At 46.2% G+C, this 245,737-nt stretch overlaps 4 protein-coding genes, 3 long non-coding RNA genes and 1 other non-coding gene across 35 annotated transcripts; 4 read left to right on the top strand and 4 right to left on the bottom strand.

The window, feature by feature from the left end:
* Positions 1-12,871: 12,871 nt before the first annotated feature.
* On the bottom strand, positions 12,872-61,943 carry ANKRD16 (ankyrin repeat domain 16). 16 transcript variants are annotated; one of them, XR_013519483.1, is made up of 10 exons: positions 61,072-61,943; positions 59,892-60,112; positions 58,487-58,529; positions 57,038-57,146; positions 56,076-56,237; positions 53,664-53,742; positions 51,178-51,368; positions 46,967-47,166; positions 43,815-43,957; positions 43,144-43,604 (listed from the first exon to the last, which is right to left on the bottom strand). XR_013519483.1 is itself a non-coding variant. In XM_054258439.2 (8 exons), exons 1-7 carry the CDS (start codon positions 61,383-61,385, stop codon positions 51,211-51,213), a joined length of 1,086 nt encoding a protein of 361 aa, XP_054114414.1. In that variant the 5' UTR covers positions 61,386-61,943; the 3' UTR covers positions 12,872-14,165; positions 51,178-51,210. The 16 variants fall into 16 exon arrangements, 10 of the variants coding, with proteins under 10 accessions (XP_054114414.1, XP_078185492.1, XP_035162614.1 ...); XR_013519482.1 differs by lacking the exons at positions 43,144-43,604; positions 46,967-47,166 and adding an exon at positions 41,554-42,268; XR_013519481.1 differs by lacking the exon at positions 46,967-47,166.
* A 334-nt stretch (positions 61,944-62,277) lies between these two features.
* On the top strand, positions 62,278-108,566 carry FBH1 (F-box DNA helicase 1). 12 transcript variants are annotated; one of them, XM_078329351.1, is made up of 23 exons: positions 62,278-62,369; positions 72,623-72,728; positions 74,439-74,594; positions 76,649-76,716; positions 77,442-78,043; positions 80,539-80,669; positions 80,771-80,906; positions 82,849-83,039; positions 84,501-84,593; positions 84,929-85,020; positions 86,133-86,301; positions 86,947-87,169; positions 87,907-87,994; positions 88,077-88,163; positions 88,821-88,957; positions 92,299-92,398; positions 92,488-92,609; positions 94,669-94,744; positions 95,357-95,554; positions 96,362-96,487; positions 98,710-98,816; positions 107,443-107,574; positions 108,094-108,566. In XM_078329351.1, the coding sequence occupies exons 5-23, from the start codon at positions 77,507-77,509 to the stop codon at positions 108,262-108,264; spliced, it is 2,916 nt and encodes a 971-aa protein (XP_078185477.1). In that variant the 5' UTR covers positions 62,278-62,369; positions 72,623-72,728; positions 74,439-74,594; positions 76,649-76,716; positions 77,442-77,506; the 3' UTR covers positions 108,265-108,566. The 12 variants fall into 12 exon arrangements, with proteins under 12 accessions (XP_078185477.1, XP_078185475.1, XP_078185476.1 ...); XM_078329349.1 differs by having other exon boundaries at positions 108,069-108,566; XM_078329350.1 differs by lacking the exon at positions 72,623-72,728.
* A 10,807-nt stretch (positions 108,567-119,373) lies between these two features.
* IL15RA (interleukin 15 receptor subunit alpha) lies at positions 119,374-148,922 on the bottom strand. The gene is given in 8 exon segments (XM_035306732.3): positions 119,374-120,186; positions 121,632-121,707; positions 129,421-129,453; positions 130,214-130,411; positions 133,957-134,055; positions 136,398-136,592; positions 148,720-148,872; positions 148,875-148,922. Coding segments are annotated over 8 exon segments (903 nt in total). The 5' UTR covers positions 148,915-148,922; the 3' UTR covers positions 119,374-120,077.
* LOC144576866 (uncharacterized) lies at positions 119,934-126,910 on the top strand. Its single transcript, XR_013519487.1, has 2 exons — positions 119,934-120,083; positions 125,992-126,910. It is a non-coding gene; the product is annotated as an uncharacterized LOC144576866 (long non-coding RNA).
* On the bottom strand, positions 137,870-137,978 carry LOC118143356 (U6 spliceosomal RNA). Its single transcript, XR_004727583.1, has one exon. It is a non-coding gene; the product is annotated as a U6 spliceosomal RNA (small nuclear RNA).
* On the top strand, positions 148,710-230,859 carry LOC144576865 (uncharacterized). Its single transcript, XR_013519486.1, has 3 exons — positions 148,710-149,637; positions 203,742-203,881; positions 229,775-230,859. It is a non-coding gene; the product is annotated as an uncharacterized LOC144576865 (long non-coding RNA).
* On the top strand, positions 164,222-170,416 carry LOC128932535 (uncharacterized). Its single transcript, XR_013519485.1, has 3 exons — positions 164,222-164,467; positions 165,548-165,645; positions 169,822-170,416. It is a non-coding gene; the product is annotated as an uncharacterized LOC128932535 (long non-coding RNA).
* IL2RA (interleukin 2 receptor subunit alpha) lies at positions 181,301-240,199 on the bottom strand. Of its 2 annotated transcripts, none has more exons than XM_078329223.1 (8): positions 204,858-205,315; positions 194,220-194,411; positions 192,665-192,775; positions 189,597-189,812; positions 187,985-188,056; positions 187,537-187,608; positions 185,921-185,987; positions 181,301-181,645 (listed from the first exon to the last, which is right to left on the bottom strand). In XM_078329223.1, the coding sequence occupies exons 1-8, from the start codon at positions 205,261-205,263 to the stop codon at positions 181,621-181,623; spliced, it is 1,161 nt and encodes a 386-aa protein (XP_078185349.1). In that variant the 5' UTR covers positions 205,264-205,315; the 3' UTR covers positions 181,301-181,620.
* Between the last annotated feature and the right edge of the window lie 5,538 nt (positions 240,200-245,737).

Below are 245,737 nucleotides of genomic sequence, written 5' to 3'. Positions count from 1 at the left end.
CCTCACGTCCCCCTGCACCCCTTCACACAGCTACTTTTTCCACTTCCTTAGGTTTCAGCTTTCCCCTCCACCATCATTCTTTATCAGCACCCTGCTTATTCCTCTCACTGCTTTTCTTGTTGTTTGCCTGGCAAAGTGGATATAAACGCCATAGGGGAAGGGATATTAAGCCTGGACACTGTGTAAAGGATGAGTAACTAACAAATGAATAGGGGACCTGGAAGTTGAGCCCTAGATCAACAAGGACTGAATGTGATGAAATGGGCATTAGTTCCTTTTTTTTTTTTTTTTTTTTTTTTTTTTTTTTTTTTTTAGATACGGGGTCTCACTGTGTCCCCAAGCTGGAGTGCAGTGGCACAACCAGAGCTCTGTGCAGCCTCCGCCTCCCGGGTTGAAGTGATCCTCCCTCCTCCACCTCCTAAGTAGCTGGGAATACAGGCATGTGCCACCACACGTGCTAATTTTTGTATTTCTCGTAGAGATAGAGTGTCACCTTGTTGCCCAGACTAGTCTCCAACTCCTGGGCTCAAGCAGTCTGCCCGCCACAGCGTCCCTAAGAGCTGCAGTTACTTAGGTGTGAGCCACCACGCCAGGCCCCAGTTCCTCTTGATACTTTGGAGAAGTACAGCTTTTCTTCTAGGAAGACATATTAATACTAATATTTTAAAGAGTCTTAGAGATAGGACCTATAAAATATAAACCTGTGTAAAACCTGGATAGCTAATGCTACAGAGGAAACATAGTGGGATCTCTGGAAAGGAATTTTAACATAGTTCCAAAAATATCTATTTCCTAGCTTATGATCATTTGCCCACAACCATCCCTACAAACTGTTTGCTCCCAGTCTTTATTTATTTTTGAGACAAGAGTTTTGCTTTTGTCACCCAGGTTGGAGTGCAGTGGCATGATCTCGGCTCACTCCAACCTCTGCCTCCCAGGTTCAAGTGATTCTCCTGCCTCAGCATCCCAAGTAGCTGGGATTACAGGTGCCAGCTACCACAGCCAGCTAATTTTTATATTTTTAGTAGAGACAGAGTTTCACCATGTTGGCCAGGCTGGCCATGAACTCCTGGCCTCAAGTGATCCACCCACCTTAGCCTCCCAAAGTGTTGGGATTACAGTGTGAGCCACGGTGCCCAGCCCTGCTCCTAATCTTTATTTCTGCTCAAACCAGAATTCTAGATATCATCCTTGATCCTGTCTCCTTTCTCTCCTTCCATATCTATTCTGGTTTTCTATTGCAGTGTACAAACCACTCCAAAATTCAGTGGCTTAAAAAAAAAAAAAAAAACAACTAGCGGCTTAAAACAACAATATACTATCTGTATGGATCGAATGGGTCAGCCGGATGGCAATTGCCTGGGTCTTTCACACAGCTTCAGTTAGTGGCTGGGTGCAGTCATCTGAAGGTTCTACTGAATTTGACGTTCAAGATGGCACATTCACATGGCTGGCAGCGGAGGCTGGCCATCGGCTGGAGCTGGGGCTGTCAACCGGAGCAGCTATGCATGGCCTCTCTGTTTGGCTTGCACTTCTCAGAGTGGTTGTCTTGAAAGAAACAAGCAGTGGAAGTCTCTGAAAGCCTGGGCCCGGAAACTGGCCCAGAGTCACTTCTGCCTTGTTCTATTTGTCTGCACAGTCACAGGGCACACGGAAATTCAGATGCAAGAACTGCAGAGCCTGTCTTCCCATTGGAAGAGTGTTAACAAATCAGTAGCCTGCTTGCTTGCTCTCCCTTCCTGTGACTGTACTTTTTTAAGTAGAGATGGGATTTCACCATGTTAGCCAGGATGGTCTCGATCTCGTGACCTTGTGATCTGCCCACCTCAGCCTCCCAAAGTGCTGGGATTACAAGTGTCAGCCACCACACCCGGCCTCCTTCTAAGTATTTTAAATGGAGATAATGTAGGGAATTGATTTCAAAACAGTTGAAAGAGCTGGGGCGGCGGGGGTGGGGGTTTGAAATAAGGTTGCCCAGAGATCTAGAACTGCCTGAAACTCTAGGCTGGAGCAAGAGGGAAACTTCTGTTGCTCTGTGTTTGGCAATGGTGTTTCCCAATGATTGTGCTGCTGAGGCCATCCACCACCATTACTGCCACTGCCAGAGTTCCTCTGTCTCTGAAGCTACTGAAATGACTCCTGTCACAGCTATTTCTGGGCCCTGGGTGCCCACTCATTGGGGTGGCTGCTACCACTAGGGGCAGTGCCACCAAAGCAGAGGACATGGCATCTCTCTTCCTCCTCGCTCCAGTCTTCCACCAGTGCCTTCCATTGCAGGCTCTCAGTCCCGGAAATGCAGAGGAATCCAAGGATGGAGCTGGGAGCTAACAGACCGATGACTGGCGTGGCTACACCAAACGTGTGTGTTCCAGCTGGGCATGGTGGCTCACGCCTGTAATCCCAGCACTTTGGGAGGTGAGACCAGCAGATCACAAAGTCAGGAGTTCAAGACCAGCCTGGCCAACATACCGAAACCCCGTCTCTACTAAAAATACAAAAATTAGCTGGGCGTGGTGGTGGGCACCTGTAGTCCCAGCTGCTTGGGAGGCTGAGGCAAGAGAATTCCTTGAACCCAAGAGGCAGAGGTTGCAGTGAACCAACATCACGCCACTGCACTCCATCCTGGGTGACAGAGCGAGACTCTGTCTCAAAAAGAAAATATTTAAGGCAGGGGTTCCTAATTTGAGTATAATCGTGATGAAGGGGCATTTTTTTTTTCAGAGAGAGGCTCCATTATCCCAAAGGGGTCAATGACTCCGAAAGATTAAGATACCATCCATATAAACAAACGAATTCATTTACCATGTTCTTGCTACTTAGCTGAAGGAAAAAATAACTTCTGGGAAGAAACAGTATCAAAGACCATTTCCAGGAGTTGCTCTGAACCTAATCTAGTTCAGGAGGCTGCCTGATTACCTTTGAAATTTTAAAAAAGAGCATTTCTCAAAAAAAAAAAAAAATCCTGAGCAGGATGTCTCAAAAAAATTTTTTTAAAAGCATTCCAATGGCTTGCAGTCTTAGTCCATTTATGTTGCTATAAAGGAACACCTGAAGCTGGGTAGTTTATAAAGAAAAGAGGTTTCTTTGGCTCATGGTTCTGCAGGCTGTACAAGAAGCATGGGATCAGCATTTGCTTCTGGTGAGGCCACAGGAAGCCTCCACTCATGGCAGAAGGCAAAGTGGTCCCATGTGCAGAGATCACATAGTGAGAGAGGAAGGAAGGAAAAGACAAAGGTGCCAGTCTCTTTTCAACAACCAGTTCTTGCAGGAACTAATAGCAAGAACACATTCATAATCAGGAGGATGGCACCAAGACATGCATGATGGATCTGCCCCCACAATCCAAAACACCTCCCACCAGGCCCACTTCCAACACTAGGGACCAAATTTCGTTTTTTCTTTCTTTCTTTTTATTTTTTTTAAGAGACGGAGTCTCGCTATGTTGCCCAGGCTGGAGTGCAGTGGCTATTCACAGGCACGATCCCACTACTGATCAGCACCGGAGTTTTTACCTGCTCCGTTTCCAACCTGGGCCAGTTCACCCCTCCTTAGGCAACCTGGTGGTCCCCCACTCCCGGGAGGTCACCATATTGATGCCAGACTTAGTGCGGACACCCGATCGGCATAGTGCACTGCAGCCCAGAACTCTGGGGCTCCTCACCCTGGATCCTCCCACCTCAGCCTCCTGAGTAGCTGAGACTACAGGCACGCGCCACCACGCCCGGCTAGGGACCAAATTTCAACCTGCGATTTGGAGGGACAAACATCCAAGCTACATTACTTGCCACAGATCACAACGTTTATTGAACTTCCATACGTAGGGGAATGAAATCAGCACCTAGACTGATAGACACATGGAAATGGAAAATAAAATTCCAAGAGAAATCACGTGCAAGTGTGTGATTAGTACGAGCTCCATGGGGCACTTTGTATAGAAGGACTAGGAGTTGGTGGCACTGGGTGGGGCTTGTGCATAGTGGCAGAGAAAGTCAGCCAGGTGCCCTGATTCCTAAAAGACTGGTAAGTACGGTGCCAGCATGTCTTAGACCCATTCGCTCTTCAAAAGGCTTCAACTCATTCTAGCACAACTATCATGGATAAACTACGACCATTGACTATTCATTTAATTTCTTTGTACCATTCTAAAGACTAGATTGATCTCTAAGCTGCCCAGGCCTTAATGTTTCTGAGGTCACTTTAGTCATTCACTTGAATACTTCTTGTGTTAATTAAAGAGATTTGGGGGTGGGCATGGTGGCTCATGCCTATAATCTCGACACTTTGGGAGGCCAAGGTGGGCAGATCACCTGAGGTCAGGATTTGGAGGTGGCCAACATGGTGAAACCCCGTCTCTACTAAAATGCAAAAATTAGCCAGACATGGTGGCGGGCGACTGTAGTCCCAGCTACTTAGAAGGCTGAGGCAGGAGAATCACTTGAACCCCAGAAGTGGAGGTTGCAGTGTGCCGAGATTGAGAAAGAAAGAGAGAGAGGAAGGAGATTTTGATTACAAGGAAGGAAGGAAGAAGGAAGGAGGGAGGGAAGAGGGACAGAAAAGAGAAAAGAGAGAAAAAAAGAGAGAGAAAAGAAGGAAGGAATAAATCTGAATGGCCCAGCTTGGGGCCTGTGTCCAACTTAATTCAATTAATCGTAGCCAGGTATTAATAGTATTACGTGGCAGACATATGGCTGCCGGAAATCCACACCTGTGGAAAGGATGGCCATTTCCCAGAAAAGAGGGATGGACAGATATCCTAGTATAAGTGTCAGTTCCATCTCCTTAATTCTAGATGTGAAGTTTTCTAGCTTGACTCTATGTACCCTGAATCCTTGATGGTTTGGGGGACATTTTCCCAGAGATATATTTAGGATATCTACATACCTTTAAAAAAAATTTAATCTGGTGAGGCACAGTGGCTCACACCTGTAATCCCAGCACTTTGGGAGGCCGAGGCAGGCAGATCACAAGGTCAGGAGTTTGAGACCAGCCTGGCCAACATGGTGAAATGCTGACTCCACTGAAAATACAAAAAAAGAAAAAAAATTAGCTGGGCATGGTGGTGCATGCCTGTAATCTCAGCTACTCAGGAGGCTGAGGCAGGAGAATTGCTTGTAACCAGAAGGCGGAGGTTGCAGTGAGCTGAGATTGAACCACTGCACTCCAGCTTGGGTGAAATACAAAACTCCGTCTCAAATAAAACAAAACAATTTAATTTTACATAAGTAGAATATAAGAAAACAACTTTTTTTTTTTTTTTTTTTGAGACAGAGTTTCGCTCTTGTTACCCAGGCTGGAGTGCAATGGCGCGATCTCAGCTCACCACAACCTCCGCCTCCTGGGTTCAGGCAATTCTCTTACCTCAGCCTCCTGAGTAGCTGGGATTACAGGTACGCGCCACCATGCCTAGCTAATTTTTTGTATTTTTAGTAGAGATGGGGTTTCATCATGTTGACCAGGATGGTCTCGATCTCTTGACCTTGTGATCCACCCGCCTCGGCCTCCCAAAGTGCTGGGATTACAGGCTTGAGCCACCGCGCCCGGTTGAGAAAACAAGTTTTAATCAAAAATCTTCCACTATTAAGGACTTTAAAAATACCTGATTTTTAAATGTATTTCTTGGGCACTTTGTTACTGTGTCTCCTCTGTGCCAGGTGCTGGGCTAGGCCTTTCTGAGCTAGGAAAATTGTGTCTTTCTTCACAGAGGTTCTGTTTCAGTTCCAGATTGACTTAGTGGTTATGATAGGTTATCTTCCACATATCCTAATTTGGATTGTCACTTGATAAATTTCCAAAGCCATTTTACCTTTGTTAGCTAATTACTATTTTTATTATTTCTTTCTTTCTTTCTATTTTTTTTTTAAAGACGGGGTTTCACCATGTTGGTCGGGCTGGTCTTGAACTCCCAACCTCAGGTGTTTCGCCCACCTTGGCCTCCAAAGTGCTTGGATTACAGGCATGAGCCACCACGCCCAGCCGCTAATTACTATTTTTTATGTAAAAGTCTTAAAATCAGGCCAGGTGCAGTGGCTTAGCCTGTAATCCCAGCACTTTGGGAGGTCATGGGTGAATCACTCGAGCCCAGGAGTTCAAGACCAGCCTGGGCAACGTGATGAAACCTCATCTCTACAAAAAAATGCAAAAAGTAGCCGGGGGTGGTGGCTGAGTTGGGAAGATCACTTGAAGATGGCATGAGCCTGGGAGGGGGAGGTTGCAGTGAGCCCACATCGTTGCACTCCAGCCTGGGTGACAGAGTGAGACCCTGCCTTAAAAATAGATAAATAAATAAAGTTAAAATCAGTCCTCTTCTTTGCAACACTATGGTGTTACCTGCTTGTCAGAACTGAATGCTATTCCTGGTGTTTCGATCAGTAGTCGGTGAAAACATGTGCCTCTTTTACTGGGATAGTCACAGTTTGACCACTGAATCTCACTTGCTCACAGCTGTGGGGGAAAAAAAAATCCCAGGGTGAATCTTGACTCCTACTAGAAATTAGTAACAAAGTATTAGGATATTTTGTCTTTTCCTAGATAACAGAAAAGCAAGTTATTGCATTAGCTAGCAAATTAGCATTCGCTCTGCTGTGAAGATTATACAGAACAACCCTGCTAGCTTAAAAACAAGATGGCTCCGGCCGGGCATGGCGGCTCACGCCTGTAATCCCAGCACTTTGGGAGGCCAAGGTAGTGGATCATGAAATCAAGAGATCCAGACCCTCCTGGCCAACATAGTGAAACCCCACCTCTACTAAAAATACAAAAATTAGCTGGCCATGCTGGTGCATGCCTGTAGTCCCAGCTACTTGGCAAGCTGAGGCAGGAGAATCGCTTGAGCCTGGGAGGTGGAGGTTGCAGTGAGGTGAGATTGCGCCACTGCACTCCAGCCTGGGCAACCAAGCGAGACGATGGCTCAGTAGAAACGAATCTTTCCCCAACTCCCAGTGTGCTGCTCCTCCATTCCTGCTTAATCAGCAGTACTGTCTCCCAGCATTCTGTGAAGAAGTAGAGCTTCAAGATGCTTTTCAAGGAAAGTCCCAAGGTCATATAAATCTGCAATTCTGTTCTCCTCTGGGAGAGTCCCAGTGCCAATTAACATGTTAAGGGTTCAGAAATGTTTATTGCCATGGCCATTTTGGAAATAAACCTGGTAGTTTAAATTTAATATGCATAAATCCTATGTCCCCACAACCTATTTTTGGGTATATATCTCATAGAAATTTTCTAGCTGGCCGCAGTGGCTCACATCTGTAATCCCAGCACACTGGGAGGCTGAGGCAGGTGGATGGTTCAAGCCCAAAAGTTCGAGACCAGCCTGAGCAACATGACAAAACCCCATCTCTACAAAAATACAAAAATTAGACAGGCATGGTGGCATCTGCATATAGTCCCAGCTATTCAGGAGGCTGACAGGAAGATCGCTGGGGCCCCGGAGGTCAAGGCTTCAGTGAACTGTGATTGTGCCACTGCACTCCAACATGTGTGACACAGCAAGAACATGTCTTGAAAATAAGAAGAAATAGGCTGGGTGGGGTGGCTCATGCCTATAATCCAGCACTTTGGGAGCCAAGGCTTGTGGATCACCTGGGGTCAGGAGTTCAAGACAACCCTGGCCAACATGTCAAAACCTGTCTCTCCTAAAAATACAAAAATTAGCCAGGCATGGTGGTGAGTGCCTCTAATCCCAACTACTTGGTAGGCTGAGGTGGAAGGATGGCTTGAACCCAGGAGGGGGAAGTTGCAGTGAGCCCAGATTGTGCCACTGTACTCTAGCCTGAGTGACAGAGCCAGCCTCTGTCTCAAGAAAATAAAATAATACATTTCCTAACATCTAAGAAGACATGCTAAAATGCTTATTGTAATATATGGTAGCAGAGTTGGAGGTAAGCTACTTGTCCTGCCTAAGAGGACGGATAAGTGAAATATGATGTACACAGATCCTCCCGTAGCAATCAAGACCACGGTACAAGGTAGCAATGTAGGAGAAAGCTGGAAAATAATTACTGAACGAGACAAGTAAGACGCTGAATGAGATGTATTTACAATACCGTTACTGTAAAATTTTATACATGTTGTATACGTTTTTTTTTTTTTTGAGAAGGAGTTTTGCGCTTCTGCTCCAGGCTGGAGTGCAGTGGTGCGATCTCTGCTCACTGCAACCTCCGCCTCTCAGGTTCAAGCAATGCTCCTGCTTCAGCTTCCCAAGTAGCTGGGATTAGGGTTCAAGCGATTCTCCTGCCTCAGCCTCCCGAGTAGCTGGGATTACAGGCATGCATCACCACACCTGGCTAATTTTGTATTTTTAGTAGAGATGGAGTTTCTCCGTGTTAGTCAGGCTGGTCTTGAAATCCTGACCTCAGGTGATCTGCCCACCTCGGCCTCCCAAAGTGCTAGGATTACAGGCCTGAGCTGCTACCGTGCCTGCCGTTACATACATTTTCAAAATACGCTTATGTTCAAGCACATGAGTACAGCATAATGGCGAAGACACTGAGTGTATAGAGGGGCTGGGGAAGCAATGAGAAAACAACAACATATGAAACTGATCTTGAGAGGACATTTTGCAGACTGAACACATGCCTTTATCTTGATTCTCTCCCAAAAGTCTGTTAAAATGGCATTAAAGGAATGTTTAAAAAAGCCCATGAATTCAGAGACGGGAAGAGGAGATTCTGCAGTTGAAAGAAGCTGATAGAATCCTGAAAGACAGAAGTTAGATGGTCAACTATGAGACCAGAGAACGTCAACATGGGAAGGCCGACATGGAGGAGCGTAAGAAGCAAACTCATTGGAGCTGCAGAACCCCAGAAAAAACCGGGGGCCTGAGGGAGCAGCTGCCTCTGCTGGACAGGCTTGAGCTAGGGTGGACACGGGGCACTAGCTGAAGGTATGTACAAGGAGCAGTCAGGGCTCGGGAGCCCCTGCAACACAACTCCTCACCCCAAGGGCAGGCATTGCTGGTGGGGAGGTAGAGTTAGAAAGTCCCTGAACCCTTCAATAGCAGACAGGAAGATTAAAAACAACAACAACAAAAATTCGGCCAGGCCAGTGGCTCACGCCTGTAATCCCAGCACTTTGGGGGGCCAAGGCAAGTGGATCACCTGAGGTCAGGAGTTCAAGACCAGCCTGGCCAACAGGAGTGAAACCCTGTCTTGACTAAAAAAAAATAAAAAATAAAAAAATTAGCTGAGCATGGTGGCCCGCGCCTGTATCCCAGCTACTCAGGAAGCTGAGGCAGAGAATCCCTTGAACCAAGGAGGCGGAGGTTGCAGTGAGCCGAGATGGCGCCGCTGCCCTCCAGCCTGAGTGAGTGAGACTCTGTCTCAAAAAAAAAAAAAACAACAAAACAAAACACATACAAAAATAATACACAGATTCCCCTCATCCCCTCCCAGTCCCCTCCAAACATAATAAAAATACACATACTTTTTAAAGTCAAATAATCTTAAGACTATACAGTGAGAAGTAGGATGTGTTCCTTCTACCCAGACCTCCCCAATGTTAATAGTTTCTTGTGTCTTTCCAGAAATATTCTACATAGCCTCCCTCGGCCAGCACAGTGGAGACCAGGACTCCAAGGTGATGTCAGCCACATCAGTGAGGAGAAGACACTCACAGATGTCAAACCAGGGGAGCTGCCAAGCTGGGTCTTTTCTCCTCCTCCTCCTCCCCCTTTTTCTTCTTCTGCCTCCTCCTCTTCCTCTTCTTCTTTCTCCTCCTCCCCCTTCTTCCTTTTTGCTCTTCCCCCCTTCTCTCTTCTTTCTCCTCCTCATTTTTCTTCCTTTTATTATTCTTCCTTCTCTTCCTCTTCCCCTTGTCCTCCCCCTCCTCTTCCCCCTCCTCCACCTCGCCTTCCCCCCTCCTCCTTCCCCTCCTCTTCTCCCCTCCTCCTTCTCTCTCCTTTTCCTCCTCCTTCTTCTCCTTCTCCTCCTTTCCTCCTCATCTTTTCCTCTTCCTCCTTCTCCTCCTTCTTCCTCTGCCTCTCTTTCTTCCCCCCCCCTTTTTTTTTTGAGACAGGGTCTCACTCTGTTGTCCAGGCTGAAGTATAGTGGTGTAATCATGACTCACTACAGCCTCTATCTCCTAGGCTCAAGTGATCCTCCTGCCTTAGCCTCCTGAGTAGCTTGGACTACAGGTGTATACCATCATGCTTGGCTGATTTTTTTTTTATTTTTATTTTAGAGATGAGATCTCACCATGTTGTCCAGGCTAGTCTCAAAATCCTGGCCCAAAGTGCTGGGATTATGGGATTATAGGCATGAGCCAACACACCTAGCCTCTCATTCTCTTTATTTTTGCAAGTTTATGTTATTTATTTTATCTTTTTAGACAGGGTCTCACCCTGTTATCCAGGCTGGAGTGTGCAGTGGCACAATCTTGGCTCACTTCAACCTCTGCCTCCTGGGCTCAGGTGATCCTCTCACCTCAGCCTCCCAAGTAGCTGGACCTACAGGCACGTGCCACCATGCTCGGCTAATTTTCTTTTTTCTTTTGTAGAGCTGGGGTTTCACCATGTTGCCCGGGCTGGTCTTTAACTCCTGGACTCACACAATCCACCTGCCTTGGCCTCCCAAAGTGCTGGGATTATAGGTGTGAGCCACTGCGCCCAGCTGAACTCATTCTTTTTAACAGTTGCATAGCATTCTACAGTTAAACACCTTTTTGTTGTTATAGTATGTATTCAAAACGTTATTCATCTATAAAGTGGAAAACGGGCCAGACGTGGTGGCTCACGCCTATGATCCCAGCACTTTGGGAAGCTGAGGTGGGTGGATCACCTGGGTCAGGAGTTTGAGACCAGCCTCGCCAACATGGTAAATCTCCATCTCTACTAAAAATACAAAAATTAGCCAGGCATGGTGGCAGGCGCTGTAGTCAGTGGTGTGGGCATCTAGTCAGCTAAGGAGACTGAGATGGGAGGATTTCTTGAGCCCTAGTCCCAGCTACTCAGGAGGCTGAGACAGGAGAATCACTTGAACCCAGAAGACGGTGGTTGCAGTGAGCCGAGATTGCATCACTGCACTCCAGCTTGGGCGACAGAATAAGACTCCACCTAGGTGCTGGGGGGGGGCAAAAAAAAAAAAAAGACTCCATCTCAAAGAAAAAAAGTGGAAAACAATTTGGGGACGCTCAGTGTAACTAACATCCAAATAAAATAGCAACCCACATCTTTTTGTCAAAGATTGCATTTACAGCAAGAGTGGGCTTTTCCCCCACCCAGCATGTACTGGGTTGAGTGGTGGCCCCAAAGCCTTATGTCCTAACCCAGGGAATCTTGAATGTGACCTTATATGCAGAAGAGTTTTTGCAGGTGTAATTAGTTTAAGGACCTGAAGATGAAATCACGCTAGATGTAGGGTGGGTCCTAAATCCAATGACAAGTGTCCTTCCAAGAAGAAAGCAGAGAGGGCCAGGTGCAGTGGCTCATGCCTGTAATCCCAGCACTTCAGGAGGCTGAGGTGGGCAGATCACCCAGGGTTGGGACCAGCCTGACCAACATGGAGAAACTCCGTCTCTAAAAAAAAATTAAAAATATATAAAATATAAAAAAAGAAAAGAAAAAAGCAGAGAGATTTGACACAGACAGGGACATGAAGCAGGAACAGCTGCAGACACACAGCCACCAGGGAGAACACACTGCTGTCTGAGGCTGCAGGAACCACTGGCAGGTGTGGGCAGGTACCAGAGCCGGCATTTCCCAGCTACTGCCTCCTGAATTTCTGGAAGAAGACGAAGATACTCCAAGTCATAGGAAGGGGAAGACATTAAGGAAAAAAATTCTTTGTTCCAGTCTCCTGACCCCTTAGGTAAAATGATTAACATATTTAATTGAAGGGTGACCTCTGCCACTTAGAACCACGTCCTTTTTAACCTCCTTCACGTCAAAGTGAGAAGCTCTTTGCAGTCAGAGGCGCCTCTATCTCCCTTTCCAAGTGGTCTGGTTTCTCCCCTCCTCTCAGAACACTTCTTTTCTTTTTCTCATACATAGATAGATAGATAGATGATAGATAGATAGATAGGCTGGGTGTGGTGGCTCATCCTGTAATCCCCAGAACTTTGGGAGGCCAAGGCGGTGGTTCCTGAGGTCAGGAGTTCATGACCACCCTGGTCAAGATAGTGAAACCCTGTCTCTACTAAAAATACAAAAATCAGCCAGGCGTGGTGGCAGATGCCTGTAATCCCAGCTACTTGGGAGGCTGAGGCAGAGAATTGCTTGAACCCTGGAGGTGGAGGTTGCAGTGAGCCTAGATCCTTCCACTGCACTCCAGTCTGGGCGACAGTGTGAGACTCTGTCTCAAAAAAAAAAAGCAAATTAAACAAAAACCTACAACCTCAGAGAATAGCTCCCGATGCCCAGCTCCTTTTCATGGTACCCCCCCCCCGCCGCCCCAGTCCCATGAGGTGAGGATCGTGTCAGCTCACGCTTCACCAGGTGGGGATTTAAGACTCCTAGCTCCCCCACCCCTGCCGCCCTGTAGGACAAGGCGCTGCCACCCATGCTTGTTCCTTGAGAACCAGTCAGACCAGGACAGGCCCCTGACCACACCCAGCAAACTGCAGTCTTGGCCAAAGGTGCTGGGAGTCCATGAGGTGCTGGCACGGAGGTGCTGGGAGGGTATGGAAAAGCTGCAGGGGGTGGGGGGCAAGGCAGGGAGGGCAGGGACCTCAAGCTCCCGGGCTGCAGACAGCAAGCCTTGCGGGAGCGCTCAGCCACAGTGATTTCTTCAGTGCTTTGTCGCCACATTTTTGTGCTGATGGCGTCAGATGAAAGAGAAAAGGAATCTCAAAAGGAGACACCCGCAGCCACGGATCTGTCTGTCTGGATCATCCTTTCACTTAGAATGTGAGGGACAGGCTGGAGAGCTGAAACCTTTCCTTGGGCGTTGACATTTTAATAGGGATCACTTGGTTAAATCAAAGAAATTAAACTCTAAGGAAAGAATTTCAGACGTCAGCCGGGACTACACTTTCCATGTAATCCAGAGGGCAGAGGGGACCTGCTTTTACCCAGGGGCAGCCTCCAAGAGAGGCTCTGAGAATCAGGTTTTGTCACCTGCAGAGAGAGGGGCTGGGGTCTGAGCTCTGAGGTCACTTACATCTGAGGATATTTATAGCCAAGCCAGGTCCCAGCCCTTAGCAAGCTTGTGTGGGCTTGAAGGACTCTCATGAAAAGCAGGGACCATGTTCAGGTGGCCAGCGAGGGCAACCCTAGAAGATTCCCAGAAAAGGGAAATAATTTAGGAATCAAAGCAAAATTAATGGGAGACTGACCACTTTTTCAGGAGGGATTTGGGAGAAAGATGGATATTCCAGGTAGCTGGTAAGTTTTCATGGGATAAAAGGAGAGGAGGAAACAAACCACCTGCATGTCCATTCACTGGGAATCCATCAGTTGCTCAGTGTGACCTTCCTTATGGGCAGATGGGACAGCAGAGACTTCAACTTCAGTAGAGTAAGCAATTTGCTATGGTCAGTCAGTGAATGGAAAAGTCATTCAACTAACATTGTGTGACTACAACATGCCAGGGACTGAGCTCAGGACAGAGCAGAGTGGTGAACACGGCGGATGCAGGCCCTGCCGTCACAGGATCCACAGTCTAACATGACAGCCAGACCTGGCGCACGCAACTGGAACTGACACGTGTTACAGGAGCTCACGATGGAAGTGCTGGGTGGGTCCACGCTCAGGGTTCCCATATACTCGTGCGCTCTCCACGCTGCTCTGATGGGGTGGGCTTCATGATCATCCGTGTTCTTCAGATGAACAAATTGGATTCTTGACAGGTTAAGTGCCTTGCCCAAGGTTACACCACCAATAAATGGCCAGGCTGAGATTCAAACAAAGCTCGGTGTAACATCCGAATATGAGCTCTTTAATCTTTTTGTTGAAAGTTACAGAAATTGGCCAGGCTCCGTGGCTCAGGCCTGTAATCCCAGCTGAGGCAGGCGGATCACCTGAGGTTGGGAGTTCGAGGCCAGCCAGACCAACATGGAGAAACCCCATCTCTACTAAAAATACAAAATTAGCTGGGTATGGTGGCACATCCCTGTAATCCCAGATATTTTGGAGGCTGAGGCAGGAGAATCACTTGAACCCAGGAAGCAGAGGTTGCTGTGAGCTGAGATTGCACCATTGCACTCCAGCCTGGGCAACATGAGTGAAACTCCATCTTGAAAAAAAAAAAAATTGAAGAAAATTATTACAGAAATCTAACTCAAACCTCAAACCTGCTGGACATGGTGGCTCGTGCCTATAATCCCAGCACTTTGCAAGGCTGAAGCTGGCAGATTGGCTGAGCTCAGGAGTTTGAGACCAGCCTAAGCAACATGGTAAAACCCTGTCTCTACAGAAAATACAAAAATTAGCTGCATGCGGTGACACGTGCCTATGGCCCCAGCTACTTAGGAGGTTGAGATGGGAGGATCGCTTAAGCCCAGGAGGTGGAGGCTGCAGTGAGCTGTGATCACGCCACTGTACTCCATTCTGGGCAACAGAGTGAGACCCTGTCTCCAAAAAAAAAAAGGATATCTAACTCAACTCAATGCATCTTTTTTTAAATTTTTTTATAAGACGGGGTTTCACCATGTTGGTCAGGCTGGTCTTAAACTCCCAACCTCAGGTGATCCGCCCGCCTTGGCCTCCAAAGTGCTTGGATTACAGGTGTGAGCCACCACGCCCAGCCCAACTCAAATGCATCTTAAATAAGGAAGAGAATGACGTTGAAGTTGAATGTTGGGGATCTCAGAGTTGCAAAGTCTACATGTAGGGTTCAGACACAGTTATGTGAATCCAGAGGCTGAGATGATGCTGCTGGGGCCCTGTCTTCTGCAGATGTTGAGCAGGCTCTCTCAAGGGGCAGGCTTCATGGCCACCCCAGCTCAGGACCATACCAGCCACCCCACTCAAAAGAGCTTTTCTTTTTTTTTTTTTTTCTAAGAATGAGTCTTGTTCTGTCTCCGAGGCTGGAGCGAATATGACTCACTGCAGCCTCCAGGCTCACTCAGTCTAGGCTCAAATGATCCTCCTGCCTCAGCCTCCTGGGTATCTGGTGCCAAAAGTATGCACCACCATATGTGGCTATTTTTAAAATTTTTTTGTAGAGACGGAGTCTCACCATGTTGCCCAACTTGGTCATGAACTCCTGGGTTTACCCAATCTTCCCACCTCAGCCTCTTGAGTAGCTGGGATTACAGGCATACACCCCCATGCCCAGCTAATTTTTTAAATATTTTGTAGAGAGAGAGTTGTAGTATGTACGCAGTCTGGTCTGGAAGTCCTGGGCTCCAGCAATCCTCCTGCCTCAGCCTCCCAAAGTGCTGGGATTACAGGTGTGAGCCACTGTGCCCAGCCACTAGAAGGTTTTTTTTTGGAGATGGAGTCTTGCTCTATCACCCAGGCTGGAGTGCAGTGGCACAATCTCGGCTCACTGCAACCTCTGCCTCAGCCTCCTGAGTAGCTGGGATTATAGGCACCCACCAACACACCTGGCTTTTTTTTGTGTATTTCTAGTAGAGACAGGGTTTCACCATCTCGGCCTTGAATTCCTGACCTCATGATCCACCCACCTCAGCCTCCCAAAGTGCTGGGATTACAGGTGTGAGCCACCACGCCTGGCCTGTTTGTTTTTGTTTTTGTTTTGAGACTGATTTTTGCTCTCGTTGCCAGGCTGGAGTGCAATGGCACAATCTCGGCTCACTGCAACCTCTGCCTCCCATATTCAAGAGATTCTCCTGCTGGAATTACAGGCATGCATCACCAGGCCTGGCTAATTTTTTGCATTTTTAGTAGAGACAGGGTTTCACCATGTTGGCCAGGCTGGTCTCGAACTCCTGACCTCAGGTGATCCACCCACCTTGTCCTCTCAAAGTGCTGGAATTATAGGCTTAAGCCACTGAGTCTGGCCTGTTCGATTTTTTTAATGAAGGCCCAGGCCCTGCTCTTAAGGAGCTCCCTGGCTAGTGGAGGAGGGAAGCATTTAAAAAATCAGAATGTGGTAAGAAAAACCGAAGCCTATTTACTCATCCATGTATAAAGAGCTCTTACAGGCCAGGCACAGTGGCTCATGCTGTAATCCCAGCACTTTGGGGGGCAAAGGTGGGCAGATCACTTGAGGTCAGGAGTTCAAGACCAACCTGGCTGACATGGGGAAGCCCCATCTCTACTAAAAACACAAAAAAATTAGCCGGACATGGTGGTAGGCAACTGTAGTCCCAGCTATTCAGAAATCTGAGGCAGAAGAATCGCTTGAACCTGGGAGATGGAGGTTGCAGTGAGCCAAGATCACACCACTACACTCCAGCAGTGAGACTCCCTCTTAAAAAATAAAACAAAATAAAAACAAAACAAAACGAAAACTCTTACAACTAAACAACAAAAAAAACAAACAATCCAACTAAAAAATGGGCAAAGAATGGACATTTCTCAAAGAAGATATACAGTGGCCAATAAGCACGGGAAAAGACACTCAGCCTGGGTGCAGTGGCTTTCACCTGTAATCCCAGCACTTTGGGAGGACAGGGTGGGCAGACGGCTAGAGCCCAGGAGTTTGAGACTAGCCTGGGCAACAGGACGAAACCCTGTTTCTACAAAAAGCTAGCCAGGCATGGTGGCACATGCCTGTAGTCCCAACTGCTTTCTGGGCTGAGGTGGGAGGATCACTGGAGCCCAGGAGGTCAAGGCTGCAGTGAACTGTGATCACGCTGCTGCACTCCAGCTTGGGCGACAGAGCGAGACCCTGTCTCAAAAAACAAACAAACAAACAAAAAACAATCACTCTATGATCCAGCAGTCCTACTCCTAAAGAATGAAAAGCAGGGAATCAAACAGATACTGTGCACCAACTTCAACAGTAACCAAAAGGAAAACAAGCCAGATGTGCATCAGTGGATGAGCAAAGAAACAAAGTGTCCATCCAAACAATGAAATAGAATTCAGCTATAAAAGGGGATCCACCACGGAAGCATGCTACATCCTGGATGAACCTTTGCGATATTCAAATAAGTGACAGAAACCAGATACAAAAGGTCACATCTTGTGAAATTCCATTGATATGAAATGTACAAATAATTAAATCCACAGAGACAGAAAGCAACTTGCTGGGAGTTATAGGGACCTTTGTTTGAATTCCAACTCTGCCATTTATTGGTGGTCTAACCTTGGGCAAGGCATTTAACCTCTCAAGGCCCTGGTTTGTTCATCTGGAAAATGGGGACGACTGTGAAGCCCACCTCAGCAGAGCATCGTATGAGAACTCTGAGCTTGGACCCACTCAGCACTTTTTTTTTTTTTTTTTTTTTTTTAGATGGAGTCTTACTTTGTTGCCCAGGCTAGAGTGCAGTGGAGAAATTTTGGCTCACTGCAACCTCCGCCTCCTGGGTTCAAGTGATTCTCCTGCCTCCACCTCCCAAGTAGCTGGGATTACAGGCACGAACCACCATGCCCAGCTAATTTTTGTATTTTTAGTAGAGACCAGGTTTCACCATCTTGGCCAGGCTGGTCTTGAACCCCTGACCCGCCTCAGCTTCCCTAAGTGCTGGGATTACAGGCATGAGCCTCTGTGCCTGGCCCCTGCCCAGCACTTCTGTCACAGGCTCCTGTCACATGTACCATTTCCAGTTGTTTGAGCAGTATCTGACTGTCACATTAGACTGGACCCCCCGATGGCAGGGACTGCAACTGCCTTGTTCACCACTCTGCTTCTGTCCTGAGCACAGTCCCTGGCACACTGTCGTCACACAAAGCTGGGAGGAGAGAGTGGAGAGTGACTGCATATAGATATGGCCTTGTATTTGGGGTGTTGAGAATGTTTTGGAGCTGGATAGTGGTGGTGCCTGCAGAACACTGAATGCTTTAAATGCTACTGAATTGTTTATCTATCTATCTATCTGTCTATCTATCTATCTATCTATTTATTTATTTGAGACTGAGTCTTGCTCTGTCACCCAGGCTAGAGTGCAGTGGTATGATCTTGGCTCACTGCAACCTCCACTTCCTGGGTTCAAGCAATTTTCCTGCCTCAACCTCCCAAGTAGTTGGGATTATAGGCACCCACCAGCACGCCCAGCTAATTTTTGTATTTTTAGTAGAGACGGGGTTTCACCATCTTGGCCAGGCTGGTCTGGAACTCCTGACCTCGTGATCTACCCACCTCGGCCTCCCAAAGTGCTAGGATTACAGGCATGAGCCACCATGCCCAGCCTTTTTTTTAAAGACAGGGTCTCTCTCTGGCACCCAGGCTGGAGTGCAGTGGGGCAATCACAGCTCACTGCAGCCTCAAACTCCCAGGCTCAAGCGATCCTCCCATCTCCTGAGCAGCTGGGAACACAGGCACACACACCACCATGCCTGGCTAACTTTTTTTTCTTTTTTTTGTACAGAGATGGGTTCTCACTATGTTGCTCAGTCTGTCTCGAACTCCTGGGCTCAAGCAATCCTCCCATCTCAGCATCCCAAAGTTCCGGGATTACAGATGTGAGCCACTACATCGGCCTGAATTTTTCGCTTTAAATGGTACAATTTATGGTACTTGAATTTCACCTCAATAAAAAACAAGGCATCTGAAGTTGTCTGCAGGCTGCACCCAGCATGTGGAAATGCAGGCTGGAGGAGGGGTGTCTCACCCCTCGGGGAGTCAGGAACGCCATCCGGATAACTCGGACTCCCCTGGGGACGTTCGTCTGAGCTGCCCCAGCGAGTGCAGCTGTGTGCAGGGCCCGCAGTTCCTGTTTCCTTTGAGCCTTCAGCCCAGAGAAGCGTGTGCTTCTCCCCACGGAGGTGGGTCTTCGTTTCAGGGTCAGACCTGAAAGCCTCGGTCGTGTTTGCTGGAGTCCTTGTCAGCATCTTTGCCACTTTGATTCGGAGCCTGGGATAAAGGGTGATTATCAAAGGACTGCATGTTTCCGGCATGGGCACGATGGGCCCGGGCAGCATCCCTGGAGGCAGCAAGCTCACTAGACAGGAACAAAGGTGCCACTGTGTGTGGCTAAAGCAGCTAGAAAGTCAGTGCTTCTCCGCTGCCCTGTGAGGCAGGAAGAGGTTGTATTTCCATCTCTCAGAGCGCCTCGTGTCCTGTCTGGGGGTCTGCAGGCGCTAGGGTCCACCTAGGTCTTGCTGCAGAAAGTGGGGAGGCCGGCGGCTCTGGGCCCTCATTTAGATTTTTTGAGGATTCGCGCTTCTGTGCCTTGTCCAAAGCTCTCCTGAAAACCCCTTGCAGAGTCAGATGCAGCCTAGTGGAGGTGCTGTTCCCACGGTTCACATCATGTGGCCTCTGGAAGGCCTCACCGCTGCAGGTGGCTGAAGCCTAGTGGAGGTGACTAGCACAGCAGAGCTTCAGCCCTGCCCTGGTGGGAAGTCGTCAGGCTGGTGACCTGGGCCATGTCCTCACCCTCACACCCTCTCATTGCCCCTTTGTTTCTGGCATTTCCTTTCTCAGTGGGAGGCCCCCTCACTGGTGCCCCAAATAAATAGCAGACCCTGTCCCCCCAATCACACCCCTTCACTAACACTATGTCACCCGTTCTGTGCGTCAGTGTCCTGTGCTGTCTGAGTCTCATGACACAGATTCAAACTACTATTTGGGGATTCTCTTTTGGCCAAGCACTGGCTAGGTATTTAACATGTGTGCGTTCTTTCCGCCCTTGTAGTTACCGAATACGGCAGCTATTAAAAATCCATCGTACCGATACGGGCACTGACTCAGAGACTGGGATTGGTCAAAACAAACAGCTGGTAGTGGTGGGGCCGGATTCAAACGTCTGAGTTACTGTTTTTTAAACTGTAAATTCTAAAAGCAACAGGCCAGGCGCAGTGGCTCACGGCCTGTAATCCCAGCATTTTGGGAGGCTGAGGTGGGTGGATCACCTGAGGTCAGGAGTTTAACACCTGCATGGTGAAACTCTCATCTCTATTAAAAATACAGAAAAATTAGCTGGGCGTGGTGGTGGGTACCTGTAATCCCAGCTACTCAAGAGGCTGAGGCAGAGAATTGCTTGAACCTGGGAGGTGGAGGTTGCAGTGAGCTGAGATCGTACCACTAACTCCAGCCTGGGCAACAAGAGCAAAACTCGGTCTCAAAAAAGAAAAACCCTAAAAAAACAAAACTAAATCAACTGTTAAGTTCAATCAGCAGGCTGTATAAATAAACCAGTTACCGGAGGCACTATCCCTCCCAAATGCCTTAGCAGAGTGAAAATAAGAGCTTTCTGTGGCGGCTGTGGTGATTTGTAGAGAGATAGGAAGGATTCGGATAGACTTTTAATGGTGGGCGGGGTCTTCCCACAGCCCCCAAATCAGCTGATGTGACGCCTGGTCTACATGCACCAGAAGCTGCTATTGGACAGCTTTACTTAGCAAATGGCTTATTCATGGCATTTACCTTTTGAGTGAATATAAATGTGACTCCAAGAGCACAAATTCCTTGAGGGCATTTCCTCCACTGTCTCCTTCATGTATACAGCACAGAAAAGTAAGCGTAGGACGCCCCTGAGCTATGGCGTGAGCTGCAACACTCTTCTCCAGCTCAGGCTTTTGTCTTCTACATTAGTCTGTTCTCTGTTGCTATAAAGAAATCCCTGAGGCCCGGCGCGGTGGCTCACGCCTGTAATCCCAGCACTTTGGGAGGCCCAGGTGGGTGGATCACCAGGTCAAGAGACTGAGACCATCCTGGTCAACATTGTGAAATCCCACCTCTACTAAAAATACAAAAATGAGCTGGACGTGGTGGCAGGCGCCTGTAGTCGCAGCTACTCGGGAGGCTGAGGCAGGAGAATTGCTTGAATCCAGGAAGTGGAGGTTGCAGTGAGCTGAGATTGCACCACTACACTCCAGCCTGGTGCCTGGAGACAGAGCGAGAATCTGTCTCAAAAAAAATAAAAAGTACCTGAGACTACTTTATTTATTTATTTAATCAAGCGATTCTCCTGCCTCAGCCTCCCAAGTAGCTGGGATTACAGGTACCCACCACTACTGTGCCCAGCTAATTTTTTGTATTTTTTTTTTTAATTTTCTTCTTATTTTTTTTAACAGACAGGGTCTCGCTATGTTGCCCAGGCTGGAATGCAGTGTCTATTCACAGGCACGATCCCACTACTGATCAGCACGGGAGTTTTGACCTGCTCTGTTTCCGACCTGGGCCGGTTCACCCCTCCTTAGGCAACCTGGTGGTCCCCCGCTCCCGGGAGGTCACCATATTGATGCCAAACTTAGTGCAGATACCCGATCAGCATAGCGCACTAGAGCCCAGGACTCCTGGGCTCAAGTGATCCTCCCACCTCAGCCTCCCGAGCAGGCACGCGCCACTGTGCCCGGCAATTTTTTGTATTTTTAGTAGAGATGGGGTTTCACCATGTTGGCAAGGCTGGTCTCAAACTACTGACCTCATGATTCACCAGCCTTGGCCTCCCAAAGTGCTGGGATTACAGGCATGAGCCACGGCGCCCGGCCTGAGACTGCATAATTTATAAGAAACAAGGTTCACTTGGCTCTTGGTTCTGCAAGCTGTACAGGTAGCATAGCACTGGCCACAACTTCTGCGGAGGCTTCGGGAAGCTTCCAATCATGTTGGAAGGTGCAGGGGAGCAGGCAACTGACGTGGCGGGAGAGGGAGCGGTGGCGGAGGGCACATTTTTAAACAACCAGATCTCATGACAACTCACTCACTACTGTGAGGGATCCACCCACATGACCCAAACACCTCCCAGCAGGCCCAACCTCCAACATTGGGGATTACTATTCAACATGAGGTTTGGTGGACACAGACCCAAACTATTTCATCTTGTGTGAAGCCCGACCAGATCCCCCATCCCTAACACAAATTGCTCCTTCTTTAGCATTTAGCTCCTCCATTAGATGTGAGACCCTTGAGCTCAGGCACTGTATTTTAGCTATCTTTTTCAGTGCTTTCTTTGTGTGTGTGTGAGAAAAACATTAAGGAATGAAGACAGGAAGGAAGGAAAAGCTTCCAGAAGGCTTACAATTCAATAGTTAAAAAGATAATGTGGCCAGGCACGGTGACTCACACCTATAATCCCCGCACTTTGGGAAATTGAGGTGGGCAGATCACTTCAGGTCAGGAGTTTGAGACCACCCTGGCCAATATGGTGAAACCCTGTCTCTACTAAAAATACAAAAATTAGCCAGGATGTTGGCAAGCACCTGTAGTCCCAGCCTACTTGGGAGGCTGAGGCAAAAGAATTGCTTTACTCCGGGAGGTGGAAGTTGCAGTGAGCCAACGTAGTGCCACTGTACTCCAGCCTGGGTCACAGAGCAAGACTCTGTCTCAAAAGCAGACAAACAAAAAATGCAATTAAAAAATAGGCAAAGGATCTGAATAGACATTTTTCCAATTGAGATATATAAATGGCCAATGAGGTCATGCAAAGATGCTCAGCCGGGCACAGTGGCTCACTCCTGTAATCCCAGCACTTTGGGAGGCCAAGGTGGGTGGATCACCTGAGGTCAGGAATTTGAGACCAGCCTGGCCAACATGGTGAAACCTCCTTTCTACTAAAAATACAAAAGAATTAGCCGAGTGTGGTGGCGTGTGCCTGTAATCCCAACTACTCAGGAGGGTGAGGCAGGAGAACTGACTGAACCCAGGAAGCGGAGGTTGCAGTGAGCCAAGATGGCACCACTGCATTCCAGCCTAGGAGACAGAGTGAGACCCTGTCTCAGACAAAACGAAACGACACAAAAAACTGTAAATCACTTATTTTAGCTATCTTTTTTGGGGTAGTTTGTTTATTTATTTATTTAATTTTTTGAGACTGAGTCTCCCTCTGTCACCCAGGCTGGAGTGCAGTGGTGCAATCTCGGCTCACAGCAATCTCCGCCTTCCAGGTTCAAGCGATTCTCCTGCCTCAGCCTCCCTAGTAGCTGGGATTACAGGCGCCCACCACTATGGCTGGCTGATTTTTGTATTTTTAGTAGAGACGGGGTTTGGCCAGGCTGGTCTTCGACTCCTAACCTTGTGATCCATCCACCTTGGCCTCCCAAAGTACTGGGATTACAGGAGTAAGCTACCGCGCCTAGCCACACATATTAAATTTTAAATCAGAACTGTATTTAGCTTTTTTTTTTTAGCTTTGAAGAAGTTATCTATCTTTCACCATGGAAAGAGAAGCTGTATTATCAAAATAGCTCCTCCCCGCTATCTGCTAAGTGAAAATGTGAGATCTTCCCAGCTGACCACTTTCATCTGCATAAGTAATAATTTCCTTCTCTCCTTCTCTCTTCTCTGTGTAGGGGACACAGAAGCTATATCTACCTATCTATCTATCTAGCTAGCTAGCTAGCTAGCTATCGTTTAGCTGTGTTTGGTAGTCAGAAAGGCTAGTTAACTTCAGAGGAGATAAAATGAGAAGCTCTCATATAATAATAATAAAAAAAGAATAGTCAAATGTGAGTCTTGATTGTCCTAGGAAACCCCCGTTTTCAGGCCGGTGGTTTCTAATCTTCTCATCTTCCACGAAGCTCAGCCCAAAGGAACCACATCACTCAGGACCTTTGCTCCTCCCTCTTTGGAGACAGAAGCAGACCAAGAGACTATGATTTCACTTCTTCTTGAGGGACCGCCTTTTACAATATTTGCTCTAAATACACACTTTAAATCATAAACCTCAAGCCAGGCACCAGTGGCTCATGCCTGAAATCACCACACTTTGGAAAGCTGAGGTGGGAGGATTGCTTGAGCTCAGGAGTTCAAGACCAGCCTGGGCAACTTAGGGAGACCCTGTCTCTACTAAAAATAAAAAAAGTTAGCCAGGTACAGTGGCATGTGCCTGTAGTCCCAGCTACTAAACAGGCTGAAGCAGGAGGATTGCTTGAGCCCCAGAGGTCTCAAGCAGGGAGCTGTATAATTGCACCACTGAACTCCAGCCTGGCCAACAAAGTGAGACACTGTGCCCCCCACCCCCCACAAAAAATCATAAGCCTGGTCTAATTTTTTTTTTTTTTTTGAAACAGAGTCTTGCTCTGTCACCAGGCTGGAGTGCAGTGGTGCAAATCTTGGCTCACTGCAATGTCCACCTCCTGGGTTCGAGCGATTCTTCTGCTTCAGCCTCATGAATAGCTGGGACTATAGGCATGCGCCACCACACCCAGCTAATTTTTGTATCTTTAGTAGAAAGGGGTTTCCACCATGTTGGCCAGGATGGTCTCTATCTCTTGACCTCATGATCTGCCCGCCTCAGCCTCCCAAAGTGCTGGGATTACAGGTGTGAGCCACTGCGCCTGGCCAGCCTACTCTAATTTTGATCAAAGGTATTTTTGAGCCTTACTACAGGAATAGGTGTTTCACTGATAACATACCATTGAAGATCTTTCCTTGCCAACCTGCGCAGGAGGACAATCTGTGTAGTCATTTGCCCTGTGACAACATGGGCAGCCTGGTGGAAATTCCTGAGCTACAGAATGGCATTTTGCTACGTGCTGAAAATAACCTGTACAGAAGAAGAGCTGGTTCCAGACGTTTGTGGGTGAAACATGTTGAAGGACATCTCCCAAAGCCTGCAAAATGATTTGCCTATGAAGTGGACCCCTTCATCTTTGGGTGAAAAGAGGAAATTACTATTTACCTCTAAGGTCTGAAAGGAGTTTTTAAGCTTGTCTCATTTTGGATGCTGGTAGATGGGAAAGGCCCACAAAATAAATCAGCCAGGGTTGTTGTAATAGGTCACAAAGCTGGGGCATCTGATAGATGAATGATCAGCAGTCAGTTGCTTCTCTCTCCCTGACCCTACTCTTGTCACTTGGGAAAATGTGGTAAAGATAAGTGAAACCAGGCAGTGCAGAGCTGGCCTTGGGAGCTCTGCTCTACAGTCCCATGAGTTCAGGGTCTGCTGTGGGGTCACTGCCAGGTCAGCCTCCTAAGTTTTTTTTTTTTTTTTTTTGAGATAGAGTCTTGCTCTGTCACCAAGGCTGGAGTGCACTGGTGCATTCTCAGCTCACTGCAACCTCCGCCTCCCAGGTTCAAGCTATTGTCCCATCTCAGCCTCCCAAGTAGCTGGGACTACAGTTGTGCACCACCATACCTGGATAATTTTTGTATTATTAATAGAGATAGGGTTTTGCCATATTGTCCAGGCTGGTCTTGAACTCCTTAGCTCAGGCAATCCACCCACCTCGGCCTCCCAAAGTGCTGGGATTACAGGTGTGAGCCACCTTGCTCAGCCTAATTTTTTTCTTTTTTTTTTGAAACAGAGTCGCCGGGCACGGTGGCTCACGCCTGTAATCCCAGCACTTTGGGAGGCTGAGGCGGGTGAATCATGAGGTCAAGAGATCGAGACCATCCTGGTCAACATGGTGAAACCCCGTCTCTACTAAAAATACGAAAAATTAGCTGGGCATGGTGGCGTGTGCCTGTAATCCCAGCTACTCAGGAAGCTGAGGCAGGAGAATTGCCTGAACCCAGGAGGCGGAGGTTTTGGTGAGCCGAGATCGCGCCATTGCTCTCCAGCCTGGGTAACAAGAGCAAAACTCCATCTCAAAAACAAACAAGAGTCTCGCTTTGTGACTCAGACTGGAGTGCAATGGTACAATCTCAGCTCACTGCAGCCTCTGCCTCCTGGGTTTAAGTGCTTCTCCAGCCTCAGCCTCCTGAGTAGCTGGGATTATAGGCACCCATCACCAAGCCCAGCTAATTTTTATATTTTTAGTAGAGATGGGTTTTCACCATGTTGGCCAGGCTGGTCTTGAACTCCCTACTTCAAGTGATCCAGATGCCTCAGCCTCCCAAAGTGCTGGGATTACAGGCATAAGCCACTGTGCCTGGCTTTAAAAAAAATTTTTTTTTTAGACAGGGTCTCACTCTGTCCCTTGGGCTGGAGTGTAGTGACTTTGTCTCAGCTCAGTGCAACCTCCATCTCTTGGACTCAAAAAAAAAAAAAAAATAGCTAGGCCTGGTGGAGCACGCTTGTAGTCCCAGCTACTCAGGAGGCTAAGGAGGGAGGATTGCCTGAGCCTGGGAAGTTGAGGCTGCAATGCGGTGAGATTGTGCCACTGCACTGCAGCCTGGGGTGACAGGAGTCACCTGGGCTCAAGTGATCCTCCCAGCCCAGCCTCCCAAGTAGATGGAACTACAGGCACAAATTACCACGCCTACAGTTGTATTTTTTGCACAGATGGGTTTTACCATGTTGCCTAGGCTGGTCTCGAACCCCTGGGCTCAAGTGATCTGCTCCCCTCAGCCTCCCAAAGTGCTGGGATTACAGGTGTGAGCCACCATGTCAGGTCAGCAAGTTCTTTCGTCATGGCAAAATGAAACCAAGTTGAAAACAGAAATACAAAGCGGGGGAAAATGTGGTCCATGCCGTTCAATTGTCATCATCATTAGCAACCCACTTTTGGTCCAGATTAATATCTGAGCAGTAAAAGTATCTGGTTGTTATTGAACGCGGTGCTGTGTGTGCTGGAAAATGTGAGTCAGACCCCAGAGGGGAAATCCAGCCCCACTGAGAAGTCAAGCATGGTGTCAAGCCAACAAGAAAAGGTCAGTAAATTTCTAGGGTTTTCTTTTACTGTACTATATTCAGGAAACTTGAATGGGAAATTAAAATTCCAGCTTAGGCATAATTGTCACTGATATTTAAGAGCTAGAAAGAAAACTTCCCAACTGTTTGAAAGAAGTAGGAAGCACGGCCTGATCTCTTTATGTGGAAAAGGGCCGGGTGGCAGTGTGAACATTTGGAGAAGTAACGCTCTGTTTACTAAGAGGGCAGAAGGCCAGCTGTATTTTGGGCCTCTCATCCCTGTGATCTCAGAAAAGTTATTGAGCTTTGCTGAACCTCAATTGCATTGGATGATTTTTTAGGTCTTAAATCTTTTTTTTTTTTTGACACAAGAGTCTTGCTCTGCCGCCCAGGCTGGAGAGCAGTGGCACAATCTCAGCTTACTGCAACCTCTGCACCCAGCTGTAAGGAATCCTTCTGCCTCAGACTCCCCAGTAGCTGGGACTATAGGCATGGCTAATTTTTGTATTTTTAGTAGAAACGGGGTTTGGCCATATTGGCCAGGCTGGTCTTGAACTCCTAACCTCAGGTGATCCACCTGCTGCCTCGGCCTCCCAAAGTGCTGGGATTACAGGAATGAGCCACTGCGCCTGGCCTAGGTCTTAAATCTATGACATAAAAAAATTCGATACTACTGCTCTGTGTTCCTACTGGGTAAACCAAGACCTGCCCCCGCCCCCTGACCAGCAAACCATGGAAGTAAATGACAGATTACAAACAAAATAATACTATAGTAACAACTTGTCATCATGTGCGTTCTGTGTGCCAGGTCTTTCCTCTCATGGCCACGTGGCAAGGTAGGTATTGTGACCTTTTTACAAATGAGAAGGTTGAAAGTAAGGGGCTAATTCACCTGGGCTGTAATTTATTTATTTATTATTATTTTTTGGATACAGGGTGTCACTCCTGTCACCCAGGCTGCAATGCAGTGGCACACTACAGCCTTGACTTCCTGGGTTCAGGCGATCCTTACTCCTTAAGCCTCCTAAGTAGCTGGGACTACAAGCATGCACCATGCCTGGCTAATTTTTCTTTCTTTTTTTGCTCTGTTGTTCAATCAGGCTGGAGTGCAGTGGCACGATCTTGGCTCCCTGCAATGTTTGCCTCCCAGATTTAAGTGATTCTCCTGCCTCAGCCTCCCAAGTAGCTGGGATTTTAGATGTCCGCCACCACACCCAGCTAATTTTTGTATGTTTTGTAGAGACGAGGTTTTACCATGTTGGTCGGGCTGGTCTTGAACTCCTGACCCAGGTGATCCCCTCAACTTCTGTTTCCCAAAGTGCTGGGATTACAGGCATGAGCCACTGCACCCGGCCTACTTTTAAATTCTTTTGTAGAGACAGGGTCTTACTATGTTCCCCAGGCTGGTCTTGAACTCCTGGGCTCAAGTGATCCTTCCCCCTCAGCCTCCCAAAGTGTTAGGATTATAGGCGTAAGCCACTGCACCTAGCCAGGCTGTGATTTAAACACAGAGCTCTCTGGTGCCCAAGCCTGGGTCCATCCATTCTACCAACCTGTCCTTGACTGCCCAGAGCCCTGGGACACACAGGAAGATGACATTTCTAGTCCCTCCCAGCGTCTGGGCGGAGTCACACAGCTAGTGTTGCTAATGGAACGTGGCCAGAGTTGAGGCCATTGGCAGGCCGGCCCACAGAAGGACCGTGTGAGAGCTCCTGCTGTCTCTTTCCCCAGTTTGTGTGACTGGAAGCCAAGGAGTCTGAGCTGGTGACACCGTACAGCTGAAGGAGCCTGTGCCCTTGAGTTTATCGCTTACTAGAAAACTGTTCAGAAAACCTATGAACCAAGAACATCCGCATCAGACGTTTCACAAATGAGAAACAAACCTTTACTCTGCTAAGTTCCTGAGATTTTGAGGTTGATTCTTTCAGCAACAATTGAGAATCTGGGCTCCAAATTCAGTTCAACTCTTTTGTGTGTGTGTGTTCAGCTAAGAAATCAAATTCATTTATGCCCTTTCAGAAAAGGCCAAATTTGCCATGTGAATTAACATCTCATCTAGGGTTGCCACGTAAATAAAATTATGAGACAGGCCGAGTGAGGCAGCTCATGCCTATAATCCCCACACTTTGGGAGGCTGAGCCAGGCAGATCACTTGAGACCAGGTGTTGAAACCAGCCTGGCCAACACAGTGAAACACCTGTCTCTACTAAAATACATAAAAATTATCCAGGCATGGTGGTGCAATAATCCCAGCTACTCATGAGGCTGAGGCACGAGAACTGCTTGAATCCAGGAGGTGGAGGATGCAGTGAGCCAAGACTGCACCACTACACTCCAGCCTGGGCGACAGAGCGAGACTCTGTCTCAAAAAAACAAAAACAACAACAATAAAAATAAAACCTTGTTCAATATGAACATAGGAGAAGGCGACGCTCTGTTCACTAAGAGGGCAGGAGGCCAGCCATATTTTGGGACCTTCATCTCTGTCATCTCAAATTATTGAGCTTTGCTGAGCATCAACTGCATTGGATGGTTTTTAGGTCTTAAATTTTTTTTTTTTTTTCCTGAGTCTTTCTCTGTCCCCCAGGCTGGAGTGCAGTGGCACAAAAGCACGCCACAAATACTTATTCAGCATAAGTAGGTTTTCTGCAATAAAAAATAATTCATTGCTTACCTGAAATTCAAACATAACTGGGGGGCTGGCAACTTACCTATCAGCTGAGTCTCATGCTATCACATCCACGTCTTGACTCTGCTCAAAAAAAGAGCTGCCCAACTTCTTTGCCAATCAACTTCCTTCCTATTCCTCAAGTCCTGGCCTGCATACCACTTCCTCCAGGAAGACTTCCCTTCCAGCCTTGCCTTTCTAGCTCTCTGCTAGCACTTATCACACTGCACTTGTCTTATGGTGACACCAATCTTGCTCTTCTTGTGTTATTATTGTTGTTAGTATTATTAGAGTATTGCTCTGTCTTCCAGGCTGGAATGCAGTGGCACAATCACAGCTCACTGCAGCCTGGACTTGGGTTCAAGTGATCCCCCTGCTTCAGTCTCCTGACTAGCTGGGACCACAGGTGTGTACCACCATGCCTGGTTAATTTTGCATATTTTGTAGAGACAGGGTCTCTATGTTGCCCAGGCTGATCTCAAATTCCTGGGCTCAAGTAATCCTCTTGCCGCGGTCTCCCCAGTTGCTGAGGTACAGGTGGGAGCCCCTGTGCCTGGCCCTGGCTCTTCTTTTGTTTTTGAGACGGAGTTTCGCTCCTGTTGCCCAGGCTGGAGTGCAATGGCGTGCTCTCAGCTCACTTCAACCTCTGCCTGCCAGGTTCAAGCAATTCTCCTGCCTTAGTAGCTGGAATTACAGGAACCTGCCACCACTCTCAGCTGATTTTATTTTTGGTAGGGATGGGGTTTTACCAAGCAATTTTGCTGCCTTAGCCATAGTAGCTGGGATTACAGGTACCTGCCACCATGCCCAGCTAATTTTTTTGTATTTTTAGTAGAGATGGGGTTTTGCTCTGTTGGCCAAGCAGTTCTCAAACTCCTGACTTACCTCAGGTGATCCACCCACCTCAGCCTCCCAAAGTGCTGGGATTACAGGGGTGAGCCAGCGCCCCTGGCCCTGGCTCTTCTTTAGAGGTTGATTCTTATTTATTTATTTAGAGATGGGGTTTCACCATGTTGGTCAGGCTGGTCTCAAACTCCTGACCTCGGGTGATCCACCCACCTCAGCCTCCCAAAGTGCTGGGGTTACAGGCGTGAGCCATGGTGCCTGGCCTAGAGGTTGATTCTTGAAGGTGAAGACAGACTCTGTCTGCTGCTCCTCTCCCGTATCATTTGTTCATTCAACAAACATCCACAGAGGATCTCCTCCACGCCTAGCACATACCAGGCATGGACATGCCTTGGGGAATTTCCAGTTTTGTAGGAAAGAAGGATGTTATTAAAAAACCATATGAACAAATATAGTTAATACCCAGAAGGAAAGGCCAAGCGTGGTGGCTCATGCCTGTAGTCTCAGCACTTTGGGAGGCGGAGGCATGCGGATCACCTGAGGTCAGGAGTTCAAGACCAGCCTGGCCAACATGGTGAAACCCTGTCTTTAAAAAAAAAAAAAAAAAAAATACCTGGAAGGAATGTTACAGAGTGCTGAGAGAACTTGTCAGGAAGGGCCTGCTTTTATTTATTAATATTTATTTATTTATTGTAGAGATGGGTGTTGCTATGTTGCCCAGGCTGGTCTTAAACTCTGGGCTCAAACGATCCTCCCTCCTCAAAGTTTTTTTTGAGACTGAACTAAAAAAAAACTCGGGACTCTTGCTCTGTCCCGAGCAAGAGGCTGGAGTGCAGCGGTGCGATCTCAGCTCGGTGCGATCTCAGCTCACTGTAACCTCAGCTCACTGCAACCTCTGCCAAGCGATTCTCCTGTGTCAGCCTCCCAAGTCGCTGGGATTACAGGCATGCGCCACCACACCCACCCGACTAATTTTTGTGTTTTTAGTAGAGATGGGGTTTCACCATGTTGGTCAGGCTGGTCTCAAACTCCTGACCTTGTGATCTGCCTAGCTCAGCCTCCCAAAGTGCTGGAATTACAGGTGTAAGCCACTGCACCCAGTTCTGATTGTTAATCATTTTTAAAACTTTATATTGTTTATTTATTTATTTTGAGATACAGTTTCCCTCTTGTCAACCAGACTGGAGTGCAATCGTGCGATCTCGGCTCACTGCAACCTCTACCTCCCAGGTTCACGCAATTCTTCTGCCTCAGCCTCCTGAGTAGCTGGGACTATAGGTGCCTGCCACCACCTCCAGCCAATTTTTTGTATTTTTAGTAGAGATGGGATTTCATCATGTTGGCTAGACTGGTCTTGAACTCCTGACCTTAGGTGATCCACCTGCCTTGACCTCCCAAAGTGCTGGGAGTACAGGCATAAGCCATCAAGGCTGGCTGGGGTTAGTATTCTTATAAGACAGGCCAGAGAGGGCTCCCTTGCCCTTTGCACCATGTGAGAACACAGTGAGAAGGCACCTTCAATGAACTAGTCAGCAAGCCCGCAACAGACACCAAATCTGCCAACATGTTCCTCTTGGAGTTCTTGTGAGAAATAAGATTCTGTGTTTTGTTGTTTTTGTTTTTTTTTGTGATGGAGTTTCGCTCTTGTTGCCCAGGGTGGCATGCAATGGTGTGATTTTGGCCCACCGCAACCTCTGCCTCCTGGGTTCAAGTGATTCTCCTGCCTCAGCCTCCCAAGTAGCTGGGATTACAGGCAGGTGCCACCATGCCTGCCTAATTTTGCATTTTCAGTAGAGACGAGGTTTCTCCATGTTGGTCAGGTTGGTCTCGAACTCCCGACCTCAGGTAATCCGTCCACTTCAGCCTCCCAAAGTGCTGGGATTACAGGGGTGAGCCACCGTGTCAGGCCGATTCTTGGTTTACAAGTCACCCAGTTTATGGTATTTTGTTATAGCAGCCTGAATGGACTAAGTCAAACCCTTAACAGGAGAGCTACCATCTTAGTAAACTTCTAAGTATAGCAAACTCCCATGTCGCATTAAGCACTGCTTTAATGTGCAGCAGGTCTCCAGGACGTACTCACCTCACATAGCTGAAAGCACATACCCTTTGATTGACATCTCCCTTTTCTCCCCACCCTCCAGCCCTGGAGACCTCCATTCAATTCTCTGCTTCTATGGGTTTGCTGTTTTTATTATTTAAAAATATATGTTTATTTAAATTATTTATTTATTTATTTATTTTTGAGAGTTTCACTCGTTACCTAGGCTTGAGTGAACGATGCAATCTTGGCTCACTGCAACCTCTGCCTTCCGAGTAGCTGGGATTACAGGTGTAATTAGCTCAGCTAAGTTTTGTATTTTCAGTAGAGACAGGGTTTCTCCATTTGGCCAGGCTGTTCTAAAACTCCTGACCTCAGGTGATCCACCTGCCTCAGCCTTCCAAAGTGCTGGGATTACCGGCGTGAGTCACTGTGTCCCGCCAGGTTTGCTGTTGTTAGATGCCACATATGAGTGAGTCTTACAGTGTTTGTCTGTCCGTGTCTGGCTCGCCTCACCTAACATCAGGTCCTGCAGCTTCATCCATGTTGGCACAAGTGACAAGATTTCAGGAAGGGCTTTTAGAGTGGGATCAGCTATGGCGTCTGTCTAGGGAGAGACATTCAGGCTGGGTCGAGAAGGGCGAACAGGAGTCCTCATGACAAGTTGAGAAAAGAAATTTCCAGGAAGACACTGAGGTGGAAGGAAACCAGGTTGGTCTGTTTTGTTTGAGGAACTGAAAGAAGGCCTGGGCTGTCCCCCGGCTGCCTCGGCGGTTTCTATCCTGAGAAGTAGGAGGCAGGAGGGGCACAAGCTTATCTGCTTCGGGCTTTCCCAGGCTGCTCTGTGAGAGTCACAGGAACTGAAGTACAAAAGTGGAAGTAGGCCGGGTGTGGTGGCTCACGCCTATAATTCCAGCACTTTAGGAGGCCAAGGTGGGGGGATCATTTGAGGTTAGGAGTTTGAGACCAGCCTGGCCAAAACTGTGATCCCACCTCTACTAAAAAAAATACCAAAGTTGGCCAGGCGTGGTGGTGGGCGCCTGTAGTTCCAGCTGCTTGGGAGGCTGAGGCAGGAGAATGTCTTGAACCTGGGAGGCAGAGGTTGCAGTGAACTGAGATTGCGCCACTGCAATCCAGCCTGGCGACAGAGTGAGACTCCATCTCAAGAACAAAAAAAAAGGAAGTAGCAAGGTCAGTGATGAGGCCATTCTCAGTAATTCAGGCAATGGAAACATGGCAGAGCCCATGTCTGGAAGGTGCTCCACTTTTCTAGTCCCCCGTTCCTCCAGAACCTTATCACTCCCATCAAGAGGTAGAGTCTACTTCTTTCCCCTTGAACCTGGGTGAGAGTTTTTGATGCCTTGACAAATGGATGTGGCAAAGCGATGCTGTATAACTTTCTTTTTGAGATGTTTTACTCGTTGTCCAGGCTGGAGTGCAATGCTCCCCAAGTGCTAGGATTACAGGTGTGAGCCAGTGCGCCTGGCCAGGGAAACAATAAACCACAATGTGGTTCCACTAAAAATGGAACCCAGCAGGACCTTCTGCATGTAAAGCAGATGTGATAACCACTACACTATGGAACCACATGCTGTATAACTTTCAAAGCAAGACTGTGAGGCTAAGAGGCTGGGCATGGTGGCTCACACCTGTAATCCTAGCACTTTGGGAGGCCAAGTTCAGCAGATCACCTGAGGTCAGGAGTTTGAGACCAGCCTGGGCAATATGGCAAAACCCATCTCTACTAAAAATACAGAAACAACTAGCTGGGCGTGGTGGCACCCACCTGTAGTTCCAGCTACTTGGGAGGCTCAGGCAAGAGAACTGCTTGAACCAGGGAGGCAGAGGTTGCAGTAAGCCGAGATTGTGCCACTGCACTCCAGCCTGGGCAACAGAATGAGACCCTGTCTCCAAAAAAAAAAAGAGCTAGGCAATGATTGCCTGGTGCTCCATCCCCGTCTCTCTCAGCTCACATTGGCCCATATCCAGAGACCCAGGGAGAGGCCCATATGAGGAGGAACTGAGGTCGCCAGCCAGCATCATTTGGTAGACACGAGTGATTTGAGTCTTCCAATCTTCTAGCTGCAATCTCCAGTCCCTGGGAGCAGGGACAAGGCATCCATGCTGGACCCTGTCTGAATTCTTATACACAGCCTCCATGAGCATAACAAAAGGCTGCTTTGCGAGGCTACATTTGGGGGTTAATTTGCTGTGCAGCCACAGTACATGGAAAAAGCAAACGATGGCTGGAGCTTGCCTGGAGAATGTGGAACTATTTGAGACGCGGAATTAACAAGATGTAGTCATAAAAGGAACAGAAAGTGTCTTAATTATAAAGATACAGAGTAGCCACAGTAGCTCACGCCTGTAATCCCAATACTTTGGAGGCTGAGGCGGATGGAACGCTTGAGATCAGTTTGAGACAAGCCTGTCCAAATGGTGAGACCCCGTCTCTACTAAAAATAGAAAAATTAGCTGGGTGTGGTGGCAGGCATAAGGCACCTGTAATCCCAGCTACTCAGGAGGCTGAGACATGAGAATGGCTTGAACCCAGGAGGCAGAGGTTGAAGTGTGAGCCGAGGTTGTGCCACTGCACTCCAGCCTGGGCAACAGAAGGAGACTCTGTCTCAAAAAAATAAATAAATAAAAAATAAAGATACAGAGGAAGGCCCAGATAAAATACAGTTTTGAAAATATTTATGTTTACTTTTTTTTTTTTTACTTTTTATTTTTTGAGACCGAGTCTCGCTCTGTCACCTAGGCTGGAGTGCAGTGGAGTGATCCCAGCTCACTGCAACCGCCACTTCCTTAGTTCAAGCAATTCCCCTGCCTCAGCCTCCTGAGTATCTGGGATTACAGGCTTGGCCACCATGCCCGGCTAATTTTTTTGCATTTTTAGTAGAGATGGGGTTTCACCATGTTGGTCAGGCTGGTCTCGAACTTTTGACCTCGTGATCCGACGGCCTCCCAAAGTGCTGGGATTATAGGCGTGAGCCACCGCACCCAGACTTCTTTATGTTTTTAATGATGCATTCATTTCATCTTGAGAGCTTCATTTTTTTGGTTTAATAATTTGATTTTTGTTAAAATGCAGTCAATTGGCTGGGCATGATGGCTTATGCTTGTAATCCCAGCACTCTGGAGGCTGAGGTGGGCAGATCACTTGAGCCTAGGAGTTCAAGACCAGCCTAGGCAACATGGTGAAACCCTGTCTCTACTAAAAAAAAAAAAAAAAATTAGCTAGGTGTGGTAATGTATGCCTGTGGTCCCAGTTATCTGGGTGGCTCAGGTAGGAGTATCGCTTGAGCCCAGGATTCAGAGATTGCATTGAGCTGAGATCACACCCCTCCACTCCAGCGTGACAGTGAAATTGTCTCAAAAAAAAAAAAAAATACAGAAAACTCAGGGATTGGTAAAATTTGAAATTTTTTCATTAGCACCTTAGCATGAACAAGGACTGAAATCTAGTTTTCTTTTTGATAAAGACAATGGAGACACCCAAGGGCTAAGGACATACGTCCCCAGGGAGGGAAGGAGAAAGAGAGACTAGGAACAAGGGCTACAAATGGTCTCACTGCTTTCTTCAGTTCAGTCCTTCCTCTTGGTCTTGGGCTGCTGCTAACCTGATGATTTTCATTCACCTTTGATGACTCTCCCATTAAGCCAAAGAGGCTCACCTGGTGCTTCTGTTACTAATGCTAACAATGGCTCATGCGTGGTGGGTGCCTGTGCTTGACCAAGCGTCAGGCACACTGTAAGGTACACGGATGTGCTTTGGTCAAGGTATAGGCTGAGGCAGAGATCTAGGCCTGCATGACTCAGCGAGTTTGGCACGTAGGCGCACACCTTCACTTGTTATATAACTTGTCTGTGTAAATTCATACTTGGCTCTGAGCCACTATTGTTGGTAAAAGGTATAACTGCCCTGCTGACACTGTACAGGTGCTCTTGGGGCTCAGCTCAACATGGCTTGATGTGGTGGATGCGCTGGTGCCCGGAGGAAGAGAGATAGCCAAAACTGTCCATCTGGTAGACAGACAGGTGGGAGCCCAGACACAGCATGGCTTGCTTGTGCCAGAGTTAAGCTGCTGACTCTGAAGGTAAGGGAGAGCCGGCTGTGCAGCTGCAAACTTGGGAGTCGCAGGAGCCACAGAGCTGAAGCAAACAGCCAGATAAAAGTGGACAGTGTGAGAGAGCTAATGTGAGTAAGCTGCTAATAAAAAGCTGTTGATGAGATGGCTGCTTCTGAACAAAACCATATTCACGTGCCTACGGCCTTTACCCACCAGTGTTTCTGTTCATCTACCTACTCCCCTCGGACTTCAGCATGGGCTGGACCTGGACCCCAGGATCTGACACCCACCAACTCAAGTTACCTTCACAGTAAACCTGGGAAGGAGGCGCCATTTTGCCCATTGTTTACCAGGACCCTGAGAGGCACGGAGTGTGACCTGCATGAGGTCACTTGGAGCATCGCCGTGGGGGACTAATACCCTACATGGCTATGGGACCTTGTTCTGTGCTCTGAATGCCATCTTCACAGATTGCTCTCACGTCCCTTACAACTTCATGTCTAGAAATAAGTTTTGCTTTCTGGTCTCTAAGACTTTAAAATCTGAGGTTAAGGAGGATGTATGTGTTAGGGGAGGGTGGGGATAGCAGCAAAGACTTACACACGTAATTGTCCCCAGTCTCAATCAAGGCACCTCTGATAAGGGTATATGGCAAAGCCCTGAACTGGTCCTAAATTTCCATTTTCTTCTAGCAGTTATATGAGGGATCTATGATCAATAGGATATGAACAGAAATGATCTATGGTGCCTTCTGAAAAAAAAAAAAAGGGGCAAGCATGGCCTCCCTTTCACATTTTTTTTTAGACAGAGTCTCACTCTATCTCCCAGGCTGAAGTGTAGGGGTGCGATCTTAGCTCACTGCAACCTCTGCCTCCCAGATTCAGAGGATTCTCCTGCCTCAACCTTCCAAGTAGCTGGGAGTACAGGTGTGTGCCACCACACCTGGCTAATTTTTGTATTTTTAGTAGAGACAAGATTTCACCATGTTGGCCAGTCTGGTCTCAAACTCCTAGCCTCAAGTGATCCACCTGCCTCGGCCTCCCAGAGTGCTGGGAATACAGGCGTGAGCCACCACACCTGGTACTCCCTTCATTCTTACTCCCCTCCACAGGTTGGGGAGCAATCTTGGACTACACGGAAGATGGCAATCTACTCAGGAGAGCAGAACAAGCAGCAGCAGGAGCCTGGGTGGCTGACACCTGGGGCCGGCTGAGCTCATCTGTAGTTGGGTATGCCCAGACTCTTATGCGGGAAAGAAAATAAACTTTGGTTTACTCCATTATTTTTTGGTCTTTATTTTGAGACAGTCACCTAGGCTGGAGTGCAGTGGTGTGATCATAGCTCACTGCAGCTGTGAACTCCTGGGCTAAGCCATCCTCCAGCCTCAGCTTCCCCACCTCCATCTGATATTAAATCACAAAATGGAATTATCTAAGTCAGTCTGCATCAGCTGGAAGAGAGGAAAGGCTGAGGTAGACCGCAGCTGTGTGTTCAAGGGGCAGGATAAGCCACAAGCTGGATTTTGTTCCATCTTTTGCGCTCATTTCACTTTTAGCTAGTTATTGATTTTCAGCAACACTGGGAAAAATAAAGACGATGCATATAGTAGGCTGGCACAGGTGGAAGCTCTAGAACTCCGAGAGTTCTTTAAAGTTCCCACATGCTGTAGTCTAGAAACACCCTATCATATCCAAAGAATCTGTGCCATCCCCCTCCCAGCATTTTAGTGAGTGCCTGTGTATGCCTGTATCTATTCAAGAGCTTTTTTTAAAAGGAGCTCTAATAGGAGATTATTTCTGCTGTGCTGTAGTCTGTTTTTTTACTCATAAATGTATAACTGAAATTTTGTCATTATTTGAAATTATGTGTCGAGCTAATTAACTCAATATAAAAAGGGCTCTTACAAATCAACAGGACAAAACAATGATCAAAAGATAATGCAAGAACTGGTTTCATTAATGGCCCCAGTCAATGGCCTCTGTCCAGGCTGTGGGTTCTGCCCTCCTACAATAATTCTGGACATGGCCATGCCTTACTTTGGCCAACGGGATGGGAGCATCTACACAAACAGAGCTGAGACTGGAAACACATTCCAGTTTCTTTCCTCTCTTGAATCCCTGCCACTGTCATGAAAAATTAGCCTGGGCTAGCCTGACAGAGAGACCATGGGGAGCAGAGCCAGCTTGGTTCAGCCAAGGCCATCCTATACCAGCTTAGCAAGCCACCTGCTAACTAAACGCAGGAGTGAGCCCAGCTATAATGGCCAATAAACAGATCTAAAGATCTTCAATCTGACTTTTTTTTTTGAGACGGAGTCTCACGCTGTTGCCCAGGCTGTAGTGCAGTGGCGTGATCTCGGCTCATTGCAATCTCTGCCTCCTGGGTTCAGGCAATTCTCCTGCCTCAGCCTCCCTAGTAGCTGGGATTACAGGTATGCGCCACCATGCCCAGCTATTCAATCTGATTCTTTAGAAATCCAAGGTCAGGTGTGGTGGCTTAGGGAGGCCAAGGTGAAAGGACTGCTTAAGTCCTGAGTTTGGGACCAGCCTGGCCAACACAGTGAGACCCCTACAAAAGTGAGATCTCTACAAAACTTTTAAAAACTAGCTGGGAGAGGTGGTGCATAACTGCGGTCCCAGCTGCTCAGGAGGCCGAGACGGGAGGACTGCTTGAGCCCAGGAGGTCAAGGATGCAGTGAGCTGTGGTCAGAACACTGCACTCCACTCTGGGAAACAGAGCAGGACTTTTTTTCTCTAAAAAAAGAAAAAAGTGAAATGCAAAATTAAAATCATGCAGTGTTATATAAAGTGTGATACCATGGCTGGGCATGGTGGCTCATGCCTGTAATTAATCCCAGCACTTTGGGAGGCCAAGGTAGATGGATCACCTGAGGTCAGTTTGAGACTAGCCTGGCCAACATGGTGAAATCCCATCTCTATTAAAAGTACAAAAAAATTAGCCAGGCGTGGTGGTGAGTGCCTGTAATCCCAGCTACTCAGGAGGTTGAGGCAGGAGAATCGCTTCAACCTGGGTGTTGGAGGTTGCAGTGAGCCGAGATCCTGCCACTGTACTCCAACCTGGGTGACAGAATAAGACTCCATCTCAAAAAAAAAAAAAAAAAGTGCGATACCACGCAGCTTTGGTGGTGGGTATGCCTGGGAAGGAATCTTGGCAAAAGCGAGTGATATGGATGTCTTTGGTGCTCAAGACCCATCCCAGCATCCTGTGCATGTGAGCCCCACACTGCAGACACAGGGAAGTTACCAGCTACATGCCCGAGGCTCCTGTAGGTCCAGATTTTGAGATGTGAGTTGGATTCTGCTAATGGCTTGAGTTTTGGAAGGTAGAGGCAAAAGCTGTCGTTTCTGCTTTCACTGACAAAGGCTGCAAGTGATTTTCTGTGGAGTGTTCTAATCATTTTGGCCTTGACTGCAGCAGATGAAGACAAGCTTCTGGAGTTGGAAGCAGAGCCAACAGCTTCCTAGACTGGCAAAGATTTTCCTGATTGAAAGGGCAGTTCTTTTTGAGGCCCAGGTCTGAAGTACAACCCTTGATATTGTCCCTTGTCCCTGAAAGTTCAGTGAGATCTGTGCTCAAGCCTTCTGACAATTCTGTGCACCATTAGGACCCTGTAACAAATCTTCTATGTTAGCTGGTTGGAATGAATGCTACTCTCCGCTAACTGAAGGGTGACTGATACAGTTAGCAACCTAAAAAAATGCACAGATCCTTTGATCTGCTTCTAGGAATTTATCTTCCGGTCATTCACAGAAGGACACAAAGATGTATCCATGGCACAGCTGTTTATAATAACTTAAAAAACAGCAGAATGTCCTAAAATGTCCAGAAATAGGAAGCATCTTAGACAAATTGTGGCACATCTGAAAGATGGACTATCAGAAAGAATGCACCGTTATGCAAAGTTAAAAAGAATGAAGTAAATCTTTAAGAACTAATAAGAACACAGAAATGACAAAACAAAAAGAACTAATGAGAAACAATGCACTAAGTTAAAAGTTCAAGAGTATGGATTACATGATCCTACTTGGAATAAATGATCTTATTTGTACTGTCCGAATTATTCTTCACCAGGAGCAAATATTTTAGAATATAAACTCACTAAAAACAGAATAAAGTACATGACATCATATATAACCTTATTCAAATCCATGAATAATTCCTTGAAGGTGTACCACGTGTAGGAGCTGTGCACAGCCTTCTGGGGTTTGTGGGTAGGACCCAGGCTGGGTACAGTGGCTCACTCCTATAATCCCAGCACTTTGGGAGGCTGAGGCAGGTGGATCACCTGAGGTCAGGAGTTCGAGACCAGCCTGGCCAACATGGTGAAATCCTGTCTCTAGTAAAGATACAAAAATTAGCCGGGCATAGTGGTGGTGCCTGTAATTCCAGCTACTTGGAAGGCTGAGGCAGGGACCCATGAGAGCCCATGGAGCCAAGGATGGGGCAGGTTCACTGGCTGTATAGGGGAGGCTGAGGGTCCCTGCCTGAGGTTTTCTCCACCACAGTCAGCTGCTCTGGGATAGTAGGTAGAAAGTTAGAATTCACTAAGATGGACAAGCTTGTCCAACCCATGGCCCAGGTGGCTTTGAATGTGGCCCAACACAAATTTGTAAACATTCTTACATCAGTGAGTTTTTTTTTTTTTTTTTTTTTTGAGACGGAGTTTCGCTCTTGTTACCCAGGCTGGAGTGCAATGGCGCGATCTTGGCTCACCACAACCTCCGCCTCCTGGGTTCAGGCAATTCTCCTGCCTCAGCCTCCTGAGTAGCTGGGATTACAGGCACGCGCCACCGTGCCCAGCTAATTTTTTGTATTTTTAGTAGAGACGGGGTTTCACGTTGACCAGGATGGTCTCGATCTCTAGACCTCGTGATCCACCTGCCTCAGCCTCCCAAAGTGCTGGGATTACAGGCTTGAGCCACCGTGCCCGGCCTGGTTTTTTTTTTTTTTTTTTTAAAGTTCATCAGCTATCCTTAGTGTTAGTGTATTTTATGTGTGGCTCAAGACAATTATTCTTCTTCCAACGTGGCCCAGGGAAGCCGAAAGACTGGATGCCCTGCTTTTGGAGGTGAGGGATGTGTTTATGGCTTTGACTGTCATGAGAGTTTCCTGGGTGCACAAACAGGTCTGAATTCATCAATTCATATCAAGTGTTTCCCCCTGAATCACTTGACCTGGGGGACAGTTTGCAGTGAGCCGACATCGCACCACTGCACTCCAGCCCGGGAGACAGAGCGACTGTCTCATAAAAACAAAACAAAACAAAACAAAACAAAAAACTCACCTCCAGGGACACAAGACTCCACATAAATAAATAGTTCTCTAACTCAAGGTGAACCATGTGATGACTACTACAACGTGCAAAGCAGGAACAGGGGAGGAGAAATTAATTCTTGTGAATCTGGAAGACGTTTGACTGCTCTGCTGGGCATGGATGGAGACTATGCCAAGAGCTAATTTTTATTAAATGCTTTCTGTTCCTGGGTTCTTTGAGAATTGCTGACATTTATTATTTGCTACACGCCAGACACAGTGCTCAGTCTTTTTTTTTTTTTTTTTTTTTTTATCGGATAACCCTGTCTTAAAACATTTTCCTTTGCACTTTTTAAGTAGCTGGGGATTCCACTGCTCCACTGTTGGTATCATCTGTGATACCATCAACATTGCAGCTCACAGACTGGGCAGTTCCCAGGAATTCTTGAATGGTTCCAGAGAGTTCTCTGGCTAAAGACTGGTGTTGCATCTGTTGGCAATGTTGATAATCTCATCAAAAGCGGTGTTTCCACTGTGTTTTTGTCTGTCTGCTGGTGATTCCTGAGGGTTGTGATGATCAGGGCAGAGGCGGAAGGCACCACCTCAATCCGGGCCTGTCTGTCAGTTTCACTGTCATCCTCAGACCCTTCCAATCAATGATTGGTGATGCCATCAACAACCATTTTTGGAGACAGACCCGGGGACTGACCTTGGGAGCGAGTGCAGATGTGGCACTGACTTTGTCACTGCTGTACCTTAGATATACAATTTTGATCTCACTGGGGTCAAATTTAGGAGGCTGGGGTCAGTTGAACCCAGTTTCAGGATGACTGAAGAAAGTTGCATTTGGCCTTCTCTGAGCCGAAAAGCGAAAGGTGCCATGTCTTACTCAGGCTCCCAGCAACTCTGTGAAGAAAGTTATTATCATCTCAGTTTACAGATGAAACTGAAGCTCAGAGAGGGCAAGCGCCTAGTGCAAGGTCCCACAGCTGGACTCAGGGCTGCCGGCCACAAGGCCTGGCTCTATATACTGTGCAGTCAGAGAGGGAGATTCCCATGCATAGTTGGAAGGGAGGAGGAAAGGGGAGGCTGGTGCTAGATGGTAACAAGCTGTGTGTTTTGGGCATTTCTCCTGGACCAGACAAGGTGCTAAATAACCCTTTTGCTCTGTTTGCCTGGAAAAGTCTCCAGTCCAGTGAATTCTAACTTTTCACTTACTATCCCAGAGCAGCTGACCGTGTTGGAGAAAACCTCAGACAGGGACCCTCAGCTGCCCGTATACTGCCACATCCCTGACTCGGCGGGCTCTCAACGCAAGGCCTCCCCAAAGCAGCGTCCACACCAGCATTACTTGGGAACTGGGAGACATGCAAATCCCACAGGAGAGGGAAAGGGGAGCCGCCCTCAATTCAGATCAAGTTTCCCCTGTGCCAGAAGAATCAGTTCTCCAGATGGGCGGGCAGCACGCCACCTGCAGTGACTGTTACTGTGCTGTGCATTCAGAAAGTTAGAGGTCAGACCTCATATTAAAGGTTCATACCACAAAAAGACAAAAAAAGCAAAGGGGTGGGAAGAAAGTTTTGGACAAGCTTGTCCAACCCGTGGCCCAGGTGGCTTGAATGTGGCCCAACACAAATTTGTAAACATTTTTAAAACAGTGAGATTTTTTTTTTTAAAACGTTCATCAGCTATCCTTAGTGTTAGTGCATTTTATGCGTGGCTCAAGACAATTATTCTTCTTCCAACGTGGCCCAGGGAAGCCGAAAGATTGGATGCCCCGCTTTGGAGGTGAGGGATGTGTTTATTGCTTTGACTGTGGTGATAGTTTCCTGGGTGCACAAATAGGTCTGAATTCATCAAATTGTATACATCAAGAATTTGAAGATTTGTATAACAATTATACCTCAATAAAACTGTTACAGAAAGGAAAAGAATAAAAGAGGTGCAAATTCCTACCCTCCACCCTGGACCTACAGGCCCAGCCCCCTGGGGCTACCCAGCCACCTGTGTTCAGCACGGTGGGAACCTCAGAAGCACTGCCCAGGTCTCTGCTCCCCTAAAGGACTATTTCACACTCTCCCCTAACTTCTCAGACCTCCCACACTATGTCCTGACTATCGGCTGATCACCTGCTTTCCTATTTCACTGGGAAGATGAAGCACCTAGAAGATACTTGGTGTCTCCCAGCACCAAGTGCGCCAGCTCCTGCTCTGTGCCCTTCTGCTTGGCTTTCCTCTTGAGGCTGGGGAGGAACCGGTGAGTAAACACAAACATTTCCCCTCGTGCACAAGAATCTACTCAATGTGGTCTGCAGAGCAGCAGCTATGGCTGTTCCTGGGAACTACCCGGGAGCTAGTCGGGGTTGCCAGGGGAGGGGGGACATCTGCATCTTAAAAATTTTCTAATTTCAACTTTTATTTTAAATACAGGGATACATGTGCAGGTTTGTTACCTGGCTGTATTGCATGATGCTGAGGTCTGCAGTAAGGATCACATCACTCAGGCAGTGAGCATGGTATCCAGTAGGTCGTTTTTTGACTGGCCCAGCACCCCTCTACTTCCTCCCTGCGGGAATCTGCATTTTTTTCAGGATCCCTAGGATTGAAGGAATCTACATTTTAACAAGACTCTAGATGCTTCATATGGACATTAGGCTCATTGCTCCTCCTCACTTCCTGGCTGTTGGAACATTCTCTCAGCAGTCAATCTATAAACTGCAATCTGCTCCATTACAAAAAAAAAAAAATCAATCCATATCCCTCTCCATTGCTTCATTTTCCAGATCCAGGCCCTGCCTTCCCATTCTCTCTCAAACCTGCTCTGATCTTTGTCCAGCTCCTCACCGACCCCTTCACAGAGGTCCGCAGTGCACCCACACAATGAGGTCAGCATTGGCTCTGGGCCTCTCCCTGTGACTCTGCCCAGGCACCAGCCAGTCCTCATTTGCTCCCTACTGCTTTTTTTTTTTTTTTTTTGAAACGGTCTTGCTCTGTCACTCAGGCTGGAATACAGTGGTGTAGTCACAGCTCACTGCATCCTTGACCTCCTGGGCTCAAGCAATTCTCCCACATCAGCTTCCTAAGTAGCTGGGACTATAGGCACACCATGTTCAGCTAAATTTTTGTATTTTTTGTAGAGACAGGGTCTCACCATGTTGTCCAGGCTGGTCTCGAACTCCTGACCTCAAGCAATCTCACCATCTTGGCTTCCCAAAATGCTGGGATTACAAGTGTGAACCACCTCAAAGGGCTACTGCTATTTTTTTTAAATGTTTCAAATGCCACCAGGGTGTCACTCCCCTTGAGGATGTGCTGGGCCTTCCAGAGTAGGAAGAAGGAAAAAGAGACTGGTTCACCTATGCTGAAGCCCGGAAAGGCACCTGTTGGTAGAAATACCTACAGGCCCCTCCTGTTGCTTTGCTCAGGCCAGAAGCTGCACAGGGCATGGGCTGATAAACACATCCATCCACTCCCCGTGTTTTCCCAGGAGTGAGCAGGCCTGTCCTCAGTATCAAGGCAATCACATTCTGAGCATGGTGGAAGGAGGCAGGGTTCTGCAAATGCTGCAGGATGGGTTAATCACACAGGCCAATCAAGTTCCTGCTATCACCACAATCAGCAGAGGCCAGCCCTCATTCCCATCTTGTTTCTTTCTCAATCAAAATCACATCACCATTTCCAACCGAATGAGTGTAATTTTATAAGTATAAAAACAGCCAAATATAAGTCCACATTATTATTCATTCTTGTACGAAATGCAATAAACATGCCCCACCCTCTAAGATACTGGCATTGGACTTTTTCCTCTTCCTCACCCTGCTTCTTTCCTTTATGTCTCTAAGAAAGAAATGCTCCTTCTGCATCTGGAGCTGAGGTTTCCAATAGCTTCTAAGCCTACTTCCCAGACCTTCTGGAGGGGCTTGTCCCACAGAGCCCTCACTCCCTCACTTCTGGCTTCCTCCCTCTCTGGGCTTCTTTCCCAGTATACAAACATGCCACATGCTCAACCCCTCATTTATCCTGTCGGAGAAAACTATTATCCTGTCAAACCACTTTCTTTCCTTCACCATACAATGCAGTCAAAGGTGCACAGAGTTGCTCAGGCCTCTGTGCAGCCTGTGTCTCCCACCCACTGGTGCAGGTCAACCTCCGCAGATCAGCTCAAATAGCAGTTTCCGTCCCTAACTTGCCACCCTTGCCTCCAGTTGAATTTGATAGAGCTCTACTGATTATTCCATCTACATCTTAAAAATAAAATGGAAACCAGGCCGGGCGCAGTGGCTCAAGCCTGTAATCCCAGCACTTTGGGAGGCCGAGGCGGGTGGATCACGAGGTCAACAGATTGAGACCATCCTGGTCAACATGGTGAAACCCCCTCTCTACTAAAAATACAAAAAATTAGCTGGGCATGGTGGCGCATGCCTGTAATCCCAGCTACTCAGGAGGCTGAGGCAGGAGAATTGCCTGAACCCAGGAGGTGGAGGTTGCGGTGAGCCGAGATCGCGCCATTGCACTCCAGCCTGGGTAACAAGAGTGAAACTCCATCTCAAAAAAATAAATAAATAAATAAAATAAAATGGAAACCAACGAAAGAGGCAACACAGAAGACTCAATATGGACAGTAATACAACGGAGCATCAGACAGCCATGAAACATGACATTCACTAAGTTTTACAGAGCACTAGGATTTGCTTGTAACATAAAGTTAGGGGGCCAAGGCCGGGCATGGTGGCTCACACCTGTAATCCCAGCTACTCAGGAGGCTGAGGCAGGAGAGTTGCTGGAACTCAGGAGGCAGGGGCTGCAGTGAGCTGAGATCGTGCCACTGCACTCCAGCCTGGGTGACAGAGCAAGACTCCATCTCAAAAAAAAAAAGTTAGGGGTCAAGCAAGGTGGCTTACACCTGTAATCGCAAGGCAGACAGATCACATGAGGTCAGGGGTTTGAGACCAGCCTGGGCAACATGGTAAAACCCTGGTTTCTAGTAAAAACACAAAAATTAGCCAGGCGTGGTGGAGGGCGCCTGTAGTCCCAGTTACTTGGGAGGCTGAGGCACTAGGTAGCTACCTCCTGGGTTCAAACTCCTGACCTCAGGTGATCTGTCCGCCTCGGCCTCCCAAAGTGCTGGGATCATAGGCATGAGTCCCCATGCTCGGCCTTATATGCATTTTGAAAGACTACGGGGAAATAAGAGTGGTTCCATCTAGGTGGTGGAACTATAGATTATCTTTGTTTTCTCCTTTACTATTTTCTGTATTTCACAATAAGCCTTAAAAACAAGTCTGGGAGACTTAAAGGGACATTTTTCTGGTCGGCCACCTGCTGGTGGATTCTAGCATGTCCCGGGTTTACATTAAATTCAGTGCTTGCTCCTCCCTCTTCTCACTGCCTGAGCTCCCTCCCTATAATTCGTTTCCTGGGGCTTCTTTGGCCCAAATTTTGCCATCTCGTTTCCATTTTGTGATCCTTTCCATCTTGTCTTATGTATTTTCTCAAATAATTTTTTTTGGTAATATATGTTAGATCCTCACTATTTTCAAGTGATTACAATTTTTACCTCTTTGCATCTCTTCTGCTTAGATGGCGCTTAATAACACACACTCACCATGGCAGCGGGTGTGCTTTCAGGACCAGCTGACAGCCCTGGCAGAAGTGGGTCTTAGTTGAGGCAATCAGAAATCCTAGTGAAAGTGTAGTGCCTGCTCTGGGAGGCAGGTTAAGCCACCATTGGCAATCAATGCCCTTGGTCAAATTAGTGACAGTCCCCTGGCAGCCATGTCGAGGTGGAGTTGAGCCTGCGCACTCCTGGGAAAACACAGGGAGTGGATGTGTTTATCAGCCCATGCCCTGTGCAGCTTCTGGCTGGAGCACAGCAACAGGAGGGGCCTGTAAGCATTTCTACCAACAGAGCTCTCACACTCTCCTCCTAGACCACAGTGGCAGCCATCTCTTAAATGGCTGCCACTGTGGTCTAGGAGGAGAGTGTGAGAGCCGGGGCAGGAGTTGCAGTAGGGATGGTGTGGAACAGGCAGATGAGAGAGAACTGCCCAGCAGCTGTCCTCTGCAGGGACTCCTGAAGAGGGAGGACTCATGACTGACTCCCAGCTTTCCTACATGGGTGGGGTGAACTGTGGTGCCATCAACCAAGGCAGGAAAGCAGGCCTGTATGTCAGTGGGTTGTGGGGAAGGCTAGGTATTGAATAAACTGAACGTGACAGCCTCAGGACACCCATGCAGAAATGTAAGCAGGCAGTGGAAAGTAAGGGCTAGAGAGAGATATGAGTGTTACCGACATTAGGGTGTAGCTGAAACCCAAGGCAAGAATGGGAATGCTTCAGGAAAAAACTCAAAATGTGGGACACACGAGCATGGAGGGCTGGCCTGACAGAGGAGTGCAGAGGCAGAGAAGGAAAAGGCAAAAAGAAAAACCCAGAAGTGTGTTATTGCATGTGGCAAGAGTCCAGAAGCAGGTAGTGAACAGAAAGGATCAGTAACCTAAGGGCTAAAGGTGTATCACTTGATATGGCAATTAGGATGTCACTGGTACCCAAAAGGAAGAGTCTGCACAGAGCAGCAACAACAAAGCCAGACTGTAGGGGGGTGGGAGGTGCCATGAGCTGAGGGTAAAAAGTAGAGACTCTTTGTGAAAGTTATGGGAAAAGATGCTTGAGAGCAAATAATCATGAGAAGGGGCTGTACGGTGCAAGAGTCAGAGGACAAAATGAGACAATCTAGGTAAGGGCTTAGCATTCTATCCTGCATATAGTAAATCCCAAGTGCTTTTATCGCTCATTAACTATATAATAATTTTAAACTTAAAAGACAAAAATCAGTCCAAGGAGCCGGCATACCAGTGGGGGAGAAAAACAATGAACAAAACAAATAATTATATGGTATATTTACTAAAAGCAAATGCTAAGAAGAAAAAACAAACTGGGAAAAGAAGTTACCAAATCTTTGAAGAAGAGGATTTAATTTTTGATTGGGAGGCCTGGGCAGGCCTCACTGAGAAGGCGATTTGTAGGTAAAGACCCAAAGGAGGTGAGGAAAGTAACGATAATTAGGGAGTAATAGAAAAATATCAATTATCATTGGCACAGCATTCTTCATATTGTTACGGAAATATCTGGTTATTATTCTATTATTGCTACTGTCTTTGTCTCAATTAATTTTTTTTTTTTTTTACTTTTTGAGATGGAGTCTTGTGCTGTCACCCAGGCTGGAGTGCAATGATGCAATCTTGGCTTACTGCAACTTCTACCTTCCAGGTTCAAGTGATTCTCCCGCCTCAGCCTTCTAAAGGAGTTGGGATTACAGGTACCTGCCATCACACTGGGCTAATTTTTGTATTTTTTGTTTTTGAGATAAGAGTCTCACTCTGTTGCCCAGGCTGGAGTGCAGTGGCAAGATCTCTGCTCACTGCAGCCCTGCCTCCCCATTAAAGCAATTCTCCTACTTCAGCCTCCCAAGTAGCTGGGATTAAAGGAGCACACCACCACGCCTGGCTAATGGAGTTTCACCATATTGTTCAGGCTGGTCTCAAACCCCTGACCGCAGGTGATCCACCTGCCTTGGCCTCCCAAAGTGCTGAGGTTACAGGGGTGAGCTACCATGCCCAGGCCACAATTAATGTCCTTATAATCACTGCCATCTCTGGGTGTTTAGTGGTTTCAGCAGTGGCATCCGGTGACCACGGTTTCTATTACAAAGGTGTGTGGAATCTAGGAAAACTGAGAACGACATGCTGTGTTGTCATCATCAGCTGGTTTGTAAGGTCAGAGCAAAGCCAAATGGAAGCTGATCATGCACGCAGCTCCTGGAAACACAAACCTGCTCATGTGTGTGCTGAGAGGAAAGAGGGCAGTCCCAGACTGATTTTTCAGTCCCACCTGCACACCTGAAATATCTGTCCAACAGGACCATCTTCAGACCCAGATGGCATCAATGCAGGCATCTCTGAAGCAACAGAAAAGTGGCAACTGCATCTCAAATCAGTGCAGACAGAGCGAGTGTGTAATTTAGAGGTCACAAGACAGGAGTGTTTCTACCAGAACAGTGATTTGGTGGTTAGAAACAGGAATCTGCTGATGCCATCTGGGAATAATTAAGAGGAACAGGAAATTCTTGCTCTGTGCCAAGCTGAGCCTAACACTGAGAATAAGATGCGTGTGTAATAAGCATTTGCTGGATCACACTGAACAAGAGGATTCAATGTTGATTACAATTGATGTGTATTATTAAAAAGCCTGATCTAGACTAATAATTATTCTTTGCAATTCAGAGAAAAGGATCAAAAAAAGAAAAGAAAGAAAAGGAAAAAAAGGAGAAAAAGAATCTAAATGCCTGAGGACTCATCCTATCTTTAATTGATTTTAAGAGGCTATAATATTTTTTAAAGCTAAATGTCGAGTGTTTCATTCCTTAACAGTCAGAGGGTTCCCTGGGTAGATGGGACAGGATGGAAAACGGGTTTTAAAGACAAAACACTCCAATCTTCAACTCAGGTTAACAGAAATTTTGTAAATATCCTAGTTACATTTTTTTTTTTTTTTTTTTTTTTGAGACAGAGTCTCACTCTTGTCACCCAGGCTGGAGTGCAGTGACATGACCTCAGCTCATTGCAACCTCCACCTCCTGGGTTCAGGCAATTATCATGCCTCAGCCTCCCTGGTAGCTGGGACTACAGGCATGTACCACCACACCCAGCTAATCTTTGTATTTTTAGCAGAGGTAAGGTTTTATCATGTTGGCCAGGCTGGTCTTGAACTCCTGGCCTCAACTGATCTGTCTGCCTCAGCCTCCTTAAGTGCTGGGATAATGGGCACGAGCCACCATGCCCAGTCCTTAGTTACATTTTCTAAATGTATTTATTACTGAAGGGGGCCAACACTGAATCTATCTATTAAAACTAACAAAAACCCACACAATTAAAACTTGATAGCTTAACTAGCAGTGGCTTAGAGCATACAAGAGTTTTTATTAATTTCTTGTGAATGTATGTGTAAACAGATTATAAGCATGCCCCTCCTGGTTACAAAACCAAATGAACCATTGTAACGGTCAAGTAAAAGCCTATGAAGGAAGAAATTAAACAGGCGAATTACATTTTACAGTTCAAGCTAACAGCAATTTATATTTTTAATATTATTATCATAGCTTTATCACGTAGCAGTTATTATATTTCAGCTGGGTGCGTTGGCTCACATCTGTAATCCCAGCACTTTGGGAGGCTGAGGCCAGTGGATCACGAGGTCATGGGTTTGAGACCAGCCTGACCAACATGGTGAAACCCCATCTCTACTAAAAATACAAAAATTAGCCAGGCGTGGTGCTGTGCGCCTGCAATCCCAACTACCCGGGAGGCTGAGGCAGGAGAATCGCTTGAACCCGGGAGGCAGAGGTTGCAGTGAGCCAAGAGCGCGCCACTGCACTCCAGCCTGGGTGACAGAGCCAGACTCTGTCTCAAAAGAAAAAAAAAAAAGGTATTTCATGTATGTATAAAAGTGTGTATACCATATTATGTTCATGCATGGTACGTGCTTCTCTAAGGACTCCATAGCCTGACCTCACAAACATTATCTATTCTACTTTAAGAGTAAAACACTGAGATATGGACTACAGAAAGATTATGACTGTGCTCAGGACTTCATAATGTGCCTGTCATAAAGCAGGGAACCCAGCCCCCCAATCACTGGGAACTCCTTAGCAGGAGTGGGACATGCAGGATGGGGGAAGGGAGGAGGAGGAGATGGAAAACTGGCTTCCAACTGGTTTCGCTGAATCTGTGAATGACTTAAGAAGCAAGAAATGAATTACCATGAGCCTTATTGCCTCCTCTTGGAAACATCCTTATGTCATTGAGCTGTGGCCAGAGCCCTGAAGGACATCTGATCTCTTGGTGAGCTGCTGAGCTAGGGTGCCCGTGATGTCTTCAGAATCCTTCAGTCCTGACTGCAGGAGAAATTTGGTGCAGGCCAAGTGCTGACCTGCACAGGCCAGATGCAGGGCTGAGGGGTGACAAAAATCACACAGGCTTAAAACAGAACCCCTGGAGCAATACTGACCTCGTGAGTTGATAGTGCCCAATAAAAGTATCAATTTAATGTCTTCCATAATTCATCCTCACTTCACCTATACTAGAACAAAATATTTTTCTTTTTAACCTGATTGGGTTGAAAATAGTTTTAAAGATAATAAAACCAGTTAGAGACAGTTTAAGAAACTTATCTAGGCCAGGGGTAGTGGCTCATGCCTGTAATCCCAGCATTTTGGGAAGATGAGACGGGCAAATCACAGGGTCAAGAGTTCGAGACCAGCCTGAGCAACGTGGTGAAACCCTGTCTCTACTAAAAATACAAAAAAGTTAGCCAGGTGTGGTGGCATGCACCTGTAATCCCAGCTACTCAGGAGGCTGAGGCAGGAGAAAGGCTTGAACCCAGGAGGCGGAGGTTGCCAGTGAACCAAGATTGCACCACTGCACTCCAGCCTGAGTGAGATTCCGTCTCAAAAAAAACACCAACCTACCAAACAAACAAAAACTTATCTAAAACAACCAAGGAACAAGTTAAGAAATAGGAGATGTCCTCCCCCATACTCCTGAACACTCTGGAAACACACTTTACGTGGTACAAAAAACTTTCTAAAAGGTTTGTTGAATTTGCTTTGTAAATAAAAATACTACCACGAATAAGAATTGTGTAGCCAAAAAAGCACTTCCCACTCTGGGTATTTCAGCACTGAGGTTTCTGGTATGCTGAGTCCAGGAGCACTGCTGATTCTGCTGCCTTCTCTCCAGCAGGGAAGCCATGAACCTTCCTGGGCTGAGCAGCTGCCCTTTCGAGCCCTGGAGTGAGTAGTTAAGTATCTGCAAGTCTTTGAAGACTTAGAAAGATCCCACTAGGCCAGGCACAGTGGCTCATGCTTGTAATCCCAACACCTTGGGAGGCTGAGGTGGGTGGATCACTTGAGGTCAGGAGTTTGACAGCCTGGCAAACACGGTAAAACCCTGCCTCCATTAAAAATACAAAAATTAACTGGGCATGGTGGTGGGTGCCTGTAGTCCCAGCTACTTGGGAGGCAGGAGAATCGCTTGAACCCAGGAGGCGGAGATTGCAGTGAGCTGAGAGCGTGCCACTGCCCTCCAGCCTGGATGAGAGTGAGACGCTGTCCAAAAAAAAAAAAAAAAAAAAAAAATCCCACTAAACCCTTGTGAGACGGCCTTTGGCTCACTGAATGTTAGATGGGTCATTCTAAAGTCCAAGTCTAAAGAATTAGCTCTCAGAATATGTTTCTGAATATTCTAAATCAATAAAAAAACCATAGTGAATATAGTTCCTAAATATACTCCAAAACAGATGACCTGTGAAGAATTTATGCAACACCTGGATAGCAGGTGTCATCATGGATTAGAAAGAAACTGCTTTTATGATGCATATGTCATTACGATTTAAAATAATAACAAAGGTTGGGCCAAGCACGGTGGCTCACACCTACAATACCAGCATATTGGGAGGCCGAGGTGGGCGGATCACCTGAGGTTGGCAGTTCAAGATCAGACTGACCAACATAGAGAAAGCCCATCTCTACTAAAAATACAAAATTAGCCAGGTGTGGTGGCATCTGCCTGTAATCCCAGCTACTTGGGAGGCTGAGGCAGGAGAATCACTTGAACCCAGAAAACAGAGGTTGCAGTGACCCGAGATTATACCATTGCACTCCAGCCTGGGCAACGAGAGTGAAACTCCCTCTCAAAAAAAAAACAAAAACAAAACAAAGTTTAACAATAGCAGTTGTAATGAGTGGAGTCATCATCATTGTTATGTTAACAGCAATTGTACCACCGTTTTGCAGAGGAAAAGATATTTTAGGGAAAAGTTGCTGAGCTACTAGAAGAATAATATTAAGGCCGGGCATAGTGGCTCACACCTGTAATCCCAGCACTTCAGGAGGCTGAGGCAGGTAGACTGTTTGAGGTCAGGAGTTCAAGACCAGCCTGGCCAACATGGGGAAACCTTGCCTCTATTAAAAACCCAAAAATTCAAAAAGTAGCCAGGCATGGTGGTGCATGCCTGTAATCCCAGCTACTTGGGAGGCTGAGGCACGAGAATCGCTTGAGCTGGGAGGCAGAGGTTGCAGTGACCTGAGATCGTGCCATTGTATTCCAGCCTGGAAAACAGTTTCCAGAGGGAAACTGTCTCAACAACAACAACAAAAGGGTATTAAAACCAGTGTTTTAAATATAAAAGTGTATTGGTTATACTCAGTTTACTAATTTCCAAGGCATACATAAAATTAAACAGTACCTGATCGATTTTTTTCATCTTTAGAGTTGATGTCAGCTCCCAAGGATAAAAGAGTCTGAATTGTACTTATATGTCCTTCCTGAATTGAAACAAATTTATTATCACTGTGATGAGGATAAAAGAAAACCTTTTGCAAACCAAAAAGTATCTGAGATAGGTCTCAATGAATTTAGAATTTATTTTGCCAAGATTAAGGATATACCTGGGAGACAGGTCTGTGTCTTTCTCCAAAAATGATTTTGAGGGCTTTAATATTGAAAGGGGAAAAGAGGGCTGGAGTGAAAAGGAGGAAGTTATGGTTACATTACTGAATTTACTGAATCCACACTGCAAGATAAAAGGAGCAGGTGGGGGGAATAGGCAATCGTATATTAAATATCTGTTTCCACTCAGTAAATTGGCACTTTACATAAGACAAGATGAATATAGAATAACTACCTGTGGAAATATTTAACCCTTTATCTGTAGCTATCTGCTCAGGAACAAAAGGAAAGGCAGCTTTCTGCATGACTCAGCTTTCAGTTTAATTTTTTCTCTTTCGGCAGAGTGAGTTGGGGGTCCCAAGTTTTTATTTTCCTTTCACACTTTAAACACAGACTTGCACACATATCATGCACTTTTTCTAAAACAGTCAACTGCCAGAAGAGAATTTTCATATCCTCTTTTTTTTTTTTTTAAGAGACAGGGTCTCACTATGTTGTCCAGACTGATCATGAACTCCGGTGCTCAAGGGATCCTCCCACCTCAGTCTCCCAAAGTGTTGGGATTACAGGTGTGAACCATTGCGTCCGGCCAAATTTTCATATCTAAAGTAAGATATTGTATCATTCTCAATTCTAGTATAAATCATTAAATATTTTGGTGACATTTAATTATTACAATATAGATGATCAACTCTGTGGGCCAAATTACTGACCCAATGCAGTTACTTTTGATCACTGTGAGCAGTATATAAATCTTGTGATTTATACAGAACCCGCAACTCTAAAATATTCCAAGCAAATATACACTTGTTAAAATCTTTAGGACAGAGATAAACTAGAACAGATCATAACCTCTCATAAATGGGAATTCCTGTTATAGCCAGCAGGATATTATTTAAACATCATATTTGATAAATATAAAATATTTATAAATGAGTTAAGTCTGCTACTATGTGATGAGACTACAGTTAAGGTTCCAGGCTCATTCTTCCTATAAGAGGACCCTGTAGCCACAGAGTACTCAGCCTATCCACGTGCATCTACCAGCTTCGGCACAAGTGGGACATCAGGCAGGAGAAAGTGGTTGATTAGAAAAACAAATAGGCTGGGCATGGTGGCTCACACCTATAATCCCAGCACTTTGAGAGGTGAAGGCGGGCGGATCACTAGATCAACAGTTGGAGACGAGCCTGGCCAACATGATGAAACCTTGTCTCTATTAAAAATACAAAAATTGGGCCAGGTGTGGTGGCTCGCGCCTGTAATCCCAGCACTTTGGGAGGCTGAGGTGGGTGGATCACGAGGTCAAGAGATTGAGACCATCCTGGTCAACACGGTGAAACCCCGTCTCTACTAAAAATACAAAAAATTAGCTGGGCATGGTGGTGCGTGCCTGTAATCCCAGCTATTCAGGAGGCTGAGGCAGGAGAATTGCCTGAGCCCAGGAGGCAGAGGTTGCAGTGAGCCGAGGTCGCGCCATTGCACTCCAGCCTGGGTAACGAGCGAAACTCCGTCTCAAAAAAAAAAAACAAAAAATTAGCTGACTATGGTGGCACGCATCTGTAATCCCAGCTACTCGGGAGGCTGAGGCAGGAGACTTGCTTGAACTTGGGAGGCGGAGGCTGCAGTGAGCTGAGGCGACAGAGCAAGACTCCACCTCGGAAAAACCAAATAAAGGCATAGAACCATAGGTAACATTAAAGATAATAGGTAAACTGTTCCTAACATTTAAAATAGCTACTTTTCCAGTGAAAATGTTTGCTCATCTTCATATTTTACACCCCAGAGAGCCTGGTAAGTGCAATTCTCTTGCCCTGGTTGAAGAGTTCTTAATTTCTGAAATTCAGTCTAAGAATAGAGAGCCAGGGAGGGGGTTGCAAAGGAAAAAAAAAAAGAATAGAGAGCCAGGAATTTCATACAATAGGTATTTATGGCTTCAAATAACATTATTCCCGAAAACAAAAACGTGTGTGTGAGGGGGAGGCATTTCATAGAGTAAAAGGCTTTTTTAGAAGTTTTTGCCTAGTAACAAAATAAAGTCAGGTTTCTATTTAAAGAGGGAAAGGTCTTCAGAATCCTGACCATTTCAGGAGAATATCATGGGCAATTATTCCATAGAGATGAAAGAAACAATGCTACAGAGCTAACTAATCAATGGGGTAAGGCAAGCCTGGGAGAAGCTGGGATGCCGTTGTAAGAAGTAACAAACCTTAGCTGCATAATGAAGTGCTGTGAGGTGGGTTGATGTGGCTCTCACATCTACATCGACGCCAAGTTCAGAGACCAAGAATCGGATGGCTTCGTCCTGCCCTGTGACGGCTGCCCTGTGCAGAGCCTGGGCACCCAGGCTGTCTTCTGCTGAAAGACAAGCCTAGCCGGGAGAGGACAGAAAGGAGCAAAGGTCAAAATTAAGAAACAGGGAAACTTAGATCTGGGCACCTGCTGGCACTTCAGCAAAACTGAGCTGTTTACACACAGTTCTCTGGGCGGAGGATAGGTGGCTTTTGTCTGATTCTCAAAGGACTCTTTTTTTTTTTGAGACAGAGTCTCACTCTGTCGCCCAGGCTGGAATGCAGTGGCACGATCTTGGCTCACTGCAACCTCTGCCTCCCGGGTTTAAGCAAGTCTCTGCCTCAGCCTCAGGTGTGTGCCACCATGCCTAGCTAATTTTTACATTTTTAAAGATGCCTTTTACCATGTTGGCCAGGCTGGTCTCAAACTCCTGACCTCAGCTGACCCATCTGGTTTGGCCTCCCAAAGTGCTGGGATTACAGGCATGAGCCACCACACCTGGCTCTCAAAGGGCTCTCTAATCAAAAAGACGGTTATGGTTCAATGTTCCAGGCTACGCTGCCAAAAGCACTATGAGCAGAGACAGTTTGTTGTTATTACTGCTATCAAGCAGCTACCATTTACTGAGTACTTTGCTAACTGCTTTCTGTACGTTACATTATTTAATCCTTATAAAACTTTCTGAAGAAACTAAGTTTGTCTCCATTTTACAGATGGGAACACTAATGCTTAAAGAGGTTACCAGGTCCCAGAGAGGGAGTTTGGAGGGGCTGGGAATGGAACATGGGATCTGAATAACAATGTGCTCTGCTTATCCTATGACATAAAGTTTGTAGCAAGAACCAAAAGAAAAGAGTAAAAACAAAACCATTTTGATACCCTATGTTCACTGAGGAGCACCCTAGCGATGTCGATGTGACCACACTGGATTGCATCCATCAAAGGGGTGACGCCACAGTTGTCTCTGCAGTCTGGTTCATATTGGCACCTGGAGCCAGAAACCCAAGTAAGAGCTAAGAAAATTTACCACCTTAAACCCAGGGGACAGTTGACACCTGATTACCTGCGGGTGGACTGCATGTGTGCAAACGACCTGTGAGTGTGGAGCTCTCTCTCTCTTTTCCTCCATCTGTGTCTGAACTGAGGACTAGGCCTTCAGGAGCATGATGGTCTTCCCCAGCAGACCAGCTGCTCCTCTGACCTTCTCCATCCCATTTGACAGCACTTGGTGTCTTCAGCTTCCTGCACCAGAGGCCCTGAAGTCACCCCTTGCCAGTGCCTTTCCCTCATCCTTTATAATCAAATGATTACCACCATCCCTCAATTCCACAGCCAAAATATTTTAGACATCTGTGTCCCAGCCAGGCACAGTGGCTCACGTCTGTAATTCCAGCAGTTTGGGAGGCTGAGATGGATGATTCAACTGAGGTCAGGAGTTCAAGACCAGTATGGCCAACATAGTAAAACCTTGTCTCTACCAAAAATATGAAAAATTAGCTGGGTGGGGTGGCGTGCACCTGCAATCCCAGCTACTTGGGAGGTTGAGACAGGAGAATGGCTTGAGCCCAGGAGGTGCAGTGAGCTGCTGAGATTGTGCCATTGCACTCCAGCCTGAGCAACAAGAGCGAAAGTCCATCTCGAAAAGAAAAAAAAAAAAGGAAAATCCTTAATGTGGCTCATAGTATTCATTCTCCCTCCCCTTCACTGTTCAGGCCGCAGTATATTCTAGACACCTTTCGGTTTCTTAAACGTACCACACTTTTTCCCAGTTTGGAGCATGGGTGAGTGCTGTTATTGCTGTCTGGAATGCTCCCTTGCTCATACTTTCAGCTCATTTCTTTTTCTCCTTCAGGTCACAGCTTAAACATTAGCACTGTGAGTCTTTACTCTTAAGCCGAATTGGGTCTTCCTGTTATTTGTTCTGCAGGGATCCTGCAAGTCCTTGTAATACACACCAGACTTTTGGGACTCCTTCACGGTCTTTCCTGCCAGTCTGTGAGTTCCAGGAGGGTAGAAACTACATGTGTCTTGCTTCTGTTGTGGCCCCTGCACCTGGTACAGGGCTTACTTTATATTAAGCACTAAATGAATGTATAAATGCTTGTTGAAAAAAACAGAAAAATGGATGATTTTGCCATTGTAAATATTTCCCCCAGATATTTGTTAATTATTTTTGTTTCATATTCTTTATCTGCTTATGTCTTTTGTTCATTTTTCTTTTGAAAGCCTAGTTTCTTTCTTAAAAATCTATCTGAGCTCTTTATGTAGCACTGATATTAACTCTCATAGTTAGCAAATATTTTCCCCTATTTGCTGTATTATTCTTACCTCTTAAGAAGCACCTTGACTGCCTCTAAATGGCCATGCATTGCTGGGAGGAGAAAGCTGAGAATTAGAGCTTTTTAGTGCACATATAAAATGCTTCCTGCCTCCTGCCTCTGTTCTCTGCCCCATTCTATTAGTAATAACTTACAAGAAGGAGTCATTAAATTGGGTATTTTGTTACTATCAGACAAAAATAAACATTTAACTGAAGTGGTGAACAATAATGTTTTCACTTTACATGTACACAGCTGACACCTGATTATCTTATCTTTATGCGTTTATACACACTTTCATGGGAAACTTTCAAACCTAAACTTACACTTCTGTGTTGTGAATACCCAAGGCTAGCCCATTTTTGCCCAGGAATTTCAAAACATTTAACAGCAATCCATGACCAAATAGCCTGGAATTTAATTCCCCTACTAAAAGTAACTATACTCAAAGGTTATGACTATTTGTCTTCCATTATTTTGGGTGAATGATGGAGTGCTGATTGCTTCTCCTGGGGAAAACTGGTAAAATAATTCATCAGCTAAAAAAAACTTTTCTACTTATTTGCAAAGTTTTAGAAAGGATTCCTTGGTCACTAATTGCCAGCTGTGGCTAGAGTATAATCACTGTAGATTTTCTAGACTACAGGCTGGGCGCGGTGGCTCACCCCCATAATCCCAGCACTTTGGGAGGCCAAGGTGCATGGACCACTTGAGGTCAAGAGTTCAAAACCAGCGTGGTCAACATGGTGAACTCCCATCTCTACCAAAAATATAAAAATCAGCCGGGCATGGTGGCATGCTCCAGTAATCCCAGCTACTCAGGAGGCTGAGGCACGCCTGAATCACTTGAACCTGGGAGGTGATGGTTGCAGTGAGCTGAGATTGCACCACTGCACTCCAGCCTGGGCAACAAAAGAAAAACTCTGTCTCAAAAAAAAGAAGAAATTGATTATATTCCAAAAGGCCCCTAGGTGCTTTTTTTTTTGAGACAGAGTTTTACTCTTGTTGCCCCACGATGGAGTGCAATGGGGTGATCTTGGCTCACTACAACCTCCACCTCCCGGGTTTAAGCCATTCTCCTGCCTCAGCCTCCTGAGTTCTCGAGTAGCTGGGAGTACAGGCAGCCGCCACCAAGCTCGGCTGTTTTGCATTTTTAGCAGAGACAGGGCTTCACCATAATGGATAGGCCAGTCTTGAACTCCTGACCTCAGGTGATCCACCGCCTCGGCCTTCGAAAGTGCTGGAATTACAGGTATAAGCCACCTCGCCTGGCCCAACTAGATGCTCTTATTCTCTGCCTTCTGTTTTCCAAAATCCTCCTTTCCCCTGTGGGTGACCTGAAGATAAGGTCGGGCAATGCTGGGTGAAGCACCTACATCTGTGTACCTGCATGTCTGCAGAACTGTAGGCTGTACCTGCAGTGTGCAGAGGAGTTCTTCTGATATTACTCTCTGTCTTCCAGGCATCTGGGCAAACAGTGAGCAGGTACTGGAGGATCAGAGGGTCGCCTTCTCGACTGGCAATATGGAAACTGTTCCAGCCATCTTTGTTCTTCAGGAGTGGATTGGCGCCATGTTCCACCAGGTCCTGGATCACCCCCAGGTTCTTCCTTGTGCAGGCCATCATCAGAGGAGTCCTAAGGCCAACAAGGAGAAGCTGTCAGATGGAAGCAGCTGAGACATGAGAAGCAAGAGGCCAGGTCTTCAAAACACATATATCCTTTGCATGGATGGAAAACCTAGAGGATTCAGGGGTCCGGGAGGTAGGAAGACTGGCAACGTCTGTGCCTTCTGTGAAGACACTGGGACAAATTATAAGGGGAAAATGATTGCGACGAATGTGTACCTAGAGGAGGGATACCTGGGAGACAAAGCTGCTTAGGAGCTAGTTTACAGGATAGCAGTGAATTGGGACAGAGCCAAGAAAACTCACAGACAACCCTCAAAACATAACCAGGTCTATTCCCCTGACCCAGTGGATGAGATGTACTTCCCTATTTTCCTGCAGAGGTTCACACCCTCTAGGAACCTGACCTAGAGAGTACCAAAATCAGTGTCAATCTAACCAAGAAAAGGCAATTGGCGTGTGTGATGGTGCAGTACAGTGTCTCTGCGGTGGTGGTGGTGATGCAAGGCTACACATATGGGATACAATGGCACAGTGCTCTACACACACACGAGTGTATAGCTGAGGAATTCGGAACAAGCATATTGATCGGAGCAATGTCAACTGAAACAATGCATTGGTGCAGAAGTAAGTTAGCTAAATGTCCCCAGAACATCGCATCCAGAGCTATTTGCAGCACACACAATTCATTGGTGACATTCTCTTTGGTTATATTCTACACTACTCTGTGCTTTAGAAAGGGAGGTGACTGCCTTGACCAGTTAACTTATAAGGGCAGAAGGAGGGACTCTGCAGGTCGTGTGCGTTTTAAAGGCAAGTTGGGCAGGTGGTCCCGGCCGCCAAGTAGGCCTGGGGTGAGAACTAGGAGCTGAGAACAGCTACGGTGTCCAACGGAACGGAGACGCACAGGGAACTCGCTACGACTCTGCGGGGAGAGGGAGTCGGGGTGTCTTTCCGCCCTGCACCTACCAGTCGGCCTTCTTCAGCGCGTCGACCGCTGCGCCCCGGCCCAGCAGGTAGCGCACACAGTTCCGGTGGCCCATGGAGGCCGCCTCGTGCAGAGGCCGCTTGTAGTCTCGGTTGGCGGCCTCGATGTCCATGCCCCAGGCCTCGGCCAGATAGGCCAGCACGTCCCGACGCCCGTGGCGCGCGGCGCAGTGCAGGAGGGTATCCCCGGCTGGCCCCGGGCAGCCCGCCGCCGCCTGCGGCTCCTCCTGCAGGGCGCGTAGCCGGCCCTCCTGCACCAACCTAAAGAGGCGCCGCGGGTCCCGCGGCTGCGCCATCGCCTCGGGTTGGGCCAGGCTGTGCGGGGCGGCAGCGGGCGGGACACCGGCGGCCGAGCAGGGAGAAGCCGAAGGCAAAGGGGACCTTCTGGCTCTTCCCGCGACCCGCCCCGCACAGCCCCGCGTGTCCCAGTCCCGGCAGAGCAGCCCCCTCACGCCTCCGGCCTGGTATCCAGGCGGGCGGCCCCCTCACACTCCCGGCCCGCCCCGCGTGAGAGAAGCCGCGGTCCCGGGCTCGGGGCGGTTTTTCCTCAGAGACAGGGCGGTCCGGGGTGACCACGCTCCAGGGGGGCGGAGGGACCTGGGGATCCGGGAGCGCTTGCGTCCGCCATCCTGAAGCTGCCGCGGCTCGCGCGTGATTCGGCGCGGAACATGTGAGAGAGTGGGGAGAGCCGCTCCTCTGCGAATTCCCGAAGCGGAGGGTCTGGGAGGGCGCGCACGGCCTCGTCCCACGCCGGGCAGGGTGGCTCCAGACGCAGCGGGGCCCGAGCGTGACCAGCCCCGCACGCTTCCGCAGGGACGCCCCAGCCACCAGCTGCTCGGGGCCGGCGTTCCAGCGCTCCACCCCCGTCCCCGCCCCTTGACGGCCGCAGCTCCGCGGGGACCCGGGGAGCTCGAAGGAACTCTGGGAAAGTTTCCTCGCTCCTCCCCTGCCCGAGCGGAAGCGCAGATGGGGCGTGGCTCGATACAGTGGACTCGCCTCCACCAATTGCGCATTTCTATTGGCCATAGGGACCGTCCGTCAGCACCCCCCCCCCCCCACTCCGGTCTCGAGTTCCGATTGGCCATGGGGGCCGTCTGTCCGGCTCCGGCGGCGGGCGCTTCCCGGGGCTGCGGCGGGGCGGAGCTCGCGGAGGAAGTCAGCGGCCGTCTCGGGTTCCTAGTCCCGACCAGAGGAGGAGCTCGCTGCCGGGGGACGCTGGGCTGGGCGGCCGGCGGCGCTAGCCCGGCGGTGGCGGCGGGGCCCGGGTCCGGAGCGCCACAGTGCGTGAGGCCGCAGACGTGGCAGGGAGCGTGGGAGGGGCTCCACGATGTAGAAAACTTAACCTTCGGGGTCCTGCGCCGGGGGTCCGGGCCCGGGGTCGGGCTGTGGGGGCTCCTGGGGCGCGGGGCCGGGCTCGGGAGAACGCGGGCGTGGGGGCTCGGCCTCCCGGGCAGTGAGCAGGTGGAGGGCGCGGCAGGGGTGCGCGGGGGAGGCCAGGGAGCTCTCTGAGCTTGGCCAGGAGCGGCCCCCGCAGTGCCCCCAAGGCCAGGAAGGCGCAGCGTGTGGTTCCTCCGGGCTGGAGGGGCACACGCGGGGACGTGGCCTCGGCTGCTGGAAGGCCGAGCTTTCCCGTCCGCTCTGACGTTTTGACCTTGGGCAAGTCATTTTCCGCTGCTCTCTGTCCCTGTATCGTCGGTAGTCTCTCTGCCCCTCACTTGAGCATGGGAAGCCTAAGGCGATGTGGGAGGCCTGGCGCTGGTGGAGGGCACGGCGAGAGCTGGGCAGGCGGTGAGTGATGGAAGAGGTCAGTAGACGTTGGATTCCTCACCGGACCTGATAAGGTGCCAGTCACTTCACCGCTCCGTTTTCAGTCCCTTTAGCGGGTAGCATGGGAGTCGCTCCTGTTTGCCAGACCTAAAAACGAGTACCGTTTACATTTTTTATTGTACTTTTTGGTCCACAAACAACCCTGTAAGGCATCAGTCAGGTTTTACAGGTGGGGAAGTGAAGGCCTAACGAAGTCAGTGACTCTCTTACAGAATTATAGATAATAAAAGTCTTCTGGAAGGCAGGATGGTAGCGTGTGCCTCTGTGATAAAATAAGCAGAGATAAATGAAAAGACTTCTGGAATGGGCCCATGAAGATAAGTCCATTTTACTCATAAGCAGATTCAGTTTGGTTAAGGTAACAGTGTTGTGGATAGCCGTTGGAGACAGAATTACTTAAGTATCAGCTTTTGCTGAGGTTATTGTGCTGTCGTGCCTTGTCTCTCAAAAAAATTTTAAAAAAAGGCATAAAAGTTGTTTGAAATGCACAAAAGTGTAGGGTGTGCCAAGCAATGTTCTGACTGCTGCTGTTGAAGTTAGTGCAGACTGGAAGTTGAGGCATCTTGTAGCTTCGTACTTGTTGCTTTTACCCCTGCTCCCCTTCCAGTTTCAGATGACTGTATCTTCTCTTGCATTATGTCTCTAGTTTCCCTGTTTTTAAAACATAATTGTGACACAGGGCTTCACAGTAGGTTGGAATATATGTATTTTTTGAGACTGAATCTCGCTCAGTCATCCAGGCTGGAGTGCAGTGGCCTAATCTTTGCTTTCTGCAACTTCTGCCTACTGGGTTCAAGCGATTCTCCTGCCTTAGCCTCCCAAGTAGTTGGGATTACAGGTGTGTGCCACCATGCTTGGCTGATTTTTTGTATTTTTTAGTAGAGATGAGGTTTCACCATGTTGGCCAGGCTGGTCTTTAAACTCTTGGCCTCAAGTGATCCACTTACCTTGGCCTCCTAAATGCTGGGATTACAGGCATGAGCCACCGTGCCTAGCTAGGTTGGAATATTTGAATCCAGGATAATTGGTTACTTCATTGGTGTTCCACATTCAATTCTGCCTCTTCTGCCTTCTCTGTGAACTTATGTTGGTCTGTATCCCTCTTTGAATAACTAAGTGATACTGTATGTGAATCTGTCCCACAGCCCCTGTGATTTTCTGGGGCTAAAACTCTGTTTAGAGGGATGGAATCTGCACAGTAAGCTAATGGATGGGGTTGTTTCCTGGGTCTTGCCGTTTTCCGGTTGGGCTGCTCATTTCCTTTGTGCAGGCGTTTGGAGTTTGTGGTCTGGCCTTTACTGTCACTTCACATGTAGTCGTCATTGGTGCCGACTTGCTCCCTGGCTATCTTTCCTTTTTCTCTTGTTTTTCATGGGTGTGCTGCATTCAGCCATGCCCATAGGTATGCTCATCATATGACATATTTTGTGATTTGTGAGTGTGTGTAGATACCACTATTGGTATTAGATTTAGAATTCTAATTTTGGGTTTGTTGCCATCATCTTTTCTCTGCTTAGCCCATTCCTCTATCCCTCCTAGGCTGATTTTATTTGGAAACTGAATTTGGATTCCATCTTTGCCTTTCTGGCTGTGAAATTACCTACTTTTAGAAAGCATCTCAAATCGTGTATCTGCAACTGTCACTTACATGCCTTTTGAAGACCAGTCTCTTATTTCAGAGGACCTCCTGGAGCTTAAACATGGTGTTCCACAGATAACTTAAAACAAAACATTATTTTTAAAACTAGGACTTTAGGCCTCCGTCTCACTCTGCGGAAAAAGTGACTTAAACAAAAACACCGTCTCTTGTTCCTTCACTTTTTAATGATATTGACATCTCTTTTAACGTTCTACTAGAAATGTCAGTTGTCCTGTTGCTCTTTCTCTTTTGTCTTTCTCATTCAGTCTTGTCAGAAAAAGCTGTGTTCTTATTCACTTGACCTCTCTGCCGAATGTCTGCTGCTCTCAGGCCTTTGCCAGCTCTCACATAGGTTGGTACGGTGGCTTTCTGACTTGTTTTCCTGACAATCTCCATGTCTCTCCAGCTTCTATCCTCTCTCGAGTCACTGCCCCAAAGTGTAAATTGGATGAGGCCGGGTGTGATGGCTCACACCTGTCATGCTACCACTTGGGGAGGCTGAGGTGGGTGGACTGCTTGAGCTCAGGTGTTCGAGACTAGCCTGGGCAACATGGTGAAACCCTGTCTCTACTAAAATAAAAAAAATTAGCTGGGGATGGTGATGTGCACCTGTAATCCCAGGTGCTCAGGAGGCTGAGGCAGGAGAATTGCTTGAACCCAGGAGTCGAAGGTTACAGTGAGCTGAGATTGTGCTATTGCAGTCCAGCCTGGATCAGAGACAGTGAGAGTCTGTCTCAAAAAAAAAAAAAAAAAAAAAAAAAAAAAAAAATTGAATGATACCTACCTGATAAAGTCCAATTTCTTTTATTGAAGCCCAATTTAGCATTATGTTTAAGGACCTTTGTAGTCTGTGGCTCCAAATTCCTTTTCCAGCTTTGTCTCCTGTCATTCCTCATCAGGGAGCCTCTTGTGCTGATGAAACCCAGCTTTCCTGCCACACCAGTGCATTGTTCATGCCTCTGTATTTTTACACACATTGTTTCTTTCTGCCTTACTGAATCCCATGATTCTTTCCAGGCTCAACTCTTCTTAAAGCCTTTTTCAACGTGCCTAACTCTATTTACGTTTCTTTACTATCATAACACTTCATGCATGCATTTATGTTATTTTTATATTGCTTTATGTTTAGTAACTTGTGTTTGTTTTGGTGGCCGTCTTATGGGCAGGCTTATTCACTTTTGTATCACTACTGTCTAAAATAGCATTTAACACCAAGGATACCACAAGACAAAGCCCTCGTAGAGTTTGTAATGAATCTGGGACATAGCAGATACATAAAAGTAGTTTTATGTGGAATGAATTGACTGTAGAAAAAGTCTTTTAAATATATAAAATTATATTCTAGACCATAAATACTGATCCTTCTCTTGTTTTTCAAACATTCCTTCCTTTCCTTATGAGAAACATAGAACAGAAAGCCCGGCCATCCTTGCTGGCTGTCATACATGAGTGCTGTCTCCAAGGGAGTCACAGCTATCTCGGAGGTGAGAGGATCCAGGGGAGATTGAGCTTACTGCCTGGGACCTTTTGGATTCCTGGAGAAGCAGGCTGTGGTAGCCTGCCTCTGCATCCGTGAATGCCCGGGGAAGGAGCTGGAGCTGTATTTTGCTTGCTTTCTGCATTCGTTTCTTTCAGAGCTAATAGGGACACAATATTTTGAATTTTTTTCCATTTTGAGTCTACAGCATTTAGTGGTATTTTCTTTGTAGTTATGTTTTCCAAATACTTTTCAATTTCTTCAGTTCTGACATTTCACAATGATTAAAAAAATGTAATTTGGAAATTAAACTTGAGACTTTCAGAAGCTGCTTTTAAGCTTTCTAGATACAGAGAGAAGAATGTCACAGTAGGAAGTACACTGGACTGGGGAGTCAGAAGACCCGGGTTCTTGGTGTTGGTGCTGTCACTCACAAGCTATAAGGTGACTTCAGGCGAGTCTTCTCTGCGTCCCAGTTTAATCATGGCACAATTGTAGGATTGCTCTGACGGTCAAATGAGAATGTAGGCAAGAACTGCAGAAGCTGTAAAGCACTTAGGAGCTATAAGATAGTTCAGAGCTTCAAAGCCGAGGAAGACGGCCTACACTTGAGAAGGAAGGACTGTAGCTGTGCGTGTGTTCCTTTAATCAGCAATTATTTAGGAAACAACATGTGTTGCATGCTGGGCGTAAGTTCCTCTCTACTCCTTCCCACTAGACCAGAGACCTTTCAGTCTGGGATGGAAGACATATTAAATATACACTTATACAAATAATTGTTATTAATATAATATGTAATACAATAAAATTATATTAAAACAATAATTTGTGTAAGATCCATATTAAATGCACACTTACACAAAGAATTGTTACAAGTATTTCGACTCTAGGGGGTGGTTCCGTTCCTTTGAAGTGCTTCTTGGCTTGAGTGATTACTTTTATGATGCTGGAGTTGAGAGATAACACAGTTAATGATTGAAATTGGACTAGTCCCTTTTCACAGGCTGCCATTGGACCTGTCAAGTGCCTGAGTCATTGTCCTAATGGGCTACATTGCGGGGCCCCTGGGCCGTCTCCATAGGGGATGCTAGAGGACAAATGCCCACTTGCTGGTCTTCACAGAGCGCCCTGAGAGTAAGAGGCATGTGGGAAGCTGACCAGGAAACTGACCTAATTAGCTGACTCCGAAACTTGTCCAGATTAGCAAAACTGCCCTCTGTGGATCTTTGTTAAACTTGGGTATGGTATTATAGTAGTTTCTCCAGTCAGGTACTTTGTGCCAGAGACAATTTGATTTTTTTTTTTAAAGAGCAATTATTTAATAATTTTTCCTTCTGGGAATTCTAGGTACTTATTGTCTTCATCTTATCCATTTAGGTCTGTAACCTCTTAAGTTTTAACATACTTTTTGGTATGAGTTCTGATTAGTAAAGGTAGGGAAAGAAAGGAAATTATTTGGTATCAATTTCAAATGATCCTCAATGGCTAGGGTAAGCTTTGCTGTAGTAACAAATAGATCCAGACATGTCATGACCTCACAATAGAAGTTTATTTTTCAATCCCATAGCAGTGTAAGGAGGCTGCAGGTAGGTCATGAGGTAGTTGCAATTTGCGTGTGTGGCTGTGGGGAGGGCTCTCTTTAAAGCAGTAGTCCGAGGATTGAGGCTGCTGGAGGTTCTTCTGTTTTGAACACCCAGCTTCTAAGGATGTCCTGGGAATCAGCTTCCCAGTTAGGGGGAAGAGAAGAGTGGAGGGCAGGCCTGGAAGAGGCGCACGCTGCCGTTGCTCCCTTTCCATTGGCTGGCGCCCAGAGGTACGGCAACATCCACCTGCACACAGGACTGGGAAGCAGAGCCTGGCTGTGTGCTCAGGGAGAAGAGCAGCAACATTCTTTGCAGCAAAACCTGAAACACTTAGTTTCACTTTCTGTGACTTGTTTTGTAAGTTGTTTTTCAATAAAGGAGATTACACAAAAGAAGCCAGGCAAATGAAAACACAGTGGAGGAGTAGCAGACATGTAGTTCTCACTGCGAAGTGCTAGAGTATCTGTTATTTCCACCTTGTGCACTTTGACGGGTGAGGTGATAGACGTGGTTCCTTCCTTTTACTGCCCAGTAGTAGAGTTTTTGTAAGGACTCATTTCGGGGAGACTGATAAGGGTCTCCTCTCCATCAGGGGATCTCACTAGAGCGAGGTGTGGGTCAGAGTTGGCTGGGAGGGGATAGACTGTCATCAGGGTGAAGAGATTTGAGGGGTGGTGGAGGGCCAAACTCTAGATCATGACCACTCTGAAGTCAGCAAAGGCCAGGAACCATTGGGTTAGGGCTAAAAGCTGAGGGTTAGCAAAGAGGTGGGTCCTAGAATGGGGACCTCTGAAGTGGAGGACCGAGAAGTCACACTGTTAGAAAGCTGTCACAGAAAAGGCAGTGTGGGAATGAGCTTACTTAAGTCTGGGGAACATTCCGTTTGACATAATGGTTTGGGTACATTCTGGTTTTTCTGTCCTGACACCTGAGGGCTCTAACACATTTCTGTTGGTCATTGTGGAAGAGAGTCTCCAAGGGTGGGGCACACATGCCCAATTTGGTGTGTAGGGAGACCAATTTCAACCACTTTGGGAGCCTTGTAGAGTTTGCAAAGCCCCATAAGTGATTCTGATCTCTGCACCCCCAAGAACCGCTAGTTTAGACACAGCTTCCCTTTATCTGTGTGTGTTCACCGTGCCACACTCTAACTTCACTCCTGAAGAATCACAAGCAGCTTCTCACAATAAATGCCCTTTACGGGAGGTGTAAAGTGCACTTGTGTAAGGAGGGAGGCGTACCATGAGGTTTGGGTGACTCAGGGAAGGAGGATTTTTATGGAAGAGGTAGCATTTGAGCATCTTTATTTTGATAAAGTTATTTTTGAATTGCTTTTTAAAAAGGTATTAAGAATAGAAGGGTGATTAGAATTCTAGTGTAGTGTTTTGGTTTTATTTATAACCATTTAGCAAGCATGCTAATGCTATTAAAATAAAACTGATGAGCCTTTTAGGAGACACTCGGATTGGTGTGATAGTCACATAATTCTTCTGACGCTTCTGTTGCTAGGTATTGATGAAGATTTAGAGATAGGTGTTGTCACCCTCAATGTGGGTGGCTCGAGTACTTATATATTGTCTCATTCTCTGAATTCAGCATGGCAGGTTATTATAATGCTCATTTTCATAAGTTAAGGCTTTGGTGATGAATATACCTGCCAAGTGGAGGTCTTCTGCTGCACCCCACAGCCGCGGAGGGGCTTTAGGGGAATGTAGAGTGTAATGGGTATAACTGCAGAGGAGGTGGACACAGGGCTCCTGGCTCCCAGTTCAGGGCATCACAGCACCTGTCTGTGAGACCAGAGATAGTTTAGTTTTCTTGACCCTCAGCTGATGTCAGAAAACTTATTTTTGATAAATATATCCAGTAAATCCAAGGGGTGGGGGATTCAATAAAAGTACCAATAAAAATCCAATGAAAGTACCAACTCTACCCCTTAGTTACCTAAGATACAGTAACTCATCTTACCTGTATCTTACCTAAGATCTCATCTTACCTATATAGAGGCCAGATTGCCAGTCTAGGGTCCTTCCCCCAGTGCTGAACCTCAGCTCCTTCCAGGGTGGCTTCATGCCAGAACACACTGGAATATACTGGAACTCCTCGGAAGCAGAACACGGTGTTCCAGCACTCCCATTAGCTCTTTCTGTTACTCCTGTTTCTTTGTTAGATTTCTGCAAACACTTAATCTTCTCAAGCGTTTTAGATTCAGATGTATTTTATGAGATAAATACATAAATAATAATCTCTCCTGTTCATAATTACCTTTTCCAAAGTAGTTCCTTTTCGGACTGAACATTTTTGATGTTCTCTGTCAGTCTGTTGTGAGGTACCAGGGAGGTCTCCCTGTGGGAGCAGTTCTACAGTACATTCCTAGGGGTTGAGCGTACCCTCCTGCACCTCCCAACCAAACTCTCCTCCCTGCTCCTCCTCCTCCAGGATGCACTCAGTATTCGTAGAACATTGAATGGATTGCTGCATCAGTCCATTCGGGCTGGTATAACAAAATACCATAACTGAGCTTATAAGCAGAAGTTTCTCACAGATCTGGAGGCTGGAAGTCCGAGATCGAGGTGCCAGCAGATTTGGTGTCTGGTGAGGGCTGCTTCCTGGTTCATAGACAGCGCCTTCTCTTTTCGTCCTCACATGGTGGCAGGAGTAAGGGAGTTCTATGGAACCTCTCTTGTACGAGCACTAATCCCATGTGTGGGGACTCTCCCCTCATGACCTTATCAATTCTCAGAGCCTCACCTTTTTTTTGAGACTGAATCTGGCTCTGTTGCCCAGGCTGGAGTGCAGTGGCACAATCTTGGCTCACTGCAACCTCCACCTTCTGGGTTCAAATGATTCTCAGGCCTCAGCCGCCTGAGTAGCTAGGGTTACAGATGCCTGCCCACCATGCCTGGCTAAGTTTTGTATTTTTAGTAGAGATGGGGTTTCACCATGTTGGCCAGGCTAGTCTTGAACTCCAGACCTCAAGTGATCTACCTGTCTTGGACTCTCAATGTGCTGAGATTACAGGCATGAGCCATCATGCCTGGTTCAGAGCCCCACCTTTTCATACCATCACCCTGTGGGGTGAGGATTTCAGTGCATGAATTTTCAGGTACATGAACATTCAGTCCATGGCACAGACTATGTGTCTGGCTCACGCTGTCTACATACAGAGGATACAGCAGTGAGTGAGGTGGGCTAGCTGCTCACCTTGGAGCATGCTTATTGCCTTTTCGACTCTCAGGCATGTGATTGAGACATCTCCATCTAGTTGATGGTCATGATCAATGCACCGTTGTCACACTTCAGTGACTGCAGAAGGCCCCGATAAAGAAATTTTTACATATTCACAAGAAACATTCCAAGGTTCATCCTGCATGTGTAAGTACCTTTTCTGTACAGATCTGCCAGCCTTAGTTTGTAGCTGTTTCCAAAAGCCAAATTTAGAAGGCTGTCATAGATTTGGGTGGGCATCAGACCCTCCAACTGAGCCTAATTTTCTCACTGGTTATGTGCCTTTTCATTGAGTTTCAGAAGCCTTCTGCGACCTGACACACCCATTCAGCTAAGCAGGCCTGCAGCTGGCCTGAGGTCCCGGGTTTCAGATTTGAGTGCTTTGATGTTGGTCTTGCTCCTTCTTGGTTTTTTGTTTTGTTTTATTTTCTTCATGATTTTATCCATGAAAGCTTTTCCTCTCCAGGCCAGTTTGGCAGTAGATGTTCACCTCCTACTTAAGTGAGATACTCACCGTTGGTAACTTTCTTCAGTGAGTGTCTCCAGTTATTTATTTTTTCCTTTTTTCCTTACCCTTCAGCAGGACACATTGTGTCTCCAGTTCTAATTGTAGATACTGTACTGACCAGCTCTGAAGCAATTGGGACTGTTTGAGGAGAGAGAAAAGCAGGCAAGAGTCACTCTCTTGGATCTGTAGGGCCTGTGGATTTGCTGCCTGGTCTCCTGAAGCTGCTCCTGCCATGGAGCTTTGTGTGGAGCCCCTCCCCGGGATTATTTTCTGGTGTTCTGGAAGCCATGTTGCAGCTCTACCATGTCTCTCTTGCCACTATGCCCACAGGTCCCCGTTCAGGCAAAATAGTCCTTGGGCTGTATTTGAAATACAAAGGGGTTTAAACAGGAAATAAAATTTCATGTCTTACTTTTTAAAAAGAGAACAAGACTTTATGTTTTCTTTCCCATATAGAAAACTTCAAATTTGGTTTTTTAATTTAGAAGAACTTCACATTCATACTTGTTTCTTTGTGAATAAGTGGATTTGTTGTTTTCGTCTAAGAAACTGGTCAGCAACATTACAGAACCAGCACAAACCAGCGCAAAAGCATCAAAGTGGAGGGGGTATTTGGTTTTCTGTTCATAATAAGCGAGACATGTTACTGCTTTAGGTTAGAAAGGTATTCAGGAATGAACGAATACAGCTTGGAGTTAAAAAAAAAAGGTATGTTTCCAGTAATACAGAATTGGCTATAATTGGGCTGCTAATACATTTCCTGTTTTGCCATTAGGTGGCATCTTTATAATTTAAAAGAGGTTTCAGTGTCTCATGCAAGCTACTCAGATAAGCCTTGTTAAATAGAGGTAACAGGTAAGTTTGCATGGAGTTTTATAGTTTGACAGACATTTTTGGGTGTATTTTCTCATCTGCTCCTGATGATACCTATCAGACTTAGACAAGATCAGGCGCATTAAGGGTGGTATGGCCGTAGACCTATTAGATTTAGAGACCTGAGGTGACCTGGAGTCATAGAGTTACCAGGTGGCCAGCTGAGGGCTCCAGCCCAGCTCTCCCATCAGGCCCTGTGCCCACTCACTGCCCTGTACTGGGCTGCTTTCACGAGAGTGGGTGTATCTGAGTGCTAGGGCTTGGCACTCATGGGTTCCACCCTGCTTCTGAGTTCAGATATTTAGAATGTCTGCTGTGTTCTTTCAAAGGGGCTCACAGAACGATTTTTGTGTGTAGAATTGATTTTGGAAAAGTCTGTTTTTTTTTTTTTGAGACAGTTGCCCAGGCTGGAGTACAGTGGCACAACCTCAGCTCACTGCAACATCTGCCTCCCAGGTTCGAAGAGATTCTCTGCCTCAGCCTCCTGAGTAGCTGGGATTACAGGCATGCACCACCATGCGTGGCTAAATTTTTTTGTATTTTCAGTAGAGACTAGGTTTTGCCATGTTGCCCAGGCTGGTCTTGATCCACCCACCTTGGCTTCCCAAAGTGCAGGAATTACAGGCATGAGCCAACATGCCGAGCCTACTGGAGTATTTTTAGGACCTGTGAAAATATGATACTCATAGAACCTGATTCTATTCTCTTTTGACCATCTCCTGTATAGGCTAACTTTTTTGTGTGTGTGTGATGGAGTTTTACTCTGTCACCCAGACTGGAGTGCAGTGGCTTGATCTCAGTTCACTAACTTCTGCCTCCCGGGTTCAAGTGATCTCCTGCCTCAGCTTCCTGAGTAGCTGGGATTACAGACGTGCACCACCACACCTGGCTAATTTTTGTATTTTTAGTAGACAGGGTTTTACCATGTTTGCCAGGCTGGTTTTGAACCCCTGACCTCAGGTGATCTACCTGCCTTGACCTCCCGAAGTGCTGAGATAACAAGCATGAGATACCGTGCTAAGCCTGATTCTTATTTTTAAGAAGTGTGTATGTTATATTTCAGAGTTTAATGACATAAGGAGGTAGCTAGATCTTACATGCAGTAACAGATACAGAAGCATGGAGAATCTTGGTTACATGTGGACAAGACTTACCAGAAAGAAGATGAGTAATACAAAACCAAGTATTTCAGTACTGTTGAAACAAAATTCTAGGCGCAACTGCTGCTGTAGTGTATTGCTAAGGGAAGATGTGAAGTTTTCTCCTCTAACGGTCCTGAAAAGGAATTGGATTCTCTTCCATTTGGGGGCTGGAGGATTCTATCCTCTCCTTTCAAGTCAGTTCTCAGTACTGAGGTGCTCTGGGGGTGGAGAGATGTGTGCCCTTTGGTTCTCTCAAGAAATTTGCATATTATCACAATGTTTTGCTTCTGGTTATGTGCTTTTCATGTTATGTGCTTTTGACTACAATTAAAAAAAAACTTTAACCATTTCACAAAAAAGAATGTTATAAAAGTTTTTTTATTACTTAAAAACTATAGCCAATTCCCAAATATTTTTGGTTATTATAGAAACATAAGTGGCCTGTATAAAGTTAAGGAAAAGATGCCAAACCTCAGTATATCCACTAATGACAGCTTTTTTTGCTCTGTTGCTCAGATTGGAGTGCAGTGGTGTGATCTCGGCTCACTGAAACCTCCACCTCCAGGGTTCAAGTGATTCTCTTGCCTTAGCCTCCTAAGCAGCTGGGGATTGCAGGCATGCGCCACCACACCCAGCTAATTTTTGTATTTTTAGTAGAGACGGAGTTTTGCCACGTTGGCCAGGCTGATCTCCAAATCCTGGCCTCAAGTGATCCACCCACCTCCGCCTCCTAATGTTCTGGGATTATAGGCATGAGCCAGCATGCTCAGCCACAGCTTTTTCTTAAATGAGCATTTCATGATCAAGGCTTCTAGAAAGTATAAGTAGAAAAAAAAGTCATCTTAAGATCCAAAATGTTACTTAGGATTCTTTCTTCAATTCTAAGGGAGAAAAATGCTAAGAAACTGTGAAAGGACAAAGTTGGTGGTCAAGGGGAGAGGAGAAGGGTTGGCTGGGGTGTTGACCGAATCGTGTCACTGTGCAGAAACTTGAGTATAATTTGCTGGCTAGCTTGTACAATCAGTGATAACTAATGAATATCCCCTTTCTTCTACCTGCTGGTACGAAACAGTGAGACGGTTTAAGCGGAAGCATCTTACTGCCATCGACTGCCAGCATTTGGCTCGGAGTCACTTGGCTGTGACCCAGCCCTTCGGTCAAAGATGGACAAACAGAGATCCGAACCATGGTCTCTATCCTAAACCCAGAACAAAAAGAGGGAGTAGGGGTATGTCTCCTCCAAAACTCTTGCATTTCAAAACCTGTAGTGTGTGGGGTCTTTGAATATCTCCTAGTTTAAAAGTATTTGTAAATGTTGCTGCTGTGACTTGTAGTCTTAATGCAATAGCTTGATACTTTTTTCATTATTTGTGAGTTTTGCATGGAAAACAATTTTTTTTTTTTGAGACTGAGTTTCACTCTTGTTGCCCAGGCTGGAATGCGATGGCATGATCTTGGCTCACTGCAACCTCTGCCTCCCGGGTTCAACTGATTGTTCTGCCTCAGCCTCCTGAGTAGCTGGGATACAGCTACACCCAGCTAATTATGTATTTTCAGTAGAGATGGGGTTTATCCATGTTGGTATTGAACTCCTGACCTCAGATGATCCACCTGCCTTAGCTTCCCAAAGTGCTAGGATTACAGGCATGAGCCACCACACCTGGCTGAGTTTTGATGAAAATTCTATCCCATTATCAGTTTGTAAAAGCTGGGGAAAAGTGTGATGGAATGAATCCTATTAGCTTGTGTAATTATAAAGTGATAGAAAACATGGGCCAGTGTCACTCTTATTCCAATCCAGAAACACTCTGATTAGTTGACCTTTTGTTTGTCTTCTCTGTCCAGTATCTGCCACTAGATCCATGTGTCATTGTTTTTCCTCCAAAATGTTCCCTCATCCTAAGGCCTTTGTCACCTAGCACCTGGACTACTACGGTAACCCTTCTTTTTGACTTCAGATTTTCTCTCCTCTAAATCAATAGGACTGTCCTCTATGCACTAAATGAATTCCCACTTTAGTTAATAAATCTAGGTTGCCTTATTTCCCTTTCATGTAATTAATTTCAGAATCCAACTCAAGTATTATCTAGTTGGCTTTTTTTTTTTTTTGAGAAAGGGTCTTGCTGTGTTATTCAGGCTGGAGTACACTGGCACCATCTCAGCTCACTGCAGCCTCTGCCTCCTACCTCAGCCTCCCAAGTAGCTGGGACTACAGGCATGTGTCACCACGCCCAGCTAATTTTTGTATTTTTTTGTAGAGACGGGGTTTCACGATGTTGCCCAGGCTGGTCTCAAAATCCTGGGCTCAAGAGACCCACCCACCTCCACCTCTCAAACTGCAGGGATTACAGGTGTCAGCCACCTCTCCCAGCCCGGTTGTCTTTAAATACTGTGTTTTCCGCTTTGGGAACTGCTATAACCAACCACATGAGGCAGTTTGAAACTTAGTTACATGCTGTCCGATACTGAGTTTGTTCCATATGTAGAAGGCACTTTCTTCTCTGCCTCGAGTTCTTTACTGACAAAGACTTGTGAGGTGGCCCCGACCAGTTGGTAAGGTCTCAGTGACTGTGGATGTTGCTGGATTCAACAGTCAAAAGATACCAGGATTTGGCTAGGAGCAGTGTTTCACGCCTTATTTATAATCCCAGCACTTTAGGATGCTGAGGTGGGAGGATTGCTTGAGCCCAGGAGTGCCAGACCAGCCTGGGCAGCATAGTGAGGCCCCATCTCTATTTAAAATAATAATAATATTTTTCCAAAAGGAAAACACCAGGATTTAACACTGGTCGTATGGATTTAACTCATAGTAATAGTGACTTCAGAACTCTGCGTTTCTATCAAATTGCTTCAGAAATAGTTATAATTTTTTTTCACTAACATAGATATCTGTTTCAGTTTCATAAATTTTTTTAAAGGCTAAACTGAATTTCAGTCCATTTTCTTATTTTCCAAAGTGAGAATTTTGGCTACAGCCATTTAGAAAGGAACTGTGTATTACTGATAAGGCATTTACTTCTTTGGCATTTAAAAATAATTTCCAGGAGTTTGCAAATGCTGTGGGATGTGTAAAATCACCATTTAGGGTTCCCTGTGCCTGAAAGGTCTGTGAGGTCAGGGAACATGACCCTTTTTCACTCTTCACTTGTCTCAGAATCATCAGTGCTTAGTAAATGCTCACTGAGCAAACGTAGAAGAGATTAGGTACCACTGTAATACTATAAAGATAATTCTGAGTCCCACCTTTTTGTTTTAAAATAAATTAATGTGTCACCTTCACAGGAAGAAATACAAATAAAAGCCGGGCACGGTGGCTCACGCCTGTAATCCCAGCATTTTGGGAGGCCAAGGTGAGTGGATCACTTGAGGTCAGGAGTTCGAGACCAGCCTGCCCAACATGGCAAAACCCTATCTCTAAAATAACAAAAATCAGCCGGGCGTGGTGGTGCACCTATAGTCCCAGCTACTTGGGAGGCTGAGGCAGGAGAATAGCTTGAACCTGGGGGACAGAAGTTGCAGTGAGCTAAGATCGCACCACTGCACTCCAGCCTGGGTGATAGAGTGAGACTCTGTCTCAAATAAATAAACAAATAATAAATAAATAAAAATAAAAGAGTTATAGCACTGTCAAATGAGAAGAGTGAGATTTTCAGAATCCTGATAACTCCAAGTATGTGAGTTTCTGCTTCAGCACTGTAGAGTGCGCGGGAGTGGCGCACTTTGTGAGTGGCTGTGTGGATGTGAGGAGCCGCCTCCTTTTTGTCTGTCCATTCAGGTATTCCCTGTGTACCCTGTTTCTCTGTACTCGTATTTACTGCAGGGAGTATTGTGGCCATCACACCATATGGAGACCAGTCTCTGTCTCTTTGTAAATGTGTGTCTGGTTATATGATAGAGCCAAATGTAAATATTGTTTGGATTAGTTATTTATATAACCAGCTGGCCCATAAATATATTCTTGTGTTTTCCCTCTGGTAACATAGATAATTGAACATTAGTTTGTCTTATTTGGGTCAACAGCAAGTCAACAGTCATCGTTCATTTCTCGTCCATCCTGTTTGGGTTCTCTCTACAGGTCAAGGATGTCAAAGATGCATCCCTGAGTTCTTCCTAGCAGGCAAGCAGCCGTGGGCCAATGACATGGCCAGAAGCAATTCTGTTGGCCAGGACAGCTGTCAGGACTCTGAGGGTGACATGATCTTTCCTGCAGAGAACAGCTGTGCACTGCCTCAGGAAGGCAGTGGAGAAGCACGGCTGGGCGCTTCAGGGTCTGTCCCGCCCTCCAGGAAGCGGGCTCGGTCCTTTGAGGAAGAGAGTAACCAGGCTACGGGGACCAGCCGGTGGGATGGAGTTTCTAAGAAAGCCCCGAGGCATCATTTGTCTGTGCCATGCACAAGGCCTAGGGAGGCCAGGCGAGAAGCAGAGGACAGTACGTCTCGGCTCTCTGCAGAGTCTGGAGAAACTGACCAAGATGCTGGGGACCTGGGTCCTGATCCCGTTCCTGACTCATACTATGGGCTTCTTGGGACCTTGCCCTGCCAGGAATCGCTGAGCCACATTTGCAGCCTGCCTAGTGAGGTCCTGAGGCACGTGTTTGCCTTCCTCCCAGTAGAAGACCTCTACTGGAACCTGAGCCTGGTGTGCCACCTGTGGAGGGAGATTATCAGCGACCCACTGGTGAGTGAGTGCTCGGAGTCGGGAGATGGTTCCTCTAAAAGCACGTGAACTTGCTTAATGCACACTTGTAATCAGAGGATCTTTTCAGAAACGGTTTCCATTTGCCTTCAGAAGGCATTCAAGCTCCTCAGAGACGTTTATGGCCTTCTGCGTCTGCCTCACTCTATGATGCCAGCCTCTTTGCTCACTTCCATTCAACACATCTTCCCTGTGTTCTGTCAGCTCATCTGCTGAGTCCTGACCACAGACCGCACATTCCTTCCCCTTCCTGGGTTGCTCTAATCCTCCCACCCTCCCCATTTGGAGGGTTTTTTTTTCCTTTTTTCTTTTTGGAGACAGAGTTTCCCACTGTCACCCAGGCTGGAGCGCAGTGGCACGATCTTGGCTCACTGCAACCTCTGCCTCCCAGTTTCAAGCAATTATACTGCCTCAGCCTCCCCGGTAGCTGGGATTACAGGCATGCATCACCAAACCTGGCTAATTTTTGTAGCTTTAGTAGAGATGGGCTTTTACCATGTTGGCCAGGCTGGTCTGAAACTCCTAACTTCAAGTGATCTGCCTGCCTTTGGCTTCCCAAAGTGCTGGGATTACAGGTGTGAGCTACCGTGTGTGGTCCCAGCCCCCCCTTTTTTTTAATGGAAGTATTTATAGCCATAAACCGCTCTCTTACAACAGCACAACAGCATTCATTGCATCTCCTAAGTTTGGTACGGCATGTTTTCATTTTCATTTGTCGGAAGATACTTTCTAATTTTCTTTGCGATTTCTTCTTTTGACCCATTGGTTGTTTTAAGAATGCGTTGTTGGGTTTTTTTTTTTTTTTTGAGACAGAGTCTCATTGTATCACCAGGCTGCAGTGCAGTGGCCTGATCCTAGCTCACTGCAACTTCCGTTTTCTAGTTTCAAGCAATTCTGCCTCAGCCTCCCAAGTAGCTGGGACTTCAGGCACACACCACCACGCCTGGCTAATTTTTTTGTATTTCTAGTAGAGGTGGGGTTTCACCATGTTAGTCAGGATGGTCTTGATCTCTTGACCTTGTGATCCACCCACGTCGGCCTCCGAAAGTGCTGGGATTACAGGCTTGAGCCACCGAGCCTGGCCTAAGAATGTGTGTTTTTTTTTTTTGAGACAGAGTGTCGCTCTGTCACCCATGCTAGAGTACAGTAACTTGATCTTGGCTCACTGCAACCTCCACCTTCCAAGTTCAAGTGATTCTTGTGCCTCAGCCTCCCAAGTAGCTGGGATTATAGTTGCACTCCACCATGCCTGGCTAATTTTTCTATATTTGCTAGAGACGGGGTTTCACCTTGTAGTCCAGCATGGTCTCAAACTCCTGACCTCAAGTGATCTGTCTCAGCCTCCAGAAGTACAGGGATTACAGGTGTAAGCCACTACACCTGGCCAAGAGTATGTTGTTTAATTTCCGTATATTTGTGGATTTTTCAGTTTTCCTTCTGCTATTGATTTCTGATTTTATTCCACTGTGATTTTAAAAGATACTTTGTATAATAACCTCAGTGTTTCTTAAGTTTGTTGAAACTTGTTTTGTGGCCTCACAGGTGATCTATCCTGGAGAATGTTTTGTGTGCCCTTGAGAGGAATGTATATTTTGCTGTTGGTTGGGAGTATTCTGTATATGTTTGCTAAGTCCACTTAGTCCGTAGTGTTGTTCAGGTCCTCTGTCTCCTTGTTTATCTTCTGTCCGGTTCTTCCATCTGTCATTGAAATGGCAGTGTTGAAACCTCCTGCTATTATTGTGATGTTGTGTGTTTCCACCTTCAGTTCTGTCAGGGGTTGTTTCCTATATTTAGGAGCTCTAATGTTTGCTGCATATATATTTACAATTATATCTTCTTGGCGAGTTGATGCTTTTATCATTATGTCCTTTGTCTCTTATAGCAATATTTAACAGACAAGACTGAGTTGAAGTCTGCTTTGTCTGATATTAGTATAGCCAGTGCTAATGTTTCAGATAGGGAAACTGAAGCTATAGCTTTTCCCAGATTCTAAAACAAGTTAGTGTTAGAACCAAGACCAAGACCCAGTTCTCTTAGTTTCTGACCAAGATTTACATAACATTTCTGCCTGATTTGCCTGGCTTGTGAATTGTGAGCTGTGATTGCTTTTCACTGGTAGAAGGTTATCTATGTGTTTGTGGCTTAATATGCTTTCTTTTTTTTTTTTTTTTTTTTTTTTTTTTGAGACAGTCTCACACTGCCACCTAGGCAGAGTGCAGTGGCTTGATCTCGGCTCACTGCAACCTCTGCCTCCTGGGTGCAAGTGATTCTCCTGCCTCAGCCTCCTGAGTAGCTGGGACTACAGGTGTATGCCACCATGTCTGGCTAATTTTTGTATTTGTTTTTTAGTAAAGACAGTTTTGCCATGTTGGCCAGGCTAGTCTCAAACTCCTTACCTCAAGTGATTTGCCCACCTCATTAATCTGCTTCTAATAGGCTCTGTCTTGTGTTATTATGTTTATTTTTTAACTACATAGTTCATTCCTTGGAAGAAGCTGTACCATCGATACCTGATGAATGAAGAGCAAGCTGTCAGCAAAGTGGATGGCATCCTGTCTAACTGTGGCATAGAAAAGGAGTCAGACTTGTGTGTGCTGAACCTCATACGGTGAGCTTCGTCTCTGCTCTAGGGAAGGTGTCTTTGAATTCTTCCCTGTACATCAGTGCTTATGGTCACCCTGCTCATGGCCTCGCCTGAATGTCTTACAGATACGCAGCCACCACTAAGTGCTCCCCGAGCGTGGATCCCGAGAGGGTGCTGTGGAGTCTGAGGGACCACCCCCTCCTCCCCGAGGCCAAGGCATGCATGCGGCAACACCTCCCCGACCTCTATGCCGCTGCCGGGGTATGTCTGGAGGCTGTAGGAGAAGGCAGCATCTTATTTCACTGGAAGAAAGTGTACTGGTGATTTGGTTCAATTGAGGATGGCTCTATGTTTGTTTTTAATGTCTTTATTTAATCTCTAAATGCTTTGAAACATTCATGTAGTCATTGTTCCAATTATAAAAGGCCATAAACTGTGGATTCTTAGATTTAGAGAAAATTAGACGAAAAAAAACGTTTAGTCTAATTTCCCGTTTGGTTGAGGAATCCTCTCTAAAATATTTCTGAGAAGTGGTCATCTGGTCTCTGAACACTTTCATAATAGGATTTCTTTATAAGACAGCCCACCCCATTATTGATAACTTGGCTTATTTGAAAGGGACAGAAAAATCCAGGGTCTTGCTATAAGTCACACAGTGAGGTAATGAGAAGCTGGAAACAGCCCTCAGTCTCCTTGACTCTTAGCCCTGGTGCTCCTCATCCAGTTCAGGGGTTCCCTGATTTCGTCTTCGAAGCTACGTGCTGCCTCTGTCTGTGTTTTTGCTGGCCACAGAAGGCTGGGAACCCAGGCCACTGCATCTCTCTTTCTGTTGAACAAGATGATTGCTGATGGTGGTGGAGTGGGTCTTCTTTCACAGGATGGTTGTAGTGAGAGGGGATGGGACGTTCCTTTCTTGGAATGCATTCGTTAACACAGAGATGCGTAGTAACTTAAGAATGGTACAGGCCTGGTATGGTGGCTCATGCTGTTATCCCAGCACTTTGGGAGGCCAAGGTGGGCAGATCGCCTGAGGTCAGGAGTTCGAGACCAGCCTGGCCAACATGGTGAAACGCTGTCTCTCCCAAAAGGACAAAAATTAGCCAAGCATGATGGCATGTGCCTGTAGTCCTGGCTACTCTGGCGGCTGAGACAGGAACATTACTTGAACCTGTCAGGTGGAGGTTGCAGTGAGCTGAGATTGCACCACTGCACTCCAACCTTTGTGTCAGAGTGAGAGTTTGTCTCAAAAAAAAAAAAAAAGAAATAAAATTAAAATCTCTGTCCACTATTGACTGTTTCTGTGTAAGTGAACATTTATGGAGACTGCTAATTGGAGCATGCTGTCTTCACAAAATAAACTTTCCATAATTTCGTTTTTTTTTTTTTTGAGACGGAGTTTCGCTCTTGTTACCCAGGCTGGAGTGCAATGGCGCGATCTCGGCTCACCACAACCTCCGCCTCCTGGGTTCAGGCAATTCTCCTGCCTCAGCCTCCTGAGTAGCTAGGATTACAGGCACGTGCCACCATGCCCAGCTAATTTTTTGTATTTTTAGTAGAGACGGGGTTTCACCATGTTGACCAGGATGGTCTCGATCTCTTGACCTCGTGATCCACCCGCCTCGGCCTCCCAAAGTGCTGGGGTTACAGGCGTGAGCCACCGCGCCCGGCCCATAATTTCGTATTTATTTAACTTAGCATGAACAGTTACTACTAATAATAACTAGCAAGTTAGTACCGCAATGCTGGAGAGTTGCCAGACTTTTATTTCCCCACAGTCTGCTAGGCCTTCTGGGTCTGCATCTCTCGTGCCTCTTGGGTGGGCGCCCCCTGCTGGCTGTTTTGCTCTGGTCCTGCCAAGCATTTGTGGGTCAGAGAGCCCTGGTGGCCTGGAGAGTAGGGTGGGAAGATGACAGGGAGCTCATGTTTTTAGACTGTCCCTCTATCCAATGTTCTATGTTGGATACTCATCCTGTTACTTAATTAAAAATCTCCAATTTGAAAGTGATGAGAAGAAGGGTCCAGGGTGAAGGGAAGGGCTCCCCTGTTTCCCAGATACCACTTTCTAGCATTTGGATTCAGTCCGGACAGTCTAGCTAGCAGGTGGACCCCTGGCTTGGGTTTCCTGGCTCCTTCCTGCTGTGGTCTGTATTAACCACGGCCTGTGTTTGGGCTGCCCCTCCCTCCCTGTGCACCTGGCTCCCAGGGTGTCAACGTCTGGGCTCTGGTGGCGGCCATGGTGCTCCTCTCCAGCAGCGTGAATGACATCCAGCGGCTGCTCTTCTGCCTCCGGAGACCCAGCTCCACGGTGACCATGCCAGACGTCACCGAGACCCTGTACTGCATAGCCGTGCTTCTCTACGCCATGAGGGAGAAGGGGATTAACATCAGCAATAGGTAATGCCCCGGGAGGAGGGGAGGGATGCTGGGATAACGGGAGAGTCCAGACATGGCAGGAGATCCAGCCCTGCCACTTAGCAATGTTAGCACCCAGCAGACCATGGAGCCCACCCTGCTCCACCTCAGTGTCATCCCCTGCAGGAGGCTGGGGGTGGGAGTTTGATGTGGAAAGGCAAGTGAGAGTGACTTATGAACGTGCAGTGCGGGGCGGCTGCACGATACCACCAAGGCCGGTTTTACCATCACGGATCCTGCAGCCTTAGGGGGAGCCCTTTGCTAAGAGAAGCCCTCCCTATTCACCCGTGGCCTCCCTCTCCTTGGATAACGTTAGGCTCTGCTTCCTACATTTTCCATTTGTGGGATGGAAAAGACTTGTCCACCTTATCCTCCATGTGGAAGAGACAGTCGCGTGTGAGCTGCTGATTCACAGGGGCCCTGATGGTGGCCCTCAGAAGGGTGGGGAGTGCCTGGTGGGTCGTGTGCATTTGACAAACACCAAACACCCATGTGTGTCTGATAGTTGTCCACGAGCCGGCCCACTGTGACAAAGTTAGAGGAGATTTCTAATCTAGTTAGGGCTTCAACACAGGAATTTCAAGGGACACAATTTAGTTCATGGCAGTATGTATGTTGATTTTTGTTGTGTTTCTATATTTCTTCCTGTTTTTTCCTGGGAGATAATAGAATCACGTCAGAAATGTTGGATTATTAAGGTATTTGTTGCATTCAAGAGGTCAAGGCTTGGAGATGGGCTTTTCTCACTCTGGGGATGGGGAGCAGTGCTTTTGACTGGGGGTGAGCTTGGATTCACTCACCTCCTGGCCTCCCACACAGTTGAGGGGAGACTTGGAGAGGCTTTGGAATGGCATGTGCCGGCTGAGTCTGACAATGTCCTGTGCTTCTGCTGATTGAACTTTGTCATCTTTGGTCCTTCTTGGTGACTTGGAGGCTGCTGTTTTCTGGTCCTTGATGGAGTCCCTTTTCTTGGGACCATAAAAGACAGAATGTGTTCATGCTTATAAAGCAATGTCAGGTCATAAGAAGCCACCAAGGCTCAGAAAGAGGATGGTATTTCTATCCGCAGGTGTAGTTAAGTATCATTACTAGGAGCTTTGTTTCCCTTTGCTGTCCACTGGTCCTTACAGCTTTTCTGGTCATTTGTCTCTTAAAGTCAGCTGGTGCTCTCATTCTTTGAGGAGCCTGTCCTGGTCTCTTCCTCCTCTTGGTGATATACATAGAAACTATACCTTTCCCAGGACTGTGCTATCTGAGAATAATTTTGCCAGCCATGGATATATTTAAATCCTTTTCTTTCTTTTTTTTTTTTTTTTTCCATAAAATGATGGTAGGTATTTTCTTTTTAGAAATGGAGAGGAGTTTAAATCCATCTGAGGAAAAATAAAATACAGATTGTGACTTGAATTTGAAACTTTCTAAATCTACTTTTTTTTCTGTTAGGATTCACTACAACATTTTCTATTGCCTATATCTTCAGGAGAATTCCTGCACTCAGGCTACAAAAGTTAAAGAGGAGCCATCTGTCTGGCCGGGGTACGTGCATCTGTCAGTCGGTGTGGGTTTTGTCTTCTGTTCTTGACTCTTCCCCCTACTTAGGGAGGGAGATGTTTTGTTTCACTTTAGCAACGTCATTGAGGCATAATGTGCATTGTGTAAAATTCGCCCATAAGGATGTAATTCAGTGATTTTGAGGAAGTTGCCTGAGCTGTGCGTTAGCATCATAATCTAGCTTTAGAACATGTTTATGCCCTTAAGGGAAAGGTCTTGTTTTTGTTTATCCAGTTTGTCTGTTTGGTTTCTGGACAGTGTATCCCCTGGACTTTTCATGTCTTTCTGTTTTTCTCATTTCTCGTCTGTAATGATTACAGCAAGAAAACCATCCAGCTTACACATGAGCAACAGCTGATTCTGAATCATAAGATGGAACCTCTCCAGGTGGTAAAAATTATGGCCTTTGCAGGTAAGGGAGCTCGCATCAGCTTCACGACGTGGTTGTTTTTTGCCTTTTCTCCCTATGTCCCCTTCCCACTACCCATCAGGGCATCTTTGCTCTGAGCTGTCATCCAACTAATAATTCGGTAACAGATCAAATAGTCAATCTCAAAAGCAATTGGCCAAGGAGTACTTGCTTCCCCAGACCACTCCAGTGAACATCCACAGTAGCATTCCTGTTCAGACGGGTTCACAGCAGTTGTTTGTGGGGTAGATGCCACTGGGATTGAGCCCAGCATTGTGATGTGTGCTCAGGCACTGATTGCTTCTGGAGAGGGAGGTCCTGTTAATCCCCAGCCCAGGTTTCAGTAGCTCCCCAGTTTTGTAGGGTGATGTCTAGAGGGCCTGCCTCAGATTCGATTTTAACCTATATTCATAAATATCTTCGATTATCCTGCCTTAGTCAGCATGCCGATCTACTTACAGCTCCTAAAGTACTTGGTTATTCTTTCATCACAGCCTTTGCTCGTGCTATTTGCTATTTTTTTCTACGTGTAATCCCTTCCTGCTCCTTTTGTGGCTGACACCCTGCTAACAACAACAACAATACATTAACTGTCTGTAGTGTGCATGGCATGGTGCTGATCCTAATGGCATCCCATAAGGTTGCCTAGTTATTTTATAGATGAAGAAATTGAAGCACAGAGAGCCTTGCCCCAGGTTGAATAAGTGTATACGTGGTGGAGGTGGAATTCAAAGCTGGATCTGTCTCTTTCCGGAGACAGGCCATCTCCCCTCCCTAACCCTCCTTTCCTGCCCTGGGGGGTCATTTTTGCCCTCGGAAACCCTACCTCTAAGTGATACCCACTTATTTCTGAGGAGCAAACTGAAGCCCATGAGGTCAAGGGGTCTGTCTGTCCTTTGCCCCTTGTCTGGAGCCTACCTGAGCTGAGATCGCAGCCCACCTTTATCCGGCTTTAAATCTGCCGCTTTTTTTGTGGCACACTTATCAGCACTGAAAAGCTTGTCACTGTCCTCTCAAGACAGAGGTGTGATAAGCCTGAACAAGGCCTGACTGGGGATCCCTGGGCATGTCTTGCCTGGTCAAAGGGTCACCTCCTTTCCTCCTGGCTTCCCCAGGCACTGGGAAGACCTCAACCCTGGTCAAGTATGCAGAGAAGTGGTCTCAGAGCAGGTTTCTGTATGTGACGTTCAACAAGAGCATCGCAAAGCAGGCTGAGCGTGTCTTCCCCAGCAACGTCATCTGCAAAACCTTCCATTCCATGGCCTACGGGCACATAGGGCGGAAGTGAGTACTGCTGTCACTAGTGGCGCTGTTGATGCGGTCTTACTGTATTTCCCATGACAGTCATGTGTGAGCTTACAGCACAGTGACGCTGAGAAAGCGCAGTGCGGTTATCTCCACCTACAGGCAGGACATGCAAATATAGGTTTTTAGCCATTTGTACTTTTCTCATGTAGCAATGTACTGTTTGCATAGAAAGCTGTCTGGCCGAGAGGGGTGTTCTCATGGAACTGAGGCACAGAAAGTCAAAATGACTTGTTTAAAGTTCAGAGTCTCACAAATCCTGATCAGTTTTAGGCTTTCCTTGGAGGGAGTGAGGAAGACTAGGCCGAGGTACACTTGCCCCAGCTGGCCTGGATGTAGAGCTTTCCGAGTGTCCCTCCGGGACCTCCTGGAGCCCGGCTTCGTGGTGGAATAAATAGCAGTGTCTGCCATGAGCTTGTCCTCTCCTGGGTTGGTACCTGTGAGTCTTGAAAGCCGTTTCCAGTCAGACATGGACCATGCAGAACTTTCTTGCTTTAAAATGTTTGATCTCACTGTGTGTGGCACTTGAAGGAACCTCCTTGTGACGTTAGAGAGAGTGGAGGGAATGTTAAATACCACAGAACCAGGAGAGCCACGTGCTGTTCATTTGGGATGGTATTACAGGTACCAGTCGAAGAAAAAGTTGAATCTGTTCAAGTTAACACCCTTTATGGTCAACTCCGTCCTTGCCGAAGGGAAAGGTGGATTCATAAGAGCCAAGCTCGTGTGTAAGACTCTAGAAAACTTCTTTGCCTCGGCTGATGAAGAGCTGACCATTGATCACGTGCCCATCTGGTGTAAGAACAGCCAAGGACAGAGAGTCATGGTTGAGCAGAGTGAAAAACTGGTGAGTGTCTAAAAGTCTAAAGTGTCAGGGATCTGTGGCCGGGGGAAACAGAGAGTGTGGTCCAGTATTATTTCTTTTTTCATTTCTTCACAACTGTTCGTAGGAGGTTGAAGGTGGGAGGGAGAGGCCATAGGCCCATGGTGACGGCTGTGAATTGTTGGGTATTTTCTCCTGTGGAGGACACCTGTGACCATCACACTAAGCCTCGGAATAATCCTCCCACTTAACAGAGAAGGCAGACATGGAACAACCTGCCTCAGTTTATAAACGTTTGTCACTCGGGCTTCTGGACCTCAAATCTGATCTTATCTGAAGACTGGGAATCTCTCTTCTGATTTTCTTGGTTATTGGTTCTATGGAATAGATTTTGATAGTGGGAAAGTCTGTTTCTTATTTTTATCAAGTCTTTTCAATCATTTGCCATTGTTTTTATGAATTAAGAATCAGACATAAATCTAGAAAAACAATTTGGCCTTTTCTGGTTCACCTAACTGTTGTGACCTCTACCCTATCATGGGCGTGGCATCATGGCCCAGCTGCTTCCTGCCTCAGTGCTGGAGACCCTGTTGGCATGAAGAGGCTGTCGAGGAGCCCCAGGAGGTTAGGGAGGTACCTGCAGACCCCTTTCTGTGATGACGCCCTGGCTACATTGCTGTATAGGAATTGAAAGTGTGACTGCAGGGTGCTGCCTTTGCCAGGGTCTTAAACTCTGGGTTACCATATGCCTTACTTCCTAGAATGGTGTCCTTGAAGCAAGCCGCCTCTGGGATAACATGCGAAAGCTGGGGGAGTGCACAGAAGAGGCGTACCAGATGACTCATGATGGTAGGCGGCTGCCGGCTAGCGGGGACTGGCAAGTGGAACCGCTTTTCTTGCGTTACAATTCCTGCCTCTCTCCTATTTTTAGGCTACTTGAAACTCTGGCAGCTGAGCAAGCCTTTGCTGGCCTCTTTTGATGCCATCTTTGTGGATGAGGCCCAGGACTGCACACCAGGTGATACACTGTTCAGGACATCAGTAGTCTCAAATCCGTAGAAACAGCGCCATGATTATGTAAGACGACACCTGCTTGAACTAAGTTGATTATTCTTACTTGTGATAAAAAAGAGGATCTTCTTATTCGCCTTAGGATTTCAAGCTGCCCCTTCCCCTGACCCAAGCAGATTTCTCTGTCACCATAGGTTTTGCTTAGGTTGTTATTAACATGTTGACCAAGTGTAGATCAGCAGATGATAGGGACCCAGACTCATGCTCAGTGGGAAGAGCTTGTCCACTGAGAGGGAGAAGCTTGTATTATATATTTCTCAAGTGGCTAAGAGAGAACAGTGTTACGAGTCTGACTTTGTAGGTCAATTTTGGGTGCTATAATATTAGAGAAGACAATTTGCCTCATTTTAGATTTGCCTGTGTTGTTTCCTTATATTCCAACCATTCATCCAGGGCGAAACATAATCTGCATTCCTAGGACCAGAAACTTTCTTTTGTCCATTGTAAAACGGCTGATTTGATGGAGTGTGCCTGTCCTGCAGGAAAAGGCGACTCTGAGGTCCAGTGTGTCCTGACGTAGCTTCGTGGAAGTGTTTTTGTCCTTTTCTTTTTGCAGCCTGGGGTGGAGACCTCAAAAGTTTCTCACTTTTCCTCTTGGTTACAGCTATCATGAACATAGTTCTGTCTCAGCCATGTGGGAAAATCTTTGTAGGGGACCCGCACCAGCAGATCTATACCTTCCGGGGTGCGGTCAACGCCCTGTTCACAGTGCCCCACACCCACGTCTTCTATCTCACGCAGGTAAGCGCGCTCTCTGCCTCGGAGGCCCTGGCCCCAAGTGGGCAGGCATTGCATCTCCCTCCCAGTGTCTTATGTGCTAGGCCCTGTGCAAGGTGGTATGCCAGGCTCACCAGATCTAGCAACTCCTTGCTTCTAAGCCGTGGTTCTCAAAGTGTGGTTCTCAGGGGTCCGCCAAGTCAGACTGTTTGCATAAGAGGTGTTTGCATAGCTATCGTCTGAGGAAGAGCTGTTGGGCTGAACTGTGAACCAATGTCTCCTGCCGCCTTGTATGTTGTACTGAGAACAGTTGTTAGACCAGTGCTGGTTGTTCAGACTTGCGTATTTGGCAGTTTTTCAAAGACAAGTGAAATAGGCTGCGACTTCAGGGAAAATAACTGACAGTGTTGTCAAAGATGACATCTTTGTTTTCAAGTGAAATTAAAATTTTGGCAAACTCCCATAATGAACGCAATAACTCACAGTGTCCTTGATTATGCATTCCTTCCTTTCCAATCACATGTCTGTGTGAGGCTGAATTTTCTTCCTGGGTGTCAGCCAGGATACTGTATCACAGCAGACCACGCAGATGTGAACACAGGAAGCCGACTGTCTTCTGTGATGCCAGGCATTGAAGAGATTTGCAAAAATGTAACATGGTGCCATTCTTCCTGCTGAATTTTTGTTCTGGGAAATATAGTTACATTTCAAAAAATGTGTTCCATATGTTGTCATATAAGAGGTTTTTAGTTGGGCATGGTGGCTCCTGCCTGTAATCCAAGCACTTTGGGAGACTGAGGTGAGCAGATCACTTGAAGTCAGGAGTTCAAGACCAGCCTGGCCAACATGGCAGAACCCTGTCTTTACTAAAAATACAAAAATTAGCCAGGTGTGGTGGCTCACACCTGTAGTCTCAGCTACTCAGCAGGCTGAGGCAGGAAAATCACTTAAACCTGGGAGGTGGAGATTGTGGTGAGCCTAGATCACGCCACTGTACTCCAGCCTGGGCAACAGAGTGAGACTCTGTCTTAAAAAAAAAAACACAAAACATTTTTAATAGTTTTTAAAAAAAATGAAGTAAAGTTTCTAAAATGGTAAAGAGATAGATGGATAAAGCTCATGTAAATAAAAGCTCTTTGGAGGTTTTTTAAGTGTGATTTTTAAGCGTGACGCATCCTGAGACCAGAAGTTTGAGAACCACTGCTTTTAAGAAACTCATTTCTAATTAGAAGAGAGGTGTGACTTGGATGAAAGTATAAACTGCCATGTTTTGCGATGTTACTGAAAGTCATGTAGTTGCCTCTGATTCTTCCGTTGAGCTCCTGCCTGCTGTGGTGATTAGGGTGGCATCAGTGCAGAGCTGTTTTCTTCTTGTAACAGACAATATTTTTTTTTTTTTGATACGGAGTTTCGCTCTTGTTACCCAGGCTGGAGTGTAATGGCGTGATCTTGGCTCACCGCAACCTCCGCCCCCTGGGTTCAGGCAATTCTCCTGCCTCAGCCTCCTGAGTAGCTGGGATTACAGGCACGCGCCACCATGCCTAGCTAATTTTTGTATTTTTAGTAGAGATGGGGTTTCACCATGTTGACCAGGATGGTCTGGATCTCTTGACCTCTTGATCCACCCGCCTCGGCCTCCCAAAGTGCTGGGATTACAGGCGTGAGCCACCGCGCCCGGCCACAACAGATAATATTTTTTAGAACAGTTTCAGATTTACAGAAGAGAGTTCCCGTACATCCTATACTCAGTTTCCTGTTACTAACATCTTATCATCTTATATTAATGTGGAACACTTGTCACAATAATGAACCAACATTGATACACTATTATAGACTGAAGTCCATGGTTCATTTGCATTTCCTTAGTTCTGAAATAATGTCTTTTGCTACTTTTGGCTCTCTTGGCTGTGACAGTTTCTCAGGCTTTCCCTATTTCTGATGACCTTGACAGTTTTAAGAAGTGCCAGTCAGACATTGGTAAAATCCCCCGTGCTGGAATTTGTCTAAAGTTTTTTCTCATGGTTAGGCTAGAGTTCTGGGTTCTGGGAGGAAGACCACAGAGGTAAAGAGCCATTTTCATCCATGCTGTCACCATGGCTCATGACTTGATGTTGACCTTGATCAGCTTGTTGGCTGATGTAGTGTTTGTCAGGTTTCTCCACTGAAAGTTCCTCTTTTTTTCCATCCTTTCCATACTGGATGCTTTGGAAGGAAGTCCCTATGTGCCTTCCATACTCAAGGAGTAAATGTTGCAGAATCTTCATAAATTATTTGGAATTCTTCTGCAAAGGAGATTTGTTTCTTCTCTCCCATCTCTTTAAATATTCCATCGTTTATCTATCTTAACATGAACTCATGGGTATTTATTTTATAGTTTCACTGATGGTTCACTCACAGTAGTTTTATAGCAACAAAGTAGTGTTTGTTGAAGGTCTAGTTTTCATTTGACTGTTACTGGTATTCACCAAAGCACCTGAACTTGTGTGTGCATGGAACCAGGCCATATGCACTCCGAGTGTGGGGAAGAATGATATCTTACCAGCCTGAGGGGTGAAGAAAGTAAGGTCTTGGGCTGAGTTTTGAAGGTTAAGAAGTGATTTTGATGGATGAAAAAGACTTACAGGCAGACAGAAAAAGCATGAACCGAGGCAGGACAGCACAGGGAATGCATAGGTGGTTGTGCTACTGCCATGGCTGGTTGGTACAGGGCAGTGGTTTTTTTTTTTTATTTTTATTTTTTGAGACAGAGTCTCACTCTGTCACCCAGGCTGGAGTGCAGTGGCACGATCTTGGCTCACTGCAACCTCCAACACCCGGGTTCAAGCAATTCTCCTGCCTCAGCCTCCCAAGTAGCTGGAATTACAGGCACGTGCCACTGTGCCCAGCTAATTTTTTTGTAATTTTTAGTAGAGATGGGGTTTCAGCGTCTTGGCCAGGCTGGTCTTGAAATCTTGACCTCGTGATCCACCTGCATCAGCCTCCCAAAGTGCTGGGATTACAGGCCTGAGCCACCATGCCCAACCAGGGCAGTGGTTTCAAAGTTAGTGTTGAGTGGGATCTCAAAGGCAGGGGGAGAAGCCCTCCTTACCCTGTCTTAATCTTTTGTATGATTTAGACTTCACTAGATTTGATTTGGAGAAAAGGGTAGATTCACTTAAAAGAAAAGTTTACTATTGGTATTGGGAATAATGGAATTGTCAGGTTGTGAAGGACTTTGAAAGTGAGCCTGTGAAGTTCTGTTTCTGGGCCGGGGTGTTGGGAATAACTCATTGGTCTGGCCAGGCTAGGCTGTGGTGGCAGCAGTGGAAATGCACAGACACACTGCAGGACAGACTACTGACTCCCTTTGTCTTGTTGTTTTCCAGAGTTTTCGGTTTGGTGTGGAAATAGCTTATGTGGGAGCTACTATCTTGGATGTTTGCAAGAGAGTCAGGAAAAAGACCTTGGTTGGAGGAAACCATCAGAGTAAGGCCTTTAGTTACTCTTCTCTTTGTGTTACAAAAGTTTCCCTCTTTATTTCCATTTTCCATTGAGTTTGTGCTCTCTCCCTAAAGGTGGCATTAGAGGTGATGTAAAGGGGCAAGTGGCCTTGTTGTCCCGGACCAATGCCAACGTGTTTGATGAGGCCGTACGGGTGACGGAAGGGGAAGTCCCTTCGAGGATACATTTGATTGGGGTAAGAGTACATTTCTGTTGACCACTTCATGCACGGAAAGGCTTAGACGAACATACCCAATGAAAACGTTCACCTTCTTTGGGATTATCATGCAAGAGAGCATTTGGGGTTTTGACTCTTTTCACTGGGCTACACTGTGACTGGTCTCTAACCCTGGCCATTCTGATTATGCCAGTGAAACATTCCTGGAAAGGCAGACCCTAGAAGGGCTGGGGACCTTGCTTTCCACTCTTCAAACAATGAATGCCCTTCTCCCCTTGACAATGCCAGTGAGACCCTGGGCTACTGGAAGCTTTTCTGGTTGTGTGTTGTCATTAGTGTGAGAGCAGCTGAGCTGACAACATGCGGAGTACACACCTCGGCTCTAGTTCTGACTGGTCACTAACCGTGTGTGGCTTGGGGCAAGTCACAACTTCTGTGTGCCTCATTCTCTCCATCTCTGAGATAAAATAATGCCTTGCCTTACCTGTTTCACAGGGAGTCAGGAGGATTTAGTGGCATGTTTGCAGCATTTTCAACCCTGAAGCAAAGTTATATGACCAAAAAATACTCACTCATTCATTTATGGGAAAAGATTTTCAAGAGCCTACTATGCATTAGGCACTCAATAAATACAGCAGTGAATCATAATCAAAAGGTGTTTTAAGTTTGTTATTTATAAAGACTATATGACGATGGTATAGGAATTTTGGAACCTAAAAGAGAGCACATGATCACAGTATTTTGTATAATAATTCTCATTTTTGCCGTTTTTGTCTTTGTCCTTATAGATGTGTATTTGTGTAATTGCATTATAGGGTCTGTAAAAATGGATGCTGGTTTTTACTCAACACATAGGCATACTTTCTTTCATTGCTACTGTAATGACCTTATAATATTTGGTCGAGTAGATATAACATAATTTAGCCATAGTCACTGTTATAAGAGAGTAGTATTTTTGGAATATCATCCACAGTGGCATGATATAAAGTAAGTGGTTCTCTTCACTTCTCTTAAATCCACTTGTTACCTGTACCATGTATCATTACATGTGATCACACATCTCGTTGTGGGTTATAATGTCAACTGTGTTATTTTGCCCGCTGTTTTATGTAAGTGTTTTACGTGTCCCTCCCTAAAAGATGACAAGCCCTTGGAGTGTGGGTCCTGGTTGTGTCTGTCTTCTGTGCAGGCCTGGTGCTGTATGAGTGCTGGAGCCCAGCCAGTGCTCAGCAGATGCTCTTGGTAGATCTGGGCTAAACAGGGCACAGTCAGGCTGTCTCCTCCAGGAGCTGACCAGTTAAAATGTAGAATAATCTGGACCTAGAGACATTCTGTAGTTTTTTTTTTTTTTTTTTTTTTGAGACAGAGTCTCACTCTGTCACCCAGGCTGGAGTGCAATGGCGCAGTCTTGGCTCACTGCAACCTCCGCCTCCCAGTTCAAGAGATTCTCATGCCTCAGCCTTCCAACTAGCTGGGACTATAGGCATTTGCCACCACACCTGGCTAATTTTTGTATTTTTGGTTGAGACAAGGTTTCACCATGTTGGCTAGGCTGGTCTCAAACTCCTGTCCTCAAGTGATCCACCTGCCTCAGCCTTCCAAAGTGCTGGGATTACAGGTGTGAGCCACTGCGGTAGCCTGACGTTCTTTTCTCATAAGAAGCAGTGGTAAGTATGTATGCCCAGCACTTTGTATTGAAGTGCCATTTGGATTCTTTGCAATCATCTCATGTTCCTGGAAGGTACTTAAATTGGCCTTTTATTGATGAGAAAGCAGTGTGCAGCTATAGGTCTTGCCTGTTTTGAAAGCATAGGAAGAGTTTGAGGTAGCAGCCATAGCTGAGAATGTGGTTGCTATGAGTGCCAAGGCCCCATGGCAGCCTTATGCTTACTGCTTAATGAAGTTTCCTGCTTGCCGCCTGTGTTTTGGGTGGAACTCAAGATTCATTTCCAAGAAATCATCTCATTTCAAAATCCCATCCCTGCATTTGCTTTATTTTGTTTTGTTAAATCAACAACAAACAAAACAAAACAAAAAACAACAAAAAACCAAAAATCCCACCAAAAAACTTTTTCAGGGGATTAAATCATTTGGATTGGACAGAATCATTGATATTTGGATCCTTCTTCAGCCAGAGGAAGAACGGAGGAAACGTGAGTACCCGCCTGGCCTTGGTGTGTTAGAAGGAAGCACCCAAGTGACAGGGAAGAGAAAGAAGCAGGCCTGGTCTGAGTCAGGGCCTCGTTTCCCTCCAGAGATGGGCGAGCTAGTGTTGCTCTTTTCCCATGAGGAGTGAGGTACCTCAGGCCTCCTGTTTTCATAGGTGCTGACAGATTTTTCCAGATGCTTCTCACAGGAGCCTCAGTCTCTTTTCCGACGCTGGTCCTGTAGACTGTCTTCCCCTGCATCTCTCTGTCTGCCTGGGCAACTTGATACGTTCACCTCCACTTGGGCCCCAAGTGATAACGCTGAGCATTTCTATAGCGCTTTGCTTTTCCTGTTGGCTGCGCTATTGCAAATCCCTGTGAAGTAGGTGAGGATCTTGAGCCTAGGGTTTCGCTCCTCAGTCGGAGACGGAGAGGCTACCACACTGCACCGACTTGCCCAGGGACACACAGCGAGTTAGTGATGCAGTCAGGCCTGGAACCTGTGTCTCCCCGCTTTCAGACCGTCGCTCTCCTGCGGCGGGTTAGGAACTTGCAGTACCTGTCACCATCTGTGAGTGTAGCTTGTGTCACATTAACTTGTGCGTGTATTCTCCCTAGAAAACCTCGTCATTAAAGACAGATTTATCAGAAGATGGGTGCACAAAGAAGGCTTTAGTGGCTTCAAGAGGTATGTGACCGCTGCCGAGGACAAGGAGCTTGAAGCCAAGATCGCAGTAGTTGAAAAGTATAACATCAGGATTCCAGAGCTGGTGCAAAGGATAGAAAAATGCCATATAGAAGATTTGGACTTTGCAGGTAAGGGAAGCAGTTGGTTTTTACCTTTCCCCAAGAGGAGGAACAGATGGTTTTCTATTGTTTCTTTTTTTTTTTTAGGCAGAGTCTTGCTCTGCTGCCCAGGCCGGAGTGTAGTGGCGTGGTTTTGGCTCACTGCAATCTCTGCCTCCCAGGTTCAAGCAGTTCTCCTCCCTCAGCCTCCCAAGTAGCTGGGCCTACAGGCACATGCCACCATACCCAACTAGTTTTTGTATTTTTAGTAGAGATTGAGTCTCGCCATGTTGGCCAGGCTGGTCTTGAACTCCCGACCTCAGGTAATCTGCCCATGTTGGTCTCCCATAGTGCTGGGATTACCGGTGTGAGCCACTGCACCTGGCCTCTTCTGCTGTTTTTACCCTGTGTGAGATATCTATGAGCAAGAATGGCTTTATTGCTTAAGGGAAACGGAGCAGGGCTCTGGTTCTTCTTCAGGGGCTAGTCCCAGCTCTGTCACGTGTAATGTCGGGCAAGCCATGCAGCCCTCTTGAGGGTTCTGTCCCTTTATGTGTTAGATACAGAGGGCGAGTAGAGCTGCTCTGGCCTTTGGGATGTGGTTCTAAAAGGTACTAACTCTCCTGCAACGAATTTTCGACTTTTCCCCTTATCTTTTTCTTCTTTCTGTTCCCGACAGTTGTTTCCTCTTTCCCTCTTTTCCCACAGAACTGCACATAGGCAAGAAACGTTAAGAGTTCAGAGTCAAGTGGGAAGCATATAAAGCATATACGTTTTTGTCACCTCGCTTCTTTCCCTTTGAAGCCCCGTCTAACACGTGCTGTGTTTTTATCCTAGAGTACATTCTGGGCACTGTGCACAAAGCCAAAGGCCTGGAGTTTGACACTGTGCATGTTTTGGATGATTTTGTGAAAGTGCCTTGTGCCCGGCATAACCTGGCCCAGCTTCCCCACTTCAGAGTTGGTAAGGATACGGGCCGGGAGGTACCAAGTGCTGTCAGAGTGAGTAGGGACTAGAATGCTTCCTTTTCACTGCTGGGGTGTTTGCTGGATGGTGTGGCCTGCTGGTAGGGCACTTCTGGAAAAAAAAAAAACACAAAACACCTCCTAGTCCTAAACTTTGGATTCTTATACTGTGTTTTTTTTAAATAAAACAAAACTTCCCCAAGGTGCACCCCTCTGGGGGCTATGTGTGGGATGGTGATGGTTACGGCGGCCCTGTAAACGGCAGCCCTCTGAGCCCTGCACTGCTCTCAGCTCCGGTTTTCACCATCAGATTTTGAGTCTCCAGCCTCATGAAAGCTTTAAAACATAGTTGACCTGCTTACCATGGCAATTTTTTCCCTTTAATTAATTCCTTTTCTTTCTTTTTCTTTTCTTTTTTTTTTTTTTTGAGATGGAGTCTTACTCTGTCTCTCAGGCTGGAGTGCAGTGGTGCAATCTTGGCTCACTGCAGACTCTGCCTCCTGGGTTCAAGTGATTCTTCCTGCCTCGGCCTCCCAGGTAACTGGCACTACAGGCATGCGTCACCACGCCTGGCTCATTTGTGTATTTTTAGGAGTGACGGGGTTTTACCACGTTGGCCAGGATGGTCTCAATATTCTGACTTCATGATCCACCCACCTCGGCCTCCCAAAGTGCTGGGATTACAGATATGAGCCACTGCACCCAGGCATTCCTCTTCTTTTTATTAAAGAGATAAGAAAATCACAAAAGGAGATAGTAAGCATTCTTTATCATTTGGTTTTTTTTTTTTTTTTTTTGGTACAGATGGGGGTCTCACTATGTTGCTTAGGCTGATCTCAAACTCCTGGGCTCAAGCCCTCCTCCTACCTCAGCCTCCCAAAGTGTTGGGATTGTACGCGTGAGCCACCACAGCCATTTGTGTGCTTCGTTGTTGTTGTTGTTGTTGTTATTATTATTTTTGAGATGGAGTCTCACTCTGTCACCCAGGCTGGAGTGCAGTGGTGTGATCTCAGCTCACTGCAACCTCTGCCTCCCAAGTTCAAGCAATTCTCTCACCTCAGCCTCCTGAGTAGCTGGGACTACAGGTGTGTGCCACCACCCTCAGCTAATTTTTGTATTTTTAGTAGAGACAGGGTTTCGCCATGTTGGCCAGGCTGGTCTCAAACTCCTGACCTCAGGTCTTCCACCCGCCTTGGCCTCCCAAAGTGTTGGGATTACAGGCATGAGCCATACCACGCCTGGCCTTGTCTGCTTTGTAATAAATTTGTACTCAAGGCTGGTTGTTGAACTCAGCATCAGTGCTATTGCTTTGGTTTCAAATCTTTGAATAAAATGGTTTGAAATTTCCCTACAAACAAAGCTGTCTGTTAACTGTGGATTGGAAATTTGGGGCCTAGCACACGTTGGCCTGCTGAAAATGGAAACCACAGCGTTCCTGATGCTGGCGAACATAGAAGATGGATTGGAGTGGAGAGAGGGAGGGAAGCGGAGACGTTTACTCTAGTGCCACCGTTTCACCCTTTGGGGTTACATGTTTACAGACTTAATTTTTGGGGTGACGTGTAATTTACATGCTACACAACCCACCCATTCAAAGTGTGCAGTTCAGCGGCTTTTTGCACGTCCTTGGGTCTGCTGGTCTTTGTTGAGTTCCTGCTATTGTGTGGTGAATTGAGATGTGAGATGAGAGATGTGAGGTGTGGGTGGGCAGCACAGACATACAGTACACAGCACACCTGTGTGTCTTCCTTGTTGTCCTGTGACAGTGTCAGGCGTTTTCAGACGGGACTCTGGCAATCCAGAGACGGTGTAAAGAAATAGAGACGAGCTCCCAGGCTCTTGATTAGCCATGGCCTTGTTTGTAGGAGTGACCTAACCTCTCTAAGCCTTGGTTTCCCTGTCTGTCTCACAGGCTTGTTGTGAGAACAGGCATAATGACTGTAAACAGACATCTGGCACATCGTGGGTGTCAAATAACCAATTCACATATTCTCAGGATTTACGTTGCAGGACTAAATAAAACCCAGTATTTTGTGCCACTAGTCTGCTGGGGTTTGGTTTGTTTTTGGAACTGGCATTTGTAGGAAAATTTTGTATTTACAGTCAACAAATCTTGAGTGGTTTTCTGGGGGGAATGGGTAGGGTTTAGTAAACATTTATATGAGACATAAGGTTTTGTAAGACAGGCTTTTTAGTTGATTTTTTTCCCCCTTTCTTTAGAGTCATTTTCTGAGGATGAATGGAATTTGCTGTATGTTGCAGTAACTCGTGCCAAGAAGCGTCTCATCATGACCAAATCATTGGAAAACATTTTGACTTTGGCTGGGGTAAGAGGAACTGGCAGCGTGAGCTGACTTGATGCCGTTTGAATGTTACTTAGCCTGCATGAGGGGCCGGCCTGGAGCCTTCAGGGGCCTTTGCATGGGGATTCTGGGTTGGAAGAGAAGCGCTGCTTGAGTGTGCAAAGGCCGAGGACCAGTGTAAGAAGTATTCTAACCAAGGAAACAAAAATGGGGTTCTTTTCTAAGTCATTTCCTAATTTAGTTTAAAAAGATCTGTCAAGATACCAGCAGACTGGGCATGGTGGCTCATACCTGTAATCCCAGCCCTTTGGGAGGCTGAGGCAGGCAGATCACTTTAGCCCAGGAGTTCGAGACCAGCTGGGAAACAGCAAGACCCCGTCTCTAAAAAATAAAGGAGCAGTTTGGCTTCCGGAAGGAAGAGGAGGCAAAAAAAGAAAAAATTTAAAAATTAGTCAGGTGCAGTGGCATGCGCCTATAGTCCCAGTTTCTCAGGAAGCTGAGGTAGGATAATCACTTTAGCCCAGGAGTTCAAGGTCACAGTGAGCTATGATTGTGCCACTGAACTCCAACCTGGGTAACAGAGCAAGACTCTGACTCAGACAAAAAAAAAAAAAAAGAACTAACTGAGTAAGGAAGAAATTAAGAAATACATGAACAATGCTGGGGTTTTTTTTTGGAGAGTCTTCCTCTGTCGCCCAGGCTGGAGTGCAGTGACGCCGTTTTTCTTTGGTTGCAGATTTAGTGGCATGTGCATCATCTGTAGCCTTTTTCTGTGAAGGGCCAGGTAGTAAAGATTTCAGGCTGTGCAGGTTGCATGATCTCAGTGGTGACTACCCAGCCCTGCTGCTCTAGCGCAAGAGCCCCAGTACATTAGCGAACGTGTGTGGCTGTTTTCCATGAACAGTTATTCAGAAAAACAGGCATTTTCTGCATGTGGCCCAGGTGTAGTTTGCTGACCTCTGGTTTAAAGAAAAATGTGTCTTTTAAAAATCTCTAAACCAGTACCTCCAGGAGTTAAGTAGAATAAATCTTTATGTACAAATAGTCTCTACCTATACATGCATTTTTGAATAAACTGATTGATAAGAACTTTTTTAGACCCTCTGGTATGCTTTTCTCCTAGAAGTAGTGTTACACAAGTGGTTAGTCCTGTAACAAAAGCACATTGTCAGCTGGTAGAACTGTGTGGGGGTGTTAGAGAGCAGTAATACCATTTCACGGCATGGGCTGCACGGGCTTTTTGTTTTTGCTTAAGAAACGTTTGAGACATAAAAAGTAATGAAAGCAACACGTTGAACACGCATATGCAAATCATCCCTGTATATCCACATCTCCAAAAAATACGTATTTTATTTTCTATAACTACCATGCCACTTTCATGTTTTATAAATATCATAATATGTGGCCTCTACTACCCAGTCTGTAATTAATACTTTGATGATTGTCTCAGATGCTTTTTTACAGTGGATTTGCTCAAGTCAGAGTGCAAACCAACAGTTGGTTGTCTCTTACGCGACCTAATAGAGAGCTGTGTGGGACTCCCTCCCCGCTTTTCCCACCTTCCTGTCTCGTTGCAGAAACTGGGTCATTCATCCTACAGAGCATCCCCATTCTCGGATTGCTTCCTGGTGTGGTTGTGTAACTGGCTCTGCTGTTGCCTGTGCTGGCTTTCTGGTAACTGGAAGTTAGCTATAGCGGCTTGATTAGATTCAAGCCTGAGTCTTTGGCAGGTGTGCCCCATGGGAGGCGGGAGAGGGCTCTGTGCCTTGCCTTATCACATAAGGAGGCTCACAGGAGCAGGTTAGTTTTTCCCTGTTAGTGATACTGATTGCTCATCTGTTTAAGTGGCGTGTAATGGTTACTGCCGAGTTTAAAATGAGGAAACTGTGGCCAGTGTAAGAACAATTAGATGCCAATTTATTTATCTCCCAGACGAGGTTCTGTGGTCCTGGGGAAAGGGGCCAGAGAAGTCGCGCTTGACTTCTCAGGGCAGGGGGTTCTATGGGGGTTGGAGGGGGGCTGGCCTAGGATGCATGGGGTGGGCTGCCATTGGGTAAGGCTTGGAGGGATTTCTTCAGTTTTTGCGGGTTCAGCTGTATAGTTTAGTGCTGAGAGTGCACAGTTTAGTGCTGAGGTTCAAATGCATAGCTTGGTGCTGAGATTGCATGGTCTAGTGCTGAATATAGACCTGGGGGCAGAATGCAGAAGTGGGCAAGGGGAGCCCGCATGGAGGAGCCAGATGCTGAGTAATGTGCCTGATAAGCTGTTATCAGGCATAGAGAGGGGTGGGTGTTGTTCATCCAGCTCTTAGCAAGGCTATCGGCCTTACACGGTACAGCTAGGATATGTGTATTTTTGAAAAGAAAGAAAAAACCGACAGTTCATATGATAATTCCAATACCAGTTTTTAAATTATTGTTTTTTCAAGAGACAGGGTCTTACTCTGTTGCCCAGGCTATAGTGCAGTGGCACAATTACGACTTACTGCAGCCTCAACCTCCTGGGCTTAGGTGCAGTCCTCCCACCTCAGCCTCCCAAGTAGCTGGGAGCACAGGCATGCACCAGCATACCTGGCTTTTTTTTAAATTTTTTTTTTAAGAGACAGGGTCCCCCTATGTTGCCCAAGCTGGTCTTGAACTCCTAGGCTTAAGTGATCCTCCCGCCTCGGCCTCCCAAAGTGCTGGGATTACAAATGTGACATCGGGCAAACTTCAACATTTTGTTGTTAAATATAATATATAAAACAGCATAAAGCAGTTTAAAATTATGACGTTTCAAGCACCTACCAGATTAGAAGACGGGGTCTGCCAGCCATCACGGAGCTGTCCTGGTGGCCCCTGGCCCTCATGACGCCTTCTCTCCGTTTTGAGAGTTACCATCTCAGCAGATAGGCACTGTCTCGTTGGTTGCATAGCTGTACCTTTCTTTTCCCTTTACCAAGTATGCACTGCCATCAGTGAGTGCTGAAAAATAACACTTTTTACACATGTTCTCTTCATTCTCCCGAGTTTCAAAAGCGGTACTGTATCTGCATCACCAGAGGCTTTAGCCCTTTACACGATCAGCCCTCATGAATTGTGGTCTAATCCAGTTCTCGTTGAACATGAAGGGAATTTTACTTCTTCTCTCACACTTGAATCTTTTCTCATACACTGAACTCTTGGTTCCTAACAGTATTTATTAATTACTTATTGATACTATTCTATGTATTTAAAAATAATATTCAAAATAATGCCAGTATGACTATTAACGGAATACTGACTGGACTTGAAGATCTCCTAACAGCTCCATCTCTCCATTAATGATGTATTTATTAGTAAAAAATAGGATGTTCTAGGGTCATTTAAAGTAAGTCCTTCTCTGTGGTGTTATTAACAACTCAATATGTAGTTTGAAATGTAGTCCATTTATAGTACCTGCAGGGATTGCTTTGCTTCTTTTTGATTTAATGATCTTTTTTGATGTGTAAGGCCTATTTATGTTTTCAAGTCAAAACTTTGTGGCTGGGTGTGGTGGCTCACCCCTGTAATCCCAGCACTTTGGGAGGCCGAGGCAGGCAAATCACTTGAAGTCAGGAGTTTGAGATCAGCCCGGCCAACATGGTGAAACCCCATTTCTACCAAAAAAATACAGAAAAATTAGCTGGATGTGGTGATGCACACCTGTAGTCCCAGCTACTTGGGAGATTGAGTGGGAGAATCGCTTGAACGCAGGCGGCAGAGATTGCAATGAGCTGAGACTGCGTCACTGCACCCCATCCTGGGCGACAGAGTGAGACCCTGTCTCAAAAAAAAGAGTCAAAACTTGGTGATAAGAGAAGTCTTATTACCTCCCCGTTCCCTTCAGACTATTCTCTGCCTCCACCATTGGTAGTTATTTTAAACAATTAGCGATTAATCCTCCAGTATTTCTTTTTGCAAGTATTAGTAAATTCACAGGTATTTTTGTATTCTCCTTTTCCACAAAAGGTAGCATTTCAGATACTCTGTTGTGTACTTTGCTTTGTTACCTAGGAGCACTCATGGAAATCACTCTTATTTATTTTTCACTCTTTTATTTTTTGGCATTTCATTCTTTTATTTGTTGTCCTCCCCACATCAGGAAATCTCTCTTATCAGCTCACAGAGCTCTCACTCCTTGCTCAGCTGTGTAGTGTTCTGTGTTGACGTGCTGTGATTTATGCTGTCCCTGCCCATGGACGTGGTCACTTCCAGTCTTTGGCTTTCATTAATAATGCTGCACTGCACAATCTTACGCACAGGTCGTTTCTGTTTTTGCCAGCATCTTCAGCATGCATTTCTAGAAGTGGAATTGCTGTGTAAAGATAAATGCAAGTGTGACTCTTCTTTTGTTGTTTTGTTTTGGTTTTCGGTTTTTGATTTTGGGGTTTTTTTTTTTTTTTTTTTGAAACCAGCTCTGGCTCTCTTGCCCACGTTGAAGTATGGCGGCACAATCTTGGCTCACTGCAACCTCCGCCTCCCTGGCTCAAGCCATCCTCCCGTTTCAGCCTCCTGAGCAGCTGGGACTACAAGCGTGTGCCACCACACCTAGCTAATTCTGTATTTTTTGTAGAGATGGGGTTTTGCTCGTTGCCCAGGCTGGTCTCGAACTTGTGAGCCCAAGTGATTTGCCCTGCCCCAGCCTTCCAAAGTGCTAGGGTTACAGGCATGAGCCACTGCACCTGGCCAAGTGTGACTTTTCTAGATGTTGCCAAATTTTTCATGGAGCTTGTTAGCACTTTAGAGTCCCATCAACCAAATGTATAAGAGCAAAATAGGCCCAGCTCAGTAGCTCATGCCTGTAATCCCAGCATTTTGGGAGGCCTAGGTGGGCAGATCACTTGATGTCAGGAGTTTGAGACCAGCCTGGCCAACATGGTGAAACCCTGTCTCTACTAAAAATAAAAAAAATAGCTGGGTATGGTGATGCATGCCTGTAGTCCCAGCTACTTGGGAGGCTGAGGCAGGAGAATCACTTGGACCCAGGAGGCAGAGGTTGTAGTGGGCTGAGATTGTGCCACTGCACTCCAGTGTGGGTACCAAAGCAAGACTGTTTTGAAGAAAAAAGAGTGAAATAGACGTTTTAAAGCTAATGAGAAGCTTGTCAGTTGGTTGCTGGGTGCATTTTGTTTTCCCCATAGATGAAAAGATTATAAAATCTAGAGAAATGAATACTTCCCCCTTACTGAGACTGGGCTGGGCTGTCTGCTCTCAGGGGTCCTGTGAGGAAGTCCCAGAGAAACTGCCTATTTGTAGGAACAGATTTTTAAAAACATTTTTATAAAGTTGGGTTCTCAGTATGTTGCCCAGGCTGGAGTGCAGTGGCTAGTCACAGGTACGATCCCACTACTGATCAGCATGGGAGTTTTGACCTGCTCCGTTTCCAGCCTGGGCCGGTTCACCCCTCCTTAGGCAACCTGGTGGTCCCCCGCTCCCGGGAGGTCACCATATTGATGGCGAACTTAGTGTGGACACCCAGTCGGCATAGCGCACTAGAGCCCAGAACTCCTGGGCTCAAGTGATCCTCCCACCTCAGCCTCCCGAGTAGCTGGGACTACAGGCACGTGCCACCACACTGTAAGACCTCATGAGGTGAGGTGGAGGCACTTCTGCTTTTTTTTTTTTTAGACAGAGTCTTGCTCTGTTGCCCAGGCGGGAGGCAGTGGTACAGTCTTGGCTCACTGCAGTCTTTGCCTGCTGTTCTCCTGTCTCGGCTTCTGGAGTAGCTGATATCAGAGGTGTACACCACCATGCCTGGCTAATTTTTTTTGGCGGGGGGGATGGGGGTGTAGAGACAAGGTTTCACCATGTTGGCCAGGCTGGTCTCAAACTTTTGACTTGAAGTGATCTGCCTGCCTTGACCTCTCAAAGTGCTGGGATTGCAGGCATGTGAGACACCATACCTGGCCTTTTTTTGTGTGTGATCACAGCCTGTGAATTTGGGGACATCCTGTTTCAGAAGTGTCTGAGTCCAGTATCTGCCCAGAAGGGAAGGCCATGGGAATAATGAAGATCCCGAGTTGGGCAGTAGTTCAGGGCCTAGGAGAGCATGTTGAAAATAGTGGAGCCATCCATGGCTGTGGTGTTTTGGAGATAAAAAGGGAGCCATGATTTCCTGGGCTGCCTGGAATGGTAAGCCCCTTTATCTCACATATAACCAAGAGTAGGGCAACCTTCTTTTTCTCTAACCCTCCCCTCTTAGAAAATATAGCTAATAGAATCGCCGGAAGCCATTTCGTTCATTTGTTTAAGTTCTGAGAAAGTGAAGGAAATTATTACATCGTGGAGGTGTTAAGTCACATGAAGTTATGTTAGTTGCTCAAAGACAGCTTTTTTTTTTTTTTTTTTTTTTTTGAGACAGAGCCTCTTTCTCTCGAGCTCAGGCTCAAGTGCAGTGGTACAGTCTCACTCAGCTCACTGCTACCTCCGCCTCCCAAGCAATTCTCAGGCCTCGGCCTTGGAGTAGCTGGTATTACAGGCACGTGCCTCCATGCCTGGCTAATTTTTGTAGTTTTAGTAGAGTTGAGCCTTCACCATGTTGGCCAGGCTGGTCTCAAACTCCTGACCTCAAGTGATCCATCCCCTTTGGCCTCCCAAAGTGCTGAGATTACAGGCTTGAGCCACCATGCCCGGCCAAAGATAGCTTCTTAGTCTCACAGAATCTTAGATTTTTTGTTTGTTTGTTTAGATACAGGGTCTTGCTCTGTTGCCCAGGCTGGAATGCAGTGGCACGATCTCAGCTCACTGCAACCTCAGCTTCCTGAGTAGCTGAGACTACAGACGTGTACCATTATGCCCGGCTAATTTTTGTATTTTTGGTAGAGATAGGGTTTCACCACATTGTCCAGGCTGGTCTTGAACTTCCGGGCTCAAGGGATCCTCCCACCTCTGTCTCCCAAAGCACTGGGACTACAGGTGTGACACCCACCCCTTAAATTTATGTAAATAAAAACAGCTAATCTAGTGGGTTATAAGAAGCTTAAAAAGAATGAAATGGCATAAAATCTACAGAAATGAGAGAACATTGTATGTTAGGTTAAATCATGTTTTGTGAAGATTTTCTTCCATATGTGCGTATGTGTGTATAGCATTATAACGGTGACAGTGTCAGAAACAGTTTGAGAGCCCAGCCCCGGAGAACCTTGTGCAGTGGACAGGGAGTCAGGCACAAGGATGTCTATTGCTGCATTGTTGGAAATAATGTGGATACAGCCAAGTAACCATAGCAAGGGAATGTGTAAATAAAATACAAGAGTGTTGTGATTGAGTCCCCTATGGCATTTTAGAACAACCCGTGAGGAGGAAGCCAGAAGTGTAATATCCATGTAAATAGACACCTATAAAATGAGACCTATGTCTTGGGCACGTGTGTGAACGAGGAGCTATTTCATAGTGGGTGGGAGGCACCTCGCCAGGGTCTCAGTCGTGGCTGTCTCTGGGGAAGGAAATTGGGATGACAGTCAAAGGGACTTCAGCAAAATCTGTGACTTCAGGCAGGACTTCGCCTCGCTGGCCATAACTTGAGTGTTTTGCATGGTTTTCTGTTCTTTTTCACAGCAGGTAGGCAGGTCCTCTGAAAAAAGACCAAATAAATCAAAATGTAGGACACAGATTGTAGAACAATTCGACCAATAGCCAGTCCTAATACAGAAAACACAAAACTGGGCCAGGCGCGGTGGCTCACGCCTGTAATCCCAGCACTTTGGGAGGCTGAGGCGGGTGGATCACGAGGTCAAGAGATCGAGACCATCCTGGTCAACATGGTGAAACCCCGTCTCTACTAAAAATACAAAAAAATTAGCTGGGCATGGTGGCGCGTGCCTGTAATCCCAGCTACTCAGGAGGCTGAGGCAGGAGAATTGCCTGAACCCAGGGGGCGGACGTTGCGGTGAGCCGAGATCGCGCCATTGCACTCCAGCCTGGGTAACAAGAGTGAAACTGTCTCCAAAAAAAAAACCCACAAAACTGTCATTTCCTGGGCAGCAGATACATGCAGTCCTGCTAGCATATCAGTTGGTGATGCGGATGGTGATGCGGAGTCCCACAGGACAGCAGCGAAGCTGGCAGCACCTGTCCTTGCAGCGTGTCCAGCCTGGGAGGTCACTAGTGCTTCCTCTGGGTGCCCCCTACACTCCAGGCATGAGTGCTTTGCATGCAGTTTGGGGTTTCTTCTTCTCAGCAGCCACCTGAAGCAGGCACTGTGCCACCTGCATTTATGGATAGACACAGGCTTAGTGAGGCTGTCATTTGCTCAGAACAGTGGAAGTGTGCCGGGATATTTGGACAGGTTTCCTCAGGTCCTCTGCATTGCCTGCCTGGATTGTAATGTGAATACACATATGATTTTCTCAAGATTGAGCTGGGGATGTGTTAGTATAAGATAAAATGCAGAAATATTCTGCAAATGCCATTACAGGCAATAGTTTTGCCTGTATATATTTAAAAAGCAGTTGGACTGTCAGTTGGACTGTTGATAGCTTTGGAGGCAGGGAAAAGTTAGAGAAACTAAGGGAGAATGGGGCAGTCGGTGTTTTTCTCTTTCTGGGACTTAGAGTGCACCTGAAGTGTTCTCAGCTGTAGCCGTCAGCGTTTCCAAGTAGGCCCTAGCGGAGGTATCGCCATGATTCTCTGTCTCACCTTTTTCTTCTCAGGAGTACTTCTTGCAAGCAGAGCTGACAAGCAATGTCTTAAAAACAGGCGTGGTGCGCTGCTGCGTGGGACAGTGCAACAATGCCATCCCTGTTGACACCGTCCTCACCATGAAGAAGCTGCCCATAACCTACGTATGTCCACTGTCTGTGGAACTTAATTCAGTCATTTGCGTTTTTTGTTCGTGAGCTGTGTGCTTATCTGGGTTGTGGTGAGGGAGATAAGAGAGATCTGTGTAGTCCTTTAATAGGGGCTTTTCACACGAGAGGCACGAGAGGTGTGTGATCAGCCCTGGGGTCAGCCATCAGGGCACATGGTGCTGCCTGGCCGTGCAGAAGCCATAGGTCTGGGAGGCTGGGTTGTGCCACACGCTTAGCAGGGTAGCTGTTCCCCGGGATCCCCACGCAACTTTTCTTGGTTCTTTATCTTGAGTGGACAAATGGCTGTTTCTACACTCAGGGAATTTGGGGTTGTTGAGCCCACCGAGATGGTGGTGCTGTGGAAGGTGTTACTCCAAGGGCGTGCGCCGCCCTGAAAACAGAATCCGAATGCGTTGTCCCTGGGAAGCTGTGATGATAACTCCGTGCTTTTGGCTGGAAAATCCTTATTCTTTGGTTGTTCCCCTTAGCTCTCTTTCTTGTCCATCACCGCAGAGCAACAGGAAGGAAAACAAGGGGGGCTACCTCTGCCACTCCTGCGCGGAGCAGCGCATCGGGCCCCTGGCGTTCCTGACGGCCTCCCCGGAGCAGGTGCGCGCCATGGAGCGCACCGTGGAGAACATCGTGCTGCCACGGCACGAGGCCCTGCTCTTCCTTGTCTTCTGAGGCCAAGGTGCACTCTCTGCAGTGCAGAGCAGCTTGCCGAGGACCCCAAGCAAAGAAAGCCAGCAAGGGGGCTCCTGCTCCCCGAGACTCTGGGTTCACCCACAGCACTTTCTGAGGAAGAGGAAACCAGCCCAGGCTGGACCTGCCATTTCTCCACTCCCCGCAGACAGCCAGTCTCCACTTGCCTCCCCTCCGCACATATCCGGTCGGGGAAGTGGGGGATGTTCTTTTGATAAAAAACATTTTATGTATTTAAACTTTTATTACAAGATTTCAATTAAACAGGTACCATAGCACTGGCACACTGCACGCGGTGTGATGTCTGGGTCAGCACTGTTGTTCTGGACTTTCTCTTTTTCCAGTATACTCTTTCCGATAGCACTGTCACTGTTCACATGACACAGGACGCAGAGTATGAGACGTGATGTCTTTGGTGGGAATTGGGGCATCAAAAATGAGACCTTGGCAGGGGGCAGTGGCTCATGCCTGTGACCCCATACTGAATCCCAGCCAAGGAAGGAGGATTGCTTGAGCCCAGAAGGTTGAGGCTGTGGGTGACAGAGCAAGACCCTGTCTTCAAAAAAAAAAAGGATGTTTTAAGGAGGTCAGATAAATTACAAGGCTGACAGGATCATAATCTCAGCAAGAAGTGATCTCAGCTGGTCTGAAGATGGGCTGGACCACAGCACCTGTGGGCCTGGTGAGGGGGACGGAGGCAAGGATCAGTGGTTCTCAAAGCCGTGGCAACATCACTGGGGAACTTGTGAGAAATAAAAATGTTCAGTCCCCGGGCCAGGCGCGGTGGCTCACGCCTGTAATCCCAGCACTTTGGGAGGCCAAGGCGGGTGGATCACGAGGTCAAGAGATCGAGACCATCCTGGTCAACAAGATGAAACCCGTCTCTACTAAACATACAAAAAATTAACTGGGCATGGTGGCGTGTGCCTGTAATCCCAGCTACTCAGGAGGCTGAGGCAGGAGAATTGCCTGAACCCAGGAGGCGGAGGTTGCCGTGAGCCGAGATCGCGCCACTGCACTCCAGCCTGGGTAACAAGAGCGAAACTCCATCTCAAAAAAAAAAAAAGTTCAGTCCCCACCCCTGGCTTAGAGGATCAGAAATGCTAGGCTGAGGCCTAGCTGTTGGTGCTTAACAAGCCTGACAAGTGGTGGTGATGCACACTACATTTGGAAAACGGCTCTTGAGGTTTAGAAGGTAGACTCAGCAGGATTTCTGGAGTACTGGGATCCTCATAGGAAGACTCGGTGATAGAGGTGGTCTTCATCGAGACAGGGAAGACGGGAGCTATAGCAGGTTTGTGTAAATGCAGTGATCGGTTTGGTGTTCAGCATGTTGAGTGGAACCGTCCACGAGGCTGTTGGGTGAACACATCTGTCCTGCAGCAAAGAGCCTGGCAGGGCATGGGGACTTTAGGGTTGTCGGTGTATAGGTGGCGGTGAAGTTTGAAGGGTTTTGCCAAGTCAATCCAGGAGAGTTTAGAGAATGAGAAGAGCAGAGGTCGGGGAAGCAAGGCTGGTGGACATGAGGCTTAGGGTGAAGAGAGGAAGAGGTTTACGAAAAACAACAGCCGATCCAGAGAAGCCTTGTGATGGGGCACCACTGAGCTCCGGACAGGAGGGACTTCAGGAAAGGGGGATCTTCAGTATTTAGTGCAGTAAAGAGACCAAATAAAACAAGGGTGGACAGGTGTTTAACTGGCACTGCCAAGGTCAGCTGATCAGTTTCCATGAGGTGAGAAGCCGACCGCTATGGCCTAAAATGCGAGTGAAGAATTTGAGGGCTAAGATGTATATATTCAGTATGGTTTCTTTGTGAAACCATACTGTACGGGCAGTAAAGGGCTCTCTCTCTCTCTCTCTCTCTCACACTCATTCTGTGTGTGTGTGTGTGTGTGTGTGTGTGTGTGTGTGTGTGTTTACTCTTAAGGGCAAAGAACAGGAAGGAGGCAGCAGGCATCCTGGAGGCAGCGGGATCATCAAACATCTGAAGACGGCCCCTAAGATGAAGGCTAGAGGTCAAAACTGAAGAATCAACTTGGAGCAAACTACCTGTACAGGGAGAAGAAAACATCTAAATATCTTTAATACATTCAGAGAATGAGAGGAGGTAGTGCATTGCATGGAGTAGCAGGTTAGACATGTATAAAATAATAATTGGGGCTGGGTGTGGTGGGTCATGCCTGTAATCCCAGCACTTTGGGAGGCCGAGGTGGGTAGATCATCTGAGGTCAGGAGTTCGAGACCAACCTGGGCTAATATGGTGAAACCTTATCTTTACAAAAAACAGAAAAATTAGATAGTAATGGTGGCGCGCGCCTGTAATCCCAGCTACTTGGGAGGCTGAGGAAGGAGTATTGCTTGAACCCGGGCCACAGGGAGGGGCTCTATCTCAAAAAAAAAAGGCAAAAAAAATTTGGAGAAAAAAGTATGAAAGAAACCTAGTAGAATTGTTAAAAGAATAAGTTGAGAATCTAGAAAGTAGAGCAAAAAAAAAGATTAAAAAGTAGTTAGAGGCTCGACACAGTGGCTCACACCTGTAATCCCAGTGCTTTGGAAGGCTGAGGTGGTGGATTATTTTGAGCTCAGGAGTTCAAGAACAGCCTGGCCAACATGGCAAAACCCATCTCTACAAAATATACAAAAATGAGCTGGGTATGGTGGCTCGTGCTTGTGATCCCAGCTACTTGGGAGGCTGAGGCAGGAGAGTCACTTGAGTCCAGGAGGTGGACGTTGCAGTTAGCCGAGGTTGTACCACTACACTCCAGCCTAGGTGACACAGCGAGACCCTGTCTCAAAAGAAAAGTAGGGAACCAACTTAAGAAGTTGAGCATCTGTAAATGGGGATTGCAGGAGGAGAAAATGGACAACAGAGTAAGGGAGAATTTTTTTTTTAATTATGAAAATCACCTGAAACTGATGGTAAGGGTTTCTGGATTGAAATGACTCATTAAATGCCCAGGATAATCGGTGAATATAGGCCCACATTGGCCAGGTGTGTTGGCTCACACCTGTAATCACAGCACTTTGGGAAGCTCAGGCAGGAGGAATGTTTGAGCCCAGGAGTTTAAGACCAGCCTGGGCAACATAGGCAGACCCCATCTCTACAAAAAATAAGGTATGGTGGCTCATGCCTTGTTCCTGGCTACTTGGGAGGCTGAGGCAAGAGGATGGCTTGAGCCTGGGAGGTTGAAGCTGCTGTGAGCCATGATTGCACCACTGCACTCCAGCCTGGGTGATAGAGTGCAGGACGTAGCCTGGTGTGGGTTGGGGTGGGGGAAGGCACTGATGAGTCCTCTGGAAGGCGACAGGTTGTGCAGGAGAGAACTGTCCTTGACACCCCCTCTCACTGTCCCTCCCGCCAGCTCAGTGGAGTGTACCTGCTTTCGTGGCCTTCATAAGGGCAGGTGTGTACTGCAGGTAGGGGCTTTGTGCACATGTGGAGTGAACAAGCTGAACCTCAGCCTCTGGTAGGAAGTCAGTTACAGTGACCGAAACTGAAAAATGGAGGCAGGAGCCCATCATTCGGAGACACATAACACATACCAAGACACTGAGAAGGATTTCTAAATGTTTCCTTTTGGGAGGGGGAATTGGCAGGTGTAGGGGGCTTTTTGGTAAGTGTCTTCTGTAACTGTTGGCTCTGAACTATGTGTCTGTATGATAGAACTGTAAAATACCAGGGGGAGGTGAAGATACACTGCCTGCATAGACTGGTTCTCAGGAAGCAAGGCTGGCAAGAGGCAAGAAGTGGGTAGGGGATGCCATGGCCACAGGGTTTTGCTTTTTAAAAGTTGAGAGGTTTGTGCAGGGTTGTGTTGAGTGGAAACAAATCCAGAGAAGAGAGATGGAAGACAGGTGAGAGAGGGATGGCTGGTTGATGGTGTGGGAGGGATTGGGATGCGAGAGAGGAAGGAAACAGCCACACTGTAAGTGGTTTGGGAGGAAGTTTAGGTTGCTCTCCCTTATTTTGTTTTTTTGAGACAGAGTCTTACTCTGTCTCTTAGGCTGAAGTACAGTGGCATAATCACAGCTCACTGCAGCCTTGATCTCCCACCGCAGTCCCTCAAGTAGCTGGGACTATAGGTGTGTGCCACCATGCCTGGCTCGTTTTTGTTTATTTTTTGTAGAGACAAAGTCTCACTCTATTGCCCAGGCTAGTCTGAAACTCCTGGGCTCAAGCCATCCTCCTGCCTCAGTCTCCCAAAGTGCTGGGTCGAGCGTTTGGGGTGGATGTAGAAGGGAATGCACTGGAAGATGGTGAAAAACAGATGGCCAGGCAGCACTCACCCTGTTGAAATTAAACACCATCCTTTCAATGAGTGTTTTTCCTTTAGCAGCCTAGGCATGGGAGCAGAGACGTCACGTGGTGGACACACAGCTTAATAAACCTAAGGCAGTGCAGCACCCCCGTGGGACCTTCCTGCCTGGGAAGCTGGTCACTGTCACGCTGCCTGCCTGGCTTCTGTCCTGTAGTGGCAGATGGTGTGTGCTTGGAGCAACTCACTGGATCACAAAGGGACTTTGACACTGCTAGAATCAGACTATTTAGCGATTTAACATGTTTCTTCAAGCCTGATCCCTGCCCTCAGTCCTTCCTAGTCACCCTGAACCCCTGGCTTTAACAACGTGGGGTACACCAAGAACCTGGAAGCTAATGACTCTGGATTTGCAGTGAGTGGGTGCAGTAGAAACGTCTGAACTGAGGCAGGCAGGGTTCCTCCAGCTCCTTGCCCAAACACGAAGATGGTGCTACATAAACACTCCCTGCTCTCCAAGGCGCCTCTGCACAGCTGGGCTGCTGTGCGGGTCATTGCTCCCTTAGCCTGCAGGGGCTCTCCCTCTGCCCGGCCTACGTAAGGACAGGTTCTCCAGGAGGGCCCAGGAGGCACCATCCCCTGCATTCCTCCTTTCCAGGGACCTGTGTGTGTTTTATCCCTAGTGGCCTGGCCTGAGAGGTAGGGTAGGTGGAGGAGGGGGCTTCCCACTCAAACACCAAGGTCGCCAGTCCATAGATCCATTTGCTGTCTTCGTGACATCTCAGCCCTGCCATGTCCTAGACGCAGCCCCTGATTTCCTTCCCAGCCTCACTGGCTCTTCCACGTACCCTTCCCCACCTCCAGAAATGGCACCACCATTGATCTGTGATTCTTCTCTTCATGCCAGTTCACCAGGAAGCTCTCTCCAGGCAACCACCTCCAGGATGCACCGCCCACCTGCCCGTGACCCTCCACCGTTCTGCCTCCTGGGCCAGTTGCTGTCTCGGTTGCTCTGTGCCTCTGCCCTGGCCTTACTCGCTCTCTTGTAGAGAGACATGCACTCTTATAATGAAGATTAACCCCAGTCACCCTCCTGCCTCAACCCTGCAGGGCTCTCCTGCTGTGATGAGGGTGTCAGTCCAGTTGCACCACAGCAGAAAGGCTGGGGTTTCCTGTCTGCTTCCAGGCTGGCATCTGTCTCCCTAAGCCCATCTTTTAAACAAACTCACTGAGGGCCCCAGGAAGTGGCCAGCACAGGACATCCTGAATTTTTTTCTTCTTCCTCTTTTAAATGTACAATTCATTGGTTCTGATTTTTTTTTTTTTGAGACGGAGCCTTGCTCTCTCACCCAGGCTGGAATGCAGTGGCGCAACCTCTGCCTCCCGGGTTCAAGCAGTTCTCCTGTCTCAACCTCCTGAGTAGCTGGGATTACAAACATGTGCCACCAAGCCTGGCTGCTTTTTGCATTTTTGGTAGAGATGGAGTTTCACCATGTTGGCCAGGCTGGTCTTGAAGTCTCTTGACCTCAGGTGATCCACTCACCTCAGCCTCCCAAAGTGCTGGGATTACAGGCGTGAGCCACTGCGCCTGGCCTGATTTTTTTGTTGTTTAAGTAATCATTTTCCTAATACACGTCTTCCTAGTCTGGACCCCACAGATTAGGAAGTGCTTTAGTTTTTAATACCCATGGTATTTCCACTGCCACTGTGTGAAGAGTTGCAGTTAGAACTCTTTCAAAGGATCACATTTAAAAAAATAGCATCAGCCTTTGGAGTCCAAGATGAACAATCAAACAAAAAGTAAGTCTCATGGAGGTCACATGAAGGGAGCTTCCCCATGACCTGGCCACACCTGGGACAGGTAACACTTTAATCAGTGGCCTCATACACACATAATGGGGTTGGCCCTGTGTCCTTAGCCAGCTCTACGTATTTTAGGGTCTCTTTTTTTTTAAAATGGAATCTCGCTCTGTAGCCCGGGCTGAAGTGATCTTGTCTCTCTGCAATCTCTGCCTCCTGGGTCTTGGTTCAAGCAGTTCTCCCGGCTCAGTCTCCCTAGTAGCTGGGACTACAGGCACATGCCACCACTCCTGGCTAGTTTTTGCATTTTTTATAGAGACAGGGGTTTCACCATGTCACTTGGGCTGGTCTTGAACGCCTGGACTCATGCAATCCACCTGTCTCGGTCTCCCAAGTGGTTGGAGTACAGGTGTGAGCCACTGCACCCAGCCAAAGGCTCAGATTCTTAAGTTGGGTTTTCAGCCATCCTGGCCTTGCATCGGTAAGGGATGAAATTCTGTATGGTTCTAGGAAGTCTTTAGGTTTCAGCCTGTGACTTGAAATCAGACTTTAGAGAGTTGAACTTCTTATTCTCCAAGTTTTTCATCGCCATTAAAAGCAGCCACCCATCTACGGCCTTGGATTTCTCGTACCCATACAATTTCAGGATGGAAGCAACATAGTCTCCGAGAGCCGGGCTTGCAGTTGGCGTGATGTCCCAGGCGAACTCATTACTGAATTTCCTGGGCTGCTTCATTCCTATCTCTGAATATCGTCAGAGCATTGGCTCTCTCCTCCCCTCTCTAAGGCAGATAACCAATCGCAGATACTTCTTATCTCTCCTCTTCTTCATAATTTGCAATACCCACTCCAGTACCGAATTCATATCAGCTAGGAACTTTTCAGTGACAAGCAATGAAAACTGAATCTGTTATAAAGAAAAAAAAAATGTATTGGAATGATACCAGGGACTCATAGAATCCCAGGAAATGGGAGGCTTAGGTTTGGAAGATGGTTAGGACCCAAAGCCGTCTGGAGAGGCCAGGAACAGGTGGTCAGGGCTTCTGAGGCCACTGTTGGGCACTGCCCTGTGAGCTCTGCACACTTCATTCTCTGTGTTCAACAGCTTTGGAGTCTAGCTGAGAGGCTCTGGAGGCCACACCCAGCCCAGGTGCCCACAAGCGGGGCGGGTGGGGGGCGGGGACAGGAAGCGGGGGGAGGTTAGCCCCTCTGTGGCCGTGGCTGGTGAGGCACCCCAACAGGATGGAGGAGCCCCAGCAGAATTCTGCATTCCCATTCTTTTTCCTCCTTTGCATGGAACATTGCTCCTTGGTAATTTTTTTTTCTTTTTTTTAAGACAGAGTCTCTGTCACCTAGGCTGGAATGCAGTGGTATGATCTTGGCTCACTGCAACCTCCGCCTCCCGCTTTTCCTGCCTCAGCCTCCCAAGTAGCTGGGATTACAGGCGCCCACCACCACACCCAGCTAATTTTTGTATTTTTAGTAGAGAAAGGATTTCACTATGTTGGTTGTTGGTCAGGCTGGTCTCAAACTTCTGACCTCAGGTGATCCACTCACCTCGGCTTCCCAAAGTGCTGGGATTACAGGCATGAGCCACCGTGCCTGGCCATCCTTGGTGATCCTTTTAGTGCATTTTAAAATATTGAAAATAGATGTTTTATTTTGTTTATACAAGGTACATGTCAAAATGCAAATCATATATAATGTGTAGATATGATAGACAAGGAAGCAGAAAGGCATATATATGTAAAGGGGTGCTGAGTTGAGTTTCTTCTTCCTGAATCCTTCGATGGAGAGGATTCACTGGGCTCAGCATGTCTCCCAACTTTCCTGGCTCCCTGTGTGTGCAGAGCAGCTGGAGACAGGGTGGTTAGGAGCCCAATGCAGGTGTCTTCCCTGGAGACATCTTCCAGGCCAGGAGGAGCCTTGTAATTGACAGAGAGCCTTGGGTATATCACTTTTCTCTGTAAACTGCAAGTCAGGCTGAGGGATGGAAAATTTCAAGAGAGAAGGGGGCATTTCATCCTGAATAGCTAAGAACAGCAACACTAGAATGGGTGGATTTATGGACAGTCACTTAGAGGAGTAAGTGTCAACTAAATCCCCCTCATAATACAGTGCCTAATATGAACTAAAATATGCACTAATTGAGCTCTGATTAGTGCGCAGCAGTGTGAGGTGTTGGGGAGGCTGTGATTTGGGTCAGGCTGGTCCTGCCTCAAAGGAGCACGGCCCTATGGTGAAGCACACCTGCAGGACTCACGGACTCCGCTCCGCTCTGCGCTGTGAAATTCTGAGCCAGGAGGTGACAGCCTCAGCCAAGAGGAAGAGGTCCCTGTGGAACACAGGTGTGGGCAGTTAGAAACAGGTGTCCTTCCCCATGTCTTTCAGTCCCTGCTCTCCACCTCCCAATGTCTGGAGGAAGGGTTAAAAGGGAAAAGTCACACCACAAGGTATATTTTAAAAAGTTATACAGGCAGAAAAAAAAAAAATGGAAATCTGCATCTATACAAGGAAATAAAGAATGCTGTGAATGGTTAAAAAACTAAATAGAAAGGGGAAAGTTGAGAGTTTTATTTCTTAGCAGGGCATGATGGCTCACACCTGTAGTCCCAGCACTTTGGGAGGCCAAGGCGGGTGGTTTACCTGAGGTCAGGAGTTTGAGATCAGCTTGGCCAACATGGTGAAACCTCATCTCTATCAAAAATACAAAAATTAGCCAGGTGTGATGGTACATGCCTGTAATCCCAGTTACTTGGGAGGCTGAGGCAGGAGGATCACTTGAACCCAGGAGGTAGAGGTTACAGTGAGCTGAGATTACACCATTGGACTCCAGCCTGGACAGCAGAGCAAGACTCCATCTAAAAAAAAAGTCTTATTTCTTTATTAAGGAAAATCAAGACAAAATGTAAAAGGTGAAGAGCAATCCATTTACTTCAAGGCAAATGTGTACGGCAGGCAAATGTGTATGGCAGGAAATGAGGGAAGAGCGGGAGATGTGAATCATTTAGATTTCTGGCAGCTGAAGACATGGGGGCTAAAGTCCTCACAGCTGTAGAACTTTCTTTTTTAATTTTGGTCTCAGTAGAACATGTGCAGGATTGTTACACAGGTATATTGCATGATGCTGAGGTTTAGAATATGGTGCTCCTGTCAGCCTTCAGAGATCTGTGTACTCTTTCCATTTCAACATAAAAAAGGACAGACTGTTCCTAGCACCTGGCAGATGCTGACTTCCTGGTCATTCTGCCCATTCATTCACCTAATATTTGTTGGCATTTACTGAGTACTGAGGACTGAAAGGCAATTACACTTCCTGATGGCCCTGAAGGGTACAGTGGATGGGTACCACAGAGCCTCTATTGATTCCTTCTTTCCCTTTCCTCGTTCCTGGCTGCTTGAACCTGGGCTGGCCTTGCGACTTGCTTCGACAGATAGAATGCCACAGAAGTGATGTGTGCCAGTGTCTGGCCCAGCCTGTCAGGAGCCTGGCAGTTTCTACATTTTTTCAGCCTGTGTGACTAGCCTGAGCCCACCATATTGTGAGGAAGCCCAACCAGCCACTTGGAAAAGCCTCCTCTAATTTTGATGAAAGCATCTAAACTGAGGACAGGCAGAAGTTAGTGAAAAAAATGGCCAGGTGTGGTGACTCACACCTGTAATCCCAGTACTTTGGGAGACCGAGGCAGGCAGATTGCTTGAGCTGACAAGTTCGAGACGAACCTGGCCATCATGGCAAAACCCAGACTCTACTAAAAATACAAAAATTAGCCAGACGTGGTGGTGTGCACCTGTAGTCCCAGCTACTCCAGAGGCTGAGGCATCAGAATTGCTTAAAGCTGGGGGGCAGAGGTTGCAGTGAGCCAAGATTGCACCACTGCACTCCAGCCTGGGTGATACAGTGAGTCCCCCGCCTCAAAAAAGAAAAGTCAATTAAAAAGGGCACTTTGAGAATGTCTGGTGGTGTGCGGATTGAGCGCTATGCCCATATCCCACCTCCCAAATGCCCACAGTGGCTTCCTCTTCCCCCTGGCTGTATAAGGGGCAGCTGGTGGCTGGTTTCCAGCCAGGACTGCTCCCCTCCCACCCCACCTACCCTCCCTATTACTTTTGTTTTTTAAAAAATTTTGGTTGGGTGTAGTGGCTCACACCTGTAATCCCAGTACTTTTGGAGGCTAAGGAAAGCGAATCACTTGAGATCAGGAGTTTGAGACCAGCCTGGCCAACATAGCAAAACCCTGTCTCTACTAAAAAAAAAAACCAAAAAACAACAACAAAAAAAACAAATATTAGCAGGGTGTGGTGGCACATGCCTGTAGTTCCAGTAACTTGGGAGGCTGAGGCAGGAGAATCGCTTGAATTCAGGAGGCGGAGGCTGAGATCTCACCATTGCACTCCAGCCTGGGTGACAGAGTGAGACTGTTTCAAGAAAAAAAAAATTTTTGTACAGATGTGTCTCACTATGTTGCCCAGGCTGTTCTTGAACTTCTGGGCTCAGTTGATCCTTCTCCTCCTGTCTTGGCCTCCCAAAGTGCTGGGATCACAGGTGTGAGCCACCTTACCCAGCATCCCGGCCCCTGCTCTGATCCAGCTCTAGCATTAACTGAGCTTCGTGGTTGTAAGCAGAACAACTTCTCCAGTCCTCAGTTTTCTCATCTATAAAATGAGGAGGTGGGGTTAGGTCCATGATTTTAGAAATAAATATCTGGCCGGGTGCGGTGGCTCATACCTGTAATCCCAGCATTTTGGAAGGCTGAGGCAGGCGGATCACGAGGTCAAGAGAGTGAGACCAGCCTGGCCAACATGGTGAAACCCCATCTCTACTAAAAATACAAAAATTAGCTGGGCGTGTTGGCAAGCACCTGTCATCCCAGCTACTCGGGAGGCTGAGGCAGGAGAATCGCTTGAACCTGAGAAGCAGAGGTTGCCGTGAGCAGAGATCCCGCCACTGAACACTGGAGCTGAGTCGCCCGGACTCTGCCTTCCTCCCCTTCCTCCTCCTCTGTGTGGAACATTTCTCCTTGGTGACTTTTAGTGCATTTAAAAAATATCGAAAATAGATGTTTTATTTTGTTTATACAAGGTATAATGTCAAAATGGAAATCACATATAATGTGTAGATATAGTAGACAAGTATAAATATAAAAGCATATATATGTAAAGTGGTGCTGAGTTGAATTTTCTTCTTGAATTCTTCGACGGAGAGGATTCACTCAGCATCTCTCCCACCTTTCCCGCTCCCTGTCAGTGTGTGCAGAGCAGCTGGAGACAGGGTGGTTAGGAGCCCAATGCAGGTGTCTTCCCTGGCAACATCTCCCAGGCCAGCAGGAGCCTTGTAATTGACAGAGAGCCTTGAGTATATCACACTTCTCTGTAAACGGCAAGTCAGGCTGAGGGACAGGTTTCAGGGCAGGGCCTTTATTTCAGTGCCACCTGTATTCCCGACAGCTCACATTGTAATGAGATAAAACCGCTGCCAGAAGCCTTTGGTCTCTCCTAGGAAGCTGGCCCCTGGATCCAAGACACGACAGGCAGGCAGGTGGCGCCCATGGAGTGCGGAGAACCTGCTTCCTCATGCAGGAGCCGTCGCCCGGCAGCCTGTGAGATCCTGCTGGGAAGATGAGGGGCCTGGTGGGCTTGCTCCCAGAGCCCACCTCCTTGCACCTCTTCTCATTTCTCTTTAGGTAAAGCAGAGAGGTTCCTATACTCCGGACAGAGCCGGGCTGCTTTCCCTGAGTTTCAGAGGTGAGTGCGGTTTTCTGAGTCTTTGTCTCTGTCGCTGGTCCCTCCGGTCACTGGCAGAGCTTCCATGGCTTCCATTTCAACGCTGTCTGGCTGGGGAGTTTGCCTGCAAAGGAGGTGGTTCATAGGTTTTGAAAAGAGGTGGGAGTTGCCCTCAAATCAACAGATGCTTCCTACTGAGGGTGTATCCAGCAGTGGGGATGGGAGGAGCAGACAGAGGCCCTGCTGCAGGAGCCAGAGAGGACTTAGTGCTCAGAGATGGAGAGAACCTGGAGTGCCTACGTCTACAGAGGGTATTCAGTCCTATCTAGGGGCCGGGTGTGGTGGTGCATGCCTGTAATCCCAGCACTTTGGGAGGTTGAGATGGGAGGATCGCTTGAGCCCAGGAGTTCAAGACCAGCCTGCAATACGATGAGAATAAATCCTCTCCAGGTATATCCAACCTCCCCATCCACCAAAGATTCACCAAATGCTATTGGAGCAGCTCACGCCGCCCTCACCCTACGCTTTGCCAGTCCTCTGCTAAAAGGCCATTCAAATGGCAGGAACAAGAGGAGGAGATAGCGACTGGGAGCCTGGCCAAAGCAGACTTGATCATCTTGATAAAAGTGATTTCATATTCAGGGAACTTTCAAAAGCAGTTCTTAGTACTCAGTGTGTGTGAAATAAAGAAATCCATAAACCAATCAGCTCCTGAATGACAAGCACAGGGAGCTGTGTCCCCAGAGGGACACTCTGGTCAGACGTGGCCCGCCGGTCTGGAGCTGCCTGGGCGCTGAGGCCTGGGCATCTGGCCGGCACCTTCTCCCAGGGTGGTGAAACGTCCCTCTGGAGCAGCAGCTCTTTAGGCCATTTTAAGGTAAGCAGTGTGAGCTCCCTGGAGAGAGAGCTAAACTAAGTCAGAACGCAGGTCAGTTCCCTGAAAATAATTTGCTAAAATCCAATTTGTCAAATGGCAAATCTACCTAATAACCCATTTGTAAAGTAACCAGATTATGGAAAGAATCAATTCACCAAATGACCAAGTAATTACACTCAACAAATTTACCTCCTCCTCTTCCTCTTCCTTCTCCTTTTTTTTTTTTTTCTGAGACAGGGTCTCACTCTGTCTCCCAGGCTGGAGTGCAGTCATGCTGGCTTGCTGAAACCTCTGCAGGCAACTGTGCACAGCTAACTTTTTGTATTTTTTTTAAAGATCAGGTTTCACCATGTTGGCCAGGCTGGTCTCAAACTCCTGGACTCAAGCAGCTTATCCACTTTGCCTCCAAAAGTGCTAGGATTATAGGTGTGAGCCACTATGCCCAACCATGCCAATTCTTCTTAAAGATATATTTATTTTTTGAGCTTTTTGAAAATTATTTTTTTTTGGTGGGGACAGGGTCTCATTATGTTGTCCAGGCTGGTCTCAAACTACTAGGCTCAAGTAATTGTTCCACCTCAGCCTCCCAGAGTGCTGGGATTATAGGTGTGAGCCACCGCACCCGGCCATGTGCGGCTCTTTTCTCTTGGGGAATGATGACTCTTGCAGAGGGAGTACCCGGTGTGACTCACCTTGACTTTATGTAGCATGCCAGGAGAGACACAGCACTCAGCCCACACAGCAGGATGGTGGAAGTGGAAACGGCCACTGAAAGGGAGAAGACCACATTGAGACACCCAGGAGCACATTCGTGGCTTTGAATCGCAAATTCTTTACCGTGGACATTCTTACAAAGGGATCCAAGCGCCTCCAAGCAGCCTGCCGCTCTGGACATTTCTTGAGGCCCATGCATTTCCCTCTAATTCTATGTCTAGGCAAAAACACATCCCCATTCCTGCCAAGGGTGCCAGTTCCCTGTCGTCCCACACCTCTGCTCCTCATCTTTGTCCTTCTCTGGCAGAGTGCCTGGGGTGACAGGGCAGGAATGGGGCAAGTGAGGAGGGAGCAGTAAGAGCCTCAAGGCAAAGCCAGGAGTGGGATGAGGAGGAGAGCGAGCTCCTGCTGCTAAAGCCAGGGTTGAGAAAGCAGACAGGAACACACCCCTCCTCTGCTGTTCCCAGCACAACGCCCCCTTTTCTTCGACTTCACAGGTTTAGAAACAATAGCACATAGTGCCATTTTCCTTACAATTTCATTTTTTTTCACTTGCAACTTTTTTTTTTTTTTTTTTTTTTTTAGGCAGGTTCTCCCTTTGTTGCCCAGGCTAGAGTACAGAGGTATCATCTCAGCTCAGGCTGGTCTCAAACTCCTGACCTCCACCTACTTTGGCCTCCCAAAGTGCTGGGATTACAGGTGTGAGCCACTGCGTCTAGTCTACCTTCAACTTTTTTTTTTTTTTTAAGATAGAATCTCACTCTGTTGCCCAGGCTGGAGTACAGTGGTGTGATCTCAGCTCACTGTAAACTACCCCTCCCAGGTTCAAATGATTCTCCTGCCTCAGCCTCCTGAGTAGCTGGGATTACAGGCACCTGCCACCAAGCCCAGCTAATTTTTGTATTTTTAGTAGAGATGGGGTTTCACCATGTTGGCCAGGCTGGTCTTGAACTCCTGACCTCAAGTGATCTGCCTCCTTCGGTCTCCCAGAGTGCTGGGATTGCAGGCATGAGCCACTGTGCCTGGCCTAAAATAATTTTCAAGATGTTAATCTGAATCTCTTGTCAACAGACAATTAGTTAATTAAACATGCTATGCGCATATGATGGAATACCCAATACTATTCAACTATTAAAAATTACAAAATAGATCTGCATTTATTAACATGAAAAGTTGTCTGCAACATCTTGAGTGAAAAAAGATACTCAGATAAAAAGGAACCCACAATAGGCTGAGTGCAGTGGCTCACACCTGTAATCCTAGCATTTTGGGAGGCTGAGGCAGGCAGATCACCTATGGTCAGGAGTTCGAGATCAGCGTGGCCAACACGATGAAACCCCGTAGCTACTAAAAATACAAAAATTAGCCAGGCATGGTGGCAGGCACCTGTAATCTCAGCTACTTGTGGGGCTGAGGCAAGAGAATCACTTGAACCTGGGAGGCAGAGGTTACAGTGAGCTGAGATTGTACCACTGCACTCCAGCCTAGGTGACAGAGCGAGACTGTCTCAAAAAAACCCCAAATGAACCCACAGTAATTTCCAACCAGCCATGTAGATATCCAAATGCACAGAAGAGTCTTGAGGAATATATACAGTGGGAGGATTCAAGATACTCTTTATTTCTTTTATTAAAAAGGTCGTTTTTTCTCATATTTGCAATGACACTGTAATCAGAATAAATAGTAAAATTGTAGAAACAAAATAACTTTTAAGTAAATAAAAAATTATAGAAAAATGGTTACAAAAGAAGTAACAGATCGGAGTCACAGCACCAAAATAAAAAAAAAGTAACAGAAAACACGAGAAATTAATGAAAACTGTTTTGAGTTTTCGGGCTTAAAATTCACCATTATTATGACTAAAAAAAGAAATCTGTGTTAGCAGAGACGTCGCACTGATGGTAAACGATGTCTTCGCGCTGGCTAGTGAGTCGGCGCACACTGTGAACAGAATGTTTTACTGGAAAAGGCAACATGATGTGAACTGTGCTTCTCCCTTCACAAGGCCCCTTCCTGTTTCTATTTAAGTGACAATAAAAGCTGCAGAATGAAACTCAACAGAGAAGAGGGCTCCTGAACCAACCATAAAACTAAGCAACTTGAACTCAGCGCCAGATCCTTGGTCCCTTCCTCACTGACATCCAGGCAACTCTAGTAAAGACACAGGGGCCACAATGCAGCACTTTGGGAGGCTGAGGTGGGCGGATCATGAGGTCAAGAGATCGAGACCATCCTGGCCAACATGGTGAAACCCCGTTTCTACTAAAAATACAAAAATTAGCTGGTTGTGGTGGCACTGAGTCTGTAGTCCCAGCTACCTGGGAGGCTGAGGCAGGGGAATGGCTTGAACCTGGGAGGTGGAGGTTGCTGTGAGCCGAGATCACACCACTGTACTCCAGACTGTCTCTCAAAAAAAAAAGACGCGGAAATCAGAATCACCAAAACAGTGAATTAACAGCTTACCTGCCAAGCCCTCCACCTTTTATTGTTTCCTGGATGGGTGTGTAGATTGGAAGAAGAGGAAGAGAAAGAGCTCTGGTGAGACAGGAGAAGCGAGGAGGAAGGAGAGAGGGGAAAGGTGGTTTCAGCAGAGGCGGCCATGAAAACCACATCTCCCACCAGCCCCCTTCAGCCTGTGTGCAGACTGGGTCCAGGACAGAGAAGGCCCCTGAGACAGCCAGGAACAATGTTTGGTATGCCTGAAGAAAATGTTCCTCAGCAGCACCCTGACCAATTAGGCCCGTCATTGGGTAGTAATACCCGTGTGTCACTATGGCCAGAGCTCCTGTGTGCTTGCATCGGATGAGGGCAGTTTTGGAAGAAGAGCATCAACTCAAGTACTCTGTGCAGTGGCTTCCTCCCTCCCTCCTTCCCCTTCCTTCCTTCCTTCCTTCCTCCCTCCCTCCCTCCCTCCCTTCCTTCCTCCCTCCCTCCCCTTCCTTCCTCCCTCCCTCCCTCCCTCCCCTTCCTTCCTTCCTCCCTCCCTCCCTTCCTTCCTCCCTCCCTCCCTTCCTTCCTCCCTCCCCTTCCTTCCTTCCTCCCTCCCTTCCTCCCTCCCTCCCTCCCTTCCTCCCTCCCTCCCTCCCCTTCCTTCCTCCCTCCCTCCCCTTCCTTCCTTCCTCCCTCCCTCCCTTCCTTCCTCCCTCCCTCCCTTCCTTCCTCCCTCCCTCCCCTTCCTTCCTTCCTCCCTCCCTCCCTTCCTTCTTCCCTCCCTTCCTTCTTTCCTCCCTCCCTCCCTTCCTTCCTTCCTCCCTCCCTCCCTTCCTTCCTCCCTCCCTCCCCTTCCTTCCTTCCTTCCTCCCTCCCTCCCTTCCTTCCTCCCTCCCTCCCTTTCCTCCCTCCCTCCCTCCCTTTCCTCCCTTCCTTCCTTCCTTCCTTCCATTTCTCTCTTTTCTTTTTCTTTTTCTGTCTTTTTCTCTTTCTCTTTCCTTCCTTCCTCCCTCCCTCTCTCCCTCTCTCCCTCTCTTTCCTTCCTTCCTTCCCTTTCTCTTTCTCTCTCTCTTTCTCCTTCCTTCCCTCTCTTTCTCTTTCTTTTTTTTCTCTCTCTTTCCCTCCCTCCCTCCCTCCCTCCCTCCCTCCCTCCCTCCGTCCCTCCCTCCCTCCCTCCCTCCCTCCCTTCCTTCCTTCCTTCCTTCCTTCCTTCCTTCCTTCCTTCCTTCCTTCCTTCCTTCCTTCCTTCCACGGAGTCTCACTCTGTAGCCCAGGCTGGAGTGCAGTGGCACCATCATAGCTCACTGTATCCTCGAACTCCAGGCTCAAGCAAGCCTCTTACCTCAGCCTCCCAGGTAGCTTGGACAACTGTACATCACTACACCTGGATAATTTTTTCATTTTTACTTTTTATAATGAAATGTCCAGGCTGGTCTCTTAAATTCCTGGGCTCACAGGAGCCTCCTGCCTTGGCCTCCCAGAGTGTTAGGATTACAGGTATGAGCCTCCTGCCTTGGCCTCCCAGAGTGTTAGGATTACAGGTATGAGCCTCCTGCCTTGGCCTCCCAGAGTGTTAGGATTACAGGTATGAGCCTCCTGCCTTGGCCTCCCAGAGTGTTAGGATTACAGGTATGAGCCTCCTGCCTTGGCCTCCCAGAGTGTTAGGATTACAGGTATGAGCCTCCTGCCTTGGCCTCCCAGAGTGTTAGAATTACAGGTATGAGCCACCATGCTTGGCCAGTGGTTTCTTTTCTATTTCTATTGCACTAAGCATATAATAAGTGTTGGGTTCACAGTAGACACTCAATAAATACTTAATTGATCAACTTAGGCTTTTCAAGTTCCATAAATTGAAATAAATTTAAAGTGACATTTGCTTTTTAATGAGGATTCCGCATTTTATAACAGCTTAAGACCATTCCTGGCACTGAACAGAAACTCAGTTTGTGTTGAATAAATGATGCGACATAGAGGCCGTTTCTGTCAAGGGCTGAGGAATCGACTGCAGAAACTTACTTCAGCCATGAAAGCCCAGAGGCGTGATGCCTCCTGAGAAGTCAGTCCTCACCTGGGTGCTAAATCAGCATGGCAGTGTCAGTGCCATCATGTGGCCTGCTGACCTTTTCCTTTACAATCGAGAGTTATCAACAACAACTTAGTCAGGGATGGGAGACCAGGTATTGTAATAACCATAGAAAGTTATTGATAAAAAGGGCTGCCAACATGGAATCGACCCAAATGCCCATCAGCGATAGACTGGATAAAGAAAACGTGGTACCTATATGCTATGGAACGCTATGCAGCCATAAAAAGGAGTGAGATCATGTCCTTTGCAGGGATATGGATGGAACTGGAAGCCATCATCTTCAGCAAACTAACACAGAAACAGAAAACTGCCTGTTCTCACTCATGAGTGGTAGCTGAACAATGAGAACACATGGACATGGGGAGAGGAACATCACACACCAGGGCCTGTGTGGAGGGGAGGGGAGGGAGAGCATCAGGAAGAACAGCTAATGCATTCAGGGCTTAATACCTAGGTGATGGCTTGATGGGTGTAAACCACCATGGCATATGTTTACCTGTGGAACAAACCTGCATGTCCTGCACATGTATCTCGGAACTTAAGGTAAAAGAAAATTAATAATAAAAAAGGGCTTCCAAATACGCCAGTAGATACTGAAGACAATGAAACTATGAGCCATATTTCTTATTTATTAAAATGTTAAAGCCCTCAAATTCACCCATTCCTTCGCTTACTCACTTGATATCTGTTAAGCATCTACTATGTACCATTTTCTGTTGAATTAAAAAAAAAAAGTACTGCTAATCATTTATATGTTATTTTAAAAAGCAAATTAGGGTATTGGTAGTACCAATGGGTTGATTAAAATGGCAGTGAGTTTACTGAGCCACCACTGTGCTAAAGCATCGTTAATACTTTCTTATGAAGATGAGCTCAACTGATTGTATATTCACGCAGAAATAGCAACATCCTCTGATGTCCTGGGGGCCAGTGAGTGTATCTGCCACACGTCACTTGTGCTCTTAGATCTCAGGGTGGCTGATCCAGCATAAAAGACCTAAAGTGTTTTTGTGTGTGGCGTCTCTGTATTTCCACGCTTCCTTGCATAGAAGTATCTTGTGCACTGTAGGTCTTTGGTGAATGTATATTACATTACATTTCAGAATTTGGGAGAAAGTTTTTGAGTGTGTGTGTGTGTGTGTGTGTGTGTGTGTGTGTCTTGCTCTGTCTCCCAAGCTGGAGTGCAGTGGCATGATCTCAGCTCACTGAAACCTCTGCCTCCCAGGTTCAAACAATTCTCTTGCGTCAGCCTCCCTAGTAGCTAGGATTATAGACACCCACCATTACGCTTGGCTAATTTTGGTATTTTTAGTAGAGACAGGGTTTCACCGTGTTGCCCAGGCTGGTCTCGAACTCCTGGCCTCAAGTGATCTGCCCACCTCGGCTTCCCAAAGTGTTGGGATTACAGACGTGAGCCACAGCACCTGGCCAATTTTTTAATCTAATAAAAGTCACGAACTAGAAAAAGCAGATTATAGATTATAGCCCATCATCAAATAGTTGTTGGAAAATCTATATAGAAAGAAATGACCTCCGAATTATACATGTAGGATTTTATCCAAAGATATTCTTGCACCTAAAGATTTTTCAATTTATCGCTGTTTGTAAGATAACCACAGAATGCAGCAATCACATGTCCAGATAGGGGGTTGGCTAAGTAAATGGTGGGAATTCCATACAATGGAATATTCTGTAGCTGTTAAAAAGGATGAGGTGGTTTTTGTGTCCTGATATGGGAGGACCTACAAGCTATGACAGCAAGCGGAAACAAATAAGGTGAACAGGAGAAATAAAGCAGCGGTCCAGCCTCCCTTCGCCCCTCTGAGCTGGTTTATACAGTCCCTCTGAAGGATGCCCAGAAATCTGATAGCAAGGGCTGCTTCCTCGTTGCAAGGGGACTTTTGAGTTAGAAATGGAATTTACTTTTCGTCGTTTTTTGAGACAGGGTCTTGTTCTGTTGCCCAGGCCAGAGTGCAGTGGCATGATCACAGCTCACTGCAACCTCTGCTTCCTGGGTTCAAGCAATTCTCCCACCTCGGCCTCCCTGGTAGCTGGGACTACAGGCATGTGCCATCATGCCCGGCTAATTCTTTGTATGTTTAGTAAAGACGGGTTTTGTCAAGTTGGCCAGGCTGGTCTTGGACTCCTGGCCTCCGGTGATGGGCCTGCCTCAGCCTCCCCAAGTGTTGGGATTATGGGTGTGGGCTACCTCGCCAGGGTCTAATTGGTTTTTAAACAATTCTAATCAACTAACAGCTAAAATATCCGAAGTCACTTGATGTTTTTCCAGATGACATTTGATGCAGGTAAAAATGAGACCACAAAATACGAATCATTCTCTAGCAGGAAAATTTATGAACAGAAGGTCACGGTAATTTTTGTCCGTGTCACATTACAGTTGGGTTTTCTGTTACTCTGGAAGTTTGCCAGCCTGAAGCATGACTTGCGTTCTTCTCATTACTGGCATTCTTCCTCCCTGCATGCTTCCTTTCTTCCTCCTGTTCTCTCTCCTCCCCTCCCTTCATCTTTTTCTTTTAGTCTTGCAAATGCGTCCCCCTTTTTCTATCGTCACTTGCACGTTCTCGATCCTATTCTCCTAGCCTTAGCATTGTGTGTGTCTTCTGTAAAGATGAGCGGTTTTTTTGTTTTATTTTGTTTTGTTAACTTTTTTCTTTTTCTTTTCTTAAATAGAAATGAGATCTTGCTATGTTAAGCAGGCTGGCCTCAAATTCTGGCCTCAAGGGATCCTCAAATTTCGGCCTCCCAAAGTACAGGTGTGAGCCACCACGCCTGGCCAAGAGGAGCATTTTATACTGAAAATGTGGACAGCCTCTCTAAGTGCATGGTGCCACGCCGTAGAGAGGGATGGGCAGCATGTGGCAGAGATGCTGCAGCGTCAGTGCTGGCAGCCGGCACCTGTGTTTTCGGATGCTCCCTGCATGGGAGGCGAACCCTGCTGCATAGAGCTGTGAAGAGCTGGCCTGGAGCCCTGTTTTGGGTGCCAGCTTTCTGGGTTCAACTCCGGTAGCCTGACAGCTAGAAACTACCAATATTAAGAAAAATAAGCACATCAAACAGAGAATTCCATAAATTGGCACTTTTTAAACTTTTTATCTGATGGCAATCTTCTGAGAGTGGAAGGGGCCGCTGTCAGGACTGTGCTGGGGGGCAGGCCCGGGCCACGACCCCCCAGCACCCTGGGACTGCGGTCACCTCAATCATAAACATACTGGACAAAGGGACAAACTTACCTATGGTGCTGCTGTTGCCCGGTGGATACCCATCTGCGGAAAACAAAGGACAGTGTCACAGCTTGAGTCCTAGAGGCCCTAGTTCCTCATGAAGCAGGAGAAACTGCACAGCTTGGCTCCCATCCTAGCACCTTGGGAGACACGTGGCTGGCGTAAGCAGACTCGTTTTAGCAAAGAGCAAGCAAGCAGGGTAGCTCACTGAAGTGCTGGCCACACTTAAGAATCAGATAAGCCTTAGCTGGGCATGGTGGCGCGTGCCTGTAATCCCAGGTACTCAGGAGGCTGAGGCAGGAGAATTGCCTGAACCCAGGAGGTGGAGGTTGCAGTGAGCTGAGATCGTGCCATTGCACTCCAGCCTGGGTAACAAGAGTGAAACTCCGTCTCAAAAAAATAAATAAATAAAAAAGAATCAGATAAGCCTTAGAGAAGGTCCACTTTACCTACAGCTCCTCCCTTCCACAGATCCTGGCCCCGGATTGCAGGCAGCTGCCACCACCTCCCACTGTGGGAGGGCACAGATGCCACTCAGACTCTCAGTACAGGCTCTCCGTGCAGGTGACAAGGCTGGTCCTGCCACTTCTGGTGGGGGTGGTGGGCTTGCTTTTCTAGCTGCCCCAAGGGCAAAGCCACGGAGAAAAGGCCAGGCCAGGAGGCTGGTGGCCGGGGGCAGCGGAGTGCCCAGTGAGTCCTGACTTTGGATCGATGGTATAAACCTGCCTTGTGATGGATCTCAGCCCAGATCTCAGAAGCCACAGTGGGGAATAACCTCTCCTGGGGCAACGTGAGTGCTGACCTGGCGGCTGGTGGGAAGCATGTGCTGTGAGTTCCCAGGTCCTGGCTGTCATTTGAGAGGGGCCGTGGGAGGACTCATGACTGCCTATCCTTGTGGTTCCCGTGGAAGGTGACTTTGAAGGCATCAGCCGGGAGCCCGGGCCAAGAGCTGCTGTTGTGGCCACTGTGGTGTCTGACCTGGGAGATGAAGCTGCAGGCTCTGTAGGAGAGTCCAAGGCAGGGAGAACATCACTGGGCAGACTCCCCTCCTCCCAGCTGCGGCGTGGGGTGATCTGAGAGCTGTAGTGAGTCACCCTGGCCAGCCCTCCTGCTCCCCAGCAAACTACTCCTTGAGAGGGTGACATAGCTGTCCCTCTGGAAGGAGCATAGGACCTGTGAGTGCACTAAAGAACATGGCTATGATCACTGCACACGTAAAGAAAAGATCAGCCAGACACAGTGGCTTATGCCTATAATCCCAACACTGTGGGAGGCTGAGGCGGGAGGATCGCTTGAGCCCAGGAGTTTGAGACCAGCCTGGGCAACATAGTGAGACCTTGCTTTTTGTTTTTGTTTTTCTGAGATGGAGTCTTGCTCCTGCCAAGGCTGGAGTGCAGTGGTGCGATCTCAGCTCACTGCAACCTCTGCCTTCTGGGTTTAAGCAATTCTCCCTGCCTCAGCCCCCCTGAGTAGCTGGGATTACAGGTGCCCACCACAATGCCCAGCGAATTTTTGCATTTTTAGTAGAGATGAGGTTTTGCCATGTTGGCCAGGCTGGTCTCAAACTCCTGACCTTAAGTGATCCACTTGCCTCGACCCCTCAAAGTGCTGGGATTATAGGCGTGAGCCACCGTGCCCTGACACAAGACCCTGTTTCTATAAAAACTGGAATAAAAATAAATTATCCAAGGGCGGTGGGCGTGTGCCTATAGTTTCATCTATTTGAGAGGCTGAGGTGGAGACTCACTTGAGCCTGGGAGTTCGAGGCTGCAGTGACCTATAATGGAGGCACTACACTCCAGCCTGGGGGACGGAGTGAGACCCCTGTCTCTTAAAAAAAATAAAAGAAAAAGAAAAGATATCAGCGATCTGAGTGGTTGAGCTTGTTTACTACAGAAGGCAGGTCCAGCGCTGGAGGCTCTGCTGAGAGCAGGTGGAGCTGCGCTGGCTGAGGCCGCTCAGAGCTGCTGCAGGTGAAATACGGGAAGCCAGGGTTCTGGCCTGAACTCTCCAGGCTGTGTTGGAGGAGAACGTTCTGGCGTGCTCCGCTCTCAGGAACAGAGGCTGCCTTACGTTCCGCGACCTCCCTGTCTTCCTTTCCTTCCCTGGAAGGTGGCTGCTCCTGCACTGCACGGTAAGGGTGTGGCGTAATGCTGTTCCCTCTCCGTGGAAAATGTGTCTTCCATTGTGACAGCTGCAGCATTTGGGAAATGTGGGGCTGAGCACCGTGGCTCTGGGGAAATGTGGGGCTGAGTGCCGTGGCTCTGGGGAATGTGGCGCTGAGCGCCGTGGCTCTCTGGACGCACTGTTGTTGCCATGTTCCCATGTTCTCCCAGCCAAGCAGGTCAGGAGAAGTCCTCAAGCCCCTTAATCCTTTGTCACCTCCTCACCCTACCCTCACTGCCAATTCCAGGGCTCCCTGCAGACAGAGCACACCAAGGTGTCCATAGCCAAGTGCCTACAGTCGTGCCAGCCCGGGTCAAAGGCTGCTCTCACTTCGGAGCTTCTGACTGCACAGCTGCATCTCCACAATGGCCATCAGAGCAGGAATTTGGGATGCAAAGGCAGGGCTGGGAGAGGCTACTGGGCTGTACTCCTCTTAGGTGAACCAGGTGTGATCGCATCAAAGGAGTTGTAGAATCACCTCAAGTTTCAGTGAAGCCAGCCCCTCACCCGCTTCCTCTGTCTGTGTGCAGGTGACTCACTAGGAAGGAACCTTGTTTAGCTGCTGCTTCCTCCCTCAAGCTGCAGGCCTGTCTTGGCCACTTAAGAACCACCTGGGGGCCCAGTGCAGTGCGGTGGCTCATGCCTGTAATCCCAGCACTTTGGGAGGCCGAGGCTTGGGGATCATCTGAGGTCAGCAGTTCCAGACCATCCTGGCCAACATGGTAAACCCTGTCTCTACTAAAAATACAAAAATTAGCTGAGTGTGGTGGTGGGCACCTGTAATCCAAGTTACCTGGAAGGCTGAGGCAGGAAAATCACTTGAACCCAGGAGGCAGAGATTGCAGTGAGCTGAGATTGCACTTCTGCCCCCCAGCCTGGGCAATAGAGCAAGACTCTATCTCAAAAAAAAAAAAAAAAACTCCACCTGGGGCTGGAGAGGTGTGATTCCCAACTTGCACCCAGGCCAACTGGAGTGCCCAGGTGATGTCGGTGTGTACCCACAGCTGAGAAAGGATGACTGAGCCCTGTAGCATGAATGAAAACAGACAGGCCCATCGCTGGGGGCAAAGGAGCAGGCCGGGGCCAGGGAAAGCCACAGGCTGGATGATGTAACGCAAAAGCTGAGAGTGAACTGTAACTCAAGGGTATCAGCCTGCAGGGCGGACGATCCCAAGAAGGAATCCAAGATCCCAGATTTTCTGAACACTGAGAAAGTGCGGAGGAAACCGGGGCTGACAATCACTGAAGACTGTTGAAACATGGGACACTAGCAGCTTCAGGCAATGCCTCTCTAATAGAGCAGTCATCGTGAGGTGCTGGCGTCTAGGTCTGGCTGGGGCAGCTCTCCACAGGCCTCTCACATTTCTGCACATCTTGCAGACAGAGGAGATGACGGCCCTTTCTCTGGACCATCCATTCTCTCAGCGGTGCTTCTACAGCAAGCGCCTTGGAAGATGAGGACAGGGTCTCCTCTGGAGCAGAGAGTGGGCGCCTTGGAAGATGGGGACAGGGTCTCCCCTGAGGCAGAGAGTGGGCACCTTGGAAGATGGGGACAGGGTCTCCCCTGGAGCAGAGAGCGGGCGCCTTGGAAGATGGGGACAGGGTCTCCCCTGGAGCAGAGAGCGGGCGCCTTGGAAGATGGGGACAGGGTCTCCCCTGGAGCAGAGAGCGGGCGCCTTGGAAGATGGGGACAGGGTCTCCCCTGGAGCAGAGAGCGGGCGCCTTGGAAGATGGGGACAGGGTCTCCCCTGGAGCAGAGAGCGGGCGCCTTGGAAGATGGGGACAGGGTCTCCCCTGGAGCAGAGAGCAGGCATGATTACTGCCCATGATAAAACACTTGGGTCTTGGAAGCCCAGGCTTCCTCCCCTACAGTGCAGCCCACTGAGCAGACAGGCGTCTGTTCAGGTCCACCCGTGCCGCCCTGTGGACTACAGGAAGAGGGAATTGATGCAAACATGCCAAAGCTCCCGCTGCTTGCTGGCCTCCCATCCTGGAACGCTCTCTTTTCTGCCGGCACCCATGAAGCTGCTGAGGGCTAATACACATGCAAGTTCAAACCTCAGTCTGCTTTCAGTTCTAGGCAAAGGTAAGTGTCTACAACAGAATATGATCTGACTTATTAGTGGGTTTTAAACCACTATTAATTCTGCACATATAAAACCTGGATATAAAGCAACTGTGATTTGCAAAAGAGAATTAGGCTGGAGGTTCTTATTCTTGATTGAATAAGATGTTTGTGTTATTGCCTGAGTCTGCAGTGACATACCACGGAGGTCCATGAGTCTGAGGGATTGGTGAAGGTTGGTGGGGGCGGGGGGGGGGTTGGTGCTGGGTGTTTGGAGGGAAGAGGTGTCCTCAAGAAGTTTCCGACCTTCTTACCTTTTCCAGAAGGGGAGAAGCTCTCTGGCTGCGGGGTCACCCCTGCCGTCGTTACTGTGGAGGGTGGTGCTGGCCTTTGGCGAGCCAGGGCGGGGTCTCCTAGAGAGAGGATAACCACATGGCACTGATGGTCCTGAGCCTGGAATCTGGGCTGGCCTCAGAACTGGATACAAATAAAACATACCAACACTGGAGCTTACAGTGGAGGCATCTGGCTTCCTGGGACAGGTTAGAAGCACGAGAAATAAAGTCTTTCCCCACTTAAACCCGAAGACAGACTGCACACTATTTTTCATTTCCAAAAAGACTGCACAAGTTAAAGATGAAATTTATTTTGGCTGAGATGATATTCATAATATCAATTCAATTTTATAATACTGGTTATTCTTGGGAAAATAAATGACCACTCAAGAGATTCTATTTTGTTTGAGACAGGGTCTTGCTCTGTTGCCCAGGTTGGAGGGCAGTGGTATGATCACAACTCACTGCAGCTTGACCCCCCAGCCTCAAGCGACCCTCCTGTCTCAGTCTCCTGAGTAGCTGGGACTACATGTACATGCCTCAATGTCCAGGTCATTTTTAAATTTTAATTTTTTTCTGTAGAGTCAGGCAGGGTCTTGCTATGTTGTGGAGGCTGGTCTCAAACTCCTGGGCTCGAGCAATTCTTCCCACCTCAGCCTCCCTAAGTGCTGGGATTGCAAGTGTGAGCCACCGTACCTGGCTTCCATTTTGTCTGTTTAGCAGGAAAAAATCATTCAAAGCACAAGAGGTTGGGAAGCGTAACCGAGGAGGTTGTGTGTGGTCAGAAGGTGGAAGGGTCCTTGGGGCCAGGTGAAACCTAAAGACGCCTCCAGTCTTTGGCTCTCAGCTTCTCTTCTGTCCTCTCTCATCCTGACCCTGTTTGGACCCCACAGCTCTTCTCCATTCCATTCTGGATCCATTTGCCCAAAGGACATGGAGCGTTGAGGAGACCTGACTTTCCCTGCAGTGAGAAAGCCCTTTTTTACCCCAGGCTTACAGGTTCTGGAGAGTCCCAGGCTGGTGAGGTAAGATCCACTGTCGTTCCCACAGATTCTGCTCACCCCGCCACGCTCAGCTTTCTCATTCACGCACTGGTGCCACAGGGTGCCCAGAGAGCGATTTCTCGGAATCTGTCGGAGGCTTTCTCCCTGCCTTCCCTCTGCTGCCTGTGTGACTTGCTCTGTTCTAGGAGAGGAGGCTGAGCTAGCACTACACAGCAGGCAGAATGTCTGGCCCCCTAGGAGCTCCCCTGCTGCAGAGGGTGTGAGATATGGGAGGCCCCTGGCGGGGTGTGCGCATCCCTGCCCGGTGGGCGAGCTGGGGAAGGAGAGGAGCCTGCACTCCACAGTTGTTAAATGGGAAATCTCTTGGAAGCCCCTGGGTTAATCTTTATTTTTCCAGAGGAAGGAAGAGGAGGAGCAGAGGTGGGCCTGAGTGTTCCAGAAACAGCCCCTAGTGGCTCCCATCTGAGGTGATTTGGCTGCTTCTGAGATGTTTATTCAGGTGTGGATGGTTTATAAAAAAAAGTTGATTCTTGCCACCTTCCCTCACTCCTGCTGGACACCATGCACAGGTGACTGAGCAAAGGGAAGCCCTGCTCTCATCCCCAGGGATGGGCCATGAGGGAGGAGTAGTGAGGGCTTCCAGCATCCACTTTCTCATGAGAAATCCGAAAATTTCTCACGCTAGTGTGCTCATGAGCATGTGCCCGGCTCTGCGGCCCAATTCTCTTGCCAGTGTCATCTTAGATCAAAGCACCAAATGTAATAATAGTTAATATTTACCTGGGTTTACACCACCCTCCCGCAGCCTGCAGTGTGGACATCAGGTCTGTTTTCCAGATGACCAGCCAGAGTGCCAGAACGTCACAAAAGTGGCCCAAGTCTTCCTGGGTAGTAGGCGGCAGAGCCGGGATTTAAACCTGAATTCTGTGACCCCAGTGCCTGTGTATTTCCAATATCAGGAGCTGTTGCTGAGGATCCCGCTAGTGTCTTTTTTTTTTTTTTTTTTTTTGGAGAAAGGAGTCTTGCTCTGTGGCTCAGGCTGGAGGGCAGTGGCACAATCTTGGCTCACTGCAACCTCTACCTCCTGGGTTCAAGAAATTCTCCTGTCTCAGCCTCCCCAATAGCTGGGATTACAGGTATATGCCACCATGCGTGGCTAATTTTGTATTTTTAGTAGAGATGGGGTTTCACCATGTTGGCCAGGCTGGTCTGGGACTTCTGACTTCAACTGATGCACCCACCTGGGCCTCCCAAAGTGCTGGGATTACAGGCGTGAGCCACCGCGCCCTGCCCCCACGGGTGTCCTTAGCCCCACAACTCAGCACAGATCCCTTGACCCCCAGGATGAGGTCTTCTCTCTGTGCAGCCTTGGCGGGATGTAGGGGTGAGGCAGGTGGGACAGCATGAGCTACTTACTGATGCATTTGAGACTGGGGGTTGTCCAGTAGGCGATGTTGGTGGCCTTGTTCAACACGCACTCAGTCAGGCTGGATGTACCGGCTTTACGCTTGAAACCAGAGTTACAAATGTACCGCTCCCTGGAGTGCAAGCTGTAGCTCTTGACCTGGATGTCTGCATGTTCCACGGACATGGGGGCGGGGCATGTGATGCCTGGGAAAGAGACGGGAGGGATGAAGAGGTTTCTGCTTCTCCAAGCATACATGGCAGTAGTCAGTAACTTTAGAGCTGGGTCTAGCTTATCCCAGGGGCTCCTTAGGACAAGCCAGGTGCCAAGCATGTGGAGGATGTGCAGGAAGGCATCTGTCACCCAGAAGCCTTCCCAGAGCCTTGCCTGAAGTGCCAGTCAGCCAGCAAAGCAAGAGATGGGGGTGTGGGGAGGGGTCATCGGTGAGACACCCTCTCCCTTCCATCACTTCCCACCCCTCTTCAAGCCCCTCCACTGTGGACCCAGCCTCCCACTCTTGCTGAATGACAGCAAGTACCTCCAGATAGGTCCCCTGCAGGCTCTCCCACAGGTCTCTGCAGCCAGCATCGCCTTTAGAAATGCACCCCTGAGCCTGCCCAAATTGGTGCAACCCCGTCTTTACTAAAAATACAAAAAATTAGCAAAGAAGGGACTGAGATGTTAGTCATTTCCATTTTCATTCTGGGGACACTTTATTAGTTATCAGCTTTTAGTTGTTGTTGCTAATTATTTATTAACAACTGTTGACATCTCTTTGTCCTTAAAAAATTCCTTCCTATGTAAAAGCACTGAACGTAAATGTTAAAGATGACCTGGCTTGAGGGAGCCGTAGGAGCCCTTCAGGCTTTCTTCCTGCACGTGTAACCGCAACTACAACAAAACCTGAGAGAAGGGAAAGTTGACCTTCCTTCCAGTAGGCAAAAATGAATGAAGTTGGTGTTATTGATCTAGTACCTAACATGCAAAGCTGTGGATCCCAGGAAACAATCTATTCAAGGCCTTGATGACAGTTAACATAAAATCCCCTTTGGCACCAGTTTTGTAGATTGTGATTCTATAAAGAAACTCCAAAAGCGTCATCCTTAGTTCTTAAAAGGCAAGGAGGCAGCTAATGTAGTACTCTGCCATGATTTCTCCAAGCCTGTTCAATGCCAGAAAGATTCTTTTTTTTTTAGACAGGGTCTCACTCTGTCCCTGGGACTGAAGTGCAATGGTGTGATCATAGCTCACTGCAGCCTCAGCCCCTGGGACTGAAGTGCAATGGTGTGATCATAGCTCACTGCAGCCTCAGCCCCTGGGACTGAAGTGCAATGGTGTGATCATAGCTCACTGCAGCCTCAGCCTCGCAGCCTCCACCTCCCAGGCTCAAGCAATCCTCCCACCTCAGACTCCTGAGAAGTTGGGACCACAGGCATGCACTACCATGCTCAGCTTTTTTTTTTTTTTTTTTTTAAATATTGTAAGAACCATGGAATTCTTCACGAATTTGCATGCCATCCTTGTGCAGGGGCCATGCTAATCTTCTCTGTATGGTTCCAATTTTTTACTATATGTGCTGCTGAAGCAAGCACTTTTTTTTTGTAGAAATGGGGGTCTCTCTCTATTGTTCAGGTTACTCTCAAACTTCTGGGGTCAAGCCATCCTCCTGCCTGGCCTTGCGAAGTGCTAGGATTACAGGCATGAGCCATCATGCCTGGCCTGAAAGATTTAATTGTGACTAAAGGTAAAAAGCAAGGTTTTTCTTTAGGCACTTTAAATAACTGTATGATCTTCTTTTTACTGTTTTTCTTATGAACACATTACATTATTAGGTTTTCTTGTGCATAGGAGATGAGTGAGAAACGGTTTGGGTGTGGAGGGGCTCAGAGTGGGTGGTGATGGAGGGCGCTGTGGGTCTTGGGGCCCGTGGGGACGTGGCCAGAGACGTCTCCCCAGACTCCCCACTATTTGAGTGTGTCTAGGCCCTGAGTTGGCACTGGCTAAGTCCGTGGTTCAGGGCAGCGACGGGCTCACCAAGGCAGCTGTAAAACATGGAAACCGACGGGAGTCACCAAGGCAGCTGTAAAACATGGAAACCAACGGGCTGCCTATGGATGTTGGGGTTGGTGCTTTGGTTCCAGGCCAGGAAGCTCTCAGTAAGTCCCTGCTGAGCAGTTGGTGCAAAGGCTGGGCCCCAGACTAGAGAACTGAGTGAAGTCAACTTCCTGCTGCGTCGGGGTAGATTGACGGGGAGACCAAATGCAGTAGCAGGAAGATTTGCAGCCTGGGGTAGGGAGGCCCCTGGTAGCCTCTGTGCCGGATCAGCAGGCTGTGATCCAGGGGCCCATCCAGCCTCTGTCTGTTCTTAAGAATAACAGAAGAGCAATGCTGCTTCTACCGAAGCACTGCCTCTCTCCTTCATTTATGTCTCATTGATGTGGCAGCTTTCATGCAGCAATGGCAGAGCTGTGCAGTTGGAACAGAGACCTGGTTGCCTGCAGCGTCTAAAATAGTTACTGTTGGCTGCGTGGTGGCTCAAGCCTGTAATCCCAGCACTTTGGGAGGTCGAGGCGGGTGGATCACGAGGTCAATAGATCGAGACCATCCTGGTCAACATGGTGAAACCCCGTCTCTACTAAAAATACAAAAAAAAAAAAATTAGCTGGGCATGGTGGTACGTGCCTGTAGTCCCAGCTACTCAGGAGGCTGAGGCAGGAGAATTGCCTGAACCCAGGAGTCGGAGGTTGCAGTGAGCCGAGATTGCGCCATTGCACTCCAGCCTGGATAACAAGAGCGAAACTCCGTCTCAAAAAAATAATAATAATAAATAAAATAGTTACTGTCTGACCCTTTACAGAAAAAGTTTGCCAACCCCTGCCCTCTGGAGCCTTTAAACAAACCACTGCACTTGTTAGTAAGACCAATTGCCTAGTGCATTAGAGCAGACCTGGTAATTGAGGTTGGCTAAGGTGATCTAGCCCACATCACAATAAAAACCTTTTTGCACGGCAAAATCCAATGTCAGCTAAAGGCAAATGGTGAAATGAAGAAGAAATTGCAACCCATGCTGTGTAGGGTCATTCCTCTCACATGCTTTTGCTTTGGAGACAGGGTCTTGCTGGAGTACAGGGTCTTGCTGTAATCATGGCTCACTGCAACCTTGACCTTCTGGGTTCAGCAGATCCTCACACCTCACTCCAGTAGCTGGGACCACAAGCACATGCCACCATGCCTGGTTAAGTTGTTGTTGTTTTTGTAGAGATTGGGTTTCACCATGTTACCCAGGCTGGTCTCAAACTCCTGAGCTCAAGTAATCTGCCTGCCTCCACTTCCCAAAATGCTGGGATTATAGGTGTGAGCCACTGCACGGACCTCCTCTCATATGTTAAAAGCCCTTGAAAATCAACAAAAAGATGGCCAAACCCCATGGGAAAACAAGAAAAAGATATAAGCGGGCAGCTCACAGAAAAGGAAATACAAAAGGCTCTTATATGTGTTTTAAAATGCTCATCTCATGCATAATTAAAGAAATGTTAAAAAGAAAGCTACAGTGAGGTCAGAAGTTCAAGACCAGCCTGGCCATCATGGTGAAACCCTATCTTTAAAAGATAAAAAAAAAATTAAAAAAAAAAAAAAGCTACAGGAGGTAGTGCTTCTCTCTGCCAAATCAGAAAAGAGCTGAAAGTTGAATAAGAAACCTTGTAGGTCAACAAGGAATTTCAGATTGCTTGTGTCTTTGCGATTGTAAATATTTGCAACCTCAAACATGACAGAGATACCTGCTTTCTGACCCCCCAATTCTGCTCCTAGCAATTTATCTTACAGATATGTCTGCATACCTGGGAGACATTGTTGCAACATACTCCTTAACCTAGCAATTTCACCCCCAAGAATCTATTTTACAGATATACTGATATGTTTGCAAAGTGAGTATGTACAAAGTTACAGATTATAATAGCCAGTAGCTATAACTAACCTTGTACATCTGTAGGACACTAATTAAGTACAATTTTTGTTCTGGTGGGAGGGGGAATGGAGTCTTGCTCTTGTTGTCCAGGCTGGAGTGCACTGGTGAGATCTCAGCTCACTGCAACCTCTGCCTCCCAAGTTCAAACAATTCTCCTGCCTCAGCCTTCCAAGTAGTGGGGATTACAGGCATGTGCCACCACACCCAGCAAATTTTTGTATTTTTAGAAGAGATGGGATTTCACCATGTTGGCCGGGCTGGTCTCAAACTCCTGATCTCACCCGCCTCTGCCTCCCAAAGTGCTGGGATTACAGGCATGAGCCACTGTACCCAGCTTCCAGCCTTCTCTTTGGCATGGCTGTCTTGGTCCTGGAGAGACCTTGTCAGCTCATAGAATCAGCTCCCCGTGTCCCGAGGACTGATGGCCCTGCTATGAGATATTCTAAAACCTCATCCCAAGTGCCACACAGTTACTTGCAGATTAGACAATTTCTTTGCAACTGCAAAGACACCTTATTCCCCATAAAGCATCCTTTCCCCAAAGGCTGCTGTTGCTTTCAGTTCTGGCTGGTCATTCCACACGTTTTGGAATGCTTTCTGTTCCCGGGATATAGTGCATAGGAGAGAGAGTGGATGAACCGACGGACACGGCCCAGCTCTGCGGAGGAATAGCTGTTGTTCAGTTACAGTTGTTGGTACATACCCCTGGAAAAGTGCCCGGGTGGCTAGGAATAAATTCAATAAAGAACAGGCTGGGTGCAGTAGCTTAGCTCACGCCTGTAATCTTAGCACTCTGGGAGGCAGAGGGAGGCAGATCACCTGAGGTCAGGAGTTCAAGACCAGCCTGGCCAATGTGGTGAAAGCCCGTCTCTAATAAAATACCAAAAATTTGCTGGGTGTGGTGGCATGCACCTGTAGTCCCAGCTACTCGGGAGGCTGAGGCAGGAGTATCGCTGGAACCCAGGAGGTGGAGGTTGCAGTGAGCTGAAATTGAACCACTGCACTCCAGCCTGGGTGACAGAGCAAGACTCCGTCTCAAAGACAAAAAAAAAAAAAAAAAAACCCAAAACAAACAACCCTGCCCCCAAAACCAACAAACCAACTAAACAAAAAACATTAGCAACCAACGTCAAAGAGTTAAGATCCTTAGCACATAGAGAACTCGTAAAAATCAGCACAAGACAAATGCCCTAATGGCCTGAGTAGGCAAATGACACAGTGGGTGAGTCACAAAAGAGGCAACACCTACATCCACGCAAACACATCCCAAACCTCACTTGCACATCCCTGTGAGAATTCCATGACCTCTGCTCTTGCTTCTGAAGCTTAGGGATCCTGTATCAGGCAGGGTTAGGGGCAGGGTGTGAGGGGAGAAATCTCAAATTCAAGATTTTCCTTCCTATTCAACTCCCATCCCAAAGCCTTCTCCTCTGTCACAGGCATCCGTCGTCCAATGGCAGCCACTACTTCCTGTTCTGATGAGGACACATCTTCTGGTAGGCTGATGGCCTGGGGGATGGAGTAGATCTTGCCAGTTGTTGAGGTGGGTTTGGATGCTGCTGTTTCTATGGTTACTGCAGAGCCCCCCCCCCCCCCCCCCCCCCCCCCAGTGGCTTCGAGGCCTCTGGTGCTGTCCGGTGCTGGAGAACCAGAGGCTTTTTCTCCATGTGCTGCTCAATACTCATCTTCTACCCTTCTCTGCCTGCCTAAACCACGCTGGGTTATTTCTCCACACTCAGCCACTCCATCCTACCCTCTGTGACTGACGGCTGTACTATGTGCTTGCTGCCTGTTTGCCCAATGGCGGTGGCGCTAGGGGCAGTTTTCCATTGTCGTGACTCTCACACAGGCCTCATGTGTCTGGACCTCAGCGTTGGAGCTTTCAGTCATTCTGCTCCTTCCCTCCGGGACAGCCAGCCTGCCTCTTGCATCTGAAGCAGGTTTTGCGCAGGAAGAGTTAGTTCCCTGCCCCTTTCCAGCAGCCGTGGACCTCCAGGGGTGTTTGTGTAGGATCCTGAGCAAGGACCAAGTGCGTGTGTGTGTTTATGGCTGGACTCACCAATACAGTCCATCGATCTGTTTAGCTGTCTATCTTGACACCGATACCATGCTGTCTTGATTCTTGCTGCTTCGTCATTGGTCTTCAAGTCAGGTGTGTAAGTCCTCCTACTGTGTTAATCATTTTCAAAGTTGAGTTTGCTCTTCTAGATCCTTTACTGAATTTTGTTTTTAAACTAAATTAAATAAAATTTATTTTTCTGAGATGTGGTTTCACTCTGTCTGCCAGGGCGGAGTGCAGTGGCGTGATCACAGCTCACTGCAGCCTCAACTGCCTAAGCTGAAGTGATCTTTCCGCCTCAGCCTCCTGAACACCTGGAGCCACCACCATGCTCAGCTCATTATTATGTCTTTAATTTGTAGAGATAAGGTTTTGCTATGTTGCTCAGGCTGGTCTCACACTCCTGGGTTCAAGGGATCCTCCCACTTCGGCCTCCCAAAGTACCGGGATTACAGGTGTAAGCCACTGTGCCTGGCCTACAGAATTTCAGAAACAGTGAATCAATTTGTATCAAAAAAAAACCCTGCTAAAATTTTGATTGGAATTCATTAAATCTATAGATCAGTTTGGGGAAGAACTGTTATCTTAATAATGGTGAGTCTTCTTAAAAACTCATCAACATGGTATCTCTCTTGATTTATTTAAGTCTTCTGTTATTTCTCCTGAAATGTTTGATAGTTTTCAGCGCGCCAGCCTTATACATCTTTTGTCAGACGTAGCCCTAAGTATCAATGCAAATGGTATTATATTTATTTTGATCTTTAATTGTTTGCTGCTAGGATTTTGCATGTTGGGGTGTGTGTATTGACTGTCTCCTACAGCCTTGTCAACGCGCTTATTCTGATGGCAGCTTTGTATATATATGTGTGTGGATCTGTATGATTTCCCTAGACATGCTCATGTCATAAATTCTTCGAGTATGTTTTATGATTCCATTTTGTCTCCTTTGTTGGTTATTAACTATAACCGTTGTCTGATTTTAGTGGCGATTTTAGGGCGTCCACTGTGTATCTTTACCTTATCACAGTTTTCCTTTGGTGATGTTCTACCTCGCATGGATGGTAGAAGGATCTGAGACGGTGGACGTCCAGTGTCTCCCCCAGTCCTTGTGCTACCGTTGTTCTGTTTTGCTTCGACGTATGTTATATCCCGCGTCACACTGTGATGATTTTTGCTTTAAACAGTTGATTATTGTTTATTAGCTAAGGAATTTAAAAGGCAATTGCACTATATTATTGATCATTTCTGGGTGTTTTTGTAGCAGGAGAGTTTTTCAGTATCTACTGTCATTTTGGTGAGAAAGGAAGTCTATCAGTGGTTCTTCCATCGTCAGTCCTCAAACCAGGATAAGTCGGGGAACAGCTGACGTTTGAGTGTATTGGATATCGCTGTACACTCAAATCGGCTTGTATTGCAGCCAATCCAAGCAGGCAAATGGTGGCCAGTTACTTACTTTGTAAAGTTGGACTGTCTCGTAACGATGTTGGAGATACTACTACCCCTGTTTCATTTTATTTTATTTCATTATTATTTTATTTTGAGATAGGGTCTAGGTCTGTCACCCAGGCTGGAGTGCAGTGGTGTAATTATGCCCCACTGCAGCCTCAAACTCCTGGCCTCAAGCAGTCCTCCTGCCTCAGCCTCCTAAGTAGCTGGGACTACAGGTGCATGCCACCATGCCTGGCTAATTTTTTTTCATAGATATGCGGCCTCACCATGTTGCCCAGGCTGGTCTCAAACTCCTGAACTCAAGCCATCCTCCAGAGATAATACATTGAATTGAAGCAATAACTTCATTTCCACATGCCTCAATCACATCTTTAGATACTTCAATTATAGTTTCTATATATTCTCTCATAACATCGTTCCCTAGGTATTCGATATAAACAAGTCTCACCTTGTTTACAATATTATAAACTCCTGGCAGATGGTATGCATATTTTTACAGTTCTCTGGCACGCTCATTTCCTAAGCCTGGTATAGTAGATCTTTTCTGAATGTGGATAATGGAATTATGAAGTAATCAAAATTGGAGTAAATTTATGGCTCTAGCACTTTCAAAACTCTGAAGTAGCCAAGAAACATATACAACAAGTCTTAACGATCATTTAAACGAAGTCACTAAAATAGTATATGGTGCCACACCTCTTTCTGCTTCCCAGAACTTGTGAATCAGACTCCCTTATCTAGCAGGTTGGTTTACAGAGTCTAATAAGAGCAGGGACCCAGGGCCTGGTCTCATATCCAGAGTTCAGAGGTTGTAGGGTTAGCGTGCCCTTGCCCCACGAAGCAGAGTCAGAATTGACTCCAACATTCCCTTCGCTTACTGCACCTTTCAAATGTCTGCAGGAGCTAAGGGCAGTAGGAGGCAGAGACGTGTGGGGCGTGGTTCCTGCCCTCAGGAAGCTTACAGTGGAGCTGGTGTATGGAAAAGGCAAAGGCCTCTGGCCTCACAGTCACCCACCACCTTCCTTCCTTATTTTCCCCACTGAAATGTCAGCCAAGCCAGCACACTTCCTTTTGGAGCTCACTACAAGTACAGACAGTCTCCAGCTGACTGTCTGAAACTCGGCAATTTTTTTTTTTTCTCTCTCAGGCTCGTTAACTGAGCTTTCTGACCCAGCTCTTGTGTGCCAGGTGAATTTCTCCATAGTTCAAGTCCTTAAATAATGATTTTGGAGGCTCATAAGGGTTGAGGGGTATAGGTTGAAGAGCAAACAAAAGGAAAATAATAAAATACATTCTACAATTTTAGGACTCGAGAAGATACTGGCCTCTTCCGTCTCCTGCACTGACACCACCTTCCTTCAGGATTCCATCGCCACCCACCAGAATGATGGCAAAAGCCTCAATGCAGCTCTGTTCTCCAGACTCTCCTGACTACAGTTCGTTCTTCACACTCTGAACAAGAGCAACCTTTCCACCACGCAGCTCCAGTAATGCTCCCCGGCACAGAAACCCTCAGCCTCCTGAGTAGCTGGCATTACAGGCATGGGCTACCATGGCTGGCTAATTCTTGTATTTGGTAGAGAATGGGTTTCACCATGTTGACCTGGTTGGTCTCAAACTCCTGGCCTCAAGTGATCTGCCTGCCTTGGCCTCCCAAAGTGCTGGGTGTACAGGTGTGAGCCACCACACCCAGCTGATACAACTAAATTTTTTTTTTTTTTGAGACAGAGTCTTGCTCTGTTGCCCAGGCTAGGCTAGAGTACAGTGGCTCAATCTCGGCTCACTGCAACCTCTGCCTCCTGGGTTCAAGCGATTCTCCTGCCTCAGCCTCCAGAGTACCTGGGATTACACCACTGAACCTGGCTAATTTTTGTATTTTTTAGTAGAGACAGAGTTTCACCATCTTGACCAGGCTGGTCCTGAACTCCTGACCTCGTGATCTACCTGCCTCGGCCTCCCAAAGTGTTGAGATTACAGGCGTGAGCCACCGCACCTGGCACAACTCAATTTTTAAAGAGCAAAAAAGATATAAACAGACACCACTGGAGAAGGTATATTTATGGCAAATAAGCACCATGACAAGATGCTTAACATCACTAGCTGTTAGAAAAATGCAAATTAAAGTTACAAGGAGAGACCCTCTACATACCTATTAGAATGCCTAAAATTAAAGACTCATCATACCAAGGGCTGACAAATGTGTGAAGGAACTGGAATTCCCTACACTGCTGTGGGAATGCAATACAGTACAACCACTTTGGGAAATGGCTTAGCAGTTTCTTTACAAATTAAACATCCGAGGTCAGATGTGGTGGGTCACACCTGTGACCCTCCCAGCACTTTGGGAGACCGAGGTGGGGAGATCACCTGAGGTCAGGAGTTTGAAACCAGCCTGGCCAACATGTTGAAGTCCTGTTTCTACTAAAAATGCAAAAATTAGCCGGTGATGGGGTGAAATTTTGTCTCAAAATAAATAAATGAAATATAATTAAATAAAAATTAAAAATTAAACACCTGAGAGGTCAAGGCTGCAGTGAGCTATAATCATGCTACTGCTCTCCAGCTTGGGCAACAAGTGAGACCCTGTTTCTAAAAAACAAACAAACAAAAATTATACACCTGCCTTATAACACAGCCACTCTACTCCCAACCATTCTCTACCCATGAGAAATGACAGCATGTGTCCATACAGAAACCTGTATGTTAGTGTTCATAGCAGCCTAGTCAATATGGTAAAACCCATCTCTACTAAAGATACAGAATAAGCCAGGCTTGGTGGTGTGTACCTGTAATCCCAGCTATTCAGGAGACTGAGGCAGGAGAATTGCTTGAATCTGGGAGGCGGGGGTTGCAGTGAGCTGAGATTGTGCCATTGCAACGCTGTCTGGGTGGCAGGACAAGACCGTGTCTCAAAAAAAAAAATTCTAGAAAATGCATCAAATTGATAGTGTCAAAAAAGCAGTTAGGCGGTGTCCTTGGAGATGAGAGGTGGGAGGTAAGGATTGTGCAGGGCATGAGGAAGCCTTTGGTAGTGATAGGTGTGTTCACTCTTGGTTGTGGCAATGGTTTCATGAGTATGTATGCATTTACCTCCAGACTTATCCTAGTATGCAACTTAAAGTTTATTGTCTGTCAATTATACCTTAATAAGGCTGTTAAAAAGAAACATCGGCGGAGTGTGGTGGCTCACACCTGTAATCCCAGCACTTTGGGAGGCAGAGGTGAGTGGATCATGAGGTCAGGAGTTCAAGACCAGCCTGACCAACATGGTGAAACCCCGTCTCTACTAAAAATACAAAAATGAGCCGGGAAGCAGAGGTTGCAGTGAGCCAAGATCACACCACTGCACCCCAGCCTGAGTGACAGAGTGAGACTCCACCAAAAAAAAAAAAAAAAAAAAAAAAAAAAGGAAAAGAAATACACAGAGAACTTTGCGAAGGGAAGGGAATAGGCAGCAACACCTTTCTAAGGTCAAAGAGCAAGGCTGTGCAGCTGAGATGAGCGATTTGGTAGTGGTACTCCCCTATCTACTCAGTCTATTCCAGGAAGACACCTCCTGGCTGTTGGGCTCTGAGGCTGCATTTCACCTTCACATTGTGTAATGCAGCTGCTCCAGTTGCCAGCTATCGGGGTCCTGTGCCACTGCTAGCCAGCTGGGAGGTAGAAACCAGGTCACCAACATAACTCTGCTTCTCAGATGTGGGGGAAAATCCAGGCACCAGAGTCTCACGAAACTGAAACTTCATGAAACCGCACAGAGCATGGGCGTTCAGGCCACACCAGCCAGCAGCAACCGCATTCCATGCAGACAGTGCATGGAATGGCTTTGGCCAGGGCCTGGGTAGACTGGCCCGACTGGGTGTAAATTATTGGGGGGTCTTGCTTAAAACACACATAGTTAATGGGGTTACTAACTCCTATAGGGAGTCCATGGATGGCCTTCAGCGGGTCTTTGACCCCAAAATCATATGCATGTTTTGTAAGTAAATGCATTTGTGCATCTTTCTGGGGAGGGGGTTCATACTTTTCATCAGACCCTCCAAGAGCTCCCTGACTATAAAAAGTTGAAGAAGCAGCTACTGTTTCTCCTCCTTCCTCTGGGTCCCGGGACAAAACTCTAGAAGTCTCTTATTCCACCCTAACTGCCAAGATCAGAGCTCCAAGACCCACATTCTTCTGGAATACACAAAGCGATCACCAGACTTCTTCCCCGCTTTTCCTGCGAGTGTAGACTCCCCCCACTTCCAATCCCCCGCTCCCACCCGGTCCTGTGACCTCTGCCGGTTTCCTGGTAGTAGCTTAAGAGTTGGAAGTTGTTTCCAGGTCCCCAGGTATGCGACTTGCCCAAGGCGTTTTCCGCCGGGACCCAGCTCCTCCGCAGGCTCCGAGCTCCCACTGACATAATTTACTTTTGACCGGGAGCCGGGAGGGATCGTTTCTCCCGGACCCCTCTGAAGACCGCGTGCCTTGCAACACACGCCCTGCTGTCCCGGCGCCTGGGAGAAGCGCACTTGCGCGTGTCTCGGAACTGCTGGGCACCGCCGCTCTGTGTGGCCAAAACTGGCTTCTCGGAATTGCTCCTGTCCTCGGCTTCGGGGACCCAGTCCGGCGGCCCGCTCCCTTCCGTGGGTGACCCGGGTGCAGCCACCGCGCTCCCCCAGCGACCCCTGCTCTCCGAACGTGTCGCTCCAGCCGGGCGCCGCGCCCTCTCCCCCGCCCGGACCTGAGCGCACAGCGCTCCGGAGATACCGATGCCCCGTGCGGCCGGGGGAGCGGATGGGGCTCTCGGTTCCGTCCTGCCCGATGCTCCGGCCCCCTCCCAAGCCCCGCCCAGGCGCGCCGGCTCCCAGTTCCCTACCCAGCGTCGCCGGCGGCTGGAGCAGCAGCAGCAGCAGTAGCAGCGCCGGGAGGCCCAGGGTCCTGCAGCCGCGCGCCCGCTGCCGGGCCATGGCTGCCGCTTCGCAGGGCCCCGCTGGGCGCCCCGGGCGAGCGCTGCCCAGGCCCGGGGAGCTGGCGAGCGCCGCTCTGGGACTTGCCGTCCCGCCAGGCGCATTCGCTTTCGGTTTTGCTTTGGCCCCCGGAGGGCTGCGGAGAGGTGCAGAGCAGTGACAGATCCGTGACTCAGAGTCCCCACCCCTGCTGGGGAAGGAGCCCCACAGGCCGCTGTGGCCCCGCACAGCCACCCCTGTCCTCGGGACGCCGCGGGCCGTGCCCGGTGGGTCCCCAGGACCTTACCCATGCAAGCCCGGGAGTCTCCCGGTTCTCCGCGCTCCTCGTGCTCCAGGACCCCCAGAGTGCATTGGATTCTGTGTCCACACTACGGAGAGAGTGGGCGAAGCCGTCCGAGAGCAGACTCTCTCCAGTCCCCTCTGCGCGCGGATCCACTGGACCTCTCGCCCCGCGCTGGTCGCCTCCAGTTGCGCGACTTCGACTTTGTAGGTCTCCTCTGGGGCCCTGCGCTCGGCTTAGAGCGGCCGGCCCGGGTGAGTGCCCGTGGAGGTGTCGCCGCGGCGCGGAAACGCGGGGACCTGCCTGGTGTGCTCTGGCCCGGGGAGAGCACAGCCCTGCCACCTGATCGCTCCCGCGGCCACCGGCGCCCGCTGGGGCCCCAGCTCTGACTTCGCAGAATTCCTGCTGCAGCTTTGCTCCCCAGGACAATGCCTCGTATTAGAAGGAGAGAGTGGGAGGGAGGAAAAGCGGGAGAGGAGCCATCATGCTTCACCTTTTCGCCCGGCTTCCTTACGTTCTTCCAGGCTGCCATCCTCCTCTTTGGCAGGTGGGTTTTTTCTTTCTTGGGGTCTCAAGTGAAGCCTGAGAACAGGGTCTGTAAGCTCCCACGTGCAGATTCTCAGGTCTAGGGGTGACACTGGACAGGACGAGACATCTCCAAGCCTCCACCATTGCTTCTTAAAATCTTACAGCATGTTGATAAGGCTTTTGTGAGATACTTGCAAATTCTCTTTGAAAACGAAATAATCTGTACAACAAACCCCCAAGACATAGGTCTACCTATAAACAAACCTGTACATGTACCCCTGAACTTAAAATGAAAGTTAAATAGAAGAATTTAGGGCCGGGGTCCACAGGTGGTGGCCACTCCTGTAATCCAAGCAATTTCAGAGGCCAAGGCAGGTGGATCGCCTGAGGTCAGGAATTCGAGACCAGCCTGGTCAACATGGCGAAACCCAGTATCTAGTAAAAATACAAAATTTAGCCGGGCTTGGTGGTGCATGCCTGTAATCCCAGCTGCTTGGGAGGCTGAGGCAGGAGAATTGCTTGAACCCGGGAGGCTGAGGTTGCAGTGAGCTGAGATCATGCCACTGCACTCCAGCCTGACCAACGCAGCGAGACTTGGTCTCAAAAAAATAAAAAATAAAACAAACAGAATAATTTAGTGGCATATAAATGTAGGTTGTTATACATCCTCCCCCCCGCCCCCCCCACACACAGTGGGAAAAGAGTAAATGAAAGCTTTTCCTACAGTTGTGTGGAGCCTAACGACCTTTCTGTTAATGCCCACTGATATATGCCTTGGTGGTCCCGTAAGGTGATGCTTTTGTGTTTTTACTGTACCTTGTCTAGGTTTAGATACACAAACCCTTACCATTGTGTTACAATTGCCTGCAGTATTCAGCAGCCTTCATGCTGCACGCTTTGCAGTACCGGAGCAGCAGGCGAGGCCATGCAGCCTCAGTGCATAGCAGGCTATGCCGTTCAAATTGTGTAAGTCCTCTGTGATGCTGGCAAAACGAGGAAATCATCTGATAAGCTTCTCAGAAACTATCTCTGTCGCTGGGCGAGGCATGACTGTACTTGCTTCTCTTTTCCTAAAAGTTTAAAATTGGTATAAATGTAAACGTACTGAACAAAGGAATGCAGAGGACTGGAAAATCCACTTGGATCCAACCTGTAAATATAATCAGTGTCAACATTTTGTGTGTTTCAGACTTATGAAAGCTTCTTTTGTTATGGACATTTTCTTTTTTTTTTTTTTTTTTTATTTTTTTAAATTTTTTATTGGATTATAGGTTTTGGGGTACATGAGCAGAGCATGCAAGACAGTTGCGTAGGTACACACATGGCAGTGTGCTTTGCTTTTCTTCTCCCCTTCACCCACATTTGGCATTTCTCCCCAGGCTATCCCTCCCCACCTCCCCCTCCCACTGGCCCTCCCCTTTTCCCCTCAATAGTCCCCAGTGTTTAGTACTCCCCTTTCTGTGTCCATGTGTTCTCATTTTTCATCACCCACCTATGAGTGAGAATATGCGGTGTTTCATTTTCTGTTCTTGTGTCAGTTTGCTGAGGATGATGTTTTCCAGATTCATCCATGTCCCTACAAACGACACGAACTCATCATTTCTGATTGCTGCATAATATTCCATGGTGTATATCTGCCACATTTTTCCAATCCAGTCTATTATCAATGGGCATTTGGGTTGATTCCAGGTCTTTGCTATTGTAAACAGTGCTGCAATGAACATTCGTGTACATGTGTCCTTATAGTAGAACGATTTATAGTCTTTTGGATATATACCCAGTAATGGGATTGCTGGGTCAAATGGAATTTCTATTTCTAAGGCCTTGAGGAATCGCCACACTGTCTTCCTCAATGGTTGAACTAATTTACATTCCCACCAACAGTGTAAAAGTGTTCCTTTTTCTCCACATCCTCTCCAGCATCTGTTGTCTCCAGATTTTTTGATGATCGCCATTCTAACTGGCGTGAGATGGTATCTCAATGTGGTTTTGATTTGCATCTCTCTGATGACCAGTGACGATGAGCATTTTTTCATATGATTGTTGGCCTCATATATGTCTTCTTTCGTAAAGTATCTGTTCATATCCTTTGCCCACTTTTGAATGGGCTTGTTTGTTTTTTTCCTGTAAATCTGCTTGAGTTGTTTGTAAATTCTGGATATCAGCCCTTTGTCAGATGGGTAGACTGCGAAAATTTTTTCCCATTCTGTTGGTTGCCGATCCACTCTAGTGACTGTTTCTTTTGCCGTGCAGAAGCTGTGGAGTTTGATTAGGTCCCATTTGTCTATTTTGGCTTTTGTTGCCAATGCTCTTGGTGTTTTGTTCATGAAGTCCTTGCCTACTCCTATGTCCTGGATAGTTTTGCCTAGATTTCCTTCTAGGGTTTTTATGGTGCCAGGTCTTATGTTTAAGTCTTTAATCCATCTGGAGTTAATTTTAGTGTAAGGTGTCAGGAAGGGGTCCAGTTTCTGCTTTCTGCACATGGCTAGCCAGTTTTCCCAACACCATTTGTTAAACATGGAATCCTTGCCCCATTGCTTGTTTTTGTCAGGTTTATCAAAGATTGAATAGTTGTATGTATGTTGTGTTGCCTCCGGTGCCTCTGTTTTGTTCCATTGGTCTATATCTCTGTTTTGGTACCAGTACCATGCTGTTTTGATTACTGTAGCCTTGTAGTATAGTTTGAAATCCGGTAGTGTGATGCCCCCCGCTGTGTTCTTTTTGCTTAGAATTGACTTGGCTATGCGGGCTCTCTTTTGGTTCCATATGAAGTTCATGGTGGTTTTTTCCAGTTCTGTGAAGAAAGTCAATGGTAGCTTGATGGGGATAGCGTTGATTCTGTAAATTACTTTGGGCAGTATAGCCATTTTCACGATATTAATTCTTCCTAACCATGAACATGGAATGTTTCTCCATCTGTTTGTGTCCTCTCTGATTTCGTTGAGCAGTGGTTTGTAGTTCTCCTTGAAGAGGTCCCTTACGTTCCTTGTGAGTTGTATTCCAAGGTATTTTATTCTTTTTGTAGCAATTGCGAATGGCAGTTCGCTCTTGATTTGGCTTTCTTTAAGTCTGTTATTGGTGTAGACGAATGCTTGTGATTTTTGCACATTGATTTTATATCCTGAGACTTTGCTGAAGTTGTTTATCAGTTTCAGGAGTTTTTGGGCTGAGGTGATGGGGTCTTCTAGGTATACTATCATGTCGTCTGCAAATAGAGACAATTTGGCTTCCACCTTTCCTATTTGAATACCCTTTATTTCTTTTTCTTGCCTGATTGCTCTGGCTAGATGTTATGGACATTTTCAAATATCAAAAGTAGAGGCCAGATGCAGTGGCTCATGCTTGTAACCCCAGCACTTTGGAAGACAGAGGCAGGAGGATCACTTGAGCCCAAGTATTGGAGACCAGCCTGGGCAACACAGTGAGATCCCTATCTCTATAAAAAAATTAAAACAAAATTAGCCTGATGTGGTGGCACATACCTGTAGTCCTAGCTGCTTGGGAGGCTGAGGTGGGAGGATTGTTTGAGCCCAGGAGTTTAAGGCTGCAGTGAGCTATGATGGTGCCACTGCACTCCAGCCTGGGCAACAGAGCCAGACCCTGTCTCTTAAATTTAAAAAAATAAAATAAAAAGGAGAAAGAAAAATGAACCTACCACCTGTCAAGTGACCACACAAGGTCCATTCTTTCTTCTAAGCAGGAATAGCCACCCTTACTCCAACTGGGAAAATCCCACATTATTCAATTTCCCTCAACACTTAAGAATATATCTCAAGATGATAAGATCAGATTTTTAAAGTAACAATATTCCTTAATATTGTCAAATACATTCAGGCTTTATTGAATGCAGGCTGAGCATACCTTGTATAAAATGGAGCATTTTCTTTATTCTATCAACATTATGAAGTAAAGGTTTCTCCATTATTACAAATGCTTTGTAAAAGGTTTTAATGGCTGCAAATTACCATAGTTTACCATCCCCTCTATTATATTAATATTAAAAATAACATTGTCATAAATATCTTTCTACAAAATCTTGTGACTTTAAGATTGTTTAGAATAGATTTCCTGCAGTAGAACTATTGAGTCAACTGGTACAGAATATTTTATTTTATTTTATTTTTTAATTTTTTATTGCATTTTAGGTTTTGGGGTACATGTGCAGAACATGCAAGACACTTGCATAGGTACACACATGGCAGTGTGTTTTGCTTCCTTTCTCCCCTTCACCCATTTGGCATTTCTCCCCAGGCTATCCCTCCCCACCTCCCCCTCCCACTGGCCCTCCCCTTTTCCCCCCAATAGACCCCAGTGTTTAGTACTCCCCTCTCTGTGTCCATGTGTTCTCATTTTTCATCACCCGCCTATGAGTGAGAATATGCGGTGTTTCATTTTCTGTTCTTGTGTCAGTTTGCTGAGGATGATGTTCTCCAGATTCATACATGTCCCTACAAACGACACAAACTCATCATTTCTGATTGCTGCATAATATTCCATGGTGTATATGTGCCACACTTTCCCAATCCAGTCTATCATCAATGGGCATTTGGGTTGATTCCAGGTCTTTGCTATTGTAAACAGTGCTGCAATGAACATTCGTGTGCATGTGTCCTTATAGTAGAATGATTTATAGTCCTTTGGATATATACCCAGTAATGGGATTGCTGGGTCAAATGGAATTTCTATTTCTAAGACCTTGAGGAATCACCACACTGTCTTCCACAATGGTTGAACTAATTTACACTCCCACCAACAGTGTAAAAGTGTTACTATTTCTCCACATCCTCTCCAGCATCTGTTGTCTCCAGATTTTTTAATGATCGCCATTCTAACTGGCGTGAGATGGTATCTCAGTGTGGTTTTGATTTGCATCTCTCTGATTGATGACCAGTGATGATGAGCATTTTTTCATATGTTTGTTGGCCTCATATATGTCTTCTTTCGTAAAGTGTCTGTTCATATCCTTTGCCCATTTTTGAATGGGCTTGTTTGTTTTTTTCCTGTAAATCTGTTTGAGTTCTTTGTAAATTCTGGATATCAGCCCTTTGTCAGATGGGTAAACTGCAAACATTTTTTCCCATTCTGTTGGTTGCCGATTCACTCTAGTGACTGTTTCTTTTGCTGTGCAGAAGCTGTGGAGTTTGATTAGGTCCCATTTGTCTATTTTGGCTTTTGTTGCCAATGCTTTTGGTGTTTTGGTCATGAAGTCCTTGCCTACTCCTATGTCCTGGATGGTTTTGCCTAGATTTCCTTCTAGGGTTTTTATGGTGCCAGGTCTTATGTTTAAGTCTTTAATCCATCTGGAGTTAATTTTAGTGTAAGGTGTCAGGAAGGGGTCGAGTTTCTACTTTCTGCACATGGCTAGCCAGTTTTCTCAACACCATTTGTTAAACAGGGAGTCCTTTCCCCATTGCTTGTTTTTGTCAGGTTTATCAAAGATTGTATGGTTGTAGATATGTTGTGTTGCCTCCGATGCCTCTGTTTTGTTCCATTGGTCTATATCTCTATTTTGGTACCAGTACCATGCTGTTTTGATTACTGTAGCCTTGTAGTATAGTTTGAAATCCAGTAATGTGATGCCCCCCGCTGTGTTCTTTTTGCTTAGAATTGACTTGGCTATGAGGGCTCTCTTTTGGTTCCATATGAAGTTCATGGTGGCTTTTTCCAGTTCTGTGAAGAAAGTCAATGGTAGCTTGATGGGGATAGCGCTGATTCTGTAAATTACTTTGGGCAGTATAGCCATTTTCACAATATTAATTCTTCCTAACCATGAACATGGAATGTTTCTCCATCTGTTTGTGTCCTCTCTTATTTCGTTGAGCAGTGGTTTATAGTTTTCCTTGAAGAGGTCCCTTACGTTCCTTGTGAGTTGTATTCCAAGGTATTTTATTCTTTTTGTAGCAATTGTGAATGGCAGTTCGTTCTTGATTTGGCTCTCTTTAAGTCTGTTATTGGTGTATAGGAATGCTTGTGATTTTTGCACATTGATTTTATATCCTGAGACTTTGCTGAAGTTGCTTATCAGTTTCAGGAGTTTTTGGGCTGAGGCGATGGGGTCTTCTAGATACACTATCATGTCGTCTGCAAATAGAGACAATTTGGCTTCCACCTTTCCTATTTGAATACGCTTTATTTCTTTTTCTTGCCTGATTGCTCTGGCTAGAACTTCCAGTACTATATTGAATAGGAGTGGTGAAAGAGGGCATCCTTGTCTAGTGCCGGATTTCAAAGGGAATGCTTCCAGTTTTTGACCATTCAGTATGATATTGGCTGTTGGTTTGTTGTAAATAGCTTTTATTACTTTGAGATACGTTCCATCGATACCGAGTTTATTGAGGGTTTTTAGCATAAAGGGCTGTTGAATTTTGTCGAATGCCTTCTCTGCGTCAATTGAGATAATCATGTGGTTTTCGTTTTCGGTTCTGTTTATGTGGTGAATTACGTTTATAGACTTGCGTATGTTGAACCAGCCTTGCATCCCCGGGATGAATCCTACTTGATCATGATGGATAAGTTTTTTGATGTGCTGTTGCAATCGGCTTGTCAATATTTTATTGAAGATTTTTGCATCTATGTTCATTATGCATATCGGCCTGAAGTTTTCTTTTCTTGTTGAGTCTCTGCCGGGTTTTGGTATCAGGATGATGTTGGTCTCATAAAATGATTTGGGAAGGATTCCCTCTTTTTGGATTATTTGGAATAGTTTCAGAAGGAATGGTACCAGCTCCTCTTTTTGTGTCTGTTAGAATTCGGCTGTGAACCCATCTGGACCTGGGCTTTTTTTGTTGGTAGGCTCTTAATTGCTGCCTCGACTTCTGACCTTGTTATTGGTCTATTCATAGTTTCAGCTTCCTCCTGGTTTAGGCTTGGGAGGACGCAGGAGTTCAGGAATTTATCAATTTTTTCCAGGTTTACTAGTTTATGTGCATAGAGTTGTTTGTAATATTCTCTGATGATGGTTTGAATTTCTGTGGAATCTGTGGTGATGTCCCCTTTATCAATTATTATTACATCTATTTGGTTGTTCTCTCTTTTCTTTTTTATCAGTCTGGCTAGTGGTCTATTTTGTTGATCTTTTCAAAAAACCAGCTCTTGGATTTATTGATTTTTTGAAGGGTTTTTCGTGTCTCTATCTCCTTCAGTTCTGCTCTGATCTTAGTTATTTCTTGTCTTCTGCTGGGTTTTGAGGTTTTTTTTGATCTTGCTCCTCTAGCTCTTTCAATTTTGACAATAGGGTGTCAATTTTGGATCTCTCCATTCTTCTCATATGGGCACTTAATGCTATATACTTTCCTCTAGAGACTGCTTTAAATGTGTCCCAGAGATTCTGGCATGTTGTGTCTTCGTTCTCATTGGTTTCGAAGAACTTCTTTATTTCTGCCTTCATTTCATTGTTTATCCAGTCAACATTCAAGAGCCAGTTGTTCAGTTTCCATGAAGCTGTGCGATTCTGGGTTGGTTTCTGAATTCTGAGTTCTAACTTGATTGCACTATGGTCTGAGAGACTGTTTGTTATGATTTCAGTTGTTTTGCATTTGCTGAGGAGTGCTTTACTTCCAATTATGTGGTCAATTTTAGAGTAGGTGTGATGTGGCGCTGAGAAGAATGTATATTCTGTGAATTTGGGGTGGAGAGTTCTGTAAATGTCTATCAGGTTTGCTTGCTCCAGGTCTGAGTTCAAGCCCTGGATATCCTTATTGATTTTCTGTCTGGTTGATCTGTCTAATATTGACAGTGGAGTGTTAAAGTCTCCCACTATTATTGTGTGGGAGTCTAAGTCTCTTTGAAAGTCATTAAGAACTTGCCTTATGTATCTGGGTGCTCCTGTATTGGGTCCATATATGTTTAGGATTGTTAGCTCTTCTTGTTGTATCCATCCTTTTACCATTATGTAATGACCTTCTTTGTCTCTTTTGATTTTTGTTGCTTTAAAGTCTATTTTATCAGAGATGAGAATTGCAACTCCTGCTTTTTTTTGCTGTCCATTTGCTTGGTAAATCTTCCTCCATCCCTTTATTTTGAGCCTTTGTGTATCCTTGCATGTGAGATGGGTTTCCTGGATACAGGACACTGATGGGTTTTGGATTTTTATCCAATTTGCCAGTCTGTGTCTTTTGATTGGTGCATTTAGTCCATTTACATTTAGGGTTAATATTGTTATGTGTGAATTTGATACCGCCATTTTGATGCTAGCTGGCTGTTTTGCCCATTAGTTGTTGTAGATTCTTCATTATGTTGATGCTCTTTAGCATTTAGTGTAATTTTGGAATGGCTTGTACTGGTTGTTCCTTTCTATGTGTAGTGCCTCCTTCAGAAACTCTTGTAAAGCAGGCCTGGTGGTGACAAAATCTCTGAGTACTTGCTTGTTCACAAAGGATTTCATTTTTTCTTCACTTCTGAAGCTCAGTTTGGCTGGATATGAAATTCTGGGTTGAAAGTTCTTTTCTTTAAGAATGTTGAATATTGGCCCCCACTCTCTTCTGGCTTGTAGCGTTTCTGCCGAGAGATCTGCTGTGAGTCTGATGGGCTTCCCTTTGTGGGTGACCTGACCTTTCTCTCTGGCTGCCCTTAGTATTTTCTCCTTTATTTCAACCTTGTTGAATCTGACTATTATGTGGCTTGGGGTTGCTCTTCTTGCGGAATATCTTTGTGGTGTTCTCTGTATTTCCTGCATTTGAGTGTTGGCCTGTCTTGCTAGGTGGGGGAAATTTTCCTGGATGATGTCCTGAAGAGTATTTTCCAGCTTGGATTCATTCTCTTTGTCACATTCTGGTACACCTATCAAACATAGTTTAGGTCTCTTCACATAGTCCCACATTTCTTGGAGACTTTGTTCATTCCTTTTTGTGCTTTTTTCTCTAATCTTGGTTTCTTGTTTTATTTCATTGAGTTGATCTTTGACTTCTGATATTCTTTCTTCTGCTTGGTCAATTCGGCTATTGAAACTTGTGCATGCTTCATGAAGTTCTTGTGTTGTGTTTTTCATCTCCTTTAATTCATTCATATTCCTCTCTAAGTTATCCATTCTTGTTATCATTTCCTTGAATCTTTTTTCAAGGTTCTTAGTTTCTTTGCATTGATTTAAATCATGTTCTTTTAGCTCACAAAAGTTTCTCATTATCCACCTTCTGAAGTCTGATTTCATCATTTCGTCACACTCATTCTCCGTCCAGCTTTGTTCCCTTGCTGGTGAGGAGTTTTGGTCCCTTCTAGGAGGTGAGGTGTTCTGGTTTTGGGTGTTTTCCTCCTTTTTGCGCTGGTTTCTTCCCATCTTTGTGGATTTATCCACCTGTCTTCTGTGTAGTTGCTGACTTTTCGGTTGGGTCTCCGAGTGGACACCCAGATTGTTGATGATGAAGTATTTCTGTTACTTGGTTTTCCTTCTACCAGTCTAGCCCCTCCACTGTACAACTGCTGAGGTCCACTCCAGGCCCTGCTTGTCTGGGGTGCACCTATAGCAGCTGCGGAACAGTGAGGGATGCTACCAGTTTCTTTTTCTGCTATCTTTGTCCCAGAATGATGCCTGCCAAATGCCAGTCTTTTGGATATAGAGGGGTCAGGGAGCTGCTTGAGGAGACAGTCTGTACTTTATAGGAGCTCAAGTGCTGAGCTGTGAGCTCTGTTGTTCATTCAGGGCTGTTAGGCTGCTATGTTTAATTCTGCTGCAGCTGAACTCATAAAAAAACCTTTTTTTTCCTCAGATGTTCTGTCTCGGGGTGGGTGGGGGTTGGAGCTTTCTTTGTGAGTGTCCGTTGTGCTGTCCTGCCCAGCTAGGAGGCAGTCTAGGCTCTATTTGGCTGCTGAGGCTCTGCCCTGCAGGTGTGAGGTTCGCCCTGTTGCTGCAGGCTCTGCTGTGCTGCTGCGGTCTCCGCCCTGCTGCCATGAGCTACGCCCTGCGGCAGAGTCTCTCTGTTGTGGCGGGTTGCCTCGGCAATGGTAGGCTGAGTCAGCAATGGGCGTGTACCTCAGTAGGGGCGGATTGCCTCGGTAATGGCAGACGCTCCTCCCCCACGGAGCTGCACCGTCCTGGGTTCAGCTGTGCCCTCACCTGGAGCGTTTGGAATTGCCATTTTGTTTGTCCCACTGCGCTACCCCAAACGCTGCTTCCCTGGAATCTCCTGGGCTGGCTCATTGTCCAAGTCCCGTTCAGTCTCAAGTTCAGCCCTCTCAAGTCTCAGATTGCTGGTTTAACAGGGCACCCGGACCAGTGCTCTTTGTGCGGAGCGCTGTGTAACGCCACTGCGCTATAGCGCCGGCCAAAACCTCTGCCTGGCGTCCTGCATCTCTTTTATACCTGGGAATTTCCCCGTTCTGTAGGCAACAAAGATCCGTCTGGAAATGCGGCCCTGACTCACCCTCTCCGTGCATTCACTGAGAGCTTCAATCCTGGGTTGTTCTCACCGCGCCATCTTGAGTCCCCCCCACCTCCGTACAGAATATTTTAAAAGGCTTTTTTCTTTTACCCAAATATTGCAATCTTGCTTTTCAGAAGTCTCGTATCAATATACCTTCTAACTAACACTGTGTAAAGTGTCCATGTTACTGAATTCTGGCCAAAAGTAAATTTTAAAATTTGAAAATAAAAATGTAAATGTAATATGCTTAAAACAACTCTGTTTGATTACATATAAATGTGTTGTTAAATAATGTAAATTTCAAACATACTTTGAAGTATAGCAATCAATAAATAGAGTGGAGATCCACGAGCTTACTGCCTAGTCCTGTCAAATCTTGATTTGTCTGCTCTATGTTTGCTTCAGATATGTTTTGGAATTTAAAAAAATTCCAGATAAATTTGAAGCCACTCTGTATTCGTGCATCTTTCTCTTTCCCCGTCTTCCACCTTCTCGCAGGTAATGTTTCTTGAAATTGGTACTCACCATTCTCAGGCATTCTTAGTCCCCTTTTCCATGTGTATGTCCATGTGCAACAGACAGAAGGGTTTACATTTTTAAAAATGTATATGAATAAGGCTGGGTGCGGTGGCTCATGTCTGTAATCCCAGCACTTTGGGACGCTGAGGCAGATCAGGAGTTAGAGATCAGCCTGCCAGCCTGGCCAACATGGTGAAACCCCATCTCCTAAAAATACAAAAATTAGTAGGGTGTGGTGGCACATGCCTGTAATCCCAGGTACTTGGGAGACTGAGACACGAGAATCGCTTAAACCTGGGAGGCTGAGGTTGCAGTGAGCCGTGATTGCTCCACTGCACTCTGGCCTGTAGTCCCAGCTGCTTGGGAGGCACCTGGCCTGGGTGACAGAAGGAGACTCGGTCTCAAAAAGAAAACCACTTCATATGACTAGTACCATATGAGTTGACCATTCCTGATCTCCAAATCCCAAATCCAATATGGTCGAAAATTTAAAAGTTTTTGAGCTCTGATATTACATCACAAGTGGAAAATTCCATATCTGATATCATGGGGTGGGTTGCAATCAAAACACAGGCAGACAACACACTGTTTATTCAGCATCCCTAAGGGCAAAAAAGACTCTCCCAGCCCTCTTCAGCTGAGAGATATCTTTTCTGTGCACACCCAGATTCCCCCATCCAAGTGTGCACACAAAGGGTAGTGAAATGGCATGTGTGCAGATGGAATACACCCGTGACAGGTCCCCACAATTTCCCATATGGAGCTAAGGCCTGCCTCTGTCCACTGCTCACTGTGGTATTTTTGCTTATTATCTGCTCTGTGGTCTAATGATATTGTTAAAAATGTTGGCCAGGTGCAGTGGCTCACGTCTGTAATCCCAGCACTTTGGGAGGCCAAGGCAGGTGGATCACTTGAGCTCAGGAGTTTGAGACCAGACTGGGCAAAATGGTGAAACCCATCTACTAAAAATATAAAAATTAGCCTAGTGTGGTGGCACGCACCTGTAATCCCAGCTACTCAGGGGGCTGAGGCCAAGAATCGCTTGAACCCAGGAGGCTGAGGTTGCAGTGAGCTGAGATTGTGCCACTGGACTCCGCCTGGATAATAGAGTGAGGCTCTGTCACAAAAGAAAAGAAGGAAGGAAAGAAGGAAGGAAGGAAGGAGGGAGGGAGGGAAGGAGAGAGGGAGGGAGGGACGGAGGGAAGGAAGGAAGGAAGGAAGGAAGGAAGGAAGGAAGGAAAGAAAGAAAGAAAGAAAGAAAGAAAGAAAGAAAGAAAGAAAGAAGGAAAGAAAGAAAATGTCACAAAGGTCTGTAGATACTCCCGTGGATAATAGTGATAAGAAAAGAAAGCATTTATGTTTATGACACAGAAAGTCAAACAGTTGGAGATACAAGGCAGTGGTGTAAGTGTGAAATGTCTTACAGAAAAGTACGGTGTTGGAATGACCACCATACAGGACCTGAAGAAATAGAGGGATAGACTGTGGAAGTTCAGTGCTGCAAGTGACCAATAGGAGTTAACGAAAAATAGAAAAACACTGCATGAAGCTAAAAAGGAAGATCTCAACTGCGCGCTGGAAAAGTGACCCATCAATATCGCGGTGGACACATGATACTTGATGCTGATCGTGAAACAAGAACGATCTATTCTGATGAACTGAAAATGGAAGGGAATCGTGAATATTCAAGGTTGGTTGCAGAATTTAAGAAAAACTATGGCATTAAATTTTTAAAGATTTGTATCGATAAAGCATCTGCTAATCACAAAGCAGCAGGTTTGCCAAGGTCATCACTGATGAAAGCCTGACACCAGAACAAGTCTGTAATGCCCAGGAAACATCACCGTTTTGGTGCTATTGTCCCAGAAAGACACTGACCACTGCGGATCAGACAGTCCCAATGGGAATGAAGGAAGCCCAGGACGGAACTGTGCTGGGTTGTGCTGATGTGACAGGCACACATAAGCCCAAACTGCTGTGACAGGCAAAGGCTGCCTTTTCAAGGAGTGGTCTTCTACCAGTTCATTATTGTCCTAACCTAAGACGTGAATTACCAGGGATGACTTTCTTCTTTCTTCTTCCTCTTCCTCCTCCTCCTCCTCTTCCTCCTCTTCCTCCTCCTCTTCCTCTTCCTCCTCTTCCTCCTCCTCCTCTTCCTCCTCCTTTTCCTCCTCTTCCTCCTCCTCTTCCTCCTCCTCCTCTTCCTCCTCCTCCTCCTTCTTCCTTCTCCTCCTTCTTCCTCCTCCTCCTTCTTCCTCCTCCTCCTTCTTCCTCCTCCTCCTCCTTCTTCCTCCTCCTCCTTCTTCCTCCTTCTTTCTTCTTCCTCCTCCTCTTCCTCCTTCTCCTCCTTCTTCCTCCTCCTCCTTCTTCTTCCTCCTTCTTTCTTCTTTCTTCTTCCTCCTCCTCCTCCTCTTCCTCCTCCTCCTCTTCCTCCTCCTCCTCCTCTTCCTCCTCCTCCTCCCCCTCCTCCTCCCCCTCCTCCTCCTCCTCCCCCTCCTCCTCCTCTTCCTCCTCTTCTTCCCCCTCCTCCTCCTTCTTCCTCCTCCTCCTTCTTCTTCCTCCTTCTTTCTTCTTTCTTCTTCCCCCTCCTCCTCCTCTTCCTCCTCTTCTTCCCCCCCCTCCTCCTTCTTCCTCCTCCTCCTTCTTCTTCCTCCTTCTTTCTTCTTTCTTCTTCCTCCTCCTCCTCCTCTTCCTCCTCCTCTTCCTCCTCCTCCTCCTCTTCCTCCTCCTCCTCCTCTTCCTCCTCTTCCTCCTCCTTCTTCCTCCTTCTTTCTTCTTCCTCCTCCTCTTCCTCCTTCTCCTCCTTCTTCCTCCTCCTCCTTCTTCTTCCTCCTTCTTTCTTCTTTCTTCTTCCTCCTCCTCCTCCTCTTCCTCCTCCTCCTTTTCCTCTTCCTCCTCCTCTTCCTCCTCTTTCTCCTCCTCCTCCTCTTCTTCCTCCTCCTTCTTCCTCCTCCTCCTCTTCCTCCTCCTCCTCCTCTTCCTCCTCCTCCTCCCCCTCCTCCTCCTCTTCCTCCTCCTCCTCCCCCTCCTCCTCCTCTTCCTCCTCTTCTTCCCCCTCCTCCTCCTCTTCCTCCTCCTCCTCCTCTTCCTCCTCCTCCTCCTCTTCCTCCTCCTCCTCTTCCTCCTCCTCCTCCTCTTCCTCCTCTTCCTCCTCCTTCTTCCTCCTTCTTTCTTCTTCTTCTCCTTCTTCTTTTGAGGTGGAGTTTCACTTATTGCCCAGACTTGAGTGCAATGGCGCGATCTTGGCTCACCACAACCTCCACCTCCCGGGTTCAAGCAATTCTCCTCCCTCAGCCTCCTGAGTAGCTGGGATCACAGGCATATGCCACCATGCCCAGCTAATTTTTTGTATTTTTAGCAGAGGGAAGGATGGCAGATGGAGCCAGGCAGAGGGGAAGATGGATGGCATAAAGAGCCAGGCAGAGGGGAGGATGGCATACAGAGCCAGGCAGAGGGGAGGATGGCAGACAGAGCCAGGCAGAGGGGAGGATGGCAGACAGAGCCAGGCAGAGGGGAGGATGGCAGATGAGCTAGGCAGAGGGGAAGATGACAGACAGAGCTAGGCAGAGGGGAGGATGGTAGACTGAGACATCAGAAAGAGGAGAGCTGTGGCTCAGGTTAAGGGATTCTTTTGTGTGTTAGAATCTTAAATTTTTAAAGAGAGATATTCATATGACATACAATTCACCATGTTACTTGATTTTATTTTATTTTTATTTTTTGTGACAGGGTCTCACTGTTGCCCAGGCTGGAGCACAGTGGAATCATTACAGCTCACTATAGCCTAGACCTCCTGGGCTCAAATCCTCCCACCTCAGCCTCTCAAGTAGCTGGACTACAGGGACATACCACCACGCCAAGATGATTTTTGTACTTTTTGTAGAGATGGGTTTCTCCATGTTGCCCAGGCTGGTCTCAAACTCCTGGATTCAAGAGATCCTCCCACCGTGGCCTCCCAAAGTGCAGGGATTACAGGTGTGTGCCCCTGCACCCGGCCAAGGTGATGCATTTCTAATGGTCACCCAGTGATAGCGTACTTGGTTTTGGATTGACTTAGGAACAAGGGCCAGCTAGAGTCTGTAGGGTCCCCTCAGGGAATCCAGTTGCTGCAGCCAAGCTGGAGACCTCCAGGCAGTGAGACTGAAGTGGGGAAAATGAAAGAAAATGAGTCGACTCTCAGAAAGGGTCTTGCTTAAGAGCAGAAAAAAAATACTGGGTATCGAAGAAGGAATTGCCTTTCAATACTCAAGTAGAAAACACATCACATTGCATTGTTTTTGTAAATTATGTCAGATGTGGCTCTGAGCTTCTACTTGCCAAGATCAACAAAAACTTAATATTGTTTTTTCCTCCACTCCCTGGTATGGCAAATAATTATCTCCCCTTCTCTAGGGCTGTAGCAAAACCCAGGAAAAATAGAGGGGGTGACCTGGGCCTGTGTGGCCTTGGACACCACCGAGACAGTCATGGCCCAGACTCACCCTGCCCTCTGTACTCAGCAAACCCACCTCACCCGCTTCTGTTCAGCTCACCCTTCTCCAAACACTTCTGCGTGTCCACTTATCCTTGTTGGCAATCTAGCCAGATTGTTTTAATCAGCCTTGTTCTTCCTTAAAAAAAAAAAAAAAAAAATGCCTGTTTGGTCAGTCTCCCTGGCACCCTGCAGTCAGATAAACAAATCAACCTCAAACACATAAACAGTCAGTGAACCTCGTCTCTGGGGTGAGAGAACCCCAAATTCTAGAACACAAAGCTGGCCTGCTCTTGGGGAAAATCACCCTTCACTTTCTTTTTACCTGTGATGAGTCTTTGAAAGGAAAAATTCCCAAGAGACCAATTCATTTCTTGATAATTCACCCAATTATATGAATTCGAAGCCTCCTAAGTGTAATATAATCACTTAGCAGCTGGAAAAATCAAGTTGTGAAATGGATCCTTGAACTTTAAATATTTGACCATGTCAGAGTAGAGTGGTTTTAACAACTATTAAAAGTTTCATCGTTTTTTTGTTTTTGTATTTTTTTTGTTGAGATGAAGTCTCGCTCTCCTGCCTAGGCTGGAGTCCAGTGGCATGATCTCAGCTCACTGCAACCTCTGCTTCCCGGGTTCAAGCCGTTCTCCTGCCCCAGCCTTCTGAGTAGCTGGAACTGCAGGTATGTGCCACCATGCCTGGCTAATTTTTGCACTTTTAGTAAAGAAGGGGTTTCTCCGTATTGGCCAGGCTGACCTCTAACTCCTGACCTCAGGTCATCCACCATCCTCAGCATCCCAAAGTGTTGGCATTACAGGCGTGAGCCACTGCGCCCGGCCTGGTTTTGAACTCCAACCTGTTTTGCAATTGTACTTTTTAATTGAAAGCACATTCTCGCCAGTTTTGTGTTTTATTGGCCGTAAGTGTCTGTTCCTGGCACTTGGGCACATGTAGAGGACAATGGTGAGCAGAAGTCACGTGGATAAAACAGCAGCTTTGCAGTTTCAAGCCTCTTCTGAGTCTTCAAGAACATCTGAGTTACACTCGCCATTCACTGTGAGAAGCCACTCTTTTTTCCTTCTTTCTCTCTTTCTCTTTCTTTTTCTCTTTCTTTCTCTTTCTTTCTTTCTTTCTTTCTCTTTCTTTCTTTTTTTTCTTTTTCTTTTTCTCTTTCTTTCTTTCTTCTTTCTTTCTCTCTTTCTCTTTCTTTTTTTTTCTTTTTCTTTTTCTCTTTCTTTCTTTCTTTCTGCTTTCTTTTTGCATCCTTATTTCTGTAATACCCTGCACCTCTTATGCAGGAGCCCTGTGAATATCTGCTTTTGAGCATCACATATTGTGACTGAGAATTATGAGATACGTTTTCATAAGTTTTAAAAATAATAATCTTGCTCTGTCATGTAGGCTGGAGTGCAGTGGCACAATTATAGTTCACTGCAGCCTTGACTTCCTGGGCTCAAGCAATCCTGCCTCAGCCTCCCGAGCAGCTGGGACTACTGATGCCTGTTCACTATACCCGGCTAATTAAATTTTTTCTCTGTAGGGACAAGGTCTTACTATGTTGCCCAGGCTGGTCTCAAACTTCCGGCTTCAAGGGATCCTTCTGCCTCTCACAGTGCAGGGATTATAGGTGTGAGCCGCTGTGTCCAGCCTGGTTTTCATATTTGTGTATGCTTTATGTCTCGGTGTGTGCATCTACATCTATATATCTATTCATATATCTATCTCCAGATGGGCTCCTTTGGGCAAATTATTAACTTCTCTGTGCCTTCCTTTCCTCATCCGTAAAATGGAAATTATGGAATCTGCACCACAGGTGTTTGAGAAGATTAAGTGAGCCGACAATACATTTTGAACAGTGCTAAACATACACTCAGCTCTCCATACATGTTAGATATGAAACATAAACAGATATTCTATAATATGCTGCCCTCTGTAAACCATCCAAGGTGATTATAGAGAAAGCTGTTAGCTAAAAAATGTTAAGTACAACTTAGGGGTTAAAGAGTGTCTGCAGAAATATTATCTGTGATACAAAGTGGGGGCCATCTGTCCAGGCAGAATGCCAGAGGAGGGAGAAGGCGGGTGGGGAGGTCCCATGAACAGACGGTGAGGACAGAAACCCCTCCCTGTGTGGAAGTCCCAACAGCTGGGAGCAATGTTCCGGGTCTCTAGCTTTCCCTTCTTACAGCAAGACGACGCCCAAGCAGAGTGCCCCAAGAGGAAGTGGCTTCAGGTTCCCTCCTGCTTGCTTCATCCCTACTGCTGTCATCCTCCTAAGCACACAGCGCGGCCTCTTCCCTCACCTCACGGAAGACTGGTGGCCCCTTCTCGTCCTCTCCTTTCCTTGTCTCCTGTACAAACCTGGGAGAAGGGCAATCTTTGGAGAGCTTTCTGCCTTCACCTTTGTTTTTTGGTTCATCTCTTACTGATCTCAGGAGAAAATGAAAGGAGAGAGTGACAGAACCTCAAGGTTTAAAAAATGTAAATCCGGGGCGGGCGCCGTGGCTGAAGCCTGTAATCCCAGCACTTTGGGAGGCCGAGGCGGGTGGATCACGAGGTCAAGAGATCGAGACCATCCTGGTCAACATGGTGAAACCCCGTCTCTACTAAAAATACAAAAAGTTAGCTGGGCATGGTGGCACGTGCCTGTAATCCCAGCTACTCGGGAGGCTGAGGCAGGAGAATTGCCTGAACCCAGGAGGCGGAGGTTGCGGTGAGCCGGGATCGCGCCATTGCACTCCAGCCTGGGTCACAAGAGCGAAACTCCGTCTCATAAATAAATAAATAAATAAATAAATAAAGGAAACCCAAGATGTATCTGGGAATCACAAACCCCAATGCCTACAGGGTGCAAGCCACAGGGTCAGGGGGCGGGGCACCAGACGAGAGGGAGTAGGCCACAAGCTATGGAAGAGTCTCAGAGCAGTGCGTGTCGACTACGCTAATATTTTGTTTGGTTTTGAGTCAGGGTCTTGCTCTGTTGCCCGGCCTGGAGTGCAGTTCCTTGATCACAGCTCTTTGCAGCCTCGACCTCCTGGGTTCACATGATCCTCCTGACTCAGCCTTCCAAGTAGCTGGGACTACAGGAGCACGCCACCTTGCCAGGCTAATTTTTGTGTTTTTGCAGGGATGAGATTTTGCCATGTTGCCCAGGCTGGTGTCGAACCCTTGGGCTCAAGCAATCCTCCCATCTTCGCCTCCCAAAGTGTTGGGATTATAGGCGTGAGGCACTGTGCCAGCGTATTTTTAGTTTTTGAAGAGACTTTGAAATTATAGGTCCTTGTGTAAAATCTCCCAGTTTATAAATAATGATTATGGCTTTAGAAAAAAATATAAAAATCTGGCCAGGCACAGTGGTTCATGCCTGTAATCCCAGCTGTTTGGGAAACTGAGGTGGGTGGATCACTTGAGGTCAGGAATTCAATACCAGCCTGCCCAACAGGGTGAAACCCCATCTCCACTAAAAATATAAAAATTAGCCAGGTGTGGTGGTGCATGCCTGTAATTCTAGCTTCTCAGGAGGCTGAGGGAGGAGAGGTGGAGGTTGCAGTGAGCCACGAGATCGCATCACTGCACTGCCACGGTGATAGTGAGACTCTGTCTCAAAAAAAAAAAAAAAAAGAAAAAGAAAAAAATCAAAATCTCATGCAAATCAAAGTCAAGCCATAGCCTTTGCAACATTAGCCCACAGCAATCTTCTTTTAGCCCAGACAACTATTAGATGTGTTTCTAGTCCTCTACCATGTTAGAAAATCAGAAATATTTAATTTACTTGAATTTGGATCATGAATTTTATTTTATTTTATTTTATTATTTATTTTTCACTCTGTCACTCAGGCTGGAGTGCAGTGGCACAATGTCAGCTCACTGCAGCCTCCGCCTCCGCCTCCTGGGTTCAAATGACTTTCCTGCGTCAGCCTCTACGAAGCTGGGACTACAGGAGCATGCCAACATGTCTGGCTAGTTTTTGTATTTTTAATAGAGACAAGGTTTCACCATGCTGGCCAGGCTGCTCTCAAACTCCTGACGTCAAGTGATCCACCTGCCTCGGCCTCCCAAAATGCTGGGATGATTGTGAACCACCGCACCCAGCCTATTTTTTAAATTGACAAATAATTATTTATTAATTATTTCAAGAGTCCTTGACCTAAAATGTTAAGAATAAATGTCTATAAGGTATAACACTTTATAGATGTTATAATTTTTTAAATGTAAGAATTTATAGGCTTCTAAATTGAAACATAAGCTATTAATGAATCTAAAACTATTTTATTTATTTCTCTGAAGTTGGAGTCATTTATCTTGTTTCCCCAAATTATATCTTTAGCTATTACAAACAAAGTGTTTTTTTTTAAAAAAACACCCAAGACAGCTGTTTTAAATAAATAAAATAAAGTCTTCTAAAATGAAACTGTTTCCAAAATACAAAACCAATAATGGATTTTATCTTTTTAATTTAGTTTAATTAAAAAAATTTTTTTTAAGAGACAGGGTCTCGCTATGTTACCTAGGCTGGTCTCAAACTCCTGGACTCAAGAGATCCTCCTATCTCGCCTCCCAAAAAGTGCTGGGATTACAGCCACTGCAGCTGGCTCCAATAACAGATTTAGAATTTGGATCCTGGTAGATGAGGGTGGTTCAGCTAGGGAAGACTGTTAGACCTAAAAGATGGTTCATCTATTTCAGAAACTCTCTCTACATGCTCTCCCAAAAGCAATACGCACATTTTGTTTAAGGATGCGAAATAAATATAAAAACAAAAGATGTGCTTTATATCTTGTGACTTAATTGAAATGTCCTTGAAAGGAGAAAATGTGCCATTCTAAACCCTTCCTCCTTCTTTCTGGTTGGAATGCAGACATAATGACCGGAGCTCCAGCAGTAACACTGGTCCATGAGGACTCTTGAAAGTGGAAGCCACAAGCCATCCACAGAGTAGGAACAAGATGGAAAGAGGACGAGTCTCTGACACCAGAAGGACTAAACCAGCTGGGGCTGTTTTTCTTAGAATTTACTGAATGTGAAGGAGAACCTCTATGTTGTTTGTCATTATTTTTGGTTTTTCTCTAACAACTAATTTTTTTTTTAAGAGACCAAGTCTCCCTATGTTTCCCAGGCTGGTCTTGAACTCCTGGGCTCAAGGGATTCTCCTCATTTTGGCCTCCCAACTTTCTGGGATTACAGGCATGAGCCACCACGCCAGGCCCTGACAACTAACTTTTCTCCTGACAATATGTCTAAAAGGAGAAACTACATTTCCAATAGGCTTGGGTTTTTTCCCTTGTAGATTTCTTCTGTATTAGCTATAGTGTTTTTATTTCCCTGATGGAAGGAAAAACATATAGTATATTATTTATTTTCATCAATTTTAACCTACTAGTAAGCCTATCCCCACATCCTCATTACATTTTTGTGATTTAAAATAAATTTCATTATGTTACATTGATATAGAACATATAGTGATGTTACATTTTTAAAGAGAAAGAAGCTTATTATTATAAGAAACTTAATCAAATTTATAACATAATAGAAAGAACATTCATAAAATTACAAGTATACAAGATTATTCTAAGAATTCTATCATTAAAAGCATATTCATATTGGTCATTTCTTCATTTAACCTGGTGAGTCCAATTTTAAAGAGAAATTCTGGCTCGTCATGTTATCTACCTGGCCTAATTCATAAATTTTTATGATTTAAGTCTTTGAGGCAATGGCTGGTTCTATTAGTGGTTTCTAACCTTCCGTTTCCAGAGCAGATCTCAGTGGCTTTTGGAAAACACTATCTTATTGGCCGGATATATTTTCTTAACCATCTGTACTCCGTAACTTAGTGACGCTGATACATAAAGTCCTCCTGGCTTGTTCATCATTTCTGTAGAGTGCTTCTTATCTCTGGGTTTTCTGAAGCAGGTAAAAACTCATACTTATGAGCTACATAATTTGCAAGGCCCAGCGCAGAATGAAAATGGGAGGTCTCTTGTTCAAAACTCTTAAGAATTTCAGCATGGTAACAGCAGAGCATCAAACCAAGTCAGGGCCCTGCTAAGCAACGAAACCCTGTGTTACAGTCCAGGTCACATGCGCCCATCAATCCAGCCTTGGATAGATCCTAAATTGAATCAGCTCCCACACCAATCGACTGACAGAAGAAGCTACATGCCATTTCTAGGTGTATTATTTACCTCAGTCTCTGCTATGCTTTTACACAAAGTTCAGCATTTAATCCAAATTGTAAGAGATCCCAAAAAGCAAGATCAAACAAAACAAAACAGTCAACAGAACCAGACAGAGAGATGGTGCAGATGCTCAAACTAGCAGAGGTTTTAACCGATTAATATGTTAAAGAGTCTAGTGAAAAGGTGGACAACCCATGACAGAGAGTTTGATCAGAGAGATGGAAACTCTAAGAAAAGAGTTAAATGAAACATGAGCAATGAGAATGATTGTTATAGACTGACTGGTGTAACCCAAAATTTACATATTGAAGCCTAGTCCTCAATGTCACTGTATTTGGAAATAGAGCTTATCTTAGCAAACTAATACAATCATGGCCTCAGCTTTAAAGGATTCCTTCAACAGGCCTATTCACAAAATGAATGTAGCAGGAGAAAGAATTGGTGAAGATGAGGAAGATCAGTGGAAGTTATCCACACTGAAACTTAAGGAATAAAAAGAGAGGAGAAAAATCAGCTGGTGTGGTGACTCATGCCTGTAATCCAAGCACTTTGGGAGGCTGAGGCAGGTGGATCACTTGAGGTAAGGAGTTCGAGACTAGCCTAGCTAACATGGTGAAGCCCCATCTCTACTAAAAATCCAAAAATTAGCCAGGGGTGATGGTACACACCTGTAATCCCAGCTACTCCAGAGGCTGAGGCAGGAGAATTGCTTGAACCCGGGAGGTGGAGGTAGCAGCTAAGATAATACCACTGCACTTCAGCAAGACTCTGTGTCAAAACAAAACAAAACAAAAACCTCAGTTAATCAAAACAAGGAAGGGCATAAGAAGAAAAGGAACAAGGAATAGATGGGACAAACACATAGCATGATAATAGATTTAAATTGGGTCATATCAATAATTAAGTTAAATATACATGGTTTAAACAGCTCCAGAAATTAGATAAATTATCAGATTGGATTTTAAAAAGCAGGATCCAACTATTTTCTTACTACAACAAACCCATTATAAATATAAAGACACAGACAGGTTAAAAGTAAAACAATAGAAAAAAAGTACCATGCTAACACTAATAAAAAGAAACCCGAAAGAGCTGTATTAATATCAGACAAAGTGGACTTCAGGATAAAGAATATTACCAGAGATAAAGAAGGACATCACAGACTAACAGGGTAAATGAATCAGGAAGACATTTCAGTCTTATATGTGAATGTACTTAACAACAGAACTTCAAAACACATTGAGCAAAAACTGGTGGAACTAAAAGGAGACATTTTAAAAAGTCCATAATTACGGTTGAAGTGGATCCAACTCTCCTCTCTCAGTAATTCATAGAACAAGCAGATGAAAAAAATCAGTAAGAATATAGAAGATTGAAAACACTATCAAGACATTTCATCCAACAACAGCAGATAGAATACACATTTTTTACAAATACACATGGAACATTCACCAAGAGAGAGCCCTTTCTCAACCATTGAAAATAGATTCTATTCTGGGCCTCAATAAACATAAAATGATTTATATCATATAAAATGTATTATCTACATGACATAATTAAAATGAAAATCATTAATAGAATGGTAGCTAAAAAATTCTCAAATATTTGGAAATACAACAAAACATTTTCAAATAATCCACAAGTCAAGGAAGAAATCACAAGGTAGAATTTTTTTTTTTGACTGAATGGGATGAAAATGCATTTCTCCAGGCCAGGCGTGGTGGCTCATGCCTGTAAATCCCAGCACTTTGGGAGGCCGAGGTGGGTGGATCATGAGGTCAAGAGATCGAGACCATCCTGGTCAACATGGTGAAACACTGTCTCTACTAAAAATACAAAAATTAGCTGGGCATGGTGGCGCATGCCTGTAGTCCCAGCTACTTGGGAGGCTGAGGCGGGAGAATTGCTTGAACCCAGGAGGCGGAGGTTGCGGTGAGCCGAGATCACGCCATTGCACTCCAGCCTGCGTAACGAGCGAAACTCTGTCTCAAAAAAAGGGAAATGCATTTCTTAACTTGAGGGATGCAGCTAAAGCAGTGCTTAGAGGGAAATTTATAGTATTAAATGCCTGTATTAGAGAAATAGAAAAATCTCAATTCAATGATTTCAGCTTTTACCTAAAGAAAGTACAAAAAGAAAAGCAAATAAAGCTGAAAGTAAACAGAATGAAGAAAATAATAAATAGTAGAAGTCAATGAAATTGAAACAAAATCAATAGAGAAAGTTGAGGATACTAATAGTTTGTTTTGAATCGAGCGTTAAAATGCACAACCTTGTAGCCAGACTTTTCATTTAGTTTTTAGTGAACACCAGTGCCACTTGCCCATCCCAGACTATTTTCTCAAGTGACAAAAGATGCAAATTAAAAATAAAATGAGTTAAAAGTGGGCCATAGCCTTTCTCTCTTTTTATAGGTATAAAAGTAAAATACTGATAAAATAAAGCACAGCAAATTGCATGTTTTGAAAAGTTTGCAAATAACACAAGTATTACAGAATTTAGAAAAATATGTTAAAAAATTAATCATCTATCATACTTTAGTATAATGTTTTCAGCTGCTTTTTTTAAATTAATTTTTTTTTTTTTTTTTCCTGAGGTAGAGTCTTGCTCTGTCGCTGAGGCTGGATCTCGTTCAGGCCACGTTTGCCCGAGGGAAACTCAGAGGGCTCTCTCAAGCTTTCTCCCACTTTTCCTCCTTCCCGTGCGCCAGGACTTGTACTCCTGGCTGCTGCTTCCAAAATGCAGCCTGACTGCCCTAGGTTTTTGGGAATCACAATTTAATGTATTCTATTTTAGAACCTATCTTTCCTCTACAAATTGCAAAGCATCAAGAAGCAGAGACTTGGGGCATAGACTTCACCATCCCTCTTTTCCTTTTCTCTTCCTTCACAGTAAAGGCAAAGAGTGGCATGGGTGGGAAGGAAACCCGTTCTCCTGCCTGTCCCACATCCCCCCACCTTTTCGGTTTTGCACCTGGTGGAGTGTTTCTGGCACCCAGCAGAGCAGCACCTGGTGACTTTGTTCTCACAAGTCCACGTGTAGGTGTTGCATGAGAACAGAGCATACAGTCTGGAGCCTTAAGGTGGGAACTCTGCCGCACTGTAACACTTTACACATCATTTTGTCCCAACAGCAATCAAGCCTCTTGTTTCTAGGTTTTCCTTAAGGAGTGGTGTTAAATATTTGTAAAATGAACACGTAAAGAACCTAGAGTCCAGAGGTCTTAACAGATGGCGTTGCATCCTCATCGTGAGGCACGTGGACGGGGGTTTCCGACCACCTGTGTTCGCCCCTAGAATTCAGATTGATCTGGGCACCTCTGGGAAAGCTATGGGGCAGGACCTGTGACTCTAGTTGCATTTTTGGAGGAGTGAGGCTGGGGGAGAAGAATAGGGAGTAATACAGAGGACATCCTGGTACATGTCTCAGAAAGTCTTCCATGGGTCTGCGTCAAAAACGCATGGAAAGAAAAGCTGCGGGCGGAAGCCGGGGATGCAGGATTCATGAAGGATTCTGCGAGACTCTAGGACACAGTCACTTGTTTTAGTGCCCAGGTAATAAAACAGGGCATATAGTGGGAAGGAGGAGGGTGTTACCCTCTCATAGGTGGAGCCCAGGAAGGCTGTCTGGTCAGACGCTGAGGACTCCTAAAAATATCTGAAGGAGATGGGGTGTGTGTGTGTGTGTGTGTGTGTGCGCATGCACGCATATGGGCTGTCACCAAGAGTGCAGTCTCATCTGAACCTGCAGGCTTTGAAGGAGAGAGAGAGAGAGAGAGAGAGAGAGAGAGAGAGAGAGAGAGAGAGAGAGAGAGACAGAGAGAAGGGAGAGGTTATTACCAAGAAATTGGTCTCATTTGAATCTGTAGACTCTGAAGGAGACTGTGCATGTGTGGGGGTGGGGTGGGGATTATTATCAGGAGCGTGGTCTCATCTGAACCTGCAGGTTCTGAAGGAGACTGTGTGTGTGTATGTGTGTATGGGTTATTTACAGGTTATTACCAAAAACACGGTCTTATCTGAGTCTGCAGTCTCTGAAAGAGACTGTGTGTGTGCACGGCTTATCACCAAGAGCACAGTTTCATCTGAACTGCAGGCTGGTGAGGCCAGGAGAGATTCACTCAGGGGTCAGTCCAAAAAACAGAACCTGGCTAGGAATTTCAAACAGGTAATTTTTTAAGAAAGAGTTTTATTGGAGGTTTAGTGAACATATAAATATATGTACACATTCAAAGTACACAGTTTGGTAAGTTTTGGCATAAGTACACACCCATAAAACCACAAGATAATGCTCCTTTGTCATCTTCCACTGACAGTCTGTGGTCTGCTATCTGTCACTGAAGGGTCATTGGGATTTTTTAGGAATTCATATAAATGGAGTCAAACAGTGTGTGTATATATATATATATATATATATATTTAAAAATGTGGTAAACAGCAGACAATGTACAATTCACCATCGTCACCATTTTCAGGTGCACAGTTCTGCAGCATTAAGCACAATCGTGTTGCTACACAACCATAACTACTGTCCTTCTCCAGAACTTTTTAATCTTGCAAAACTGAAACTCCGTTCCCATTAAATGACTCCTCCTCCCCTTCCCCCAGCCCCTGGCAATGACCATTCTACTTTCCGTTTCAGTGAATCTGACTACTCTAAGGAAGGAACTCAGATAAGTGCAATCATACAGTGTTTGTCCTGTCGTGTCTGGCTTATTTCACAGAGTCTAATGTCCTCTAGCTTCATTCGTGCTGAAGCCTGTGTCAACATTTCCTTCCTTTTTAAGGCTGAATAATATTCCATGATGAGTACGTACCACACTTTGTTTATTCTTTCATCTGCTGATGGATACTGGGTTGCTTCCACCTTTGGGCCACTGAGAGTAACATTGCTATAAAGTCTTTAAGACCCTGTTTCCAATACTTTTGGGTGTATGCCCAGACATGGAATTGCTGGATCACATGACAATTCTTTTTTTCTTTTTTTGAGCATCTGCCATGCTGTTTTCCACAGCAGCTGCTCCGTTTACAATCCCACCAGCTGTGCACAAGAGTTCCAATTACTCTTTGCCAACACTTGTTATTTTCTGTTTTCTTTTTGATAACAACCATCCTAAAGAGTGTGAGGTGGAGACTTTAAAAAAATGTCCTCGTAAACAGCCTATGGTGTTAAATGTTCCTTATGCATTTTAAAAGAATGTGTGTTCAGTCTTTGTTGGGTAAATGGTCTATAAATTTCAATTAAGTCAAATTGGTTGATAATGTTATTTAAGTCCTCTATATTTTATCGGGTTTTCTATCTACTTGTTCTACCTGTGTCTGAGAGTGAGAGAATTGTTTTGAAATCTTCACTATGGTCACAGATTTGACTATTTACTTTTGCAGTTCAATTAGCTTTCACTTCACGTATTTCGAAGCTCTGGTGTTAAGTGCACAGCAGTCCTAAAATGCTAGCACTAGGGTTGCCATGGCCTCCTGAGGAACTGATCCCTTCAGCACTATGAAATGACCTTCTTTGTCCTTGGCTGTGTTTGTTACTCTCAAATGTGTTAATCTGATAGCAGCACTCCAGCTTTCTTGTGCTAAGTGTTTTCAATCTTTCTACTTTCAATTTTTTTATTTCTTATAGTATGGATATATTTTTTCTTGCTTTTGAAATCCAATCTTACGATCTTTGTTTTTTAATTGGGATGTGTAGACAATTTACATTTGAAGTGGTTATTGCCGGCACGGTGGCTCACCCCTGTAATCCAAGCACTTTGGGAAGCTGGGGCGGGAAGATCACTTGAGGTCACGAGTTCAAGACTAGCCTGACCAACATGGTGAAACCCTGTCTCTACTAAACATACAAAACTTAGCTGGGCATGGTGGTGCATGCCTGTAATCCCAGCTATATGGGAGGCTGAGGCAGGAGAATTGCTTGAACCTGTCATCCTTATTTATGTTTCTCTGCAATGGTTCATTTCTCTCTGGCTGCTTTTAAGATCTCTTTATTACTGATTCTAGGAGTGGGGTCTGTGGCTTGGGCCTTATGAAATCAGAATCATCTCATATCTTCTGGTGGCAGTGCAGGCGTAGACAGGAGACCTAGTTTGAGTCAACAAGACTGGAGAAGACATTTGCTTCTTCTCCAGGAAGTTGTGATTTCCCTGTATCAGCCCGTCTGCCTCTCCAACATTGGGGACGGTGAGCTACTGTAATCTTCTACAGATCTAAGAAGAGTGATTGACTTTCCGTTTGTTCGGGTTTTCAACCTGCAGCAATTAATTGATTATGAGGATGCACATTGGGAACCAGCCAACACAACCCCTCCATGAAAATCACCGGCAGGAATTCATAATTAGCTGAAGGAATACCAGTGAGTAAAAACTAAAACCAACTCACGACGGGTCTGGTGTTGCCTCAGGAACAGCAGGCTTCCTGGGAGCTATGCACATTGTGCGTTCGTGACAGAATGCCGAATTAGAGTCTTCCATAAACTATGCACATTGTGCGTTCGTGACAGAATGCCGAATCAGAGTCTTCCATAAACTTTAGTAACATGCTACTTTTAATCTTTGAAAACAAAAATTCAGGGTCTCCTCAAAACTTACTTCATAAAATGCTAAAGTCACCATAAAGGCTTCAGGATGATCCTTCTGGGCTGAGGACCCTTCTTTGAGAATCATAAGATAAGCGCTATTCAAACCTGTTGGTCTCAGGATCTCCTTTTTTAAAGTTGAGGTGAAATTCACATAACACACAATGAACCGTGATAAAGCATACAATCCAGTGGCTGTTAGTGTGTTCAACATATTGTGCCATTATCTCCTTTCTCTAGTTTCCAAACTTCTTTGCCACCCCAGAAAAATCCCCTGGCAAACACTCATCTGCTTTCTGTCTCTAGGGAGTTGCCTATTCTAGATATTTCATAAAAAAAGAGACATATGCCGGGCGCAGTGGCTGACGCCTATAATCCCAGCACTTTGGGAGGCTGAGGTGGGTGGATCATGAAGTTAGAAGATCAAGACCATCCTGGCCAACATGGTGAAACCCGGTCTTTTAAAAAAAAGAGTCATACAGTAGTGACCTTTTGTGCAGGGCTTCCTTCACTCAGCATAATGTTTTTGACCCTCATCGAAATGGCAGCATGGATCAATAGTTCATCCTTCCTGTGGCTAATACTTCATGGTAGGGCTATGCCATGATTTGGTTATCCATTCTTTTTTTTGGAGAGAAGAGTCCCTCTGTTGCCCAGGCTGCAGTGTGTGGCACCATCTTGGCTCCCTTCAACCTCTGCCTCCCAGGTTCAAGGGATTCTTATGTCTCAGCCTCCCAGGTAGCTGGAATTACAGAAGCCTGCCACCATGCCCAGTTAATTTTTTGTATTTGTAGTAGACACAGTAGAGCTGGGGTCTCACCATGTTGGTCAGGCTGGTCTCCAATTCCTGGCTTCAAGTGATCTGCCCACCTTGGCCTCCCAAAGAGCTGGGGTTATAGGTGTGAGCCACCACGCCCAGCCTTTACGCATTCATTCGCTGTTGGGTATGTGGGAGTTTCTACCTCTTGGAGAGTATGAACAATGCTGTTATAAACAGTTGTGTACAAGTTTAGGTTTAGACATGTGTTTTTGTCTTTCTTGGATGTCTTTTTTGTCTTTCTTTGTCTTCCTTGGATTCTACCTAGGAATAGAATTGCTGGGTCATAGGACATCTATCTTTAGCTTCCTGAGGAAATGCCCATCGCTGCTTTGCCAGGTGGCTGCACTGTTTGACACCCTACCAGCCATCTGTGAGCATTCCTGTTCTTTCTCTTAGTCATCTCAGTGGGTGTGAAGTGTGTCTCATTGTGGTTTTGATTTGTGTTTCTGAAATGACCAGTGATGTTGATGTGCTTTTTGGCCATTTGACAGGACCTTTGCATGTTATTTAAAACTATTAAAACTATAGAGGATTCCATACTGTGTGCTGTGGCTCACGCCTGTAATCCCAGCACTTTGGGAGGCCATGGTGGGTGGATCACTTGAGGTCAGAAGTTCGAGACCAGCCTGACAAACATGGTCAAACCCCATCTCTACCAAAAATACAAAAATTAGCCGGGTGTGATGGTGGGTGCCTGTTGTCCAGCTACTTGGGAGGCTGAGGCAGGAGAATCGCTTGAACCCAATGGGCAGAGACTGCAGTGAGCTGAGATCATGCCATGGCACTTCAGCCTGGGCAACAGAGTGACACTCCATCTCAAAAATAAATAAATAAATAAATATACTATAAAGGGCTTTTGGTTACGTATGTTATAGCTAGCAATACTTATCATACTTATAACAAAAACCAAGACTTTTTAAAAAACATCATTTTTTCATTTATAAACAATAGCAACAAATTGATTACATGTTAACAGCAGAGTGATGACATCACCCCCATATATCACATAGCTTCTGGAAAATTCCACCATACCTTTTTGAGAGAAGGAGAGTGAAATGGTCAATAACATCTTAGTATTATCATGACCATATAGGCCCCTCAACACCCAGAAGGAGTATTTCAATTCTACTCAAATAAGATTTACATATATATATATATTTTTTTTTTGGTCTGAGATTCTTTTCAACTTAGAAAACATATACCTGAAGGGGGAGGGGAGGGGGCACAGGTGAGTCTGTATGTGGCTGGTCATCAAAAAGACAGAAATAGCTCTTTAATCTGAATCTGGACCCTGCTGAAAACTGCCCATTATTTTCCCTAACACGCTCCTGCCCCCTCAGAAATGAAAACTGGCTGATAGTCTCATGAATGAATAATCTCCGTTCATGTCCCTAACCATGTGATGTTGCTGAGCTAGAATGTGGACTCGGCGCATTCGGGAGGGAGCTGAACACCAGACATGGAACCAGGGCGCACACTGGAATCTCAGCTCCTGAAGCTGAGTTTTTCGTGGGAGTTGAGACTGGGTGGGTGTGCGGAGGGATAACACAATGGCTCTCAAAGTGTGTTCCCTGAGGAGCAGCAGCAGCAGCAGCACCTGGGAATTGTTAGAAATGCAAACCCTTTGGCTCTCTCCCAGACCGATGACTCAGAAACTCTGGAGATCAGTCCAGTGAACTGTTTTAACAAGGCCTCCAGGTGATTCTGATATGCTGAACTTTTTGCTAATGTTTGAGGACTGCTGACATGCTCTTCTTTTCCTTTTTTCCTTAAAGATAGGGAAAAATGTGTGCTGCATACACTGGAGTACAGTGGTGCTATCATGGCTGACTGCAGCCTCGAACTCCTGGGCTCAAGCAATCCTCCTGCCTCAGCCTCCAGAGTGGCTGGAACTACAGGTGCATGCCACCACATCCAGCCAATTTTTAATTTTTTTGTAGGGACGAGTTCTTGCTATGCTGCCCAGGCTGGTCTCAAACTCCTGGCCTCAAGAGATCGTCCTACTTTAGTCTCCTAGGGAGCTGGGATTATAGGCCTGAGCCACCATGCCTGGCCTGATGTGCTCTTTTCCATGGTTGCATTCTACCAATATGACCTCCTTCCCTTCTCCCTCTTCACTTCCTTCCTTCTTTCCTTCCTTCCATAAACATTGAATGTACAGATCCCTTTCCAGTGTTCTTAGACACTTATTAGAAAATGTACACACTGACGTTTGTGTGTCCACTTGTAAACATCAGATTAGTGCAGGCCAAATTCAGAGTATTTTTCACAGCAATCCCCGAGAAATTAACTCTTAAAGAGGCCTCTTAGTAACGCACAAGTAAAACTTTGATAAGTACGATTCTCTGCCTGGGACCCCATTCATCCTCTGTTCCTGACATTGCCTCATGGGGCTTGGCTGCCCCGTTTTGAAGTTACCCAAAGACTATTCTGCCATGGCCTCTGTGCTTTAGAAATTCAAGACTGGAGGCTCAGTAAAAGGGGGTCAGCTTAGAAGACTGAGCCAAGGGTAAAACGATCTCTGGGTGGCAGCCCACAGTTCTTAAAGGATGTTCATTAGGCGATGTGAACGGGAGAATCAGCAGTCAGAAGCAGCTGAGAAAGGAGCCACGAGACAACATCTAGTTGTATAGGGTAGAGTGTGTGTGTTGTGTATTTACATTAGTGCGAGGGCTTTCCTTGGGATTCCTGAACTGGAGAGTTGAGACGAGATTAATGTAAACCTGCTTTTCTCTATACTACACGGAGCGTGGAGAGAGTTCCAGACCATTCAGGCTTTAATGACACATATACATGTAAATAAGATGGAGAATTCTGGTGGTTTTGTCCTTTTCTTCAATGACAGGATTGCTCTTTGGAAGTGGGTAGTGCTCGCTCTCTGATGGGACTGAGCTGGCCTAGAGACCGGGTTGCCACTGCCCTGTGTCCTGCGATGCGACTTCAGAGCTTCCAAAACCCAGGTGAGCACAGGGCATGTCTCCTGGGCAAGTGTTAAACTCCTCTGATGTTGCTTGGTGCCTCACGACTTCTGTCGTCTGTTCTTGACTTCTTACCAAGAAGTTCTCGTTCTTTCGGTTTTCTAGATTGTTCTTCTACTCTTTCTCCTGTAGTGGTGTAACAAAGTCATGGTCATATGTGTAATACAGCACCAAAAAAATGTGGTCCACATCCTAAACCAGTGCGGGTGGAGCGTTCCACTTTAGACCCAATTGACCTGCTAAGTCGTAACCACCCCCAGTGAACTGTCGCCTTCCCACTCGCTGAAATCTGACCTCAAGGTCTCTCCATCCCTCCAGGGGCCACGACTGGCTGCCCAAGTTCAGCCTCTGCTCTGTGGTTTCTCACAGCAAGAGAATTCCATCCACTGTGTGGTAGGTGTGAAACTGAGGGCTGACCTGAACAGGCCTGCCACACTTGCTTGCCTCACTTTTAGTCACCTGGTTCCAGGTGATTTTTAAACCCGTATAACTGAAAGTCATGTCGCTAAGTCATATATAACTACACTTCCGTTGGCTTCCACCCAGACGCTGTCTCTGGTGGATAGGTTATCATTGTAAGGACTGCTCACATTCCTTTTTAGGAACTTCGGATCAGCTCTTGTTCAGTTCAAGCTGGTTGAGGCCATCAGCTCGCCAAGTGGGCCTGTGTGAGTGTCCACTGGGTGACCTTTTGAAGTCAGAGGGCTGAAACCTCCACCCTTAGATCATGCTCACAAAGCCTTTTTGTGCACGTGTCCTATGAAAGTGATAAAGCTCACAGTCTCTGTGGATGTACTTTACAATTCTTTCTATTTATTTATTTATTTTCCACCACTAAGAGTCATTCGGGCCAGGCACGGTGGTTCATGCTTGTAACCCCAGCACTTTGGGAGGCCAAGGCGGGTGGATTACTTGAGGTCAGAAGTTCGAGACTGACCTGGCCAATGTAGTAAAACCCCATCTCTACTAGAAATATGAAAATTAGCCGGGCACGGTAGCATGTGCCTGCTGTCCCAGCTACTTGGGAGGCTGAGGCAGGGGAATTGCTTGAACCCAGAAGGTGGAGGTCGCAGTGAGCCAAGATCATGCCACTGTACTCCAGCCTGGGCAACAGAGCAAGACTCCATCTCCAAATAAAACAAGGTAATGTACGATCTTGGTGGCGTATCCCATTGTCATGTAGTCAAACTGCCACCACAGTCACCCACCCTTCAACCTAGCCTCTGTGCTGCAGTCAGACCACGTGGATGGCCAGCGTTACCACCTGCCTTTTAGCCACATAAAGCCTTCTGTGGTTCACTACTGGATGAAGATTCCTCATCTGGGAGGAATCCTGGGGATGAAGCCCAGCTCTTCAGCCTGGCCTGGTGTTCCCCGACTTGGTCACTGCCGTCCCTAGGGCAGGGCATCATTGTCAGGCTGCCCCATGCACCCAGCTGCTCAGCACTGCTTGGCTTCTCCCCAACACCTCATCCCACCCTTGACACCTCACGCCCTTCCTCATGCTCCCTCTGCCTGGAAGCCATCATCTGCAGCTCCCTACCTGGCCCCAGGCATTTCGGGCGCTGTCAGATCTAAAGCCTTCTGTAAACCACCGTGGAGGGGCTTCTCACTTTGTTCCTGTAACACCTCAACATTAGGGTTTCACAAACTGTATTTAAAGTGAGTATGTTTTCCTTCTCTTCCACTAGTCTGTAGGCACCTAAAAGTAGGACCATGTTGTATTCATCTTTGAGTCCCTGGCAGAGTGTCCGTCACTTAGAAAATGTTCTTTAAGGTGTTTTTTTGTTTGTTTGATTTTTGAGACAGTGTCTTGGTCTTTGCCCAGGCTGGACTACGGTGGTGCAATGTCAGTTCACTACAACCTCCGTCTCCAGGGTTCAAGCAATTCTCCTGCCTCAGCCTCCCAAGTAGCTGGGATTACAGGCGCGTGCCACTACGCCTGGCTCCTTTTTGTGTTTTTAGTAGAGACAGGGTTTCACTATGTTGGCCAGGCTGGTCTGGAACTCCTGACCTCGTGATCTGCTTGCCTCGGCCTCCCAAAGTGCTGGGATTACAGGCATGAGCCACCGCACCTGGAGTAAGTTTTCAAAAACTACGTAGCAGACTATAGCTGTGGAACGGGAATATTAAACAGCAATTAACTGTGCTAAATGATTTGCATGCATTAAAGCTCTCCGTTTCTAGCCAGCACTGTGCTATGGAACTTTCTGAGATGATGGAAGTCTTTCGTAGTTGTGCTGTCCAATAACATAGACACCTGTGGCTAGGGAACTCTTGAAATGTGGCTAGGGCAACTGCGAAACTGAATTCCTAATTGTATTTAATTTATTTACGTTTAAACACACTTAAGTAACCACAGGTGGCTAGTGGCTACTGTATTGAACAATACGGCCTTAGCCTTTTCCCAGTCCTCAGTGAGCTCACAGGAATATCTAATTTCTCCATACTTTGCACAGAGGTCCCACAGCACAAGGCTCCACGCAGAGGTGTGCTGGTGATGTCTAACAAGCAGCTCTCCGAGGACGGTTGCCTGTCTCTCATGGTGTAAATCCTCTCTCCACACCCAGCTTGCCGCTGGCAATGTGACGTCCCTGAACAGGTGGTTGGGAAGAGATGGACGGTAGCCACCATCATACGGTATTTCCACCATGCAGACACAATGGATGCAAACTGCCCCGAGAGCAAGGATAGCGGTAAAATGTAGCAAATCATTAGGAAGCCATCGTTGTAAGTCATTCTTGCTCCCGTATTTAACGTAGTTTACTGAACTGTAAATTTGAATGCTTTAATTTTTTTTGAGACAGCACTCATTCTGTCACCCAGGCTGGAGGGCACTGCAACCCTGAAGCCCTGGACTCCAGGGCTTCTCCCACCTCACCCTTCCCAGTCGCTGGGACTACAGGTATGCGCCATCACACCTAGCTAATTTTAAAATGTTTTTATAGGCTGGGTGTGGTGGCTCAGGCCTGTAATTCCAGCACTTTGGGAGGCTGAGACAAGAGGGTCACCTGAGGTTGGGAGTTCGAGACTGGCCTGACCAACATGAAGAAACCCTGTCTCTACTAAAAATACAAAAAATTAGCCGGGGGTGCTGGTGCATGCCTGTAGTCCCAGCTACTCAGGAGGCTGAGGCAGGAGGATCACTTGAACCTAGGGAAGTGGAGGTTGTGGTGAGCCAAGATCACGCCATTGCACTCTAGCCTAGGCAACAAGAGTGAAACTGTCTCAAAATAAGATAAATAAAAATATGATAAAATAAAATGTTTTTGTAGAGACAAGGTCTCTTTGTTTTCCAGGCTGGTCTCCAGCGAGCCTCTCACCTTGCTCTCTCAAAGTACAGGAGTTACAGGCAGGAGCCGCTGCTCCTACCCTCAATACTTTAACTTTACAAATGGCTGGGCTTAAAAGCCAGTTTGCAGAAGCCTTGAAAATGTAACCACTGGCTCTCACAAGCCACTGCGATCCTTCTGCAGCACGTCATGGGTTCCTGGTCATTGCTCAACAAATGAGATATTTCCCCAAACAAAACTCTCTTTGGCTAGGCTCTGTTGCCACAAGAGGGCACCATAAGTTGATATCGTATTATAGGAAGGATTTTGGACAAACTCTGACTAAAGGGTCATTTCCAGATGTATGTTTGAGTCTGTCCAAAGATTGTAATTCTGATCCATTGAGATTCTTGGGGGAACTCACGTGGGTTCTCACTGTTCTGTTTCACAGCATAAACACTGATCCATTCCTACTGCCAAATAGCTTTGTCCTCTGGGCCTGAACGTGTTTGGTCTTCAAATTAGCAAATGAAAAAAATCCTGCTAGGTGTTAAGGCTTGTCAGGTGTGCAGGCTGAGGAAGGAGAGGGTTAGAGTACTGAGTATACCCTCAACATGTACTCCTAAAAGGACACCTTAGGAAGCAGCTGACACCTTAGAGAGATTGGTACACTGTCAGTTACATGACTCATGCCTGCTACAATAACCCTGTGTGTGTGTGTGGTGGGGGGCTTATCATTTGTATTGCAATAATTTATACATTTAAATTCCCATGAGGAAAATTAGGAGTATGTTATGGGCCTGATGACTCATCTAAGAAGGGAAGCAATCTTTTATTTTTCTCTCTGGCTGGGCCAAGAGCTTCAGTTTTGGGGGAATGGATCTGTATCTTCTCAGGGTCTTACTGTGGAGTTTGTATGAGGGTTGACCAGAATGTAGCTGGCAGGCATCAAGGAGACCCTGGATAATCAAGAGACATGCTAAGTTTCTAGAGTTTCCTTTTTCTTTTCTGTTTTTCCCTTTGCCACTCCCTGAACTGCTGCAGGTGATTAGGGAGAGCACGGGGTGGGGCTGGGTGGGGCCCAGGACTTGGCTCTGACCCTGTGCTGCCTTGGTGATGCTGGACTTACCGTCTCTGCTGCCAGGTGAGCCCACTCAGGAGGAGGACGCTGATCAGCAGGAAAACACAGCAGGCCACTGTCAATAGAGAGAAGGAGTTCAGCAAAGGGCACTGAGCTTGGCATGAGGAGGAGCAGCAGGAGCCAGGGCTACAGGGCAGGCTGAGGACATCCCCAAACAGCAAGGCGGAGGCTGCAGCCTCTCTTCTCCGTCTCAGGAGGTAGGTCCCTCCCCCTGGGATTTCTTAGGAGGCTTGACGAACAGGGTGGGGAGGACAGGGTGAGGGTGGAGGGAGCTTTCCCTCTGGAGGAAACCTTCTCCCACACAAGCCCTTCAGAAAGGGTCAGAGGCCAGGCCTCATTTCAGGACACAGAGAGCGCCTGGTAAAAGAAACATTGAAATATGCAGATGAAAAGAAGCACATTAACATCTCTTGAAAGGGTTCAGGTTTTCTAGATGCTGCTCCGCTGAGGTTTTGGAGGAAAAACCTGCTGAGGTTTTCCCAGGCAGATGCAGCCTCAGAGTCTGTTTTTCCCTCATACCAGGAAGTGACTGCTGTGTTTCTGGAAGCCTGTCCTCTCTGCCTGGCTACATAGCTCCTTCCTCCCACTCTTGACCCCTGGCAGAGGCCTGGGGCACAGACCTTCCAGATCAGCTTGAGAGAAACTGATGGGGCTGCCTAGAGACTTCATTCATAACATCCTATAACTGGTTCATGGGATTCTGAGTTATGTCAGTATCTGGATTAGTCTTTTACTCACACATTTTGCAGTGTAAGGAAGGGGTCCTTTCAACCAACCAACCTACCTACATACCAATCAACTAACCAACTAACCAACCAACCCACCAAACTACCAACCAACTAACCCACCAAACTACCAACCAACTAACCCATCAAACTACCAACCAACTAACCCACCAAACTACCAACCAACTAACCCATCAAACTACCAACCAACCAACCAACCCACCAAACTACCAACCAACTAACCACCCAAACTACCAACCAACTAACCAACCAACCAACCAACCCACCAAACTACCAACCAACCAACCAACCTGCCAATCTACCAACCTATCAACCAACCAACCTACCAACATACAAACCAACCAACCAACCAACTAACCCACCAAACTACCAACCAACTAACCCATCAAACTACCAACCAACCCACCAAACTACCAACCAACTAACCAACCAACCAACCAACCCACCAAACTACCAACCAACTAACCAACCTGCCAATCTACCAACCTATCAACCAACCAACCTACCAACCTACAAACCAACCTGCCAACCAACTAACTAACCTACCAACCTATGAACCAACCTGCCAATCAACTAACCAACCTATCTACCAACCTACCAACTAACCAATCTACCAACCAACCAACCCACCAAACTACCAACCAACTAACCAACCTGCCAATCTACCAACCTATCAACCAACCAACGTACCAACATACAAACCAACCTGCCAACCAACTAACTAACCTACTAACCTACCAACCTATAAACCAACCTGCCAATCAACTAACCAACCTATCTACCAACCTACCAACCAGTCAACCTGTCCACATCCCGGCCTGGGCATACATTTTGTCCACAAAGCAAGTGCCCACTCACCTGCTAGCTGGTACTTCGTCGTAAGTATGAATGTCTCCATGGTCGCAGCCACTTCTGTCTGTACCTGAAAATCTGTGAAAAGGAGATAAAGAGAGACACTCCTGCTATGGACTTTAGGATGACACGAGGCTGAAGGAAGTCAGGGCTTCTCTGTGGATGAGAAGCTCAAAGGCTGTTGGGAGACACGTGGTGGTGGTGAGGGCAGGTATTCCATCTCTGAATGGGGACCGTGCTTGGTCCTGGTCCTGGATTCCCTCTTTCTGACACTTGCTTTGGGGCCTGCAGTTGCTGAGGTCCTGTCCCTGCTCAGAGGGAGAGGAGGCTGCTGCAGGTTTCTCCCCTACAGGTCATCTCTGCCCATCTCCCTGAGCCTGGCTCCTGGCCTCCCCTGTCCTTTGGACTAGGTCTCTGTGGTCCAGCCTTTGTCTTCTTGGAAACTCTCCCGCACCTGTCGTTGTGATGAGGCAGGAATTCTCACTCTCAAGAAGGCTGTCAGGGCTTGCCTGAGGCTCCTCTTCACCTGGGGAAGAGAGTAAGTGATGCTGGGGGAGCTAAAGACAGGAGTCAGGGCCTCACTCCCACCCCATCCGAGGTGGCCGGCCCCAGATACACCTGAGGATGCAGGAACCCTGGTGTGGGCACTCCACCGGGGGATGCCACCCCACTTGGTTCCACTCCAGGGCACTGGGAAGCGGTGAAGTGGCCTCAGCAGAGCAGGCGAGGCTGAATTCCAGTTCTGACCATGGCTGTCCCCAAAACTCTGAGCAATGCTTTCTCCCCAGCCTCCCTAATCAGCCCTGGTTTCCATCCGTGACTTGGAAATAGGTCATAATACGAATGCCATTGAGCCGTTGGATGGAGCAGAGATGCACTAAGGACGGCTGCTTACATGCCAGACCCTCCCCTCCTCTGGGGGGTCGGCACCCCTGGCTCTGCCCTGCTGCTCAGCCTCTTCTAAGGAAGCAACAGGCATTCCCTGGCTGTTAGGGTGGCCCCGGGAGGCAGCTGAGGGAACAAAACAGCCTCCCCAGGGAACCCAGGAGAAGGTGTGAGTATGAGAAGTACAGGGAGCAAGAAAACCAGGAATACTTGAATGTAAAGTCATTTTTTTTTTAGACAGTCTCGTGGTTATACTGAGTGAAACAATAGGATATCTCAGTGGATAAATGAAAACTATTAATTTTTTTTTGAGATGGAGTGTTGCTCTGTTGCCCAGGCTAGAGTACAGTGGTGCTATCTCGGCTCACTGCCACCTCCACCTCCCAGATTCAAGCGATTCTCCTGCCTCAGCCTCCTGAGTAGCGTGTTATAGGCACCCAACACCACGCCCACCTAAGTTTTGTATTTTTGGTAGAGACGAAGTTTCACCATTTTGGCCCAGCTGGTCTCAAACTCCCAGCCTAAAGTAATTCACCTGCCTTGGCTTCCGAAAGTGCTGGGATTACGGGAGTGAGCCACCGTGCTTGGCCTGTATGTAAGTCACTTTTGATTGTCGTGATACTAACATTTCAGAAGGCAGATAGCAGGAGACCTGACACCAGTGGGCTGAGCGTTTGCATGTGTGCCTGTCGTGCACGTGTGCACTCTTCATGTTTGTTTATCCAAGCTCAGCCGGGGAATGGCACAGGGGGAAGGAGCATGCTGACCGCAGGGCACTGTTCAAATCATGCATTTACACGATCACCAGTAAGAGGAAAAATGCGTGTGTGGGGCATTGGACTTGTCCTTGGAGCCAGAAGAGGTCTTGGTGACTTAGGGAAGTAGTGGACTCAGGAGCAACTGTGAGGCAGCACCTAGGGTGCTTGGGAGAGACCTTTAGACCTTTCCTTCTCTCTGTCTACACCTTCCTCCCCACTCAGGGCACAGGGGACCTTAATCAAAGGAGCCCTTGGGGTCTATCTGGTCTATTGCATTTTTTTTTTCAGAATGAAAAAAAATGGAAGTCTTGGGAGATCAAGGGGCTTGTCCAAAGACACACAGCAGGAGAGGTCAGGGATCTTGCCCTGGTCAGCCTGATGGAGAAAAGCAATGTCGTGGACCCCAGACAGGAGCTGCCTTACCTGGAAACTGACTGGGCTCCGTTTCCTTCGTGCACACGAGCCGGGGCTGGGTCCACCTTGTCTTTCCATGGGTCATTTTGCAGATGCTCTCGGCAGGACCTCTGTGTAGAGCCCTGTATCCCTGGATGCACTGGTAGTGAACCGTCTGCCCTACCACGAAATGATAAATTCTTTCTGTGCCTTCATTTTCCCACTGTGGAGGCTCCCTGCAGTGACCTGGAGGAGGGAAGGAATGCTCTGAAGGCAAGTTGGAGACAGCGCTGAGTCTAGGTTGTCTCTTGCTAGGGACTGGACCTTTGTTCTTACTCTTTTTTTTGAGATGCAGTCTCGTTCTGTCACCCAGGCTGGAGTGCAGTGGTGCGATCTCGGCTCACTGCAACCTCCACCTCCTGGGTTCAGGCAATTCTCCTGCCTCAGCCTCCCGATTAGCTGGGATTACAGGCATATGCCACCATGCCTGCCTAATTTTTGTATTGTTAGTAGAGATGGGGTTTCTGCATGTTGACCAGGCTGGTGGTCTCTTGAACTCCTGACCTCAGGTGATCTGCCCACCTTGGCCTCCCAAAGTGCTGGGATTACAGGTGTGAGCCACCTCGCCCGACCGGTTCTTACTCTTTTGAATGTTTGCTCATCCTTTCATTCAACCAATATATGTTGAGAACATCTGACATGGGGAAGTTTGCTAGGCCCTGTGGGAAGGCACGAAGACCCTGTCAGTCCTGCAAGGGGCAGACTTGGGGAAGAAAGGCATGTGAAGATTTTCACAAGGAGAGATGTTGGCTATGGGGACACAGAGGAATGAGCACTTCATTCTGATTGTTGCTGCCTCGAGAGAGAGGAACACCACAGCCGGCTCTTGGCAGACACAGCAGGGGTTGATAGTGGATGGGAATGGGCGGGGCAGTCTTAGCTGAGGCACAAAGGCAGGCTCCAGCCTATTTGGGCCAATGGAGCATGAGGACCACCTTGGATTTCTTCTGGACAAGTGAGGAAGCTCATTCTTGGGGATGGCTGGTGGGCATCTTGGGATAATGGCAGAAGGACTGGGGATAACACCAAAGCCAGGAGGAGGGACAGGCTGAGGGAACCTCAGGGAAATGGAGCACCGTCTCTGATCAAGACACACCTGACGCTTGACACACATGCACCCTGTCAAGACCGCTCAAAATTTCCCACACCACAGAACTTTCCACTCACCCAACTACAACCCAGGCCTGGCTACCTGTGGCCTGAGACCACGTCTTGTTCTGATTAAATCTCAGAATTCCCCACCCACAGCCCCCAACCTGGACGTATAGAATTGTACGTGCCCTCTAACCCCAGCCTGTGAAACTGCACACGTGCTCTGAACCTCCAGACTCTCCCCAACCCTGCATACCCAGCACAGCCTCGGTAAGTCTCCTGCGGAGCCTCTGTCCCAGTCCCAGGCTGGCTCCTGCTGTGTGGCACCTTGAACATCAGGGCTGAACTTGTGTTTCGGTCTCGGGATAAAGGTTGTTTGACAGCCAACACAATTCATAACTATCTGAACATGTTTGAATTGGGTTTACTTCTTTCCAATGAAAACACCCGAACTGAAAAGATCTTGGAAACATCCCTCAGCCAGAACCAGCCTTCGAGAAAGGGCAAAGCACTGGCCCCTTGAAGCCTTCCAGTAACTCTGCAGGGGGATGTGGAGGAAGTGGAGGAAACGAACCCACGTGCTTGGAAACACCAGTCCAGGACAAAGTTGGGGCGGAGTGGGGGGGGCGGTAAGAACATCACGTTGCAGCTGTGCTCCTAGATTAGTCTGTTCAAAACAATAAAATAATGGAAGCTGTAAGTAAATCCCAACTAATTTAAAATAAAGTCAGCAGAAAGTTTCCTCATCTAAGCTGGGAGCCCTGATTAGATCACATAGGAGGTCTGATTTCAGCCCTACTGTGTGAGCTTAGCCAAGTCTTTTTAACTTCTTTCCATCTCAGTTTCTTCAGTAAATTGAAGCAACACTTCCTGGTCCCTGACTCATTGTATTGCCAGGCTCCAATGGGATGCTATCTGATCCAGTTCTTTGTAAAGTTATAAACTAGCATAGAGCTCTGAAGTTTCCTAAGGTCGGCCTGACCTCAGAAAGCTAAGTTCTTCCTAGTGGGTTCTGTTTTGCTTTCTTTTTTTTTTTTTTTGAGGGCGGACAGTCTTGCCCTGTCACCCCGGCTGGTGTGTAGTGGTGCAATCTCTGCTCACTGCAACCTCCGCCTCCCAATTTCAAGCAATTCTCATGCCTTGGCCTCCTGAGTAGCTGGGACTATAGGCGCCCACCACCATGCCTGGCTAATTTTTGTATGATTGTAGAGATAGGGTTTCACCACGCTGGCCAGGCTGGTCAGGAGTTCAGGCTGGTCTCAAACTCCTGACCTCCAGTGATCTGCCTGCCTTGGCCTCCCGTGGTGCTGGGATTACAGGCCTGAGCCACCACATCTGGCCCATTTTCTTGACACAATGGCTGAATCACGATTCATTTGGGAAAGCTGAGGGCAGGCAAGGGGCAGCTGCAATACCCACTCATGCACAGACTGCTGGCCAGGACATGTGCATCTGGAGCTTTTGAGACTCACAAGAGTGACATGCACATTTTATAACCTTTCCCTGAAAGCAATATTGGGAAGTAAACAGTTTTTTTTCAGTGCATTGTCTTGTGCTTAAGGGGAAGAGGCAGGGCATTTCCTTGAGGCCAGGGATCGTTGATGCATTCTTGATTGTGTCTTCTATCAGCAGGGCCTGGCACACAGACCCAACAGATGCTTGTAAGTTGAGTTGAATTTGGGTTGAATTCTATTTGGCCAGCTAGCAAACCAGAGAGTCAGCCCAGGCCTGGACTGGCTGCCATCAGATTGGCTTAAGTGGCTGAGCAAACAGCCTTTGAGCAGCCCTGCACCCGTTCTTGTCTGCAGTGATGTCCTGGGAGGAGGGAGCAGCATGCCTGTGTTTACAGAAGGCAGGGAGGACTTTCTTCCTTTGGGTACATGTCATCTACCTGCAAGAGAAGGAGGAGCTCGTAGGAGCGAGATGGAGGCAGGTTCATCTCTCACCTGGAAGGCTCGGTTGGTCCACCTGCTGCATCGGATTTGGGATTTCAGTGGGTTTTCTCTCTTCCTGCTGTTCAGGTTGAGGTGTCACTTGTTTTGTTGTGTTCCTAGGGGCTAGAAAATATGGATGGAATTATGCAGATGATTTCACAAATGCTTGAGAGAAAACACTGTTCATGGCCTGGCATGGTGGCTCATGCCTATAATTCCAGCACTTTGGGAGGCCAAGACAGGCCCGTCACAAGGTCAGGAGTTCAAGACCAGCCTGGCCAACATGGTGAAGCCCTGTCTGTACTAAAAGTACAAAAAAAAAAAAAATTAGCCAGATGAGGTGGCACAGGCCTGTAATCCCAACTACTCGGGAGGCCGAGGCAGGAGAATCACTTGAATTCAGGAGGCTCAGGTTGCAGTGAGCTGAGATCATGGCATCGTACGCCAGCCTGGGCCACAGTGTGAGACTGTCTCAAAAAAAACCCAAAAAACACTGTTCATGTATTCATTCACTTGAGAAGCACACCTGGCCAGTGCCCACGATGTGTCTGGTGGTGTCTGAGTGCCAAGCTTACAAAGACCAAAGCAGAGCACTCCCTCCCTCGGGTGGAGCCTGCTCACACCCCTCCCAGAACCGGCCGCTCAGTATTCATGTGCATATGGCAGTGCTCACGACATGTTTCTGAACCTGTGTATGTTACGTATGTTGTGTGTGTGTGTGTCCCACCAAAAGGGACCTGCTGCTTGCTGTCAATTGTCTCTGTGTCCTTTGACGGCAGCAGGAGTGCTCTCACTCCACAACGCACTGCTCCTTTGCGTCCTAAGGCTGTTCACAATGCTTAAAGTTAGAGATGCCGTCTTGATGCAATGACAAGGAAACTTCTAGAACAACCCTCTCTATCGTGAAGAGTTTGGCAAAGGAGTTGAGTTTGAATGCCTCAATGAAGGGAGGGTGATCAGAATGCCAGCTCAGGATAAAAGCGGGCATCTAGGGCAGGCGTGGTGGCTTACACCTGTAATCCCAGCACTTTGGGAGGCTGAAGCAGGAGGATTGCTTAAGCCCAAGAGTTCAAGAGTAGCCTGGGAAATGTGGTAAAACCCCATCTCTACCAAAAAATACAAAATATTAGCCAGGCATGGTGGTGTGCGCCTATAAGGCCCAGGCAGGAGAATCACTTGAGTCCAGGGGTTCAAGTCCAGCCTGGCCAACATGGTGAAACCCCGTCTCTACTAAAAATACAAAACTTAGCAAGGCATGGTGGGGCGTGCCTGTAGTCCCAGCTACTCAGGCAGCTGAGGCACGAGACTCACTGGAACCCGGGAGGTGGAGGTGGCGGTGAGCTCAGATTGTATCGCTGTACTCCAGCTGGGCAACAGACCCAGACTGTCTCAAAACTAGTAATAAAATTGTGTTTAGTGAATGACTATTTCAGGAACCACTGAGGTTAGTTATTCTGCAGACTGGACTGGCCCATTTGTGTCTGCAGGGCCGAGGGAGCAAAAGCCGGGCTCTGTCTCACTCTCTGCTGCACTTCGTTATGTCCGTACTCACAGAAGGAACACTTACAAGAGCGGATGCACTGACACTGGTTCTCCCAGGATGAGTGGCTAGAGCTTCCTGTACAGAGCATGTAGGGTGACCCGCTTTTTATTCTACGGAACCCCCTGCTGCATTCACAGTTCAACATCGTTCCCTCCTTGTAGGCCAACGCTTTGAACGTGGCGTATGTGATCCTTGGCGGGTCATCGTCACAGAGCTCTGCAAAGAAAAAGTGAAGCCTATTAGGCGCTCAGGAGGCCCCAGGCAAGTACTCACATATTTAATCCTGTAATGACTTAATCACCTATTTCTTCGCTTTATTTAAAAGATGTTATGCCCCACGTTCTGCTAGAAAGGAACTAAGGCTGCTGCGATTGTTCCTTAGAAGCCTCAGTATCAGAGCTGGCTCAAAAGTTCCTGACAAGCAAGCTCCTCTCCAAAGCAAACCTGATGAGTAGAAATTAATGAGGTTTTATTCTGCATATGCTTCGTGTCAAGCAAGTATGGAAAGAGAGGAGGGCCAAGAAATGTGGAGAAAGGAAGGGGCAAAGTTACATCTATTGAATTGAGGGACAAAATGTGTCTATGCGAAATACTTTTAGGATATATGAATTGTTCGACTTTCTATAATTAATGATTCTGTGCCATAATTTTGAGAAATATACAGAAAGTGCTTCACTGAAGAAATGTGTATTTCTCACCCACCTGCCCACTTCTGAGTTCACCAGATACCTTCTTATATTATGAAGACCCTACCCTCCCTCAGCCTGAAAAATGGACTCTGGTGTCTCACTAAGGACATCAGAAGTAATGGTCAAACATCAAACTGTGAAGGGGAAACATGGCACAGGTCTAATCAGAAAAATAATTCCACTGCATACTTGGCAACAAGTTCTCTGCTTCCAGAGATTCGATTTTGGGGGAAAATGTCACATGCTGGATAAAGGAAGTGGACGGGGAGATGGCAGGCACAGGAATAGGTGGGAAAGCAGGAGTCTGTCCAGGACCTCTCCATCGATGGAAGCCCACAAGGTGGCTGGTCAGGCTGTTGGCTGTACTCATGGCTGTGGTTTGGCTGGTTGTGTATTTAGTTGTTCAGGTTGAGTGAAGCTTCTCTGTGCCCTTGGACTCTGCTTAGCATCTTTCCTGTATCCTGGAAAACCATCCCCATCCTGACTCCCCTAAGAACTGAACGTAAGGAGGCTGGGTATAGTGGCTCATGCCTGTAATCCCAGACCTTTGGGAGGCCAGGGTGGTGGGTCACATGAGGTCAGGAGTTGGAAACCAGCTTGGCCATCATGGTGAAAACCACAGTCTCTACTAAAAATACAAAAAAGTAGCTGGGCATGGTGGCATGTGCCTGTGATCCCAGTTACTTGGGAGGCGGAGGCAGGAGAATCACTTGAACCCAGTAGGCAGAGGTTGCAGTGAGCCGAGATCATGCCACTGCACTCCAGCCTAGATGACACAGGGAGACTCTGTCTCAAAAAAAAAAGAACCAAAGGGAGGGAGAAATCAGACAGCTTGGACATCTCTAACCAACAAGGAACTAAGCAAAAGCAATTTGAATGGGCTTCATGGGCCAGAAATTACAGTGGAACAGGCAACATGAGCACTCAATAAATTTTGGTAATCCCATAAGGCAAGAGCGGCAGGCAGCGTGGTGGGAAGGGGAAAGATGCATTTCTAACTTCTGGCTCCAGCAGCTTACAAGCTACATAGTTTTATTGCTTTACTTCTCTAAGGCTCAGCTTCATGTTGTAATAATTATTTTAAGCCGGCACGGTGGCTCATGCCTGTAATCCCAGCGCTTTGGGGGCTGAGGAGGGCGAATCACCTGAGGTTGGGAGTTCGAGACCAGCCTGACCAACATGGAGAAATCCTGTTTCTACTAAAAATACAAAATCAGCTGGGCATGTGCCTGTAATACCAGCCACTCGGGAGGCTGAGGCAGGAGAATCACTTGAACCTGGGAGGTGGAGGTTGCGGTGAGCCGAGATTGTGCCATCACACTCCAGCCTGGGCAACAAGAGCAAAACTCTATCTCAAAAAACAAAACAAAACAAATAATCATTATTTTATTGACTTAATGATTACAGGAAATAATATACTAAGGTAACTTGCAGAAAGCCCAGAAAATAATAGGCATGGAATAGATGGTAGTTGCGTTCCTTTCCTTTTTCTCACTGTCCAGAAAAAGAGAATGGTAATTCAGATAGAGACTGGACTGAAGTTTACCTTAACCTCTAACTCCTGCCAAAGGAGAATCGTTTGAGCCTGGGAGGTGGAGGTTGCAGTGAGCTGAGCACCCCAGCCTGGGTTACAGAGTGAGTGAGACTCTGTCGCAAAATTAAAAAAAAACCAAAAAAAACTAGACCCCTAAAATGACCCAGATTTTGGAATTAGCACACTAGGAGTTTAAAACAATTGTAATAAGTATGCTCAGTGACTTAAAGCAGAGGTTGGTATGCTATGACCTGCAGACTTGCTGCCATTTATTTTTATAAATAAGGTTTTATTGGAAGAAAGACATACTCATTTATTTACATTGTGTCTATGGCTGCTTTTCTGTTGTAATGGCAGAGTTGAATAGTTACAGTGGAGATTATATGGCCAGGTAGCCTAAAATATTTATGCTCTGGCCCTTTCAGAAAAAAGATTGCCAAGTACTAATTTAAAGAAAAAATGGTTATAATGAGTGAAACAATAGAATAATCTCAGTATATAATGAAAACTATTAATTTGTTTTGAGATGGAGTCTTGCTCTGTTGCCCAGGCTGGAATGCAGTGGTGCAATCTTGGCTCACTGCAACCTCCCACCTCCCAGGTTCAAGTGATTTTTCAGCCTCAGCCTCTCAAGTAGCTTGGATTACAGGCACGTGCTACCACACATGGCTAATTTTTGTATTTTCAGTAGAGACGGGGTTTTGCCATGTTGACCAGGCTGGTCTCAAACTCCTGACCTCAGGTGATCTGCCTGCCTCGGCCTTCCAAAGTGCTGGGATTACAGGCACAAACCACTGTGCCCAGCCAATATTTTTTAAAATAAGAAAACTAAAAGCTACAGTATCTGAAATGAGCCCAGCCAGGGCTTGAAAGCAAACCCATAGAAATTATCCAAACTGATGTACACAAAAAATTTGGAAAAGAATAGATCTTTGTATCCTGTGAGACAATATCAAATGATCTAACCTATATTTAAGTGAATTCCCAAGGAGAGAAGAGAGAAAGAATGGAGCAGAAAAAATGTATGAAGAAATAATGGCCAAAATTTTTGGAAATTTGATGACAAATATTGACTTACAGATCCAGAGATCCAGATGTTCACTACACCAAGCAGGATACATACAAAGAAAAGCACATCTAGATATATCACAGCTAAACTGCTGAAGACCAAAGATAGTGAGAAAATCTTAAAAGCGGCCAGAGGGAAAGGACACATGCCAGGGGGACAATGATGAATAATGAGTGACTTCTCAACAGAAACTATGGAAGACAGAAAATAATGGCACTACATATTTAAAGTTTTAAAAGAAAAAACCCGTCAGCCTTGAATTCTACCTAGAGACAATATCCCTCAAAAATGAGAATGAATTTAGTGTATTTTCAGATAAAAGAAAGCTTAGAGAATTTGTTACGGCACATCTGCATTACGCTAAAGAAAAATTTTCAAGCAACAGAGAAATTACAGTAGCTAGAAATATAAATCTACAGGAAACGACGAAGAACACTAATAAATACTTAGATAAGTGAAAAGATCACCTTTTCTTTTTAATGTCTTTGAAAGTTTTTTTAAACAACTGTTTAAAACAAAAATAATAATATGGTACAATAGGTTCTATTGAACATGTAAATGTAAAATATACAGCAGTTCTAATATAAAAGTTAGGGAAGATGGAATTGTACTGTTTTAGGTTTTTTATGTCACGTAGAAAATGGTACAATATGAAGTAAGTAGATTGTGACAAGTTAAGAATGCGTACTGAATAGCCTAGAGAAACCACCAAATAATACTAGAAAGAGTGTAGCTGAAAAGAAAGCCAAATTTGTTTGGTTAGCCAAACTGAAGAGAGAAAAGGAAGAACAGAGTAATAAAAATAGAAATGGAACAACTGAGAAACAGAGAGCAAGAAGGTAGATTGAAGCCAACCCTATCAATAGTCACATTAAACATAAATGGACAAAAATTCGTACATTAAAAGACAGAAACTTTCAGACTGGATTAAACAGCAGAGCCCAACTATAAGCTGTCTTCAAGAGAACACACTTTAAATACAATAAAAATGATGGGTTGAGAAAAAAGGATAGAAAAAGATAGATGCTACAAAGATAAGGGCAAGAAAGCTGATATGGTTATATTAATAGCAGGAAGTAGATTTCAAGATAAGAAACATTATTCTCAGATAACATGATTGTTTACATAAAATTACTGAGGAATCTGCAAAATGACTACCAGAATTTAGCAAGGTTAGAATTTCAGTATATATATATAACTTGTAGTTAGTTCTATATACTAATCAACCAACTAGAAAATTATAACTTTAAAAACAATTGTATTTACAATTACATCAAAAAACATAAAAGGTTTATAAATAAGTCTACCAAAAACTTGTAATACCACTAAACTGAAAACTCTGAAATATTGCTGAGACATATTTAGAAAAAAACTATGCAAATGGAAAAATATACAAGGTTTATAGACTGGAAACTTTATTTAAAAAAATCCATTCACCTTAAATTGGTCAATTAATTCAAGGCAACTACAATTTAGAAATCCAACACTTTTTAGTAGAAATTGGCAAGTTATTTCTAAAATCCCCTTGGAAACGCAAAAGACCTAGAGTAGCTAGGACAGTCGTAAAAAGATGTGCACATTTGGAGGATTCGTGACATCTGATATTCAGGCTTTCTACAAAACTATGAAAATCAACGCAGCATAGTATTGGCATTAGGACAAGCAGTAATGAAACAGAACAGAAAGTCCTGAAATGAACTCATTCATGTTTCTTCAACTGATTTTTTTTTTTTTTTCACAAATAAATGTGCCAAGGAAATTCAATAAGAAAGGGAGAATCTTTTCAACAAATGCTTCTGGAACAAATGGATAAATGTATGAGCAAAAAAGAACCTCACCTGTTATGCGGGAATTAATTTTATTTTATATATAAGCACAAAGATCTATATACTAGATCTATACATTATAGATTTAACCATAAAAGGCAAAACTATACAGCTTTGAGAAGAGATAGAGGCAAATGGCTTTGCAAGGTGGAGACAGGCAAAGATTGCTTATAGAGGAGGCAAAAGCACTGAGTATAAAAGAAAAAATTGAACATGCCTCCTCATCCAGAGACATTAAGAAAATGAGAAGTAAATGATGGACTAAGAGAAAATATGTGCAATGTATATATTTGTCACAAATATTTGTGTCCAGAATATATAAAGAACAACAAAGCAACACTAAAAGGCAAATAGCCCAGTAAATGGGTAAAGATTTGAACAATCACTTCCCCAAAGAAGATATATGATTATCAATAAACACTTGAAAGAGTGCTCAATATCGGTTATCAATAAAATGTAAATGGAAAACCATGATGAGATAGCCCATTGGGGAAATGGAGGAAACGGATAAAAGACTGATACCCCAAATATTGGAGAGGAAGTAGAGCTACCGGAACTCTCTTACATGACTGGTGGCGGTGTAGGTAATGCAATTACTTTGGGACACTTATTTGAAAGTATTTTGGCTGGGCGTGGTGGCTCATGCCTGTAATCTCAGCACTTTAGGAGGCTGAGGTGGGTGGATCATTTGAGGTCAGGAGTTCGAGACCAGCCTGGTCAACACGGTGAAACTGTCTCTACTAAAAGTACAAAAATTAGCCAGGCATGGTGGTACATGCCGGTAGTCCCAGGTACCCTGGAGGCTGAGGCAGGAGAATTGCTTAAGCCTAGAGGCAGAGGTTGCAGTGAGCCGAGTTAGCGCCGCTGCACTCCAGCCTGGGTGACATAGTGAGACGGAGTTTCGCTCTTGTTACCCAGGCTGGAGTGCAGCGGCGCTAACTCGGCTCACTCCAACCTCTGCCTCCTGGGTTCAGGCAATTCTCTTGCCTCAGCCTCCCGAGTAGCTGGGATTACAGGCACACGCCACCGTGCCCAGCTAATTTTTTTGTATTTTTAGTAGAGATGGGGTTTCACCATGTTGACCAGGATGGTCTTGATCTCTTGACCTTGTGATCCGCCCGCCTCGGCCTCCCAAAGTGCTGGGATTACAGGCGTGAGCCACTGCACCCAGCCAAAAAAAAGTATTTTTATTGAAGTTAAATGTATACCTACCCCACAATTCAGCAGTTCTACTCCTAGGTATTTATCTAAGATGTGTCTACAGAAAGAGTTTCTTTTTTTTTTGAGGTGGAGTTTCACTCTTGTTGCTCAGGCTGGAGTGCAATGGCCCCATCTCGTCTCTCCGTGACCTCTGCTTCCCGGGTTCAAGCAATACTCTTGCCTCAGTCTCCCAAGTAGCTGGGATTACAGGCGCCTGCCACCACACCCAGCTAATGTTGTATTGTTAGTAGAGGCAGGGTTTCAACATGTTGGCTAGGATGGTCTTCTCTTGATCTCGTGATCCACCTGCCTCAGCTCCCAAAGTGGTGGGACTACAGGTGTGAGCCACTGTGCCCAGCCTACAGAAAGACTTCATAAAATATTTATTTAAAAAGAAAACTTCTTTCTTTTATTAAGCCCCTTCCATTCTAGGACATAGTAGCTTTATTAATAATAACCAACTCAATAATTCAAATACCCATCACTGGGAGAACAGACAAGTAGCTTACGATATAGTCACACTATAAAAACCACTCAAAAATAAAAACAAGGAACTGTTGATACCGGCAATATTAATACATCTCAAAAATGTTATGTTGAACAGAATAAGCTAGACACAAAATAGTACATACACTTTGCTTCCATTTATATGAAGTTCAAAAAGAGACAAAAGTTATATCCAGAGACAGAGGGTGGTTTCTCGTGGTAGGTGGGTATTCACCAGAAGGCAGAAGTAATCAGCACGTTTATGCAGCTGTACACATTTGTCAGAACTCATGAAATTGTATGCCTCAGATCTGTGCATTTCTTTCCAAGTAATTTTAGCTCAACAGAATCATGGAGAAGCATACTTAGCAACTATTTTGTAATTGTTCATTAGCACAAATAGCCAGGATTGACCTCAGACGCTTTTGGAATCTGAGCTCTCCATCACAAGCCAAGAACATTTCTAAACACATCAGTTTGAAAAGAAGCAGACAAATTGTCTTGGAGGCAATTTTGTGCCTTAGAAACGCTTTAATTCCATGATGGTGAGTTTTTCTAGGCGAGGTCAGGGACATTTTCAGAGTCATTATAAATTAGCCTAAGTGTCGGAAGAGGTCATGCAGGGACAAGGGGAAGTTTCAGAACTTCTTATTCTCACAGACTTTCTTTTCATAAAGAACCTTTCCTGGAATTTAGAAACATGACACCTCAGGTCTGTAGCTCAGTAACTACTGAAGAGCTTGGCTGTCCTTTTCCAGCCTTGGAAAGGCCTTGCCAGGGAGTTCCAAACGTCACCTGAAGGCAGCAGGAGGTGGAAGAGTGTGAGGGAAGGTGCCCTGAAGGGCTGCTCTTTTTCAAGCTAATGGGAATAAATTTGGGATACTTCTTAGCCCTTCTCACCATAGTGTTATAAAAGCAGCAACGGAACAACATCCAAAAAAAGAATAAAAAAATGTGTCTAAAAGTCTTGTACAGAATAACAAAGGGGGTTCCGTTTACATAACTCCAAAATGTTAAAATCATCTTTCCCTATATGATCATTCTTTTATTTATTATTATTATTATTATTTTTGAGATGGAGTCTCACTCTTGTCGCCCAGGCTGGAGTGCAGGGGTGCAATCTTGGCTCACCACAACCTCTGCCTCCTGGGTTCAAACGCTTCTCCTGCCTCAGCCTCCTGAGTAGCTGGGATTACAGGCATGTGCCACCACACCTGGCTAATTTTTATACTTTTAGTAGAGACGGGGTTTCGCCGTGTTGGCCAGGCTTGTCTCAAACTCCTGATCTTAGGTTATCCAGCCACCTCGGCCTCCCAAAGTGCTGGGATTACAGGCTTGAGCCACTGTGCCTGCCCCATTCTTTTATTTTTTAAGATGGCATACAACTGCCTCATTCTCTAGATTTTCTCACTAACAATGCTAAAAATTACTTCTCAAAATTCAGCTAGCAAGGCCTTTTCTCTGCCTTCACATTTCCTCCTGTCTTTCCAGGCCCACTTCCTGCTTCTCCCAGTGGGTCTGCCCAACATAAACCATTATTTCCTCGAATATTTTCCAATTCCCAGCTCTACGCATTCCCCCAGCTCACACCACAAGGGGCCTGGGAGCTTGGGAGGCAGACAGAATTTTCCTTAGAAGCTGAGAAAAGGTAATGAACAAATTTCCACCTTAAGAACAGCAAAAAAAAAAAAAAAAAAAAAAAAAAGGTGAGAAAGGGAATCTTTTTCTCCCTGTAATTTTAAAGTATGGGCACAATTCTGGATGTAGACATCATCTTCTTTTCTGAGAGCATTTGAAGTGTCTGGTGCCTACAGACTGTGGGAAAATTTGAGATGATCAATTTGGGAGTTGGGGGCATGGGGTGGTAAACGCTCAAGGATTGGAAGTTGGGGCTTCCCACCCCACTCTAGGGTGTCACCCAAAGGGGTTGGCACAGGCTGAGAAGCAGTGGAGTCCCTGTCTACCCTGCCCAGCACCAGGCAGCTGAGTGGTAGTTAGTATGCTAGGACTAGCCCAGAAACTTGAATGGCATCCTGAGAGAGCAAGGGGTCCCTCGCCCCCCCACTCCAGGGGCTTTCTGTTTGCTTCACGGTCTTGCCTGGGTCGCTCTGTGACAGCAGGGATGGAGAGTTGGGGCCTGCCTTCATGGCAGCAGGCCAAGTTCTAGGTGGCTTCCCAAAGCCACATTCAGTTTGGACGGAGCTGGTCTTGCACATGGTTTCCGTGGAGCTGGATTTTCTCTGTTGCACGCGTGCCTAGTATCTGTCTCTCCCTTTGTTCCTGAGTGGTGGGCCCCACATGGGGCTCTGAGCAGGCTGTATCCCTATTCTGGCAATGGACATACTCTGGACACTGTTAAGGTGAGAGGAAAAAAAAAAAAAAAAAAAAGAAATCAGGGCTCCCAGGAGGAGAATCCTGAACCACAGGCTCTGCGGCGCTGTGGCCTTCCTCTTTAGTTTTTGTGCCTTTTATGTGGGCAGAGGGGAAAAGAGACAGTCAGCAGTTATCATGAATCCTGAAAATGCTGAGGGCCTTGGCCTGGGACACGCACAAGACAGAGTCAAACAGAGCACTCCTGATGTTGAGAGTGTTTCATCGTAACGCTGGATTTTGCTGGAGATGCTCATTAAACAGACACGGGCAGAATCCACCTGTTCCTCATCCCTTTCCACCTCACTTCGTCATTGTTGCTGAAATGCACGCTCACGGGTGTATCTTTTCTTGTGGATTTGTCGCCTCCAGGAATTCCGAATGCAGTTGAAAGGCAACACCCCTTGGGAGCTTTTGCTTTGTCTGGCTGAGACCTTGGCAATCACAAGTGACAGTGATGGAGAGCCAGCTCCTCTGGACTGCATCCATCACAGAACAGGTCTGGGAGAATGGTAGGTACGAATGAATGGCCCTGGAAATGCTTCTCTTTCCACTGTGAGGTTTCCCATTCAATGGATTGCTAAAGATTCAACTTCTCGGCCGGGGGCAGTGGCTCACGCCTGTAATCCCAGCACTTTGGGAGGCCAAGGCGGGTGGATCACGAGGTCAAGAGATCGAGACCATCCTGGTCAACATGGTGAAACCCCGTCTCTACTAAACATACAAAAAATTAGCTGGGCATGGTGGCGCGTGCCTGTAATCCCAGCTACTCAGGAGGCTGAGGCAGGAGAATTGCCTGAACCCAGGAGGTGGAGGTTGCGGTGAGCCGAGATCACGCTTTGCACTCCAGCCTGGGTAACAAAAGCGAAACTCCGTCTCAAAAAAAAAAAAAAAAAAAAAAGATTCAACTTCTCTGTCTCTTCGTGTGCCTACTAGAAAGGGAAAGACCAGCCATTTGTCGTCCTGCCGCCACACATGACCAGAACGACCTAGCGCAGGGCAAACAGTGACAGATATAGGGATTCAAGCCAGGTTTTCTGACTCCGAGACACCTGCTCTCTCCTTTCGAGTGTTACACTCTGCTCTCAATCACTTGTCACTCTTCCCAGAGAAACAAATGCGCAGCCTCATGTCTTGGATTTCAAATAAAAGATGAGGAACTTGGTGAAATGAGGTGGTCTTTGCCTTCCGCGTCACTATCTGCTCCTCCTGGCAAGAGGCCTTATCATTTGTTGCCACTGAGCTTAAGTGAAAACAGAACAAAGCAAACGAACAAGAGGCTCCCTTCACAGTAAAGAAGAACACAGCCCGGGCGCCGGATAACCAGCCCTCTTTATCTGATTTGGCCTCATACCCACAGCTCCACTCCCCTAGTCTGAAAGCTGCCCCTTTAATTTTTACCACTTCATTATTAGAATTGGAGTAGAACCAAAATTCATTTTGCCCTGAGCTACTTTTACGTCCCTTGAGTTAACCAGAAATACCCACCTGGAAGGAGACGTGGGAGACAGTGATTTGAGTAGAGAGCGGACGCCACTGCTGAGGAAGAAGGACATCCTGGCTGGCTGCTCTGGAGCCGGCAGGACGGATGCCAAGGTGGTTCCCAGCAGCGTGTGTGCAGACCGCCCCCCACCCTACCCCCTGCCTGGGATCTTGCGGATTGGAATTTGACAGGGCAGGTGTGGATGTGGAGGCTATTTCTTTTTTCTTTTCTTTCTTTCTTTTTTTTTTTTTTTTTTTTTTGTGGGACAGAGTCTTGCTCTGTCACACAGGCTGGAGTGCAGTGACAGGATCTCAGCTCGCTCCAACCTCTGCCTCCTGGGTTCAAGCAGTTCTCTGCCTCAGCCTCCTGAGTAGCTGGGACTACAGATGCCTGACACCATGTCTGGCTCATATTTGTATATTTAGTAGAGACGGCGGTTTCACCATATTGGTCAGGCTGGTCTTGAACTCCTGACCTCAGGATCCACCTGCCTCGGCCTCCTGAAGTGCTGAGATTACAAGTGTGGGCCACCACACCAGGCCCATTGAGGCTGTTTCTAACAAGCTCCCACATGATGCTGGGACTGCAGATCCACAGACCACACTTGGGGTAGGGAGAGTCTCCAGCGAGCAAAGCCGCAGCTGCTGTCAGTCCCCTCTCTACCTGCTCCCTCGGTGAGGTCAGGACGCCCATGCCTCCACTGTGCAGTGAGCGCTGCTGAATTTGCATCCCCAGCTGCTTGTGCCCAGATGCTTTCTCACTCAGCATCTAACAGTCAATAAAACGTCATTGGCTGGAGGAAAGGTGAGTGGGTGAGAAACGTTTGTGGGTTGAGTAATTTTTTTGTCACTCTGATGTTCAAAGTGAGAGATAAGTCACCTGGCCCCTGCAGCCCATGTGAGCAACATGAAAGATAAAGGGAAAAATGGGCTTCTAAAGGATGTGGACTGAGACTGAGATGAGATTCTTTGCTCCGTGGATGAATCAAGGTCAAACTGTTTTAGCTCAGCCAGCACTGGGTAAAAGGCTTCATCCCTCTTCTCTTCCCTATCCATATATCAGAGCTTTAAGCTCTACTTTTACCCAGTGAAGATTACAATAATGCACAAAGCACAGGAAACTTCTAGATGATGATTCACTAAGCTTTACAAGGGACACAGGTGTGCATCAAAAGCTTGGGCCACTAGGTAAAGAGGGATCTGGTTCTTGCTCTAACATGGTTCATCTTCTATATCAGAATCAGATAGATTCTGGGTGCCAGAGACCCAAATCTTCCTCATATTCCACTCACTGGCTCCCTGTGGTCCCTTCTCATTTCAGATGCTCTGTCTGTAATATGAAATGAAAAGAACTCCCCCTAGATAAATTTCACAATCCCTTAGACTCATTGGCCCCCAGAAGAAATCCCTATGGGAGACTGGAAAGAGGATGTTGGAGCCAGAGGGTATATTTGATAGTTAGGTGAAGTTTACTGTTTAATAAGAACTCCAAAGATACGCCTAATCAAAGGTTGTCTCTCGCTTTCTTGGGAAACCCAAAGAAGCAGTTTAGGCCTTATAGACAGTAAGTGGTTTGGGTGCAAAATAAAATACTGTAAAACATGTTGAAAATCCCTTTTAACGGTATCATAGAATCTGAGAACTAGAAGAGACCTCGAAGATCATTAGATCAAGCTCTACATTCTATGTAGAGATAAGAACACTGAGCCCGTGGTCATTCCACAAGTTTGTGGCAAGCCTTGGATTACCACAAGCCTTGGTTTATAACCGATTATCAAGTTCCCTGACTCCCACTTCAATGCTTTTCCAACACCCAGAATCATAACCTTCAGGAAGGAGCTTGCTTTTCCCCTATCTGTTGAAGGTTGTCTCTACGTCTAAAGGATCTGAGTGCCGGGAGGTGTTTGTGTGATGTTGTGGTTTAGTTCAGATCAGTATCTTTGAAGAAGTCAGAGGGCTCAGGCCCTCCACTTGGGGTTATTTATGCAATAGTAACTGTGATATCTGAGCCTTGCCTTTGCGCTGCTGCTTTGCATATATTACCTTCAATGCTCACTACGGCTCTGAAAGGTGGATATTGTCATCCCCGCTTAGCAAAGCAAGAGATTGAGGTTCAGAGAGATGAAGTAAGTGCCTAAACCACACAGCTCAAGCTGGCGGGACAGAAGTCACATGAAAGTCTACCATTGCTGCCCTCATGTCTGCCTTTTAAAAAATCTCACTTTTACTTTCAGGAAATTCGTTCAAATGGCAAACATAAATGCACACAAAGAAGCAAGGAGGAAGAGGACAGAATTGTGTAGAAAAAGTTTGTAGAGGCAATTTGCTCTAAGGTTATTTATTATTTCAGAGGAGAGCTATGATATTGGTTAAATCTGGACTTTGTAAAGTCTGGATTCTCGTTAAAATGTTAAAAATTACATCTAAAATGACAGAGTAAAGTGAATAACTTACAAGCCATTGGAAAAAACAATAAAATAGGATAGAAACTTACTTAAATCAAAAGAAGGGGGAAAATGCATGGAAAGAGAAGATTAAAAATAAAGAACAAAATAAGATAGTGAAAATTCATCAAACTCTATCAGTAATAATTATCAGTGTAAATAGACTAAATGCAGTTAAAGGATGTTGCACTATATTTTTAAACATATGCAGTTATATGCTGTTTATAAGAGACATGCTTAAAGCATTAGGTTTGAAACTATAAGAATGGACAGTTGAATCAAAGGAGTTATATTAACATCATACCTCAGGCAAAAGCATTAATAGAAATACAGAAGTCAGTATGTATTGCTAAAGGTTCAATTCATCAGGAAAACAGAAAAATTCTCTATGTGTATGCACTCAAAAACATTACTTCAAAATACACAAAGCAAATATTCACAAAACAAGGATACATTAAAAAATCTACCATCATGATGAGAAATTTTAACAATGTCTTCCTTTGTGGTGGATAGTCAAACAGACAAAAAATCGGTAAGAATAATCAAATGTAATAAACACAATGAACAAATTTGATTCCAACAATAGCAGAGTCCACTATTTTTTAGAGCATATACGTGGGACATTTACAAGGCAGTAGAGGAGTTGAAGGCAAGTTAGGGGCATAAGAGTGGGTATCTGTGGGGTAGGAAAATGGAAGTCTAGATAAGTAATAAACAGAAGGAAATGTTGAAGGTAAAACTCTGGGTGTCAGAATCTCCCTCCTTGTCACTCACTGGCTCCCTGTGGTCCCTTCTCATTGCCAATGTTCCGTCTGTAATACGAAATGAAAAGAATTCCTCCCAGACCCCTAGCCAAATTTCACAAGACCTTAAGCTCATTGACTACCAGAAGAAATCCCTATGGGAGACTGGAAAGAATTTTTGGAGCCAGAGGCTATCTTTGATAGTTAGGTGAAGTTTACTCTTATGAGAAGCTGGGCTTCTTTAGATTTGGATTTACCAGCCTGAAAAGTGTAATACCATTTTTTTTTTTTTGGTACAGAGTTGTTTTTTTGAGACAGGGTCTTGCTTTGTCACCGATGATAGAATACAGTGGCCCAATCACAGCCCGCTGCAGCCTCAACTTCCTGGTCTGAAGCTATCCTCCTGCCTCACTGCCTCAGCCTCCTGAGTAGCTGGGACTACAAGCATGCATCACTATGCCCAGCAAAGTTTTGTATTTTTTATAGAGATGGGGTCTTGCAGTATTGCCCAGGCTGGTCTCAAACTCTTGGGTTCAAGTGATCCACCTGCCTTGGCCTCTCAGAGTGTTGGGATGATAGGCATGAACCACCATGCCCAGCCAAGTTTTTAATTTTTATTTTACCAAAGATTTTTATTATAATCTCATTCAGTGATCAGGACATGTAGGCTTCAGTCACTTGTTGGAAGTTAAACAGCTAGTCTGGGCATGGTGGTGCATGCCTGTAATCCCAGCACTTTGGGAGGCTGAGGTGGGCAAATAGCTTGGGCCCAGGAGTTTGAGACAAGCCTGGGCAACGTAGAGACCCTGTCTCTACAAAAAATACAAAATTTAGCCAGGCACAGTGGTGTGCACCTGTGGTCCCAGCTACTCCAGAGTCTCTGAGGTGGGAGGATCACTTGAGCACAGGAGGTAGAGGCTGCAGTGAGATTGCTTCACTGCACCCCAGACTGGGCAACAGAGTGAGACCCTGTCTCAAAAAAAAAAAAAAAAAAAAAAAAAAGAAGGAAGGAAAGAAGTAGTTACATAGCTAGTGGTGCAGACCAGTCCCAGAGATGGAAAGACAAAGTGCCACCTCCATAGACTACAGACAAAATCCACAGTCCTCTACCTCTGCTCCAGCCTTATCCCTGGTGACACTGAGAATCTGGCCGGGTGGGTTACTGGCTTGATGGTTCTTTCTCACTTACTCTCAACTTCCTTTGTTTCTGAACTCCCTCAACTTGCCTTTTTCACAACAAAATTTCCCCATTTGTACTCATCATTTGCTCTTTTTTTTTCTTTTAGAAGGAGTTTAGTTCTGTTACCCAGACTGGAGCGCAGTATGTCGGCTCACTGCAACATTCGCCTCCCTGGGTTCAGGGTTTTCTCCTGCCTCAACCTCCTGAGCAGTTGTGATTACAGGCACCGGTCACCACACCCAGCTAATTTTTGTATTTTTAGTAGAGATGGGGTTTCACCTTGTTGGTCAGGCTGGTCTTGAACTCCTGACCTCAGGTGATCTGCCTGCTTTGGCCTCCGAAAGTGCTGGGATTAGAGGTGTGAGCCAAGGCACCTGGCCCATTTACTCTTTTTTTCTGTGGTTGTCTCTCTAAGGCTAACTCCCCCACTGTGCACTGTGCACCCCCTCCAATTACCCACTCTCTGGCAACTCTAGTCTCACCAGATCCCCTCCACCAGCTAATGAGCATCCCAGGTACGTAAAGGTCCCCCCAGCAATCGGTCCTCTCTTTTCCTCACAAGTCAGTAACTCCTGAGAGTTGTGTGTCTCACTGTTTCGACTTCCTGTCTAACGCATCCCATGACCCTCCTGCATCTTCTGCTTCCACTGTAACTATTTTTACAAAGTGCATCAAGAAACTCCTAGTGGCAAGTCCCGTGGCATTCATTCTCCTCAAAACTGGCTTAGCACTTGGTTTCTTTGACTTTTCTTTCCTAAAATTTTATTTTTGGCATCACAAGAATCACGAGCTCCTGGTTCCAAATTTCTTTGGCTTTCTTTCTCCGAATGCTCATTTAACTTGCATCTTAAAAATGCTTGGCCAGGCATGTTATCCCAGGACTTTGGGAGTCCAAGGCAGGTGGGTCACCTGAGGTCAGGAGTTCAAGACCAGCCTGGCCAACATGGTGAAATCCATCTCTACTAAAAAATAGATGGGTAGATTGCTTGAGCCCAGCAATTCTAGAGTAGCTTAGGCAAACTGGCAAAACTCCATCTGTACAACAATTACAAAAATTAGCCAGACACGGTGGCGCACACCTGTATAACCCCAGCTATTTGGGAGGCTGAGGTGGGAGAATCACCTCAGCCTGGGGAGGTCAAGACTGCAGTGAGCCATGATCATGCCACTTCACTCCAACCTGGGTGACAGAGTGAGACCCTGTTTCAAGAAAAAAGAGAAAGAAAGAAAAGAAAAAAGAAACTTCAGCATCCTCTTGAATTTACCTCTCCTTTGCCCTCATATTAGATTATTTCCCGAGTCCTTATTTCCACCTCTGCAGCACCCTGGCCCACATCTCTTCTCTCCACTGACTTTTGATATCTTTTGTGGTTCCATACAAATGTTAGTAGTTTTTTTCCATTTCTGTGAAGAATATCATTGGCATTTTGATAGGAATTGCATTGACTGTAGATTGCGTTGGGTTGTAGGGTCATTTTGATAATATTAGTTCTTCCAATCTATGAATGTAGGATGTCTTTCCATTTTTTGTGTGTCCTGTTCAATCTCATTCATCCAGTGTTTTATGATTTTCCTTATAAGGATCTTTCACCTCCTGGGTTAAATTTATTCATAGGTATTTAATTAATTAATTTATTTTTGTAGCCCTTGTAAACAAAGCGATTTTCTTGATTGCTTTTTCAGCCAGTGTGTTCTCCTCTCTACTGACTTTCAAGGTTTGACTACAGTCCTCTCTAGCTGCTCACCTGCTGTGGCAAGAGCATCCTATCATTTCTGTCTTCCTTTCCTCTCTCCGTCTCTCCAACATATCTCTAAGATGCCATCAAATCAGGCATCCTCAAGCACAGAACTGACTGACCAGTGGCGTAATAAACGGCCTGGAGATAAAATCTGATGTGTCCTCCACCTTCGTGATTTATCTCTGATCACATCAACAAAAAGAAGAAGCCTCCCTTTGCTCTCCTTTGTCCAGCAAGTGGGTTTTCTAACATGGAATACATTCTTTTTTTTTTTTTTTTTAAGAAGGGAAAGAGGTTTAATTGACTCATAGTTCCACATTGCTGGGGAAGCCTCAGGAAACTTACAATATGGCAGAAGACAAAGGAGAAGCAGGAGACATCTTCTTCACAAAGTTGCAGGACAGAGTGAGTGCAAGCAGGGGAAATGCCAGATGCGCATAAGACCATCCAATCTTGTGAGAACGCACTCACTATCATGAGGACTGCATGGGGGAAACCACCCTCATGATCCAGTCCCTTCCACCTGGTCTCACCCTTGACACATGGGGATTACGAGGATTACAATTTGAGGTGAGATTTGGGTGGGGACACAAAGCCGAACCATATCAAAGTCTGATGAATTTTTCAAAAGTTTGTTATAAATCTTAGCAAAGATGATACAAACCGTAGGAGATTTACAGCCATTCCTGAAGGAATCCGCAAGTTCTAACAGAAATAAATAATCAATGCAGAAATGATAAAAGCAAGGATATATAAATGAATAATATTATGAATGCAAGTTAAAAGATGCAACAAAATTTAAGAGTGAACTCAAGCTTTACTTTTTTTTTTTTAAACTATTACCTACATTTTATTTTTTTATATATTTTTTTCTTTCTTTTTTGGATTTTATTTTTTTCTTTATTTTTTTATTGCATTTTAGGTTTTGGGGTACATGTGCAGAACATGCAAGATAGTTGCATAGGTACACACATGGCAGTGTCTTCTGCTGCCTTCCTCCCCTTCACCCACATTTGGCATTTCTCCCCAGGCTATCCCTCCCCAGCTCCCCCTCCACCGTCCCTCCCCTATTCCCCTCAATAGACCCCAGTGTTTAGTACTCCCCTCCCTGTGTCCATGTGTTCTCATTTTTCATCACCCGCCTATGAGTGAGAATACGCGGTATTTCATTTTCTGTTCTTGTGTCAGTCTGCTGAGAATGATGTTCTCCAGATTCATCCATGTCCCTACAAACACGAACTCATCATTTCTGATTGCTGCATAATATTCCATGGTGTATATGTGCCACATTTTCCCAGTCCAGTCTATCATCGATGGGCATTTCGGTTGGTTTCAGGTCTTTGCTATTGTAAACAGTGCTGCAATGAACATTTGTGTGCATGTGTCCTTATAGTAGAACGATTTATAGTCCTTTGGATATATATCCAGTAATGGAATTGCTGGGTCAAGTGGAATTTCTATTTCTAAGGCCTTGAGGAATCGCCACACTGTCTTCCACAATGGTTGAACTAATTTACACTCCCACCAACAGTGTAAAAGTGTTCCTTTTTCTCCACATCCTCTCCAGCATCTGTTGTTTCCAGATATTTTAATGATCGCCATTCTAACTGGTGTGAGATGGTATCTCAGTGTAGTTTTGATTTGCATCTCTCTAATGACCAGTGATGATGAGCATTTTTTCATATGTTTGTTGGCCTCATACATGTCTTCTTTTGTAAAGTGTGTGTTCATATTCTTTGCCCAGTTTTGAATGGGCTTGTTTGTTTTTTTCCTGTAAATCTGTTTGAGTTCTTTGTAAATTCTGGATATCAGCCCTTTGTCAGATGGGTAAACTGCAAACATTTTTTCCCATTCTGTTGGTTGCCGATTCACTCTAGTGACAGTTTCTTTTGCCGTGCAGAAGCTGTGGAGTTTGATTAGGTCCCATTTGTCTATTTTGGCTTTTGTTGCCAATGCTTTTAGTGTTTTGGTCATGAAGTCCTTGCCTACTCCTATGTCCTGAATGGTTTTGCCTAGATTTCCTTCTAGGGTTTTTATGGTGCCAGGTCTTATGTTTAAGTCTTTAATCCATTGGGAGTTAATTTTAGCGTAAGGTGTCAGGAAGGGGTCCAGTTTCTACTTTCTGCACATGGCTAGCCAGTTTTCCCAACACCATATTAAACAGGGAGTCCTTTCCCCATTGCTTGTTTTTGTCAGGTTTATCAAAGATTGTATGGTTGTAGATATGTTGTGTTGCCTCCGATGCCTCTGTTCTGTTCCATTGGTCTATATCTCTGTTTTGGTACCAGTACCATGCTGTTTTGATTACTGTAGCCTTGTAGTATAGTTTGAAATCTGGTAGTGTGATGCCTCCTGCTGTGTTCTTTTTGCTTAGAATCGACTTGGTTATGCGGGCTCTCTCTTAGTACCATATGAAGTTCATGGTGGTTTTTTCCAGTTCTGTGAAGAAGGTCATTGGTAGCTTGATGGGGATAGCGTTGATTCTGTAAATTACTTTGGGCAGTATAGCCATTTTCACAATACTGATTCTTCCTAACCATGAACATGGAATGTTTCTCCATCTGTTTGTGTCCTCTCTGATTTCGTTGAGCAGTGGTTTGTAGTTTTCCTTGAAGAGGTCCCTTATGTTCCTTGTGAGTTGTATTCCAAGGTATTTTATTCTTTTTGTAGCAATTGTGAATGGCAGTTTGTCCTTGATTTGGCTCTCTTTAAGTCTGTTATTGGTGTATAGGAATGCTTGCGATTTTTGCACATTGATTTTATATCCTGAGACTTTGCTGAAGTTGCTTATCAGTTTCAGGAGTTTTTGGGCTGAGACAATGGGGTCTTCTAGGTATACTATCATGTTGTCTGCAAATAGAGACCATTTGGCTTCCACCTTTCCTATTTGAATATGCTTTATTTCTTTTTCTTGCCTGATTGCTCTGGCTAGAACTTCCAGAACTATATTGAATAGGAGTGGTGAAAGAGGGCATCCTTGTCTAGTGCCAGATTTCAAAGGGAATGCTTCCAGTTTTTGCCCATTCAGTATGATATTGGCTGTTGGTTTGTCGTAAGTAGCTTTTATTATTTTGAGATACGTTCCATCAATACCGAGTTTATTGAGGGTTTTTAGCATAAAGGGCTGTTGAATTTTGTCAAATGCCTTCTCTGCATCAATTGAGATAATCATGTGATTTTTGTTTTTGTTTCTGTTTATGTGGTGAATTACGTTTATAGACTTGCATATGTTGAACCAGCCTTGCATCACCGGGATGAATCCTACTTGATCATGATGGATAAGTTTTTTGATGTGCTGTTGGAATCAGTTTGTCAGTATTTTATTGAAGATTTTTGCATCTATGTTCATCATGGATATTGGCCTGAAGTTTTCTTTTCTTGTTGAGTCTCTGCCGGGTTTTGGTATCAGGATGATGTTGGTCTCATAAAATGATTTGGGAAGGATTCCCTCTTTTTGGATTATTTGGAATAGTTTCAGAAGGAATGATGCCAGCTCCTCTTTGTGTGTCTGGTAGAATTCGACTGTGAACCCATCTGGACCTGGGCTTTTTTTGAGTGGTAGGCTCTTAATTGCTGCCTCGACTTCTGATCTTGTTATTGTTCTATTCATAGTTTTGGCTTCCTCCTGGTTTAGGCTTGGGAGGACACAGGCATCCAGGAATTTATCCATTTCTTCCAGGTTTACTAGTTTATGTGCATAGAGTTGTTTGTAATATTCTCTGATGATGGTTTGAATTTCTGTGGAATCTGTGGTGATTTCCCCTTTATTGTTCATTATTGCATCTATTTGGTTGTTCTCTCTTTTCTTTTTTATCAGTCTGGCTAGTGGTCTATTTTGTTGATCTTTTCAAAAAACCAGCTCTTGGATTTGTTGATTTTTTGAAGGGTTTTTCATGTCTCTATCTCCTTCAGTTCTGCTCTGATCTTAGTTATTTCTTGTCTTCTGCTGGGTTTTGAGTTTTTTTGATCTTGCTCCTCTAGCTCTTTCGATTTTGATGATAGGGTGTCAATTTTGGATCTCTTCACTTTTCTCATATGGGCACTTACTGCTATATATTTTCCTCTGGAGACTGCTTTAAATGTGTCCCAGAGATTCTGGCATGTTGTGTCTTCGTTCTCATTGGTTTCGAAGAACTTCTTTATTTCCACCTTCATTTCATTGTTTATCCAATCAACATTCAAGAGCCAGTTGTTCATTCTCCATGAAGCTGTGCGGTTCTGAGTTCGTTTCTTAATTCTGAGTTCTATCGTGATTGCACTATGGTCTGAGAGACTGTTTGTTATGATTTTAGTTGTTTTGCATTTGCTGAGGAGTGCTTTACTTCCAATTATGTGGTCAATTTTAGAGAAGGTGTGATGTGGCACTGAAAAGAATGTATATTCTGTGAATTTGGGGTGGAGAGTTCTGTAAATGTCTATCAGGTTTGCTTGCTCCAGGTCTGAGTTCAAGCCCTGGATATCCTTGTTGATTTTCTGTCTGGTTGATCTGTCTAATATTGACAGTGGAGTGTTAAAGTATCCCACTATTATTGTGTGGGAGTCTAAGTCTTTTTGTAAGTTGTTAAGAACTTGCCTTATATATCTGGGTGCTCCTGTATTGGGTCCACATATATTTAAGATTATTAGCTCTTCTTGTTGTATTGATCCTTTTACCATTATGTAATGACCTTCTTTGTCTCTTTTGATCTTTGTTGCTTTAAAGTCTATTTTATTAGAGATGAGAATTGCAACTCCTGCTTTTTTTTGCTCTCCATTTGCTTGGTAAATCTTCCTCCATCCCTTTATTTTGAGCCTTTGTGTATCCTTGCCTGTGAGATGGGTTTCCTGGATACAGCATACTGATGGGTTTTGGTTTTTTATCCAATTTGCCAGTCTGTGTCTTTTGATTGGTGCATTTAGTCCATTTATATTTAGGGTTAATATTGTTATGTGTGAATTTGATACTGCCATTTTGATGCTAGCTGGCTGTTTTCCCCATTAGTTGATGCAGATTCTTCATTTTGTTGATGCTCTTTAGCATTTGGTATGGTTTTGGAATGGCTGGCACTAGTTGTTCCTTTCTATGTGTTGTGCCACTTTTAGGAGCTCTTGTAAAGCAGGCCTGGTGGTGACAAAATCTCTGAGTACTTGCTTGTTTGCAAAGGATTTTATTTTTCCTTCATTTATGAAGCTCAGTTTGGCTGGACATGAAATTCTGGATTGAAAGTTCTTTTCTTTAAGGATGTTGAATATTGGCCCCCACTCTTTTCTGGCTTGTAGCATTTCTGCCAAGAGATCTGCTGTGAGTCTGATGGGCTTCCCTTTGTGGGTGACCCGACCTTTCTCTCTGGCTGCCCTTAGTATTTTCTCCTTCATTTCAACCCTGGTGAATCTGACGATTATATGCCTTGGGGTTGCTCTTCTTGCGGAATATCTTTGTGGTGTTCTCTGTATTTCCTGCATTTGAGTGTTGGCCTGTCTTGCTAGGTGGGGGAAATTTTCCTGGATAATATCCTGAAGAGTATTTTCCAGCTTGGATTCATTCTCTTAGTCACATTCTGGTACACCTATCAAACGTAGGTTAGGTCTCTTCACATAGTCCCACATTTCTTGAAGACTTTGTTCATTCCTAATTGCGCTTTTTTCTCTAATCTTGGTTTCTCGTTTTATTTCATTGAGTTGATCTTCGACTTCTGATATTCTTTCTTCTGCTTGGTCAATTCGGCTGTTGAAACTTGTGCATGCTTCGCGAAGTTCTCGTGTTGTGTTTTTCAGCTCCTTCAGTTCATTCATATTCCTCTCTAAGTTATCCATTCTTGTTATCATTTCCTCAAATCTTTTTTCAAGGTTCTTAGTTTCTTTGCATTGATTTAGAACATGTTCTTTTAACTCACGGAAGTTTCTCATTACCCACCTTCTGAAGTCTAATTCTGTCATTTCATCACACTCATTCTCCGTCCAGCTTTGTTCCCTTGCTGGTGAGGAGTTTTGGTCCTTTGTAGGAGGCGAGGTGTTTTGGTTTCGGGTGTTTTCCTCCTTTTTGCGCTGGTTTCTTCCCATTGTTGTGGATTTAGCCACCTGTCATCTGAGTATAGTTGCTGACTTTTCAATTGGGTCTCTGAGTGGGCGCCCAGATTGTTGATGATGAAGTATTTCTGTTACTTAGTTTTCCTTCTACCAGTCTAGCCTCTCTGCTGTAAGACTGCTGAGGTCCACTCCAGGCCCTGCTTGTCTGGGGTACACCTGTAGCAGCTGCAGAACCGTGAGGGAGGCTACCAGTTTCTTCTTTTGCTATCTTTGTCCCAGAATGATGCCCGCCAAATGTCAGTCTGATCAGTCCTTTCTGAGGTGACTCTTTGGAAATACAGGGGTCAGGCAGATGCTTGAGGAGGCGGTCTGTACTTTATAGGAACTCAAGTGCTGAGCTGTGAGCTCCATTGATCATTCAGGGCAGTTAGGCCAGTACGTTTAAGTCTGCTGCAGCAGAACTTGTAAAACCCCTTTTTTTCCTCAGATGCTCTGTCTCGGGGAGTTAGAGCTTTCTTTGTGAGTATCCGTTGCACCTTCCTGCCCAGCTAGGAGGCAGTCTAGTCACTATTTGCCTGTCGAGGCTCCGCCCTGCTGCCTTGGGCTCCTCCCTGTTGGTGGAGTCTCTCTGTTGTGGCAGGTTGCCTCGGTAACGGCAGGCTGCGTCAGCAATGGAAGTGTACCTCAGTAGGGGTGGTATGCCTCAGTAATGGTGGACGCCCCTCTCCCACCGAGCTGCACCGTCCCAAGCTGCACTGTCCTGGGTTCAGCTGTGCCCGCAGTGAAACTCTCAACCCCGAGTGTTTCGAATCGCCATTTTGTTTGTCCCTGTGGGGGTGGGACCCGTCGAGCCTGATCACCTGGCTCCCTGCCTCAGAGCCCTCTTTTTTTTTTTTTTTTTTTACGTTGAATGGTTGACTCTCTCCCAGGTGTTTCAGTCAGCTGCTGATAAGGCACTGGGATCTCCCGTGCAGCGACCCACTGCACCGGCTCAAACGTCTCTTCCCGGTATTCTCCTGGTCTGGCTCACTGTCCAAGTTCTGTTTAATCAGATGGATATGCTAATCTGCCCTCCCAAATCTCAGATTGCCGGTTTAACAGGGCATCCATACCAGTGCATTCTGTGCAGAGTGCCACTGCGCTGTGGCGCCGGCAGAAACGGCCGCGTGAGCCTTAACAGCTGCGCTGGTGGCCCGTGTCTCTCCTACACCTGGGAATTTCCCCGTTCTTTGGGCAACAAAGATCCGTCTGGAAATGCGGATTGAACTCACCCTCTGCGTCTTCACTGAGAGCTGCAATCCTGATTTGCTCCTACCATGCCATCTTGGCAGTCCCCCCCGGAATACGTTCTTGTTGAGAAGTAGTGACTGTATTTCATTGCTTTACTTTGGGCATCGAGCTGCCAATCAAACAGCAGATGACAGATTCCTCAAGCCATTCACCAGTCATTGAACCAAAGGAGCTAGTCAGACACCCCAAGCCATTTCCTTTTACTGTGCTGATATATCCTTTTAGGCCTTTTGACATAGTGCCCCTTGCTGGGAATCCTGCCCCTGCCCATGAGCTGGGCAACAGAAGGAACACTGCTCTTAACTGTAAAGGGCCTGAAAGGTGGGTTGGCATTCGTCTGGCAGGTTAGGCATGTCAGGCTGTCCTGGCAGAGAATTTGTAAAAATGCAAATTAGCATCGTCATATTGAAGTTACAAGAAACTACAAGTAGAATGTTTTGCTGAAGCATGAATTGTGTGAGGGTATGAAAGACGGACATACGCGGGTCAGTTGAAATAACACAAGTGAAATTGACATCTGTAAAATGCTCCACATTTTGATATTGGGTTTAGAACCAAATGATAAAATATATAGTTACTTTCTAAGCTGAAAACCAGCATTTAAAATGTTAATTACTTAAAGGTTGATTGTGTCGGAACAAGGAAATAGAGTTTCTTTTGAATTCATATTCTAAGAACTATTTATGAGAACTCTGTATTTGGTTGTTTCCTCTCAGCTATATTCACGTTAATAGATTAAAACAGATTTCAATCTATGGAAGCATGGTCAGTTCTCTGATCTCTGTCAACCAAATCACCATGGTTGAATCTGAATACTTTCAGTCATTTTTGGTTCTTGTTGACGGCCAAATCACCTATTATTCATTTAAACTGTCTTATATACAAATACACTTTTATATATCATTACAATTTTTTTTCTTAGCCATCACTCAGTCACACCTAAATTTGTGATATTTGGTATTGTCTTAGCTGCTCACTTTGCCTTTTGTCTCTCTTTTCCTAAATCTACCTTTTCTTCCCCAAAGACACTCAAAGACTTAATGATATCTTTGGGTTTTTCTCACCAGAGTTGACTTTGAAAGAACCCTTATTATTAGTGATCCGATGAAACTGGAGACACAGATGAGGCACACAGTTGTCGGAATCATTCTATGTGAGGAATTTAATTAAGTACTTAGAGAAGCCAAGATGGCTAAAGTATTAGAACTATTAGGAGTTGGACAAGGTGGCCAGATAGAAAATCCATTTATAAAATGCAACACTTTTTATATATCAGCAATAACCAATCCAAAAATATAATGGAAAATAATATTCATGAACAGTTGCCAATCCTTAGTTGCCAGAAATGTGCTAAGTTCTGAACAGAAGCTCCTAGAACTGGGAGAGATATTAATTAACTGTGGACTTTTAACATCAAGAGTACTTTGAGAACTTAAAGGGTGAGTTAATTCTAAAAGTAGAATTAAAACATATAATACACAAACCAGTAGAAGGAAAAGAGAAAATAAAGGAAACTCAGTTTAATAGAAGCCAAGAAAGGATAAATACAACAGTAAAATAAAAATAAGGGTTAATAAAATTTCAAAATAAAATAGCACAAATAAGTTCAATTGTAGTACAATAAATATAAATGGATTAAGCTTGCTTGTAAAAGACAGAGATATTCTGATTGGGGGGAAATTTTCCCCTAAAGTCCCCTACAAGGCCTATTTTTGTTATTTGGAGAGACATTTTTATAGTGACATGTGAAGGTTGAACTAAAGAGCTGGAAAATATATTATATGCAGATATTTAGCAACAAAAGAAAGCTCTATAGCTACAATAACATAGACCAAGAAAGTATTTTCACAGATAAAAATCACTGTGGAAGTTATAATAACCTTGAACCTGTATACACTCAACAATACATATTGTTGATAAGGTGGCCAGATATAAGATAACTCTGTAGCTACAATAACATAAGAAAAATTAGACCAAAAAAGTATTTTCACCAGTAAAAATTATTCTAGAAGTTATGATGATCTTGAACCTGTATACACCCAACAATACATATGGCTGATAAGATGAAGAATTACAAAGAGAAATGAATTCTACAGTCAAACTGGAAAATGTTAACACATTGGCATCTGATTTTAGCAATGTATAAAGAAAAAAAAAAATTCTGATCAGTCAGAATTTATCCCAGCAATAGTGAATGGTTTAATATTAGAAAATCTCTCAATGTAGTTAAGTACTTTTATGATATAAAGGGAGAAATCCCATTTTAATAGACGAAGAGGAGCATCAAATGATGATGAAAATAATAGCTATTATTCTTTTAAAAGAAAAAACTTTTAAGATAGTAGAAATAAAAGGTATCATGGTAGATGCTGAAATCTTACAGAAAATGACATGTACATGATACCTTAGAAGGCTTCTATTTAATGGTGGAAACATACAGTTCCTGCTTTTATTCTCTAGGTATTGAACACCCCATTCAATGCAATGGAACAAGCAAAAGAAATCAGACAAATAAGAAGTGGATAAGAAAAAACAAAATTATTTATAAATAATAATGCCTACTTAGAAAATCCAAAAATCTATGATCCATAATACACAAAGAAGACTTACAAATCGGTAAGTAAAAAGCCAGCAACCCAATAAAAATAAGGACAGAGGATATGAACAAGGAGGCCACAGAGAAGACCAAAAATACATGTGAAAGCGTGCTTAGTATCACCAGTTACCATCGAAACCAAAGATAGTAATGAGATTTTATTTCATATTATCAGATTGGCAAAAAAATGTTAAAATTTCCCAATGGTAAGTGATGCTGAGGAATATATGAGGCATTCAGGATATTTCATAAATTGCTGATGAGGATTGTAGATCAGCATAGCGATTTCAAAGAGAAAAATTTAAATATAGCAGTAAAATTGAAGCTGTCCATGTTCTAGAATCACTGACCTCACTTCTAGGGATATTCCTAGAGAAATTCTTGCACATGTACACACATTCAAGGCTGTTTATTAGAGCATTGCTTGTAATAGGGAAAAATCAGACACAATCTAACTGTCAGAAGATTAGATTAATAAACTCTGGCATTATTAAATCTGTGTTATTATACAATGTAATAATGTACAGTTGTTAAAAGGAATAATCATCAAGAATGAATCTCAAAAACAGTGTTGAGTGAAGTTGCAAAAAGAAACAGTATATTGGCTGGGCGCGGTGGCTCAAGCCTATAATCCTAGCATTTTGGGAGGCCGAGGCAGGTGGATCACGAGGTCAAGAGATCGAGACCATTCTGGTCAACATGATGAAACCCCGTCTCTACTAAAAATACAAAAAATTAGCTGGGCATGGTGGCACATGCCTGTAATCCCAGCTACTCAGGAGGCTGAGGCAGGAGAATTGCCTGAACCCAGGAGGCGGAGGTTGCGGTGAGCCGAGATCACGCCATTGCACTCCAGCCTAGGTGAAAAGGGGGAAACTCCGTCTCAAAAAAAAAAAAAAAAAGAAACAGTATATTATATATTTATGTATAAAAAATATATGTATATATTATATACGTATATATTATATACGTATATATTATATACGTATATATTATATACGTATATATTATATACATATATATTATATATGTATATATTGTGTATATATATAATATAAAATATAAATGTATACATTTGATTATAAATGATATATACATATTATATACATATATAATGTGTGTATAATATGTATCTATATTATATGTATATATTATATATAAAATATATATTTATATATAAAATACATAAATATATAATATAGTGTTTTTATGTATATTATCTATATTATGTATTATATTTATGTATATTATTTTTTATATATAATGTATATATAGTACACAATATATACATAATATTACATAATATACAAATATATTATAAAATATACATAATATATATTTTGTATATATACAAATAATAAACATACATACATATACATAAAATACATAAATATATAATAAATATACTTAATATATACATAATGTATATTTGTACATATTTATGTATATTATGTATATTAAAATTTTATACACAAATATATACTGTTTCTTTTTGCAACTTGAGTTGCAATAACAAATATTTATTATTAAAATATATAATATGCTGTTTCTTTTTGCAAATTTGCTTGCAAAAAGAAACAGTATATTATATATCTATGTATAAATTAAAAAACAAGCCAGGCGTGTATATTGCATCAGGAGATACAGCCCAGGTTCAAGAGACCAATTACTGGAGGGGAAGAATGGGACTGGGTTGGACACAGAGGGAGTTTCACCATATCTATAGCATATATTTGTTCTTTTTTTTGTTTTTTGAGACTGAGTCTTGCTCTGTCACCCAGGCTGGATCTCGGCTCACTGCAACCTTTACCTCTTAGATTCAAGCAATTCTCCTGTCTCAGCCCTGCGAGAAGCTGGAATTACAGGTGCCCACACCACACCAGGCTAATTTTTGTATTTTTAGTACAGATGGGGTTTCACCATGTTAGTCAGGCTGATCTTGAACTCCTGACTTCAGGTGATCTGCCCGTCCCAGCCTCCCAAAGTGTTGGGATTACAGGCATGAGCCATCGCACACACGACAGCATGTATTTAAAATAAACGGAAAGACATGAAACAACCAAAATAAACCGGAAACATTTACTGACTCCTGATGGTGGACACGTGATGGTTCTATTCATCTTTGTGTTTTTCTGTATTGTTTGAAATTTTAGTAATCTTAAAATATTTATAGAACAAATAGGTTTTTCTTGCCAACCTCCCAAATGCTGATTCTTTACCAAAGCCTCTTCCAAAGGAATTGATGAGTTCAGGGCCTTTTCCTTCTGTCTGTGGATGTGGAAATTTATCAGAGAAAGCAAGCCCCTTTCCCCCAACTAAGCGGCAAGGCCACAGTGGGAAAGTCCATCTCCCAATTTTGTTTATTAAGTTAATCATCTGAATCACCTCTCAGTCCTTAGCAGCTGAATTCAACACAATAATTAAGCCTAGAGTCTCTTCCTAGAGTAGTAGGTGGTCGTGATACAGGACAGGTGAGCCCCAAGGTGGGGCTTAGCCCACCAGGGTTCTTAGCTTTTCCCGGAAAGAAATTCAGAGGCTAAGCAGTGGTAGAATAGAAGAAAACAGCTTTATTGAAGTGTCCATGTTACAGTTCTGGCTATGTTACAGCTCCGTGACTGCTTCTGCAGAGCAGGCTACCCCAGAGGCAGTTTTGCAGTCATATTTACACCTACTTTTAATTACCTGCAGTTTAAGGGAATTTCTGCAGTTTAAGTTTATGCAGAAATTTCTAGGTGAGGGGTAGTAACTTTTGGGTCCTCTGGTCACTGATATGGCAGGAACTCCTCAGTATTGCTATGGCAATGGTAAGCCGACATGGCACACTCATGGGCGTGTCTTATGGAAAGCTGCTTCTGCCCCAGTCCTGTTCTTGCTAGTCCTCAATTTGGTCCGGTGTCTGAGGCCTGCCTCCAGAGGGCCATGGTAGGTTCTGAATGAGTACTGGGTGTTGGCATTGGCACCGGTGCTGTTACCCATTGTTTGGTTCTTTCATTCAAACATTCACCTTGCTTGTTTCTTTTTTTTTCTTCTTCAAATTTTGACTTATTTACCGAATTAAAATAGTATTATGTATAAAACGGCCATCTATATGCAGAGCAATTTAATGCATCATAATATATAGAATTATCTTTACAAAGTCAGGATGCAAGATTTCATTCAGCAAGCACAAATGTTGAAGGAAATGCGGGAGAAGTTAAGTGCCTGTTTCAGGGCTTGGGGGGATTTAAGGGAGTCGCTGTCATCAAAGAAAAGTTGCCTGACCCCGGGGGGAAGGGAGAAGAAGGCCATGTGCTTCAAGGAGGAGATCGTGTTGCGCTTGGGCACATCTCTGTAGTAATTAGCACAGAAGCATTATGAATTATTTGTTATCTGACCCACAGTTTCTGAGGCCTGATTGGCTGGGTCAAGTAGTCAGAGTTTCCACAACCCAAAAATAAGTAGCTCACAGAGAAAGACCATTTTGGAGAACAACTGTGTCTCACTCAACTTATTAACCAAACCAAATGAAACAGAAAAAGATGGGGTGTGGGGTGGAGGGATCTAGTTCTTTTCTCCTTACTTAGAAGGGATAAAAGAAGCAGGGAACTAAAAATATCCCTACAAGCAGCTGCTGCTAAACCATCACACTTTGGGACCTCAAATGCTTCCGCAAATGAAATGTTGGGTGCTGGTTATTTTCTAATCCTGGGAGTCTTCTTGGTCGACAACAAGCTTCCGGGCATGAAAGAGTTAACCACAAGCTCACCACAGAATGTCAACCTGATTAAAATTAAAGAGTTATCAGATTTAAGAGGGGGAAGTAGAAACACACTCTTTTTCTTTCTCTGAAATCTAAAAGCAGTTTTTCCTCAAATCTTTAAGACCAATTTCTTGGGATGGAGTCATATTTTTAGTAGAAATATGCTAAATCGGTGACTCCTACCCACAGTCTTTTCTGCAAGGTAAGAGACTTTTCTGAGAAATTGGAGCAAGGAGCTGAGGAAATTTTCAACTCAACGGAATTTCCCCTGAGATTGTAAAGAAAGAAAGAATAAGTAAGTATAACTGACTTACAGGTAGAAACTTAAGAGGGAAACAGAAAAGAAGGAAAAGAAAAAGTCATCAAAAATGATGGCAGCCTCTGAAGTCACGATGCTAAGTGTTTCTCCTGGGAACTGAGGCCCAGATGGATTCAGGTGAGGGCTGGTCCTGTTGACACAAAACCTAATTGCGTCAGGCAGGCCAAGCCCACGTGTCCAAAACCCAGAGCTCCAGTAAGGGTTCCCAGCAGCCAGGCTCACTCTGCCCTGCTCCTCACCCATTTCCCAGGGTGGCTTCTCGTACCCCTTTTCCTTCCTGCTCCCAAGAATTCACTCAGTTTTATACAAGACACGAGTTGCGTAAACTGTGTGTTGTTGATAGGTGTCTCCCTTCCATGGAGAATGACAATCCAAATGTGGAAACACAGGGTGAAAACCACGGGAAGCAGGGAGCACTGATTGAGGTTCTGGGGTGCTGGGCCTTCAGATACTGCACGATATGCTCGTCTACTGTGATTTTGCTTAAGAAGGGTTCAGTAGCGACAAACAGCATCATGGAAGTATCAAATCCACAGGTGCTACCCCAGACACTGGGGAAGACAATGATATTTCAGGCACTGCGGGACTGCTGGGGTGGATGGCACAGAGCAGAGAGAAGGTTAAGGTTATAGGTTACGTGGTACCAAAAGCCCATGCCTGTGCTCCCGGGACTGCCCTCAGACACACAAATGCAACCTCAGGGCTTTTGCTGAGCTCAGATACTCCTGCAATGCGCATCCATACTGGGCTTCTTGGAGAGCTGAATTCCAAGGTGGCCACATTTCCTGAGGACATGGGAACTTAAGATGCAGGCGGGGAGCCTATGTCCTATTGGAAGGTTCAAAGCCTTCCTCAGCACAGTGCTGAGAAGATGCTGCTTTTTACTCGGGTGTAGGACAAGTTGTTACTAAGCCATAGAATGTTAACACTGAAAGGGGCAAAGACCCTCTCCATCTCTCTGCATGCTTGCATGGAGAACGTGTATGCATTGTGCAAGGACTCTCAAATCCCTGCACGTCCTGCGCATGCCCTAGCCCTGAGGACATGCTGGACCCTTGCTGATCTGCAGAAGGGGTAATCAGACCACATGGACACAGCCAGCCCACGGAACAACCCCCGTGCCAACAGCATTCCATCCCAACCTCATACCATGTGCTCAGCACCTGATGCTGTTGGGGTCAGAAGTGTGGCCTGTGCCACACCCAGAACGTAGGATGAACATAGAGGAAACACTAGGATGGCAGAGGCCATTTGTCACCTGGGGGGCCTCAGAAGCCACAGCACCAGAGGAGAGCTCAGGAGTCAGCCCGCTCCAAAGCATGCACCCTGCATCCTGCACGCTGTGCCTCCAGGCCACCGAGAACAGCAGCCACGGCAGTGAGGCGTGACACACGGCATGCCGGGCACGCAGGAGAGCTCACACGCGCAAATGCTCTCAGCTTCCCAGCCACGGATGAAGGGGCTTATTATGAATATGAAGGATAACTAACATTTTATTTTATTAGACATCACAATTCAAATATAATAAAGTATACAAATATAAATACATCATAAATGAAATATATAAAATACTATACCATATCTTGTGAAATTATCTTATATGATAAATAATAACTATATAACTATATAATAAGCAATTAAGATGTTATATAAAGTACTATAGTACACTCATTAATAGAATTAGTATATTATATAATATAAATATTTCATAAATAAAAGACATCATACAGTACTAGAGTGTAATAATTTGGTTAAAATGATTATTTATGCAGTAATTAATTATGAGATGATGTCTTCTTCTCATCTCTATTCTACAGAGGCAGGAACTAAGGCACAGAGACCCAGGCAGCCTGACGAGCACGTACTCTTAGCCATGAGTGTCTGCCTGTCCTCCCGCCTTTCCTTCCTCATGTGCTGGCTGTATCCTGCTCCTGAGGCTCTGACCCTCAACTGCCCTTGTCATGTGTCTGTCCTGCGTCACAGGACGGCTGTCATGGGAGTCCTGGGGGCAGGCGGTGAGTAAGCAAGAAGGGTTGCTGGCGTTCAGAGATTTTAGAAGTTGGAGCTGCCAAATATTTAGGCTGGATTAGATCATGGAGGACAGAAAGGAAGAAATGAGGATTTTGCTCAGATTTCCTGGGCAATGGGGAGGATGGGATACTATTTATTGAAATAGCAAAGAGAGCAGAAAGCGCAGGTCCGGGAAGGAAGGACAGTTTTGGAAGTGTAGACTGAGCAGCCTGTCAGGCATCCACACAGAAAGTCCGAGGGAAGGGTCTTTGGCCATGCAGACTAGAAGTCCAGCAAGTCACGTTTAATGAGCACCTACTCTGCGCTGGTCACTTTAGGCAGGCTAGCTTATGTAGCCTTACAATGCCCAGCAGGGTCTGTGTCATTCCCATGTTATATGAACAGAAGCTGAAGTCCACCAAGGCTAGGAACCTGCCCTCATGGACACCCATGGAGGTTACTCAGTGGCCCACGGGTTTGCCTTTATGCGTCCCTTCATTCTTTACATGAGCCCAGTGCTGTCTCTCCAAAGTACAAGTATGAGACCCCTCTAGGATGTTCTGTTCCTTCCAGGACAGTTTAAACCCAGCGACGTGACAAGGCTCCAAGACACAGCTCATGCCCAGCCTCGGAACCCCCACTTCTGCCACGAGCCCGAGCGCTCCTGCCTTGCATGGCTCTTGGAGCTCATCTCGTGTTTTGCCTTGGGTCTTGCTCATTGTATTAGTTGGGGTTCCCCAGAGAAACAAAACCAATAGGATGTATGTGAGAACATTTATAATGGGAATTGGCTCACTCCATTATAGAGGCTGAGAAGTCCCACAAGATGCCAGCTGGAGCTGGATGATTAGGAAAGCTGGTGGTGTGGCTCAGTCTAAGACTGAAGACCTGAGGACCACAGTGCCCACTGCTGTAAGTCCCAGAGTCCAAAAGCTGGAGAACCAGGAGTGCCACTGTCCACGAGCAGGAGAAGACGGTGCCCCAGCCTGCACAGAGCATGCCACCGTCCTCTGCCTTCTTGTTGGACAGAGCATGCCACCGTCCTCTGCCTTCTTGTTGGACAGAGCATGCCACCGTCCTCTGCCTTCTTGTTCTGTTCTGGCCCTCTGTGGTTGGATGATCTTCACCACACTGGTGAGGGCGATTTTCTTTACTCTGTCTACCAACACAAAATGTACCCAGTCTGTTTGATTCAAATGCCAGTGTCTCCTGGAAACACCCTCACAGACATACCCAGAGAGGATGTTTTGCCAGCTCTCTGGGCATCCCTTAGCCGAGGTGAGATGACACATTACAAGGAGCCATTATGCTCACGCACACTTCCTAATGCGTTTCTACCTTCTTAACTCCTGCTTGCCATGAAGGTCTCCCACTGGCTGCCATCTTTCTCTAGGAAGCCTCTGGGACCTTCCCCTGTCTGGGCTTTGCGGCATTTCTCTGCAGTCCCAGACTTTGTTCCCTTTTATTTATGCACACTCACCATACTGTATCTGTCTCACTCCCACCACCTTCCTAGCCAGCAGAGAATGGCATGCCAAGGCTTTCATAAAGGAAAGTAGAAATTCACAAGTCCAAGCTAGAGTTTGAATTCAAGCCTACCAACTTTCCAAATTCGTAAGACTTTTCCATTCTCTCAAGATGCTTTTCTGGCTGGGAAAAATTCCTGTAGGTAGACGAGACAGGGAGGATTATGGAGGGGGGTGTTCCCGGGACTCCAGCTTTGAAATCACAAATGAGGATGTTCCTTTTGAAGGACAGGAGGAGACCTGCTGGCCAAGGTATGCTATGTGCTGAGGGAACAGTCTTGGCTGGAGAGCATATTGTGTGCCAGGCAGAGGAGGTGGCAAAGTGCTCCTGAGGCAGCTTTCAGGGGAGATTAACTTGGGGATGAATCACAGGGTGGCTGAAAACCAGAGCCTTAGAGCCTGCCTAGGAAGCTCAGGAGATGAACGGTGCCTGTTGACAGCTTGCTTCCTGTGTCCGGCCTGAGCGTATGGATTCTGCTCAGATCCACTGACTCCTTGCTTTCTTGGGAGAGAGATTTACTGTCTCATGGTCTCAGTTTCCTCATCTGTAAAATAGGAATGGTAGCCGGGCGTGGTGGCTCACGCCTGTAATCCCAGCACTTTGGGAGGCTGAGGCCGGTGTCACTTGAGGTCAGAAGTTTGAGACCAGCCTGGCCAACATGGTGAAACCCCATCTCTACTAAAAATAGAAAAATCAGTCTGGCATGGTGGCAGGTGCCTGTAATCCCAGCTACTTGGGAGGCTGAGGCATGAGAAATCGCTTGAACCCAGGAGGCAGGGATGAAATTTCGTCACTGCACTCCAGCCTGGGCGACAGAGCGAGACTCTGTCTCAATAAAAGTGTGTGTGTGGGGCGGGGGGAAGGGTGCTAACACTCCCCATCTCCTGGGGGGCTGTGAGGAAGGGGAGATCACAGAGGCAGAGCACGCAGCTCGGCCTCCTGGCCTGGGAGGGCTCCGCAGCTGGGATCCCTCTGCAGGAGAGGAAGAGGAGGATGGGGGCCCTGGCTGCAGGTCCTCTGCACTGGATCCAAAGCTGGCGGAGGAGAGAGACGCCGGGAGAGGGAAAGTGAAACTGACGGTCCGGTGGGTGAAAGGCAGTGAAAGCCCAAAGTGCAGTAAACTAGGGACCAGCTCCTAGAGCCAAAAGGCTCACCCTGCGGTGAGTGCTGAGAGCACCACCAAGTCTGGAGAAACAGCTCTTTTATTCTCGACCCCTCTCCCCACCCCCCACCTTTTTTTTTTTTTTAAAGGTAACTGTTTTTTTTTTTTGCTTTCCACTTAAAATAAGGAGTTTTCTCCTTTACAAAAGTTCTTTTTGTTCTAAATCAGGCTCAAAACAGATGTGCCGCCACAAGGACCGGAAGCAGAGACCACACCGGTGCTCAGCTGGGTTGCAGGCTCTGCTGGGGGAAGCCACCAGGCCAGTCCCCAGCCAGCGACATGTCACGCACGCAGCCGGGTGTCATCCCCAAAACTCCCGGGAAACTCTCGGGGCGCCGGGGCAGGAAGAGGCTGACGTCAACTTAAACTCTGGGGACTTCAAACGAAACTTTTAGAATGATTCCTTTGCCCTTTACTTGGTAACGTAATAAACTGATCTTTCTCTGAAAAGATGGGCCAATTTGCTTCAAAGGGCTCATTTCATGAGGAAAACACACACACACGCGCGCACACGCACACGCGCGCACACACACACATATCTTTTTCTTTTTCTTTTTTTTTTTTTAGACAGAGTTTTGCTCTGTCACCCAGGCTAGAGTGCAGTGGCACGATCTCGGCTCACTGCAACCTCTGCTTTCAGGTTCAAGCATTCTCCTGCCTCAGCCCCACCAAGAGCTGGGATTACAGGCTTCTGCACCATGTCGGGCTAATGTTTGTATTTGTAGTAGAAATGGGGTTTCACCATATTGGCTAGGCTGGTCTCAGACTCCTGACCTCAGGTGATCTGCCCACCTCAGCCTCCCAAAGTGCTGGGATTACAGGCATGAGCCACCACACCCAGCTACATATATGTATATGTTTCTCTCTCTGTGTGTGTCTCTGTATATGTATTCTTAAAGAAACATTGCTGCTTTGCTACAAAGTGCATGATAATGTAAACTGGATGAATATGATTCCTTCCTCCCTTCCTTGGAGAGGTCACAGACTTTCAGGATTGGAGAATGGTTCACACGCACGTGCATGGGGCAGTTGGTCAGAGCTGTCTATTATTAAAGGTGCTTCTGGAACCCTTGGGGAATGTGGGCACTAGTGAACAGCTTGTTATAAAGGAATTGCAACACTTCCACTTGAAATAGTCCCATTGTCCCTGTAAAGGAATTTCTTGAGCAAAGGGAAACTGTACGTTCTCTGTCTACATTAAGTTCAAAATGAGTGGTGTTTGGCTTTCATAATTTTAGTAGTTGATGACAAAACAATGCTCTCTGCTGTCCTCTCTGCGCCTAACGTGATGTGAATGAGGCGGTCCTGATGTGTGCTGTGCTGGTTTTGTGGGGGATGAACATCGATCTGTGCGTTCCGTCGACGCCTTTAAACTTCTATCTCAGCACTTAGCCTGTGTGATAACCGTCTGTGCAGAGGTCAAGGACGGGCTCTCATTCATCTCTGTCTCAAACCCTGTCCTCAACACACGGCAGTTGCTCAACAAACACTTGCTGAATGAATGAATGCACAAAGGAACGAACAAACCCAAGACCGGGAAGTTCCTGCCACTCAAGAAGTCGTTTCCGATCACGCTGATTTCCCCCCTTCCTCCTGTACCCCCAACCATCTGCTACCCCTACTGCTGTAGCAACTTCTTCTCTCGGTAAACCTTCTCGGGAGAGAACGTGCCCCCTTGTCATGCCTCAGAGGCACACACCTATCCTTGCCTTTGTTTTTTTATTGCTGAGAGTACAGAAAGCAGCGGCTTCTGAAGGAGGTATCTATTTTGGTCCCAAACAGAAAAGAGTGGGTGATTCTGTGGGCAGAGGTGGCAATTCCTGAAGGTGGTGTGGTGACTCACACCTGGAGGTGCTCAGAATTTCCTCTGTTTTGTGGCTGCTGGGGCAGGTGCGACAGTGCCGCTTTCTCTAAAGCTGATCCATGCTGCTCTGGGGGTAGAAGGAGGACTGCAGAGAACAGCAGGACCTGGAGAACCCAGACCCCAAGGACCAGATGGGCCGCAAACCATCCTGCAGGAGGCTGGCTGCTCCAGCAGCGTGAGGAGCGCCGCGCAGCTCTGTGGGTGCTGCCTCACTCAATGCACCTGGGGCTGGAGGAGCAGTGGCATTACTCAGAGCCTATTACTTCACCTTTGTCAAAACCAAAAATAACTCTCCTGCTCACATGGCACCTTCGTCTTTTGACCTTTAGCAGGAGGAAAGAAGACAGGTTCTGGAATGAGACCGCCTGCTTCTGATCCTGGCCCCTTCCTCATAGGGCTGTATCGGGCGACCTATTTAACCTCTGTAAGCCTCAGTTTGCCAGGCATATAACGGGGAAAATCATATGACCTACTTTATTTTGAGAATTAACCGAAGTAATACTATGTCTTAACATAACACCCGAAAGGTCGCATTAGGCAATGGGCATCCACTGTCGCGGTTCTAGTTAGTATTCAAAGGTTTTCTGGAACAAAGTTTAAAGCAAATAAGCCTGAGAGGAAAAATAGGTAACAGTATCAGAGTTGCTGCATGGCCGGCTTTAACCAGCCATCCGTTCCCTGGTCCACAGCTTTGCTCACCTCCCTTTCCTACCAAAGGAAATCAGGGGCTGTTGGTGGCAGTCCTATCTTCCACACTCTAGGATAAAGGGACCGATGGCTTCCATACAACTTCCTTATTTAAAATTAATTATCATTTTACAAAATAGAGGTGGGGTCTCACTATGTTGCCCAGGCTGGTCTCAAACTCCTGGGCTCAAGGGATCCTCCCCTCTCGGCCCCCCACAGTGTTGGGATTATAGGCATGAGCCACTGCACCCAGCTGCAGCTTCCTTCTTATCCTTCCTTCCTTCCTTCTTAGCAGTTTAAAACACTGCTCTTTCTTCTTTTGGGAAAAAATGACTCAATTGCTGTGAGTCCAATTGCACCAGCTCATTCCTGCACTACGTGCAGCATGGGAGGAAAAAGCCTGGGACAGGCAGGGACGTGGGCCAGGAGCTCGTCTGGCCACACCTTCCACCATGGGCAGGCCCCTCCGCTGGCACAGGATGTGAATACTTCTGATCCGTATCTTGCCCGTTCCTTTTCCTCCTAGCATACTGACCTTCCAGTCAACCCCACCCATGCCACCCACACACTTTGTTGCCTTGAAGTTTCCTGCCACCTGAAGCCCTCCTGTGTGCAGGATGCCTGGATCTGGCTCAAGGGCTGCAGGCAGAGCTGTTGGTCAAAAGCCCCCTGGGAACTGGCTGGGGATGGGAGTCGGGGAGTGGGCTGTCTGGACTGAAGCACTGGGACTCCAGCCTTGTGGTGTGCACGTGGCTGGGGCTGGGTCAGGGAAAAATGTGGAGTTAGGGAAACAAGACCCAAGACTTCTTTGGCTGCCATCCAGGGTCATGTGGTGCTGGCCATCCTAGTGATCACTGACCCATTGCACCAAGGACATCTGCTGGGGGCCAGTGACACCTGCAGAGACTGCAGGTTGAAGCAAGGTGAGAAGCAGTTGCATGCCATCTCTCTGAGCAAAAGTATTCGTTTTTGTCTGAGAATCTTTAGTCACCTGAGACTCATTTTTCTTGGCACACACCCAAAACTGCATGTGTGTTGAAACATGGCTCATTATGTAGTGGTCCTCGTCAAGCACCTCATCTCTCTAACTGGTCAGGTCACTACTCGTGGAACATGGTCCAAATATAGGACTCCAGAAAAATCACTAGAAAACACCATCCTCCAGCCCTTCTCCTGATAGGAGCTGACCGTTCAGAGCCAGGAGGTCCCAGGCCACATTCTCTGAGAACTTTTTTTTCTAGTTCTCCAGGTAGCATGTTGCTCTCCCTGTTCTGATCATTCATGGCATTCTTTGCAGTATTGGATCTTTCCCAGATTGTTTTTCCCTTTTTCTGATTTTTTTTAAGAGACAGGGTCTCACTATGTTGCCCAGGCTGGTTTTGAACTCCTGGGCTCATGTGATCCTCCTGCCTTGGCCTCCCGAAGTGCAGGGATTACAGGCGTGAACTATCGCGCTCAGCCTATTTTCTCATTTCAATCACGAGTTCTGTGTGGTTAGAAGCAATGCATATTTCTTCTCTGACATGATAGCCTCGTTACTTAAAATGGGGTTTGTGCACCAACAACATAGGCCTCACGTGGAATCTGTTTTCACCAGAGTCTTAGGTGCTAACCCCAGACCTCCCGAGTCAGAATTTGCTTCATGACAAGATCCCTGAATGATCTCTAAATGCACTAGAGGTTGAGAAGTACTGTTGAGCACACCTGTTCCCAGTGAATAGAAATGAGGTAATTGAATCAAACCAACCGGGAAAATCATTATTCCACCTTTCGAACTTGGTGAGTTTCAGTCCTAAGTGCAATATGGAAGCGTGCGAGGACCTGGAAGAGAAGGTATTGTGACGTTCGGTTCTGGTCCCCAGAGCGTCTGCTTAATTTGTCTTCATTAGTCTTGGATCTCAGTTTTTAAAGCATCCGGGATGCACACTCTAATGTACAGCCGGCGTGTTGAATCATTACTCGTTCCCAGTGGGAACTGTGTTTTCTTTTTGACAGAAGCAAACCCCAGAGTCGCTTTGAGATCAGTCAAAAAACTGAATAATCTTAGAGTGGAAAATACTTCTAGAGACGATTATATTATTGTTTTCCCCTAAATGAGTGAGTTACTTCAGAATACGGCGGAGGATTCTGTGGGGGATATCGGCAAACGCTGTTGACTTACTTAGGGAAGGGAGCCACTCAGCCGATGTTTTGTTTCCCGTGTTAAACCGTGAGCACAAGAGGACAAGAGCTGGAATCTTCCTCTCTGTAATCCTCATGCATGAATGGCTGGAGGAAGGAATATCACTGAGAATCCAGGTAAGGATGTGCAGGGAATATTGAGGTGATATTTAAGAGGACTGGATTCTAGTTCAGCTTCTATGTGAACTCTTTCAGTGAAGAAGGTCTTAAAGCTTTTAGAAGTAATCAACTGAATTAAGATTCTCTTTTCAGCTGGGCACAGTGGCTCACACCTGTAATCCCAGCACTTTGGGAGGCCCAGGCCGGTGGATGGCTTGAGGTTCAGAGTGTAAGACCAGCCTCGGCAACATAGCAAAACCCATCTCTACTAAAATTACAAAAACGAGCCAGGTGTGGTGGTGCTCACTTGTAATCCCAGCTACTCAGGAGGCAGAGGCAGGAGAATCACTTGAGTCCAGGAGGTAAAGGTTGCAGTGAGCTGAGTTAGCACCATCAAACTCCAGCTTGGGTGACAGAGTAAGACTCTGTCCAAAAAACAAAACAAAGATTCTCTTTTCTCTTCTCTCAGGAAAAGACCTGGGATAGAGAAAAGAGACGGATTCCCACTCATGTAAAAGTTCTCCTGTTCATCCCCAAGGATGTTGTTTAAGGGGAAAAATTCCTACACAAGCAAACAAACAGCAGAAGACCTGTCCTCCTTGTCCAGGGCGGGAGCATGGTGGGCCACCTGCTGCTCCCTAGGCACTACTGTGTCTTGGCTCACAGGAGCCTCTCTCCCTGAAATTGATTGAAATTAATTGGTCCCTTGGGGCTCCCTTCCCATGTCATCCTCATGAAGCCTTCTCTGATAGCCCCACGCTCAGTAGATGTTACCATATATGACTTGTGTTACTATTACTATTTCAATGCGTTTCTCCGCCTCACCAGCTTATGACTCTCTCAAGGATCAGGAGTATGTCTTGCTCATTTTTACATGTCCTATGGTATTGAAAAGGAGCATAAGAGGTACTGGATAGATGTTGAGAATTGAGTTAGTGGAGTTTTTGCCTTGACACCTGCAACTGCAGCGATTACAGAAGCAGCGGGTCACACTTGGGTGCAGGACAGTACCGCTTCAGAGCTGGAAATAACCCACGGTGAGACATCAGGCTTGGGTGCATTGACACACAAAACTCACTCAATGCTGACTCTGCCAGTATGTCTTCATTTGGGAAACTTTTTCATCCAAAATCTCCCCAGCTTGAAAATGCCTTTTAAGCAGAGCATATTTTATTTCCTTTCCAGAATCCTTGACATAGAGTGGTGGAGCTGGAAGGGAGTTTCAACATCCCAGGGTGGACCTCCTCATTTTACAGAAGGAAATCTGTCAAACACTCACACCCTCACCATGTCTTCTTGGTGGTTGGCCCATGCTTCCTACGAGGTTTGCTTTCCTGCTGATTCTATTCCCTGTGACCTCGGGCAACATGCCTCATTTCCTGAGGGAATTCTCGCTTTATCTGCAAAGTTTCTGCTCATTCTGGGGCAAGTAGAGGAGCGGGGAAGGAGCGTGAACAGCTGCCATGTTGAGGGACTGCCTGCCTTGATGATGTCCATAGCTAGCAGAGGAATGACCCCAACAAATAATCACAAAGAGGGTTGGGCAGGGTGGCTCACGCCTGTAATCCCAGCACTTTGAGAGGCCGAGGTGGGGGCGATCACCTGAGGTCAGGAGATCAAGACCAGCCTGACCAACATGGTGAAACCCCATCTCTACTAGAAATACAAAAATTAAGGCCGGGCACGGTGGCTCAAGCCTATAATCCTAGCACTTTGGGAGGCTGAGGCGGGTGGATCACGAGGTCAAGAGATCGAGACCATCCTGGTCAACATGGTGAAACTCCGTCTCTACTAAAAATGCAAAAAAAAAAAAAAAAAAAAAAAAAAATAGCTGGGCATGGTGGCGTGTGCCTGTAATCCCAGCTGCTCAGGAGGCTGAGGCGGGAGAATTGCCTGAACCCAGGAGGCAGAGGTTGCGGTGAGCTGAGATCGCGCCATTGCACTCCAGCCTGGGTAACAAGAGCGAAACTCCGTCTCACACACACACAAAAAATTAACCAGGCGTGGTAGCGCACACCTGTAATCCCAGCTGCTCACAGAGGCTGAGGCAGGAGAATCACTTGAACCCCGGACGCAAAGGTTGCAGTGAGCCAAGATCTCGCCACTGCACTCCAGCCTGGGTGACAGAGTGAGACCCTGTTTCAAAAACAAAAACAAAACAAAATAAAACAAAACAAAAACCCAATTACAAAGAGGTATAAAGAATACCCAAGGCTTTAGGCAAAAATCAGTCTAGGAATATTTCTCTGAGGGCAGTGGGATGGAGTAACCGAGTCACAGAGTCCACCAACCTCTCTATATTAGCAGCTCTAACCGACGCATTTGTGAAGCTCATTCTTTTGGTGTAGAATTGTGAAGTCAATTTTTTTCTTTTTCAAGTCTCACATCTAAAATGAAGGCTACGCACAGGTGATTTACCAAAGTGCCTATTTAAGGAAAGTAGCAACTGTCTGTTTTATGAAGTGCCCCAGTGTTCAGGAAACCCTACAGCTTCAAGGCATGTCATGAAGATGAATGAGGTAATAGTTGCAATAATACTTTGGGACCTCAAGAAGTCGAAAGATTAAATGTGAAGGGCTGAACATTTTGTGTTTGGCTGACAAAGGTGAAGATGGGAAATTCCATTGTGGGCAGTTGTCTTTACAAGAAGGGATAGTTACACAAACACATCATCTCAATGTGTTTCCACACTGTTTTATATATATACATATGTTTTCGAGTCTAGAGGATAAAGATTTGATCACAGAATTCCTAGAATGAAAGAAAGATGATCAAGGGACACATAAGCTCTCAGAATTTCCACAGTTCTGAGAAATGTGCCTTCAATAACGTGCCATATTGGTAACAGCAGGAGAATTCTCTTTCTGACCACATCCCAGGACCCAGTAATATAGAGACTAAAAACACTCAAGTTGACTAACATGTCCTCATAAACCCTCGCCACGTTAAATGGTGGCTTTGGAAATTTTCAGAATGAAAATCTGCCCTTATGAATCAGCTAGAAATTGCATCTGTTGACAGTGTGATTTCATTAGAGGACTCTCACCCTGAGGAATAAAAAGACTGATTTGCTTCCACACTGAGTTCTTCTTGGAGAAAGAAGGTCTGTGATGAGATGGTTTCCTACCCTGGAGGGATGCCTGAGAATTCCTGTTGATAACAGAAACTATCCATGTCATTGTCTTTGGCCACTGGGTCCTCGTTTGCCTCATGATTGGACTATTTTGAGAGCCTCATGACCTGTCACTGTGCACCTGATCTCTCTCCACTCTATGCCAGTATCATCTCCATAAAGCTCTGATCCCTGTTTGCAGTGAGCGGAAACAACAATCCAGGGAGACCAGGTTCAAACCCTGGCACTGTCACTGCCTGTGCGAGTCTGAGTTTTGGGTTTTTCTTCATCTAGGGGATCATGACATCCATATTGCAAAGTGACTATAAAGATTACAATAAGACACATACCTGGCACGTAGGACGTACTTTATAAATTATAACTTTAAATTTTCTTGTGGTTCTTTATTACCTACTAAGTGAAGTTAAGAAGTTATAACTAGGAGAATTCTCTTTCTGACCACATCCCAGGGGCTCAGTAATACAGAGACTAAAAATGCCCAATCCAAACTTTCCAGTTTGAATTCCCCACACCCCCATCTGCCCTGTCCAGCGCAGGAGCACCGTGGAGCACCTGCAGCTCCCTAAAGCACTGCTGTGTCTTGGCTCATAAGGGTCTCTCTCCCTGGAATCTCACTGATGGAAATGCATGGTCCCTTGGATCCCCCATTACACGTCACCCTCAGGAAGCCTTCTCTGGTAGCCCCCACTCCGTAGATCTTACCACCCTCTAGCTGATATTACTATTATTATGTCCAAGCTTTTCTCCTCCTCGCCAGGTGATGAATTGCTTACGGGTAGGGACTATGTCTCCCTCATTTTTGTATTTCCTACAGTGTTGAGGGGCACATGGGGTATGGACAGGTGTTGAGATTAGAGTGAAAGAGTCCTGATGGAACTCTACCTTCCCTGCCCCCACCAAGACCATTCAGACCCCTGGATTAGTCACCAGTGGCTGGAAATAACACAAGTTTACTTCAAATGTGTTTCCCAGGCAGAACGTGACTAATTGTAAAGATTTTGCTGTTCTAGCTTGGATTGAGTTAGCGAAGACGCTGTGGAGGTAGAAATCACACTAAAAACCTTCCTGAAAGTATGCCCTCTTGATAAGAATGACACGATGGACTCTGAGGACTCAGGGGAAAGAGTGGGAGGTGGGTGAGGGATGAGAGACCACACACTGAGTACAGCGCACATGCTCGGGTGATGAGTGCACCAAAATCTCACAAATTCCCACTAAATAACTCATTCATGTAGCCAAACACCACCTGTCCTCCGAAAGCCTATTGAAATAAAGCATATATAATAAATAAATAAAATGCCCTCTTTAAAGACATTGCTACATCTGGGCCAGCACACAGCCCAGCACGACTTGGCCACTTCCCCTGAACAAGCCAGCAGACTCCTCAGAGGCGTCATCATCTTTCATTTCTTAGTAGGTTATTTCTGCAGCCGGTCAGCATTCTACTTCTTGCCATTATGAACCTTCAAAAAAATGTATAAACTTTCATATCTGTCTTCCTGAGTAAACAAAGGGAAGACATTATTAGAAAATTCACACTCAATTAGGAAGAGTGGTTTGAGGTAGAAGTTGGTGGTTTTTTATTTCTTTAAAAAAAAATCTCGGCCAGGCGCAGTGGTTCATGAACTCTGGGAGGCCAAGGCGAATGGATCACTTGAGCCCAGGAGTTCAAGACCAGTTTGGGCAACATGGCAAAACCCCATCTCTATGAAAAAATCAATTAGCCAGGCGTGGTGGCGTGTGCCTGTAGTCCCAGCTGCTCAGGAGGCAGAGGTTGCACTGAGCCAATATCACGCCCCTGCACTCCAGTCTGGGTGACAAAGACCATGTCTCAAAAAAAAAAAAAAAACAAAAAAAACTTTGAGAAAACCCATTTGAAAGAAGGAATGAAATTTAAGATTTGCATATATAAACAAATATGCAAATACATATCATGTGTATACATAGGAATATGAGAAGCAGTCATATTCTAAAGGTGAGTATGCATATTTGAAAAAAATTCTGCAAAGTTTCCCTTGTAAGGAAATTCCTAGGTATTATTTCCTGAGGCAGTAAAGCAAGGCATCCATCCTTGAAGCTAAACTTTTCTGAGATCTTAAATTATCCCAGTATTTGATATATGAGCACTGACATCTCCAGCAACTTAACCTGAACTTAAAGAGCTTCCTGAGAGCCCCTTAGCTGACGCGTGGAGTGCAGAGAATAAAAGGAAATTCACTGAAGAATAAAAGATAACTTCTTGAGGAACCTGCTCATCAGGGCCCTGGTAACATCCAAATATCATGTCACACTATTTGTCCCAGAATTAATTGTCAACGACCGTGAGTGACAGGAGAACCTAATGCTATTTCAGGATCTCTTGACAGACTGAGGAACACTGAGGCATAACCCGGAGTCCCTGTGGGTCAAGGGCAAGAGGTGGAACCCAAGATTCAACTCCCTTCTAGGAACCATCTGCTTGGGGCTCCCTCTGGTTCTGTGGCTGGGAGAGGGACGCCCATCAGCCTTCCCGGAATTCCGGGGGCACCCACAGGCCCTTACCTGCCTGGCAGCAGGGAACCATGATGAACGTGAGCAGTCCCCACATCAGCAGTTGTGAATCCATCTTCCTGACCCCTGGGAGCAGCCGGGGCAGTCAAGAGGAGGCCTTTCTCTGCAGAAGGCCCAGTTGTGGTCAGCCTTTTCTTGGCATCGCGCTGGGAGGATGTGGGATGGGAAGATCAGTCCGCCTGGACTGTCACCCCTGTGGGCCCATCAAGTGTCTATCGGAGTCAGGAGTTGCTCTCTTTAAGCATCGGGCTTAAAAGGAAACTGCCTCGCACTCTATTCTCTCATCTCAAATATAGGAAGTGTTTTTTTCTTTTTTGATGACAATATAGTTTGCGGTAATGTTTCAAACCAGGTTTTTTTCAAGTTCAATTGCTGGAGGTGTGAACCGGGGTTGATGAGAAGGATCAAGCTTCATTTATGAATCCTTTCTTCAGCTACGCCCACAAAGGGAGAGGGAGATTCCCCTGCCGTTGAAGGTAGGGTGAGCAAGCACTTCTTGGCAGTGGTCTCGCCCAGCACTTTGCAAACTGAGTCCTCCCCCAGGGCTACAGCTTCCTGGGGAGTCAGCAGGGGCCACCTGGGATGAAGGAGTGAAATCCTGCCAAGATCCTGGTCATGCAGCCTCCAATATTCAAATAATGGGGAAGGATGCAGCAAACCCATGAGTCCTGAGAATTCATAAATAATCCCCCATGACTTACAGTCTGTGAACTATAAATGAGCCATTATCATCTCACCACCATGCCCTGGGCTCCTGAAAGTGCACTGTCATTTTATAACGTGTTTTGCTTCCAGATTTGTCTTTCTCTTAAAGGATCATGCAAAAAGTGGGCTTTGGTTTTAAACTTTGGATTTTTGTAAAATTCAGTCTTGTTTATGACCTGAGTGCTCTTCTGATAATTGTGAAATGGTTGACGGTTTTGCTCCCTGGAAGTTTGTCTCAAACTTAAAGCCATTGGATAGTTAGAGCAAAACACAGTTGTTTAAATACTAGAAAGCAAGCAAAGATATTGACAAAAAGAAAATCATCCAGGCAAGCAAAGGAATTCATGCTTCCAAAACGCATCACGTCAGCTGGGCCTGGTGGCTCATGCCTGTAATCACTTTGGGAGGCCAAGGTGAGTGGATCACCTGAGGTTTGGAGTTTGAGACCGGCCTGGCAGACATGGTGAAACCCCAGTCTCTATTAAAAAAAAAAAATACAAAAATTAGCCAGGCGCAGTAGAACACGCCTACAATCCCAGCACTTTGGGAGGCCAAGGTGAGTGGATCACCTGAGGTTTGGAGTTTGAGACCAGCCTGGCAGACATGGTGAAACCCCGGTCTCTATTTAAAAAAAAAATACAAAAATTAGCCAGATGCAGTAGAACACGCCTATAATCCCAGCACTTTGGGAGGCCAAGGCAGGTGGTTCACTCGAGGTCAGGAGTTTGAGACCAGCAAAGGACATGATCTCATTCCTTTTTATGGCTGCATAGTATTCCATGGTGTATATGTACCACATCTTCTTCATCTAGTCTATCACTGATGGGCATTTCAGTTGGTTCCACGCCTTTGCTGTTGTGAACAGTGCCGCAATAAACATACGGGTGCATGTGATTTATAGTAGAATGATTTCTGTTCCTTTGGGTATATATCCAGTAATGGGATTGCTGGCTCAAATGGTATTTCTGATTGTAGATGCTTGAGGAATCTCCATACTGTCTTCCACAGGAGTAAACACTCTTTTCTTATCCTTAGAGAAATGCGCATCAGCACACACCCTGGATAAATCCGTAGGAGGTTTCACGATGGGCACTTTGTTTTATTTGAGACAGGGTTTCTGGAGTGCGGTGCTGTGATCTCAGCTCACTGCAGCCTTTACCTTCTTGACTCAAGTGATCCTCCCACTTCGGCCTCCCAAGTAGCTGGGACGGCAGGCATGCTCCCACCTCAGCCTTGCAAATTACTGAGATTACAAGCATGAGCCACCACACCCAGCAGTTGTGGGCGCTTTGAACTTCAAGGGTCGAAGGATCTCAGGTTAAGGTGTGAAACTGTGGGCCTCTGGAGGATGGCCCTATGTCCAGCTTATCGGTAAGCTCACACCGCCTAACACAGCGCATAACACATATGAGTGGCCAGTCACTGTGTATGAGGACACACGTGCATATGAATATAACTGGCAACACTAAAGCAGTTTCAGACAAATTCTTTGTGAGGCAAATTCAAAGTTTTGTTTCAAACCTGCTACAAGGAGGTAATTTCCAATAAGTCCAGTTCAAAGATTTCTTACCTAGTAGAGGATTTTTTTTTTTATTTTGAAGAAAAGGTATCTAGATAACATTGGTAGATTTAGTTCAAGAAAAGAACATTTGGTTAAAGGTAACTAAGTTCATCCAGGGACAGACAGTCAAGAGAGCAAGCTGAGTCTCACTTCATCAGGAAATTGCTCAAGTCTATTATCAGAAACGCTTGGTACTTCCCAGAGGAAACTGCTCATCACAGCGGACAACAAATTTCTGACCCAGACCGACTTCCCTTAGGTTTAAGACCACTAATGATTGTAAGAAGAGCAATTTAAATTTTGGAGGGAAAAGTTGCTGAGCTGATGTGATCAGGAAAGTCCCACGTATTTTCCTTGAAGGATGGATGCGGCCTCGGTAGGTGATTCCTGACAAAGGGCAAAATGTCAGCTGGATTCAGAGTCAGGTGGACCTCGAAAAACAGAATAAGATCTGTAGACTTCAGCCACCGAAGCTGTCTAACCCAGGCGGAACACAACCGAGTGATGTGATGATGAGGCTGAGCGGGTGGGGCATGCAGGGGAGACTGAGGCATAGAGATGCTGAGATACTCTCCAGGAGGGAAATAATAAGAACTGGAGGAAGGTGACATAAATCGGAATGGCAAGAAGGCTTGATGCCAGAATATCAGGCAAAGGGAAAATGCAGTTTTTAACGCCTGGACATGGGGCGAGAAGTGGGAAGCAGAATTTGTGAGCTTTGGCGAGGAGAAAATTCACTGATTTGAGCTCATCAAATGGATTGGTGAACTCCAAGTGCAGGAGGCTGAGGTTAGGGGACGGCGGGGAGGCGGGAGCGTTTGTGGATGGGAGTTAGTTGTTCACTTGGATTGTTCTCTTGTTCCTACAATGCGGGACGGTCCTTGAAGACAGCATTTATTATGCAGACAACTTCAAAGCTTGACTTGCCACCCCCGACTCCAACCACAATAATGAATGGAAATCATTTCTGTTTATGAGAGTCTAGATTGGAGAGTGGGGGCCAAGGGGTAGAGGGAAAAAGGAGATTGGTGATGAGAAATCAGTCACCTTTCGTTTCCTTTTCTCAACCTCAGGGCTTGTCAGTGGTCACTTCAACAAGGTCCATAGAACCAGTGGGCGTGGTGGCTCTTGCCTGTGATCCCAGCACTTTGGGAGGTTGAGGCGGGTGGATCACCTAAGGTCAGGCATTTGAGACCAGCCTGGCCCACTTGGTGAAACCCTGTCTCTACTAAAAACACAAAAACTAGCTGGGTGTGGTTTTGAGTGTCTGTAATCCCAGCTACTTAGGAGTCTGAGGCAGGAGAATCGGTTGAACCCAGGCGGTGGAGGTTGCAGTGAGTCAAGATCACACCACTCGCACTCCAGCCTGGGGGACAAGAGCAAAACTCCATCTCAAAAAAAAAAAAAAAAAAATGCCCATAGAACCAAGTGGCACAGACACCCCTATGAAAGGAATAACCATGAATCATTTAATGCAGAAATAAAAGGGAAGGAGGAAGGAAGGGATAGGGAAGGAGGAGGTAGGAGAGAAGTGAGTGCAGAGGGGAGTGACGGGCCCCCTTGGTGACGGGCACCATAGCTTGCTCACTCTGACTGCTGAGGACGTGTCACTCTGGAGACTACAGGCTGCTAAGAGGGCCTCTGTGCTGAATCCTCCGAGGATTGTTCTCAGGGATTAAAACACTGGTGCTCTGAGGCTCACTTGGTGTGGAGGCATAACATGCAAATTGGAGGTGGCCAGGGTGAGAAAACCTGCTCTACAGAATAAAAGAAATGCTGGCCCATGATGGAGAAGCCATGTTGAGGGAAGTGGCAGAGGAAGGACCCAGACAGAGTGAGAAGAGCAGGGGAGCTTTGGAGAAATGATTGAGAGCTTGGAGGAAAATTTAAAAATCATTTGAAGAGAAGAGTTGGGAGTATGTTAACTCTTCTCCCCAACAGCCCACAAAAAATCTTGGGTAAAATTCCCATTTCATCTTCATGCATTTTGGAATTGAATGAGGTTTGAGGATATGTTGAAACATGGAGCATGACTTCCTCTGTGAGCCAGGACCTGTTTAGTCTCGGAATTATGGGGTTTCTCCATTTCCCCTCCTGCTGCTGTCCTCTTGACTGGTTCGCTGCTTACCAGCATCTCCGCCAGGGGAGTGCAAAGAAAGGAAAAGGCAAAGCTGAGCTCCGTGGCACATGCCTATAGTCCCAGCTACTCAGGAGGCCAAGGCGGTTGAGGATCGCTTGAGCCCAGGAGGTCAAGGCTGCAATGAACTATGATTGTGCCACTGCATTCCAGCAAGGGCCACAGAGCAAGACCTTACCTCTTAAAAAAAAAATAAAAAGGAAAGGAAGAGGTGAAACCCAGATGAAAGAATAATTTCACCTGTCACGTAAGCCAGCAACATTGACTGAGCACCTGCAATTAATCAAAGCATCATGCTAGAACCTGTGGGGACAGCCAAGAAATAAAGATGTGGCCCTGCACTGAGGATGCTGACAGTCTTCCCAAAAAGGAGAAGAAATGGGCACTAGAAAGGGGAGGTGACCGCTCAGTCTGCAGGATCCGTTCAGCGATCAGGCCTGCCCTGCACCGCACACTGGCACCACAAGAAAGCAGCCTCGCTCTCTCATCTCAGACTTTCTTTTCTCTAGAGAAGTGATGTGCTGAGCTGTGGTCTCAGAGCCAAAGTCTGAACAGGAGAGAACCCTTTGCTTTCTGGAAGAGTGGCAGTGGAAAAAGAGGTGGCGGAGAGCCTGCTGTTTATGTATTGGATGTTCTTATCAGGCTTAGTTGGAGGTCATTTTCCCAGGCCCGTGGTGGCCCCCAGGCTTTTCTCTCTTTTATCTTGTAGACATGACCTGAGATGTCCACATGAGGTCCCACAAATTACATTTCACTTAGCTTGTGTACTCTTGGGTGCACCCTTTAGTAGAATTCAATTCAGTACATATCAGTGAGGATCCAGGAACAGGGAGCTCTGCCCAGGGTCTGGGAGAAGCAAAAACAAAGAAGGGTTTTTGCTCCCAGAGAGCCAGCAATATGAGTGTGGGAATTTGGATTGGAAGCAGAAAGCCCCCAATTAATTGCACGCACATCTGTCAAATTGGTAATTCCATCAAGAGCAAAAGAACCAATGCAGGACAGCCTGGAGCACGTGGGTCTTCCATCTTTGCTTGTTAAGTCATTGGCGGATGGAAGCTGTTGCTGAGATCGGTGCCTCCCATGGCTGGCAGGCAGGCAAGAACACATCAGATTCTGCCCCAGTTGGCACTACGCAAACAGGGTTATTTCTCTCAAACTGGTGTTGAGAGAACGCTGCTGCTAATTCTATGAAATCTACAGGTGCATCCTGTTAT

Source organism: Callithrix jacchus, chromosome 7 (genome assembly GCF_049354715.1).
Source record: "Callithrix jacchus isolate 240 chromosome 7, calJac240_pri, whole genome shotgun sequence".
Taxonomy (NCBI): domain Eukaryota; kingdom Metazoa; phylum Chordata; class Mammalia; order Primates; family Cebidae; genus Callithrix; species Callithrix jacchus.
The sequence above is the reverse complement of the archived record's forward strand: the minus strand, read 5'-3'. Positions and strand labels throughout refer to the sequence as shown.

Bases quoted from the DNA above. Each gene is read 5' to 3' on its own strand.
- IL2RA (XM_078329223.1), bottom strand. From the start codon at position 205,263: ATGAGCCAGACATGGTGTCAGGCATCTGTAGTCCCAGCTACTCAGGAG. The intron at 194,412-204,857 runs GTGGGTATTTCT...TTTTCTTTGCAG, and splicing joins TCTCCCACGTCTCCTTCCAG to AGCTCTGTGACGATGACCCG. The intron at 192,776-194,219 runs GTAAGTGTTCCT...CATATTTTCTAG, and splicing joins GTGTCAGTGCATCCGCTCTT to CCCCTAGGAACACAACAAAA.
- FBH1 (XM_008999882.5), top strand. The intron at 83,040-84,500 runs GTAATGCCCCGG...TTTTTCTGTTAG, and splicing joins GGGATTAACATCAGCAATAG to GATTCACTACAACATTTTCT. The intron at 84,594-84,928 runs GTACGTGCATCT...TAATGATTACAG, and splicing joins GAGCCATCTGTCTGGCCGGG to CAAGAAAACCATCCAGCTTA.
- ANKRD16 (XM_054258439.2), bottom strand. From the start codon at position 61,385: ATGGCGCAGCCGCGGGACCCGCGGCGCCTCTTTAGGTTGGTGCAGGAG. The intron at 53,743-56,075 runs GTTTGTTACTTC...GTTTCAATTCAG, and splicing joins CACTTCATTATGCAGCTAAG to GAAGGACATATAAGTACAAT. The intron at 51,369-53,663 runs GTACTGTTTAAT...GTCACCCCTCAG, and splicing joins AGATGAAAAAAATCGATCAG to CCCTGCATCTGGCCTGTGCA.